The sequence below is a fragment of the Bicyclus anynana genome, chromosome 10 (assembly GCF_947172395.1).
Source record: "Bicyclus anynana chromosome 10, ilBicAnyn1.1, whole genome shotgun sequence".
NCBI classification, from domain to species: domain Eukaryota; kingdom Metazoa; phylum Arthropoda; class Insecta; order Lepidoptera; family Nymphalidae; genus Bicyclus; species Bicyclus anynana.
The window spans coordinates 6,757,192-6,975,945 of NC_069092.1; the positions used below are offsets into that span (position 1 = coordinate 6,757,192).

The 218,754-nt window shown below is 35.2% G+C and overlaps 3 protein-coding genes across 10 annotated transcripts; 1 reads left to right on the forward strand and 2 right to left on the reverse strand.

Annotated features, from left to right (window-relative positions):
* Positions 1-15,021: 15,021 nt before the first annotated feature.
* Positions 15,022-142,412, forward strand: LOC112043643 (sex determination protein fruitless). 8 transcript variants are annotated; one of them, XM_052883863.1, is made up of 10 exons: positions 15,042-15,122; positions 96,037-96,078; positions 96,472-96,576; positions 114,720-114,871; positions 118,917-119,054; positions 119,131-119,232; positions 128,519-128,746; positions 129,584-129,796; positions 130,454-130,568; positions 131,735-133,932. In XM_052883863.1, exons 3-10 carry the CDS (start codon positions 96,558-96,560, stop codon positions 132,049-132,051), a joined length of 1,284 nt encoding a protein of 427 aa, XP_052739823.1. In that variant the 5' UTR covers positions 15,042-15,122; positions 96,037-96,078; positions 96,472-96,557; the 3' UTR covers positions 132,052-133,932. The 8 variants fall into 8 exon arrangements, with proteins under 8 accessions (XP_052739825.1, XP_052739822.1, XP_052739823.1 ...); XM_052883865.1 differs by lacking the exon at positions 131,735-133,932 and adding an exon at positions 140,207-142,412 and having other exon boundaries at positions 15,022-15,122; positions 96,037-96,576; XM_052883862.1 differs by having other exon boundaries at positions 15,022-15,122; positions 96,037-96,576.
* Positions 142,413-142,441: 29 nt separating this feature from the next.
* Positions 142,442-177,458, reverse strand: LOC112043642 (uncharacterized). Its single transcript, XM_024079150.2, has 5 exons — positions 177,257-177,458; positions 149,608-151,065; positions 148,775-148,959; positions 146,967-147,181; positions 142,442-146,417 (listed from the first exon to the last, which is right to left on the reverse strand). The coding sequence occupies exons 1-5, from the start codon at positions 177,282-177,284 to the stop codon at positions 146,195-146,197; spliced, it is 2,109 nt and encodes a 702-aa protein (XP_023934918.1). The 5' UTR covers positions 177,285-177,458; the 3' UTR covers positions 142,442-146,194.
* A 5,315-nt stretch (positions 177,459-182,773) lies between these two features.
* Positions 182,774-214,714, reverse strand: LOC112043645 (uncharacterized). Its single transcript, XM_024079157.2, has 4 exons — positions 214,389-214,714; positions 212,652-212,825; positions 188,296-188,406; positions 182,774-184,393 (listed from the first exon to the last, which is right to left on the reverse strand). Exons 1-4 carry the CDS (start codon positions 214,447-214,449, stop codon positions 184,164-184,166), a joined length of 576 nt encoding a protein of 191 aa, XP_023934925.1. The 5' UTR covers positions 214,450-214,714; the 3' UTR covers positions 182,774-184,163.
* Positions 214,715-218,754: the final 4,040 nt, after the last annotated feature.

The following is a 218,754-nucleotide window of genomic DNA, read 5'->3' on the forward strand; positions in this document are numbered from 1 at the left end:
ATCTTTTGCATAAAACTGTACAGTTGTACATATTTTTTTTCTTTTGCCCTTATATGTTTCTATAGTCTCTTTAGTCCAGTAGATTGTGTGGCTTGTGATTTTGAAGTCCTCGATTTGAGTCGTGAGTCGAGCTATTAAATTTTTCTTCTTTTTATTAATATTCAGCAGTATTAAGAAAATTTCAAATGTAATTTTGGATGAACATGGCAGCTTTTTTATAACACCTATATAAACATACGTAATGCTTCTTATAAAAAAATTAACTCAAATAAATTCATGCTGCATGGATAGTAACTGATCATCATCAGCCTGTTTGTTCCATTAAGGGCAACATTCCATCTAAAAAAGATATAGATGTTAATAATAATGACCGAGAATAAAGAACCTCGTACCTTTTACGGGGTTGTAATAAACGTCTTTTCATCAACCTCTGAACGCCGAGGAGCCGTCACGGGACGCCTGGAAAATGTGAAACATCGACATTATTTTGTAAATTGACATATGAGATAAGTGGATATACCATCACATAGCGTGGTGACGCGTCGCCACGGCATGCGTCACCACGCCAGAAATCGGTTTTACGTGCGGCTATAGATGTTTCACATCAAAAACATAACCCTTCTTGCAGTCGGGTAAAAAATAGAAGCTCAACATTTTATAAAACAACCCAAGACTTACGAGTCTATATGTAAATTTTATGGCTTTTATGGCTTTGGACCATAGTCGAGGTACGCCTTGACCTTATGGTCCAAAGCCTCTTAACCACTGGACTAACGGGCACTTAAATATACCTAGAAAAATTTAATTAATTAATCTTTTTTGCTTTGAGTAATTCTTTCAGAACAAGGTTTGGTTATACAATGATATAAATACCTGTATATATAAACGTATACACTGTAGTCACAGGTACATACGTAATATACACGATTTGCTATCAACGGCAGTGATTTTCATTTTCATCTAAACTTCTCTAAGCTTTAATTGCTTTATAACTGACCATTTCTCGTCAACATCGATGTGAAATTGATTTGAACGCGTTCGCGGTACATCCTCGTATTTTATGCGCTAACATGGTTGCCCCTGAAACAATGTTTGTTATAATTGTGTTGATTTTTCATACATGTAGAACATTTCCTATTAATTGATGTCAACCAAATAACTCTATTATTATATTTTTAACCCCTTACGCAAAACGAGGGGTGTTATAAGTTTGAATGTCTGTCAATCTGTCAGTCTGTCTGTGGCACCATAGCTCCCGAACGGATAAAGCGATTTAAATTTAGTTTGTTTTGTATGAAAGGTGACTTATGTGCAAATATTTTTAGACATGTTTGATGAAAATCAGATGAGCCGTTTAAAAGTTCTGAGGAGTGAAAGTGGGGAAGAATAACCTAATGTCTGCATATACTCGAGTGGGTCTCAAATGAAAGGACACTGAAAGGGAATATTGATGACTTGATCGAGAGTGTGATTAATAATTTCATGACCTTCGGGGGTTTTCAAAATTTTATGTTATCTATCTTTATGTAATTAGTTATTTATATATAGTCTATACTAATATATTTTTTAACATAAGTTATTCTATGACCTACTAGTCAGATTAATGAAAGAAAAACTCTCCGTATTTTCTGTACACATTATTGATTCTTTATCCTCTTAAAATACAAGCGTATCTAAAATTCATTTTCAATCTCTTCAGCTAACTTTAAATATTGATTAGTGTGTCTTTATTGATATGTAAATGTAATGTTTTACATGAATATTTATTACATGCACATTTAAATATGTATACAATTAAGATGTCTTAAGTTGCAATAAATTTTCGTGTCAAAAATTTAATGAAAATTAAAACGCAATTCATCCTTACTAACGAAAGTTTCCTTGATCATATTTTGTCATATAAATGCAAGCGTAGTTGTTACATTGTTTTTCTTATAAAACGTCTCGTCGTCGTCGTCATCAACCCATATTCGGCTCACTGCTGAGCTCGAGTCTCCTCTGAGAATGAGAGGGGTTAGGCCAGTAGTCCACCACGCTGGCCCTATGCGGATTGGCAGACTTCACACACGCAGAGAATTAAGATAATTCTCTGGTATGTAGACGTTATAAAACGTCTAAATCTTACTAATTACTAAACTGTTTCATAGTGTTTATCAATATCTAAGTTTGTCTACAAATGGATCCAATAGGTTACAAAATAGCTCAACAGATTTCATAAGTATTAGAAAATTCAAACATGAATTTTTACTTTAATTTTGTGTATGTTTTGTGAATCGAGAATTAAAGTTTTTTGGGATATTTAAGTCAACTCACAATCACAAGACTATTAATTTTTCTACATAATGTGTATTGATTAAGTTAGTATAAAATAAAAATGTGCGTGTGTTAGCCCTTATCCGGATGCGTTTATTCTGCTAAAATCTATTCATTTGTGTAGGACACAGGCAAAGCAGCTTAAAGATAACTCGATGCTAAAATTGCCTATTGCCAAACGGTGAACAAGGCCGATACAAATACCAATTATTACTGGTAATTTACTCTTTATTAATTCCTACATTCATCAATTTATGTGATATGATGTGGTGTGATTTGTGTTTGTTGTGCATCACTCCGTTTCAAATTTTGTTATTAGGTAAGTTCAGAAAGGTAATTGGTATACATAGTGTAGGTCATATATTATCATTGCTGAGCTCGAGTCTTCTCTCAGAATGAGAAGGGTCAAACACTGGCTCAATGCGGATTGGAAGACCTCACACAAAATTCAAATTAAATATTTTAATTCAAGATAAATAATATAATCTAAATGCCTATAAAACATTTCACCGCTTTCTGAAATCACTTATCAAAATAGCATGTTGAAATCATAAAGTTAAAATATTATTTAATATGTTATATGTTATTGATTTCATATGAATTACATACTACCATGAAGTCAAACCGCGTACTCGGTACGCCAAATCACTTCAGTCAAGAGGCAAGTTTCTCTCCCCAAAGCATAAATATGACCTATTTTCATTTATTAAGCACTTTAGTCCTCTAAAAGCTTTTAATTTCCATGTTAAAAAATTAAAAACATGTTTCACATTGTAAAGAACCGTAATAAAATGCGATAGGTATAATTTACGGATGAAAAAAGATTGAATGCGAGCTGCGAAATTTTATTTTGGTCCCGATTTATCATAATATGGAGTAGTTTATAAAGAAACTAACATATAATTATAATGCAGATGCGAGTCGTAAACAGGTCGCTAACAAATAGGCTACAGTTTGCTTTTGGCTACTTATATTTTTTAATATTAAATAACTTTTTATTTATTATGTACCTACAAACAACAAAAATAGTTTTATGTGTAGGTGTTTCTCCTCCTCAACGGATTTTTTTATATGTAGGTAATATAGTCTTTCTCTAGACAGCGTGCAACCGACTTCAAAAAGAAGGAGGTTCCCAAATTGATTGGTATGTCTTTTTTTATTATTACTAGCCGACGTCAAGCAAGTTCACACGCGTAGTTCCCGTTCTCCTAAGAATATAAGGGTTGAAATATAGCCAATGATACTCATAAATAACGTGGTATTCTAGTGGTAAAAGAATTTTCAAAATCGGTTTAGTAAATCTATATATTACCCCCTACAATACCACAAACAATATAATATTAGTTTATAAGTAGATTTAGTCATCACGTCACCCGAACTCAATTCTGCTCATCGAGATTGATCGTTCTATCGCCACGATACGGATTCAACGTATCATGACATGAATAGTTTACTTACGACATTTCCCGCCAATATGCTCGTACGTCATGTAACGTATATTGACATGTATGTATTACTAAAAGTTACACTTCCTGTCAATACAAATCATTAAACGCATGATAGTTCAGTATTTTAAAACAAAGTATCGTTTTGAAATTATCAAAACAAAGTATCATGACACTAGAAAGACTAATATAAAACAGTCAATTACTTATCCTAAACCTAGTATTTTAGGTTTGGATTGCAGAGTACACAATTCAGGCGCTTGAAAATTGTGCCTACTCGATTTTTCCTCGCTCCGTAGCACATCGCCTGTGTAGGACGTAACATGAGATTCATGTAGAACTATGAACGACAAACTTAGTACGTAGTTGGCAAATTAACTCTAAATCGTTCGGTATTATAAAACTTTCTTATTTTTTCCCATTTTTTCGTATGTAAAGTCCGCCTATAAAGCAAAGGGTTGCTGCCTTTGACGACATTCAATTCCCAAATTGAAATTAGCCTAATAAAAGGTAAAACTTTTAATTGCTCGAGTTTTACATCGATTTTTATAGACTGCTCAAATCATGCATTGCTTTCTATGAAAGCTCATTATGGTAATTGAAAAATGTTTGTTTTGCTTATATTTCATGACGTTTCTAACCGACTTCACAAAAGGAGGAGGTTTCTTCAATTTTAGAGTTAATATTTTTATTAGTTGTTTGACTGATTAAGAAAAAATATACTTGGAGAAATAATATACTTAATATCGCTATGAAAGTCCTTTTAATGATGATTTAATTGCTTACTAAAATACGATTATAGCAATATTATGAAATAGCCCTGCATTTCATAATATATCCTGATATTTTTGACATGACAACGTCTTATAATTCGATGAAGCCGGCTGCACACTCGAAAAAAGATGACGTCATGCGTCGTTCCCTCGCTCTAGGGTTTCCAACTGTTTTTACAAGAAATAAAGTATATTCTGGTCTATGAAGATTATTAAACAGCATTTTAGAAAAACGAACATTTTTTCTTATGACGTTGTCACGTTTAACTATCGTCACTTAACCGACTTTACAGACAACGGATTTTTTATTTTATAAATTGACTATTATAAAACGTCACTTAAAACTATTCAATATGTATTTCTACATACCGATTTGTGAATTATTAAATAAAGCAAGTACTATAGTTGGTAATAATAGTAGTATATATTTAGCGAAATAAAAAAAATATGTGGAAAGTATGCTAATAACAAATTTCCAATAACAATAACCAAAAACAATCACATTGCACATAATATTTGTCATTAATCCGTACTCTAACCACTAAATCGATTTTCGAAATTGTTTCACCAGTGGAAAGCTACGTTATCGGCGAGTAACATAAGTGTAAAGTGTAAACTCCAAATATTATATTAGAAAAAAGATTCTATTAGGCCTGGTTTTGCCTTGCGCCATTTTAAATAACCCAATAATGACGATTGATTAAGTAGATAAAGGATTTAATTGTATATTCAGTTTATTTAAATAAATATTTTCTTCCATGAGATCGCAAAGTTAACTTGGTATACCAAATTCCATTTCCGACAAGAGCGATCGCCCAAATACCTACAATCGAGATTCCCCCAACGCACCAATAATTGGAAAGTGACAATCCTATTTCGATGATTACTCTACACTGCCCTGTAAATTGTTTTACGCTGATTGTTACGAATTGTGCGAAATTAAATTAATATACCGTATATACCAGCGCCCTGAGCCTGATTGCTATTTTTGAATTCAACTTTTTTTGTGTGTGTCGATATAAAATCGGCTTACATTTACTACAAGTGTATAAAGCGGATGGGTTTCTGTTTTTGTCTATCATATAGATACGTAATAAGAATCTCTTTAAGGCATAGTAAGTTACATATATATTAATTTATTTACTCATAAAACACAAATATGTTACACAAGTTTAATATTATATGATTCATTTGTACAACACAATAACAAGACAAGAGAAATAGAGACATATTATTAATTAATTAATAATTAAAAGTGATTTGTTCCAGACAAAAATAATGATATTATATTTTTGTGTGGAACAAATATAATTTTAGTAATCAGCTTTCCTATAAAGTACCTATATATATAATTTATTTAAATATAATAATAATATATAATAATTTATAAAAGTTTATAATATATTTTTTTACAAGTAATGATTTCTTTCGATTCAGGGCAAGAAGTTTTGTTCTAAAAGAAAGTAGATCACAAAATAACTTTTACATTTAAAATATTTGTTTTCTTATTGTCTTGAAAATAAACAAACAAAAATAAGGAAAAGAAGAATCTACGCGGTCAATCTACGGTACTCGTCCGCGAGTTTACGATATGTGTTCTAAACAAAAAAACAATTTTCAAAATCGGTCCATAAATGATGGAAATATCGCTGGACAAAGACATACAAAAAAAACATACATACAGCCAAACGCAGAATCTCCTCCATTTTTGGAAGTCGGTTAAAAACAAGGAAAAGAAGACTACGCGGTCAAACTCGTTTGCTAGTTTACGATATGTGTTGCTACGGCGTAGCGGGTCCGACATAAAGCTACTGTTACACATGCTCATTTCAAGCACGAAAGCATGCTAATATTGAGCAGTTGCTACTTATTAGCATGTGTATCGCAACATGGCTATTAATGAGAATGTTTATTTCGAGCTTGCTCAAGAATCAACAGTCGTGCGATTTATAAGCATGCTACTTGCTGCGCAGGTGGAAGGGGGCCTGCTTTTAGCGCGTCTGAATAGGTTTTTCTTATTGATTACGCTAGTCGATCAGCATTGCTATTCTCTTCACCTTCATCTCTCCCTGTCTAACACGATACTATAGACAGAAAGCGATAGATACAAATTAGCATGTCTAATTGAAATGTTTGCTTTGAGCATGCTTAAAAATAGCATAATTATTGCTAGCAAATGTAAACTGATGATAAGCATGCTCGTATGGAGCATACTTAATAGCACTATTTTAGAGCATGTGTAACAGTACCTTAAATACAAGTGACAACGTTTGACGCAGACGGGGCGTGATGTTTGAAGTGCCGAGATTAGTATCTTCACACTTTATAAGTATTATTCAAACCCCTCTGAACTGTTGATCCCGTTTAGCTTTTCAACTATATCTATTTCAAAATGTTTTTTTTTCTTATTTCTTATGATGATGATATTGATACTTACTACTTCATACATAAAGTAACAAACTGCCTTTATAAATTACCAATCGAAATCAATAATTATAATTTCAATAAACCAATTTTAATCATGCTTATCTGTGTTAATGTCCAAAAAATGGTGTGGTCATTGGTCGAAGGTGGATTATTATTTATTGTTATATTCATTTCATTTAAAGCGCCATTTTGTGTCAATAAATGTCCAGCAATTTTTGTGGAAATATTGTTCGTTTAAGCAATTTGTAGTCGCCGTTGTAAATCAGGGATTTGGTTTTATTAATTTTGTTTTCATGCATTGTTAAAATTAGTTGTCTGCAAAAACGTGTACCATCTACATTTAATAAACATTTTATGTGTTGTGTACGAACATTTTAATTTTATTTATATGTGTTGAGTATGTATTGATGATGATTAACATGACATTAAATTTAATACTTTTAGATTGAAACCATGTTTGTTACCAATCCGATGATAATAACAATTTATCTAGCGTACTGTTTGAAGCATGCGGATGTGTAACTATCAACATTCAATTCCGGACTGCTGTTTATTCTAAGGAAGGAAGGCTTTTTCATCCTTTACAATTTCTATCTTGACTACAATCTCACCTGATGGTGCAATCTACCAGTAAGATAGAAGCGGGGTTAACGTATTGTCCGATGCATGGGGGTTGTAGTGTTTGTGTATACTAAATAGATACCTACAATACTACATACATTAGCTCATTCCTACACTGGTATGGCAAGCAGACCGCACGCGACCACCCCGGTCAAGCGCCGGTGATAGACTGTCCCATGCCCCCACTACCAATGTACATGAGATAGTGTACGTAGTATTGTAGGCTATCTATTTAGTATACACAAACACTACAGGGGTGTAGAGAAATGTTACTTAAAGTTTCTTAGAAGAAAGTTAAGGTTATTTACGTAACCCAAACCAGTGACTCGAACCCACGACCTCGTAAACGGAAGCCATAGGGCCTATGGCCTATGGCATAGGCTAACCACTGAGCCATCAGGCAGTTATTATAATTTAGCAAGGTGCACGTTAGTCAGCTATTGCGGAGCAGACTAAAAATCAGCGCTGTGCACCATGCACAGCATAAGGCTGAGTTTGCGACCACTTGCTATGTTGTTAGGCGAGTAGTAATAGTAGTAAATATCGCCGTTGAAGGTTTTATATTAGTATATAGATATGAAGAAGACGATTGCATTGCTATGTATATTTATTCTTTCACTGATTATAATAATTGTAAAAGGATATAAAATAAAAGGTCTATCAAAGTGATGATGCGGTGTGGTTTGGAGAACTGGTAAAGATGTAATGGATGGGCGAAACAATATATCCACGCATGCGCGGTCGAAGGAATTCTAAATATGAAATGAATCTGGAATGTGAATGTAGATGAAGATGTAGATGGCCTAACCTAAAGTGGGCGAACGAAAGAGTTCGTTCGCCACATAGTTTTATTTTTTTATTTTTAGTATTGTAGTTTTCAGTAAGTACAATAATTAAAATTGAATTGCGTATGCCTATAATGTTAAGTTATTATAAATTACTAGCCGACGCCCGCGACTTCGTCCGCGTAGATATCAATATAAACTGTGAAGCCCTATGTTACCACTTTTGGGGTTGAAATTAAAAAAAAAAATTAATTACATTATATTTTGTATTTTTTTATGGTTTATAAGTAATTTTTTAAAACTGTAACCCTAAAAATGAAGGACTTTCCAAACAAACTTTCAACCCCTAATTCACCCCGTTTTCATTTTATTTTTGCAATAAAAAGTATTTTATAACCTTTTTCGTATTATGGTATTAAATCGTGTAAAGTTTAATTTGAATTCATTTAGTAGTTTTAGCGTGATGCCTGAATAACAAAAAAACACGGACAGGCAGACAGGCATACTGACAGTATCGATTATATAATGCTCCCCAACAAAAATTTTCAAAATATCTTCAATGTACAGAGTGTACAAAATGTACAGAATTCGTATTATAAGTATAGATTCTAGATGGCGCTGGCGTCCTTTATGCCACGCTAACGTTTGTTGTTACAAATGGTATAAGTAAAATCTCAAATTGCGAATAAATGTATAGAATTCGACCAGTTTTATTATAAGTATAGATGTTCCATAACAAACTGAATTACGGCAACATGAGTAATTACTAATTACAGACTAATAACTTATTTGTAGATACCATTCCATAGCTTTTAAATACCTATTCCGTACTGATGTATGCTAATTGACATTGGGGCTCAAATTGTGCGTATGTCGTAGGTGAAACAGCCGGCGGGGTGAATTGCCACGGGGTAATTTCTACATTGACCTATCTGTCGATAAACGGACGTCCATATCGAGTGACTAAGGTTGTATGATAAAACATTGGCGAACAGCGATTTGATCATAAAATATGAGTGACTTTTAACATAAAATTCGAACCGACTTCAAATACATATTTCAAAACTTAAAAAATTATTAAGCCGATTTTCATGAAATGAAATGAAACCAATATGGAAGTAGACTTGATGATTAGAAAATGACGTTAATAAATGAATATAAATATACGCGTCGAAGTTTTTTGAAGTCGGTTAAAAAAGGTAGTGGTGCCAATGCGGATAGGCAATAAGGTATTAATATTTATGTTTAATTCTGTAACGATCACACGATGATAAAGATGATGTTATAACATGAATTTCCCCACTTTTGGCTAAGTCATTTTGCTGAGATTTTCCTGTAAGAAATAAAAGCTGTTTATAGCCAGATCCGATACTAGAATCCTGGATTTCGTGATCCGAATCCACAGAGGCTAACTAGTGGACCGAAGAGCTACTTTAATTAGGTCAAATATTATGGTGAAATTATGAAATTGAATTGCTTCAGTTTCATAATTTAACCATAATATTATAAACTATTGACTTAAACTAGCATTTACGTTTGCTTCCAAGAGAACAATTTTTTTTGTAGACCAGTAACCGTAACTTTTTTGTAAGTTTGATTCTAAATCAAGATCCGTAACCACTGAAACAACGCCTTACGCGTATCTAAGGCCTTTAACTTTATGGTAACAAATATCTGAAGAAATCACGTATTTGAAACTTATCACACTAACATTATAAAGGCGAAAGTTAGTGTGTATGTTTGTTCCTGCTTTAAGCTGCGGCTACTGAAACATTTTGGCCGAAATCTTAACTGGAAATAGATTTTATTCTGGATTAACACATTCATCCTGGAAATCCATGGTCCCCGCGGGATATGTGAGAAAATGAGCTCCACGCGGGCGAAGTTGCGGGCGTCCGCTAGTAAAACAATAAAGATTTATTTTATCATTATAGGCATTTTATTAAAAGCTTTATATAATACCCAATCTACTATCCATAATAACTTTTTAATTTGCGTTAAGCTTGAAGCAACGTGCTTTCTTTATTTATCAATTAAGAGGATTACAAATTTACCCTTTAAGCGATGTCTTGAGAAAAATATATTTTTATTATAAATATTTTTTAAGGAGCACCATCGACCTTCTCACGTTTATAACCACCTTCTCGAGGATAGAAAAAGAACAAAAAGCAATGGGACTACTAACTCGAAATAAATGAACATTATTTTACTAAATCGTCTTGCATTATCGAATCTTGGAACTTCTGAATTGTATATTGTGCGTGAGAGATACTCCGTAAAGGTCGTCAAAGGTTTCAATGAGATGTACACCTTCGAGTTATATTTAGGTCACCCAGTTACCATTCAACCACCGCTTGAGGTCAACGTCATTTAACAATGACATTCTTAATAAGGACTACCTAAGAAGTGATATCGTATTGGGTCGAGAATATTTAGCTAACGATGTCAGCGTTGTGTCTACGACTCTCTATACTAATTTTGCGAAATTATCTGTGTATTAGGCAATTAAATTCTTAAGTTAAGTTTCTTTAATATTGATAATTAATGTTTGGAAGGTAGTTAACCTATTCCAAAATTAAGAAATCATAGAAATAAACTAAAAATAACCGCATTGTGACTTCAAAGTGGCTTCAAAAATTAGGCTTAGTTTACAAGCACTTTTGAAACGTCAGATTATGTTATGATATTATGGTGATAAGTAAAATCGAGAATCTTAATTTAAAATTACAAGGGATCAAAAAGTGCCTTGGTCCGAGAAGAGATCACTACATACCCAGCCAGCTTCAATCCAAATAACAACTAGCGACAGACGATTACATTTGCACCGAGCTATGCACATGTTTCGAGATACTTTCCCTAAACTATCCCAACTGAATTTGGTTATACTTCCAATCTCTACAATAAAAACGAAACCGCAATACACAAACTATCTAACTGCCTTTACGCTGTCATATTGCTATATTTTTTTCATATGTATTTTGCTCTAGGGGTGAAAAGAAACATGTTGTTCGATACAGGGCAGTGTGTGAAATTTGTATAGAGAAGTGGAAAATGCTGATGAACGTTATATCACGTTCAGGCTGTATGTCATTGAGATAGTGATGCATGAAATTTGAACATATATTTTTGACACCTTTTCGTACATGAAAGTATGTCATGAATTAAAACGTTTATGTTCTTGACATTTAACTTTATTACGATCCTACTTTATGCTGAGTTATTATTCAAACCTAGAATGAAAACGGGCTATATTGTAATTCTGCATATGAGATTAATTAAATTCAACGTTTTTCCTGTCCTGTCTTCCGGCAGTATACCATAACTAAAAGTTAGAGTTGTACCTAAATTTTTAGATTAGCTTAATTGGGAACGAAAATTACTAACAGATCAGACCTAGCCCCGTTCAAAAATTCGAATTGCATACTTTGATGTTGAATTGAACCTGGAAAGTTCTACTTTATTTACAACCAGTTTTATTATAAGTATAGATACTGCATTGTAAGTTGTGGCAATAATAATAGGTATTGGTAACGCCTTGAGAATTATAACAAAAAATAAGTATAGCCAAAAATTTAAACGTCCGTCAGCACAGTTTAATTTAAGTTCATGTTTTGTATTGCGTCATCATTTATTGGGGTAGCCTTCGCTACAAGCTGCCCAGCGACCCTCCGATGAAATCGCTCCTTGTCCACGACTACTTAGTGGGTTTTTACTACCCATATTCGGCTCATTACTGAGCTCGAGTCAACACTCAGAATGAGAGGGGTTAGGCCAATAGTCCACCACGCTGGCACAATGCGGATTGACAAACTTACACACGCAGAGATTTAAGAAAATACTCTGGTATGCAGGACACGATGTTTTTCCTTCACCGTTTGAGACACGTGATATTAATTTCTTAAAACGCACACAACTGAAAAGTTGGAGGTGCATGCCTCGGACCTGATTCGAACCCACACCCTCCAGAATTGAAGGCAGAGGTCATATCCACTTGGCAATCACGACATATTGTATTGCGTATTTCTATTAATGCAAGTAGTTGCTTACAGTACTATCTAAATCCAGTAGTTCAAAAGATCTGCATCTAAACCGCAATTTAGGTGTTCATAGAACTTTAATCTAGCAATTAATAGATAGCAATCATTTTGTTCACAACTTACATCACTTTTCCAAATTACACTATTCACGATTTTATCTGGCGGACGATTCGGCAATCATGATCAACTGTCAGGCTTGTCATCGCAAGCTTTTAATGGTAATCATTTCTGCTGCAGGCAGTAAATCAAACTGAGGTGAAACTGAAAATCAATGATGATTTAATTGATATTCTGAGCAGGAACTGTACGGCTGTAAAGCACTATGTGTCTCCGTTTACCTACTTTTATCTTGAAAGCAGTTTTAATAGAGCGTTTCTCTTAATTTAATTGCAGAAAGGAATTGGCATTAGATCTCAGATAGGGTTTGCTATTGGTGAATTTTTATTGGAAAGATTTTGTGTCGTAAAGTTCTATTTTATTTGGAAGTATAAATAAAAATAGTCATCATCATTATCATTATCAACCCATATTCGGCTCACTGCTGAGCTCGAGTCTCCTCTTAGAATGAAAGGGTTTAGGCCAATAGTCCACCACGCTGGCCCAATGCGAATTGGCAGACTTCACACACGCAGATAATTAAGATAATTCTCTAGTATGCAGGTTTCCTCACGATGTTTTCCTTCACCGATTGAGACACGTGATATTTAATTTCTTAAAATGCACACAACTGAAAAGTTGGAGGTGCATGCCCCGGACCGGATTCGAACCCACACCCTCCGGAATCGGAGGCAGATGTCATATCCACTGGGCTATCACGACTCTCACAAATAATAAAAATAGTACATGTTATAAAAAAAGTGGTTTAAGACATTTATTGTTTCAAAGAGAAATAACATTTCACTTATTTGAAACTTAAAATCTAAATTAGAAAGTTACAATTTAGTTATTTTGTAAGCTTGTGTGCGGGTAGTCTTGTGCCATTATAACAAAATCATACACAATGTGGCAACTACTACATAGATAGATAGAAAATAGTTTAGAAATATAAAAAACCGAGTCTGGGAATAATACATTCACTTTTTAAAGGACAAATATACAGACGTACTATTAAGTGATCCTATTAGGAAGCAGTTTTTCCATAACGCGATACAGTCTAGAATACAATACGTGATGACAACCGCAAACTTTAAAAGTTTACATCCTTTTGGTTTCTGCGTGTCTGCACTAAGGATATTTTACTTTTCTGTACGGAATAGTTCAGACACTAAAATGCATAAGCTTATTGTTATGCTGTCTCTTCAATAATAGGGTCACCGAACATTATGATCCAGAAAATGGCATAGCATTAATAAGAATATGTCTTTAACAAGAAAGAGTGTATAAAGTTACTCCTGCTCAAATTGTTACCGCAAAACTTTTTAGATACAAAAAATTCATCAGTAGTTTCAATTATAACATTAAGAAATGCACTGAAATTCATTGAATCAAACACTACGTTTAGCGGTCATTCGCACGAGAGTTTTTTTTTTAATGGACGTTAATAAAGCGTTCAAATACAACAAATGCATTCCCAAGTAAACGTTCACAAGACAGCGTTCTTAAAACCCGACGCTTTTTTTCGAGCAGTGTTGCATTTTCAATTTTGGGCGTTTGAAATGGACTTTCATTTTACTTCATACTATATTTGAACGATTTTTTACGTCCGTTAAAAAAACTCTCGTGCGAATGAGGGCTTAATCTCGAATCGGTGATAATATCACTAGTCACTACAAACGGACAGACAAGACGTTTCAAAAGTGCCTGTAAAGTGAGCCTACATGAAGCCTAAATGAATTTTGAATTTGAATTAGCTTACTGGAATTATTTTGAAATCTTAGCGAAAGCCCGCTACTTTGTACGTGTGAAATTTAATTTTTCACGAATCCCGCGGGAACCTTTACATTTTTCGGGATGTAAAATACGAAATATACGTTATATCAATCAGTGAAAGTCCCATTAAAATAAGTCCAGCCTTTCCAACGATTAGCCAAGACAAACAGACCAAAAGTAATCACAGACAGACACTCGTAATTTTATTTATATGTATTGATATGCCAAATAACTTAATAAGCCACGTAACACAGACGTTAGTAACATGTTACTTTAAGAAAAGTGACACGAGTATCAGAGGTCGAGGCACGTGGAGGCGACGGCGCGCGGCGGTCGCCCGGACGACGCGCGGAGGCGGCGGCGCCGCGCCGACCTGTACGTCAGGCAATACAACAGACTCGTTCCACGTCACTTTAATTTAGAATATGCTTCGCTTAACAGCTCAAATATTATCGCCCACTGCTCATTATTAACGAATCAGAAGACATATTAAGTTTAAGCACTTTAAGTAACGCCCTACGATGTTTAAGTGACAGTGAACACAGGACGTAAAAGCGAACTTTTTATTAATTAGATGACGCAACGCTAATTGTGAGACAATTGCAATCTGGCCACCTGTTAAGTGTTGTAAGTTTTTGAGAACAGACTAGGGCGGGAAAGTGAGGCACGAGGCGAATGGGCGGGCGCTGCAGTCTCGCTTGCACAGAGTGCACCACCCCCTGCGAAGTGCATAGCAATTGCAGTCCGCGTTGTCGAGCCGTCGCATCAGCTCACCCGTTGCGTTGCTCCGGTTCTCCTACTTATGTTACGCGACCTGTAACAAGTTACCAGGACACTAGGGACATTGAGGAGGTAAGTTGCCCTTACATTTCTATCTCTCGCGCGCTCGCACTTAAGCTATTTTCTTATATGCATCCCTTTCGATTCCCGGTGTAGTTAACGTGGGTTTCCCTTTTATCGTTGGAATGTGGAAAGCGGGTTTTCGTGACCCAACTCTCTCTTTCGATTTGTAACCACTTATGGATAATTTAAAAAGGTATCTTTAACTAGGTAAAGATATCGATTTGTTCTAAAGTTTGAAATGATAAAGTCAGTAGATGATTCGAAATTACTAAAAAGTTTAAAGCATTTTGTAACTCCGATAGCGAGCATACGCGATTACGTAAACTTGTGAAATGTAATTTTTCTGATATAAATGTAATATTTAACAAAAATAGTTCAGCTTTCTACGAAAAAATATTTTGCTTGGACTCGTACATTTTTGTTCAGTTTGATGTAAATATTTATAAAAGTATGGAGAATACAATAATTCTAGCGCCAAATATTTTAAAGTTTTTTGTATAAATTACAAAATAATGATTAGAAGTATATAAAAAAGTAAAATGAAGTAAAATTTTAATCATCAACCCTCACTGAAGCTGCAGGGCGTGACTACGATGTAAAATCTTAGTAGGTCACTCTTTTTTATGAAAGTAGTGTGATGAATTAGGCTGAATGATAAAATTATATAATATTTATATATATATTAAATGTATTAAAAATATTTGAAATATTCCTTCTTAATTATTCTTCCTAAGCCGAGCAACTAAACTGTTAAATAAGGTAATCGATTAAATTAAATTTAATAACGTTGCTTTACAATATGGCTTAAACAAAAGATTATCTAAATTAATTTGTAAAAAAGACTTAAATTCAGTTGCTATGCAATCTGGGAATCAGTGCGGGCGAGCGTCGCAAACCCTCGGATATCATTCCCGAGTCAATGCCAACTAGTACCAGGGAACTATGGGCCGCGAGGAGGCTACGTTACAGAAAGGGTGACAGGGCCGCCGCGTCACCCGCCGTCGGAACCCCAGCCGACCGCTCACGCACCCACCCTCCTAGACCCGCGGCCTAGACTCTACGAAAAAACTGTTTTACTCTTTCCCGTCGATAGTTTAAAATTAAATGTCATTCCGGCTGCGGTTAACACTTAATTCGAGCAACGCGTAATGTTATTACTTTGCGATTTAATTCATTATTCTCTGATGCGATTGTTCTGATCACTCAGGTGATAATGAAGGGGCTTTTAATGAAATTGATATCTATTGATGCCCGGATTTACTGGTATTGTTTACGGGCTTAATGTTGTGGCTGTATTTTTCTTTATTCTACCTCATTTTATTTGGATGACACATCATAATAATGGGTTCTATTATATGGGTTGTATTATGATACTAGTATCATGTTTCTTTGACGGTAAAACTTTTATATGCTTACTCTAATTTAATGGACTATACTTAACTGGAGAATCAAAATGTTACCGTAAATTTCTTTTGTTGAATTTACGTTTTAATTTTCCTATCTAATATTGTTGCAAACACGATTAATTATGATTAATTTTAACGATTTCTGGTTAGATTTAGAATGATTTACGAGAATTTAAAAAAATATAGAAAATTAATAAGCTTTAGCTTTAAAAATGATACAGTAATGACAACGACGTTACATATTTTTAAAATATACATACAGAACATTATACATTATGTTTATTATATAAAAATAACCATTTAAAAATAACATAATATACATTTTACATATAATATTACGCAAATAGTGCAGATCAACTTTAAAAGGGGCAAACAAAATAATATCATTTCCTTTATTTGCAAACTTAAGAAAATGCAGCGGAGTTTTCCGCAAACAAATATAAAATTCAAACTTTCAAAGTCAGATGTAAGCCAAACTCGTGCAATATTTTAGCTCTTTACTATTAAGTTAGAAACGCACTCGTATTCAAAGGGTTAAAAAGTATTCATGGCGTACATTTTTATACTACGTACGGAACAGTGAACTTGCAAATGCATTAGTCCTATTTAAACTGCGCAAACTTCTGAATTACATCACTCGTTCTAAAGTGCACAGAGTTGATTATGGTATTATAACTTTTATATTTAACATTACGATTTTCTTTTATAATGATGATGGAAACTGTACGGTTACATGAATATATAATTTCACAACATAATCATCAACATTATCAACCCATATTCGGCTCACTGCTGAGCTCGAGGCCCAATGCGGATTGGCACATTTCACACACGCAGAGAATTACGATAATTCTCTGGTATGCAGGTTTCCTCACGATGTTTTTTCTTCTCCTTTATTATTTACTTATTTTACCTATTTATTTTTAAATTCATTTTTTTATTTCACATTAATTATACATAATACCAATAGGTACATCAAGAAGTAACACAACAAACATTGTTATTTATTATTAAAATAAGTATGTGATAAAACTTATTCATCCGTAATAATTAATTACCGGAAAGCGTTATTATAAGTCAGTATCCCGAACCTATTATTCTATTAATAGTTTCGAGATATTGACGTTAAAGAAAAGTTCTAGCGTTATAAGATGCCTTCTTATAAAATGAAAATTGCAGGACAATGATTATTATTAATAAAATGATAGCTAGAGAGACAAAGTAAAAAAAAATATTTAATTAAATGACATTAAACTACTCGATTAAAGTGTTTAAAATGTATTATGTAAATAAATTTTAATTTTGATTCTTATTAAAAGAAATTGAAAATCTCTATGTATGCACTAAAATTTGCCGCTGGTTTCCAAGCTGTGGTGACTTTAGGACATAATGACTTGTAGAAGGAAGTATTTATTTAATTCCGGGTTATAGTTTACCACTATCCGCGGAGGGTCATACTTGTAATTAGCTCTAGGTATTTCGTTAGTGAGCCGTGATAGCCCAGTAGATATGACCTGAAGTCTGACAATCTGCATTGGACTATTGATCTAACCCCTCTCATTCTGAGAGGAGACTCGAGTTCAGCAGTAAGCCGAATATGGGTTGACGAAAATGATGATAATGATTTCGTTATGACACAAACAGTTCGTGACCAACACTAATGTATATTGGGCATTCTCTTTTGTGTTCATGCTGACAAAATCCTTGCGCACTATCTCATCTAAATATTAGTATTGGGGCGCCATGAGCTCCAATATATCCTCGTTTAAACAAAACTGTTAATAGACTTTGAACTGGGTTTACAGTCTAAAAAAAATTGGGTCGAAGTACTGGCTAAATGTAAAAATGTAAAACCTATTACCTAATACTGGCCAAGCCGCGGGCTTTTGGAGACAAAGCTCGGTTACATCACTCCGTTGCTTCTGTTCATATGTTCGTTCAGCAAATTAGGTCGATATAGCCTGAAAGCAAAAGAGTTTTGTTACATTTTAATACAGTAGTATTACAGTAGTGATACAATTTGATTTTTTTTAATTTATATAAAAATATCTCATATAATATTGAACAACTCATGCATATATAGATAAATACAGGAGGGAATATAAGGATCAATAGTTGTATTTCTATAAGATTTTGAAATTTGGTTTTGTTTGTTAATATTTTATAATCCCCATAAATTGCAATGGCGTTTGATGAAGACGTGTGCGGAAACACTGTGATATTTTGCTCTGCAATAACATAGCGTTAGCTCAACGCTAACTTATCGGTCAGCCTTTACGCTGCTTTACCTTCACATAGTATTAGGCTTATCAGAAATATCGCGATAACTGCGCTGTAGTACGTTTGCTCAACACTGACTTAGCGATCAGTTTCTACGCTGGTTTACCTTTACATAGTCAAAGGAGCATCAAATAGACCGCAATAAATGCGCCGCTATTCGTCAGCTCGACGCTAATTTATCGGCTATTTTTACGCTAATCTACCGTCACATATTCTCAGGCGTATCCAAAATACGGCGATAATTGAGCTGTAGTTCGTTGGCTCAACTTAGCGATTATTTTCTACACTGCTTTACCCTCACATAGGCGCATCAAATAGATAACGATAAATGCGCCGCTGTTCGTCAGCTAAACGCTAACATAGCGGTTATTTTTATGCTAATCTGCCGTCACATAGTCTCAGGCGTATCAGAAATATCGCAATAACTGCGCTGGTCAACGTTGACTTAGCGATCAGTTTCTACGCTAGTTTAGCATCGCATAGTCGCAGGCGCATCAGAAAAATTGCGGTGACTTTACTAAACTAATTAAGCGGTCAATTTGACGCTGCTCTACCATCACATAGTTGCGGGCGCATGAGAAATATTATGAAAATCACACAAAAACTGTCAATTCGACGCCAACTTTTACGCTGGTCTAACTTCACATAGTTACTGACGCATGATAAATACTGAGATAACTGCGTCATAATTTGTCGGCTCTAAGCTGACTTAGGTGGTCTAACATCGCATAGTTACAGACAGCATTAGAAATACCGCAATAACTCTGCCGCGCTTCGTCGGCTCGATGCTAATTTAGCGACCAGTTTCTACGCCGTTCTATTGCCACTTACTCCCGGGCGCTTTAAAATATCGGGATTACTTACACCACCTCACTTTGACGGCTCGACGCTAACTTTGCGATCAGTTTTTTGTCTTCGTCGACAATCTTCGACGGACACAGCTACGATTGAACGATGCCTAAGCCACTTATCAATTGTTTAGATGTTTCAATTCATTAATAGTTGAAATTACATTAAATACAAGTATTAATAGGCTTGCCTAATCCATGCAATAACTCATAGGTCCCCATTGTATAACTAGACTATGTTAATATTATTAGTAGGTAAACAAACTAGTATGTTTATGTCTATTTTACAATTAATTCGTTAATATAACCATACATTACCGTGTAGTTATAATAATTTCTTATTCAATTTCCATGTTTAATTTGTTAACAGTTCGTACAACATGACACAGTTTGAACAATTCGAATAACATGAAGGCATTAATGATAACAAATTATTTGTAAAAGTTAATAGACTTCGCAAATGCCAATGGCGAAATATTTTTTGCTCATTTTATTCTGGATTCCACAAAACGGTAGCCCTATTAGCGCAGCTCTTTTATTCGTTCGTTCTTTAACTCTTTTACTCCTTTTACTTGTTAAAATTCTGAAAGTACCACTGGGCTGAGTTGAAATTTGGTACATTTGCCTACATGTTATTTTATTTTCGTGACTGAAAAAATATTTATTCAGTTCAGATCGTTGTAAGAGGACAGAATTGATTTAATTTTAAATTTGATTGCCATGCTCGAAAGATATGGGAAGTATAATGAATAATTTTATTTCGAAAAAATTCGATTTGCTGCCTTCCCTTATAGCAGTCTACAGATACAAATACCTTCGTAGCTATAAGAACAACAGTTCACTACAGAAATAATATTATTTACTATAAAATCTAATAAAAACCAAGATACTTTAAAGAAAAAATACTTTTGAATTTTCATATCAGTATGAAACTTATAAGTACTGATCGATGAATTCAATGTCTTGAAAAGGGACTTTCAAGAATCTACTTAGAAAATACTTCGCTTCTTTTCTCAATTTCTAAGTAAATAAGTTGACTAAAGCATATTATTTTCTAAGTAAACAGGTTCAGGTTTTATGTAGGTACCTCTTTTTCTTAAAACTCAATTTAAGGCACCTTTATTATGTCTCGCAACAATTACTTTGTAGTAACCATAATTACTTAGTTGGAATACTAGATTAAAGACATTGAAAATAATATTTATTTTCTCTGATTTGATGAATGATTCATCAATATTTTAAATAAATACTAAAGTTTGCGACTCTTAGGGCCGGTTTCATTTCTTACAAGAAAAGTGATGGCTAGTCTAAATGTAAGTTTCGTCACTTGCTTACTTGACGTCTAATTACAAAGACTAAAATTCAAATTAGCTATCCGAAAAGTGATGACACCGGCCCTAAAGGTCTGCTACTGGTACACATGCTCAAAAATAGCATGCTAAAAACGTGCTATTAAGTATGCTCCATACGAGCATACTTATCATCAGTTTACATTTGCTAGCAATAAGCATGCTATTTTTAAGTATGCTCCTGAATAAACATGCTCAAAACAAACATTCCAATCACACAGCTAATTTGTAGCAAACCTGTTCAGACGCGCTAAAAGCACCCTTCCAACCGCGCAGCAAGTAGCATGCTTATAAATCGCAAGACTGTTGATTCTTGAGCAAGCTCGAAATAAGCATGCACATTATTAGCAATGTTGCGATACACATGCTAATAAGTAGCATGCTTTCGTGCTTGAAATGAGCACGTGTAACAGTAGCTTAAGTTTTAAGTTATTTAAGTTGATAAGTTGACAAAGCTGGAAAATCTTGGCAAATAGTACGGGTATTGGGATGGCCGTTACAGGATTTACCTAGATCTGCATCCTAGATTGTTTAGCGAATTGTGTAAACGAGTTAAACGGTGCCGAGCCCTCGCTGCGAATCGAAGTTAGTTCTACTTGCGTTGATCGCACTTAATGTGACAAGGACCCGAATTGTCGATTGAGATTTAAACTTTATTTATTGGAACAAAATGAGTATCTACAATTCATTATTTAACAGAGAAGCTCCAAAACAACGTAAGCGCTTATAGCTATTTATTTAGGTAGTTACATATTAATTGATTATGAAACACGGCTAAAACTCACGTGATATTACGTCGGAGTATGCCCGACTAGTTTCGAACCTATACGGGGCCCTTAGTCATGAGCTGGTTCTTGCATCGCGGCACGATCCAAACTGCGAAACGGCTGCGCGACGCGCTGCTGCACGCATTGCGCGCGCGGAGAGGGGTTGAGTGGTGGGGAGTGAAGGTTCCGTTACACTCTCCGACGGTTCATTAATATCATCTTCATTAGACTCGTCTTCTTGTAAGCAAACCGAACTAATGCTATCTTGTTCCAAGTTTGTTGTATGTGACAATGAAAGAAATAGCGGTTTCCACGCTGTGGGCAGCAACCATCCATGATCCCGATTAAAATTCTAAAATTAGGTAGTTACTTTTAAAAGGAAAGTTCTATAACCATATTTATATTGCCAAACAGTTATAACATTCCGTTTTTAAAGGGCGGTTTAATTATTTATACTTTATTTGTACACTATTAATAATACGAAACAAAAGAAAAAAAGACATATTATGCTATATAGGAGAGTAGCATACAACAAGCGGCATTGTTAAGTAGCGATTTCTTCCAGACAACCCTAGGTTTAAGAAAAAATTAGGACCGGTTGTCTGTGACTTCAGTTGTAGTACTAGTTGATTTAGGGTCATAGCACACTTATTATAAACTCGTAAAAGATCGTAACAGTATCGCCTCTCCCCTGTCAACCAGGCGTCGACTTTGCTACAGTCGCGTAGCGTCGGCGTCGCGCCCGTCGGAAATAAAATGAGCGCAAAGGGAGACAGGGTTTTAATTACATGAGTAAATCAGCCTCTGTAGCCAAGTGGCACGTCGATTCTCTTTCTACGATCGCAAACGCTTCGAAAACTAGAAAATTATATGGGAATGACATTTGCTATCGACAGGTCACGTGAGCAAGATCTGTCATGGGCAGTTTTTCTTACAATTAGTTATATTTGATAAAACGAATTCGTTTTAACTTGTCCTTTTATTTAACTATATATATATAATATAGATTATGTATCTCTTTTTGAAGAAGTTTCAAAAATAGTTATCAAGTTCAAAAGCTATTAACTACCTACCTTAGCCCACGAATTCGGTTGGTTATACGAGGCAATGGCAGTACCACAGAATATATACTGTGGCAGTACTATAACTGTCCCCAATAGTTCCCCAGTAGTTCTTTATTTTTTTTAATTTTGTATAAAATTTGTAATTTAATAAATGTTTGAGTATGTATCAACAAAATACGTTTTCGAAGAATCCGTATCGATTTCGGCTTCAAGTTTCTTTTTTCAAAATAGCGTATTATTAGCCAAAATACCGAGGTACGAATAACAAAATGCCAACATCGTTATTCGTTATTGTGACATATTTTTACGACCCTCATTGATACCATCTCAAAGGAGGTATCATTAGGTTGGTAAAGTAAGTATACATATTTTTTGCGGATTTAAACAACTTCCCTGGTATAATAGGGATGATGATATTTTTTTGTATATAAATTAAGAGTATGTTAATAGTAAAGCAAATTTGTAAAAGTAACAGGGTATCTGCGATCATAACTTTCGGAGCTACAGGGATTTAAAGGGCCAGATTTGCGGCGCTGCCGCGGATCCCTGAAAAACGCCCTATACAAAATGGTACGATTCAATGACATCGTAGGTGATTGTTAGATTTGTATGGGCGGTCAAACAAAATTACTAATATCTTTGTTATTTGTGCGTTTATGTTTATAGTTCATATATTGAAAATGTCACATTTAATGTAAATCTGTATGAATTTTTATCTAATTACGATAAAAAAATTTTAATAGATTTTGAAATTTTATAATCTTATTTATTTTGCAAATATCCAGACAATCTTTGCTTTTTATGTGTAAATTAGTTAACATAGACCTTATTTACCCGAATGTATCATAAAAATTAATATCTTGAAACCTAGTCATCATCCCCATTCTAATTTTAAAAACTATGTCGTTCTATGACACAATGAAATACATAATTATATTAAAATTAAAATTTACTATAAATAATAATAATAATTAGAAAAAAAAAGAAAATATTTACAACCGGTTACGAAAATCAAAACGGATATGTTCATTCAATCATGTATGCGCTACCAATTTCAACCCTTGTTGTCACAGACCGATATAACGTGTGTTTAACAATTCCCCTTCGGTATACTACTACCGTTACATAATAAAAGATAATTAAGGTGGATTAAAAGACAAATGTAAATAGAAAGTACTTCAACCTTATATTCCTCTACAGCAAATTAAAAATAATGGTTCAAAGGAACGAGTCCACAACGGGAATAATATCTCTATTCTTATAATAGCTGGACATTTACTAAGGAGTTATTAGGTGGTAAAATATAAAAGCCGCTCTGTCCATACAAACTGCGCTCCAAATATTGTGTTGCACTTAGGAAGTTGCCTACAATAGAGAGGAAATACTCTTAGCGAGGAGCGCAGTCTGTGTGTAATCGGCTTTATTTGCCTCTCACCCCAGAGGTGCCGCGATCCTTCTGTTGGCGACTCTTTTAAAATAAACACTTTGTTTGGTACTTTATTAACATGAATCATACATACATATTCTATTCACATTATATTCGGAATATAATTTCACAGCTGGACTCAGTGATTTGCAAAATAAGTTCAACCAATCAGCTTGAAAATTATTCAAGTAGATACGACAATCTACGAAATCTGTGTGTAGGTACATAAGTTGAGCAAAGTTTAAAATATAAGTAGTAAAAGTTAACTGCAGTTAAAATAATTTACGTTAAATGGCATCTGTTATCTGGCATCCCTTTAGATTTTTTGAAAATAAAATATGGTTTATGGATATTTGAAATAATAAATATAAACACTAGGATATAATGTTATCAAAGATTTGGAATCCTCACAATAGTACCGGATAGTGGACGGCTTAAAAGGAGAATTATCTATTGTATTCAGAGTACGCAAAGCATAACTGGATACCAGGACAACATAAATGTATGCGAATAAGCGGCCATGAACTTAACGCGGGATATACGTAGGCAGTTGATACATAGTTACATTGGAACGGGCGGCGAGTGCTGCAGTTTACACGGTTGGGTAGTGTGAGTAGAAATGTGTATGGACGCATACGTAGTGGTTAGGAGTCAGAAGCTTTGAGGCTTTACGTAATTTGTTGGTGAATTGGATTGAGGTTCTTGTGTTTTAATCTCAGCTCGCAGTTTAAAGATGCTTCCCTAAATTAAGCGTTTAAAGCTATTTCATATGCTTCTCCGCTCTGAATTTCTGGATTATTAGGGTTACATAATACAACGCAGCAGTAAGTTTGCTTACCGCCCATGCACGATATGGGTGCAATACGGTTTTTCATTGTGGAAATTCCTGTTTAAGTCTATTTAATTTCATCTTTGAAATATCCTTTATCAATTTGACAAAAATATAACAATACGTATTATATGCATTAATTTGTAATAAATAGTAAAATATACATGCAAACCATGAGTGTATCCATAATATTAAAACGAATTTATGAAATGTGTTGCTAAGCGCAAATTTCGAGAACGGCTGAATACGATTACGATTTGGCTAATTTTTTTTTAGGGTAGGGTAGGGCAGTGTAGGGTAGGGGTAGGGTAGAGTTAGGGTAGGGGTAGGGTAGGTGTAGGATAGGGTAGAGTTAGGGTAGGTGTAGAGTGGGGTAGGTGTAGGGTGGTAGTAAAGTAGGGTAGGGGTAGGAAAGAATTGCATATTGTCCGGGTCCGCTAGTATCAAATAATAATATCTTCGTATGCAAATTAATATTTTATAATCTCGTGGTAGACATAAGACACTTCATTACAGCAATAAATATATCTATGAAGTGTTCGTTATACACCATTATGCGGTTCCGGTAATGTAAACGAGTTGACACATCTCTCGTCGGTACTTCAGTTTTGTCGAGATTTTTCAACGAATGAGATTTGTAATTAAAATTAATGGATAGCTTTTCATTTACACCACATTTAGAAAAATATGTTTTTAAATTACCCGTTGACATTCAGTCTCCGTAATTCCTTTACAAGTCTTCTACAAATTAATTCTGAATTTCATAAATTTAAAAATTCTGTAATGCTTAAAACAAAGACAATAAAAGCGAATATTTAAAATAAGAATAAGTTAAAAAAAGAGTTATATGGATATATGGATAAACTTTTCTAATCAAAGTGAAACAGAAGATTATCCCCGATTTGATTTCTGGTTCATAAGCTAGTCTGAATTTCGTTATGAAGACCTTGGCGTTAAGGTAGATAAAACAAAGATTGAAAAAAGTGGATTAGTTTGTAAAAAAATTAGGGGTACTTGGCATCGATAAATAATTTGGGTTTTAGTTTAAAGTACCTACCCACAAATACAAAGTTCTTCACTTTATTAAATAGAGTATTTGTTACGTAGGTACTTTGATAGGTATTGAATTTCTAACTCTCATTACGTATTGAACTATTGATCGACCACGCAACAACTTTTACAATAGATTTTGTAACAAAACATTGTTTTTTTGTGTCTGTTTAAATAATAGTCTCTTTATTATGCCTACTTGTGTCGACATACTCCATCAATGATATCTGAATAAAAGCGAGCAGGGTAAAACATTGATTTTATCTCCACTATGAATAACGGTGGAATCATTTGAGAACAATTCTTTTACCGTGGTACTTAATGATCATTAAAACTTTCTGAATGGATGAATGTAAGTTGTAAAACAATGGGAACCAATTGTAGCCCTACTTTCGGGTTAATAACAATTCTCTGATCTCCAATAAATTAAATTCGGCCCGTAACGACTGTCGTCCGTGGTATGGAGTGCTGCCAACTAAACCAACTTTGTATATTTATTAGATTGCTCTTTTTGTACCACGTGTAACTGAAGACCTCGCTTGCACAGTGATTTTTCAGCCTGGAGGTCACGAATTCAAAAGTTTTTTTCTTTTTCTATCTATACGAATATTCAACATTAACAACTATTCGGCTCACTGTTGATCACGAAATGTTTTCGTTCATACTTTAATCTGTACCTTATATGAACTGCAGGCTAATTCACTTACTTTGATGTATGTCAGTTGACATATACGATATTAAAATTATATGTAACAAATGCCATCTGATGGCTACTAACAACACTTCGTGGATAACGTAGACAGTAGGTAGATGACTTTCTCAGTGGATTTGATGTTTATTTTAATAGGTTGTTAGTAAAAAAAAGACTGAATGACTGAAACTGAAAAGAAGAAAAAAAGACAAATCAGTGGCCAGCTGAACCTAGACGTAAATAGACCTCTTAGGTGGCTTTGTATCTCAGTTACTATGTAGGTACTTCCCCCTATATAGCCTTAACCTTAAAGCTTAAAACTGGTAAACTCACGCCACTTTGTCAATTAAACTTTGAAGCTATACTACAAGGCTAACATTAAAAGTAGGGGTAGAAGGGGTATACACAATATATACAATATATATTTTTAAATAAAAGAATGGTACTCATTTTCTTCAACACGCACTGTTTGAAGATTTTCGTGTTGCCAGCCAACAGTGCGTGTTGCCAGTGATGACCTACTGATCTGAGACTTGATCGGTATCTATGGGCCTTAGGTACTTGAAGGTTCAAAGACACTCAGCGCGCGATGCAGCGAGTTATGCTTGGATTTTCTGTGCGTGATAGAATCAGAAATTAGGAGATCCGCAGACGAACCAAAGTCACTGACATAGCTCAGCGAATCGCGAAGCTGTAGTGGTAATGGCCAGGCCACATAGTTCGAAGAGCCGATGGCCATTGGGGTTCCAAGGTGCTGGAATGACAGCCCCGCTTCGGAACCTGACCTTCACTAGGCCCGCTAACCGGTAGACGCTGGCGGCTCGAGACCGTTGTGTTTGAAAGTCCATGCAAGAGGCCTATGTCCAGCAGTGGACGTCCATTGGCTGATTATGATGGTGATGATGATGATGACTCATTTTCTTATCTAGTCGGTATAAATACACTACTTAGCCGTCGTAATTTCTGTCGTAGGTAGGTTTGAAATATAGTTTCATCCTTAATAAATCCTAATAGCGGTCAGTCATTTGTCTGTCAATAAAGAGGCACTAACATGTAATGACAAATCGATTAACTGGGAAACCGCGGCTGCAAAACAGTAATTTTATTCACATGTCAAATTAACGTTCCCGGCTTGGTAATGATATTATCTAATATGTACATACTTGTTTTAGTAAGGAAAAGCTAAAGAAACTACTTAATAATCATAATAGAAAGGTACCTATAGATAGCAAGGTACATAATAGGAGACCGACCATTTTAAGCTCAGCACATAAAGCAGTAAATCTATAAAAATTCGGGCTTTAAGCGTGGCGACCGAATCAAGAAATTCCGTAACGAAAATAAACCTAACACCCAAGCCGTGCACCAAGTTAACACATTTCGACGTTATCATATCGACTCAACTGGTGTGAAACTAGGGGCAAAATTAATAAACCAGAGTTCGTTTCCAGCTATACGTAGAGACATTTTTTATTTATTTATTTTTTTCTTTTTTATTATTATTTATAAAGAAAAAAATACTGGATAAATAAAATAAATAAATAATATCTTTACCGCGGCAGTCCCCGAGTGCCACACGTATTTTTAATTCTGTGTGTGTTTTGGTTGAAATCTTGCATTTTATAATGTTGGTAATTGCTCATATCTTGATTATTAAATTGTCAATCAAATTGAAAGTATATCAGTCTAAAACTGTTAGATATTTATCTATTTATTAAATGAAACTGATCTGGACGTTGTAACCATTCGTTCATTAAATCTGAGTCCATCAATAATAAAAAATGGTCGGTCTCACTACACACGGATCCTTTACAGAAGACTAAAGATTAATTTTAGTAAAAGCTCTTTATTAGTGAGCTTTTTCGGGGTTATGCTGCCGTAACAGCATTTTTTTTGTTTCTTTACAAGTCAGTGATGACGCCATCTAAGATGGAAGCGGACTAACTTGTTGAGAAGGATTAAACTTCACACCCCATTCGGTTTCTACACGACATCGTACCGCAACGCTAAATCTTGGCGGTACGTCGTTGCCGGTAGGGTAGTAACTAGCCGCGGCCCACCCCACCATTCAGACCAATTAAAAGGACCTCAAACGGACTAGCCGGGGATTGAACCCCGCAAACTCCGTCCTCCGACCTCCGCCTTGAAAGTACATCGTACATATCACTGCGCTATGGAGGCAGTCAAATCACGTGCCCTTCTAGTACTTGAATAATAAACCAAGTTTAATTAAAACCCGCTAGCATTTCAACATTTGTTCCAATAGGCTTACAAACCTACTCTAATGTATAACCTTGTATTTCCCTCGAGGCACGCTTTTTCCTTAACAATATTGTACCCACTCTTTACTCTGCCATGATGAAAGTTATCGAATAAAAAAGTTTTCCTACCTTCATATGAAAACTGTATATGAAAGTAGCATAGTTATCGTAATTCCTGGTATACTGGTGCCAAATTAGAAGCACAAAGTTCTCAAGTAGGGGATGGCTTTAGACAAACTGTGGCCATCGTCTGTTTCTATTTTCACGCATACTTCCCATCGAATATGGAAACTTTCACGGCAACTACATACGAGTACTACATACTTGGTCTACTTGGCTATAAGTTATAACTGAATTCATGTCAATAATGCAAAACTTAACACACATACTTAATGTGCTTAGTAAGTGAATCATTAATTATTGTTGAAGAAGCGTTTTAATTATTATATTTTTTTTGTTATTGACTTATTTTTTTTCCCTCTTTGGATCTGCGATCAGTCGTTAGACTTTAAGCAGGTGAGTTGTAAGACTTTAGGGCGGTATCTGACAGGAGAGCCATAGCTCTGCCGTCACCTAGTTATCGAGCACGTCAGCTTGCTTCAGGCGTTTGATTCGCAGCGCTACCACCAATGAGCTAGCGAGGTGATTGGGATGTCGCGTTAGCCTTTCTTTATGCTTTTTGCAGTTGTTACTGATTTCCTCACAGACAGTTGGCATTTCAAGGTATTCGTAGGTTTCATTGTTGCGAGTGAACCAGGGGGCGTCTGTGATAGTCCTAAGTATGTTATTTTGTATCCTTTGGATGCGCATTGTATTTGATTTACTACATGTGCCCCATAGCTGAATGCCGTAAAGCCAGACAGGTTTTAACACTGCACAGTTATCAACCCATATACGGCTCACCGCTGAGCTCGAGTCACCTCTCAGAATGAGAGGGGTTAAGCCAATAGTCCACCACGCTGGCCCAATGCGGATTGGCAGACTTCACACACGCAGAGAATTAAGAAATTCTCTGGTATGCAGGTTTCCTCACGATGTTTTCCTTCACCGTTTGAGACACGTGATATTTAATTTCTTAAAATGCACACAACTGAAAAGTTGGAGGTGCATGCCCCGTACCGGATTCGAACCCACACCCTCCGGAATCGGAGGCAGAGGTCATATCCACTGGGCTATCACGACTCACTGTATATATGAGCACTGCACAGTATATATGAGCAATTTGTTGTTAAGTAAATAAAGTTATTGACTTATAACGTAAATATTTAAATACCTACATATGAAACAGTACATACTACAAACTACATACTACTGAAGCGATGTGGCTGAAATTTGAAACTGAAATATATTTTACTTTGGATTGATACATAGGTTACTTTCCATCCCGGAAAACAACCCAGAGTTCCCGCGGGGTTTGTGAAAAACTGAATTCCACGCGGACGATGTCACGGGAGTCCGCTAGTTGTTAATAATTATTCGACAGTAAGACAAACAGAAAATACATAGGTGTAATAAAATTCAAAATTTATTTGAGTAGACCAATAATAAATTAATATATGTTAAAACTAGATACGATAGCTCATTATTATAACGTAATGTCATCTGTGATATCTCAGTGGATAGCCTCTATCTTCGATTGGAAGGGTGTAGGTTTGAATCCGGTCTAGGACATGCATCTCTAACTTTTCAGTTAGATATGTGCAATATAATAAATTAAATATCACGTGTCTTTAACGGTGAAGGATCAACATCGTGAGGAAAACTGCGTACCTGAGAATTTTCTTAATTCTTTACGTGTGTCAAGTCTGATCCGAATTGGGCCAGCGTGGTGGACTAACCACTCATTCTGCACATTGGTTCGAATATGGTTAATGATGATGATGAATGACACCATTTAAATTCGTTGACGTTAACTTACGGTTACGATATTTGCAAACACGCCGGTGTCTTAATTGCCTTAAAACTGCTTTTCTTCCCAATGATCTTTTGAATTATTTGGTTGCTAAGTTACGCCTATAGCTACCATCTACCCTCTTTTGCTTTACCTTGGTTTTCCTATTTAGAAATCCGAACTCCTAATGGATTCATTAAATAGCTGCTTTTAAAAGAAAACAACGTAGGCCGTTGTGTTTCAGCTTTACGCAATCATTTATTTTTTCTTCAGCTGGATTAATTTAATCGAACCATTATTTTTGAAGATAAAATAGCTGAAAGCTCGTATAATCCCTAATTAATATATCCAATTAGAGGAAAAAGATTTCTCTTTCAATTTTGTTTTAAGGAGAAAATATATTTATGTCGTTAAAACAAAACAACTTTAGATTAAATGATTAAATTATCAGAGATTCACTGATTCAAAGAACCATCACAAACCGTACAAGATGCTGACTCGATCATTGTAATGTACTTGTAAACCTAAGCATTGCAATTCCACTAATTTACACTTGTCGTCGAAATTTTTGCCTATAACACGTCTTATCTTCGAATTTGAACTTTAAGTTCAAAGGATGCCAAAATGAAACTTTCACTAACAACGAAGTTTCCATAGAAACGAACAATGTCACAGCGCTGTAACTTGTCAGAACGCAAAAGCTGTTGCGTTCCTTGTGTCATGTTCTACAATAACATGTACGAAGTTAAAAATTAAAATTTGGAAAATCAATCATGATACTACAATAACAACTTTTGTCAGAAAGTTACAAACGAAATACTTTCATGGCGAATATTACATCGACGAGTATAAAATTATGGAATCACACCAGTAGGCCTATAAGAGAGGTAGCTATCAAGTAAGAACCATTATACATTCAAATTGATATGTGATAATGAAATGTATAAGATGAAAATGGTCTTTGTCTACAGTCAAAAGACCTCTTGACCGTTCTAATAAAGCTCTTTGCGTTACAAGTTTATGAAGTGCAGACAAGATGGGAAAAAGGGGTTTCTTTTTATCCAAGAGGATCTTTGTAAGCTCTTTGTAACGTTTCATTGGAAGATCACAGTTCGGAAGTACAAGTATTACCTACAAGTGCTATATTGAGATGTTAAAACGGCGTCTGCACTTTAATTATTTTTCTACTACGAGTAAACTTTTTTTTTTATTCTTTAAGTTAGCCCTTGATTACAATCTCACCTGATGGTAAGTGATGATGCAATCTAAGATGGATGCGATCTAACTTGTTAGAAGGAGGATGAAAATCCACACCCCTTTTGGTTTCTACACGACATCATACCGGAACGCAAAATCGCTTGGCGGTACGTCTTTGTCGGTACAAAAGTAGCCACGACTAAAGCCTCCCACCAGCCAGACCTGGACCAATTAAGAAAACCTCAATCGGCCCAGCCGGGGATCGAACCCAGGACCTCCGTCTTGTAAATCCACCGCGCATACCACTGTGCCACGGAGGCCGTCAATAGACTTACATTATAATTTATGTTTGTCATTTGCCTTTAGAAATAATATTTTACAATTAAAAGGTACGTCTTGATTAGTATTTATATAAAGATATTCTTAACATTTTTACATTCAATCAAAGGCTCGTTTAAGCTAGTACTCATATTTCAAATTCGATGCAAGAGGTACGTCTACATACAACATCAACCCTCCCGTTGCGGGACATATGAGTGCCCAAGCAACCGGTGGTCAGGGTTTCAGAGTAAGGTACCTCTTCACAATACGCGCCGTCTCAAAAATCACTGCCTTCTGTATCTGTATCCCTTGATCCAGCAGTTAAGCGAAAGCTTCTTATGGTGTTGGTCGAAGCTTTTCGCTATAAGACCATTGACTGGAACAACTATCGGAACAACAATAGTTGACTCAACATTCTACAAGGCGGTAACCTTGTGAGCAAGGTTCAAGTATTTTGTTTAATTCATTTATTATTAGGAGTACAATATAACGTCATCATTGTCAGCCAATGGGCGTTAAATGCTGAACATAGGACTTTATTTATTAACTAGCGGACGTCCGCGAGCGTGAAATTCAGTTTTTCACAAATCCCGAGGGAGACATTAATTTTTCTGGGATAAAATGTAGAATATGTGTTGCTCAATAACCTTCCGTATCTTCCAGTGAAAGTCTCATTAAAACTGGTCCAGCCGTTAAATAAATTAGTTTGGACAAACAGATAGACAAACATTTTTAAAAAACATCTTTGTGTTTTTTGTCCTGTAAATAGCTATAAACTTGAGAAAACACAATTATTTCGAAATCACAAACAAACACTACAATTTCATTTATATAATTATATTGATGCACAAAACAAAATCAGTGTAACATGCATCAAACGCCAAAATAAACCAACGGCGAAATTTCAATTACATCTGGCAAAAATGTCCGAGCGACATTCATATTTCATATCCGTTTGTATTAACCGGATATGTTGAACAAGTCAACAGATTTTGTTCCGGGAATTTAAAACTAGAAGACGGAATAAATCGCTCGATCACAAATAGTTATAACTTACAAGATTTATGTAACATGGTTTTGTTATTCTCAAATTAAATTATAAAAAACTGTTAGTCATTCGGACGAGAGGTTTTTTAACGGACGATAAAATATCGACGGCGTTCGAATATAGTATTAAGTTGAATTAAGGTCTATTTCCAATGCCCAAAATTTAAAATGCAACACTTCTCGAAAAACCAATGAGGGCTAAGTTTCTTTCACTATTAGCCCTCATTCACACGAGAGTTTTTTAACGGACGTTGAAATAGCTTTTAAGCTAGCCTAGGTAATAATATAAGCAAAAGAATATTTTTTAAGCTCATTTCTTGCATTAATACGAACTATTCAATATAAAATCCTATCATGGTTTTATTTTCGATGTCCTAATTTGTAGAATTTATTATCTGCAAAATTTGCAAAAATAAAATTTAAAATTGACAAATAAAATATATTGCGTATTCGGGGTAAAGATCGTGTCGAGTTTTGTTTAATGAAGGAATAAGAGCTCAGATTAGTTATATAGGGACGTGCCTCGCTAGACGTTACCCTGTCAAAGTATAAGATCAACGATCTAACGTGGTTATAAAAACTGTTTCTATAAAATCGATGTTTTGATGTTGTAATCGTTTTCGTCGTGTAAAGAGCTTGTAATAAGGACAATATTGCGAATCAAATTTATGGTGGTGTGCAGTGTAATGACACAAAATATATTTATTGGTGTTAAATTTTTTAACACCAAAAAATAACAGACAATTTTGTAGATGAATTTGGATGATTGATAATAATGATGATATAATATTTTTAGGAAAATATTAATTTCCCTAGGAAAATCGATATGACCTAGTACCTATGTACTTTAGGATTTTAATTTATGTTGTGTATAATGTGGCTATAATTAAAGAGTGATTTAAGTTATGAAAAAGGTGACTTTGATGCTGCTCCATTGGCATGTAAACTAAATATTTTTTTCTACGTAAATAAATAATCCATTAGTACGAAACGTCACAGTTTTCCATTCCTCATATTACGGGAACACTCAAAACACGGGGTGTGTTTTGAGTGTTCCCGTAATATTGAAATATAATTGTGTCATAAAATAAGTTTTGTAGGCATAAAATTATTTTTTGCGTCTGAACTGTTGCGAGTGGTACTTAGAATTATTCGTTATGCTGGTGCATATAAAATTTCCCGGAGTTTTAGCAGATTTTTATTTATTCATAAAATTAATAAGGATTTACTTTAAAATATAGCTTTTTCGTCATGACATATATCCAACATTGACTGCTGCGTGGCGGAGTTGGTAGTGGCCCTACTTTCTGCATTCACGACCGTGGGTTTGATTCCCATTATTGTAAATTTGTGTGATGAGCGTACTCGTAGTTGTTTCCAGTGTCTATAGGTATATCATTACTAGCAGAACCCAGTTTCATTCGCGGTATTTTCATACACGTAGGAATACGGGAATAATCTAACCTAACCTAACCTAACCTTGATAATGAAAATTCCCATACACTGGTGAAAAAACTGTTCCAGTAGTTTGAGAGCCTATTCAATAAACAATGGCTGGTGGGAGGCTCCGGCCGTGGCTAGTTACCACCCTACCGGCAAAGACGTAAAGACGCCAAGCGATTCCGGTACGATGTCGTGTAGAAACCGAAAGGGGTGTGGACTTTCAACCTACTCCTAAGAAACTAGCTAAGTAGCTTCCATCCAAAATTGCATCATCTTATCATCAGGTGAGATTATGGTCAATGGCTAACTTGTAAAGAATAAAAAAACAAGCAATCAAATTGTTTCTCTTTGTAATATTAGGATAAACATGTACACATTTGAATATATTGTACAAAAATATTATTTAAAATTAATAATTAATAAGGGAAGCCTAGTCATGTAGTAAAACTTTAAAATTATCCTAAAATCAGGCCGTCAAAAAACAATTATATACTAACCACTATATCTATGTAACACGGTACCTTAAAAGTAAAAATAGCCAAAATTCATTTATCTGTATTAAGCTTTAAAAACACTTTTGAAACCTCGGATATTAATACAATGGGGTCTTACATAATGGTGATAATTAAAGTCGAAAATAGAAGAGAGATACAAGTAGAAATGAGTTTGAAATTCACACTCATAATAACGCTACAGTACAGGAAACAAAATTCAATAAATTCTTGTTAACTTCGACTTCATTTGACCATCCCACACTTTATTATCAACCAATATCCACGCGTGGGTTTGGCTAATTATAAATTATAACCCTAACGGACGATTTCGTATTGAAAACACTACGATCTTGCTTGTGTTCTGTAACGCTATTGCATAGAAATCAAACCCATTTTCAAGTCAACCGTCTAAACCTATGATCTTCAGGGACGAATTACCTATCTATAAATAAAATTTACTTGTCTGTCTGCGATTTTGAGATTACTATGTTTTACAGTTGCTTATAGTTATTGACACGATACTAAAACATAATTAAGCATTTTTAAATTTTTGTCTATCTGTTTATCTCTGGAATGGATTAGAGGTGGTTATTGGGCAACATACAGGCTACTTTTTATTCCGGAAAAATCCATGATTCCCGCGGGTTGAATAACTGCATTTCACGCTAACGAAGTTACGGCTAGTTCTTAATAAGTGTTATGATAAAAAACAAGTCAAGTTACATACATTTACTGCATTTTCATAAGATGCAATGTGGTGCTAAGCAAAGATTTAGTTAAGTTACGTGCCAACAAAATCACCGCAAAATGTGATCTGAATTTAGCTACTCCACTGAGCGCACAAAACAAACAACTATTTAAAAATAATTACCAAGCATAAAATCAACGCTTCAGTAATTTTTTTTTTTTTAATGCAAATAGGCTCGCGTTTGACCATGATCTAACCTAATGGTAAGTGTAGATACAGTCTAAGATGGGACACGCTGCCTAGAAGGTGCCTATTCACTCTTGTTTTGAAGATACCCAAGTTATAAGATTCAGGAAACACAGACCGTGCCGTGCGTATGAGAAAAGAAGAAGCAAAGCGTTTTGTACGGGTCCTAGGGACATCTACAACATAGGGATGAAAACCCACCCGATGACTTGCGGTGCGATGGTAAAAAGGCGAAGGTGGTATGACATCGAATAGTTCCTAATTTTTCAGCACATGGTACGACTAACTTGCATTGAAGGTAGGGATTTTTGTATTTTGTCCATAAAATATCTGCTAACATAATATATTGCATTATTTTAGTAGGCCTTCATGTCAGCTATCACCCTGTAATGTCGTAATATTTGCGGGACACCCTGTATAACTCTACACTGTAGACAATATTTAGGTATTGTTTGTTTAAATAACTTTCGTTGTTTACAATGAGACTAAATAAAATTGCGACAATTAGCCACATTTGTCCGCCTCAGTTTAGACTAGTGATAGTCTTTAGTTCTAAATCTTTGGCGATAAGACATTATGTGAAATAGTCGTCTGCTCTCTCATACTGCTAGTCATGCGCTAACCTTTCGTTGAATAAAAAATAAATCTCCTGGACATAGGCCGGTACTACTCGCACATCTAACATGTTCTAGTACCTCTGTGCTTTTTATGTTGTGAGAAGAGTCAACAATACAAGATAAAACGATGTTTGTTTACTTTATAACAGTAATAGTGCGTGCTACATGCTACGAAGGCTCTACGTTTTAATTGCAATGTAACTATGAGGTGAATAGGTTACCCAGTTTTATTCGACCTATCATATGATCATTTCAAGCACATTTTAATGGCCCACTAGAGAACCCCTTATTAGTTACAGGAGAGGGAATAAAGAGCTTAGATTATTTATTTTAATTATCACTTATTTCATCATCAACATTAACAACCCATATTCGGCTCACTTATGAGCACGATTCTCCTCTCAGAATGACAAAGGTTAGGTCTTATTTACTCGTATTATTAATTAAGAAAATTCCCAGATATGCTGGTTTCCTCACGATGTTTTTTCTTTCACCGTTTCAAACACTTTTTTCTTAAAATACACATAATTAAAAAGCTGGAAGTGCATGTCTCGGACCGGATTCGAACCCACACCCTCCGTAATTGGAGGCAGAGGTCATATCCACTGGGCTATCGCGGGTCTTATAATTTAATTACAACCATTTATGCAGTTGGAGAAATATTTAGGGTCAAAGACTACCGATCCCAAAATCCCAGGTTCTTTTGTTACGTGGTACGTGCTCGTTAAGGTCGTAATGCCCGCGCACTCGTCACCAGTATTATCACGTACCAGCCCGTAACATGTCCAGCTTACCTCGTTCGCCACGTAGGGACTTTTCAATTTCCCAACATCGGTCCGGATTATAATTGAGTTTAGTTACGGTGTTTATTAACAATTTCAAACATATCGAAATATATAGGTGTATTGAAATGTTTTGGATGAAATTCTAGCAGCCCAAACCTAGTTCAGACTGGTCTGCCTCGTTGCTCCAGTAGTTAGTCTATGGTTTCGGATCACCAGATCCTTGGTTCGAATGCTTAGTATAGTAGGGGAGCCCGGAATGCTAAATTTGCAGTTACTAAAGCGTCATGGGGACCGATTACATTTGGTAGATTAAATCATAGGATATAAATGGTTATTTACCTTTTTTTTTACTTTTAGCGGTGGAAAAAAAACTATAGACTTTAAAAGCAATTTTTATTAGTTTGGCTTACTGAACTTGTCAGAAAATTTTAGCGCTTAATTAATAGATTATTTACTTTAAAATAAGTAAAAAACTAATTGCGCCCCTAACTTCCAGAACTTAAATATTATAAGGGTTTTATTTTATAACTTTGGGACCCTCCCATTTCATTACATTACGCTCAAATCGTTAGATTTTCGAAATGCACACCTCTTAGTTATTAATTAACTTACTATATCCTTACCTGACGTTCTGGTAGAGTATTCCTGAAGTTCCTACTAATATTACTAAATCCTAGAGAGATACTGAGTTTTTCTTTCTTCTAAGAAATTTCCAGTTTAAATTCTCAGTCTGGAGTTGGGAAGCTGGTGGTATTACACCATCGTGCCATCATTAACATTAATATTCGTTCATTAAATAAACGTCACCGCCAACCAGAAGCACAAAGTTAAGCTAAGCTACGCATTTAGCTCTCCATGTTTTCATATAGTTCATATACATGACAAATAGAACTACTACTGTAGTCAGTGCCTCCATGAGAAATGCAATACCAATCAATATAGCGATGTGACGACATCAATCTAGTGCGATCAGCCGATGTACATGATTTGTCACTTGTCAAGTGTGCCGTTACCTCAAATGACCCCCAAGATATTCTGTCTGTATCTACAAAATACGAGTATGATATGACAGTGATTTGAACTGTAGACAGATGACTAACTAAAATACTTTACAGCCTATTTTTTAGTGAATAAAGTTAATATTCAATAACCAAAAAAAGTTTCAAATAAATCGAGAGAAATATTGATTTTTATATTATTGTAAGAAAAACACCTCCGCATTGCTAGGGATTTTTAAACGAGACTGGATTTATTATTTATTATTCCGAATTAGATTTATCCAACTGAAGTCCTGGTTGAGTATCATTTTACCAATACAAGCGTAAAAAGAAATAACGGTTATTTAACCTACTTTAACAGTGGTTTTTTACTTTTTACACGTTGTTATCCAATCGACTAGATTTCATTTACCTAATATTAATTCCAACATTAAACGAAACTAGTCATAGGTATCGAATAGAGGACCTCCCGGCAATGAAGTAATCCATATAAAAATAAAAAACTAGTGTCAAAGTCGTCAAAAGTTAAGTTACCATACCATCAACCCATATTCGGCTCACTGTTGAGCTCGAATCTCCTCTCAGAATGAGAGGGGTTAGGCCAATAGTCCACCACGCTAGCCCAATGCGGATTGGCAGACTTGACACACGCAGAGTTTTAAGAAAATTCTCTGGTATGCAGGAGACACGTGATATTTTATTTCTTAAAATGCACACAACTGAAAAGTTGGAGGTGCATGCCCCGGACCGGATTCGAAACCACACCCTCGTAGGCAGAGGCTATCACGGCACTGGGCTTTCAAAGTTAAGTTACCTAGATTTAATAGCATCTAAATTTCAGCCATATTGAGTTTTTTTTAAAATAGCAAAGTTTTAATTTTTAATGTTTTACCGGGTCAACATCGTAAGTGTCATGCTCTGTTGAAATAGAAACATAAACATAACCCGTTAAGCTCAAACGTAAACTCACATGGTTCAGTTCCCACACAAGCAATTTGGGAAGCAGAAGATGCAACGATCACCATATAGTTAGTGAAAATTGGAAAATCTTATATTTGCAGCTTCGTCATAAGTTTTTGCACGAAAAAAGTTGTAATCAACTACATACATACTTAAACTTTCTCATAACTTTGGAATATAATTGCAATGCCGAAGTGCCTAATTTTCATAACAAGGGATCTCAAAAGTTCCGGTTCTCTGACAAGTGTCCTTCGTTTCCTGCAAACGATAAGTATATCGCATATTTTTATATTAAGGTACTTCTATCCTTCAAGCTCTTTGTGAAGTCGATGGTAAACCTTTAACTACATATATGAAGTTACTAGCATTTTATTTTGTAAGGTCGATGGTAAATCTTTTTTTACTACCTACTATAATATTATTTCAGTATTATAAAACAGTTTGTTAGTATCCACGGTTGTTTAGTATGAAGTTATAAAAGAAATCGATCAGGTATGGGTGTACTTATGTCTGCTTGAATTCAAATTGACAATGGAATTTGATCTTATAAAGTTGCGAACTTGATGTCTTCATATTCATATATTGTTCTCCTATCTTATATGAGATAAACAAGGACAATTCCTTTGCAAACTCCCTTTATATCTTAGATATTTAATATTGTGACAAGGGGTCACCCCGTCATCAATATAATGGAGTCTTTCATTAATATTGTATCATATTTCTTGCATATCCAATAATAGCATAAAATATACAATATCCAATTAAAACTACGTATATATATATAAATATATTTATAAATTCTAGATATTGACAATGTAATAACGTTATATTTAATATACTCTTAATTCTTAGTTAAAAAAAAATAATAACGTCAGCAAATGGCAAAAATAGTGAACTTGGAGGCTTAGATAAATTAAATGTTCTATTCGAGATAAAGCACACAAAGACAATAAAATGATAGTTCAGGGAGTTAAATATACGAAGCAGTTAAATAATATAGGTATATAGGAAGGTAAAATTTAAATCAGGGCTCTTGCCAGCATTTTAAATGAGGCTCCAGCCTCCAAGAGGGACTTTATTTATCTTGACTCTTATCGTGAACAAGAATTAAATTTAGTAATGATTTTACAGTTATTTAAATAATAATAATTTAATTTATTTAATAATTAGAACTTAAAAAAAATTTAATTATGACTAAGAATTAAAAGAATAGTAAAATCTAAATTTTAAATAAATAAAATTTAAACAGTTATTGTTACTATCAATAAATCGAAAATTTGTCTATCCTTATATATAACCTTGCAAATCCATAGGGACAATATTGCCAAAGTCTTTGGCACAATGTCAATAATTTATTTTTTAAACAAAGGGGTTTTTAAACGTTTTGTTATATTTATTTAGACTTTTGGCAACATTTGGAAAAATTCGTTATCTGACGAAAAGATGCTGCTACGCTTGGTATCTGATGACTGAAGGCATGATCGCCCATATTTAAGCCAAAGAAAATAAAATTACGCTATATATTTGTTGTGGTCTAGACCCTTGAAACTCAAAAAAGAGAAGCCGACCGTTCTCATCTATTGATGAGCCTTATCATCGCTCGTAGCAACAAATTTTAAATATTTCATAAAATGAAGATCAGGCCATCGGAGCCATTTATATATTTTTATCTTTCCCTAAAAAATAATATATAGCTAACTAAAACGTCATCCAAATCAGACCAATTGCAAAAGTTTTTGAGAAAATTTTGATCATAGGTACATAATACAGAGAGGTAGAATACAAAACTTCCTTTTTCGAAGTCAATTAAAAATATTTCCACTCTCAACTAATTAATTATACTCGTATCGGCATGAAACAATGTCTACGTAAAGCATTGAAGTTGGTACCTTCACGTTGCAATTAGGCCAAACTACCCCTGATGTTCGTTTTGTCAAAATTATTTCGCAAAAGTTTATGGACGCGAACTTGGTTGGTGCATCAGGTCTATTCATATAGACGTAAAAAGCAGCTAGTTAGCGGAGTTTACACAAACAGTGGCTTGTTAACTGTAACTTGTTAATTTTGTTGCGCATGCTGTTTGTCACAAATGCAAAATTTCGTCTACTATATTGTTGGGCTGGCAAATGTTTATTTTGCTAACCGGTACTCCTTCAAAATAAAGATACTTTTTTATGGCTAAAAGTTTTCATAGTAATTATTGACATAACCTAACGATGACTAGGAAAACTTTGCCGTTTGACATTTTATATTATAGTGCCAGAAGTTATCCAGGTATAACCATCGCCATACTAATTTCTATAGCCAAGCAATATTCATATAGATATAAAAAGCAGCTAGTTAGCTTGCACTTATTGTTTGTCACCAATGCAAAATTTCGTCTACTATATTGTTGGGCTGGCAAATGTTTATTTTGCTAACCGGTATCTACTCCTTTAAAATAAATTTAAAAATACTTTTTTATGGCTGAAAGTTTTCATAGTAATTATTGTCATAACCTAACGACGACTAGGAAAACATCGTCATTTGACATTTTATATTATAGTGCCAGAGGTTATCCAGGGATTACTATCGCCATGCTATTTTTTATAGCCAAGCAATATTCATATAGACGTAAAAAGCAGCTAGTTAGCAGAGATTACACAAACTAACAACAGTGGCTTGTTAATTTTGTTGCGCATGCTCTTTGTTTTCGTCTACAACAACAAAAAACAAAATTTCGTCTACTATATTGTTGGGCTGGCAAACATTTATTTAGCTAACCGGCGCACTCGCACGGCGCAAAATAAAGATGCGTCGAGATTTTTTTAAGGAAAGTTTTCGATATAGTAGTCCTTACTTTGTTGTGCCAAAGGTTATCCAGGGAACAACAGTAGCTAAGCAATTATTAATATTGACGTCAAGTGTAACTTGTTAATTTTGTGGCGCTTGCTGTTGGTCACAAATACAAATACAAAATGGTTTTCCTCTTAATATATACTTGTTATAGAGCCGTGATAGCTCAGTGGATATGACCTTTGTCTCCGATTCCGGAGGGTGTGGGTTCAAATTCGGTCCGGGGCATGCACCACCAACTTTTGTGTGCATTTTAAGAAATTAAAGATCATGTGTCTCGGTGACGTGAACGGTGAAGGAAAAACATCGTCAGAAAATCTGCATACCAAAGAATTTTCTTAATTCTCTGTGTGAAGTGTCTCATTCTGAGAGGAGACTCGAGCTCAGCAATGAGTCGAATATGGGTTGATAACGATGAATGATATACTTGTTTCTTTAAATATTACTGTTAAAAAATACTAACCGCTCCTCTATATTACGGATACGAATAGTATGCAGTGAAATCAATGTTGAAAGCCGAACGTGATAAGTGTTTTGAAGGGTTTCATTCGCCTCGATTCGTTTCTGCGATATTTCTATTTGGCCTCGCACGTGCCAACTTGAAAACGCTGTGCCCACTACTTTACGTGCATCTGCCTAGAGACGAGAACTGCGGGACAGACGAATATAACTGAAAAAGCTCGGCGCGCCTCGACGGACTGTATTCTAGTTACAGAATAGACAAGAGTGACTGCTCTGAGCTTTTAATCGACTTAAAACTGGGGAAGCATATCAATTTGTCGCATATCGTTACTCGGCAGTTGAAGACGGTTGTGTTTTTCGGGCGTGTGTGTGTGTTTTATGAACTCTTATTTACGTACTCTACTCGTAGTTACAGAATAGACAAGAGTGATTGCTCTGAGTTTTTAAACGACTTGAAACTGGGGAAGCATATCAATTTGTCGCATATCGTTACTCGACTGTTGAAGACGGTTGTGTTTTTCGGGCATATGTGTGTGTGTGTGTGTTTTATGAACTCTTACTTACGTTTATAAATAAAATTTATCACAAGCATGTCACCTTCATCATCATTAACAACTCATCTTCGGCTCACTGTTAAGCACGAGTCTCCTCACAGAATGAGAAAGTTATTGCTAATAGTCCACCACGCTGGCCCAATGCGGATTGGCAGACATCACACACGTAGTGAATTAAACGATAATATCTAAAATATTCGAAAGGGCAATATATCGCAGGCTTGATCAATACCTAAATTCAATAAATTTCTTATACGAAAAACAATACGGATTCAGATCAAAATCCGGTACTATTTCAGCAGCAGTAGATCTTATTACTAACATCAAATTGCAGATTGATAAAAAACAAATAGCTGTAGGTATATTTATTGACCTCAAAAAAGCATTTGATACGGTTAGCCATAATTTGCTTTTAAAGAAACTAAATAGTATTGGTATTACTGGTAAAGCCTTCGAAATTTTGAAATCATATCTCTCAAATCGTTCTCAGATAGTGAAAATTGGAGAAAATTATAGTAGTCCAGCATCCATAAATTGTGGCGTACCGCAAGGTTCTATTCTAGGGCCTTTGCTTTTCTTAATTTACATTAACAATATACATGAAATTGGTCTAAAAGGGGATATTTCTTTATACGCTGATGATACTGTCCTAACATACTTTGGTAGGTCTGTTGATTCTGTAATAAATAATAATAAATAAAAAATAAAAAAAATAAAAAAATAATAAAAAGCCTTTTATTTCGCACATAAGTAAGCACATATACATATTAGTGTTAATAAAATTTATAAAAAAATAAATTACAATTTTTAAATTTTTGTAGAAAAAATTTGTGCGAACCCCTCTATTTGAGGGTGAAGGCCTCCTCCAGAGATGACCAGTACTCTCTATCTGTGGCTTTTTTCCTCCACTGTTTTCCAGCCGTCCTTTCAATGTCGTCTGCCCATCTACTTCTAGGTCTTCCTCTTTTTCTAGCACCTACAGGCCCTGTCCATGCCGTTAGCCGAGAAGTCCATCTATCGTCATTTATTCTTGCTACATGGCCCGCCCATCTCCATTTTAATCTCTGCAAGCCTTGTAGTTTGTGCCGGTTTTTGTGAAACGATTTGGATGAAATTTCTAGTGCGTCACCAGCCAAACATACAGCTTGTAGACCAGAATCTCAAATGTTACCACCGAGATTCTGGCTTTCGGATCTATACCCGTAGGAGGATGCGGGGTTAAGTAAACAAAAAAACACTTTTACAGTAATCACCGGTATTTGGCTTCTATATTTTTAGATGAACCTTTTTTTTACAATATAAAAGTAATGCTAAACCCTTGAGAAACCCTAAAAGGACAAAATATTAATGGGTTAAATTACATAAAAAAACCAGGTTTCCTAAATGTTAAGTTACTTTGTACATACTTTGTAAATAAACAGTGGTTATCTCAAATATTTGTTTTATTATACCAATCCTTGGGGATTAGATGGTGTCGATATAGCGTTTGGATTTTTGTTGACCAAACCACTGCCACGGCTAGGTATTTAAAGTGGGTCCGTCGAACAACGCACTAGAAGTTATGAATTCACATCGCTACCAGCCAAATCCACAAGGATGATTCCATTTAAGTTCGCTTAGCAATTACACACGTTTATACTAAAGGGACAACAAACACGTTGCATTTTAAACACTCACGAAAGAGGTCTAGTTATCTCTAAATCTTATTGTAATCTGAACGGTATATCCGAATCACCACCAACAATTAATGTAACGCATCCTTTAAAAAAAACAATATATAAAAATAGAAGTTTTAGCATGACTCCATTTAACAAAAGAAAGAATAGGTACGACCTGACGTTTATGATGGAAGCTGACACCACGCGGTCGCTGACCTTGCTGTTGCATTCATCCGTCCGTCATTTTGTCTGGCGGCCAGCGAACCTCCAAGATTTACGCCGCTAACAGCATGCTACTCGACGCGTGCAAATGATTAAATGTAATAGTCAACTCAGGTTCCATAAAAATGTTCCAAGAATGACCAAAGGTTTCAGAACCGGCGTTTCAAATGTCTACAACCAATCTACGTTTCTACATAATAACGTGGTTGTATTAAGAAGAAGTGTGATTACATTAGGTCACGTATATAGGTTAGGTTAAGTTCAGAATATATTACATTCCCATCCTGTAACAAAATACGGAGGTTAGCACATGTCACTAAAGTTTGACCTACGCCGGACAAAGAAAAAAACAATTTCAACCGAGTACCTTAAAAGGATATCCCGCCCTAGTTCCCAGTAGGTAGCCATCTTAACATCTCACGGGAAATTTTTATGGTTGACCGGAACTGCAAGAATTTGTCTCTTTAGCACAACAAAATTCGATAATCACGAATGCTAACCAAATATAAATTCGAGTCTTACCAAGTATCTTACATCACTGCCTCTAAGTAAATTTAATGTTTTGGAAAGTCAACTACATGTCTCCAAATTTCAGCCAGCCAAAAGAAAAAACTCGAACGTGCCCGAGTATATAACGAGAAGATAACGGGACTTTCTTCATAAAAAACCTCACCAATAGCAAAGCTATAAAGTTACCGATTCATCTTTCACAGAGTACAATCAACAAATTGCACAGATAATATGTGACATTTGTTTTTAAAGTCGGTTTCGGATTCCATACCTTTCGTTACTTGTGGAATACCTCTAACCATATATTAAGTCTATATACAGATTATAAAGCTCCAACTACTTGTCCATATTTATTTGTCTGAGCACTTTAATATAAGCGCCATCTAGCAGCGAACCTCGTAATCTCTACGACATTCATCGATGTCGCTGCCTTTCGAAACAAACCTAGAGATTCCAAATTTGACCACCCAAAATTAAAATCCACGACGTTACAATACCCCCCAAAATAGTAGAAGTTTTTTGCTACCAAAAAACTTTCGCTGCCCTCAGCGCTCTAAGAAGCAATCATCTGTAACGACGTTATAAAAAAAAAAAAAAACACTCTATGCTAACACTGATAATGGAATAAAACACTCATCTAAACTACATAAAGAAAATATAAGTAAAAGAAAAAAAAAATATATATACCTAAATACCGATGATACCTAAAATTAAACTATAACTAACGTTGATGTAGATACTTGTTCCGGTTTCCCTTTGCTGTAACAAAAATGCCTGGTTCTATTTTACATCTTGAATTTATACTCTCATAAAATAATAGCAAACATAATAACTCTATCTATTTTTGCTCGTCGGCAACTAATAACAATAATTTCCGGCTACCTATTATAATGTTAGGTTCAATCACCTAAATTATTCACTATCTTCTTTAAACTACGCCCACCTAACTCTATAAGAAATTCTAAAACTAAACAACACTACTGGAGAATAACTTATGAAAATATCATAAACGATCTTGTTGCTTCATGCAGCTTGATCTAACACAGCCTATTTCAAACTGTAATACATGTTATCACTATACCATATACCAACATGGGACTGAGTCTCCATGTGAAATGAGTTCATATGACTCCATAATAAATGCCCAGAGTCTGGGAATAATTCCTAGCACAACGATTGCTAACAGATCTCTGGGAACAAAGCGTCTCTGTGTTAAACACAGCACAGTAAATATCTCACGAACTATATTTTGTTCATAGCGTGATAATAATATTTCTCTAATCACCTTTCAGGAATTTCCGACTAACCCAATCCAACTTGATCCATCCATTTCTAATACACACCTACCTCATCATTTATACTGACCTTTCATTCATCACTCTATCAAACTGTAGTAACCTATTTGTATTTATAAGTGTACTTTACCATTCTTCTTGTGTGTTTAAGTACCTAACTTAGTATTTATACACTTTATGGACGAATATATGAGTTAGTCTACCGTTTTAGGTCTTTAATATGCCAAGAGCCTATTTTTGTACCGTCTTTCCTCTCTAGTTCGTATACTAGTGGTGACAATACTTTGACTATTTTACACTTTTCGTATTTAGGAGCAAGCTTTGCCATTTTGAATTTTTGCGCGTCACTTTGTGTATATGTGGTTTTCCATACCCAATCCCCTACTGCGAATCTAGCATTTCTTCGCCTACGGTTATAATATTGTGCGTTCCTAGCGTGTGCCTCTAGAAGTTTCTTGCGAACACTATCATAAATCTCCTCCATGCATCCAAACTTCCCAGCATATTCATCACGTGGCATAGCTACCTTGTACTCACTCTGCGTATCTAAGTAGAAATCTCCGTTTATCACTGGCTCACGGGCGTGTACTAAGAAAAACGGTGAAAACCCAGTCGATTCATTTATCGCGCTATTTATTGCGAACTGGATCTTTCTTAGATTTAGGTCCCAGGTTCGATGATCCTCTTCTACATACGACGCTACAGCGGTCATAATTGTTTTGTTGTAGCGTTCTACCAGGTTTACTTGCGGAGTGTAACGAGGAGTATAGTGAAGCCTTGGCACGTTGTAGCGCTTTATGACATTCCTGAACTCGGAACCGGTCATTTGTGTTCCGTTGTCCAGGATTACCGTCTCCGGCGCTCCATGTACCAGGACCAACCCGTCTTCGAAGTTTTTAGCCACCAACGCTGATGTTGCGCGGCGTAACGGAAATAGTAGAGTGTATTTAGAGAAAACGCACGTTATTACTAGCAGGTATGTGTATCCAGACCTACTTCGTGGAAGTGGACCCGCTAAGTCCAAACTCACTACTTGGAAGGGACGTGAACATACCTTTGGTTTCCCCATCAAACCAGGGACTGCTTGTGTAGAATGTTTATATGCTTTACATACGTCACATGATTTTACGAAATTTTCTATGTCTTTGTACATACCCGGCCAGAAATATCTTAAACATAAGCGTCTATGTGTTTTAAAAACACCTAGGTGTGCAGCTGTTGGTTCACAATGGTTCTCACTTATAATTTTGTTTCTCAAACCTTTTGGAATGACCTCTTTCCAATCAAACTCGCTTATTAGATCATACTTGCTTTTACTTAAGCGAAATAAAATATTATCTTTAACCATATAATTTGGAAAGTGTGTAGGTTTAGAAACACAATTATTTTTTATCCTCTCATACCATTCATCTTTCATACCTGAGGTAGGTGTATCAGACGTTGCATGGATTGCCTCAACTTTCATGAGTCGCGATAGAGCATCAGGAACTACATTGTCTGTGCCTTTTCTATGTTCTATCTCAAAATCGAATTGAGACAGTCGGCAACCCCATCGAGCTAACCTACCAGAAGGATTTTCCAAATTCAAAAACCACTTTAAAGACGAATGGTCTGTAACTATCGTGAACTTCCTACTTCCTAAGTACGCTTGGAACTTTTCGACTGCAAATATGACTGCTAGGGCCTCCCGTTCCGTAGCACTGTAGTTCCTTTCATTCTTATTTAAAGATCTACTAACATAAGCTATCGGATGATCGTGACCCTCGATCATCTGTGACAACATTCCCCCCAAACCGTACGACGAAGCATCACAATGGACAGTAAAAGGCTTACTAAAATCAGGAACTGCTAATACTGGAGCTGACACCAATGCATTTTTTAGCAACGAGAAGGCCTTGTCAGCTGCCTCGTTCCACTGGAACCTCGGCGCGTTCTTCCCTTTGCTGGTCAGCTTGTTCAGCGGTGCTGCAATTGTTGAAAAGTTACGAATAAATCGCCTGTACCAAGAGCAAGTTCCTAAAAATACTTTTACTTCCCGGGCTGTGGTTGGGGTCGGAAAATTTAAAATTGAAGAGATCTTATCAGGATCCGTATGTAACCCAAACTCATCAACTACATAACCTAAATACTTGATTGACTCCCTAAAGAATTTGCATTTGTCAAAAGACACTGTCAAGTTAGCTGACTTTAATTTATCCAGGACTCTATTTAGCAACAACAAGTGAGTAGAGAAATCCGATGAACATATCACAATGTCATCTATATAACAAAAAACATAACCATTGTCTACGTCACTACAAAAGTTTTGATTTATTAATTTATCCATTAATCTTTGTTGCCGCGCCGGAGCATTACAAAGTCCAAAGGCCACAACTTTGAATTTAAATAATCCTGCCCCTTCAATTTGGAAACTCACTTTTTCCTGTGAACGTTCTGATAGAGGTATCTGCCAAAATGAAGATGACAGATCTATAGTCGACAGGAATTTGGCCTCCTTCAAACTATCAAGTATTTGAGGAATGTATGGTATAGCATACGAGTCCTTCTTTGTCACTGCGTTTAGCTTCCTGCAGTCCAAGCAGAACCTCCAATCACCATTTGCCTTTTTGACTAAAATAACTGGGTTGTTCCACGGACTTTCACTGGGAGTAACGACGTCTAATGCCAACATCTTTTTTAACTCTTCCTGCAACGCCACCTTCTTTTCCGGCGATAGCGGATATTGTTTTACCCTAATGGGTAGAGCATCACCTGTGTCGATGTCGTGCTCTATTAAGGACGTCCTACCAAGACCTTTTAATTCAAAAGAGATGTCATGGAATTTCCCTATAATGGCATTTGCTAGTTCTTTCTGCTCGGTTGACAGATTTTCCAAAGACTGAATAGTGTTTACCCTATTCGTACTCAAAGTCTCGCAGAAGCTCGCTGGTTGATACTTATAGTCAATGCAGTCTAGTATCTCTGGGGCGATATTGAATGCCCTCCAAAAATCTATACCTAATATTATATCCGATATTATTGTAGGTATAACAAAAAATTTAATGGCACAGGTAGTGTCATGACATGTTATTGGTAGGTACATGTAACCTATACTTTCCAGCTTAACACCATTTGCCACGGTGCAGGAGATATTACTAAATTTTTCTAGCTTGAAACCAATTTTGATGAAGTTTTCGTGAGAGTTGTTACCTAGTATTGAGATGCATGCTCCTGAATCAAGTAGACCACAAATTTTAAGGTTGACTACTTTAAATTTAAGATAAGGCCTAATATCATTCTTTTTTGGTTGAAATCGAACAGATGCCAAAGTGCCGAAACTTTTTAATTTTTTAAATTTTTTATTTATGCTGGCATCGTTCGAGCAGACTAGTTTTTTGGACTAGTAGCCGCTTTGTTACATTTTGGACACGTAAACTTCGTGTACCCAGGGGTTTTACAACCGTAACAGTGTACGTTATGCCTCACTAACCGCTGGTTTCTATATTTGTTACCAGTGTGTGACGGCCCTGCCCTGGTTTGGTCATTATCATTAACCCGTCCTTTGTTGTGAGGGTTACCATGTTCATATTTACCCTGGCTGTTATAAAACCGATTTTGATGCAACTTGCTATGTTGTTTATAACGACCCTGGTCATTATGAACCTGATTTGAATGAAAATTTTGTTCGTTGTCCAAATATGCCACATTTTTATTTTTATTTTTATAAGTAAATTCAGGAGTTAAAATAGAATTCGAACGGCCGGGCTCAGCAAATTGTGTGGCCCTTTGACTGGCCGCTTCGAGTTTCCTGCATGCATCTTTCAGCTGCGATATGGATGAAATGGTTGTCAACGCGAGCTGCTGCGAAAACTTTGGGCGTACATTGTGTAATAGAATTTCTAATTTTTCGACCTCGGACATCGAAGTCCTCAGCCGAGCAAACAAGCAAGCCATTATAGAAAAATATATATGCACGGGCTCTTCAGCCCCCTGCGTCCTAGATCTTATCTCTCCTCGCAACCTATAGTCATAATCGACGGGGTCAAATTCCTCTAATAAAAGATTTTTAAGGTCAGACCAAGAGCGTACCTGATCTCTGATACCTCTGTACCAGAGTAGTGCCTGATCTTCAAACAGCTGAACCGCCGACCTGAAGAGTTTAGCCTCAGAGACACCGTAGCAAAGCTGAAGCTCCTCCACTCGTTCGACGAAGGAGCGCGGATCGGTGGAGCCATTAAATTTTTGGTTCCACTTCGCCAGGTTTTTGTCCCCGGAGCACTCTATTTCCGAAACCTCCGCTGAAGGTGACGGCTTAGAAGATGTAGACAATTGTTCTGAAACATTTTTTCCAGGCGCTTCAATGATTGCAATAAATTTTCCTAATCTCAGTCTGGCCTCCCCGACCTTGGCTGAAACCTTAGCTGATTCGTCGACCTTCAATCTGTTTACTCTATGAAACAGGTGATAGGCTAGGGCCTCTGCCCTTGCTATAGATCCCCTATCACCTGATTTTCCCCATCCTTCAATAATTGTGGCTAGTTCATTTAACTTATCATTAATTATTACTAATTCGGTGTTGCTGTCTATATTTGTTTCTAATATGGCAGTCGAGGGGCACTCAATCATGAGGCCTCGCATCTGCCTCCTAAGCTCATCTACAGTACTACCCGGAGTCTCGGATCTGATCGAGACCTCGTATACCAGCTCATCCTTCCTCAAAGAGTGAAACTGTATTTCCTTATGACCTGACATTATTTATTGGTGATGGTACAACTATTTTTTAAAACATTAAATTAATATTGAGTTACTTAAAATAACAATAATAACTAAAAATTCAGTAATTAAATTTCTCTATAAACATAACTAACTATGCCAAATACACCATCACAAAAAAAATGATCATGGGTTATTTTATATTAAGCTTATGCTGAAACAAAATCTTATAGTAATAGAAATTGGAACAGAAAACAAAAAAAAATATTGTTAGAGTGGTGTTCGGATGATTCTATTATTCCCTTTTCTCTCCCACGTTGTACAGATCCTTTAGGATTAATAAAAAAATCCCCAGGCGCCACTGCTAGCCTTATAGTTTGTGCCGGTTTTTGTGAAACGATTTGGATGAAATTTCTAGTGCGTCACCAGCCAAACATACAGCTTGTAGACCAGAATCTCAAATGTTACCACCGAGATTCTGGCTTTCGGATCTATACCCGTAGGAGGATGCGGGGTTAAGTAAACAAAAAAACACTTTTACAGTAATCACCGGTATTTGGCTTCTATATTTTTAGATGAACCTTTTTTTTACAATATAAAAGTAATGCTAAACCCTTGAGAAACCCTAAAAGGACAAAATATTAATGGGTTAAATTACATAAAAAAACCAGGTTTCCTAAATGTTAAGTTACTTTGTACATACTTTGTAAATAAACAGTGGTTATCTCAAATATTTGTTTTATTATACCAATCCTTGGGGATTAGATGGTGTCGATATAGCGTTTGGATTTTTGTTGACCAAACCACTGCCACGGCTAGGTATTTAAAGTGGGTCCGTCGAACAACGCACTAGAAGTTATGAATTCACATCGCTACCAGCCAAATCCACAAGGATGATTCCATTTAAGTTCGCTTAGCAATTACACACGTTTATACTAAAGGGACAACAAACACGTTGCATTTTAAACACTCACGAAAGAGGTCTAGTTATCTCTAAATCTTATTGTAATCTGAACGGTATATCCGAATCACCACCAACAATTAATGTAACGCATCCTTTAAAAAAAACAATATATAAAAATAGAAGTTTTAGCATGACTCCATTTAACAAAAGAAAGAATAGGTACGACCTGACGTTTATGATGGAAGCTGACACCACGCGGTCGCTGACCTTGCTGTTGCATTCATCCGTCCGTCATTTTGTCTGGCGGCCAGCGAACCTCCAAGATTTACGCCGCTAACAGCATGCTACTCGACGCGTGCAAATGATTAAATGTAATAGTCAACTCAGGTTCCATAAAAATGTTCCAAGAATGACCAAAGGTTTCAGAACCGGCGTTTCAAATGTCTACAACCAATCTACGTTTCTACATAATAACGTGGTTGTATTAAGAAGAAGTGTGATTACATTAGGTCACGTATATAGGTTAGGTTAAGTTCAGAATATATTACATTCCCATCCTGTAACAAAATACGGAGGTTAGCACATGTCACTAAAGTTTGACCTACGCCGGACAAAGAAAAAAACAATTTCAACCGAGTACCTTAAAAGGATATCCCGCCCTAGTTCCCAGTAGGTAGCCATCTTAACATCTCACGGGAAATTTTTATGGTTGACCGGAACTGCAAGAATTTGTCTCTTTAGCACAACAAAATTCGATAATCACGAATGCTAACCAAATATAAATTCGAGTCTTACCAAGTATCTTACATCACTGCCTCTAAGTAAATTTAATGTTTTGGAAAGTCAACTACATGTCTCCAAATTTCAGCCAGCCAAAAGAAAAAACTCGAACGTGCCCGAGTATATAACGAGAAGATAACGGGACTTTCTTCATAAAAAACCTCACCAATAGCAAAGCTATAAAGTTACCGATTCATCTTTCACAGAGTACAATCAACAAATTGCACAGATAATATGTGACATTTGTTTTTAAAGTCGGTTTCGGATTCCATACCTTTCGTTACTTGTGGAATACCTCTAACCATATATTAAGTCTATATACAGATTATAAAGCTCCAACTACTTGTCCATATTTATTTGTCTGAGCACTTTAATATAAGCGCCATCTAGCAGCGAACCTCGTAATCTCTACGACATTCATCGATGTCGCTGCCTTTCGAAACAAACCTAGAGATTCCAAATTTGACCACCCAAAATTAAAATCCACGACGTTACATCTCATAGAATAGTTTAGTGCGTCTATTACTCCTGTTTTTTCTCTTATAGTAGAGTTGCGAATTTTTTGAATTTTTCGGATTTTCATCATACTTCTTTCCATGCTCCGTTGGCATGAATTTATTTTGTTCTTGACATTTCGCGTGAATTTCCATGTTTGACAGGCGTATGTGAGAGACGGTAAGAGACAGGTGTTCATGACATTTCTCTTAATTTTTGTTGGCATTTGACTTTTGAAAATTTCTTTAAGGCTCCAATATTTCTTCCATGTCCCTTTTATCCTTCTTTCAATTTCTTGCTCGTTACTTTTATTATCAAAAGAGAGTTGCTTGCCCAGATAAATGTACGAATCGACAAACTCTATCGAAGTATTTTCAACTTTAATTTCATTTTTTAATGCATTTGTCATCAATTTTGTTTTTTTGAAGTTGATTTCTAGGCCAGACTGTCGGCTCGATTGTTGCAGCGTGTATATCATATGCTCTAGCTCTAGGCTGTTTTCAGAGAGCAAGACTAGATCGTCAGCGAATCTCAAATGGTTTATATAATTTCCGTTTATATTTAAGCCCATCGTATTCCAGTTTAACTTGTTTATAACGGTCTCTAGTACTGCAATGAAAATCGTTGGTGACAGCGGGTCCCCTTGTCTGGTTCCTCTTTTAATTGGAATAGAGGTTCCTGTTGACTCTACCCTTACTCTACTGGTGTTGTTTTTATAAATGTTTTTTATCACTCTAATGTATTTGGCCTCTACATTTTGCGAGTACAGAGCTTCCCATATTGATGAATGGAGTATAGAGTCAAACGCTTTTTGGTAATCTATAAACGCTATGTAGAGTGGTCGTTGGAACTCTTGGTACTTCTCAATAAGTAGCTCTACCGAGTGAATGTGATCTACTGTAGAGTATCCTTTTCGAAAGCCTGCTTGTTCTATTGGCTGATGTGAATCAAGTGTAGAGATTATTCTATTTTTTATAACTGAAGAGAAAAGTTTATATATCGACGGCAGAAGGCTTATGGGTCTGTAGTTGCTTATGTCGTTGGGATTGCCCTTTTTATATAACAATATAATATCTGACTCTGACCACTGCTGAGGCGTTATAGAGGTGTCTAGTATTTTATTGAAGAGAATCATCAGAGGTGTGGCAAGAATGGTATAAGCCGCTTTTATAGCTTCGTTAGTTATTTTGTCCGGCCCTGGACTTTTCTCTACTTTAAGGTGCTTAATTTCTCTTATTATTTCTATTTCTTCTACTGGATTTATTTCCGTGGTGTTAATATGTTTTTCCTGAGACATATGAAAATGTAGAGTACTTGCGTTTTCTATCTCTGGGGCATCATATAAGGTTTTGTAAAACGTAGTGGCTATATGGAGTATATTTTTTCTATTTTGTGTGACTCTATCTGATTCGCTGAGACCCTCAATCCACGTCTTATGTGGTTTTAATGCTTTGTATGCTCTTTTTAAGCTTCCTGATGCATTGAGGTGTCTTTCTATGGTTTGGTGTCGGTGGTTATTGTAGTCATGTCTTATACACTTGCTTATAAGTTTGTAGAGAGCACTTAGTTCGTTTTTCATTGATCTTGATTTAGGTTTGGTCTTTTGTAGGTCTATTCTACGCGTTATTAGCCTTCTTGTGCGTTCAGATATAACACTACAATGTATCTTTTTATTGCTAGGTGAAACAGCCGTTTTTAGACTATTCTCAATAGCGTTTATTATTTTATTGTAATAGGTCTGGACTGTGTCGTCTTCATGATGGTTAAGAACCTCTTGATATGAGCTCAGTGTTTCTAAGTATCTGGACGTTTCTGCAGTACTTTTCAAAGTGCTTTTCGGGCAACTTGAGTATTTGTTTCTTCTTTTTTTAATAGATTTTAAGTTAAAAGTTGCTCTGACGCACCTGTGATCTGAAGGATACTGAATATTTAGTACTTCTATGTTTTGCACTGATTTCTGTATGTTAGTAAGTATGTAGTCTAGTTCATTTTTGGTATTTCCATCGGGCGATCTCCATGTCCACCTTTGTTTGTTTTTCTTTTTAAAGAAAGTGTTCATTATACTGAGGTTATTTTCATGTGCAAACTGAATCAGTCGTTCGCCACTGCAGTTTCTTTTCAGTTGATTCTGTAATGCGAGATTTAAATAATCTTAACGTATGGTTTCAATGTAACCTGCTTAGTATTAACACAGCTAAAACAAATTACATTTTATTTATTCCAAAAAATAAGAAAATTGGTACTTTTGAACCACTTACTATTAATAAAGACATTATAGTCAAATCAAACAGTCAAAAATATCTGGGTTTAATTCTTGACAACTAACTGACATGGAGAAATCATATAGATAAGCTTCGCAAAAAACTTGCATCGTTAATGGGATGTCTACGTGGTATTGTTCATTGTTTACCAAAAAATGTAAGATACACAATATATAACTCTCTCGTTAAGCCGCATATTGATTATCTAATCGAATTATGGGGAACAGCGACAAAAACCAACCTAAACATCATTCAGAGAGCACAAAATAAAATTATTAAGGTTTTAGTTCATTACGACTTTCTAGCACCTACCAATAAAATATACAAAGAAACAAAATTACTTAACATAAAGCAAACATACATATATAGCACTTCAATTCTGATTCGGAAAATACTAAATAAAGATCTACATTCAAAAATCACTTTTACGAAAAAAATTCAAGTACAAAAACGAGCATTTCGCCGAGCAAATCACCTTTTACTAAGTCACAAACCTCGTACTAGCTATGGTAACAAAAATATTATATTTGAAGGAGCACAGATCTACAATAAATTACCATCTGATATAAAAGAAGCTAAATCTATGTTTATTTACAAAAAGAAATTAAAATTTTATTTATTGAATAACATGTCATTGTAACACATGCCGCATCCAGTAAGCTATAATCTTTGTTTTATTAATACTAGTCAAGTATACTACGTAAGAAGCCGGTTACAAACATGTAATTTAAAATCTACCCGCATTCTTTTTTTTTTTAGCAATTATTTATTTTGATTTATTGTATGTAGGATTTAAGTCTATGAATAATTACCTTAGTGAGTTAATTGTATTTCTCATATAAGCGAATTTTATGTAATTCTTTTGAGAAAATAAATATCTTAAACCATTAAACAACTTTCTCAGGTAACTCTAGTCGTACATACATACATGCAGATTTCCGTGCGAATTTTTCCTTCACCGTTTGTAACTCGTGATATTTAATTTCTTAAAATTCACATAGCTGAAAACTTGGAGTTTCATACCCCGGACTGTATTCAAACCTACGCCCTCCGAATAGGAGGCTGAGGCCATATCCACTGGGCTATCACGACTCTTGCGGCGGTTTGTTGGTAATTATATAAATACATTTAAAATTAACTGGAATTAGAAACCATTTTTTTTATTTATATATTTTATACAATACACACGTCACTACACAGCCCAAAGTATATTCTGTGTTATATATATTTTATTATATATATTTACAAACTACATATTGATACTTTTTTCCAGTTGTGGGAATCGAATCCAAGGCCGTAGATGCAGGAAGCAGGGTCACTCACCCACTGCGCTACACGCCCGTCCAAAACCGCCATGCCTATATGGTACACGAATCTGTTGTGTAAAAGCAGAAAGCTTCGTAAATCTTCTCTACCGGGGAACAGTTATTAAGTAAACATTTTCAGTGTCAAAATATTTACTCTACGCTGTTGCTCAGTAAATGATACCTTTGCATCTTTATTGAATTCGAGCACTTGTATTTACTAGGAACGTAATTTTTAACGTTTTCAACCGATTTCAAAAAAGGAGGAGATTCTCAATTCATTGTTTTTTTTTCTTTTCTAATGTTTGTTACCTCATAACTTCGTCATTTATTAACTATTTTTTTTTTATTTGAAAGAGTATACTTTCAGATTAGTCCCATTTAATTTTCATGAAAATCGGTGCAGTAATTTTGTGTTGAAATCAAAATAATTAAAATACGTCTTTGAATTCGGTTCCATTTTTTATGTTAAAAAGATCATTTACATTTATGGAGTATTAATCAGTATCAAATTTGACTCACGGACACGTATTGCCAAGCTGTAAAAGTACACTGAAAAATAAATAAATTAATTAAACAAATAAAAAAAACCCCACTGCATAAATTATACAAAAACTGAAAAGAAAAAAAAAAGCTCAGTCCAGAAGTGTAGAAAGCAATTAGAAAACAGTCGGTAAAATAATATCATAATTATAGTGTGAGTGTACCGTTGCTGCGACGCTACACAGGATGTCCCAAAAAGTGTTCCTTTATAATGTAAATTGGTCCTTAAAAATCCTTCTATAAAAATTGTCTGATATAATTTTTTGTAAAAAGGCCAGAAAACAGTCATAAATTTCATTTCATTTCTTGATATTTTTTTTATACGGAATACGCTCGCGCTTGACTCCAATTTTACTTGATGGTAAGTGTAGATGTGGCCTGAGGTGGAAACCGCTTGCCAAGACGATGACTTATTCATTCTCATCTCAAAGATGCCCAGGTTGTAAGAATTAGAAAACACTTTTTCTTGTCATATCTAAGAACAAAGAGTAAGGTAAAAATCCAATGGGGATCGAATCACCACCCCTCGGTGATGAATGACCGCTTTACCTTCATAGAGAGTTCCATACACTAGCCATACATATAAAAAACGAAAAAATCAAATCGCTTCGTACGCGTTCTAGGGATGTCAATAACATAATATAACACATTTTTTTATAGATTTTCGGTTATATCAGATTTTGACACATAATCTCAATTTTTAACAGCCATAACACTGCAAATGTCAAAGATAAAAATCGCCAAATAAAAATGCCAGGAAGTGGTTTTAATACAGCTTCTAAAGTTTAACTGATACCCACATACTAGAGCAAGTCAAAATAAAAGCTTGTAATATAGCTTCCTGTTTACGCTCCACACATTTGTATATGTGTGGGGAACCTTAGTTCTCCTATTTATTGAGTTAAACGATTAAACTGTAAACCAATTTTCCTCGATAACATACTTCGTTCACCTAAACACAGTTTATGAAGCTTTCTAATAAACTGTGTAGTAACTTAATTAATTTATACATTATTTTATAAATATAGTATAACATAGTATAACATGATACTCTGTGGCGCTGTGGATTTACAAAACGGAGGTCCTGGGTTCGATCCTCGGCTGGTCCAATAGAGATTTTCTTAATTGATCCAGTTCTGGCTGGTGGCAGGCTTCGGCCGTGGCTAGTTACCCCCTACCAACAAAAGACGTAAAGCCAAGCGATTTAGCGTTCCGGTACGACGTCGTGTAGAAACCGAAAGGGGTGAGGATTTCATCCTCCTCCTAACAAGTTACCCCGCTTCCATCTTAGACTGCATCATAACTTATCGTCAGGTGAGATTTTAAAAATATAAAAAAAAATAACATGGCTTTGTATTTAAAAAAAAAATTCTAAAATAGATAAAGTTACCCCAACAACCTCACTAACAACCTCTTTGATATTATTACACAATACATAAATAAACATAAAGATAGATTTTAAAACTATTTTACCCACTCTTACAATATTATATGCAAATACGGTCACGTAGTTTAAACGAGGTCAATAGAAAACGTTTTTTTATTAAATAGCTATAGACATTTTCTTGTCAACAAGCTACTGTAAACAGAAAAACTAGGGGAGCTGAAAACGGTGCAGAAATTTTCAAATCCAATTACTAATTAAGCCTCACGTTTCGTTCCATCAGCTTACATTGCTTAATAAAACCGGAAACGCAGCTAGAAGTCGTTAACTACGCTTTAGCTTTAAAAGAAGTCAAGACCTTCAGTCAGGTGTTTTCATTTTATTTGAAATCTCGGTGAGTACCAACACTCACATAAACGTGCTGTAAAGGTTTCGCTAACAAGAAAATATTTCTTTCATTTCAATAATAAGCCATTTTTAGAATAACCTAGATACGAAAATGTTAAGTATAAATTTTAAGTAGAAATGTTTGTTGTAATTAATTAAATTTTATAGGAGATATCGATCTGTTTCATCTTTTCCGGCTAAATGCGTTTTCCAGTCTAGCACGTCTGTAATTGTGTACAATATGCACGGTGCGCCCACATCTGCAGTGCTGTGGCTGTGTGGGTGTTCCACGTGTAAGCCGGCACAGAGCTCCTACATTTTCTGCGCGCCTGGTATTTCTCTCTCGGCGCTGTAAGCGATCTTGTTTGCGTGAACTTCGGAGCGAGATAATTCGGCTCATGGTAACTAGGGTGCACGCAAATATTATGTAAGTGGATTACTCATTAATGTGTCACTGATTTTATGACACCCTATTTGCCAAGTTATTTTTATTATAATTATAATTTATGATATCGGAGGCATTAATTAGTAAACTAATTGGATTAAATTGCTTATTATGTTAGCAATATGAAGATTTTGTTTTGTATCTATCTCCTTTTAAGAAAAAATACTATATTCTACCTAAAATATAAGAAAGTAAAGTTCGAAACGAAATCAGTATATGTATATTGATTTAAAAATAAAGTAAATTATTCTTGCGTAAATTATTTGCCAAACGCATATTATGTAACGCTGCATTCGCTACCTATTAGGTAATATGAACGATAAAATGTTACTTCACCCAATATCATGCTCTATATTCCAGTTTCCACGTGGACGCTATGTATGTGTGCTGTATACACAGACGCGGGGTAGTGTGCGCGGATGTAAAGCGGGTTGCTATCTAGCTTCTTCACGAGTGGCCATGAACTCGCGGTTACAGTAAACAACTTTATAATAAAGCTGTTCTATTAAGTGCAGTTTATTTGTCTGTATTTAGCTTTAAGTTAGTAAATATTTTAGCCGTTTTTACTTAAAACTTAATTAATACTTCTCGTACATGTAAAATAAACTGAATTTAAAAGTACCTTGACTCAGTTTTCTATGAATTGCTATATTAATGGAAAATCTGGGGTTCGATTCCTGGAGAAGCTCAACTTTATCACTATCATTATATCTTTTTTTAATGTTTCTGTCCTTATTAGGATATTTACAGGTTTAGACTTAACACGATACTTCTGCGTTGTTAGACATGCTTGGGCTCAATTTAATAATTTATATTTTATAAAGTAATCTGAAGGCTAATTCACTAACTTTGACGTATGTTAGTTGACATATTCGAATTTTACCAACTAGCTATTGTTAGTCATTCTAAAAGTTATGTTATTTCGTATTCACTTTAAAACACTTTATTCACAAAATTGAGATTACAAATAAAAAATGTTATCCGGTGCGTATTGGAAATGTCATCTACCTACTCTGTGATTTATTAGGTAGATGACATTTCCCAGTTGACAATGTAATTTTGACTTATTTGAATTATTTGATTTGACGTTTATTTTAATAGGTTTTTAATAAATACCATTAAAATAAAGTCAATTAGTGAATAGGCCACCTGGTCTGAGTTATGGGATAAATGACCTAATACTCATTCCAATTAGCGCTCATCGTAGATTGCATCAACACATAACATGGCAACCACGCGCTAACTTACTTAACTTACTTTGATGTATAAAAAAGATTCGCTTTACGTTTTTTGTATTACAGGTAAATAAAGAAAAGATTTGACACGGAAACGCACGCGTTACGCAATCTAAGCAAGATTTCAAAGCGGTGACACACTGAATGGTTAAACTTTGAAACTGCACGCATTGCTTTTGACCTAATTTAAAAAGACTTTTTTTTTTTAATGTACCGTAAATATTTTCCAATATTTACCTAGATTTTACAGACACATAATACTTCTTTTTACATTTACATATACGTTTATTTTACATTTTACTTTTACTTTTACTTTTTTTCTGGATAGAACATAATGTTCTATCCCGAAAACAAATAATGGTTCAGCTTAGTCTAGTCAAACCAATATTCATTTATATAAATTAGTCTTAGTTTACAAGCACTTTCGAAACAAATGTGTTGTTTTAATGCTGTTTAAAAAAGACAAAAAAAATCTTTTTATAAAGGAGAACCGTAAATATTTTCAACTAAAGGACACCCATGACTACGTCCGCGTGAAATTCGATAGAAAGTTTTTAATGAACGCTGCGGAAACCATGGAGTTTTCTCGGAAAAATTAGCCTACGTGTTAATCTAGAATCTATAGTATCTCTTTTAAAATTTCAGAATCATTCAAATAAATTTGGTACTTTTTGCATGAAAGGCTAATAAACATACAAATATCCAAACTTAGTCATCTATACTAATATTATAAAGCTGAAGTGTGTTTGTTTGATTGAACGTGCTAATCTCAGGAACTACTGGTCCGATTTGATAAATTCTTTCAGTTTTAGATAGCCCATTTATCGAGGAAGGCTATAGGCTATATATTATCCCCGTATTTCTAAGGGAACGGGAACCGCGCGAGTGAAACCGAGCGGCGTCAGTGAGTTTATAATATAAGTGGGCTATTTACCTAAATGTTTACATTTTTTTTAAATAGAGCAATATAGTATGTTTACAGTTACTTCTTTTTTAAATAGAACAATATGATATTTGACTGTCTGTCCAAGCTAATCTTTAGAACGTCTGAAGAGATTTTTATGAGACTATTCTTTCAATAGAAGAGCAACATATAGGCAACTTTAATCCCGACAAAATCCACAATTCCCAAAAGATTTGTGAAAAACTTTATTTCACGCAGATGAAGTAGCGGGATTGCGCTGGTCATTAAATAAAATGAAAGCTTTGCAATAATTCTAAGATTATTATTTTTGGCATCCATATAGAGCACGCACATTGTTAGTGAGATACGCCAGTTGTAGTAACTTGTTTCAAAATTACATAAAGGCAATGCAGTAAAATGTCCAGCGTTACATAACGTTGAAGCTGTGAAACGCAATCTGGGATGTTTGTATGTTTTATTTGATTTTGACCAGATGGCAATTCATCCTCTTATAGTATTTTAATTATTATAATACTAGCGGACGCATGCGATTTCGTCCGCGTGGAATTTAGTTTTCACAAATGGAAACATGGATTTTACCGGGATAAAAAGTAGCTTATGTATTAATCTATGCTATAATATATCTCAATACCAAATTTCAGCGAATTCGTTTCAGTAGCCGAGGCGTGAAAGAGTAACAAACATTGATATCACCAAAGTTATCAGTTTTCGCAAATCTCGGGAAACCATGGATTTTTTCGAAATAAAAAGTAGCCTATGTTTTATATCTATTCTATTCAGAGTAAAATCTATTTCCATTCCAAATTTCAGCCAAATCGCTTAAATCGGCGTTAAAGAGTAACAAACATCCAATCATCCATACAAACTTTCGCGTTTATAATATTAGTAGTATCTATTCTAATTAGAGTAAATTAAATTAAATTCCTAAATTTAGGAAAATCAGAATGGGACACTTATTAGAATTTATTTGAATTGATTTCAATTGATTTGCTTTGGTCAGGTCTGACGGTAGATATCGGTCGCGGCTAGTTACCACCTTAGCGGCGAAGACGTACCGCCAAGTGATTTAGCTATCCGGTACGATACCACGTAGACACCGTCAGAGATACGTGTAGAATAAACTAGCTTGCTACCATCTTAAATAGCATCGTCACTTAGCAACAGTTCAGTGAGCCTAGTGGGAGTTTTCAATATTTTCTACTGTTACTATTGCGTTAACGTAAACGCGTTTATATGGAATTTAAACAGTTGGGTAGTAGTGCCACTAGATGGCGCTGTTTCAATACCTTAAAAATTCGCGTTTACGCTAACGCGATCGTCACAGTATGAAACTGCCAGTAGGCCCTCTCGCAAGAGCTAAGTATTCTGTAATAATTGTAAGTACATTATTTTTGGCACCAATAAAGTCACGCTCAGTGTTAGTGAGATACACCAGTTGTACTAACTTGTTTCAACATTACATAAAGTGCTATGCAGTAAAATGTCCAACGTTACATAACACTGATGTTATAAAACGCAATCTGGGATGTCTGTATGATTTATTTTATTTTAACCAGACGGCAATTAAGCTAAATGCTGTTTTGACGTTGACGCAACTCACTCGTATGGTATTTTAATACACACAACAAATTTAGGGATAAGATAAATATGATATTTCCCTCCTATTCCAATAAACCTCTTATTCTGTCTTTCTTAAATTACTCATGTCAGGTAGTAGACATGGGCCGTAGCTTACCGTAGCGGCAAAGACGTACCCAAGATATTTAGCTTTCTGCACGGCTATTCTCTAAAGATGTTTTGTATAACTCGCAAGTGCGAGTTTCAAGTTCACCGCTATCTTTCTCATGCTATAGTATCGTGTTAAACAGAGAGAGATAGAGGATTCGAAACTCGCACTTGCGAGTTATTAAAATTTCGTTACAGAATAGCCTAGCTGGTACTCTGCCGCGTAGAAATTTAATTATTCTAAGTTAGCTAGCTACCATCTTAAATAGCATTGTTTTTTTTTAATCTTTACAAGTTAGCCCTTGACTACAATCTCACCTGATGGTAAGTGATGATGCAATCTAAGATGGTATCGGGCTAACTTGTTAGGAGGAGGATGAAATTCACACCCCTTTCGGTTTCTACACGACGTCGTACCGGAACGCTAAATCGCTTGGCGGTACGTCTTTGTCGGTAGGGTGGTAACTAGCCACGGCCACTGTCATGCTCAGTGTAGTAGCTTGTGTTACCTGTTTCAATTGTGTGATGCTGTGAAACGCAATCTGGGATGTCTGTATGATTTATTTTATTTTAACCGTACGGCAATTAAGCTAAATGCTGTTTTAATGTTGACGCAATTCGCTCGCATGGTATTTTAATACACAGTATGTGGTCCATGTTTAGGGATTAGCGCCCTCCCATTCTGATAAGCCGATTGCATTATATCGCGTAACGAATATTTACAATAAAATATGTAAATAATTACATTGTTTTGTGTGACTGGCCACCATGCTGGCCCAATGCGGATTGGCAGCCTTCCCATAGTAGAGAATTGAGAATATTCTCAGATATAGAGGTTTCCTCGCGATGTTTTTCCTTCAGCGCTTAAGGCACGTGATATTTAACGTCTTAAAATGCACATTACTGAATAGTTGGAGATGCCCGGGCCGGATTCGAACCCACACCCTCCGGAATCGGAGTCAGAGGTCAGGTCCACTGGGCTACGAATATCACGACCACGACCTTAAGAATGCATAGTTCAATATGAGCTCTACGCAGCTACACGCGGCTACGAAGTCTCTACGAAATGTATAACAGTGTACTAGGATTTCTAAGGAATTTTGAATTTTTACTTATAGTGACGGATTCATTTTATATTTATTATAATGTTATTTATCGAATTATTGTGATATACAATATACACATAAGAACAAGTCGAGTAAAGTATATCACTTATTTCTCCGGAACGGATGAACGGATACGAATGAAATTTGGCACACAAACAGATTATAGTCTAGACCAGGGTTTCTCAAAGTGGAGTAAGCGAACCCGTAGGGGGTCGCCTTTTGACGGCAGGAGGTTCGCGAAAAGATTTACGTAATGGTGGCTTGATAACTGATACCGAGGCAGAATTAAGGTTAAAATTGTCCAAAATTACTCCTAACATTGAATCCATTTGCGACAAGAAACAAGCACACCCATCACATTAATATTATAAAGACATTTCTTTTAGTACTTTATGTGCTACCTTTTATTTAAATAAAAACCTTATATTCTTCAACAGCCAAATTTATTTTTTCATTAGTTCATTAGTTAGTAAGGGGTTCGCTGTCACTTGGAAATTTTAACAAGGGTTCGTGGAGCCGAAAGTTTGAGAAACCCTGGTCTAGACCATCTACTTATAAGGCTACTTTTTAAACTATCATCGCCACGAGAATCTACACAATTCAAACCGCGGGAAGTTTAGTTTACTAAACTATAAATAAATACAAAAGTTTTTAGTCGGATATTAACTTTGTTAATTTTATTAAACTTACCCGATTAAAATATGCTCGTTTTGTCTCATAATATGCAGTGAATCCTGGACAATATGCGCTTAACAAATTAACCCTGTAATACAACTCTCGACGATAACAAGTCAGTTGAATTTAAAGCAGTAGGTATTCAACGCGATACATTTGGTTTGCAACTTACATTTACATTACATTAACATAAGTTACGTATTACGTATCTCTATATACATATATTTACATTACATTTACACGTACCTACTGCATGAAGAAATATTCGCATGGAACAGGTTTATATCGTCTTTATTTCAGTAAAACGTTGGAAACCTTTTACTGAATACATTCTTCCGCACGAGCCGCCAAAGTCGTAACATCTGAATGCAAAATCGAGATGACGTCATACGAGTATGTAATTTTAAAAAACGTTGTGTATGTTGTTAAAGTTAGAAGTATCATATAGACCAAATTTTATAATCTTTTTAACGATTTAAAAATAGATGTGATGAAATTTTAACTTACACGATATGATGAATGATTGAATGTTAAATACGTAAGACATTCGTAATTTCGTACAATTCATGTGTTCATTTCTCTTTTCCGTTCCATATACAGCACTGACAAACAATTTCGTTGATTAAGTGTGATTTTTTTCAATTACATTGAGGTGGTTAAATTACAAACTTATCTTGTGTTTAAAGCTTTATTTCTTAATATAAGAGGTAAATTTTGTGATGTTGTAAAAGCAAATTTTTGGATCTACCGAACTAATTTTGAAAATTCTTTTACCACTAACAGGCACGTTATTTGTGAATGCCATAGGCAGTGGCGTGCACTCAATAGATGAGAAAATGCACTGCTTACCCTGAGAAGTTATTTACGAACCTGCTTTGGAGATAGAATTTTCCATTTTGCAAATTGTACATATAGTGCATACTCAAGTTAAACGCCCTGTGCACGCCATTGGTCATAGGCTATATTTTATCCCCGTATTCTTACGGAAACGGGAATTTCACGGGTGAAACCGCGGGATGTCGGCTAGTTACAAATAATAATCAAGCTTTGGTTGGCAATACCCAGGTTTTGCTTCCTTTGGAAGTGTGTTTCTTATTCTTAGTTCATCATCATTATTGTCAGCCGATGGACGTTCACTGCTGGACATAGGCCTCTTGCATGGACTTCTAAACAAAATGGTCTTGAGCCGCCAGCATCCAGCGGCTCCCTGCAACCCGCTTGATGTCTTCGGTCCACCTAGTGGGGGTTCGAACAACACTGCGCTTTCCGGTGCAGGTCGCCATTCCAGCACCTTGGGACCCCAACGTCCATCAGCTCTTCGAACTATGTGGCCTGCCCACAGCCACTTCAGCTTCGCGACTCGCTGAGCTATATCAGTGACTTTAGTTCGTCTGCGAATCTCCTCATTTCTGATTCGATCACGCAGAAAAACCCCATTATTATTCTTATTTATTGCTGTGATAGCCCAGTGGATATGACTGAGAGGGTGTGGGTTCGAATCCGGTCCTGGGCATGCACCTCCAACTTTTCAGTTGTGTGCATTTTAAGAAATTAAATATCACGTGTCTCAATCGGTGAAGGAAAACATCGTGAGGAAACCTGCATACCAGAGAATTATCTTAATTCTCTGCGTGTGTGAAGTCTGCCAATCCGCATTGGGCCAGCGTGGTGGACTATTGGCCTAACCCCTCTCATTCTGAGAGGAGACTCGAGCTCAGCAGTGAGCCGAATATGGGTTGATGCCGAAGCATATAAAAAAAGAAAAGTATAAAATTTATTTCTTTTACAAAATTAGAAGCCAATCAACCGTCGCTCATCTAGATTCAGGCCAATAAAAGTGTGAACCCTCCGTCTGATTTCTTGAAACGGTGCCAAAGTGCCCTGTTCCCGACGCACATAGTGAATAAAACATTACATTGTTAACTAAGTAAAGATCCTTAGCCACGTGACGTAAATGTACCGTATAGGCATATTTTTTACAGTGTTTGGTTTCTTGTACTTACCTGATATTATTCGTTTTTAGAAACACTACTAAGTATCATTACCATCCTCTAGTCTCTTTCTTAACGTACAAAATTTGATATAAAACACTTTTCATCCATTAAGGAAATGGGTGAAGGTCGTTTCTAATACGGATCTTAGATAATAAGTGGCTTGTAATTATTATTAACTGCATCATAAACGTCTACTCTTAGTAATATTTGTAAACCTTTTGATAATATTTCGCAAAATATGTAGAAAATTTTTGACTTCTGGAGATACCACACAATAAATATCTACCTAAGAATTTATTGAAGATAACAAGTATGTGATAAAATGAAGAATATTCGAAGTGGTAAATAATAGACAAGATTTTTTTGAAGAGAATTTACTACATACAAAAATTTAACAATTTATTATTTACTAATTTAAATATAGACATCATTTATGTTCCTAGATGCTTAACACAACCCTCTTCTCTTGTAGGTAAAATATTGTAACTTACAGCCTACAGTTTGTCAAGAATAGCTTTGTGGTATTTGCTTTGGCTGCAATTGGATAGGAGAATTTTATTTTTCTTACAAATAGATCAAACAAAAGTTTGTTTGCGAGTAATGCGAGCTATGCCAAAAGTTTCTGCTTGCTCTTTTACTTCATACGTACTGACAAGTCATATATTATTGTAATAGACCTAGAGCCAGTGATAACCAGACGTACCATTTTTGTTATTCCTTACAAGTTAGCCCTTGACTACAAAATCACCTGATGGTAAGTGATGATGCAATCTTAGATGGGAGCGGGTGAATTTCTTAGGACTTGGATGAAAATCCACACCCCCTTCTGTTTCTACAAGACATCGTACCGGAACGCTAAATCGCTCGGTGGTATGTGTTTGCCGGTAGGTTGGTAACTACCACCGATGCCTCCCACCAATCAGACCTGAACCAATTAAGTAAATCTCAATCAGCCCATCCGGGGATCGAACCCAGGACCGGGCAAACCAGTGCGCCACGGTGGCCGTCAAAACTCTTTTTTTAATCTTCTCTTATTGTCGATTTCTTAACACTTCCAATAGGTCTTAGATGCGTTAACGACATAATCTCGTGAAGACAATCGTGTCGAGAAAAAGCAGCTGAATTGAAAATATCGCTGTCCCTCCATTTTTCCATCGCAATGAAAAAGAGAGCTTTATTTTTGATGCCGCCGCTATTGGTCGGCAATATGTCTTAACGAACATCTCGTGGCTTGTATCCTAGGCCTGCAGGATCAAGGTAGTCTTGAGCTAGTTATCTAGCTCAAGACTACCTTGATCCTGCAGGCCTAGGATATTTGTATTAGTTCATCATTTTACAAAGCTTTGGTCTTTGCACCCCATTGATATAAGCCGGGTTACCCACCTTCGCTAACAATATTGAGCTTATAAAATCATTAAACCGACCAGAATAGGCATAATATTTAAAGCTCCAATTTTAAATTGGAACGCCCCAGCCGTTTTTGTAAATTTCAACAATGACGAACCGGAATTATTATACCACTGATGCTGATAGCCTATTACCTACAACAATAAAAACTTTAACATTTTCATTCTACAAAAATGTTGTTAAAAGTATTTTACACAAATCAAAACTGCAGGGTTTAATTCGTGGCCTGATAGTGACGCAAGTATTAATGAAGACTTGCGTACAATATTCATTTTAAATTATGTTACTCAGAGATGATTATTTTTCATTACCTTTCCCAACAGCTTCTTGTGTACTACGCCTTCAGTGATTTAAGGTATGATCCGGAGTTTCCTCGATCCCCCTACGATAGATAAAAAATAAATGAATGTTTAATTTAATAGTGTAATGCCATATCAATACTAATGATAAAAATAACGTTAGAATAAAATACATATTATGTAGGGTATGTATTTATCATTTACAGACATAAAACTATGTATTATTATAAAAACATTTGGTACCCTGAAATGATAATATTTTATTTTTCATTTATTATTCTTTATTTTCAGAAGTTCAATAGATTCTGACAGCAAAAAATATAAAAGAGAACGTCTTATTTCCAACGTTGCCAATTAGTATACTTTACGCAGTTTTTCCTCAAAAGGTGACTAAAGATACACATCACTGGCCGTTTATGTAACGGAGCTGTTAGACCAACAACATCTTTCGAATAGACTGATGGAATTTCTGATGTGATCTCCATCAACTTCAACAAACATACTGGCCTGGTTTTAAACAGACTATATAAATATAGTGGCCTGCTTGTAAGGGTGAAAAACAATATCATGAGATTTGCGTTTGAGTTCCAGGTTAGACTAAAAAAAGTTTAGGAATATTAAAAAAAAAACAGACAAGTGCGAGTCGGACTTGCCTACCGTGTGTTCAGTACGTAACTACGTAGGATTATTATAAACTAGCGGACGCCCGACTTTGTCCGTTTTTTTTTCGGTATAAAAATTAACCTATGTGTCAATTCAGAGTAAAATCTATTTCCATTCCAAATTTCAGCCAAGTCGGTTCAATATTAGCGGCGTTAATCCAAACAAACTTTCTTATAATATTAGTAGGATGATTCGGAAATAGAATTTCGCAGTTTTTGTCAAAACCTGTGATTTTGAGATTTAATTACAAAAGTAAAGTTTCGAGATTTCTTGTTGTACAAGGCTTAAAACGATGTTAATTGTCAAATTACTTAGTTCTAAGCTAATTTTAAGTATCCTATGCGTTTTGCTGTACTGCCGCGATGCGTCGGCACGAAACTAAGTGACTGACGACGGGAGACTTGATTTATTTATTACCAGATTTATTACCAGAAAATTTTTTAAACCTGCTACCTCTCAAAGCTACCACGGTCCAAACATAATAAAGTAAGAGCATAGGCAATATGTATACAAAGATTCAGCTTGTATAAAACCTCAAAGGTTGACTACCATAGACTCTCAATCTATCAGTATCAACAAACATAAATGGAAATTAATAAAAGCAGGAAATATTATTTTAAATAAAACATAAATCCAACATAACTGTTCGTTATTTTTCCATGTTCTAAGCCAATCTTTAATTGGGGGTAATGTAATTGTTTATAGCTTGTTGTGTGACAAACCGTATTCATAATTGTGACTATTGTTTCACCGCTTCGGGCATTCGGTCAATTTGTTCCATTGTTACAAATAATCCTCATTGTAAATTTGAAAACGTGAAGCTTTCATTTAATTTGATTGCTTTTTGATATCATCTATATTCTATATACATAAATATGAATCATTATTTACCTTGGTCACGCTATAACTTGCAAAAGACTTAGCCAATTACATTCTTCCTTTTTAACCGACGTCAAAAAATGGAGGAGGTGTCTAAATTCGACCATATATTTTTTTAAATGTAGCTTTGTTGAAGATTTTTATGAAACGAAAAATTATTATAAAAAAACCGAAAAATCGGGACTCACACACTGAAGGTTCTATACAAATTTGAAGGTACTTTTTATAAAGGATTATTTGCCATGTCAACAAACAATTGGAAAATATCAACAAATTTAACGGCTGTTTTGTGGTTCTTTGTTACTCAATGGATTTTGAAAAAAAATTGTTTACAGGTAGAATATAGACGTGACAGTTCAGTGGATATGACCTCTACCTTCGATTCAGGGGGCGTAGGTTTAAATCTGGTCCAGGGCTAACACCTCCAACATTTCAGTTATAATATGCATTTTAAGAAATACGAGTAAATATGGTGGACCCTCTCACCTCTCATTCTCCCTCTCATTCTGAGAGGAGACTCGAGCTCAGCAGTACAAATGAAGCCCCGGTACACAGCTAGTATAATTATAAAAATTAAATTAGCTAGTTAGTTTTAATTGTTTCCTAAACAACAAACACCGTTATCTTATTTAAATACTGAAGATTAAGCTTAACCGAACTCAAACAGCATTTGAGTGAGAGTATTAAAAGTTTTAGAATAACTAGAACGAATCATCGTTGCTTTCTGCACTTATTGTTTAAGTTTTTAACTTGGAGTTCGTTATCTGTTCCTTTTTTCTCTTTATGTGGTGCACGATAGCGAGTTTACTAACTTAGTAGTAACAGGAAGGAAAAGGTTCCCCCAAGGAATGATTTCTTTAATTTCCGCTTAAGGACTTCTTTACTGATCTCCCTTTCATTTTTGAGCCATTCTATTTCATTAAATATCTTGGGCACCTTTTGGGAGCATATATTTCCTTTTTCTATCACCAGCTCCAAGCAGCAACATCCGACTAAAAACGAGTCCCGAAACGGGACAGGAGCAGGCTCTTGCATAACGCAGGAATGAGTAAAGTAGGCAATGTCGCAGCCAAAAGCTATGTGTGCTATGTAAGTTGCAAGTACAATATTGCACGTGGAACTGCAGTTTAAATTCTGCCGTATCTCGTTAGCGAGACATACTCGTACCTACGTTGCTCGTTGTTAGGGTTGACAACTCAAAGAAATATTGTTCACTACATTCTGCATGTAACTATGTCTGTTCTGACTGAAGGAGATTCGTTAAAAATATTTCCTCTTTGTATCTCTTACTTTTCATTATTTCGATTTCTAATAATATAAAGGATAAGAACAGTCAGCCGAAATTACTAGAAGGTAGCAACCTTAAACTTTGACAGAAGTTCCTCTTGTAACTTGGAGAGTCACTAATAAAGTATTTTCGGAAATTTCAACTTCGTACGGTACGGTGTTAACAGAATAAGGGTTTTCAAAGCTGAAGTCAATGGCATTTGGTAGTTTCATTACATCATCCTATTGATTTATAAACCTACTAGCTGACGCCGCGCGGTTACACCCGCGTGGTTCCTGTTCCCGTAGGAATATGGAAATAATAATATATAGCCTATGCCGTGAGAGAGCCGTGATAGCCCAGTGTATATGACCTCTGCCTTCGATTCCGGAGGCCGTGGGTTCGAATCCGGCCCGGGGCATTCACCTCCAACTTTTCAGTTGTGTGCATTTTAATAAATTAAATATCACGTGTCTCAAACGGTGAAGGATAAACATTGTGAGGAAACCTGCATACCAGAGAATTTTCTTAATTCTCTGCTTGAAGTCTGCTAATCCACATTGGGCCAGCGTAGTAGACTATTGGCCTAACCCCTCTTATTCTAAGAGGAGACTTGAGCTCAGCAGTGAGCCGAATATGGGTTGATAATGATGAATGATAGCCTTCCTCGATAAATGGGCTATCTAACACTAAAAGAATTTTTCAAATCTGACCTGCAATAGTTCCTAGGATTAGCGCGTTCAATCAAACAAACAAACAAACTCTTCAGCTTTATATTTTTAGTAGAGATATGTGCTAAGCTTGTTTTTCATCAAGGCTTAGGATAATATTGTTATTACATGTGAAATAATTTGCATTATAAACAGAAGTTTTATTACATTCGCTTTGTAATAAATCTATACAGTATACGAATTAGATACATCTCTTCATTAAAAAATGTATGACATAACATATAGAATAACTTAGATTAGCATCGTGTTACATAATTCTTTACATTCTCCCTGCGAAGTCATTTAATTAAAGCGTATACAAAACTGTAACTGACCCAGTTTCTGGATGCTTCTGCATTTATTTTTTCTTGCGTTGTTTGTGCGTATAATTAGAGTAGGTACTGTTAAACAAAAGTACATGACATATTCTAAAAGATTAGGTTAAGAACTGAGATCCGTGTATTTCTTAGTTCTTTATTTTTTAATTTATATTTGTATAATCTAGTTTCTGTAATAGTAAGTAATTATTTAAACTTATATTTTTCATACATATAGTTCCCTCTATGTAGACCTCATGTTTATAATACTAAGTTGCTCGTACTAAAGACCGGTCGCTCAGAAATTGCGTTTCTAACAAGTTGTGAGCGAATGGGACAAACATATTCAATTACATTGTCTCGTTATTTTCCCTTAACAGACGTGAGATGAGACATAATAACGAGGCAATGTAATTGAATATCACGATCTGTCAGAAACGCAATCTCTGAGCGGCCGGACTTTAAGTAATAAGGCAAGGTGCGTTCTTTTTGTTTATCACTTAAGTGATTTTAACGGACGATTTTTGTTTTGCATATTATTTTGATACTTTATGCTTATTTCATTTATTTTAGTCTGTTGTAATCATCACATTTATTTTTCGTAGAAGATGTAGGCATCTCGCGCTTACACGTAGAAGCAATGTATGACACTCACTATAAAGAAGAATCAATTAACGACAATACTAATGCCATAAAAAATAGCATTTGTAAAATTTGGCAACTGTCGCAACTCAATTGTCCATAAAAAGTTGTGAGATCCATGTAATACCAAGTCGGTTACTTTATTCAGTCCGTAATTAAGGGATCTTCTGTCTCAGGTTATTACGTAATTAGCTAACCTAACAACATCTAATAATGACCATATAAATATTAAAAATCTTTTATATTTTAAATAAGATAGATTTTCCAACCCCAGTTTACTAATATTTTTACAAATATTTTTTCAAAGAAACCTGTAAATTATATGTAATTTAAAATATTTTAAACAATTAAAAAGCGTTATATAGATAAAACGATGTTTAATATAAGTGGTAATTAAACATATAAATGTAAGATCGAAGGAATGTCTCATAATAGTTATTACGTTAGTTCAGTCCACGTGTAAAGCAGAAAGAATCTGTAATTTGGTGCAACTGAAAGCGTTGGAACGTCAATATAGCGTTTTGTTATTTACAGAGTCCCCTTTGGCACAAAGCCTGAAGTATTACCTCGAATGGAACGTAACTTCATGAACTGGCTTAAATGCAACTTAAATGTACATAGTTGACGCTACATAGCTACTTGATAGCTACATATTTGACGGCCTCCGTGGCGCAGTGGTATGCGCAGTGGACTTACAAGACGGAGGTCCTGGGCTCGATCCCCGGCTGGACTATTGAGGTTTTCTTTATTGGTCCAGGTCTGGCTGGAGGCTTTGGCCGTGGCCAGTTACCACACTACCGACAAAGACATACCGCCAAGCGATTTAGCGTTACGGTACGACGTCGTGTAGAAACCGAAAAGGGTGTGGATTTCATCCTCATCCTAACAAGTTAGCCCGATTCCATCTTAGATTGCATCATTACTTACCATCAGGTGAGATTGTAGTCAAGGGCTAACTTGTAAAGATGAGAAAAAAAATAAACATTGTAAAAGGTCATTGTTTTCAATTAACATACGAATCAGTAAAAATAAATGTTTTGAGCCGAAATGAAAATAAATATTCGTCCAAAAGATAATTATATAGGTACCTTAGATTTTTTATATAAATACTCGCAGGTTACCTTAGCGAAAATTATTTTTGGAGTAGGTACTATTCAAATAAATGAATCAGTTTTATTTTTTCAATTGATTATTATTATTAATTTGAATGATGTGATAAACCAGTGGGTATCACATCATTCAAATACATAAATGTTTTCCTTCACCGGTTGGGACGCGTGATATTTAATTTCTTAAAATGCACACAAATAAAAATTGGAGGTGCATGTCCCGGACCAGATTCGAACCCACTCTCCCTCCGGAATCGAAGGCAGAAGTAGCCACAGGGCTATCACGGCACTAAAGTATAATCAATGGAAAATACATGTTTATATGTTTGCCATGTGCCAATTATTACAAAATATATGTCATGCCAAGTGTATTAACTAATACTTTGGCTATTCGAGTTTCTAATTTTGCTTCGAGTTTTTAATTCATTACTATATTTTTAATATACTATATATTTAATTTATTAATTTACTATTTATAAAGACTATTGAAACCTAGGCAAATAATGTAATTTATAAAATTAGGGCTCAATTAGTAGATTCGTTTGTCTGCCCGAATTAGTGTGAAACTCTTCATCTGATTTCTTGAAACTGCGCCAAACAGTTCTAGGATTCAGTGTAAATAAAATGTTACATTGGTAAGGGTAACACAAGAAAGGAGATTAAACTGCGTTGCCTAGTATATTGAAATACGAAGAATTTTATTTCATGGAGGCCTACTTTGAAATACTCGTATTATAAAAAATGTAAGTCCCCTTGAGAGAAATTACTACCGTCCCAGACTTTTAATTATAATGAGTAAGAAGGAAATAAGAGTAAGAATTTGTAATCAACAACATTTTCTTTAGATGTTTTTTAAAATGACCAGTACCAATTGCGTGCACAGGGTGTTTAACTAGGGTGTGCACTATATATCCAATTTGGTTACAAAATGGAAAATTCCTTCTCCAATGCAGGTTCGTAATGACTCCTGGGTGGACAGTGCATTTTTGCATCTATGGAGTGCACGCAACTGCTTGAACTGTTAGTCCGTCATTGAGGACTATTTTATTCAATTACAAGTTAGTTGATTGCCATCTCATCTGATGTTAATGTGTGACGATGCAGTTTAAGCTAGAAGCGGGCGTACTTGAAAGAGGTAGGTACGGGTTAATTTAACCCATACCTCTGATGGTTTCAGGACCGTTTATATCTAGAGATATGCGTCACAGACAAGTAGCGTGGCAGACACCCACAGACACCATCTATTCACACGGTCCAGTAGGTATCTAGCGCCACTTAAAGTCCTCTTCATGAAAGAAGTCCCCTAGACGCGGCGCTGGTGTCTTAATGGCATTCTTATTGTCATTTGTGTAAAGCGCAGTAAATTTTTGTTCGGTTTCTTTAAAAAGACTCTACAGACATAACCGCACAGACAAAATATTCTTTCCGCGAATACTGGCCGGACGCGGCCCGAGTCTGTCAACGTCTGCGATAGATATAGAAAAAATTCGTTAATAAACACTTTATAGAAGAATATTATTTTGCCTGCCATGACAGTCGTGTCTGGCACGCTAAATGTCTGTAAATATAAACGGACCTTTCTACGTGGCATAGTACCGGAACGATAAATCGCGTGGCGGAACATCTTTGTCGATAGGTTGATAATATAGCCACGGCCGAAGTCCACCACCAGACCACCTGAGTCAATTTAGAAACTATAAATTCCTAAAATAACCCGAGCTGGGAATCAAACTCAGGATATGTCTGTTTTGAACCACTAAATTACCAACTGCGCCAGAGATGTCGTCAAATGAATAGTCCACATAGTTCTACAATATTGAAAAACTAAGTTATTATGAGACAATATTTTACTTAACAACCATTCCCAATGTAGTAAATTTATTTTCGCGTACCAAAATGCACTTATTTTAGAAAAACAGTTTTCATATATTATATAAAAAAATGCAAATTAGCTGATTATTATTTTTAACCAAAATATTAAAAGTTCATTTTACATCTGTCGATGAAAATTGTATTAGTATAGGACGCTAAAAATTACACTACTAAATCATCATACTATTAAAGGCAAAGTGTGGCAAAGTACAAGTCCCTTCTAATAAGTGATAAACCTCAAAAATGTAAAGTTTAAAAAAAGTTAATATAAAACCTTTGTGTGTCTCTACTTTTGCCTCTTAAATCAATCCAAGCGGTTTGTAGTGAATCAAAGAGGACTTTTTGTCTCGTCAGATGAAATACTCGAAAGAACAGCATTGTGATTTTTCAAAGAAATATTACTATGCTATTTTTGCTCACAAATATATGCTTTTGTAAGTATATATGTCTTTTTAAACCAAAATAGAATGTTTCACAATATGTTTTGGTAAAATATTTTTGTCAGATTTCAACAATCAGATGGTAGGATCAATCATATAATACCTACAGTGAATATTTTATTTAAGATAACAGTTATGCTTTTACGATATTTTTAAAGTGTCATGACAATTAGCACGTGTATATTAAATAAAGTAAGTAACGTCAGAATAACAGAAATGTATTTTTATATTATTTGGATTTATAACGCTGCTTACCAACACTCAGAAGAAGATAAATTAAGAATTAATTTCTTTCGTGTCATACATCAACACGCCTGACCATCATCTGTATATTTTTCTAGCCAATGATATTAAATACTGTCAGATGTGCTACTAACGCATTAAAAATTTAGCGCTCAAAAGAGGAAATTTATACACAACTCAATGTTAGTTGTGGTAAATATCGTCTACAATGTCGAGTTGTGTGTTCAGGAAGTGTAAAAACTATACACATAAATATATGTATAATGGAAACAAAATTGCGTTCAGTGTTGTAACCTATTTATTCGTATCACTTTTTGCGATGATTTTGCAGGAACGTTACCAATCTATAGTATAAATTATCGTTGTTTCTACTACAACAATCTTAAACCGTTATCATAAAATACTCGTATTTAGAGCAATTCAGCGTGTATCATGAAAATTGTAGTCATGCAGCGCTGCAATACGCACTATGTACTCTTATACATTCAGCGTGGCAGATCTGGATAATTACTGTTCATTGTCGTAACCAATACGAATGCTACCCCACAGTGTAGGTGTGAACTAAATCACGTTGGGAATTGACAAAATAAACCGGAAACACGTGTAGAAACGACCCACTGGTACAAACTTTGACCTTTCAATCTTCTTAATACAAATTCCTAATAAGAATTATTTATCTTTCATATTTTATGAAAATCAATTTATTTATAGTGTCTCAAAAACTCTAAACCTGTTTAGCTTATTTGAATAGATATATTTTTTTATGGTTGTTATTGAGGCAAGTGTTATACAATATGAACCGACTCCCCGCGGTTTTGCCCGTGTAGTTCCCATTCGCTTGAGAATACGAGTATAAAATACTAGCTGGCACCGCGCGGTTTCACCCGCGTGGTTCCCGTTCCCGTAGATAATATGGGAATAATAAATAGCTTAGAGCCTTCCTCGATAAATGGGCTATCTAACACCGAAAAAAATTTTCAAATCGGACCAGTAGTTCCTGAGATTAGCGCGTTCAATCAAACAAACAAACTCTTCAGCTTTATAATATTAAGTATAGGCACTGTCCGTTCAAAAAGGCTGACGATGAAAAGTACTTTAAGGGATTATATTTATAATTTAAAAATCTTATCTTGCCATATTCACATGAATATCATCTTAACTATAGTTTTATTGGAAGTAGACAATGTAATTGTTTTCAGTGTGTTGTGGTGACAAATTGGTTTCATGATTGGGCAATTGTTTCACCGCTGCGGGCATTCGGTCAATTTGTACACTTTGTTACAAAATAATCCTCAATGTTGTGTGACAAATTTGTAAAAGCTTAACTCTGTATCAATGTATTTGGTTAATCTCTTTTTATTTGTTAGTATAAGTGGTGCTTCATTAAATCTAGCTTATATTACTGTTTAGTAGTTCAATTATAAGTTAAATAAGTTAACTTATGAATAGTTTATTTGCACATATAAGCCTAAAATTAGCCAATTCACGTGGTGGCGTGGTGGATCTAAGCCTAATTTCTCCTATATGGAAGCCTGACTCTTTAATAGACCGTTGGAAGCTGATAATGATGAAGCCTAAAATGTTCTTACTATACTACTGCTAAAAGATACTTTGGTGTAACGTTTTTGCATCAGGATATTGGCTTTTACTAAATTATTTCAAAATACAGTTACTTTTACTGTAGTCTGTATATTTTGAGTTAATATGTCTCGGTGATAATTAGTTTGATTGATTGAATCAAAGGTTTCATAATTAGACGAATGTCATTAGCTCTTCAAAACTGAGGCTACAAAAGCTGCTAATTGTCTTCATTTCGAATAAACAACGAAAGTTTTTTAAACAATATCTAAATATTATATACAATTTCTAGTTGTGTTGTCAGGAACTGTAAAAACTGTAATACATTATTGGATATACAGTGTATATACAGTTTTGACAGTACAATATTTAATGGAATTAAACCCAAAACTGTGCATTTGTGCGCTCAGTGGAGTAACCAAATTTGGATCACTTTTTGTGGTGATTTTGTAGGCACGTAACGTATCTATAGAATAAAATATCGTTGGATTGAATGCCAATTGCAAACTAAGACGCATTTAATAGAAGTCGTGTAGAAGCACTAGTTTCAAACAAGACTTTTGTTTCTTTAAACGTTAATGTTTGATTTGGGGAAGTTGCGAAAATTGTAGCAAATTAGCTGATTATTAATTTTTAACCAAAATATTAAAAATTAATTTTAAATCTGTCGTTGAAAATTTTACTAAAAATGACACTAATAATTATCAGCCTTTTAAAGGCAAAGACAAGGTCCCTCCTTCTATGAGATAAACCTCAAAAATGTAAAGTTTTAAAAAAGTTAACATAAAACCTGGTGTGGTTAAACAGAGGTACTGGGTTCGATCCCAGATCGGGTCAGTTTAGGATTCTATAATTACTAATTTGACTCAGGCCTGGTGGCTTCGGCCATAGCTAGTTACCACTCTACCGAAAAAGTACCAATTTTTAGTTGTTTTCGTGATATTGGCTTCCAAATAACACGTATATGTTGAAAATAACAATTTACATTGAAGCGTAGACCGCCGCGGTTTTCAATTAACGTGGCTTAATCACCGCATCGTTCCGGACGACACCGTTTCGTTCATTCATTGATTTCGTCAGTTTTTAAATTGACCAATTCATTTAATATTACGTATGGAATAATCATAATTGCTAGAACTCAATGATTATTTATAGCCGTGATAGCCCAGTGGATATGACCTCTGCCTCCGATTCCGGAGGGTGTGGGTTCGAATCCGGTCCGGGGCATGCACCTCAAACTTTTCAGTTATGTGCATTTTAAGAAATTAAATATCACGTGTCTCAATCGGTGAAGGAAAACATCGTCAGGAAACCTGCATACCAGAGAATTAAGATAATTCTCTGGTGGTGTGTGAAGTCTGCCAATCCGCATTGGGCCAGCGTGGTGGACTATTGGCCTTACCCCTCTCATTCTGAGAGGAGAGCTCAGCAGTGAGCCGAATATGAGTATGATGACGACGACGACGAATGATTATTTTAATTATACTAATATTATAAAGCTGAAGAGTTTATTTGTTTGTTTGATTGAACGCGCTAATCTTAGGAACTACTGATCCGATTTGAAAAATTATTTCACTGTTAAATAGCCCATTTATCGAGGAAGGCTATATATTATCCCCGTATTCCTACGTTAACGATAAACTGCGCGGGTGAAACCGCGCGGCGTCAGCTAGTACATAGATATGTTACCTGCCCACAAAATCACCGCAAAAATAGCGACTCCACTGAACGCGCACATTCACAAATTTGTGTTTACTTACCTTAAATATTTATGGATGTATGGTTTTTACACTTTCTTAACACACAACTCGACATTGTGGACAATGATTAGGTATTATGTATTTAAATAACGTCGTTTAATAAGTGACTAAATGAAAGTAAGACAATTATGCACATTAATTGGCTCAGAATAGTTTATAAATATTTTCACGCACCTTATATAATATAAAACTTAACGTTTACGAGAGCGTAACAATACCAACTTCTCAACTCGGTTCTGTGAATTTATACTCTAAATTTCTTAGAAGAAAGAAAAGCTCAGTCTTGTCATTCGAACCTAGGACTGTATGGCTATTCTGTAACGATAGTTTGCCTAACTCGCAAGTGCGAATTCCGAATTCTCCTCTATCTGTCTTTTTCTATAGTTTCGTGTTAGACAGAAAGAGATAGAGTTGAATTGCGAGTTATACAAAACATCGTCACAGAATAACCCTACTGATCTGATCCGAAGCAACAAAGCAACACTGAACCAACAAGGTATTTAAAGTCTACATTTACCGTACCATTAAAATATGACGTCTTAACTTTACGGTTTATCTTATTTGTCCAGAATTAAGCTAGACATAGTTAAGCTTCGAACCTTCATATCCTGCGTCTGCTATGAAAAGTTGAGTTTTTTTACCAAGATAACTCAGTGGAGGCCCGAAAATAGGAAATTGGTGTTACGGAATCGGAAAGCACGCTAAATCGTTGGATCAGGTCATTATGATAAAATAAATAAATAAATAAATGATTGCTATCGGATAGTGATCATCATGGCAATGGAGAAGCATGATAGGTTCTCAGGAATCGATTTTGAAAAATTCTTTTACCACTGGAAAGCCACGTTATTTGCGAATGTTATAGGCTATATTTTATCCCCGTATTCTCACGGGAAAGGGAACTACACGGATGAAAGCGCATTGCGTCGGCTAGTCCCCTATCCCCAAATCACTTAATGTTGGAACACTTTTAGAAACGAAAAGGGCAATAGTGATCATGTCTAAAGACATGACTATTAATATTAATAATTTACAGAACCACATGCTAGTAGCGTCGTTGTAATGTACAGTTATTACCACAGTTAAATGTTACAACGTATTCGTAGTTAACATATTCTCATCTGATTTAAAAGCCTACATGACCTAGATTTAATGGTGTCGCATCGCTGCCATACAAACAGCGCAGAATCCGCAAATCGCAAAACGTAAAGATCAAACTATCGAGTAAATAATGACGCTAATTTACACAGTACCTACCTATCTTTAGTATAAGATACTCTTATTATCTTAATATATAGAATCGATAGGTCATTCATCACTAAATCTAGAAAACCGCTTGACGCTGTAGGATGAAATTTGGCAGGGTGATAGTTTACAGTCCCTAAACATCCGCTAAGAATATTTTTGTGCGACAGGGTCGGATTAAGGAGGTCTAAGGGCGGATGAAGTCGCAGGCGTCCGCTAGTACATAAATAAAATTGAAGTGTCTGTCTGCGATTTCAAAGTAACTTTGTGTGATGTGACGGGTAGCAGCGACAGTGATTGTACCATTATTTCGTGGTAGAGAAAAACCTCGAGCAGGTCCCAGGACTTGTGACCTTGGGAGTAGGTTTAAGGGATCACTTTAGAATGAATCGACATTTCCAACGTGTTCTCCATGCACACACTAAACAATTTATGATAAACAATAATTACAACACAAAACATTATTGCACAAAATCACTACCGCGACTGGCAGCTCGACGATGTCTACGCTGCCTAACAAACAACTGAGCTCAAGTCATCAAATACCCTCTTATTTACACCAACACTGATATCTCCCCTCCACAATAACATAAATAATGAATGTTAATACCACCTGCAATCGAGGAACTTGTCATCATCATCATTACCCGTATTCGGTTCACTGCTGAGCTCGAGTCTCCTCTCAGAATGAGATGTGGTAGGCCAATAGTCCACCACGCTGGCCCAATGCGGATTGGCAGACTTTACACACGCAGAGAATTGAAAAAATTCTATGGTATGCAGGTTTCCTCACGATGTTTTTCCTTCACCGTTTGAGACACGTGATTTTTAATTTCTTAAAATGCACACAACTGAAAAGTTGGAAGTGCATGTCCCGGACCGGATTTGAACCCACACCCTCCGGAATCGGAGGCAGAGGTCATATCCACTGGGCTATCACGGCTCGAGGAACTTGTAACATGTGTTTTCTCAAATGCGTATAGTCAAACGATACTAAAACAGCAACAAACTTTTTTACAAGTTTGGTCTGTCTGTCGGTTCGATCTTCATAAGAATATTCAGTGCTAAATCTCAGCCCAGAGTTGGTAAGTTGGTGGTGTTTTCCCCCATAATAGCCATTGGTCTCGGTCCTTATCATTGATATCGTACTTCATACTATTATTCGTGTGTATGTGTGTATGTTTGTTAAGAAACTTACTAACTTGGAAGCAATTTGGTTGAATTTTGGAATGGTTATAGATTTTACTCTGGATTAACACATAGGCTACTTTTTATCCCGGACAAATTTATGTTCTTCGCGGGATTTGTGAAAAACTAAATTCCACGCGGACGAAGTCGCGGGCGTCCGCTAGTCCGATAATAATCGTTTAATAGTCTAACTAGTCTAGTCATGATTCCAAGTCCCCCAACGCGCATGGTAGGTCTAACTTTCTCTGTAAGACTGTTAAGGCTGTTAAAATAGAATGATAATTGAAGTATTATTGTAAAGCATTTAGGTGTTTATTAAACTACGGACCCATATTTTTAGAATCCCGCAGGTACTATGTACTTTTCCGGGATAGAAAATAACCAATAAATTAGTGTATAAGTACTATTAAAATCCATTCAGCCATTCCAAGGATTAGCCCGGACAAATTGACTAATTTTTAAATAGCCTGATTGTGTTTTGGGGTCGTGTAATTAAGTATAAGCACTTGAAAAAACATAGCTATCTAGAAATTACAGACAGACACTTCAATTTCATTTATTTGTATGTATGTATTGATGATGATAACCCCGCCAACAACAAAGTAGATTGAACTGTAAGCTTTTACATTGAGATGTTATCGTAATAGACGGAGAGCCCGTGAACACCATACCTTCGTCATTTTATAAAAGCTCCTACCATAAGTGTCTAAGTACGGTAGCCAATTATGGAGTTAGCACCGTGGTGGCTTCGAGTGGTAGCAGTTTTTAAGGATCCAGACCCTCAACCATAAAGTATAAAGTATAATTTTTTTATATTTTTATCGGCATAATATGAGAAATGATATCCCCATTTGCCAGACACTTGGCTTCATGGCAACCCTTCGCTAGAGACGCTTGAAGTCAAACTAAATAATGTTTTCGAATGGTTGCCGCGAAGCTAAGTGACTGAAGCCGAGGAAAAGATGAAAAAATTACACTTTATACTTAGACGGTTGAGGGTCTGGATTCTTAAAATCTGCTACCTCCCAAAGCCACCACGATCCAACCTCCATAATTGGCTACCGTATTTACTTAAAGTAAGAACATGAGCTGACAAACTTTTTAGCTTTTATAAAATGACGAAGGTCTGGGGCTCACGGGCTCTTAGTCTATAATGTAAACTTACAAAGTGCATTGTAACTTTCTGGCCGCACTCCATATAGTTTTGGCTGGGGTTGAACTATTTACCTCAGAGATAGGTACCTTATAAAAATAAAGATGACTTATGTAACAGAAATCTATATCTATACTAATAATAAAAATGCGAAAGTAAGTCTGTCTGTCTGTTACCTTTTCACGGCTAAACGGCTTTTACCTTTTCATAGCAAATTTTGGTATTATAAAAAATGGGACCTTGGAGCAGAACATAAGCTACACCATTATTAACATAACATGTTAAAAATGTATAGTTATGCTATAAATGATAGCCCAGTGGATATGGCCTCTGCCTCCGATTCCGGAGGGGTGTGGGTTCGAATCCGGTCCGGGGCATTCACCTCCAACTTTTCTGTTGTGTGCATTTTAAGAAATTAAGTATCACGTGTCTCAAACGGTGAAGGCAAAACATCGCGAGGAAACCTGAATGCCAAAGAATTTTCTTAATTCTCTGCGTGTGTGAAGTCTGCCAATCCGCTATGGGCCAGCGTGGTAGACTATTGGCCTAACCCCTCTCATTCTGAGAGGAGTTAGGCTCTTTAGGGTTAGACTCGAGCTTAGCAGTGAGTCGTATATGGGTTGATAATGATGATGATGATGCTATAAATGCAATTACAACTTAACGGTTTTGAGTCAACACCTTCTGGCATCGACTTATCGGAGTAACGTACGTTGGAGATTTTTACTGGAATAAATTCGTCATTTTGTAAACGCGCAAAGTTTATCAGCTATAAAGATGTGGTTCTGTTCGGTTAAATCATTGATTCCCAAAGTGGTTCAGGTGGACTCCAGGGGTCTATAGGTGACTCTTCAAAGGTCTACGTCGGCGTCACCAAAAAATGGGGGTTTACAATTCGTAAGCAGGGGTCCACGAAAATTTATCTGGTTTTATAGTGGTTTCATACCGGTTGACGAGTTTTATAAATAAAATATGATATTGGTATATAATGCATGTATGAAGTAGATAGGTTCCTAGTGGGAGTTTTCAATCTTTTCATACTGTTACTATCGCGTTAACGTAAACGTGAATTTATATTGATATAGTTGTGCAGTAGTGCCACTAGATGGCACTGTTTCCTTAAATAAAATTCCTTAGAAATTCGCGTTTACGTTAACGTGATCGTCGCAGTATCGAATTGCCACTAGGCCCTCAGTTTTATATAACTATTGAAATTTTGATTCGATAAAACTGTACAGTTACAACTGAAGGTCTGTAGTGCAGGTACAGGTTCTTAAAATGTAAGGTGAATTAAATGGTTGTGCCATAATAAAAATAACCTCAACTCGATTTAAATGCGTTTTTAGTTTACATATATTTAAAAGCTTCATGTTACATTTCGAGAGTCACTTCAGGTGACGGTTGAATTCAATTTAAAGATCCTCAAGTAAGGTTAACACGAATTTAAATTTTGAATAGCACGTCTTGACTTCCATCCTACTAGTGAGCAATGGGATGAACTTCATTTTCTCTTACATTACATTTTTTCTTCTGAAATATTTTTATAAATAGGTTCTGAATGTGCTTTAAAGCTTTAGAGCACTTTTCGGCTGTATTATGAATAACGTGAAAATTATACATAAGCGGACGCCCGCGACTTCGTTCACCTTTAAACCTCCTTGATCCAGCCCTATCGCAAAATTCGTTCTTAGTGAATACCTTCAAACTATAAACTACCTCCCTGCCAAATTTTTGGATTTCATGACATTTCGCATTTATATTATACCTATTAAGATTTAGTGAAAATCTGTGTAATTTAAAATTACAAATTATTTTATTTTTATTTTTTATATTATTTTTGTTCTTTACTTGATATTTGCGCTGGGACGATTAAACTATGCCGCTAAACCGTACACCTCCACAAACTGAAGATGCTCAAGTCCACTCACGGCGGATGTCAGAGCAAACCGAGATGGAAGACTACAGTGATACTCCAAATATACCTTTTCGTATTAGGCGAAAGCGCTCCGAAGATATAGGTGTCGAAATTCAAAGTTTTATGTTAGAAATGAGAAGTTTACTAACAGACTTCAAAACTGAACAAGATTTAAAATTCAATAAATTGTATACAAAGATGGAAGAAGTTTTAGAGCAAAATACCGACATGAAATCGTCAATAGACTTTTTGTCCAATACTTGTGATAATCTTAAAATTCAAATTGACGAATTAAAAATGGAAAGAAAGAACTACTTGCAGCATACACAAAAAATGGAAGACAAACTGGAACTGCTCGAACGGGAGTCGAGATCCACATGCTTAGAAATTCGAAACATTCCCCGAAGTAACACTGAAACTAAAGATAACCTGATTAATATAGTAATAAACATTAGCAAGAAAATTAATTGTTTGGTGCGACCTCAAGATATAATGGATGTTTATCGAATTAATTCTCGAGAGCAAAACCGAAAGACTATAATAGTTAAATTGACAACAGTCATACTTAAAGAAAACTTCTTGAAAATGCATAGAATATACAATAAAAAATCCAAACTTGATACAGAATTCCTAAAAATTGATACTACCCCGACCCCAATATATATTTCGGAAAACTTAACCTCTAAAATGAAAAACATATTCTTCTTGGCTCGTGACTTTGCTAAAACCAATGACTATCGCTATTGCTGGATAACAAATGGAAAGGTTTTTCTGCGAAAGAGAGAAGGAGAGAAATACATACGTGTAAATGACGAATCCGAAATTATGAAATTAAAACAGTCGCCGGCATGACTAACTTCCCCTACCCGCAGCTACCTTTACACTTGGATATGGCTAATTTCTAATTATGTTAATGTTTATAACTTCTGCTTGGAATGTATTACCTATAAGAAGGAAAATAATAATTTTAATTTTAGAACTTGTTTTATAGATAATAAGCACACATTCACTCACCTACAACACACACTCAAATTAAATCCTACTCAGTTTTGTGAAATCACAAACACAAGCAAGCAAACTCATCAATCCTGCCTATTTTGTAAATTTGAATATTTAACTATTTTCTTTATTGTAAAAGCTTTATTTATAAGTATGATTAAATGTTATGCTTGCAAATTCACAATCTCAATGACTACCACAAAAAACAAAAAAACGTTTTTTTCACACACAACACACACAACGCACTTAATACACACACACTTAACTAAACGTGAATATTTTAAGTTACTCGATTTTGCCGTATTAATTAAAGGAAATAAACCTCAAACCTATAACTTTTATCATGAATTTCTTTCTGCTACATATACACTTCTCTTGAAACGCTTTATTAGTTATCATATTTATTGTATAAACTTGTTAGTTTTATTTGTTTTCAAATATGGATGACTTATTACTATCGATAAATACGGACATCGAGAACTTCTCGATGTCCAACGCACACTTTTGTACTCCAGAAATGACAGACACATATCTAAAAAATGACAAAACACTTTTTAAAGTTCTTCACTTAAATATCCGGAGCATAAATCGTAATTTTAACAGTTTGTTAATTTTACTGAATAGAATAAAGTTCAACCTTGACATTATCGTTCTGACGGAGTGCTGGCTTAGTAAGTCTCCTACTATTCCGTCCTTAGACGATTTTATCTCGTTCTCCTCAAATTTTTCAAATCAAAACGAGGGGGTAGTGGTCTACGTTAGAACCCATCTCTCTTGTTCAGTCGTCTCGACACACATTGATGAAGTAAATAGCATTATATTAAATTTCTCTAACGAAGTAGTCATATTAGCCCTTTACAGATCTCCTTCTTATAAACACACTGATCCCTTCCTAAAAAGTCTAGATCGTGCTCTTACACAATTCAATGCTATAAAAAACATTATTTTAATTGGAGATATAAATATACACATACATTCAAGTATAAATGACCTCACTGCAGATAAATACTTGGATCTTCTTGCATCACACGGAATGCTTTCGACTCACTTTCTTCCTACACGGTCGAATAATTGTTTAGACCACGTTATTTTGAAATCCCCTAATTATAGTACCACCTTAATCCTAGACGTTGATATCACAGATCATGCACCCGTCCTATTTTTCGGTAACACCATACTGAAAACCCAATCAGTAAGTCGGTTGATCAGTAATCGAATAAATTTACAAGCTTTAGTCACACATTTAGAAGAGTCTGACTTTTCCTCTATTTTCACAATCTTCGATTCAGATCAGGCCACCAATACATTAGTCACATTAATCTCTAACGCTATTTATAAGCACTCTCACATTGTTAATATTCCAAACAACAAACGAATCTTAAAGCCATGGATCACTCCTGGTCTTCTTAGATGCATCCGACATCGCGATAACTTACATCGTAAATTTAAAAAGCATCCTGCTAACTCCATTTTAAAAATAACGTTTACCCGATATCGCAATTTCTGCAATAATCTATTAAAAAAAATTAAACGCGAATATGAACGAAATGAATTTTATAAAGCAAAAAAAGATCCAAAAAAGACTTGGAAATTAATTAAAACAGTTGCAAATATTAATCCCACGAATAATAAATCAAAGGACTTGCTAAAAATTTGCAGTACTCCGTCAGAATCTGTAAACACTGTTAATAACTATTTTGCAAATGTAGGCAAAAATCTCGCTGAAAAGATAACTCAGCCACCCCTAGATGACTTAAAAGTATTTGACACCCCCAATCCTTCGCAGTTAAAGTCAATGTCTTTATTGAATGTTGACTGCAAAGAGGTAGAACTCACCATAGCTAATCTTAAAGAGATATGCGCTGTTGGTGAGGATCACATTCCAGCATCAGTTATAAAAGCATCAAGTCACATATTGGCCCCTATTCTTACCTATATCTTTAACCTTTCTATTGCCAAAGGAATATTCCCACGCGCCTTCAAAAAGGCTCTAGTTCATCCTATATTTAAACATGGAGACAAGGACTGCATTGGTAATTACAGACCTATATCGGTACTCACCACTCTTTCGAAAATTTTCGAGAAAATTCTTAACAAAAGATTAATTAGCTACTTGACTTACAACAATATTATATCTGATAATCAATTTGGGTTTAGGGTGGGAAAATCGACGGAAGATGCTGTACTGTTACTGACAAAAAATATTGTCGAAAATACTGACAATAGACTTAAAACTGCTGGCATTTTCTTAGATTTCTCTAAAGCTTTTGATACCGTCTCAGTTCCCAAGTTACTCGATAAATTAGAGCGTATCGGCATCAGAGGTATAGCCCTAGAATTTTTTAAAAGCTATCTTTCAGATCGCTCCCAATCTGTTATTATCGACAATATCACCAGTCAATCAGTGCCTGTTACTTACGGAGTACCTCAAGGAAGTGTCCTTGGCCCAACATTGTTCTTAATTTACATAAATGACCTTTGTTCTTTGAAGCTCCCCAATTGTAATATTATTACTTATGCCGACGACACAGCGCTAATTATCAGCGGCAAGAGTTGGGATGAAGTATCTCGTGATTCTGAACTTGCTATTGAAACTGTATTGAAATGGCTCAATAGCAACCTTCTTACACTAAATATTGACAAAACCATGTTCGTCACGTTTGCCTCTAACTCACTCTCTCAAGCCCCAGAATCTTTCACTATCCGGGCCCACAAATGTCATGGCTCAGAACTTTCATGCTCTTGCGATTCCCTTAATCGAACCCCTTGCATTAAGTACCTCGGTGTACTACTTGATAGCTCATTGACCTGGAAACAGCATATCTCAACTGTCTCGTCTCGTGTCAGAAAGTTGATGTTTGTTTTTAAAAATATTAGAAACGTAGTCGACTTCGAGTGTCTTATAACAGTTTATCTCGCCCTTGCTCAGTCAATTCTAGCGTACTGTATAACCTCCTGGGGTGGTTCCGCAAAAACACACATGATTAATGCCGAAAGAGCTCAAAGAGCCGTCCTAAAGGTTATGCTAAAGAAACCAATCCTTTATCCTACTACCGAATTATTCAAGTATTGTCAGTTACTTACTGTTCGCCAATTGTTTATACTTCAAACAGTACTTCGTAAGCACACAGAACTGTCATATAACCCAAATACTCTTAGATCCATTCGCAGTGCCAGAACTTATAATGTTTGTCCTATTAAACCACACCGTACGGCTATCGCCAGCCGTCATTATGTCCACTTAAGTAGCAACCTTTATAATAAAATTAATAAGTTACTCAACATCTACCCTTTGACTTTTTCCAATTGTAAAAACAAATGTAAATCGTGGATTAAATGTCTTTCCTATGACGAAACAGAGGAACTTTTAAGGTCCTACAAGTAACCTTTCTTTCACACAATCATGATCTCCGTAAACTACACTGGTTCTGTACACCACACCCACACGCACGAACACACACACACACACACACACACACATACACGCACACATAAACACACACACACAAAACACATACACGCATACACTAACACACTCAATCACGTACCACTTTTTCACAAATTGTATAAAAATTATGTTTTATAACAAAGCTTGTACGAGTATGCATGTCATGTACCTCTGTAGAAGGGCGTTGATCACCACAACACAGTTATAACTTTTGTGGGATCACCGTCACCTTTTGTTTTTATGTACTTTTTAAACTGCTCAAATAAAACTTTTTAAACTTTTTTTTAATCTTTTAAATTAGCTCTACAATTTTCTTCATTTTTTAAATTATTTCCTTTCATAAGATTCAAAGAAATAAAACCTATATTAGGCTGTTTAAAGCTTAACTTAATCTATCCGTAAAAATACATCAAAAACATTATAAATCGATCTATTCGTTTAAGAATGATGCTAAAACAAATAGATTATTATAGATAGATTTGGCGTGATTATTATGTTTTTACATGGATTAATAATTAGCGTTTTAATATTGAATACCTGCTTCTTAATTAATTCATTAAGACTTTTCTTTGAAGACAAGAAAAAACATGGTGATAAACCACAGACTATTTTCTACTTTGCCTATTGAAAATATTTAAAAATGTATTTTTAAAGAAACTCAGAAGGCCCACAGAGGAAAAGGCTTTAATGGAACCGTGCTTACAAAGTATCTGTACAATGCACTATTGTATTACAGACGTTACGGTCAGAGCGCAGTTATCAATTAGCTAGAGCGGGATCGACAATGATTTCCATGCTAATAGGACGAAAATTTCGTTATCCAGGTATGCGAATATTGATATCACGTATACAATACAATCTGTCCCCTTACCGCGACGCATTTGCCAATACCTTGTGTCCTGTGACATGCAAATCTTGGTTATGGTATTAAATCGAGTAAAGAGACGTACGGGCGAGTCAATCCGGGGAAATTGATGTAACTATATATAGTACGAGATCCGGCATAAGAAATATATGCCCTCATCTGTTATTTTTTTTTATTGAAGATTAAGTGAACAAAGTGACTTAAACTATCTAATAGTTAGTCAAAGACTTAGATTATTGATTAGATCATAATTTTATTAAGTAGCAAATTGATACTTTACCACAGAAAAAGAATCTGATAAATATATTGTATCATTTATTTTGTATAAGTAATAAATGATAGAAAATATTCACATTGATACATTGCAAATAGGTTGCCTAGTAAAATTGCGGTCGCATATTATTAGATTACTATTTTTTTATTAAATTTATTCAGTCAACCTACATTGATTAATTTAAAAAAACGTACAGTAGTCAAAAGAATATACCCAATCGAATTGATAACGTAAAGGTTGCCTGCTTTCACACTGCAACTGTGGGGTTACAGTTGAGTAAATGTTATTTATCTGTAATTTAGTCTTAATGTTAAAATGTTATTTAGCTGTAATTTAACTGTATTAAGTTACCTTTGATCTAATTCATAGTTTCCCAGATTTTGTATGAAAAATGTGTCTGGCTGCAATTTAACTAGACAACAAATATACAATGTCTTACTGTGAATATCTAAATATTATAATACCATATATTGAAAACCGTTTGACGTACAAAGATGAAATTTGGCATGGAGGAGCTTACAGTTAGTAGACGACCGCTAAGCACGGATTTTTTGACAAGACCAAATTAAAGAGGTCTATAGGCGGATGAAGTCGCGGGCGTCCACTAGTCACTAATACATTACAGATGACGGTATATATTCCTAATGCCGGATCTTAGACCAAAAGGGGAGTGTGGGGTGAATCGGCACGTGCCTGCAGTCCGTGGCTGGTCCACACGACCGGCTAATTCTATTGAAAACACCTTTGTCGCGGCTTCGATCGCGCGTAACGAACAGCTTGTTACGAGCTTATAGCGAGCTTATAGCGAGCTTATAACACCATTATACTGATTTTATTCTGTTATAATATTAGTCTGTATAAATACGTGCAAACATACACGCAGTTTTTATATATTTTATCATTTTCTTTTTTTAACCCCCGAAAGAAAAAATAAAGTGTATGAAAGGTTAAGATCTCTGCGACTACGAATCCGGTTATGTGCCAGCATGGTGGGCTATTGGCCTAACCCCTCACACTGAGAGGAGACCCGTGCTCAGCAATGAGACAATTAATGTGGGTTAATAATATTTTATTTGCCCACATTCAACTTTGCAAATAAAAAAAATATAAAAAATTGGGTGGTAGACAAACAGTTTCCGCCTCAGCACGAAGATATAGCTAACTGTGGCGCTGATTCTCAGGCTAGACGTCCTCGCGAACGTGCTTATGACTATTAATGTATTTTTAAATCTTTAATCCTAATAATTAGCCCTTGACTACAATCTCATCTGATGGTAAGTGATGATGCAATCAAAGATGGACGCGGCCTAACGTGTTAGGAGTAGGATGAAAATCCACACAATTCTTCGCTACGCTAAATCGCTTGACGGTACGTCTTTGTGGGTAGGGTGGTAGCTAACCACGGCCAAAATCTCCCACCAGCCAGACCTGGACCAATTAAGAAAACCTCAATCAGCCCAATCGGGGATCGAACCTAGGACCTTCGTCTTTTAAATCCACCGCGCCACTGCGTCACGAAGACGCTCAAAAATGTAAAGTAAAAATAAAACAATTCTAAATTAAATTCTAAGTTTAATGAGACTGTGGCATTACCTTACAGCCTATAACAAGCAATTGGTATTTCTATTAAGGTTTCGACGTTTCAAATTTAATTATAATAATAATTAAATGTAGATCAAATTATTAATCTATTGTAATGTAATTATTCATATGCTAATTGCTTAATTATAGGTGCTAGGCACAAATCAATTAGACAAAATATCTAATTTTAGTATGCAATGAAGCATAAATTACGCGATTCAATATAAACTTTTTACATGACTGCACCAGCATTTAATTACAGCGCGTATGTAAGAGAAGAAAAAAGATTGACGATCGATTAATAAGTGTACGCGTTTTGGCTTCCGTCCAAATTGAACCTAAAAATTGTACTGGGCAGGGCATCTATTAATTTTAGTACTACGTCTCTGCTTTTAGAAATTTAAAATGCCAGTATTTTGCTCAAAAATTATACAAATTTAAAAAGAAAACTCGGTTCCAATTATAAAATGTGTGAAAATTATACATGTTAGTTGAAAAATTAAATTGAATTGAAAATATAAAGTTGAAATGAAGTCAATGCACCTATTAATAACCTTTTTAAAGTTATACAGGTTAAACAGATTGGAGTGTCTCGTAAATATTACGACATAAAATCTCGTAAATATTACAGGATGATAGCTGATCTTTATAGCTTTTGATAAAAGAACCTCGATAACGTTGTGTTCCATATTCAATTTTCGTTGAAATTTTAACCCACGCAGTTCCGGATCCTGTAGGCTGTAGGAATACGAGGACAAAATATAGCCTATGAGTTATGACACTTCGAATTTTCTATATCGGTTCAGAGTTTATTCCTTACAATCTAACAAACTTACAAACTTTCATCATCATCATCATGTCAGCTGATGGACGTCCACCGCAGGACATAGGCCTTTTGTAGGGACTTCCAAACATCACGATCCTAAGCCGCCTGCATCCAGCGAATCCCTGCGACTCGCTTGATGTTAGCGTCGTCAGTCCACCTGGTAGGGGGTCGACCAACACTGTGCTTTCTAGTGCAAGGTCGCCATTCCAGCACCTTGGGGCCTCAACGTCCATCGGCTAACAAACTTTATCTCTAAATAATACGGGTAGATAATAAAGACAGTAATTTCGCTATACGAATATCTAGAATCGGACAATTTGAATTTTCTTCGTTAATGTAATCTTTACTATACCTAGTATCAGATAATGTAATAGACATTGAAATATCCCACACCTCATCCGATTAAAGGAATCACTAATGAAAGATTTCTTTGAATATTCAAGAGGTAGATTTCAATAAATGAAATGAACCATTTATTTTTACAGTAGATTCGTGAAACTAAGTAGTGTTTGATAAGTGATAGATTATTTTTTTGTTGAAGTTAAACAATCTTAGATCAAAAAATATGTCTTGAAAAATTTATTTTATGTTATATAGCTCGTACGTCGGTATATAAATATTATTATTGGAGACTTCTTCTCTTAAAGTGCACTGAAAATTTTTAAAAAGAAATTTACACTATCAGCTAATTAAGACAATATTGTCACTAGGATTCACAGCAAGGACCTCATAAAAATACATCTGAATAGAAATTGTTACTTTAATTAGCCTTATTATATTACTATTTTTTTATGTAGGTTTACTCTTACCTGCTTTATTTTATTCTATACAACTTAGCCCTTGACTATAATCATACCTGAAGGTGAGTGATGATGAAATCTAACATGAAAGCGGGCTAACTTCTTAGGACGAGGATGAAAATCCACACTCCTTTCGGTTTTTACATGACATCGTACCGGAACGCTAAATCGCTTGGCGATACGTCTTTGCCGGTATGGTGGTTAACCAGCCAAACCTGTTCCAGTTAAGAGAACCTCAATCGGCCCAGCAGGGGATCGAACCTAAGACCTCCACCTTGCAAATCCACCGCGCACACCACTGCGCCACGGCGGCCGTAATACTTTCAACTTGTTGTACTACTTATAAGTTAAGATTACAGACATTAAATTAACCGGTATATTTTCTTTGTTTCAGATCATTGTCACCAAAACCTTGAAGAATATTATTAAACAACACGTTGGTTTTATAATTTAAAATATAAGTATACAACACAAACATTATCCCTAGTAAACCTATCTATTGTCTAAGTTACTTCACTGACGGAAGTGCTACTTACTGTTGCTAATAATAAATAGTAGACACTGAGATATTCTACACATCTCTACAATTCAAAACAGTGTTTCTAAAACAGCGCTCACACTAGAATATGAAGCGCTAAGCAAATTTTTAATTCAACGATCTCTTTAGAATTTATGCTTGCCTAGTAACTGATGTAACAGGCATCTTTAACACAAAACACACACACAACACATGAAACTTTAATCAAATTATACACAAATTACATTTACCCTAATATTATAAGCCTAATTGTTCATGATACTCGATTAAGTATACTTGGCAAATTCACAGGATAATTAGCCGACATACCAAAATTAATAAGCCCGCAGTCAACATAAATCGACATTGATTGTTGGGTAAACGTTCAAGAGGAACGGATGAATTTAACCACAAAAGGTGAGTGGGATTCATTCACAGATGCATAATATGGTTTAGATTCAGCGAATTCTTGATATATAATTCTGGCAATTACCGCTCATGTGTGTTTGATTTTCAGCTGACTTCGAAAATGGAAGAAAGAAATCTGCGCTACAATAGATTAAAGGAAGCTGTTTATTTCGTAGAGCGAATAATTACGTCAATTCAAAATTTCAATAACTAAAGCTATTATTATATTATTATATTAGTTATTATTTCAATTTCCCTATTATTTATGGTATTAAAAAAAGGCTTATACATACTATTCTTTTTATTTGGTAAAACTAAAAAAATACTTTTCCTATCCGATATTAAATATTGTTTCTCCATACATTTTTATATTACATATGTCTGTATCATACATTTTTTTACCTTTATATCCAAATATCATTTACGAAATTTCCCTGCATTTTTACTAGTATTAGAAAGCTGCATTTTTACAAGTATTTAATTTAAAGTTTACACTTTTTAAATTTTTTTTAAAGTGAAGTTACTTTATTGTTTTACCACAAATCTGGAGCCGCAACTTACGATCAGCCTTTTAACTTTCAAGTTGTTTTTTTATAAAAAGTACTGCTTATCTTTAAAAATACGTGGATTTAACTTCTTTCCTTGGGCAAACTTTAGAGTATATTATTCTGAAGCTTAAAGACTATAAAAATGTATAAAGTTCATAAAACTTTGAATTATTGGTAGTACTTTAGTCCGACGAAAAAGCAAAGTTTAGTTAAAAAACTCAGTGAACTTTAGGACTAAACAAGATGGTTTAAATTTTTACTGTACCAGCTACCCTAGGTGTTCACCAATAACCACTAATAATGTTTTTAAAAAAGTTTCTCAACCAGAAAAATATGTTACTTACAAAATATTTAACACAATGTTTATTAGCTACACTTTGAAAAACACTAAATAAAACAACGTATTCGTAACAATTAATTGTAATGTTCTGTAGTAAATTTATAAACTTTAGATCTACTAAAATAAGCCTAGAATTCTGGGTTTTATATTGTCACGCAATACAACTAAGTAATGAAAAATGAAGATTAGATACTTGGAAAAATAAATCCTAAATATATTTAAATAAGTTCATCGCAGGGTGCAAAATTAACTTACACCCTTGAAGTATTCGGGGTTATTGTTTGATAAATAATTTTATTTAAAATCGCCCGTTTATGGAACCTTTATGGAAACATTTTTTGCAAATCAATTACTATTAGAGAAAATTTCCATTAGTAGCTTAGTGAAAATATTTTTAGTTTTCAATTCAATTTTAAAAATTTTGACTGGGTCGCAGGGAATAAGAAATCTGATACCAGGATAACTTTGTTTATGGCAATGTGTATGTGCCACAAAGTTTTAGGTCAGTGTGGTTAATTTATATAAGTATTAACCAAGTAACAGTAAATAAAAAACTGTTTAGTAATAATTTTTCATGGCAGAGAGTTGATTTTTTTAACCTACTTCCGAAAAGGAGGAGGTTCTACGTTCAGCTGTATGTATGTTTTTTTATGTATGTCCAGCGATAATTCCGTCATTTCTAGACCGATTTTGAAAATTCTTTTTTGTTTTGGAGGATTTGATTCCATTTTTTTCATGTCAGGATATGATGATGGCATCCTGAAGAAAGATGTTCGCGGAAAATAAGCTTTAATATTTCCTCCTCATCAACCCATATTCGGCTCACTGCTGAGCTCGAGTCTCCTCTCAGAATGAGAGGGGTTAGGCCAATAGTCCACCACGCTGGCCCAATGCGGATTGGCAGACTTCACACACGCAGAGAATTAAGATAATTCTCTGGTATGCAGGTTTCCTCACGATGTTTTCCTTCACCGATTGAGACACGTGATATTTAATTTCTTAAAATGCACACAACTGAAAAGTTGGAGGTGCATGCCCCGGACCGGATTCGAACCCACACCCTCCGGAATCGGAGGCAGAAGTCATATCCACTGGGCTATCACAGCTCTTCTTAAGCTTTAATATTTACCAATGGTAAAAATGTTCCACGGATCTTTGTCTATACAGCATATGCCAATAAACAAACGGCAGAGTGGCAGTGCAGACATTCGACCAGACAAAAATACTAGTAATCTTTTTTTAATTTTTAAATTAAATAATACACTTATATTCCAGTTATTGCCAGTTATATAACCAGTCCTCGAGTAATAATTTTAATATCAAATAATTTTCAAATATAGTCCATGTTTTAGTCAGACGAAAGCAACCTTACTAAGACTTTTGTACTCCAGTGAGAAAATCTAATTAATCACTCAAAACACTCTTGCATAACCTCTACTTCACATTATGCTATAAAACTCTAAAATGCAGCAAATCAATAAAAATAAAACGAGAGCTACGATTTTCTTGTAATTCCTGCGATTTTCCGGCCAAAGTCAATATATTCTTAATTAAATAGTAGTAGTTAGTGGACGATGGTGAAAGATATGTTCGGATTTTATCTATGATGATCAGAAAATAAGGAAATCCATTGAAGGACCAAACTTACGAATATAATATACGAAGTGATAATAAATGGGGCACACAATTAGATCACCGATGATCCCAAGATGTTGAAATGAAGAACATGCACGAAAAGTACAGTGTTGATTGATTGTGGTAAGCGTTTATAAGAGGACCGATGACACCTAACGGCTCACAGGGATGAGGGAATCGATGGATTCGATGGAATCGATGGATTCTATGGAATCGATGGATTCGATGGCATCGATGGCTTGGATTCAGGCAGCTCTGACCCGTGGTGTTTGAAAATAGCTACAGAAGACTGTTGCACATCGAGCCATACAAGATTTCATTCAATTTAAATTAATATAACTAGTCAGCATCTTGGCTGTTCGGTCATGTTGGATTTAGAATGACTTAACACAGCAACCATGCATTATCATCCAAACTAAAATCTGTCTTCAAGTAATTGAGCTGAAGTTTTTTATACACGAAGTTTTAAGTTTTTTAATTGTGTTTTTTTATATAGATGGAACTTAAAACTTAATTTTGAAGCAATCTGCTTCATCTATATAAACAAATACAATTACATTCTTAAACTTAACTTAAACAAAAGCTTTTAAAAACAGATAATGCAACTAAGTCTTACGTTAGCTCTTGATAATGTGAGGATAATGCGACTGTATTGTCTTATGACTGTATCTCTCGAATGATGAGAGCGCACCGCTGTGACAAGTGTGGCAGAGTTTACAAGGTTTGTCGGGCGAGCGGGCTTCGTACACAGCCGGACGTGCGCGGGGATTATGGAAGCTTATGACCAATTTGTGGTACATTATGCTTGGAGACAGAATATGTTTTCACTAAAACAAACTAAACATCCTTATAAGTAAAAGTTTATACTATATATTCTATAGTACCTAGTCAGTGCCGGATTAAGGTAGCCCTAAGCAATCTTCCTCTATGCCCCCTTATCTTTAAATATTGTAGTTGCAAAGAATTAATAAAATCTACGTATCATAGACACAATATAATATGTACAGGGTGTCCCCTATTTAATGGATAAAATGCAAATAGTAGATACACCACTTAATTATCTAAAACTAATTTCAATAGTCTTCCTAAAATCCGTGGGTGACCAAGTTATTTATTTTTTCGGATTTTTCTAATTTTTCTGACTTGAATCAGTTTTATCAATGTTGCCGCTGTAACTAAGATTTTAAAGATCTGATTTTTGGTAAACATTGCGGATTAAATTACCAATTATAGTATTAATTGCATAAATAATGTTTTATTTGTTTTGTAGAAGAAGCTTTGAAAATTTTTTTTCATCAAGATGACCCAATTTAAAAAAAATGTCCTGTAAAATAAATGTATGGAATTGAAGTGTACCGTCATTTTAAAAACTTGTGCTCTTATTGTGGTTTGTAAATTGTTATAAAACTTGTGTCTACTCTTTGTAGTTACAAAGTTGCCGGTAAAAATGTATGGAAGGTGCTCAATTTTCCATCTCAAAAAACCTGTACACTCGTGTAGTGAAGTGTGAAGTGTACAAGTTTTTAAAGTGATGGTACACTTCAGTTCCCTAAATTTTCTTTACAGGACATTTTTTTTAAATCGGGTCAACTTAATGAAAGAAAAATAATCATTGCACTCAAAGCTTCTTCTACAAAACAAATAATACATTATTTATAAGAATAGTATTAAAGTACATTGGTAATTTAATCCGTAATGCTTAACAAAAATCAGAACTTTAAAATTTTAATTACAGCAGCTACAGCATTAAAAAACTGATTCAAGATAGAAAAAATCGAAAAATCCAAAAAAATAAAATAACTGGGTCACCCTAATGATTTTTGGAAAACTATTCAAATTTGTTTTAGATAAATAGGTGGTGTTTTCCATCGTTTGCTTTTATCTATTAATTACGGGACACCCTGTATGTATATTTTAATACTCTTGCTCTTACCTTATGCCATTTATGGGTTGGCACAACATGATTTAATAATGCACGCCATTGACGATCAATTATTCTCACGTTTCTGCAGCACCCACCACTATAACTGATCGTGTATTGTTCGCTGCGTGCATGACAGTTCGACTTATGAAACGTCTTCGCTGCCGTTTGCGCTGCAGAAACGTGAGAATAATTGACCATCAATGGCTGACTTAACGATTTTTGGACTATTCTAAGGGTTTTAATTTTTATCTTTCTTGATCGTCTCTAGTGGTCCTGTAGACGGGATACCCAAGCAATTTCTTAAATAGCTTATAGGCTAATCCAGTACTAATAGTAGTATGCTATTAAAGCTGGATAGCGGGATGAGTGGTTCCAACTAAGATGAAGAATATTTGAAGAATGATGGTCGATTGATTATGGTATGGTCGAGCTGGACTGACAATCAGCCACAAGATGGCCTACTAGCTGAACCTCTTTGGAGAGACAGTTTAATGATACTAGCATAACCATGAATTTTCATTTTATTTTACTAAAGGTAATATATGAAATTATTTTAACCAATTTCATCAAAACATCGAATGTTTTACCTAATTTCTGCCCAAGTCGTATTTTAAATATAATAGCGACATACGGTTCATCAATAAACAACATTTGGTTGTTCCATTGACTTGTTATGGTGTTCCATAAATTATTTATAAAACAAAATCCCGTTTAAAGCTTCACATCCACCATCGTTAAATACCGTTAACATCAGCATGTAAATAAATATCCGTTGCTTCCATGTAGGATACAATATACATTCATGTTACCGCTTGTTACTCGTTTGTTTTGAATAATCGCCTAAATGCCGCAGGATATTTGGACAATGTCCATTCAGCTAAAAGATCCACTTGCATAATATCTTCACATATCCTATTAACTACGATTTGCTTAATGGCAACCACTGGAACCTCGAATGTAGCCATTAGCATAGACTACTTTGGTAATGTAATACCATTTGAAAAATCAACTTCAATAACAGTGTCATAAAATTTTACTATCTATTTACTAGATTTCTAGAGATTGAGCCACCTTGCTTTGCAATGCAACAATAACGACACGTGTTATATCAATTGTATGGTTATTGATTAAAAAGAAGATAAAATAATCATTATGAAAGCTTGAAAACCATACCGGGGAAGAATGATCCTTTGCGTTTTACTAGGGCAAGTAGGCTGGAGCTGGCTTGGAGTGATGAGTCAAGGTCCGTTTATATCTACAGACATTTAGCGTGCCAGACGTAGCAAACAAATTAATATTCTTCTGTACAGTGTTTATTAACGTATTTATATCTATCGTAACGCGGCCGCGCAGACGTTGACAGGCCCGGCCAGTATTCGCGGAAAGAATTTTTTTGTCTCTGCGGTTCATGTCTGTGGAGTCATAACCTGAACTAAACTTGACAGCGCCTTACACAAATGACAATAAGACCGCTTTTACCAAATGACAATGAGCGCCATTAAGACATTAGTGTCGCGTCTGGGGGACTTCTTTCATGAAAAGGACTTTAAATATACGGTGTCTATGGGTGTCTGCCACGCTACTTGTCTGTGACGCACTGTGTCTGTAGATATAAACGGACCTTTACTCGTAATGACCTTAATGGCCATCGGATGGCCGATCGGTCGCTCGCTTTTTCATAACTACCCTGAAATGGGTGATTAATTTACCTACCCAGATTAGGGAACTATCGAAAAAAAAAATAGGATTATGGATATTTACAACCACTTTATAAAGAATAAAATGTAACTAAATCATTTAATAACTAATAACCAAATCAAATCAAAATCTAAATTTTTTTATTTCAATTAGGCTTAGTTTACAAGCACTTTTGAAAGGTCAGATATATGTCAAAATTTAATTTAATCTAATGGTGGTAATAATAGACGAAAACTTAAAATTAAAGTTACGAGGTTTCCAAACGCGCCTTGGTCCGAGAAGAACGGAATTAGAAGCCGTCATTGCTGTTATTGGAAGCTCAATCTATATGAAATAAATTGCCTTCAAGGCAAGAGTGAATAGGCATTTTCTAGGCAAGCGCGCTCCAACCTAAATCTCATATTGCTTGCCACCAGGTATGATTGTTGTCAAGCGCAAGTCTATTCAGAAAAAAAAGGATTTTCTAAATCTAATATTTCAGTCATTGAACACACCGTAAACATATCGTAGGTATGTTTTGTGATTGGCACTTGTTCAATATCCGGATTTAAAGTGATTTGAATCCGATTGGTGACAGTTTTTAAATAAAGTTCAGCAGTGAAAATACTAGTTATACCTACATATATCACACATATGACGTATATTGTATCCATGACCTGTAATGAACATTATTACCTAACTTGCCTAAAAATCCTATATACCCAAGCAGCCTAGATATTCATAATATAAATTATATCATCACCAAGTTAGTATCATAGAATTGAATAAAACACCTCATTTAATTTCTTATTCATAACCCAGCAATTTTCTAAGGCGCTGATAATAAAATAAGTGTCCAGTAGAATTTTAAATGACATTAAAAGTTTTAATAGCAATTAAGGCTCAATGCGTAATTTTATAGTAGGTTAACAGGACAACGCCGGCGTGAAAGCCCTTTAGTCGCCGGCAGCCCTTAGGTTAAACAGTTTATTACTTTCTGTTTGTACCAGGCGCTCATACCATCTTAAGCGTTCGTGTAAAACAGCTTTTATTTGCGCACCTTCCAATTAAAATTTAATCCAAGCAGTCTTTTAAACAGTTTCTTCTTGTAAAAGTATAAAGTTTTTTTTAATTAATTCGTCTGCGTCTATTCAGTTTTTTATGTACAAGTAGATATTTCTATTAGTATTATTCTATTTCGTGCAATTTAAAATCATTTTTAGCAACGGCGTGTACCTCTATTAATCGCAACATAAGTACTTGGTTTATGAATCTAAAAGTTTGTTCTTCAACTTAATTGCGTAAAAAATATTATAATACTGACGTTATTCTCACTTTAGAAGCTCGTAGAATATTTGGTTTGAAAACAGTGGATATTTAAATTAGTTGATGCAAAAATAATGAAATGTAGTTAGTTAGAAATGTAATAGTAATTAAAGACATTTGTTAAATTTGTTACTAAATAAAGTTGTTACTGTACCTACATAATGTAAAGTAACAATTTTTCTCACTCTCAGTAAAAGAAGTCTGTCTCAAGACCCAATAACATAAGGATCTTCCAGATCTACTGTCGGCCAAGGCGACTAACCTCATTATAAAAGTAGCCATTCATGTATTCATTGCGTAATAACAGAATATACTTAGGTAGTTCTCAGTCTAGTAATACATAGGTACAGATGATATATTGGCTATGGAGGAGTGAGGCCTTCTGTCACAGGCATCATCATGCCCAAAAGGCTTCAACATTAAAATTTATAAAAACTTTTATGTTTAACCAATAAAGATTTGATTTGTAATAATAATCTAAAGAGCGGCACTCAGACACGACTAAAGAGAAATGAGGCGTATGATCGAAGACTTCCTACTCCGGGAGTTTAACAACACAATTGACTTCCTAACTCCACTGTCTGAGAATTTCTCATAAGAAAACCCCTTAACTGTTTAACCTAGTAATCCATAATAGATCATAGTAACCAATATACGAATAGATATGGTCATAACAGAAATGCACTATAATTGCTCAGCTCATTTTCTACGGCCCAGTATTCACAATAGTGACGAAATCGATGCGTCCTGTAATTGTTAGGGTGCAAAACACAAACTTGAACGCTAGCACGTACCTACATTCTGGACTAAGGCACCTAGCACACTACTCGGCCACGACCACGATCACGAGGTTAAGTAAAAAATCCATATGAACATGGGCGCAGAGCGACTAAGGCGGATTTACATTTCCCTGACGTTTCGTATTGTGACGCATCAAAATAGAATCGGTTTCATACATTTTGTATGCGACGCATCAGAAGCCATCACGACATGTCACAACACATCAACGTTACCATACAAAATGTATGATACCGATTCTGTTCTCAAGTCACGACACGACACGTCAGACAAATATAAATCCGGCTTAATATCCGTAGTTCGCGCAGTAATTTTGTGACAGCCAATACGGCCCGACCAGCCAGTATTGCGTGGGGTAAAACAACTGACAATCGCTTAGGTTCGATCCTCACGGAAACGATAAAACTGTACAAATGGACTGCACAGTGATGCACTGGATTCAAATGTTCCATAGTATGGCGCAAATAAAAAAATCCAGACCTAATTCGGATCGGATAAATCCAGATCGGTAAAATTGACTAACAGAAATAGGCAGTCGATATTGTATAGTTTTATCGTTCTCGGGGCCTATCTTTAAATGGGCCAACCATATATAAAACAAATCTGGTCACAGGTTTACCGTAGTTTCTGTGACCACGGCCAACGACCAGTCTTGATCGTGGCCACATAGTGTGCGTGATCCCTTAGCAATCAACGACGAGATGTATGAAAAACTTAGACAGGCTTCGTCTACAAGCTTACTACGCATCACAATTTTTTTACTTCTTTTTCAGGATATACAGTTTCATGTAATTAATGACTGTTATTTTTTATTTCAGATGCTTGCGAAATCAACAAACTGCAATGCGAAATAGCTTACATTGTTCCTGACTACACATATGCATCAGTACACATCATTTTACCAACACTCACACTTACTACAAAAAACTAATAAAAGTTTGCAACAAAAATGTATAAGTTATAGCTATAATATTGAAAATTTTGTGAAGGAATAAAATTAAAATAAAATTAACGGGGGGATTCTAATAGGAATAAAATTTTGGGTTCATTATTTTTGACAAATTCTGACTCCCCTTTTTTGTGTTCACGACAACGATACGTCAACCTCTTATTCCCTCTCCTCTACGAAATTGAAGTTCTTTTGACTGGCTGTATGTACCAAAAATAATTCATCTATAAAATGGGATGATTATTAAGACGAATTCCTTTTTCCTACTCCCTCAAAATTAAAAAGTCAATTAAAAAAGTAGGTGTTTATTTTAAAAAGGCTCTTTTCACATCTTTGTAAACAACGTTAAATAACGTTATTAAAGGAAATTTAATTGTGCCAACGAGTTACATCATGAGGACCTTATTGAATAAATTAATTTAAAATAAAGGAAAATTGTATAAAAAAAATCTCAGACAGACCAAAAGACAGACCTTTAATTCTGAGGAAACAAATAAAAAATGTAATAAATAATAAAATGTTAAAATATTACCTTATACGAGTGCTCGAAATGCTAAAAATTCAAAGCAAGCGCGAGAATGAAGAAGTTGGTAAAATTTTCTAAATAAATATATGTCAAATAATAGTAATGTTAGGCAATATATTCCGAGAAGTCTGTTTAGTTTTGGATTTACTTTATATTAATACAGATTTAACATAAAAGTAGGTACAAGGGACTGTGGTAAAACGACAGACCAAATGAGAACCAAATGAGAACCGTTTGTGTTGTCCAAATTATTGACACTGCAGTAAAATGCAAGGTACATAGAAAGTTACATGATGAAGACCTCAAGAGACAAATTTGGCGAACATCCTCAACTTTCGTTACTTCTTGGCATTGACCCAAAATTGGCTATCGTCCGCGATAAATTAGAATTAGTAAAACTTTTTATTTTAGGATTTTCTAAAAACTGTAAAAATAAAATAGTACAAATAAGGGTTTAGTTTTTTTTTTCAATCAAAAAAAATATTTTACGAATCAATACCCACTATTCGTTACTGACTCAAAAATAGCATATCATTAACAAAAAAAAATAAATTAAGAGAGATGATGCTGACATCGTCTCTCTTAATTTTGAATTTGGCCTTTTGTTTTAGGTGTGAAGTCAAAGTTACATAAAATAAAAAGTTAAAATAATAATTTTGAAAATTATTCAAGCTGCAATTTACATAAAACACAAAAACAATACACACTACGTCAACTGCTTAGCGAATTGTTGCTAACTTTACAACGACGCCTACAAATTTTATTAAGAGTTAAGATGTATAGAGCAGAGAACAGTAATTCTCTCTCTCTAGCAGAGAGCTTCAGGTCCCTCGGATTATTATTGAAGATGGTGGTCTTATGCTCGCGTTCGCTCGGCGAATTTTTTTCGGTGTACGAGTACGTGCTAATAATGAGGTAAGTAAATTAATACTAAGGCTATATATTCAGAGGCACAATTATTTACCCACCCCACCCACCTTAATATGACGCTAGTATAAAATAAAATACGGACGCGGATAATTGTGCCTCTGAGTATATTTTACCGTTTATCTCATTTTCAGGTAGGTATTCTAACGGTAAGTATGTATTAATACTGCGAAGCGTATCATTATGATTCTACTTTTTATTGGTATGTTCCAAAAATTAAAAAAAAGATTTTTTTATATTTTAAATGAAAGTTCAAGACAAAATGTTATTGCAGAATTGTGGCCATCGATCCTAACAGTCGCATTCCATTCTCAATATTTAACAAACGATATCCACATAGATTCGCAATGTAAATTAGACCTAATCCTAGATTACACTATAGTCAGTCCAATATTCAATAAAATTCCAAATTCACAGGAAATTCAACCTTAAGGATTAAGTTCAAGGTTGAATTTGCAAATGCGACTACTTGAATTGAGTGTCAAGAAGCAGTGTTTGGCACTCATTGAGTGGGGACGTTTTATGGGCACTGTTTGTGCATCCACTTTTTAATAGGAGATCGATGGAGGTGACACATATCTGTACGTTTGAGGTAATTTTTAAGCTCTTCCTCGTCTTCGCGTATCATCAATCATTTGGAAAATGTCTTCTTTCAAATAGAAAGAGCTTCAAACAGCTTTATTCTATAACCTTTCAGCCAATAAAAAAATACATAGTGGCGGTAGAAGAGTTTAAAGGGATCAGTCTCCTCTCGGACGTTCATTTCGATTGTTTGTCTAAAATAAAAACTAGTTTCGGCACGCCGGCGTCTCGTACCACGTGCTGACGTGTCGATGAGCACAAGTCGGTGTTATTTCCCGTCGCATAATTTACATAGAGATAGATCAACGTCCCGCGGGCCGTGCACCCGTTGAATTTCTATTGTTTAGATTGGAAAACTAAGTGCAGCGTGGTCGACTTTCCCGCTCACGTCATTATTAGATTGCAGGTGTCACAAGAAAGCTACACTGAATACAGATTTTATCAAATTTAGTGAGATTTCAATCGGCCCTTCGCTCGCTGTATTTGACACTCATACCTATAGGAAATTAGTTTTCCTTATGTCATTATTTGATTGCAGATTTGATTGGGTGTCACAAAAGAAATTCTGCTAAATTTTCTGAATTTCCAATCAGCTCTTCGCTCGCATTATCTGTTAAGGGATTATTTTACTTTTACGTTTACTTTGCTCAAGTCTTTATTGGATTACATGTGTCACAAAAACAAATTTTGTGAATTTTCAATCGCCCCGTTGCTAGCTGTATCTGATACCTGTAGTAAATTGTGTTCTGTTTGATCAAGTCATTATTAAAATGCAGATTTCACAAGAAATCTACATTAAATATTCCAACTTCGTGAACCCATCAGCCTTTCGCTCGATCTAAAGTAGTAAATTATTTTTCTTTACTCACGTTATAGATTGAAGGTGTCACAAGAAACCTTCTTTAAGAATCGACAGTTATTAGTTTACTGGGATATAGGGATTTTTTTCTTTGATCTGTCATTATTAATACATATGTAACATTTTTGTAAATTTCTCATCGCTCATTCGCTCGTTTCTTCATTTTTCTTACGTTATTCTTAAATTGCAGGCATTATAAAAATGTAAACTATATACAGATTGTGGTGAACTTTTAAACGGCTCTCCGCTCGTTGTATCTGCTAGAAACCTATAGTGGATTGTTTTTTCTCTTCTTGCTCTTCTAATAGAGTGTTTGTTCACAAGCTCTCGTTACAAGCTTAATTCACCTAATAGGCTAATTAGGCTGAAGCCTAGGGCGCAAGGGTTGAGAGAAAGCAAATGGACCGGAAACTTCATGACATTTTATTCAAATTTTTTATTAAATATTTTCGCTCGCTGTTTTACTCTTTCGAATCGACGCTATTTAAGAGATCATGTTTTATTCCATAGTTTTCATCAATAACATACACTGGGACACTCACAAAATTTGATAGTAATATAATTATTTTTCTATTGTATTTATGTTTCATGATTTCCTTTTCTGTGTTTTGCCAAATAAAAATCTTTCTTTCTTCTTGTGAGTTGCGAGTAAGACGCGTTCGTTACACGTCCCTGATATAACGGTTAGGTGTCGATTTGCTCAGCAATTTCCTCCAGGTTCCAACCGTTGCAGCATATTCGTGTAGTGTAGGTGCATAGACAGTGTTAATCTATTACCGAACCGCAACTCAGATTCGATGTTCATGGAGCCAGATTAAGCTCAAAGGGGATTTAATTATTAATTTAAATCACTTTCCCCATTACGAGGACAATCGAAACGTCGATGGGGGTAGAGAACGAATCGATTTCCTAATAGCGTTGTGTGGCCACCCGCCTCGTGGAGATTGACTCATTTGCACTGCATTACATTACCGAGTGACACGAGGAGCCACTCTCATCACGCCGTAATGAACACACTGCATACATTACTGTCTTATAAATCGTTGTATCCATCTGATGGAACGTAATAAGCCAAGTATATTATACACTTTTTTTAATAAATATATAATGTGGGAGAAATACCAGCAGAATCTCTCTATAAACTGCTTAAAGACCTTGACCTTGGTAGAATTAGAACTCTCGGAGTTTTTCTCTCTGCCACACAATGGACCCGTCACCTGCAAGGTGTATCCATGGAATGCTAAGATTCGTCTTATTTAAAATGAGAAGACCAATGCCCAGACATAATTTAGCAGAGGATGATAAAGTTAGTACCTCATCTACAAATGAATATCAACCGATAAAGATTTATTTTCTCGGCAAGGCAAATCAAGCCACGTAGAGCGTTTTGTGACAGAGGTCGTTCGGAGAAGTAAGGTACTATCGCCATGTTTAGGTCGGTCGCCAAACAGCATTGATGTGTTGCATGAAGAGCATGATTGCCGGTGTGATCAGGCACATGACTTAACATCTACGCCTCGAGTTGATGGACAGGACACAGGAAAGATCTTTGTAGGATAGGAATTTTCTTTGCATGTCCTGTGAATGACGTATTGCTCTGCTTATACTCTAGGCCAAATGAAATATCACCAATATTCCCTCCCCTTCCATTTTTCGGGAAGAATTTTACGACAACAATCCAGCCGGCTGGGATTAAACCCATTGATGCTAATATTCAAATAAAAGTTTGGGTAAAGAAACTAAGTATTTGAAGAAACTTGATCTAAGGTATCTTACTCCATATCTGCACGTGAGATTAGTTGCAGAATTATATTATTTTTGTATAAGAACAAGTCGGAGTAGACAACCCTACCATATCAATACACGTTGACTATCTGATGCAGCTTCATTAATTGATTCACGTGTACACATTCACTTTGAAATCGATCCACCAATCGCCCGCCGGCGAGCTCTGGTGTCAAGTAAGATATTTCAAACCTGTGCATACGCTAACGACTGTCTCCTCTGTGATAAACAACCTTCCACTACAGACTACAGAATACAGACTATAACAATAACTCTTGTGGGACTTGGTTTACACGCACTTATACCTACTTAGTAAATAAACCTGTTCGCTATTAAGGGCTACTGTGTCCAAGATTCAGATTGCCAAAACGATCGCCGACTTTCGATAGTCTTAGATTATTGGCACTTTAAGAAGAAGAATACTTAGTTACAGAAACGATTTTACTTTTGAAGTTTACTCCTTAGAAAACGGATTTCATTTATTAATAAGGTAACGTTTGAACCAATTTCCATAAATATGGAAATTGGTTCAAACGTTACCTTATTGGTAACGCGTATACTATATTATTAAATCTATGTAATAGATGTAAATAGAATAAGTCAGTCGTGAATTTGAAATAATTGACACAATAATAGCCAATAAATGAAGCAACAACCCAACTATTGACCCATGATTATTTTATGTGGAAAACTATAGCCCAAAGAATATAGGAGTATACACCAAGGACAGCCTTTATCAAAATATGTTAAGGGCAGTCGCACAATATTCTGTGTAAGGCATAGTAGGTGTTAAGTCTCATGTCTTATTCCTTGACCGGAACACAGCATCAGTTTAAAGTCAGAAATACTTATAGTAGAAGATATTAGAACCCATCATCCAACTGTATATTAGATCAAAAGTGTTTTATATCAAATTTAGTATGTTGAAAATATAATGAGAAGGTTGCCTCAAAAACTCCTGCTGGCCTATTAACTATTTTAGACTTTATTAAAATAAACATCAAATCCATTGACGAGGGTTCTTCGCCTTGGTCCACAACAAACTCAGCTAGGGTTTATGTTCTGTTTATAAAAATATACCTGCGAGTAGTGATGCTTAAAATGTTACTATTAGCACTATCTAACCGTACCTAATACGAGTAGGTAGATGCTTATGTATCTCTTTTAACAACTAGGTAGGTAGGTACTTTGATTCTACTGGGACAAAAAACTAATTCTCGATTTACTGTGAAGTTCAATAACCTAATCCTGAGTAGTTAGGTGAGTACTTGTGAGGTCGAGGCTTGTATCTATGCGATAAATAATAATAATTAATGAATTCAAAGTTGGCATGAGAAATTGCCATTTTTAGTTACAGTAGAGATCTTTGTACTAAAGCTCACCCAAGCAAGTTATACCTACTACCTATTTAGTCAAACTCAAAACTAATTTATTGGTGGTTTTATGGCAGGGACACCAGCGTTTAGAAGGTTAGAGGGGTTTCTAGTGTCCAGTTTAAAGACTCTGGTAGGTCTGGTAGGTACTACCCAACACGGGTGTCCATGGGGAGCCCCCCCCCCCTTCAAAAAAAAGTCAACTCAAAGTATTATCTTCCTTCAGTGATAGCATTTAGTTCGTTTTGAATCGTCATGGTAAATACCTATATTTGTTTATGTTTTTCTTTTCCTTGATACAAAAAAAAAGTTATGCGATGAGTAGTGGCAAGCTTAAAGTTAAACTTACCAGAGTAGTAGGTACCTACATATTAAAGTAAGATAAACGTGATGAAAACTGATATAAACACAGTGGCCATGCTTATTTCTGCCTTCAAACAACACAGCTGTTTTCCGGTCTGATGATTAAATAGTTTGTAGGCAAGGTTAAGGCTAAGTAACACGTAAAACCGCCATACAGATTTCTGCTGACAAGCGGCTATGTTCCGGTAGCTGAAACTTATGGTTGCCGGTACGTTGCTTCAGAGACTTAAAAAGTTAAAACAGTGGCTTATCACTGAGACGGGAGGCCATGGCGGCATATTAGACGGAGTGGTTTGATTGTGCCAATTGCAAAAAAAAATGGAAATCCAAAGCACGCCTCATATAGCTCATTAGACAAAATATAGCACCAAAAAATATAGGTATAGTTATAGGTACGATTTTATACAGCAGGTCCTTTGAATAAAATGTTTTAACTTTAAAATGATAATTTAAAAACCCACACTACACCACTGGTAAACCCTTTGCTTTGCCAACACAGGTGGAGTCAAGGGTGGGATACTAACTTCCTATCAAGATTCAAGAACCCTTCGAAGTGTTACCACGTGTTACTTTGTTTGAGGCGACGGTTTTCCACATAGGTATCATAAGTTAGGTTGGGGCCAGTGGCGTAGCTACCGCCGTATCAGCCTTTATTATACGGGGCCCCTGAGCTACAGGGGGCCCTTTACGTGGGAAAGCAAAAATTAGTAAAACATTATCCTCAACCTCACATAAAATGAAGCCAAAAAAACATAGGTAATATAAAAAATGCATAGGTAGGTATATAAATTTTATTTTTTTAAGAGACCTTTATAAAACCAAATTCCAGACGAAGACCAAAGTCTTCGGCGTTCTCCAAATGCGTCACGTTCGGTCAGATGTTTTCTTTTTTTAATAAGTTACACATATACCTACTCAACACAACAGTCAATAAAACGAATAAGTAGTCGAAGAAAAGTACTCCATTTATCGCATCGAATCCAGAAAGTTAACTTTTTAAAGTTTACAGTTTACACGCGAGTAAATAGGTATACATATAATCAAAAGGTCACTGCCCTGAGCGGTGACGAAACGCAACTATTTCGCATTGCAAAATATAGCGCCATCTATCCACAGCCTTGAAAATTATGTTGCAGTAGATAAACACAACGTTGTTACAGATGGCGCCACCATAAGATATCAGAGGATGTGCAAATTTGTGATAACAAAAATGTCAAGGCCAATGTTAATAAACCTAAAGATTTAGTGATTTATATTAATATTCGATGTGTTTCTGCGCTTAAAATCTTTCATGACTTGATATAAAACGCATAAACATTTACTTTTTGCACAGTTTATCTCTAAAGTCAATTGTTTTTATCATCATAACCTCATTTCAGTTAACTGAACAATTTAATGAAATTGTTGAGTTTAATATTATTACTATTTAATACTTAATAATATATATTCTAATATACATATTTTACTTAATTTTATACATTAGGGGAGATTTATGTGTCCCAGACTATTCGATTGCTTAAATCGAACGAGAAAAACAACATTGCAAAATTTGAATTTAGCGCGTCGTTTAGAAACGTATGAAGTTCGCGTTGCGAATAGTTGGCGATTATGATGTGAAAGATATTCCGAAGGCCGTGAGGTGCCGTGAGTGAACACGGAAATCGAGATGTGTGTGTGGTCAAAAAGACAGTGCAAGGTAGGGGTCGGGTGGCGTTTGTGATGGCAAAAATTTTGCAAATGGTGAGTTAGGAAATATTGACTTTGTGTGCGATACAGTTGTTTTGGTTTTGTGATAGTGAACAAATTGTGCGTTATAGAAAATTTCATTGTTGATTGATAATTTTGAGATTCTGAGATACGGGATCGGCAAATGGCGCTACGAATAGTCAAAGTTGACACAACTACGCGTTTAGAAATCCCGTTCGTCCTTCGGCCGCAAATTTCCAGGCACGCGGGGTGATTTGTGACAACGGCAGTAATGGTGCATTATCAAATTCCCGAAAGCACGCGTTTGAAATTAGCAACTGGCACATCCAGCTTGGCGATTATAACGGTGTCAGCATGTTGCGATTTTTTTGGCCAGCGGTACTACTTTTCTAAACTCGTTTTATAGGCGACTAGAGGTTTTCGCATCCCGTAGGGTCGGTGGCCCCGCCGTCTGCTTTCTGGACTTAAATTACATAATGTATGGTCTCAGTCGGAGCATGCAACAAGTAGATATGTGTCGGCGCTCGGTCTAACTGTCAATGTGGAGTACAGTAAGCTTCTGCCCGCGGCCCCTGTTAATTCGAGCCGCTGATGTCACTTATCTCTGCGCTCTACTATCTAGGCCCTATGGCCGCCAATTTTTTGCACAATGCTTTAATGTAAATTTGATAACCACCACACGTGTAATTAAAATTAGTCTTAGCGCCGAGTATGGAATATTTTTATTAAACATTCAGCTGAACTAAATTTATAGATTTGCTGTATTGCGAATTTTTATGTGTTACTTATAGGGCTGGTGAGGCAGTTAATTACATTTTGGTAAATGTTTTCAGCACGGTCACTGACATTAGCACCAACAATGGACCAGCAATTTTGTTTGCGCTGGAACAATCACCCAAACAACCTGACAGATGTGCTTGCAAGCCTATTACAAAGAGAAGCCCTATGCGATGTCACGCTTGCTTGCGATGGAGAGACAGTCAAGGTAATATTTACACAATTATGTACACTAACACGGAGCTATTTAGGAAACTGATAGTGCCAAAGTCATCACATATCTACAACTTGTTTTGCACCAGTAAAATATTGAAAAAGATCTGAAGACTTAATTTTTCTTAAAGTGTAGTATATGCACTAATACAAAATTCTATTTACCATACATTATTTTGTTATCAGTAAATATTAAACATGAGTTTAAATAGCATATTATTTATTGATAAATAAAACAGAATTCATCTGAAATACAAAAATTCAGACAGTGAGTAAAATTCATATTTGAGTATTCATTTGTTATTTAATTAATTGATAATAATGTAATTTAAACCAGTTATTACCACATTGTATGAGGTTTATGTAAATTAAAAGCTGTTGTCATGTCAGTGCAGTGTTTATTATTATATCATAACGACATGCATTACAATAGTAAACAATCGAGAGTTATGCTTTAGTATCATACAGTTATTCATACTGGTGTTACAATTTGTTGATATTTTTATTGTGATGATAGTATGTTTAATCAATTAAACACATTACTTTACTTATGCCATAATCAATGTGTCCTGTTTACCAACAAACAAATTAAAAATGAGGGTATAAATCGTTAGTCATTTCACACTTTATAATCATTATAATTAACTAGTTCTTAAAACAATGAAAATAAATTTGATTTATATTAATAAGCTTAGAACAATCAGATATAGTTAATATGTTTTGAATAACATTTTATAAACAAACAATAAATAATGAAAAGACGTGTGTTTTCCACCTTCATTTCTAATTTGTTTGTTGTTAAACTGCACGTCCAGTATGGCTTTAGTATAAATTGAAAAATGTTATTGAGCTTGCCAAACAATCTCCCTTAAAGACAATATTAAATTCAATTAACTTATTAAATTTTAAATAAGATGAAACATTATAATATTAATGTTTTAGCATTCCATGTCAAATGTTGCCATTTGATGAGCCACTAAGCCAAGGCAGTCCAGTTGTAGATTTAAATATTTACTAAATCTAAATAAACTAAATGATGCCTTGGTAATTACTATAAAAACATTTCAAATGTAAATTATGTTATAGATGTAAAAAATAGTTTAATAAAGGTTTTGCATTTATATTGGATTTTGTTAGAAGCTAAACTTGATATGATTATTTATAAAATTATTAAAAATATTATATCAATATATTTATTATATAACTAGCGGACTCCCGCGACTTCGTCCGCGTGGAATTCAGTTTGTCAAATCCCGCGGGAACCATGGATTTTTCCGGGATGAAAATGGATTAAAATTAACCCAGATTAAAATCTACTTCTAATCCAAATTTCAGCAAAATCGCATTAGTAGCCGCAGCACAAAGGAGATCCACCATCATCCCCTATTTTATCCCCATGGGGGTTGAATTTATCAAAATCCAATTTAAGCGAACATCTTCATCATAGTAGCTCCAATCTTTAATTTCGGTTAATCAGTCGAAAATCTAAGAAGATTTATACAAACTTTCATCCCCTATGTTATCCCTTTAGGAGTGGAATTTATCAAAATCCTTTCTTAAGGGATGCCTACGTCATAGTAGCTTTGGGCATGCAAAGTCTCAGGCTAATCAGTTTAAAATTGACAAACTTTCATCCCCTATTTTATCCCCTTGGGGGTAGAATTGATCTAAATCCTTTCTTAGCGGATGCCTATGCCATATCATCTACCTGCATGCCAAATTTCAGCCTGATTCATCTTGTGGTTTGGGCTGTGCGTTGATAGATCACTATGTCAGTCAGTCAGTCAAATTATGAGTTATATGTATTTAGATTATTTATTATATATAAAAAGTTCTTGATTTTTTTCATACTTCTTATATTATTTTATAATGCATTTGTAAGCTAAATGTGTTTATAAATTATTAAATAAACAAGCTGTAGTGTAGTCTGATGTTGGAATGTAAGATATTATTTAAATAATCTACTATATAAAAATAAGTCGGGTTTTCCTTCCTGATGCTATAACTCCAGAACGCACGAACCGATTTCCACGGTTTTGCATTCGTTGGAAAGGTCTCGGGCTCCGTGAGGTTTATAGCAAAGACAATGAATAATTAACATATATATAATAGGGATAATGAATAATTAACTTAAAATATTAAACATGCTGTACCTTTTTCTTATAAATAAATATATGGAATTAATGGATTTCAGCTGTTCAAATACTTTAGTTAATTTTCATATTTTTGATTAACACCTTATAAAGTAAAAAATTTAAAAGCTCAACTAATTGAATTCATTATCTATACTAATATTATAAATAGGACAGATTTGATTTTTTTTATTGTATAGGCCTAGAAACTACTGAACCAATTTGAAGTTCTTTTACTGTTGGAAGGCTAATCTCCGAGTTTGATAGGCTATAAATGTTATCCCTGTACTCCTATGGGAACTGGAACCACATGGGTGATGCCGTGTGGGTTTGCTAGTGTTTTATAACTTTATAGTGATATTTTTGACATAGTGTACTACTTAATAATGTACCCCAAAAAGGATCTTCTCTTTGTATGAACATAAAAATATATTCTTTCTCTTACCATTAGTAAAGATGTTCTTCTAATAATGTATAGTTTCTAAACCTAAAAAAATATCTTTGAAAGTTTATGCTAATAAAATGCAATTTATTTTGTAGGTCGACTATGAATAGTTTAGGTAGGAGTCTGAGGAGCTGCAAGTTTTTAACTTTCTAAATTTTATGACACTTGTTTGGCAGGTTTTAGGGTTTAGAAAACAAAATTTATTGTGTTACTTGTGTATGTATGGCCTCACCTTCATTCCATTGATGTATGTTACTGTTAAAATGTTTAATATTATTTTAATTAGTATGTCCTACAGGTCTAATTGTTAACTTAGTAGATAAATATTATGTATAAATATTGTTAAACAAATTAACCAACTAAAAATGGTTTATTGGCTAAATTTTTAAAGTAAATATGCTGTAGATATTATGCCTAACTAGAACTGAAGCATATGATAAGGACCTTGCTTCAGTTCTAGTTAGGCCAAAGTCTCAAAGGTTATAGAGAGAAGTTAGGACAGGTATCCAAAGCTGCTCTGGTAGGATCATACCCAAATTGGCTGGGCAACAACACAAACAGATAAAGTTACTGTCAACATGTATGAAGGATCTCTTTAACCCTTACACACAAGTCCAGGGCTCCGCTCTTAGTTTTTCTCTCTGCCTCACACTGAACCCAGCACCTGCATAACAAAGGCCTACTTATATACTTATAGAATAATACGGGGCCCCAAACTACAGGGGCCCCTTACGTGTGAAAGCAAAAATTTGTATAATGTTAGTCACAATCTCACTTAATATAGACCAAAAAAGAAACATAAAATTTCGTTAAATTTGAAAATTTGGTTATTTAGGCATTTTCATTGTTTATTTCAATATTTCCACACTCAAAACCAAAATTACTTGTGGTGAGATTTAGTAGAAAAAAAAAACTAAAGAGATTTTTGGGGATTGGGTCCGTCAACTAATTTTGATACAGGGCCCCACTCCAAGACACGCTACGCCACTGCTGCATAATGATTCTATGAAATGTTAAGATATTTATCTTGTCTTTATCAGTACTTAAAATTACCTATTACATTTAATTTTACATGTTCTGTGTTAGTACATATCCTTATTGTATGGCTGTTAAAAGGCTTAACATTGGTTATTAAAACTTAACTACTTATCCAATTGTTATCTACATACTTCCAATAGGTACTAAGTCTTATTTTTCTAAAATGTGATTGGTGTCTCTAAGTACTTATTGTAACTAAACCACTTTAAAGTAATAAATTTAAAATTACTTAAAACCATGAAAACATGAGTACAACCGACCTTATTAAAATAAGAATAGTCAAACAAAAATGGTACTTAACAGTTCTACATGTAATAATCTTAAATGAAAAGACCTTCAAGTAGCTCCGCATTTCTATTGTTTGATTTAACTATTAGTATTTATTATTCTTTTTGTTTTATTATAGTTGTATGTTTTTGTTTTAGGCACACCAGACAATACTTTCAGCATGTTCTCCATATTTTGAAAGTATATTCCTACAAAATTCACATCCACATCCGATAATATTCCTGAAAGATGTGCGGTTATCAGAGATGAAGTCCCTATTGGATTTCATGTATAAGGCAAGTGAATTTTTATACAAATACATAACACTGCAAATTTAAATGTATGACATTGTAAGTTATAATTTTATTCTAGGGTGAGGTGAATGTTGGCCAAAATATGCTACCGATGTTCCTTAAGACTGCTGAAAGTTTACAAGTTAGAGGTTTGACAGAAAACAACACATTAAATCCTAAGGTAAGTGGTTGTTGTAAGGTATGTTGTTGTAAGGTAAGTTGTAGTTGTAAGTAGTTTGTATAATTGGTTACTATGATAAATAATTTAATAGAGCAATATATGAGAGAATTTGACAAAAGAAAGTTTTTAAGAGTATGTTCCATATCTTTTGATTAAATATGTCCAATATTCTAGTATCCCTCCAATTATGATGAATTCACTTTGTTAAAGGTATATGTGACCGCATAACTTTCGAATGACTGTACCAAATTGGATGAGTCTTGGTTTTATATATTCATTATTGTTAGGATAAGGTTTGTGTAATATAAAAATAGAAATAATTAAAAAAAAAGTTTAAAAACAACGCTTCTGTACTCCCATACAAACGATTCATAATAATACTTAAAAGAGGGTTAGGGTAGGGCAGAGTAGGGAAGTGGTACTGTAGGGGTAGAGAAGAGATACGGTAAACTCTAACGTATCTCTTCTCTACCCCTACCGATTTACCCTTCCCAACCCGGGAAGGGTAGATTTAGAGTAGGGTTGGGGTAGGGAAGAAGTGCACATAAGCCAAATCTTGCAAATCAAAGCAAATCTTGACCGGATTTGGTTTTAAAAACAAAGATTAAAATAAATGCTTATATTTCAAAGGGTCATGTATCAATGTTCATAACATGTAAACACTGTCTAGATAAATTATTTTATTTCTCAACTTTAGCATTGCTTGCTATCTCGTTGGTAGATTGATTATCCATGTCCTAATTTTGTGTCTAGTTACGAAAATAACTCCTGAAATCGCATGTTGAGAAAAATGAACCTAACATTCTTGCGTAGGTTTTAGACAAATCGGAATACAATGTATTGAAATGGTTTGGAATAAATGAAGTACAGTTGTTCATTGAAATAACGTTATTTCGTTGTACATACTTGTAGACCTCTACTCAAAATTTCTCAAGATTATACTTCTGTGATCTGTTAGGTTACATATATTTTTAATTCTAAGAAATTACAGTAAAAATTCTCAGTTTGGAGTTGGGAAGATCGGTAGTGTTATCTGCGTCACTGCGTCCCCCTGCGTCTCGGGGAGCAGTTATTATCATTAATGCCTGATAGTGGTCGTTACATAAGCCTAAACCTGCCCACATTGACGGAATGTGGTGGGTCTAAGCTTCATATCCCCTCCTATCATTATCAGCCCATTTATATGGCCTATTACAGGGCTAGGCCATGCTCCAAAGCTAGTTGGTGGGCTTACGGTGATAAAGTTTGACTGTATGTTAATGATGATGACCAGGACTGACATAACGAGCTCTTCGGGACACAGTGGTGTAAGTCCACCACCTTCAGGATACTAAGATTTTCGTGGAAAAAAAGAAAGCTAAATTTTTTATAACCCGAATCTCACTTTTATGTAGCTCACATTTAAATATGGGAAATATTTAAATGGCTGTAACATTTAAAGAGCTACCAAAATCTATTAGATAGGTCGTTCATCACTTATACTCATTTAATACAAAGTGTTTTAAAGTACAGTCACATAAACAATCCTTATAAAATCCTTAAAAAATGTGAAGGCAAAGTATAAATCATACTGTTGCAAAGTTCAAGGACCGATTGCCGTAGCTTTATAGATTGGTGTTCGACTTTTGCCTTTCTAATAATCTTCTTTATTAATTTATGGCAGACCTTACGGTACAACACTGTCGAAACCAATCGCAATAACTTGAAATTCTTTTAATATAACTTAACTTAAAACGATTTTTTAACACTTATAATATTTTTATTCAATTGGGTAAGTAAAAATTCAAGGCTCAATACCTTCCCGATGTATTGTTGTTACACGCATTATAGATAATTTGATTTAAATAAAAAAAAAAATAACTGGTTACGTAAAAACTAAAAAGTAATTACAAATCCAGGAAATAATAATATATCTTATATCATTATTTCTACTGAAAAGAACTAATTAAACCTTATAAGTTGAAATCTGTCAAAACGGCTTAGACTTTGGGGCAGCACAAAGAATACCTAAATAGCTATATTATTTAAAACGAAGTCCTCGGTCTGGCTGTCTATTTATGGACAAAGTTTAGGTATAATTTGTCAAGGTTTTGTATAAATCGGTTAAATAATTGTTAAAAGTGACGGAAACTTGCATAGAAAACAGTGTATAATCCCTTTGCTATTTAACAAAACAATGCATGGTAGGATATTACTCTTTTATGGATAAACTAAAAAGTCCGCGATGGCATAAATCTATATTTTAAGGTTATCTTCCTATAATTATTATCTTCCAAAAAAGTGGTCACATAAAAGTTTTCCGAGTTTTTAACCGACTTCAAAAAAGGAGATTTTTAAATGTTTGTTACCTCATAACTTCGTCATTTATTTAAGCAATTTTGAAAAATATTTTTATGTTTGAAAGAGATTAAAAACCAATTTCTTCCAGATTGGTCCCATTCCAATTTTATGAAAATCGGTTTTATAATTTTATGTTACAATCAAAATAACTGAAATACGTCTTTCAAGTCGGTTCCATTTTTGTGTTATAAAGATTATTCGCAGATCAATTATGCAGCGAAAAAGTCGCGGGCATCCGCTAGTTACATACCTAAATGTAATTAAAATAATTCTGTACACGTGTAATTTTTTTTTTAATAGAGAAAGGAAATAAGTTAATTTTGTATATGAACATATTTTTGATAATATTGATGTTGGTGATTGTACCATCCAATGTGCGGAATATAGCATGTCGGGCAGACTAGTCTGGCACGTTGCGTAGAAAACAGTAGGTAGGTACCTACGGTGCGCTGGCCTTGAAGATTTGGTGAGCGCGCAATGACCCTTTATAAACGAAGTTATTGGCAAATGATACTCCTATTTGTAGTTACTGTCAACCGATGATTTTTTTCATGTGCCCCATGTAGTTTCTTATGTGTGTGATTTGGATATTTACAAACGTTTTTAATTACTGAAACTGTGATATTAATTTAAAGTATGTAATATTATCAAACGCGGTTTTAACCCGCGTTGTTCCCGTTTCCATGGGATAAAATATAGCCCATGTTACTCGGTGTTGATGTAACTTTCTATTGGTAAAATAATTTTCTAAATCTATGTTCAGTAGATCTAGAGATTTGTGACGCGTTAAAAAGAACGCTAGATATACCTACTTCTTCTTTTTTAACCGACTTTCAAAAAGGAGGAGGTTCTACGTTCGGCTGCCCGAAATCCGAAAGAAAATTACAAAAAACATACCTATGGACCGCTTTTTCGTTCGCATTAAGAATGAAAAAGCGGTCCAATTGACAATAAAGTAAAACAATTTTTAATCCAATCATTTAATTGAAATGTTGAACTTTTACAAATTGTACGAACTTTGGTTCTGTCGTCATACGTCCGCGCGACAATAATTAGACACATTAGAGATTCTAATTGATTCATTAAAAACATAAAACTGGATCTTAAATATTGAATTTTTTACAGTTAGTGGTAGCTTTCTAGTCGTTAATAGGAACTCGTTCAAAAGGATTTTTTAAAAGTGGGTACAGAATTTACGAATGTATTACATAGCATTATAAATATACACCTACCAAATGGAATATTTTTTTAAAAAATAAGGTATTACGTACGTTGAAACTTCTATATTTAAAAACTAATATTATAAAGTGATAAAATGGATTAATATTTGTTTGTTTGTTACGAAAATGTGCTGAAACAACTAGACTGATTTAAAAAATTCTTTCACTAGTGGGAGGCTATATTATCTGCGAATAACGTGGTCTATATTTTATTGCTGTAATTCCACGGTAATGAGAACTACGCTAGTGAAACCGTCTGCTAGTCTTCTGTATATTTCGTATATTGTATCGAGGATTTTAATATGAATTTGATAACTTTTTTAATGTCAATTAGAATATTTAATTTGATTTGATTTCCTATTATACGTTCCTATTCCATTCATCAGACTGTTATAAAATTAGGTAGCTTTCAAAACATGAAAACCAAAAATCAAAGAAAGACCTATAATTAAAGATCGTAATCCTAAAATCAACAAAGATGTCTTAAAATACTCGAACGTAAATAAATTTCCAAATGTATATGAATTAAGTATTTATTTACCTTATCACGTCAATTCGAAACTAGGTAGGTATATTACTCAGATTTTCATTCGCCGTTATCAACCCATATTCGGCTCACTGCTGAGCTCGAGTCTCCTCTCAGAATGAGAGGGGTTAGGCCAATAGTCCACCACGCTGGCCCAATGCGGACTGGCAGACTTCACACACACAGAGAATGAAGATAAATCTCTGGTATGCAGGTTTCCTCACGATGTTTTCCTTCACCGATTGAGACACGTGATATTTAATTTCTTAAAATGCACACAACTGAAAAGTTGGAGGTGCATGCCCCGGACCGGATTCGAACCCACACCCTCCGGAATCGTAGGCAGAGGTCATATCCACTGGGCTATCAATACTCAGATTTTCATTCAGTTGTTGACAATTGGTCAATCTTAGTTTAGAAAAGTTTTATTAAAAAAATGAATTCCACGCGATATCGTATTGTATCAAATAAGGTCCGCATACGTAAAATCTCACGTGCATCTTTACTACGGACTCGTTTATCCAAACCGGTTCCTAGCCAGCAACTGTCGCATTGCTCTGGTACTTAATATATAATCGCTAATTTTCACACTTTCGTACAGTAGATATTTTAATTAGGTAATAACTATAATCAATAGTACGTGTAATCATCTAAAACATAAGGAATTAATTCATAAAAAGGAAGTCTAAAAATTGCGCCAGTGATAAAAAAGTTTAGGAATAATAGGTTTGCATGTGATGCAGAGGGATGAGTTACATTGCAAGAATAATGTTAAAACTACAAGAGGAAAGGAAGCAAAAAAGAGATGTTTGGAGTGTGTGAAAGAAGATATTATGTGTGGTAAAGGAGTGAGTTGACGTATGAAGAGATGAATGGAAAAAAGAGGACATATTGTGAAATGAGGAGGAGACAAGTAATATATAATGTGTCCTAGAATCTCTAACCAAAATTGACAAGCTATCATGATCAGCTTATTAAAGCCCTCTATCAAGTCACTCTCCAATGTTGACGGGGTGCAATCCTGGACTTAGCCTATAAGCTGTTTAAGCAATTGCTTAGACAACAGAGACGACGACGAAAAAAACGAGCACACGAAAGTTTAAGCAATTTCATTATTTTTTAAAATTTTTTCAAAGCGTTTTATTTTAATTCTTTGTGGGGGAAGATTGATTAGTTCATCTAGTTTCCTTGATCCGGCACTGGCAGGGTGTTAATATTTAACTTTGTCAAGATTAATATCAAATAGTACCTATCTAGAATCGATGGAGACATAAGAGTGTAACGGGGTACTAAGAATTACTGGAAATTGTACAAGTTTTTAATCCACACCCCTGAATGCTGACTACGGTGTAATACTGGCAGTGGCTTGCACTTCGTAGATGCAAAAATGCACTGCATACCCTGAGGACTCACTGCAACTCTGTGTTGCGGAAGGAATTTTCCATTTTGCACAATTTGTATGTACAGTGCATACCCTAGTTAAACACCTTGTGCACGCCACTGAATACTGGAACCCTAACTCGCTCGGCGATGGTCTATGCCGGTGTAGATGGTATCTAGACAAGGTTAATGCCTAACGCGACCTGAATTTTAATTATTAAATATAAAATTGTATAATGGACCTAGTTGAAAAAAGAAACTACGACCTCTTAATTATAAAATGAGGCATAGCCGTTTTAGGTCGTTGAGTTTTGACGGCCTCCGAGGCGCAGTGGTATGCGCGGTGGATTTACAAGACGGAGGTCCTGGGTTCGATCCCCGGCTGGGCCGATTGAGGTTTTAATTGGTATAGGTGGGGCTGATGGGAAGCATCGGCCGTGGCTAGTTACCCTACCTACCTTACCGACAAAGACGTACCGCCAAGCGATTTAGCGTTCCGGTACGATGTCGTGTAGTGGATTTCATCCTACTCCTAACAAGTTACCCCGCTTCCATCTTAGATTGCATCATCACTTACCATCAGGTAAGATTTTAGTCAAGGGCTAACTTGTAGAGAATAAAAAAAAGTGATGTTTCTTATTTTATTTTTAACTATTAAGTATAAAAGCGAAACCCTGTCCATCTGTGTGTATGTTACCTTTACGTTCTAAACCGAATTTATTATAGTGATAAATAGAGCCTTTTAAATACGCCTTTGGCTACTTTTTTTTAATTCCTGGTTCCTGCGGAACTATACAAAAACTGAATTTCACGCGAACAAAGTATCTAACGTCCGCTAGTAATTTTTAAACTGAGTATTCGAAATAATCTCATTTAATTATTTGTTAATAGGTTTCCTACTTGGCAATAAGTTTTAAAATATAACGCTTAAACGTCCATCATTATTCTATTGCAAGAGGTACTTGGTTTTTTATTTTTTCTACGTGAAACGGTACTCTTATAACTCCAAAGGTTTTTGCTAACGCGCAGAAGCGGAGTGCGTAAAAAAAACGTTAAGGATGAGAGAATATTGGAAAGAGCTACCGGTTAATTACCAAGCCTTGTGTAGTTAGTTTAGCTTTTGCATTAGACACACGTAACATATTTTTTGCTGATTAGCTGTTACAGGTGATTTTTATTTTTGCTTTGTATGCGAAACCTACAACGATGCAAATAAATATTTTTGTATATTTTATTACTAGCTACAGTTAAAGCTGTTGTTCTCTAAAACACCGCTTGTGAATATCTATCAGAATAAAAATACCTTAAATAGGTACTCTATTATAAAGTGTCTACCAGTAAATGGCCCGTCAAAATCAATGTCCGTCAGTGTAAGAGATTTGGCGGAACAAATACATACCGACTAAGACGTTCCTGTATATCGCATAGAAACCGTCAGAGGTATAGATAGATAACTTGTACCTCAACCAGGTATGCCCGCTGCCGCTATCGTCGTAAACTGCATCGATACATAAAATCAAATCAGATGAGATCGCAGTCAATGGTTAACTTGTAATAAAAAAATAATAATATCAATATAATTATAGCCTACAATAGACAAGCTCTGCCACAATGAGCTCTAAATAAGATGTTTCCAATTAAAGTAAATTAACTGTATTTTTGAAATAAGTGCATCATTAAGCATATTAACCGTTCATCCAATCTGAGGTGCACGTTAGAAACAGTCCGTTGCATTACCGCGGATAATCTGCGCTTACGTTTACGGTACTATAGACGGCGCGTGAGCCGAACAGGCATATTTTATTGCATTCCGGTTTCCCTCAGATCTTCTAGACCAGTGGTTCCCAAACTTTATTAGGCTCCGACTCACCTAAGAAAAACGGACTACATCTTAACCTACCTCTTGACCGTCAAAAGGGGGCATAAAATATTACTAACACTCAGATTACTTAGTATAATAATCTGAGTAAGGTCAGAGAAAAAAAACCCACGACACGAAATCTTACGACGTGGACTAACTGAGAGTTTGTTTCATGTTTCAGTTATCTATCATGTTTCAGGGCCCACTCAATTTTACTCGCAACCCACCTCTGGATCGCGACCCATACTTTGGGAGCTCCTGTTCTAGACCATAAACGCACCATAAGTTGGTCGGTTGTCGCATTTTGCGAGCGACGTAAATGCACGTGTAATAAATAATTGTGCTTAACACCGCTCGCCTCATTGCGTCTTACGCAGTGCAATTTATGTAGATGAATTGTGTACAACGTACTAATCTCAGGAATTTTTATTCGTACCAGGAGTTTTATAGTAGTAGTAGGGCACTTTATAGATATCCAGCTGCGATCATGTAATAAAGCGTTGCTAAAGTTTTGTACCTAATTGTCAGTGTTTTTAAAAAAGTCTAGTCAAGTTTATATCGTGCCTTATCCCCAACTGATATTTTAATTATTGAGTCCCATGCTAAATTCTAGTCATAGCATTGGCGTTGACTTCATAAATGCGAACTTAATCTGTACGACGTACGTATAGTACCTATACTTACCATAGAAAAAAACCTTCGTTCTACTCTATTCTTCCGATGGAACTACACACCTACACGAACAGAGAGAAGATCAGTCGCAGTGACGACTGTTAGGGCTCTCGGCACACAGGCCACCGTCCACAACCACAAAACGCCGCTACCGGCATATTTGCTGTCGCTGCTCGCTTCTTGTGGCCCGCACCGGAAATTAAATGGCCCGGCGCTTTCTCCCTGCCAGGACCAAACGGCCGGGGATCAGGGCGACAGGTGGAGAAACCGGTAGAGTATCCTAGCCGATTCCAGCAAGACCACTTTTTGCATCTTGAATGCGAGCGAACTGCCACGGAACCCCAGCCGCCTATGATGGTGAGCGAGGCTGATTGGGATCAAACCATTGACAGATATGACGATTGGGATGATTTCTGTAACCTCCACATGACACATGGCGGTAACCTTGTGAGTCAGATCAAGATACTTGTGTTTTTTGTCCGTCTCAGCTCTAACAAGGTTCTCGTCATATGGAATTGTGATGTCCACCAAGAACACCCTCAATTGTGCCCGGTCCAGCACCACGATGTCAGACTTATTCGCAGGAATAGTCCTGTCCGTGATAATAAACCGGACTCAGTCGCGTTCAAGCAATGGTACCGGAGTGTACCTACTTGTAATAAGGCAACCTCTGGTCCAGGAAACCGTACTTCGGAGCAAGCTCTTGGTAACAGATTTTGGCTGCTTGGTAATGTCTGTGCAGATACTCAGTGTTGGCAAAAACTGAACAACCCGAAAGCACATGTCTGAGTGACTCGCCGGAATGGCGACAGGCTCGACAGATGTCGTGAGTGCCATCCTTCAGAATGTACTTTCGATAGTTCCGCGTCTTACCACCTGATCTTGTATCGCGAAGACAAACCCTTTCCCCAAAGAGGTCACTGAAGCGCAGCCACTGCACGGACGTTTTTTTTTAATATTATTGTTCATCATCATCATCAACCCATATAGTCTCCTCTCCCAATAAGAGGGGTTAGGCCAATAGTCCACCACGCTGGCCCAATGCGGATTAGCAGACTTCACACACGCAGAGAATTAAGAAAATTCTCTGGTATGCAGGTTTCCTCACGATGTTTTCCTTCACCGTTTGAGACACGTGATATCTATTTTTTTTTTAAATGCACTCAACTGAAAAGTCGGAGGTGCATGCTCCAGACATTGGAGGCAGAGGTCATATCCACTGGGCTATCACGGCTCTTGTATTTTAATATTTTTGTTATTTTTATTATTTTCCATGTTGTCACGTAGTCCGAGGAGCGGTCGACACCGTCCGTAAGTGCCGAGAACCTGTCGTCGCGCGGCGACTCGTTCGCGACGCCGCCCGCGGCGCACGCGCCCGCCGCGCTCACGCCGCTGCCGCAGCCGCAGCCGCAGCCGCCGCACGCGCCGCTGCACGCCGTACCGCCGGAGAAGCGCCGCAGGAAGAACTCCGCCGCGCCGCGCGACGACATGGACCTGTCCTACCGCCACTACGAGGTATTTATTTATTTTATTTTATTTATTTATACTTTATTGCACAAAACAAAAACAATAACAAAGAAAACAAAGGAAAACATAGAAAACAAGTATGTGCAAAGGCGGTCTTATTGCTTATAGCAATATCTACCAGACAACCTTTGTATAAAGGAATTAATGTAATTAAATGCGGGTATCAACATTACGCATTACTAGCTAATATTTAACTTGCTAACGAGACATCTCTTGACATGAGGTGAGAAATAAGTAGAATCATTCAATAAAAAAATGTTAAAATGCACACGGTTGTCTTTGCGCGGTTTCTCGAAATCCAAGTAGCTAATCGATTAATAGCTCTCTTTAATTAGTCAAGGATCCCTAGAACATTTTGTACACCTTATTACTAACAAGCAAATTATTCGTCTGAGACAATCAACATTTTTATTTAGGAAAATTCTTGATTCTGTAGCTAACTGAGTTACCAGAAAATGAAAGTTTCAGAGCGTCGAAACGAGATAATGTGCCACGCAATTTGTATGACATTGTGGCTACTCTACCCACTAAAAATTAGCTTGTCAGTAATCAGGTGTACAAAATGTTCTAGGGAATCCCTGACTACGTAGGATAATAAGCTTGAAAGTATTTGAGCATACTATGCTCAAATAGTTTCGATGCAAAGTTCGACAAAATGTATACATTTGTAACTACATAATCTTTATTTAATTGTGCCTTTAGATCATAAATAATTAAATAACGCATTGCGAATTAACACTACTCACTGCTCCTTTACTCTGTATTAATTAATTTATTCAATTTTTCATTCATAAGTTATTAATAAGTATCGCAAATATAATTCAGGGTCACATAAAGAACAGCGTGGTGAAGGGCGGGTCCACGGGCTCCGGGTCGGAGCCGTCGACTCCGCCGCCGGCGCACGCGGGCCGCCTCACGCGGTCCCCGGCGCACACGCCGCTCGTCAAGCAAGAGCCCGACTCGCCCTACCCCGCGCCGCACACGCCGCATGCGCCGCACCCGCCGCACCACGCGCCCTACGACCAGACGCACCTGCCGGTTAGTGGTCCCATCGGCACGATGCCGATACCCGCAACTGCACACCCACACATAACGTCACTACAAACACACCTACAGACTACATCTACGGACACATGACACACACAGGTACCTAAAACACACGACACCCACAGACACATAAACCACACGATACCCACACAGTCACCTAAAAATCGCACGACACCCAACAGGCACCTAAAATTCGCACGACACCCACAGTCACCTAAGAAACATACGACACCCACAGGCACGTAAAAAACATATGACACCCGCAGGCACCTAAATCATACGACACGCACAGACACATGAAAAACACAAAAAACCCACAGACACCTAAAAACAAACAACGCCCACAGGCATATACGATACGATGTAAATACACGACACACACAGGCACCTAAAAACGCACGACACACAGGCACATAAAAAGCACGACACTCACAGGCAAATAAAAAACACGGCACTATTGTATTTATTATATCAATCTCATATATTATGAGATTTATCAATAAATATTTTTTAATAATTATTAACATTAAAATGTTGTCAATAAACTGCATAAATTAAATAGAAACCGTCCTATAAGAGTCCAGAGTCCTTGTTTGCTAATTTGTCGTTTTAATTACTCAAATTTATATAAACAATTTTGACTTTCAGGGTATGGGAGTGAACGAAATGGCCTCGATGTTGTCCCAACACTCCATGTCAAACGATTGCAACGAAGGCGAGCCCATCATGCCTCCGCACCCGGACCAAACAGACACCATCGATGGTGAGTTCCGTATATATTTGTGCTGCGATCACCGTTCAAACTAAACATTACGAAAACTGATATTTCATTGTCTACGGTTAAATACTCGTGTGTGTGACCATAGATAATAAAATTAAAGTTTGATATTTCAAAAATCTTTTTTCAAATTTCACTGCACTTAACATCCGTAACTTCTCGTTAAATAAAAAAAAATATTGGTTAAAAAAAATATTCTTACTCTAACTTAAAAATTTTAAAATCAACACGATTAACTTAATATGAAATCTAGAAAACCTATTTTAAATTATAAAATACATACGGTAAACTTGAGAACCTCCTCCTTTTTGAAGTCGGTTAAATATCACTTAAATTATTATATAAGGCCCTTTATGTGTAATAATAAATATTACGATAATGTTTACTTCACGGTGATCGCAATAAATAATAATATTGATAGAATGTTTTGTAAGTTTGTCGCATTTGAAACTGAGATTACCCCATGTCTTCAAATTTTGATTGTATTTGTATGGTCAGATAAACTGAATAAATGTACTTTGCAATATGTTTTGAAAATCGTGGGCTACTCTCAATGCTTGTATAAGTTTGGTAATTATTTAATTTGCTCTAAAAATATTCTTTTATAAATATGCAGCAATGCTTACAAATTTTAGATATTTAAAATTTTATTAATTTTATTAAATTGCATTTCTGCATATTTTCTGTAAAAGTATATTTCCATCATGCATGTGCGTACATTTAGCATGAACGCCGCTTTTCATTTCGTTCTTTTTGCACTAACTATACGTTAAACGCTTTTTACTTTCATTTCTTTTTGATGCTTTAATGATGATTTGGATTCAATGAAGAAATCGGTGTGAAATGATTTCTCAAAATGATTTGGCGCCCCCGTGGGACATAGGTCACGCTTGTGTTCAAACATTTTATATTATTTATTTTGATTGCTATAAAAACTCTACAACAGTACCTTCGTAAACCAAAGAAGCGTTTAATTAAGCAAGAATTGAGCATGTAAATACGGGTTCTAGGGCAAAAAACAGTACAAGGAAATCTGAGTGTGCTAGTGATTAGTAGTTAGATTTAAAATTACAATATGTAATGCGTGTGTCCGAAGTAGCATGCCAAAATGAAAACTGATGGAAAAGTCAAAGCGGTTGCGAATATTGCAGGTGAAAATTTTGCCGACGAAAACGATAACCCCCAAGAACAGTTCGGCCACAATATGGTGAACATTGAGAGCATAGTAAAGTCGTTCAAAATAGCATTGCATCACAAACCGTTTACTGCGCCGATGGCCTGTAAAATATGTGGAAAGAACGTAAGCAATATAAAGAAGCACATGAAATCCCATAATCCGGAACAGCATAAATGCCCTCTGTGCCCCATCATACTGACCAGAGCCGACAATCTCAAACGGCATCTCAGAATGAAACATTGTTCTGTTCTAGGGCAAAATAATTTTTCGAACATACAGGCAAAATGTTAGGAGTCAACACTTTGTCTAAGATCCGGCATTAGAAATGTATACACTCATCTGTTATTGATTAGTGCTATGAAATGAATGATAAATAATGTTCATGACACATTGCAAATATGTTGCCTAACAAAGTTGCGACCAAACACATTTTTCATACAAAATCTAGGAAACCATGAACAAAGATAGATCAAAGGCAACCTAATACAAAAATTAAGCATAAAATAAGCTTTCATTTGACATATTAGATGACTGAATAACTGATGAGGGTATATAAATAAAATTACTTAACTGGTAATATCTGGCAACCCCACGCTTGCAGTGTGAAAGCAGGCAACCTTTATTACTTTTTCAATTCTTTGGGTATATTCTATTTCCTAGTTTACTTATTTTTTATTTTATTAAAATATTCAGTGAGGGAAGGATATTAAATAAATTAAAGAAAATGTATTTAATACTTTCTGGCTGCAATTTTACTAGGCAACCCATGTGTAATGTGTCAATGTGAATATTTTCTACCATTTATTTCTTATCCAAATTAAATATCAGATGAGGGTATATATTTCTTATGCCGGTTCTCGTACTAACTGGATGTATAGACATGCCAAATATTTTAACTTCTAAGCAATGCATTCGTCTTTCGACGAAAATGTAGAACGAATTAAATTAGGATATTTTTTTAAAATGAATTTAAGACCAATGCATTGTTTACTCAAGATACAAAGTCCATTTTGTATAGGAATTTATATTGATTACTTAAGTGATCAATTTTTTTAATTTGTACTCAACATCATGTTCAGGTAGCAATCTTATGTATTCAATTCATAGGGATTTCATTTTATACAAAGGAAACTGTATTCTTTATCAGTCACAAATATTTAAACAATATATTGTGATAGAATATATTTGTGTGTTAATTAAATCAAATTAAACTTCATTAATACAGACAATACAGATTCTTTTGCACGTATTGTAATAATTATTAATATATAGTTTACTAACAAAGTGCGCTTACTCAGTGATTCTAATCGTTACCTACGTACTAATAAGTTTGTATTTAGAATTAAGGTGTGGTGTGTTAATTTTTTCCTATAACGGGTTTCTTGAATTTATTTATTTTCTTTTTAGTCGAGGCGGATTTGTATTTTTAATTTCGGGCATAGTTTTCTCACACTTGCTTTTGATAAAACTGTCGAAACATGGATTATTATTATTATCAATGACCATCAAATGAGCAAAACTAGGTACAGTAAAATCTTTTTAAACAAGTTGAAAAAAAAATTCACTATCTATTTAAAATTGCCAATTTTATAAAAAAAGAATTACTAAATTTATTTTGAATTTCATAGACAGCAAAATGTAGAAGCACATAGTAGAGTAGATAAAGAAATTTATGCTTGTTGAGTTACAAAACTAATGTTTGTGTTCAAATTAATAGTTGAAATCTCGAATAATGATTTTAGTTTAAAGTTTTAATTAATACAACACAGTGTGAGGAAAGTATATTTGGATTTATTGATATTTGTTAGTAATATTAATTTGTGTTCATACGTAATAACAACTGTAACGAGACCGGATATCATTTGTCCATTCATTGAGATTAGACGTTCTTCCCTCATCGGTATTATTTAAAGAACTTGCAGTATTACTCAGACAAATGAGACCCGGCCTGTATCGTACACTAACATTTGATGATCTCTTATTGTTCCTTGTAGACTTTGTAAGGAAACAACACCAACTTGTGAGTCAAAAGACTGATCTTTCTTCTTGTATTTTAGGAATATACCACGTTAAGATAACTTATTTTCGAATTTATTACTTCGAATTATAATTAATTTTGTATGTAAGTCTATCGTTACTGTGTTCGTTGCAAATATATTCCTTTATTTTTTACCTATTTCTTTTCATTTTCATCCTATTTCCATGCTTTTCTTTATTTAACGCAGACCTATATCTCAGACTTCTGCATTATGTATACAGCCTTGGTGACAGTTAAAATTAACTTTTTCACGCTAATATATAAAACACAGACGAATAACAAACACCATTTCTTCAATCATTGATTCATTTCTGCATGGATCTCTTATAAAACTATCATTACTCCGAAGTTGTTTTGAAATTTTGGTTCAGTTAATTTTCAACTAAACTAATCTTTGATAAATGCTTTTAATAGTGCTAGGAGGAGCAAATAGTATAGCATTAACAAATTAATATCAAAGCTTTTTTTATAGTGCTAATAATAATGTTACCAATACTTATCTTTATACAGTAGAAGTTGGAATGGTTTTTGACCATCTAATATAAAAAAAACAATACTTATCAGCTGTCTGTTTAGGTTTTGCAAATAATTCAGAATTTATAAATAGAAAGATCTTGAAATGCTGTTTTATTGTTACGATCCAAATTCTACTGTATTTTATGATGTTCCAACTTCCAATACTTTATACTCAATTTAAAGTATCTGTTGAACATACCTACTTATTGCAGAAGCTATAATATAATAGCTATTTAATATAATATTAAGGTTATAAATTATAGGGTTTAGTATAAAAATGGTCTCATCGTAGAGCTATTCGGAATACCAAACAGGCTCTTTCGAATGGAAAAAATGGGGATGATGACTAGGTTTGAATATATTTTTTTTTTATAAGACATTCGGGAAAATAAGGTCTGTATTAACACATAAAATACAAAGATTGTCGGGTTTGTAAAAAAAAATAAGGTTCAAAATTTCAAAATAAATAAAAATGTTTTCACGTAATTCAATTAAAAATGATTTTCTATGTATCTCAGGAATCGGCAACGTCATCCTTTCGTACTATTTAGGTTGGAGCGTTTTTGTGTGCAAATATATCCCTGTATCTCTAAAAGTACTTAATAATCGCAGTCATCCTGTTACTTCCACAAAATTGCTGTATTGCTATATTTATAAAATTAATTTTTTGATTCCGAAAAATTTATTAACATACTTGTAATATACACAACTAGCGGACGCCTGCGACTTCATCCGCAATTAGACATCTTTAATACGGCCCTGTCGTAAAATCTGTTCTTATCGGACTACTTTACTCTACTTACTATAAACTACCTCCCTGCTGAATTTCATCTTTGTACGTCGAGCTGTTCACGATGTTTCGTGATGAGAGTGACCTTTCTCGTTTACATATTTAGTAGATTCAAAAAACTGTCATCATCCTTAATAGAGAAAAGTAAAACACGAACAGCTCGAAGTAGGCCATTTTTATAACTCGCCTCCAAAAATTTTATACTATAGATATGTCACTAACGCGTCGAAACTGAGACGAACAGAGGCGCCTAATGGTCTTAATTTCATTTAGTCGCGTATACCAGATAATACCTAAATATTGTCTATTATGTCGAGTTGTGTGTTCAGAAAGTGTAAAAACTAAATATACACAAATATATAATGTAAGTAAACACAAAATTGTGCATGTGTGCGGTGGTTCAGTAGGCACGTAACATATCTATAGTATAAATGTCGTCGGTCGCCTCGCGCGGGCGGCGGCGGCTCGCGCTCGAGGTGGGCGTGGTGGTCGTGGTGGTCATGGTTGGTGGTTGCAGGCTCGAAGGGCTGGCACATGCGGCTGACGTTCGAGCGCGTGGCGGGCGCGCTCAACCTGCACCGCTGCAAGCTGTGCGGCAAGGTGGTGACGCACATCCGCAACCACTACCACGTGCACTTCCCGGGCCGGTTCGAGTGCCCGCTGTGCCGCGCCACGTACACGCGCTCCGACAACCTGCGCACGCACTGCAAGTTCAAGCACCCCGCCTACAACCCCGACACGCGCAAGTTCGACGCCGCGCCCGCGCCGCACGTGCCGCACGCGCCGCTCTTCGCCAACCACCTGGACGCGAGCTTCGACTGATTGTCCATGTACTGGCTCGGCCTCGACGCTCTGTGAGCGCGCGCCCAGCCAGCCGCCGAGTGACGGACGCCGAACGATTTCCTATTTAGGATTAAGCTGAAGTGCTATTACTTAAGCGGGCCTTAAATTGAGTTCTCGACTCTCGTTTTAGTATTGTCTCGGTTGTGCATTTGACTTGCCCCAGTGACCTCGTACGATTCCGCGTAGGGAACTGAACGGACGATGTCACGACGATGACTCGGAAGTGTATGTAAGTAGGTAAGCAAATTTTTTCTATACCAATCGCTATACGGGAACGGGCAAAAGCAATAATATGATGTTAATTTTATTACCATATTATTTTTTTATATTGTATCGATATAATTCCTAAGCTATTTAAATATACACTACGTCGAGTAGCGGTGCGACCGCGAAGTGATGCTGGCTATTGGCCCGACGGGCCTCGTCTTGTTATATTTATTCTTTAGATAGGAAATTATGAGTTTCCTGTAGCTAATTATATTTATGTTATTATATTATCCTGTGGGTGGTGCGGAACGACAACGGAAGGATGGGGATGGCAAGAGATGTGATCTGTCGTCGGTCAACGACATATAAATATTGACTGAATCTCAGTGTAGATGCATTTGTAACTCCATGAGGCCTTTGCGAGCTGGATAATTATTAAGGATTTGTGATGTATTAACGGATAGCGCCTAAGGAAACATACGAAAAGATTTTTATACTAGACTAGTTGATCTATTTACGGAGATTGTTTTTTTATACTTAGATATATTCTATTGTCTGATTTAATATAATTTTATATTTATATACCTAACTATGTAATATGATTTATTAGTGTTGTTTGTTTTTATTGATTCATGATATAGTAACATTGATTTCGTTTGTCGAGTCGAGTGTCGACTAGCAGTATACTTGAGATGTTAACGTGTTTTATTATTTTATCGTTGGTAGTTTAGTTGTGGTAAGTCGCTCGGTGCTGGAGGTCCAAGACCTCTCAATTACTTTAGGCTAGGGAGGAACGAGTCGAGTTGCGCATTTAGTAACTAATATTGGCATTCTACAATTGGGACTAACCTAGCGTTTACGTATGTATTTTTCAATTTAAGATTTAAGATTGTTACATTTTTAGCTAAAACACTTTAGAGTGGTACGGTAACTGAAATGTGATAAAATGGAATGGTGCTAGAACCAAGAGTGTTAACACGCTACGATTCGACTCCTATTGTAATATTAATGTTTTATGATTAGTTACTTTGCATTGTTGTAACTTGTAAGGCATCTAGCATCCGTGAGGTCGCATCCGGCGGGGATACGTACGCACTTAGAGATTACAGTATCACTCGAGATTTTATTACTTTGTTCGGACCTCTTCAACTTACTAATGTATCTAGATTGTTAAGCCGCTCGGAAGTCGGGAGTGCGACACGTGCACGGTCCAGCCGACGACCGAACAGTGTCGTGGTCGTCACGCATTGTCTAAGTTGCACCGAACAGTGTTGTGGTCGTCACGCATTGTCTAAGTTGCATCGAACAGTGTCGTGGTCTCCACGCATTGTCTAAGTTGCACCGAACAGTGTCGTGGTCGTCACGCATTGTCTAAGCTATGCCGAACAGTGTCGTGGTCGTCACATATTGTTTAAATTGTGCCGAACAGTGTCGTGGACGACACGCATTGTCTAAGTTGTGCCGAACAATGTCGTGGTCGTCACACATTGTCTAAGTTGTGCCGAACAGTGTCGTGGTCGTCACACATTGTCTAAGTTGTGGCATCAGTGCTGTTATTAGCTGTGAACGTGCAAACCACTTGTGCAATTTTTTAAAAATAGTCATAACTCGTACCTAGATTATACAATTTGTCTATTGAATATAGGGGCCCACTTGATGTAAGCACTACGCTCCTTCGTTCCTTTTATCGATAAAGTTATATTTAACTACCAAACGTTTCTTCCACAAAGATTTATATTTAATTTTAAGAAAGTTAGAGATTTTTATATCTACCGTTTCGAATAATGTGGGCACTTATTATTTGATGGCATTTCATACTCAGTGCAATATTACTAGTTATTTAATAACGTAACCAAACTAAAGGATATTTTAAAATAATTAATGTTTTCGAAAGAAAGTAACTACCAATTTGTATTTACATAAGTGAATTCCTAATTTCTACTTCGTAGCAACGCAGTTTGGGTTACGGCGATGTACAGGTTTTATAGCTGGTAATATTAAGATAGCTTGTTTACCTCTGCCGATCGTCATAGTTACTGTTTATTATTTATTGTCGCGCGAGTTAAGTGTTGTTGGAATAGATCATAGCTATCCGCGGCGGGAACGGTCGCTTCATCTAAGCTTGGACGCATTTTTGTACATTACTATCACTCGAGACCAATTTTTAAATATTGAATTTGCTATAGCAAATCGATTAGTAACATAGAATATTATTTTAGATATTTTAGGTTAGGATACTATGATAGTGTCTGGCCAAAATATTTTGGAGTATCACATCGTTTGGCTCAGAAAATATCTCCCTTTGATCTCTTTTCAGCTTTCAGAAAGTCTGCAACTTAATATTGTACAGTGACCACACGAACGAACTTAATGAAAGCTAACTTTATGCCATATGGAATTTACACATAAGGTTAACGAATTACTAAATTTAGTCTTATGAAAATGAGGTCTTGAGGACCTAGTCACTTATTTGGCCAATCTAATTGAGTATTCCAATTTATTGTATATTATTAAAATTTACCATGACGTCACGGGACGTGGCGTATTCGATTCGGAATCAATGGAGTGCAGGATGAGCTCTATGGTTATTCAGGATAGCAATGGTCTAGTTATGTTTTATTTTGTTTCTTCTTTGTAACATTAGCCAATTTGTTATAGTGTCGTGTATCACAATAGTTTTATACTAATAGGGTCGGGGGCGTCAAATCGTGTACCTTAACAGCTGTCTATCAGTCTTGTTATATTTTTACATGAGATTTTATGAACGATTTGTTGTTTATGAGTATTTTAAATGTCTTGGTTTGATGCCTCCATTAAAGTTTAATTTAAATAATTTTGTTTTATGCAAGCAGTTAATGCAATTTTTATTTCACATTGTTTGATGTTATGTAATGCAATTTTAACATGTTGCAAACTCCTGCATTTATCTGTTGTATTTATTACTAATTTTTACATTAAATTGTGGTATGTTACAATCCGTGTAGTTTCAGTTTGCGTTTTACACGCTCCACCCCATTTGCAAATTATTGTATGTACCGGCGCAATACTGCACGGCCTCATCGCCTGAGCACTTGCCGTGCGTACACAGCAATGCTTCCAGTTGATGCCTCGCGAGCGCACGCTGCATGCAGCGGCGCTGCGCAACCGAAGTATTGCTGACTACCCGTGCGCCGATTACCTTAGGTTTAGTGTATGCATCACGTCGATATCCTCAGTGTGGCAACATTATAGATGTTCATTGTTAGAATTAATTTTGTCGTCCTCCGGATTATTTTTCAACCCGATTCAGTTTATAACGAACCCATAAATTACTCGAATCTATTATATAAAGTCAAACTCGATGTGGAATGTTTATCAACAAACAAATTAAAGATGAAGGTAGAAAATATATGTTATTTTATACCTAATTTAAAAAAATGCGATTTGTATCTAATTGTTTTAACCCTATTAATCAAATTATTGTCATTAATTTAGGAACAAGTTAATTAAAATTATTACTGGGCGTAAAATGATTTACTATTGTGTTTATAATCTAATTTTAAATTTGTCTGTTGATAAACATTCCACGTCGAGTTTGGCTTTTTAGACTAAGAGCCAGCGACAGCCAGACATTAATCGGTCATTTTATAAAAGCTGAAAGTTCGTCAGCTCTAGCTCCTATCATAGGTATAGTCGCCAGTCAATAGTGAAAAATATAGTGGCAACTGGCAACCCTTCGAAAACAAAGTCTCTAGCGAAAGGTTGTCACGAAGCCAAGTGTCTGGCGAAGGTGGTATAATTTCTCATATTATGCCGACGAAAAATACACTTCATACTTAGACTGTTGATTATCTGGATCCTTTAAACCTGCTACCTCGCAAATTAACCACCGTACTTACCTATGGTAGGAGCACGAACTGTTGTGTTTTCAGTTTTTTTAGAATGATAAATGTCTGGTGGTCGCTAGCTCTTAGTCTTTGTATAGGTGTTGAAAAATATCTGTGGGGGGTTAGAGTGTAGAGAGCGTATGTGTGTGCGGTGTGGGCGGGGCTTGACGCGCGGGCGTGTTGCAGAGCGCGCGCACGCCGCGCCGCAGTACTCGTACCACAGCATGTTCGTGGCGGCGGCGGAGAGCGCGGCGCTGTGGCGCTGCAAGTCGTGCGGCAAGGAGGTGTCCAACCGCTGGCACCACTTCCACTCGCACACGGCGCAGCGCTCCCTGTGCCCGTACTGCCCCGCCACCTACAGCCGCATCGACACGCTGCGCTCGCACCTGCGCCTCAAGCACGCCGCGCTGCTGCTCAAGCACTGAGCGTCGCGCACGCCGCCCGACCCCTACGACACCGACCGCGACGCCCACCGCGACAAACGCTTCTACAGATACTACTAGACCGGCTAAACGCTGCCGTGCCATGACAAACACCTAGATCATACGACTGAAGTAAAACTTTTAAAAATAAAAAAAATAAAGTGCCATCTATGAACCACATCGCAAAAGGATCTTAAAGTGTACAAAAAATGGATTGTTTCAAAGTTCTCTAAAAACGCCATCTACTGGTAATTTAAAATAACACGCTGTTTATGTAGATGGCAGCACGCATAGTTCTGCACATATTACACTTTTCGTAACGCGTTCAACATTTACTCACCAAGTCATGCGTGCGTAAAGAAGTTTGCTTCAACAATTCATCCCCACTTTACATGTCGAGAGTTTATTTCTTAAGAGTGATGAGTTAAGACTTTGTCGACTATTTTAATATACATATGCTAAATTACATAATTACACGGAACCCTAAAACACTTTTGAGAAATCGCAATTTTTAGCCAACAATTTACTAGAAACAGTTGGAATTACATTTCTCAAGGTTTGAAAAAAATATTTAAATGAGAGTATTTATAAACATGTTCGATATACCCTCATTTATGGCTGTTATTAAAACACTGTCTGCAGATACGAGAATAGTGTAATTTCATGGCACGGCAGATAATAATTATCTGTGGCTTTATTTTATTGTTCATCGACGACGATGAGCCTCAACCGAGGCGATTTAAAATTGAAACCGATTTGTTTTAATTTTAGCCGGACTGATAGTATACATAGAAGTCTTTGTTAATTGAAGTAAGTCATTATATTGACACGATATATAATTATCTTCGTGTATGTAGATAATAATTAATTTACCGCACGTTTTTGTGCCATATTTATTGTTCTATAGTGTATGGTAAATGTTGTCACTAACAGGGTAAAATTTATCGTGAACCGGGATATTTGGATATTGTCAAAGGTAACTTGCGCCGACTAACGGCGAGTTTTTAATGTTGCGCTCTTATATTATAGCGTTTATAATTAATATTTCACATTCAGTATTAATATCTGTGAATAGGCTAATACGACTTGTTTATAGGCTTCTAACGGTATATCCGAATTACATTTTCCTAACACATTCTTTGAAACACAAAATATTGCCAAATATTCTTTGTCGTAAGCAGTACCAAATAACTTGTAAATTTGGAAAAAAAATAATTTAACGTTTTAATTAATATACACAACGAGTTGTTTATTTTAGGTTACATTAAATGTTTTGTTGCATAAAATGTAATTAATTGTATTTAGTATAACTTGAAGGAGACGTAACGCGAAAGACTGAAACGGCAACAGCTTGTGATCGGGAAAGAGATGAAGACGTGATCTGTACATATAAATTGTAAATCAAAATTACCTAAACATTATTGTAAAATCTTGGCTCTAAATTTCGTGTTCAAAATTAAATAAATTTCAACACTCAAATAAATATTGAGCCATTTTATCAATATTGAAGTATATTGTTTTATTCCTAAATTATATTTTTGTAAAAATATTATCAGCAAAATTTGCATTATATTAAGTGTCTAGGTACTAGCTTATAAAGGTCCAATGTCGTTCGAATAGGTATGTATAGTCAAAATATATTGTGTAAATTATCGTGCTTAGTATAAATGTAATATTGAAATATTTAATGTAAATATGAATTTCCAAATCTCTCAATTTATGATATTCAATAATTACGAGATATAGGTCCTTACATAATCGCCTCTATCGGGTGTCATAAAAAATATAGTTACCTACTCATTTAATTTTGTGATATTTTTTTTTATTATTATAACTGTTCTATCTACTTGTTCGTTCGTTCAAATTATTCTGACGCAGGCTTGATATATGTTCAGCGGTGTTAGTGATGTAGACACATTACGTAATTGCATTTATGTTGTACATAACTTTATTAAATGTAAGAAATTAAATAGAGTTTTATTATTTCAAACGAGCTGTAGAATATTAAATAATTTATTGCACAAATAAGACACATAATAAAGTAAGCACATAATCATAATTAAATTTAAATATTATGGTGAGTAAAAAAATAAAAGCTTACATAAAACATTGCACGCATAATTTGATAATAGTCATTCTTGGGTTAAAATGTATCACAATTAACGGTAGCTACAAAAATTTATACATTAAAAAATATGGGTAGGTAAAATCACAATACAATATACCTAATAGTACAAGTAAAACTAAATAATTTCACAATCGATTTTTAACAAAACCGAACAAAATTATTGAAATATTCACAAATAACTAAATTAATTAATTTTCAAAGATTCAGTTGTGAAATCAGAAATAATCACTATTTTTTGGATTAATAATTTTAGTTTAGATATTTGTGTATTTAGGTACAATTCACGACATCCATCGTTTTGTATTACTAAAAATCTGTTGCTTGTATGTATCACTAAATCATATTGAATTAAGATAACATAACCTAAATAATTTTACTTAGGTACCCAATTAAAAAAACTTAAATTAAAAACACAAAACTACACTTATGTATCTAATTTGTCGGATAGTAAGTATTTTATCACATTCTGCCGTAAAGGTAACGGCAGAATTTTCTAGTAGGTATGCAAAGTTGGAAAATACTTACACTATTGTTTAATCAATAATATACATCATACATTATTGTCTAGGAAGCATCATGGTATTAATCACTGAGTATTAAGTTAATTTACTTCTGGCCCTTACGCCTTGTTCGGACTACTTTAGTCGAGTACGAACAATGTTTCAAAGGCACTCAGCGGGCGATGGAGCGAGCTATGCTTGGAGTTTCTCTGCGTGATCGAATCAGGAATGAGGAGATTCGCAGACGAACCAAAGTCACTGACATAGCGAGCGAGTCGCGAAGCTGAAGTGGCAACGAGAGGCCATTGTTCAGCAGTGGACGTCTATCGGCTGGTAAGGTAAGGACGAACATGGATTTACCGCCCAAAAATCGTTCGTACCCGACTAAGTTACTAAAGTAGTCCGAACTAGGCCTTACAGTCTTTGCGACTAGTGCGTGATTTTTAAAATATACCTACCTACTTAGCATATAGTGGTAAGTATCTTCATATATTAGATATCATCGGCAAAATATCAACTAAGTTCAACCACACAAACAATAAGTACTACTTAAACAACGCAACTTTAAAACTAGAGATCAAATAGCATCTCAAATAAGTTACACAATGAATGACAAATATCTACAAGACAATATGGTTAAGGGCACACATCGGCAAAATTATATCTATACAAATATTGAAGCTGTGAAAAGTTTGTTAATTTGGTTGAACACTATAATCTCTATCTCAAAACCTAGTGCTTCGATTTGAATAAAAATGTGTCTGTATGCTTCACACAAATGATAACTGAAACCTGCTGCCGTATGCGTGAGAGAAAGTGAAGCCAGACAGAGTGGCGCCGTAACGCGTTACGTTACGAAGCAGTTTATCGTCCCATATGAAGTTATCACTTCGAATAACTCTTTGGGATAGTCCATTTAGCGAAGACGGTTATAGATTTTATCAGCTACGATGTGAGCGGAGCATTGGTAAAAAATGTGGAAAAGCATTCCTTTTGAGAATTTGCGTTCCGTTCGCTGCGTAAAAGTGCTGCGTTAGGTAGTTAGTGCGTAGTTACGCAATAATCATATATGGCGGAATGGTTCCTCTTTAAAAGTTGTAAAAAAAGTCAGCGATAGTTTAGGATTTTCTGTTAAGGTTGACTCACTAAAACCTCTTTATGGTAATCAAGGTTTTCCACGCGGACAAAGTCGCGGTCGTCCGCTAGTTTTAAGTACATAATTATTAAATTTTTGTTTTTATATCCACTACCTATGGATTAAACATGGCTAAGTATGGCAAGTTTAATTTCCATAATATAAAAACTTAACTTAGGCTACTACTCTATTTATATACTCAAAGGCACAATAATTATCTGCCCTCTTTATTATGACGCAAGTATATTAAAGTGGGCGGATAATTTTGCATCTCAGTATATCAGCATCAAATAACAGGTATAAGGGACTCATCGTATTACTCTTGTTTAAATTCACAACCGCAAACAATAAACATAAGTTAATACTCATCACACATAAATACTTAATACCTAACTTATAAGTAAACTTCTCAAGCAATGATAGTATATTACACTTGGTATCACAAATGACTTATTTCCTCAATACTTATCTGCAACTAATATTTCTATTGTATACATATTTACATGAAAGGCGTAAAAAATAATTTTGTTAATGCTAAAATAATAGCGTACTTACCTACCTAATATAATTTATTATTACAAAAATATTCATTATTATTTTTGTATCGCTTCAATTTCTACAAGAAACGTTCTTGAAAATGTTTCGTGGTGAAACAACACTTTACTGTTTTGGTACCGTTTTAGATTAAGATCGATCTATATAAAGATTCTATAAGTTGAAGTATCACCAGGAATAGTAAGTACCTAGGTACAGTATGATCTTAGTTCGAAGACCCGATGAACGTTGGGGTTCCAAGGTGCTGGAATGGCGACCACGGACCGGTAAGGCAGTGTTGGTCGACCTCCCACTAGATGGACCGAGGACATCAAGCGGGTTGCAGGGAGCCGCTGGATTCTGATGGCCCGAGACCAAATGTTTAGAAGTCTCCAAGAGGCCTATGTCCAGCAGTGGACGTCTATCGGCTGATAATGATGATGATTTGAAGATGATCCGAGCTTATCACCATAGATAATTGAATTTGGTTATCAATAACAGCCTATTTTAAAAGGACCAGACCTCAGGAGAGGTGATAAGGTGCTTAGACACCTAGTGTGATACGGTTTGAATTTGTGACGACTACTATGTTTATGAGCCGTGATAGCCCAGTGGATATGACCTCTGCCTCCGAACCCGGAGGGTGTGGGTTCGAATCCGGTCCGGGGCATGCACCTCCAACTTTTCAGTTAATGTTGTGTGCATTTTAAGAAATTAAATATCACGTGTCTCAATCGGTGAAGGAAAACATCGTGAGGAAACCTGCATACCAGAGAATTTCTTAATTCTCTGCGTGTGTGAAGTCTGCCAATCCGCATTGGGCCAGCGTGGTGGACTATTGGCCTAACCACTCTGAGAAGAGACTCGAGCTCAGCAGTGAGCCGAATATGGGTTGATGACGACTATGTTTATGATAATAACTGGGACTGACATGCTCTCCGAGGCACGGATACTATATAGCGCATTTTTAACCGACTTACAAAAAGGAGGAGGTTCTACGTTCGGCTGTTTGTATGTTTTAGGAACGATATTTTTAAAAATCGACAGCGTCAGCTTCCAATTCGACTACCTATATACGCACAACGGCCAATCACATAGCTAAGTGCGGCCCAGAAGAAAGAAGAAGAAGACTACCTATATCTCTAACATACCTACTACTTTAAAGTAGAAAGAGATTAATTCGAATAAAAAACTCAAAATGGCGAATTTTAAAAACATCTTTACAAGAATAGCCGTACCTACTAGATATTTACAGTTAACACTGACAGTGGAATTCATAGACGTTGTTAGGGCATCCCCAGGGATCCCCAGTGATCATTCAGCCACTGAGTGTCGACATTAACCTTGATTGTGTGAGAATTTGATACAGCGGGTGAATGATCAGCTAGGGGTGCCCCTACAACGTCTTTGAATTCCACTGTTAGTCCAGTGTCATATTCCAATTAGAACAATTCTTTACTCGTCCTGTAGCCTTTGCACATTGCCACTACTGCCTGGTGATTCAACAACTACATTTGCTTGGTGTACAGAAGGTTCCGTAGCTTCTTCGCTGGCGGTCTCTTCAGTAGAGTTGTCCGTTTCGTCAGATTCATCGGAGTCCGCTTTATCGGACGCCACCTTTTTGTTTTTATTCTTTTTAAACTGCTCCTCCATTTCTTTGAACTTCAAGGTCAGGTATCTGTTAAAATAATAAAAACTAATTAATATCTAGTTGTACTCGTAAAGTAAGTATCTATCTACCTAATGAAAGTTATGTACCTTTGAGGCACGGAAGTGACCAGCACCACCAACTTCCCAAGTGGGGACATCGTGAATTACCTACTACGACGACCACTCATCATCATTATCAACCCATATTCAGCTCATTGCTGAGCTCAAGTCTCCTCTCAGAATGAGAGGGGTTAGGTCAATAGTCCACCACGCTGGCCCAATGCGGATTATCAGACTTCACACTAATATAATCTAGAAAAATTAGTTATTTACTACTGGCAAGGTGGAAGGAAAAAGACGCGGGGGCGCAGCCCGATGCAGTTACGTATTACAATCAAGTCCACTGTCTAGAATGCACTCCGAATAGCCGGAGATAGAACAAGATGGCATTACTCCTCATCCTCCAATCCATCCAAGAACAGAGATGGAGGTCACGACCCTCGCACATGAGAATTACGACGAAAAAAGTCCTGCTCGTGCAATAGTTAACTTTATTATATCTAAACGCAAAGCTTACTTGTCAACCAGTGGCCCACTGTAGTCTTCAGGAAACTTGGGTGAGTGAGGTAAAATGTACTTGTAAAGACTCTCATTCAAGACGTAGAGTTGCGTGGTGGAGGCGCATCGGACGTTGAACCACCAGTCGCAAGTCAGACCCGCTTGAGAGAATATCGTGCCGTTAGGACACAGGAACGAAGCTTGACCACCGTTCAAGTCACAATAATGCCATACCTGAAAAAAACATTTAACAGATTAGTAGTTGGTACCTAGGTCTAGGTACCTTGCGCCAAACTTCGAGTCCACTCCGACAGTTGCTATACGACGAACCATAAGCCTCGTTTTCAAAGCGAACTCGAAGTTTGGATTAGTCTATCGACTAGTACCTACGAGGTAAATCTATCATCATTATCAACCCATATTCGGCTCACTGCTGAGCTTAAGTCTCAGAATGACAGGCGTTAGGCCAATAGTCCACCATGCTGGCCCAATGTGGATTGGAAGACTTCACACACGCAGAGAATTAAGAAAATTCTCTGGTAGGTATGCAGATTTCCTCACGATGTTTTTTTTTCACCGTTTAAAACACGTGACGAATGCAACGCTATAACATTTTTATTTTGATATCGTAGCTGCTTGCGTGGCAGGTAGTTATCTTTTTTTTATTTATTTATTCTTTACAAGTTAGCCTTTGACTACAATCTCACCTAATAGTAAGTGATGATGATGATAATCTACCTAAGATCTTACCTTAAGTATTTTACCGCAATGCACCTGTTAAAGGTATTTTTCTAAGTATGCACTATGTACCTACATCCTGTTGCTATATACAGGGTGATTCGGTCTTTAGTGCGGATATTTTTTTTCGTGGTTCTGTATCATTAATAGAATATAAATCTACAAACAGTTCGATACATTTTATGTAATTTTTTTTTTTAATTTATGTCTCTAAAATAACAAAATAATGTACATATTATTACTAAACAAGATATATTCAGCTTAAAAGTGATCTGGTGACGTTCTTTAGGTATCAAACGAAAATAAAATAAACGCACAATAGGGTGACCCTAAAATTCTGTTCAAAAGTAAATAACTTTAGCTAACGATAATTTTGTTATTTTTGAGTTAAAAAAAAAAAGAAAAAATACGTGATCATTAAATTTTGTTTATGTACAAAATATAAAAATATCCGCACTAAAAAAATTTTCTTCCTGTATATTTCACCAGCAGTTAATTTAAATTTAACATCAGTTGAAAAACTTTCTTATCTACCTACCTAGGTACCATAAAAAGTAAACGTTATAAAAAGAGAAACAAGTATGTAAATAATTTAGCCTAGTTCTTTAGCCTCCGTTTAGCCAATACAAACCTTTATAGGTAGGTATCTATATATATATCTACTTACCTATACCTAGTACCTATAGGCCTACATATGTTAAACCTAATATATCTGAATTTAGTAACTTGTGTATGTAGGTACCTAAATATCTTTAAAAGGTTCCAAAAATATCAAGTTGTCTCAGTTGAAATTTTGGTATTCATCCCAAAAACCTACCTACTTAATAAACCCTCTGAGATTTGAGCTGTCATACATAGGCACGTCTCCTGTATTACCGCTAACGCTAGCCACACACGGTCAAGTCTGCAATGCTCTTAGCTTAGAAGATAGGTATAGGCAATGACAAAAATATCGAAGTATGGATTTCTTTATTTTTTCATTGCCCACATTCTTAAGCGCACTACAGACTTGACAGTATACTTGACCATGTGTGACTGGCGCTACGTTGCGCCTCTACGCTAATAGTTCTCATACGTTAAATCACTTACTTGACATCTAGTTTCTGTATCAGCAAAGAATCCCTTGTAGCGCTGTGTTTTACAATCAAAACTCGTCTGCGGAATTACTGTCAGTATAGGATAGTCCACATCAGGTCGGCCGGGAGTACCGCCCTCATTGTCCGACGTCACAGGGAGAGGAAACCGTTGTGTGCTGCCACCACCACTTGGATATTCTATAAGTAAAAGGTTAGGACATTAGTTAACATGGACAACCACTGCTTTCTTTTTATAAACTTGTCTATAAATCCCGCCACACATCGTCAAGCAAGACTTGACCGTGTGTACGTTGTACTACAAAGTAGCGTACCTGTATAGGTACATAAGTAGCAGACGCCTGCAACTCTGTTTGCGTAAAATTCGTTTGGTTCACTAATCCCACGAGAAACGTGGATTTTCCCGGGATACCTAATCTACTGTGCCTAAAGGTTGTCAATGTTCTGTTCCAAGTTGAAATTTATCTCTTAAAATACATCAGATACCTACCTACTCGGTGATACGCTCAACCGATTTGGTTTTGCCGTGAAAATTTAACAGACATACCTACTTATTTCCACATAATAGTGTGGATATTAAAAAATGCCGGCTATTGAGCAGTGTCTAAGTGGAAAAGCGTGTTGCCGTTAGCCAAAGAGACATGGGTTCGATTCCAGTATTCGGTGACAATTTTTCTTATAGTTTGTAATATTCATAATTTATTCAGCAGTAGGTAGATATGGTTTACACAGTTTAACAAATCATTATAGGTACATAACGTTACCTAAGTATGTCCTGTAAATGTATAAAACCAAACTAAGTAACTAATCAAATAAGTTTATATTTACCATCCAAGTGTTGTGACGGAGTATGTATAGGGGCAAGATAAGGTTCTTCATGAAAATCAGACTGTTTAGGAGTTGTCGTAACTAAGGGTGCAGGAGTTGATTGTAATAACACTTCAGGGGCTTCGAATGGCTTCGGAGAACTGAGAACAGTTGCCTCGACTTCATTCTGTTGAGATTGTGCATTTAAAGTGCTCAGTACTTGTAGTAAAGTCCTTATTGAAGCGCCGATATTTTCTCTTGTAATCGGCTTCGGAATGGATTTATTAATCTGTAGAGAATTTAATAACTCTGCCAGTGAAACTGAATCAGGTGATGCATACTGTATTGGCTTTGCACTTGTATAAACTGGTTCAATAACATACTCCTGCCTGTATTTGTTTTCATCGGGTGCAAGTGTCTGTGGTTCAACTATCGGTAAATCTTGGTTTTGTTCTTTAATTACATTTAGGAAAGGCTTTGATGTTGATTTATAATATACAGGTGCTTCAGTCGTTAATATGTGCGAATTCACAATCGGCTTAAAACCCTTTTCGATAATTGGTTGCACGGGAACTGATGCAGGTCTTCTTTCATAATAAACTTCGGAAACTGTTACAGGTGGCTTTCTTATCTTTAACTGTTGTGTATATGAATTATCGTATACTACAAGATGTTGTGGGTGAATATTTGGTCTAGGTCTTATATAGATAGGATCCTTAGACACAATTGCCGGTTGGCTATGAAGTTTATTTGCTGTAATCACATTCACTGGTGGAGTTTGCTCGTAAGGTACTAGTTTATATCTTTGGGATTCGACCTGCTCTGGTGAATAATACTGAAAATTTGAGTGTTCAGCGTTTTCGTGGAACTCCAAATACGGTTTTCTAGTAGACGTAAATGGTGTACTTGGAGCTTTAATTTGTGATGGAACATATCTGTCAAATACAATCTCCCGATTGTTTAAACCGCCTTGTGAATATCCTGGTAATGCATGGTAACCAGGATTTTTCGGGGAGTTATGATTTGGAGCCGGTACATCTTTGTAATATAATTTAGTGGGATAAGAAGATGCTATATTAATAGGAGTTAATCTATTTCCATGATACCTTGGAATATTTTTGAGTGACTGAGATGTGTATATTACTCTCGGTTCACGATCATGTGGTCTCATAGATCCTGCTTCAATTATTTCTGCCTTCTCCACTTCGATGTTTTTAGTATTCTGAGCTTCTGTTGTAGGCGTTACCAAATCATTAGCATAGTAAAATGTCATGTAAGGAATAAGTCTTCTATATCTTTCATTAATCCCCAATATTGACGAGTTATCTTTCAATTTTCTCCTACTGACAATTACTTCTGGTTTTGAGGAATCTGTCAATGGTTTTCTTTGTGCATCAATCACCATGCCACCTAACATTTTTCTTTCCGGGCTATTACCGTTTGATGATATTGTTATTGTTGTCACAATGGCCGGCAGAACTGAAACAAATAATTAACTAAATATACTTAAATATACTTAAACTATACACATCACTATCTAGCCCCAAAGTAAGCATACAGAGTAGCTTGTGTTATGGGTACTAAGATAGTTGATATTATAATATTCACATACATTTATATACTAAGTACATATAAATACTTCTATAATTTATAAATACACACAGACACTGGAAAACACCCATGCTCATCACACAAATATTTTCCAGTTGTGGGAATCGAACCCACGACCGTGGATGCAGAAAGCAGGGTGACTACCCACTGCGCCACGCGGCCGTCAAAATCGCTACACTTTAAACTTATCAATACATCAATAAACCTGAAGTGTTTAAAGCGGTTTTTATGATGGTACACAATAGTAACACACGAACGAACTTTATAAAATGTTGTTTGGGCTTATCTCAGGAACGGCTGATCCGATTTCTATGACACTTACACCGGAATATATGTGAGGTTATTGAACAAATTACTCGTATAGGAATAGGATATATACCTATCGTATAGGAAAAATTCTTGATAGCCGCAGGGTTTCTGGAAAACTCAATTTCACGTAGAACCTCGCGTGCGAGAGCGTTAGACATAAAATTATAAGTTCTTATTTTCGATTATTTTTAGTGGTCAAAGTGTTGATAGGACCTAGTCAAAGACCTCGGTCAAAGTCTACCTCGCACTTGACGGAACTTTTTGCTCAAAATCCGGCCCCGACAGGCAATCAGATCCGTACAGAAATAATCACCATTTTTGTGAATGGCGGAATTGAAAGCATTTGTTCGTTAATCGCGTTTTCAAGGTCTAACGAATGTTATTATATTTTTAAAATAAGTCGCCCGACCGGAGTAGATATATCAATCATCGCGTCAGCTAAAGTTTCTCTTAATTGTAACTGAACCTAGATAAAACAAAAAACTTACACGTTAAGTTACCCGGATTGTGTTTTCAATGCCATATGCTTATTAGGTATGTATTTCCATTATATACCTACCGTTACCTACTTATTTTACCTATATCAAAAGCGATTTACCTGTACAAAACGTGTGATTATTGATGTTCTATTTTATGATGACGGTATTACTTTGGTTGTAATACTAGAAAGGTACTTTAGACAAGCGTTAAGCAGGCGCCTTAAGTCAGCCACTGACGATCAAGTAATCTATATAGACGAGTAAGTAATCTATATAGGTATTTCCATTATATACCTACCGTTACCTACTTATTTTATATCAAAAGCGATTTACCTATACAAAACGTGTGATTATTGATGTTCTATTTTATGATGACGGTATTACTTTGGTTGTAATACTAGAAAGGTACTTTAGACAAACGTTGAGCAGGCGCCTTATGTCAGCCACTGACGATCAAGTAATCTCACATGCCTGGCATGATGTTATCGATCAGTTTTATCGGCTGTCAAGCCGTTAGCGCTGCAGTCATGAGAGATTACTTGATCGTCAGTGGCTGACATTGGTGTACATAATCATTGTTAAAAAATCATCTGTTCGTGAGTGATTGCTAAGAAAATGTCTGCGTTATAATAACTCAATTTGTAGTAGATACCTACTTATGTAGGAAACTGGAGAACTTCACTTGATCTGAATAAGATTCCGATGAAAAAATCCTCGTAACAAATCATATTATACCTTAACAGTCGTAATAAACAATAACTGCTTACCTATTAACATATTAACTCTTGTAGCTTTTTTATATTTTCACTAAGTAAAGGTACTTACAGGGGAATCACAATCGTGAGAAAATAAAAAATTTGAATTAGATAATCTACTAAGTAATATCCGGTCAAATTGAAGTAGGCAAGTAGGTGTGTCCGGTCTCTTGGACCGGTATTTTGAAGTTCAAACGTCAGATAGTCGTGACGAACTATAACGACTCGCATGGCAATCAAAGGTGATCAGTCTGTACAATCAACCATAAGTTCATGACTCAGTAGCAGTCTCATGGATCGATTGCAATTAGTGTAATTTGCGACACAGAGCTGCGTGATACTTGCGGAACCACCTATAGGTATATTAAAAAAATGCAGTGATTTATGGAAGGTTTACGTACCTACCTTGGTACGTAGATAATATATAGGTAATAAAATAAGGTAGAACGGAGCCTGGATTTCGGAAGCGCGTTTGTTTCCAGTAAAGATGAGTTGCAGAGCTATGGGCTAGCTCCGAAAAATAATAATGAGAATTAAAGAAAGAGGATTTTTTTTATTCACTTGTTAGCCCTTGACTACAATCTCACCGGATGGTAAGTGATGATGCAATCTAAAATGGAAGCGGGCTAACATGTTAGGAGCAGGATGAAAATCGGTTTCTACACGACATCGCACCGGATCGCTAATTCGCTTGGCGGTACGTCTTTGCCTGACCTGGACCAATTATGAAAACCTCAAACAGCCGAGTCGGTGATCGAACCCAGGACCTAACCTAAAACGGAGTTTTGGAAATTCACTGCGCCACATAGACCGTCAAAGATTTTTCGGTAGACATTGAAAAAAGTCTAAAACTAATTTACATTCTTATTGTATCTATCTTTTACGCAATCGTAGTGAAAACTGGGCGCTTAACACTCTGTTTCTATTGAGCTTCTCGCCTAGCCTCGGTATTAAAAATACCTACCTACTATTACTCCGAGATGAAAAGCTATTGTTGCACAATGAAAAACAATAATGAATTATTTTTCTATATTTCATTGTTAGCTTTTAAGTATATAAAGCAAGGTTACAATCCATAATAGGTCCTTTTTGTTAAAAATGCAAGTCTTTCTGTCTTGTTGTTATTGTTAGCAGGACCTTTTTACGGTTTAACCGCTGAACCGATATAGTTGAATTTTGGTACAGTAATAAACGGACCGACGATTGAAGCAGGACATATGTATCCTACTTTTAATTCCGGCAAAATCATGGTTTGTGAAAAACGAAATTTCAGATGAACTAAATCATATTGGTATAGGTTAGTTGGTACGCCCAAAACGCGTTATAACGAAGAACCTTTCAAATCGATTCTGCAATACACCAGTTTTAAGCAATATTGGTATTTTTTTCGTAACATTATACGCATAAATAAAACCCGCGCGGGTACAATTACAGACACGATGCTTATTGCACGAGATAACTCGGTGCATAGGCACTGCTGTCGGTCACGGCTTACGAGCTCACGCACTACATAATCACCTGTGTACCTAGGTAGGTACATATTCTCTATGCCGGATTATGTTGGGATAGTTAGAACGTTAGACACTATGAGCCTCATAAGAAGGCTTAATCACTAAGCGGGCAATGTAGCGATGGAGTTTTTCCCGCAGAAGAAACAAAGTCACCGACTAGATACGAGTAGCTAAGGTGTGGCAAAGTTGAAGTGACAATAGTTCGAAGAGGCGATAAGCTGGGAGGCTTCGACCGTGGTTAGTTACCACCCTACCGGCAAAGACGTACGTTAGCTTTTCGGTAGGATGTCGTGGAAACCGAAATATTACCTATACGATTTTATATCTTAGATTGCATCACTTACCATCAGGTGAAATTGTAGTCAAAGTAACTTGTAAAGAATAAAAAAAGACGACGACGGATCCCAAGGAGTTGGATTGAACAGGCGCTTTCCGGTGTCGCACCGGAAAGTGATGCAATCTAAAATGGAAAATCGTATAGGTAATATTTCGGTTTCCACGTCATCGTATACCGGAAAGCTAACGTAACGCTTGGCGATACGTCTTTGCCGATAGGGTGGTAACTAACCACGGTCAAAGCCTCCCAGCCTATCGCCTCTTCAAACTATGAGCCTCATAAGAAGGCTTAGTCACTAAGCGGGCCAACCTGTTCAACCTACAGTGGACTGACGACATCAAGCGAATCGCAGGGAGTCGTTGGATGCAGGCGACTCAGGATCGTGGTATTTGACCTTCCAAAATGCTTGTCCTGCAGTGGAAGTCCATCGGCTTATGATAGACACATACGTCATACGTTTGATATAAGTACATATTATATGGACTACGGCAATGAAGCTACTCGTACCATGTCTCTACTATACAAAAAAATGTTTACCTACTTATTTGAGTAGATGACGCGGTAAGCTATTATTTCTTAATTTAATATGAAATCACTATACTTTTACGTAATTTATTATGTTGACTCGTAGATGGAAAAGATGATCATTAAATTATTATGAGTAATTTCATGAAAGATAAATATAACTGCAGACGCTATCTTTATCGTCATGTCTGCAAGCACGCACCACATAGAAGTATTAATTTACAGTAGGTATTCTGTAGCAAACTTGCATACACTTACATTTTTCGACTTCTTTTGCTGTAGAGTAGATCCATATTTGTCGAAGGAGCAGGCATTAATTACAGTAACTTTACCGCAATGTTTTAGCAGAACGCAGATTTGACAGTTTTTGAGCAAATTTGAGTCGAGCAGCAAATTTGATTCAGACTTGAACCTCTGCTCTGAGGTATATCAACGTAACTATTTTTTGGAAATCTAAATAAATAAATACAACCTATATTTTTCTCAGATTTCCTATTCATTGTTAGCAGAATTTATTTTCAGTATTTGTTTAATTAAATATTTATGTCTTTTAGACAACTGGTTCGCTATCATTTACCGACTTACACCATATGAGGGTAAATAATTAAATATCTGCCTCGTACAAATGGCGTTACTCATAAATTAACCCTCACTTACTTATGATATCCGTGTCCATTATATACCCATATCGTATTAAATTCCTAATACGTACCTACCTACTGATCGCGAGAAACATTTTATGCAAATCTTATATGTAATAGGTACAGTTGTTCATTGTACAAGATCATAGTTTATTACGTGCGACTAATAGTCGTAGTAATTGTCACAAAGATTCACCCAAATGTATGAGCATTCGTAGAAAGTCTGTTATTATGGTGAAAGTCACACGACTATGGCAGGAATGACGCCAAAAGTCGTTACGTAATGTTGAGGTCTCTGATTAGAGGTGACGCTCAGCTGGTCGCGAGGCTATACACCATTATTATGGACTTCGTACGTGAACATCTGAACTAACGGGTCACATGGCTAACTTATGGTACTTTAAAATTACAATCACTTCTCTTCTTCAATCACAACTGTTGTTTAAGTTCGTACTTTAGACGCTAATACCAATGTTTAAGAATTTAATTACTTAATACATCCTCGTAGGTAGGTACTTAATACATCGTTCCTTGTAGGTAGGTACATCATTAGATACATAGTATAAAATTAAGTTGTTTCTGCTGTAATAGTTCCGTTTAATTGTTTAAAACATCTAAGTGTCATCATCTTACGAGTAGATACTATTAACCGGACTTTAATGCAGTTTTCAGCAAAAGTTAGTGATTCAAGCGGAAGACTTAAATGTATAGAAAGGATATACATAGTACAGAAAAATAATATATTAGATTTAAAAGTGAAGGCACAGCGTCTACCAGGCCTCACTTTTCGTTCCGGTTTGCAGCGGACGGAAGGAGCAGGATGTGCATAATATTTATTACATAGTATAGGTACGTGCGAAGCCGGGGCTGGTCACTACTATTATATATTAATTGTAGATTTTATCATAGAACATAAAGCGGATAAGCTGGTGGATATTATAGTCACGCATATAATGCTTTACGGGCAAAAAACATTTTACCCGTATTATCAACGCTGATGCAATTAAGTTGTGATGATGAATTGTTAATGAAACGACAAAGCTTTATAGATCATTTAAATATTTGTAGCCAATTTAACTTTTTACGTAAGTAGGTACCTTACTTGTGTTGTGGGTAAAGAAAAAGTTCCAATATCAATATACCTACCTTTAAAAAACATAAGTAGACTTTTAACAACAGAGTTGCGACTTCTTAGTCACGAATTTACATACATACGTGATGTGTTAATTTTTTTATTATTTAACTAGGTAGATGATAAGTACCTATCACATAAAAGCTTTGATGCCATGACATGACCATTGAGAAATCGCGTGCAGTCCCTTTGTAACCAATTCACTTAAATTTGATTTTGTAATAGAAATCGTAACAAACATGTATGCTTACAATCTACAACTCGTGATAGTCTAAGATCCGGTATTCTTGAATATATACCCTCATCTGTTATTCGTTAGTGATATGTATTAAATTCTAGATAATGTTTACAATGACATTGCAAATAGATTGCCTAGTTAAATTGCGGCTATACACCTTTTTCATACAAAATCTAGGAAACCATGAACTAGCTCAACGGCAACCTAATACAGTTAAATTAGGCATAAAATAAGCTTTAAGAGTAAATAACTGATGAGGGTATTTTTGCGGTGTAAAGGCAGGCAATCTTTACTTTTTCAATTCCTTTTGGTATATTATATTAAATACTGTATGATTTTTATTAATTAACCACTGAAACAAGTAGATTAAATAAATCAAAAACAAATAATCATTTAATACTGTTCGGGCGCAATTTAACTAAGCAACCTATGTAGGTACAATGTGTATAATATTTTCTATTTTTTTATAAGATTTATTTCTTATTCCAATTAAATAACAGATGAGGTTATATATTTCTTATGCCGGATCTAGTACCACGATGACTGTTGCAAATTGACGTCAGAAAACTCAATTCATATTGATTTCATTGTCATACAGCAAGTCTTTAACTTCAATACTAGAGACTGTTAAACTTATATGTAACGGTGTTTCCGTACAAAAAATTTGGGCTAACAGCGTCATCCGCATTACTTTAGGAAATTCCATTCTCAAATTCACTAGGTTAGTAAATCTACGTACTTAATTATATGGATTTCGCGCATGCTTAGCTTTATATGGTCAACACTCGATTGCATCGTTCACATTGAGAGCTCTTGTCACTAAAAGAGAACCGATACTTACCTATTACTTACCTATTACCAGAGCCGTGATAGCCCAGTGTATATGACCTCTGCCTCCGATTCTGGAGGGTGTGGGTTCGAATCCGGTCCGGGGTATGCACCTTCAACTTTTCAGTTGTGTGCATTTTAAGAAATTAAATATCACGTGTCTCAATCGGTGAAGGAAAACATCGTGAGGAAACCTGCATACCAGAGAATTATCTTAATTCTCTACGTGTGTGAAGTCTGTCAATCCGCATTGGGCCAGCGTGGTGGACTATTGGCCTTATCCCTCTCATTCTGAGAGGAGACTCGAGCTCAGCAGTGAGCCGAATATGGGTTGATGACGACGACGACGACTTACCTATTTAATTAACTGACGACCCTTTAACTTATTTTAATAATTCACACTAATATTATTTGTGTGTAAGTGTGTAAGTATGTTTGTTCCGCTTATACGCTGCGGCTACTGAAGCGATTTGGCTAAAATTTGGAATGGAAATAAATTTTACTTTGGATTAACACATAGGCTACTTTTCATCCCGGAAAAAGCCATGGTTCCCGCGGGATTTGTGAAAAACTGAATTCCACGCGGACGAAGTCTAGTCTTTTAATAATTATGAAAACTTTGAGTATACTGTACATCTACCTTCCTATTTATTTATTTATTTAATGCTTGTGTGGATTGACAACTTAACTAAGATAAACAGAAAATATAAAATTGTAAATTGCAAATTGTAAAACTTTCAATGGTTATAAAAAAAACAACTGAGTATCTTGCTGGCTCTATTTGAATCTCTTTGCTAAAATATTACGAAACGATGATAAAGATTAATTATTACATAAAATAAATTATGTTTAATAAATTCAAATTAACTCTTATTGAACAATAATGTCTGCGATATACGTTACATACGACTAGATATATCAAGAACTACTATGAGTAATGAGTATGTTCTGTGTCTACTAATAAAAAAAAATATTAAAGTAGGCATTTACCTACCTTCCTACTCCATAAAGACGTTTCCGATCGAAACGTGGCCTAGCACAAGCGTGTTACTTTACCGAGTCCATTCACCCGATGCCAACTTTCCAAAATATCCTACCCAATGATCACGAATACCTACTAAGAACACTGAATTACCAAGTTTCATCATCGGATCTCATGCAATCTAGCTTCCGATGTGTCTGTCAAATGCTGAGCAAAAAGCATGACATATTTAATTAGGTTAAGCGATATCTCACGACTCACGAGTGATCCACTTATAGGTAATAGATATGGTATCTGATCATATTCTATAAGTTATGAGTAGCTCGGAGTATCTCTGCGTGATTGAATCAGAAATGAGGAGATCCGCAGAAGAACCAAAGTCAACGAGTCGCGAAGTTTAAGCTTAAGTGGCAGTGGGCGGGGCACATAGTTTGAAGACCCGGTGGACATTGGGGTCCCAAGGTGTTGGAATGGCGACCCCGTACTTGAAAGCGCGGTGTTGGTTGACTCCCTACCAGGTGGACTGACGACATCAAGCGATCCGAAGGATTCGCTGGATGCAGGCGGCTCAGGATCGTGATTTTTGGAAGTCCCTACAAAAGGCTTTTGTTCTGCAGTGGACGTCCATTGGCTGATACGATGATGATATAAATAGATACTTAATAAAATCCGCCAATAATAAACATTCAACGTTTTATCTTAACCATTTAATACAAAATTAACTAAGTAGATAAGCAAGATAATAATTTTAATTAACGATTTTAAAAATAGGAAGTACCTATATTTGTAATCTAATCTTATTGAAAGTAAATATACTGGTGAGTACTTAAATAAATTAAAGGCCTTGGATTTATCTATGGTCTAGCTTATAACATCAATTGCAAGTTTAATATTCACGTAGCTTGCGACATCGCCTCTATCTCATTGCCTTTCTCTGCAATTTACATTTGTTTATAGCGAAATAGTCTTCGTTTCAATTCCAGAATCCAGACCAAATTGTACTCCTTTTGCATACACAATCTGATTGCATCCAAAACCTCATCTTCACGTAAACTGTATACCAAATACCATTTTGAAAAATTGTTTATGTTTTTTTCATTATCTGCAGGTAAATACAGAGAACGTAAAATAGACGCGGCACAAATGCAGTCAGCTTAAAATCATGAGTGCTATTTTAATTAAACTGGTTCTTTTTTTGTTTCTTTTTATTATTTGCCATAACTTTTTAATATGACTAATATTTCCGTTCCCCTCTAATTAATCGGAAACTGTTTTAGGAATGACTACAACAGTAGTCCAGCGGGCGGGGATTGAACCCATCTCTCGGCGTGAGACAGACACGTTTACCATTGAGCTATTGAGGCTTTAACTTTACCAGCCGTTAAGCCAAAACATTGCTAAAATGAGATACAAAATTTTAAACATACTTCACGTAAAAGTGTAGTTCCACAACAAAATATAGAGCTAACGTTTAAAAGTAAGATTAAAGTTTCTATTATTATTATTTTGCTAAGAAATTGACAAAAAACTCTACAAATAACTTTCTATGTTTGTAATTTATTGTTATGTTATAACTTTATTATGAATATCATTATTTTTATTACAATCACCGCAATCTTTAATAAAAATAATTAAGTATTAGCATTAAATTTCTATTTACATTCTTTAGTGTTGCATCGTAAACGTTCTGCTCAAGTCGGTCAAGGGGACTGAGTTAATTGTTACTTGCATTATTTTTTTAAATGACTGTGTTTAACATGTTTTTTTCTTAAAAAATATATATTACTTTTTGTTATACAAATTTTTCTTTTACAAGGTTATATATTCCGAGATAAGTTATCTTCATATGTAATCTTATTTGTTGTAAATGATGCAGACTAAGAAGGTCTTTTCTGCCAGTCTAAGAAGGTAGCAGTCTTAATTGGTATACGTACCTACAAGGTAGAGTGCGTTTGCTTTACGTAAATCAACCTACTGTTAAAGATATAAGGGTCCAGACTAAAGTGCCTGTCTCTCTGAAGCGCATGGTTGCCCGTATTTTACCGGCAACCATGTGCTTCAGAGAGACAGGCACTATAGTACTTCAGTCACACAATCCTACTAGGTATTAAAAATATATAGTATTCCAATGATCTTCAGGAATATTGGTATACGCAAGCGCAGATCCACCGTTATCGATCTAGGAGCGACTTCATATTTCGCACTACGCCGATTGGCTGTGATGGCCGAAGGGTGGCTGTGACGACATCAGATTGTTTTAATAACGCGCATCCGCACTTTTATGTATCTACTTATCTACTCTATAAACTAGAGAACTCATGTCTGCCATCATGCAGAGGAAATAGAGCTTGTTTGGACACCTACCCACTTGTCGACGAGCCCAGTTTTCGTTTCCAGGAAAAATCTTGGAAGGGAAGATACTGGACAAGACCCGGTCGTCAAAAGAGATTTGCTTAGACGACATTAGAGTGTTGACCAGACTCGACTATATCGACCCTCAACTGAAACGGTTTTATGGAGGACAGGATACTGACCGCCAAACTTTTTTTATGGAGATGGCACCGCGTGATGATGAAGATGGCTGTATAAAGATATATGGTAGGTAATTAAGGAGTCTTACAAAATATCCTATGCTAATACCAGGTGGTCTGTAACAATTAACAGGCGCAATAGCAGAGACCTGCAATTATATCACTGGCCACTATTTCACCATTCCCGTGTTCATTGTCACGGTACAATAGCAGAACGCTATTCTTTGAAGACCACTTACATATCACTTTCAATAAATCTTTTAACAACATGGCAATTATAAAGTGAATTAATGATACCTACATTCATTGTACTCGTAAATTGCAAGTGTTTATATGTTTATTTCATAAATTGCAAGCGTTTATTTCTTTTTTACTCGCTGCTTTTTGAAGTTCACGTCTGCAAATAGGTACAGAAATAGCTTCAAATATTTCTCCGGTTTTCGTATTGTTTTTTTATGATTCTTTGTTACCAAGAATCATAAAAAAACAATACGCATACACAACAAAAAGGCTTTAGTCATAAGAAATTGAGAATAGTTTCACTGAATTAAAGCAATAAATCTTCGGAATCGACCTAGGTACTTAAAGCACGTAAGTATTTTTAGCATGCGAAACAAGCATTTAAGGATTTCTTTTATTTTAATGTCATTTTACAAGAGTAGTAAAATACGAAGCTATATTCCATTCCTAACACTTTTAAAAAGAAGAGATATATGGTAAATGCAAAATTACGGACTTCTACAAGTCACACTACGTAGAACAAACGTAAAATATTACGTGAACTGAACACATATAGTGATCAAGTTACGTCTGTAGAATCCAAATAGAAGTATAGTATATTGTCATCATGACATTTACAACCGATTCTTATAGGGATTCTTATTCTTAGGTCGGCAATGGCCGAGGCCACTTAAAAGTGTTTGCAAAATTGGCTGGATGCTTAAGCGGATATAGAGATTATCTTCCTCAGAATACATTTATGAGCGAATCTAGGGAAGGTAATATGAAGCTAGAATCTGTAATTATTACCTCTTTACGTTGTAAATTGACATTGGTGGAGGGCTAATATTACTTAACTAGCGGACGACCGCGACTTCATCCGCGTGGATTTCAGTTTTTCGCAAATCCCGCGGGAGCCATGGATTTTTCCGGGATGAAAAATAGCCCATGTGTTGATGCAGAGTAAAATCCATTTCAAAATTCAGCCAAGTTGCTTCTAAAGCCGCAGCACAAAGGCGGAACAAACATACACATTTACACACACATAGACTTACACACAAACTTTCCTTTATAATATTAGTGTGATGAGAACTTTCTTAGTTTACCACATTTTAACCGCATTTTTTTAGATTTCAAAATGAGACCCTAAAGTAGGATACCGATAAATTTTAGAAATATTTAACTTATCGTACCTTTTAGTCAAAGCCTCGTACCAGTTTTAAAATAATCGTTATTGACCGTCACTTGGGTCATGGGAGGAAATAGCATTTATTTTAAAGAAATTTTTACCGAATTAAAATTAAAGCGTTAAGGACGTGACCACTTTAGGTCAGGTATGAAGGTGAGTCAATTTGTAACGACCTTTTCAGTGTAATCACGTTGACGAACTGTGAGGCGGATATTAATAGCCTAGTCTGTGACTTGCAAGAACGGAAACACGATAAAACAACAGATCTGACAAAATTATCTCTCTTATAATCACGAAATAGGCAAAGCCCGCGATTTCAACTGCATGGAATAAAAATAAAGAGAAACTCCCGTCAAAATTGGTCTAGCCGTTTCAAAATTTAACCAGAACAAAAATTAATTATTTTATTTATTATAAATTTAAACTTAATATACTGATATTTCTTTGTTTATTTATTGGATAATTTTTAGTTTAATTTTATTTTCATTAATACGTAATTTAATTTAAATAAAAATGACATGAATAACCCCATTTAAAAATTAATAAATTACTAATTACTAATTACTAAATACACTCAGTTTGCTAATAATAGCTATAGAAATATAAAAATTTTAATAAAATATATGTACAATTTATGATTATTTACGTTAACATTCAGAGTCATAGATTTCGCCTCGTCAAATAATTAATTATTAATATGTATCTGTTGGCTGAATAAAGAATAGTAGAAGTATATTTTTAATTTCGTTTATTCCAAGTAGGCCTAGATTACAAGTACATTTTATACGTTCCAGTTACCACCGTTCGAAAGGCAGGTTTTGCTGAGAAGAGTCTATTTCATTGTCTATTCAAATATATTTATATATTTTTGTCAATAAGTCTTTGCTAACCAAAAGTATGTAGTATGAGAGCGAAAGGATATCAGGAGAACAGCAGGCTAGCGACTGTCATCGTCTCAGTGTTGTTGTTGCAACCGGCGTGTGGTGATCTGGGTCAGCGGCACTGTCACCGCGACTGTCCACTGCCGCATACACCGGTTATCTGATTCATATTATAACTGCTAGATAAATGCAACAAAACACGAAGAAAGTGTTTTATAGTAAATAGCTGATCCAGCAAACGTTGTTTTGCCATATCGCTATTAATAAATACTGGTAGATGGTAGACGAGGCAAAATTTAGAGTCGTATGTATTTTTATGCATCATAATTCAAAAAATAAAAATAAAATTGTCAAAAGAAATATTATGGGTGGGTCACCCTTATCATTTAGGGGTATGAAAATTTGAAAAAAACATGTTGACTGATTCTCAGACCTATACGATATGCACACAAAATATTATTTCCAGTCGTTTCGGTAAAGTTTGATAACAAACATGGCGTCACGAAGTTTTTATATATTACAAGATAGTCTTTGGGCTCAGGAAAAAACATTTATACATGACTACTGCTTAACTTTGTGTATGTGTTCATGACGTGTGTCAGATAAAATTGAACGTAGCGAACCATGGTGGTGGGGATTGTCCTTCCAAGCCATGTTCCAGACTTACCAATATCTTATCATCGTACCAATACAACCAAAGTCAACCCGTCTTCCAACAATAGAATAAGTGTATATTCTTGTTTAAAACCATGATTTTAATCGTTGGTAAATATATTGGACATAAGATATATAACGTGTGTTTTTATGCATAGAAAAGCAATTTTCGTATATATGTATAAATAATTAATTGGCTAATTGTAATTACTTGGTAATAAACAATATAATTATTAGTTAGTCGGGTATTTAACCCTATTTAACGGGAACTCTACAAGTATTAATTGTATTAAATTAGTATACAGAAGAAGAAATGCTTTACTGCACACAAAAAATATAAAACAGATGAAATATTTAAACTAATAATAACATGTAAAGGCGGACTTATTGCTATAAGCAATCTGTATCAGGCAACCCCTGACGACAGGATCTAGGTAGGTACGTAATCGTAAGAAATAGACTTGTTGCAATAATTATCCATAATATTAAGCTATTCTTTAATTTGTAATATGAATTCTTATTCATATTATAATTACCTATAAAATGAGATATAAATGCTAATGATAGAAAGCTGGATGTTAGTTTCCTAGGCAAGAGTAATACTTATATTAATTTAATTGCGCGTGCTATTTGTACTTGCGTATACAAGAGGTAGATAGGTAATACGCCAGTATAGATACCGAAGTAAAAACTTTCATTCTAAAACGATACGGAAACAAGTGATCGACTTTCTCTCCTGATTTTCTTATAGGTATATATTAATGTCTACCTACATTAACCTTTTTATGTCATTGTAAAGTGAAAATTACATAAGTGTTATTTAGTATTACTTACAATTTAAATATTTGTGCTTCCGGTAAAATGTTCGTATTGAATGAGTTGTCCATTCAGATATTATGTATGTATTCTACTAATATACATATCGTTGTATAATACTTACTAATGAACTTGCAAATTACGCATTGGTTATTATCGTTATGCTATAGGGGCCGGTCTCATCACCGAGTCTGTACCTATAGACGATTCTTTCCCGTTCGGAAAATATTGTTATTTTGCAAACAATTGCCATAATGAGAATATTGGTCTATTTAAAAGATTTGGCAATTATAATTTTAATAAATCCAGTATCTAACAATTAAAACGTCTGATAAGATATGTATTAGATATATGATATTCGGAGCATCGCCAAACGATTTAGCGTTTTGGTACGATGTGTAGAAACCGTAAGGGGTGTGGATTTTCATACTACTCCTAACAAGTTTCAGCTTCCATCTTAGATTGCTTCATCAGTTACCATCAGGTGAGATTCGAGAGCTAACTTGTAAATAATTAAAAAATATATACTTGTCCTCAATTTAACTCGAATACGAGCAACATGGCAAAGCACCTGCTTTAGCGGTAAAATATTACCTATTCATTTAACAATCTTAGAATAAAATCACAATCACCGTGCAGTGGCTAGGGATGTGGTGTGACAATGACAACATTCACGTAATTGGTTTCGCAACAAGATGGCCATTTCGTATGTGTTGCCTGCAAAGGCACCTTCACCTACTAAACTAGATTGTTTTCATCCTAAATAGTATGTTTGTTTGTAAAATAAGGCCTTTGGGATCCTTGAAAACGAAAATAATGTAAAAATAACATTGAAAGTTATCCAAACATAACGCATCTAGACACTTATCAACAATTTAATGACTATTACAATACAACAGTAAGAGACATTAATTAAATAAGTAATTTTCGTAGCTTTTATGATTACATTCGTCATATTCATAGTCACTTTATTAGCAAAAAAATTACAAATGAAGGTGTACTTAAAGTTAAAATTAAAATTTGATTAGTAATATGAAACAGCCATTAGAAAAGCTGAGGATCGGACTGTGTGGAGGTGCATTGTTAACAACTTATCGAAGGGACTGCAGTGCGGACACGACCTTCAGCAATGAAGAATGCGACCAAGAAGAAGATGAAACCGGTAAGTGGCACAAGTATACCTCTTTGACCGACAGTTACATATTTGTTTTTTTTGATGTGGAGACTCTTGGGCCATGGAGTAGCAGTGCCAAAAGAATTTTCCAAATTATTTCACCGCGGCTAGTTTTGTCTCGACTGATGACAGAAGAGGTGGCTAATTTTCTGTGCAAATGATCAGCCTGGCTGTCCAACGATGCAACGCAGTCAGATTTCAAGTGGATAAGATTTGTATTGTTATTAAGATAAGTTAGCTTAAATTCCCTATTGTATTTTTTTTTAATAAAAAAAAGTATTATGTAGATTACTAACATTTATCAGCCTATAGACGTCCTCTGCTAGATATAGACATTTTATTGAGCAGATAAGGTTAACACTTGGCTGTTGAGGAAACTAAGAGAGAGTGGTACTAGTTTCACCTTTACACCTCTGTGATTTCATTAAGCACAAAATAAATGTTTCAGATTATAAACAACACGCTGAGTTAGTGAATTTTGAAGGAAACACATAGTTCTTTTTTTTTTTTATTCTTTACAAGTTAGCCCTTGACTGCAATCTCACCTGATGGTAAGTGATGGATGAAAATCCACACTCCTTTCGGTTTCTACACGACATCGTACCGGAACGCTAAATCGCTTGGCGGTACGCCTTTGTCGGTAGGGTGGTAACTAGCCACGGCCGAAGCCTCCCACCAGCTAAAACTACGGTTCGGTACGTAACTACGGTACGGGTTCTTACGAGTTACTATATAAAGTAAACAATGTGTTATTATTGTGTTCTAGGGACCTTTAGCGCTGACATTGTAATAAATACTTCTCTAATGGTGGGAACGAAACGACGGCGCTGTACACGTATAAAAGGTTTCGTTGTTTAACAATTATCATGTAAAGGTAACTTAGGTAACAATATACAAACACTAACTGTAGCAACTTTGAATAAAAGTTTATTTATCTACTATATAAATTTCATATAGTAGCTTTAAATGCGTTGAACTCTTTATTACTAAACTAGCAGAACCTCGCGGTTTCACCCGCGTAGTTCCCAATCCCGTGGGAATGCGGGAATAAAATATAGCCTTTGTTACTCTCTGATAATGTAGCTTTCTATTAATGAAGGAATTTTTCAAATCGATACAGTAGTTTTTATGGGAATCCGGTAGAAACTGCTCCAGTACAATTCTTGGACTGCTTCATTCTTTAAAAGAGTTAAGATCAAGTGTTATTAATAGTAATTAATATAAAGTGTTTTTAAATGATATCAGCTATAAGAAAATTATCGTTTTGTTTTGAAAGTGTTTTAATAGTAAAAACCAATTCAAAATGTGTTTATATCATGATTGTATTTACCTGCAGAAATCCAGTAGGTAATAGATAAAACGTGGTTTTAAAATTTAATTACGTTACAGTGCATTTAGGTAGGTAATTGAGTCCAGTTGTCATTTATTGTAATTTATTGATTCCATAAATAAATAATGTGCTCACATGGTTATGTAGGTCAAGAGAAGTCTACTAGTTAACTTCTATACAAACTATAATGAGATAGTAGAAGCCGAATGTCTGTGGTTTGAATAAAGTTATATTACTAACAAATAAATTACCAAAAATGTAATTAGGTAGATAAAACAAAAGATTTTCTTTGTCTGTCTTTTCCGGAACTACTGTCTAGAAATTGATGCGATTTCATTGAAAGTTTAAGCGAAGTAGGTATAGAGCAACACAAAATTTTAGTTTAATTAAGATCGGTAAATGAAACAAAAATGTTATCACAATATCAGGCGGAAGATTTCATGGACATTCGTGAGCCAGTAAGTATGTTGATAATAATTTATTTTTTTTATATTCAAAGCCAATTAATTCCAATTCTTCACTTACTCATATTTTTAGAATTTAACCACCAACGTCTAATGAATGTATTTATTTACAGTATAATAAGTAACTCTTAAGATGTAAGCTTGTCTTTCATTATCTACTCGTACGTTATCAGCCTATGTTAATAAGGGGATATGGAGCTTAAATTCACCACACTGCTCTGGTCTATCTTTAAAATTCAATAATTTGTGACCGTTTCCACCACTCCTTGATACGAATAGTTACGAAGGGCATCGCACAAAAGCTCTCGTTGTTGCTCTTGAAAGAAATGTTTACTACCTTGATTTTATTGTAAGGGATATTTCGACATAACCACTACCTATAATGTTAAATTAATATTAATAGTTTTCCTTTCACCACCGTCACGTTGCACCGAGATGGAATAACATTACAGTTGAAATTTGGCGCTATTTATTAAGTCTTTAAAGTAAACTATTTTCTACAAACCAAGTTCGTACAATCTCATTCATATCGTCGTTATCAACCCATATACGGCTCACTGCTGAGCTCGAGTCTCCTCTCAGAATGAGAGGGGTTAGGCCAATAGTCCACTACGCTGGCCCAATGCGGATTGGCTGATTTCACACACGCAGAGAATTAAGAAATTTTCTGGTGTGCAGGTTTCCTCACGATGTTTTCCTTCACCGATTGAGACACGTGATATTTCATTTCTTAAAATGCACACAACTGAAAAGTTGGAGGTGTATGCCCCGGACAGGATTCGAACCCACACCCTCCGGAATCGGAGGCAGAGGTCATATCCACTGGGCTATCACGGCTCTCGCCTCATTCATATGGAACAAACAAATTTTAGAATGTTTTACAGTATAACGATCTATATACCTTTCTTGAAATTTAAAACTCGAATTTTATTCGGCATTTGTTAAATCTATGAATGAACAAGTTCTTTAAAAACACGACTCTCATTTATTAAATTTTGCAAAAATATATTTAGCAACTAATAAAAATGTTTATGTTACTTTTCTACCAGGTAACAAGAATCATTAAATAAACGGCTTACTAGTTATTCCAAAAAGCGATCTAGGTGTATCATTATATTATTACAAACATAACAACCTCATACCTAATAATATGCGCTATGCCCTAGTTTTATTCTACCTACTTACGTATCTATATGCCGAAATATTAGCACAAGACATTGGTTAATACATAGAATGAATCATCTGAAATGAAGGAAACGAAAGCCACATAAGTCAAGTCCAGAATGTAGTTTGTTCTTATTTAGTTTAAATTATTTCGTCACATCCCGTTACAAAAATGAACTGGGCTGGTTAGAAATAAACAAAATGTAGAACTGCGATAAATAACGTTACAAAAGTAGTAATCTACAACAAATTAATTTTATTACATTCTGCAATAAATGGTCATACGAGTGTCAGTATAGAATATTAGTCAGGTTTTCAAGGAAAACAAATAGATTTTGTTGATCATTTTGGGTAGTTATATCCTAACTAAAATGCGAATGCGAGTTTGTTTGTTACGCTTTCACGCCTAAATTACTAACCTATTTTAAAATTCTTTCTCCAATGGAAAGCTACATTATTAGAGAGTAACATAAATAGGCTGTATTTTATCCCCGTATTCCGTCCCATGGGAACAGGGACTACGCGGGTGAAATTACTTGTCGTCCGCTTGTAAGTTATTTCAATTACTACTTAGTAATTGAATATATTATATTATATATAAGCGCGAGATTTACTTCTAGCTTACAAGTGGACTCTGAGAGTGCATTCTATCTGCATTGTAGTAGATATAGGTATCTACTACAATGCAGATAAATTATGGTTACTGGTATTTAAAATCGTTTAAATATTCCTGCACATATATTGTGCAAGACTTTCGCACCAACTATCGATTAAATAGCATCTACTCCATATTTGATCGACCGTGGGATTTGCTTGTCCAAATCCATTCGAGGTGAAATAGATTTTAATTAACTGAAGGCCATTAAAATTTGAAAATTAAAAAGTACGACAACAAGGTTATGTATCTACATTCGAGTAGGTACAAAACAACGAATAGAAGCGGGTATACTAGGAAGGTTGTTGCTAACTAAATTTATATTATTAGCAGTTTTTTTTATATAAAATGATAACATATAACAAAAAGTTTCAAATCTGACGACCTCTCTGACGTAGTAGGTAATTAGTTTTAAAAGATCTGAGTTTGATTACCAACTCAGGTTAATAAAGTTTTTTATGTCTTATACATAAACGGCTAAAAACTCTGTTTGTCTTATAGCTTTCTTGCTATGGGTTGCTTGCGTAACTGTCAAAGCGAAACTTGGTGTCTGCTAATTTTCTCAAATACCATTTAACGTTCCGGTATGATACCTTTTAGAAATTAGTCACAGGTATACGACAAATAAAAGCTACTCCTTCCAAGTTAGCGTGACCGTCTGCATAATTAATATCAGATGAGATATCTGTCAGACAGAGTCTGTGATAGCCCAGTGGATATAACCTCTGCCTCCGATTCCGAATGGCATAGGTTCAAATCCGGTCCGGAGCATGCACCTCTAATTCTTTAGTTGTGTTTAAGAAATTAAATATTACGTGTTTCAAACGGTGAAGGAAAAACATCGTGAGGAAACCTGCATAACTGAGAATTTTCTTAATTCTTTACGAGTGTGAAGTCTGCCAATCCACATTGAGCCAGTGTAGAGGAGACTCGCGCTCAGCAGTGAGCAAAATATGTGTTGATAACGATGATCTGTCAAGCGTTAACTTATAAAACAATCAATAAAGAATACTTGCCTGAAAAATACTTGTAGGTAGTGGTCTAGAAAATAAATGAAGGGTGTTGTAAGGAACGCACTGTGAAGGCAACTAACCATATTACCAACAAACGTCCGCGTTCCTTGGATTTCTCGCTACATTGCTTTACCTATATACAGGCGTAACTGCGAAAAATATTTTTTTTTCAACTTAAACCACTTCTGAAACTTTAATCATTTATTGTTATTTCAAAAGTTGTTATTTTGTTTTTCACCATGTTGTTAATATAAACTAAAAACTAAACTATTCAAAAAATGTTTAAAACATTTATTTTGTGCAACATATAAAAATTACTGCTAGTTTCTTTGTTAAATTTTTTGCTTTTGACATTTAACTACGTAATAATAGTTGCATTGTTTATTTGAAGAAAGCTCGGACTTTCCTTGTATATTAACTAACAATGGAGAATTAAGAATAATATACTTTTGTTCTATCTAGACAGAAAGGGATTGCGTCAGAGAACCGTTAAACCGAGACACGGAAGCGATTACAAGTAGGCTGGTATGCAAAATTGTAATATTTAAAATGTATTGAAATAAGCGGCCAAGATATTATACGTAAGCGCTTGTAGTCTAGATTCTAAATAATGCAAAATATTTATTTTTATATTTTTAACAAATACGACAATGTTAATAACTATTTAAAAATATATTTCACTAGCATAACCGCACTTTAGCACTTTCACCCGCGTACTTCACGTTCCAGTGGGAATACGGTAATAAAATATTGCCTATGTTATTCCTTGTTAACATAGGTTTCCATTAGTGAAAGGTAAAATTAGGTGGACCTAGGACATCAAGCGGATCGCAGGAAACCGCGGGATGCTGGCGGCTCGGAACCATTATGCTTGGAGGTCCATGCAAGAGGCCTATGTGCAACAGTGGACGTCTATCGGCTGATAATGATGATTAGTGTATGAATTTTTCAAATCTGTCGAGTAGAGCCTATTCAATACAAATAAACAATCAAATTTTTCCACTTCCTTCTTCCACAATTAGTATACCACAAACATTATTTAAATGTAAACATGTAGCACTGTTAAAAACATATGAGAAGCAATTTCTCATATACTTCTTTTTTTTGGTAAGTATGAGTATGTATCACATCCATTTTAAATAACAATTTTAGTATTTTGGGTGCAAGTAATTTATATCCCAGAACAATGATTGAAGGATCTACTGACTAAAGAACTAATGGACTAAAAGGCTACTTTAATGGACAAAATAGCCATTTAAGCGTGATCTAGATTTTTTTATGTTAAGTGGCACAACATCCCATGTTATATGCTGAGATAAAATATTCGTATATTAAACCGTAAATGAATTCGAACTGCTTATGTTTGACTTTCACGAGACTCAAAAATAACCTTCAAAAACGCTTTAAAAACTTAACCAACTTCCTGGTTCAATGGCAAGATGGTTTTAAATTACACATACAACGAATAGGGCTGGCAGTTAAAAAACTTAAGCCACACAACTAGACGACATCAGAGTAAAATAAACGAATACAAAACGTTGTCTTAGTTTAATATTAATACAACTATATATTTTTTGACCATCAAACTTTAAATATTGGATAGAAGCAGGCGTTACTTTGCGGAAGTTCATCATGATTATATAATGATTTATTTATTTTGCTAGAGATATTTTGGAGATGTTGACTCTACAACGTGCAATTGCAAAGTAACACGTTGTAGAGTCAACATCTTCTGAGGATGCTCCGGTTTCGGGGTGAAACGTACGTAGAGAGTATTTTGTCGGACCTGGGTGACGTTGTCGCATGGGTTCGTCGATTTTTCGCGGATGATAGCAAAATAAATAAATCATTATATAATCAAACTTTACTCAACAGACTGAACCTTAAATGCCTGTGTAATTAACAATAATAAACGCATTGAAAAAATTACCTGTCATTTTCCGGATGCCTGATAACCCTAACTACGATGAACAAGAACATGTCGTAGAGGTCACCAGGGTCAAGAGAAGCGTCCGACATCGATTTTAGCGAAAGTGAGACGCAAAAGCGATTTACCCATAAATTGAAATGTCAAAATAACCATAACTTCGCCATAAAAGCTAAAGCATAAGCAATATTTTTCCAAATACTTTGAATCTAATATCTACAACAAATCGATAAAAAGGAATTTATTGATATGAGTAATAAAAGTGATAATATTTTTCATTAATAGTAAAAATATCTACATTCACTAATAAAACAATGTCGTATATATCTAGCTGTTTTCACATCACATTAAATTATTGTTTTTTATTGAATTGCTTAGGAACATATTTCAGGTTATCTATAAAAATAAAACATTTCTTATACGGTATGGACAAATATATTAGTCAAGTTGTTGTCATAATAAAATATCATGGTGCAAGTTGTAAGGCAAGACACAAGGTACAAAAAATATCAATAAATATGTAAACCGAATCTTTCTTTATCGAGATTTATAGAACTTAATTAAACCAGTTGTAGTCCTTTAAAAAAATCGTCATACAAAGTTCATATCGATATAATTATATTACAACAGTTTCCCATGTCTTGTTTATCTGTAATTAAAGTGGTTGCCATACTCGCATAAGCAACATTGCTTTTTCGTTAAAATTTTCATGGTGTTGTTTAACACCATAACAACGATGCTTCATAGTACATTTTGCAAACGCTAGTAGTGAATGTTTTTAGCTTGTCACATTTTTTTTTATATGAAGTCACATGTTAAAAAAACAGTATCTTGTCGGGAACAACTTCACTGGCGTGTTGGAAGAAACCGTATATTATCGCCGCGTTACAACGACTTGCGGTACGGGCGGTTTCAGTGTGCTCGAGGCGTTCGAGCCGTCCACATCTCTTGTCTTGTCAAAGGATCCTTTAACCCTACACACATCGTTCACAAGTACGTGACTTCACTCAAGGTCATTCTCTGCCATTCTAGGGCATTCTTATTTTGGTTACAGTTTGATTTGTTAATTAAGTTGTCCTGACAAGTGTTGTGAATCATAACCTTTGTTCGACATTAGTTTTCTTATATTTGTAATCACTTTTGAGTCCTATAATACGTATAGGTAATATAATATCATATGAATATGTTACGAAACATGTATGAACAAATAGTAGGTATGACATCAGTACAGAATAATTGCAAAATAAAAATAGAATACGATAGCCTTCAACATTGTTATTAGTTAAAAAAGAAACTAAAAACTGACGCTCAAGTGAATGCTTTATTAGATTTCGCTCATTAATTTTGATTCACAATTTCGCACGTGCAAGCGAAAAATACCCAATTATTTCACTTAAGTGAGCAATCCTTACTAAATAACAAATATTTCACTAGTAAAATTTTCGTAATTTCAAAAAGCCTAAATTTCATTTTGGCATTATACAATATCTTTAAAATTCTTCGATATACAGGGGCATTTCTGGTTTTATACAACTTTGAATATATTATTTATTTACAATGTATGTATATCAGCCGTTATGTGTGTCAAAATATTTAAATATATAATTTACTACTCTTACACAAACGATTGAATCAGTTCCTTAGACTCAACGTTTACCTAGATAGTCTTCAAGAACTGTTTAGTGATGAGCCGTGAATACTGAATATCATAATTAACATAACTTTCGTAACTCGTAATCAGAGGTAATAAATGATAAACACATAAATTAGATAACGCAATTATTTGCTAGCCCCAACTAACGTAATCTCTTCGGTAACTAGAAATGTGTAGCTCAAGGTATAACGATTTGATTGATGTTTGAACGAGTAGGACCTAAATAGAAATTTAGAACGTAAATAATATTGTAATAATGCGGAAAACTGTTTCTTTCATTTTCATGTTGTCAAACTTCAAGATATGAAATTTTGGATGGGCCTATGATTTGGTTTTTCCAAGAAATTGTGATTGGTCAAGTCAAGTAGTACACTCCTTTCCCTAGGTAGCACGTTACGTTTTCATCTGATATGCCGCTATGCAGGCTACAGACCTTCAGTTTTAACTGAATAGTCTGCGAACTGTTCAGTTAAAACTGTTTAGGCCAGGAGTTCCCAAAGTGGGGGTCATGACCCAGAGGTGGGTCGCGAACGAATACTAAGTAGGCCCTAAAACATAAGGTAACTCGACCGATCGGGCTAACAGCCGGCCACGGATTAACTATAACTAAAGTTGTAAATTACAATATTTACTTAGTGTTGTCTGTGATGATACAATAGAAAAAAACAAGTACTTTAAAACCAAGGACGTTCCATCCTGAAACAAACTCTCAATCGTTCCACTGAGCTGAGTGAGTAAAACTGAGCAGTTATAACTGGAGGTATACCGGCATAGTGTCAAACATTAATCTGACCGTGAGCGTTACAAAATTTTGGTAACGTCGGTAGGATCCCAACTTTGGCCGTTTTGTTAAGTGGGTCGGAGCCGAGTTAGGGAATCACTGGCTTAGGCAAAACTGTATAATTAAAACTGAGCAGTTAAAACTGGAGGCCTATAAACATTCCATATACATTATCACCCTAGTTCACCAACCCGCTGCGTCATTTAAGCTCTAAATCCCCTCTCTATATATCCTGCGGTGAGTCATTAAAATGAGCTGATAATAATCAACATTGGACGGTGATAAGAAGCTTTCCGTTAATTGCTGGATCAAGGGTCGGATACAGAAGGCATTCTTGAGATTGTGAGGTTCCTCGTTCTAGATCGCTGACCCGCAGCGAGAAGATTGAGTTTTTTTTTATAAATTTTAATAGTGTTTTGTTTTATTATATTTTATACTTTTTTTTTAGGCTGACTTTTTTTATGTCTGACTCTAAATTAACAGTCATGGTTTATTTACCTTTATTCTTGTATACTTATTTGACTTAGATGTCTATAGATAAGTATAGAAAATTCAACCTCGCATTCTGTATTAATCAATTTGTGATCAAACAAAAAACTTATCATGCTCGCATTTGCCGATTGCTATGGCCTTAGAAATTAACTTTGTAGGTGAATTGTGTCAATAGTAAAAGAAAAACAACGCTGTTGGGAAAACAACCAACACACAACTGCTGTGTAGTACATAGCACTGCTAGATTTAATTATGCATTAAGTATATGCAGGAAGTTAATTTTAACCTAAACTATTAAATGCTACCTATTTAAATATTTGTTCAAGCTATAATGAACTCTATTATGACTGACAAGTTACTTTGTTTCTTTTTGTTGTATTAATCGCAGACATTGGCAATGAGAATGGTCTAAACCGTCACGCCTTTTTATTTTGTTGTAAGGTCATGTAGTGAAAAGTAAGTTAGCAATAACAAATTATATCATTTACCCGCCATACCTAAAATATGCTTCGCAGCCTAAAAAGCTCTACCTTTATGGCTTGAAGCATCATGTCGGCACCTTATACGATCTACTGTACCTTGAGAAAACATTTTCGCATCGGAAAATAAAACATTATCTTTAATTTTTGACCACACATATTTTTGATAAACAAAGACACTTGTTTTTTGGTAATAACTGAGTAAGTTAACTGTGTACCTACTATGTATTAGCATAATAACATAATAATATACATACTTACATATTCAAACATTTATTTTAACAAGGTATCAAAAACATCAACAAAAAAGGGACTGACGTATTCCATTATTTATTTACATAAATTCCACTCTTATCATGTAACAACACATTGATTCGATATTACAAGTATATTCATTATCATCATCATTGACAACCCATATTCGGCTCACCGTTGAGCACGAGTCTCTTCTCAGAGTTAGACCAATAGTCCACCACGCTGGCCCAATGCGGATTGGCAGACTTCACACACCTAGAGTATTATGAAAATTCTCAGGTTTCCTCCTTCAACGTTTGAGACAAGTGATATTTAATTTCTAAAAATGCACTTAACTGAAATGTTTAAGGTGCATGTCCCGGACCGGATTCGAACCTACGCCCTCCGAATCGAAGGCAGAGGTCATATCCACTGGGCTATCACGTCTCTATCGTTAATAACAAGTATATTACAAAAAGAAAATACAATACCGAAACAGTTTTGATTTATTTAAAAAGTCGGCTTAAATTACGTGCGAATATTTTCGAAACATGCTCGACTAATTTCGAACCCATAACGCGGTTTTAAATATAACTATGCTTATGCAAAAACTTAATTAAAAAATATAAAAAATTAAATTAAGCAATATAAAAAATTACTCTTACCGCATAATATAAGCATCCAAATCTCCATGATAACAAATTATAACCAACATTCAATGCTCCAAAAAAATATTCAAACAACTTTTCATTCAAAACCAGCGTGTTTACGTAAATATCGGTTTTATAATCGTAACCGATAGTCGAACTCGCATGCGAGTGTCGCGCCTCGCGTAAGAAGTGACTTTAAATGCATCAACTCTTTAGCGCGCAACGGCCCGGCTTCGGAGCCTGCTTACTTTTCACGCGTTACAACTTAGAGCGATTCCCCATTAGTGCGTTGCATTACGTTGCGACGTCGTTGCGTCGATACTGCCATTTTCCATATAATTTAAACTAGCGGACGCCCGCGACTTCGTCCGCGTGGAATTTAGTTTTTCACAAATCCCTCGGGAACTAAGGATTTTTCCGAGATAAAAAGTAGTCTATGTGTTAATCCAGGCTATGATATATCTTGATACCAAATTTCAGCTAAATCGCTTCAGTAGTAGCGGCTTTTTAAAGTAACAAACATCCAAACATCCAGACATGCATCCAAACATCCATACAAACTTTCGCGTTTATAATATTAGTAGGACTAGCAGAACTCCGCAGTTTCACTCGCGAAGTTCCCATTCGCGTGGGAAATCTGAAATAAACTTTGTTCTGTTTTACTCCCTGATACTGTGGTTTCCATTGGTGATTTTTTAAAAATCGGTTGAGTAGTTTTTAATTTATTCGGTAGATACAAAAATAAAAAATTTTCATCTTTGTAATATATGTGAAAATACATGCCACATTAAAGCGTTGAACCGCGCGACTTTTCCACATAGTTCCGTTGCTACGGCGGACAGTGTTTGTCGTCCTCTTGCACTGCGACTTCGTGCGCTGGTGTAGCATACAATGCGTTGATCCGTTGCTACGCAATGCGACACGCTAATGAGGCATCTCCCTTACATGTTACAATCGTTGACTCATTCATTGTTTGTTCAAACAACTGTCCGGTTAGGAAAATATTGCCAATATTATCTTGATTGAAACTTTAGATTATTATTAAGCTGCTAATTCTAATTATTTTTTAATTTTTACTTATATAAAGCAGCACACCGGATTTCCCGGTTTGTGACATTTAAGCCTCTTCCAGCTGTTTTGATTCTTCTTTTCTTTGTCTTGCTTTTCTTATTAGTTAACTTTGTAAAATGATGCATCGTCTAATCAGACGTCGTCAGCATACATTTAGAACTACCTACGTATAAATTAAACTTCATTTATCAAAACAAAATTTAAAAACTCAAAACGCAAACATGATTTTTTTTCGCATTCTCTGAAGAAACCACATAAAAAAAATATTTTTTTATTTATTAATAAATTGTATGTAGCTACTGTGTCGCTAACTATGGGCTTCATAATAAGGCTCAGAGTCACACATTGGGCGAAGGAACAAGCCATGTTAGCAGTATCTCTGCGTGATCGAATCAGAAATCAGGAGATCCGCAGAAGTTACCAACCAAAGTAACCAAAGTTATAATAACCAAAGTTACCAACATAGCTGAACGAGTCACGTAGCTGAAGTGGCAATGGGTACGGCACATAGTTCGAAGAGCTGATGGACGTTAAGGTCCCAAGGTGCTAGAATGGCATCCCCGCACTAATAAGCGCAGTGTTAGTCGACGTTCTGACTGACGAATTTAAGCGAGTCGCAGGGATTAGCTGTATGCAGGCGGCTCAGAATCGTGATGTGTGGAAGTTTCTACAAAAGGCCTATGTCCTGTAGTTGAGGTCCATTGGCCGATATGATAATGATGACGTACCTAATTAAACTTAGGATGCAGCAAAAATACATACAATGAAAATTTATATTCAAAATTATCACGTGTCATCCGGTGGACGTCTACTGCGGGAAATAAGAACGACGCGGGTGAAACTGCGGGACGTCTGATAGTTATTTTATACATTATCGTATGCACCTATCATATCTATATACCTTCCATTTACCTTTCCATAGATGTATACAACAAAACATTGCTAGTAATACTTCGCTCCCACGATTAATTTAGCGCTGAGGACAATGCTAGACGTCAGAATTATGAATTGGCATTGTTACATGCTGGTCAAAAAGACAAATGTTATAAACAGTTTTGTTTGGTCCATTAAGCGAATAACCTTGAGCAATCAAAAACTTGTACAGCTGATAATTATCAGTAATCGAATTTACAGATAATATGATTAGATCTACATAGAGAGACTGTGCTCGCCCGAGCTTCCTAATACAAGCTAAAAGTTCGTCAAGCCATGCCTCTACCATTTATATTTAGTAACCTTATGCTACTAAAGTGAGCGTCGACTCGGGACAAGTTTTCTCATATTACTATGTCGAGGAAAATGATAAATACGCTCTAAATGGATGGCTGAGGGTTTGGAACCTTGATGCATACTCGTATTACTTCCAAAGGCACCATGATCCACATTTAGCTTCCGAATTATTACGGTATGACTACTTCTAGCAGGACAAAATTTTGAATTTTACAAAATAAAGTATGTCTCAGGAGCTATTCCATCCTTCGCTTCTTTACCATTGTACCGCAAGATATCGGACGGATTTCATACCTATGTGCTTGATGTCCCTAGGACTCATAGAAAACGCTCTGCGTCTTCTTTTCTCGTACGCACGACTAGGGTTTGGAGTATCCTTCCCGTGTCTATATTTCCTGAGTCTTATAACTGGGTATCTTTAAAATAAAAGTAAATAGGCATCTTCTAGGCAAGCGTGTCTCATTTTAGACTATATCTACACTTACCATTAGGTTAGATCATGATCGTACGCGAGCCTATTTTGCATGAAAAAAGGGATGTCATGCATAATATCCAAATTCTTACACCCGTCCAATTCATATCACAAGAGATTTGAAGCCAAGTGCCGGTACAGTGAATAAACTTAGATATTTCGAGGCCCGTACCTCCGCCCGATCTCATCGGAAGTAGTTGACCAAACATCATTGAGAGAGCCTCTAATACTTGTAGATATGAATCAAGGTGAAAGTGAGTCGTCTGAAAGTTTATAAAGATCAGAAGCTGCTATACCGTCGGAAATTACGACTATTTGGCGTTTAACCATATTAGCAGTATATTGTACGAGTATAGTCCGTCTGATTATTTTTTTTGTTAAGAGTTTGTTGTTTAAAGTAGGTAGGTATACTATGACTTTAGATTTTGGTTGTCCTTGTTTATCCATGTAATTGCTTTGTTGGCTTAGTGGTCAGTCTTTGTAGCTTTTTCTTTTTTTATCTTTTACAAGTTAGCCATTGACTACAGTCTCATCTTATGGTAAGTCACTGCGCATACCACTGCGGAGGCCGTCAGAAGTCCTGGTAACGAATTCCTGAGTTAGACTATAAAAAGCAGAGCTTTTCTTTCTTCTTATCATATCCTCTGACATTAATCGTTGCTTAACAAAATCTATACCCGCATTTGAGTAGCAAGGGTCAAGCAAGCAGCAAGCTCCATATCCATCTACAAGGAGGGAGGTTCGGTCGGTAATCGGTAGGGCCGTTAAAATAGTATCAGCCTATTTTAATGTTAATCCGCACGCGCCTAACAAAACTAAAAGCAAAAGCGATTACTAAAGAAAATATATCGATTTAAAATGGTTTTGTTATAATTTATACTTGTATAAATGTATATACTTATACTTGGTATAAACGAGTATATTTTTAGAAAAAAAAACTATATGATCTTTGTCTTGACTAACATTATTTGAAGTATTAAGTATTAGAAAGAACTTTTTTAGCTCAAGAGTTGTACCAAGTAGCTTTACCAGTATTCTGAGTATTCAAAGACCAAACTATCTATTTTACTAGCCTAACACCCGCGTAGTCCCCGTTCCACAAACTACCTTTAAAATGTTATTATAGATAACAACTGATATAGTATTTCATCTTCTGGTAGTAGGTACATTTTATAACAAAGAATGATTGTAAACTTCCTGCTTTATGGCAATGATTCACGAGTCCTGACGCCTGTGCAACACCAGATTTTCTTTCATGGAACCAGGCTATCAAAATCTTATAGTAGGTAGTTTGTATAATTACTATATTATGAGCTTAAGTATTCATTTAATATCCTGTGTATATTTATCTAAAGCCTCTAGCAACTAATTTTTTTGTTTGGGCGTATTAATACATATATCCCACTAGATATAAGTTGCATAAGGTTTTTAACTAGGGTGTGCACTATAGATACAAAATATACATAGATTCAAAGTGATCTAGTTCGAGGCACCACCGATGTTTAAAAAAACATTTTCCACCTCTTACCTTCACGAGGTACCTAATCGTAATAATTATTTAAAAATAAATACAACCGACTCCAAAACATTACTAGGTAGAAAATATTTTAATGATATTTTTCCTTTTTAGTTTCGTGTGTACTTTAATGTTTCATCAATAAGTGTAAAAAATTAAATTCCTATGAAATTCATTCTAACATTTTTCATATCCTTCTAGAAGGAGAACCTCCTGAACCTCTGAAAGTCGAATGTTTTGTTTATGCTTTCTTGTTGGAAATACACTACTCAGCATTCAGCAGAATTAGACTGTGAATCTATAATTCTATACATACTAATAGTATATGTAAAGTTTGTGAAATTGTAGAGGGTTATCTCCAGAGATAACCCCTAAGATAGGTAAGTATGTCGACACTTTACTTGCTTTTGCAAAAAATCTAGAATAACAATGTTTTTACTCGTGTTTAACTTCACCGGAGTTTTACTCAGTTATATAACAATTTAGGTAGGTATATAGAATATAACATTATCTAGTTTACAAACCAGTTTTTAACTTTAAGTAACAAGATTATATTTTTATAGGATGTTCTTATTACTGAGTTGCAAAATTTAACCATATAGAGATAACTAGTTCTTCCATCGGCAAGTAATTCGATAAATTAGACTTGCACAATATTTAGTGAGTTTTTAATTTGCTTAGTAACATGTTTACTTAGTACGTTGGTATCGCCGTCTTTCTAAAGATAGTTTGCAAGTTGTAAAAATTGCAAAAATATAATTACACTATACCTAATTATCAATCGACGCAAGTCAGTTTAGGGAATTATACATCGCCGTGCTTCGCATAGTACGCATCGCATCAAACGGATTTCTAACAATACGGTAGTTAAAATCCGTATGTATAACTTTCTATACAAAAGAATACTACAATCCGTTTGATGCAATGCGTCCGATACGTATAAGATGCGGATCTGTGGACGTCTGTCATAAGCCGTCGATCCCTATCATTAATTCATCAAACATTAGGTAATACCCTAAGCAAATCAATACACATTAGGGTACAATAGTATTTTTTGTAAAATACTATTAAAAAGCCCTTAAAAAATTTAAGATAAAAAAAATTCAATACACATTGGAGCGGTGTGGTCCAAATCGTCTCTTACAAGGAGACTTAAGAGAAGGAGGAGAGGTCTCTTACAAATTGTAATAGGAGATGAGTATTACCCATCAAAGTATATGTATATTGCAATAAAAGGTATACAGAGAGTATAACACATATTTTTATTACATACTCGTATATGACATACATTTTTTGTATTTAATGCTACAGAAGTACTTTAAGGTTTTAACTATATTTACAAAAAGCATACTGACAAGGATTTTATCAATTAATAACAGAGTGTTATCATTCTCAAAAAGAGGTAACTTACTTATTTCGATAATTATGACTAAGTACAACATGTAGAGAGAGGTTTTATAGTTTTAATACATAGTTAGTAGAAATAATAACATAAAGTATATAATAAAATATAGTAGATGTATATACATACATAGTAGATGGATATATATATATATATATACATTATATAATTAATACATATAATGGTCGTTCCATAAAATAGTAGGGAAAAATAAAAAAAATTTGATCATTGGATCGTATAACAGTATAGTTTAGTACGATACAATTGACGCTGTTGAGGCAATATTTAAAGCGAAATATGTCTTGTTGAGTATAAATGATACGCAACGCCAATGCTCCTGGGACGCAATTGTAATAGTTAGGTACATGTCAGTATGTTTAAAACATATAATACAATTCTATTCAATAATAATAGCAGAAGTTCTACCGATCCCAAGTATTGTATAAACTAGATAAGGACACAATTACAAGACTGTAAATACACAATTGATACGTCGCAGCAACATAATTGAAACGTCGGAAAGAGCATAATATAATATAACCCAGAGCAAGGCCTATAGCTTTGTCTTTGAGTTTTTTTTTTATTCTTAAGTGTTTTAGAGATTAATTTAGCATGTACTTACATACTACCGGACAAAGGTCGCTTAAACTGTTAAAGTTACATCGAAATATATCAACGCGCGGTGGGAGAAGGAATTTGATATATAATTTTTCAGAATTACTTAATAGATGTTTTAACCAAAAAGTTTCAAAGTAAAATTTTTCAAATAATGAATTGAAAAAAACAGTAATATACAAATACATATTTAAATATTACAAAACCATGTTTTGACCTCGTAATATCTACGTTTTACATGAACAAAAACCGCTTAAGTATAATTGATTCTCCGTCATCTACGCAATCAACGTAAGCACATGTAGACAGATAGAGAAACAAAACCCATATTACATTTGTTGGTAACTCAATAGGTATGTTTGTTATTTCGTTTATCGTGTTTTGATGAATATATATGTATATGGGATTTGGATTTTAAGTAGAAATATTATATTATACGATACGATATAATGTAGATGAAGAAACCAAACTATACTTACATATTTTTATATAATTATATACTATAATCACATGTTTTTATCTGCAGAAATTGTAAAGGTTTAGGATGACATATGGGTATTAAAACAAATTTAACACAACAAGGAAATTTAAACAAGAGATCTCTAAACAGGTTTTCTTACAAGAATATTTCGTCAATCAGTTTCTTATCTATGACTCTGTGAGGTTGTGGTCTGTTCTGCTTCTTCCTTCGTCGGTAGAGCCTCGCGTTGAGAGGATAGAGCGCGGGAGACAGGGAACATCGCACGTTGAACCACCAGTCACACGACGCGACGCCCTGGGAGAATATCGTGCCATTGGGGCACAGGAACGAAGCTTGGCGACCGTCTATGTCGCAGTAGTGCCATGCTGAAAATAGAAAGTAATAGAAGTTAGTGAGATATAATGCAATAAAAATCCGTAGCAGGGAAGTAGTTCATAGCCAGCATGTGACATGGCCGAATTAAAGAGGTCAAAGTAGGCAGGGCTAGTATTCTATATGAGAAACAGCGGACGCCCCGCGGTTTCACCCGTGTAGAATATTGGGATATATTATAAGCCTATGTTACTCCCTGTTAATTATGATATTTATTACTGAAAGAATTTTTATAATCAGTTTAGTTGTTCAGGCGGTCAAAACGTAACAATGAAACTCACGTTCGCATTCATATTAAGTTTTGATTTATTACCTAGGATAGATATATCATCATATGCTACCGTAAGCGTATGTAACCTTTAGGCAAAATGGCATTATATGACAACATGTTCTGTTGTAGAGGAATAGAAAAAAGCTTTTATACGCGAATGAAACTGCAGGCAATTGTTGTTGGTTGTTGAAAATAAATGTATTGTTAATTAACTATAATCCGATTATGTTTATTAAAGTTATGATATTAATTTCGCAAACTGCAACTTAAACTACATTACTGCTTTCCATCAGGTGTAATTGTGATCAAGCGCAAGCATATCTATACTAATATTATAAAGAGGAAAACTTTGTTTGTATGTTTGTTTGTTTGTTTGTTTGATTGTAATAAATAGGCTCAAAAACTACTGGACCGATTTTAAAAATTCTTTCACCATTCGAAAGCTACATTATCCACAAGTAACATAGGCTATATTTTATTTTGAAAAAAAATAGGGTTCCGTAAGATATTTAGGTTTTTCGGACACAGGGTGTAAAAAATCAACCAGTAGAGTAGGGGTAGGGGTAGGCTAGGGGTAGGGTAGGGTCAGGGGTAGGATAGTTGAAAGTTTACATCGAGTTTCACGCGGACGAAGTCGCGGACGTCCGCTAGTCTTTCATAAAAAACAAACGAAAAATATGTTTTTGTAGTTTCAAAACATTGCATAGCTATGCAGATTGCAGAAGTGTGCTGCGTACACTCGTAATTACCTCCTAGATCGGACGTGAGACGATATGACACGTTTATTTTGAAACCAAGAAGAAAAAAAGCTGTACAAGCACTTAGGCATATAAGTGCTACTAGTTTGTCATATTAAATTATATAGGAATGTTGAAAATTACTTCTATATTTCTAAACCATACCAGAAAAGGTCCTAATGGAAATTATATAAGAAACTTGCAATATTTTATTTTTACGTTAAAATGAATAATATTTAAAACATGCCATTTTAAATATTTTTTATAGAATCATCATCCTTTTGATCAAATCAAATTTGAGACCTGTTTTGCAACATAAATCGTCTCTTACAACGCTTCCTCATTATTGTATAGCCGCTATTAATGCATAATTCTAACGGTTTTCTGAATATTAATAAAATTATAATCAATCACATTTTATAGATAACAAAATAACTGCATATTCATAATACGAGTACCACTTTAAAAATGTCAATCGGTCACATTAAAAAATGGAATTTTCATGTAATTCCATACTACTTAATTTATTCTAAACAACCTACAAAATTATATCGGGAAATCCGGCATATAAAATCGTTACAATGCAATTTAAAGAAATAAACTACTAATTTGACAATAAATAATGTTTTTATCGTATGCCATAATCATAAAACAGATTTATTCATTAATTTAAAAGGACCGTATACATATTTTTTATTCAGTTAGTAACTTAGTACAAAGTATCATTATCAGATGTATATGATCTGGCGTATTCGTAAAATAAGTACCTAATCAAGTTTTAACTTAAACTTATAGAACTTATATCTCTATATACAATTTAACTTAAATTATACTGAAGTGGATCTTTTATAACATAACTGTGATGTGATATGAGACTTTCTTTCGTTGATCATTTTTACCACCTCTTTGGTGTCATAAATCGATCAATATAATGTTTTTTTAAAGAATCTTTGCCGCACCTTTTAAATATGGCCAATACTCCTCTCCAATTAGTCGGAAAAGACAGAGTCACGAGTGTGTTATTAGTTTTATTGTGTGTTAATCAGCCAGCGGGGATCAAACTACGAACCCTCGGTGATGAGTTCGGCCCCTTCACCGTTGAGCTATAGAGGCTTTTTGCAGATGAAATATGTATTATACAGATTTAATCTCACGCCCGATCATCTCGATACAACATTTTACGATAAACACACTTCCGCGATTCATCGCGATCATTAGTTGACCTCTGCAAACTTAAGGTCATTTCGCATCCTAATCTTCTAAGAACAAGGTCATACTCCGAAAATGGTTCACAAAAAGCTTGCTTTAACAATGGATCACGACTTGACTTGTACAAATTACCTTATAGTGGGCGTACCATGTAATTAAAGTGTCTACTGTTAAAAAAATCTATAAATTATATATGAGATCAATGTTAACTTGTAATAAAAATATTTAAAATAAAGAAAACTGGAAATGACCTTTTTTTTATACATTCACTAGCCAACGCTCAGCTTACTTTACATTTACTATTACTTTTCCATTCCGTTTTATTTCCGTTTCCGTGAAAACAAGGGGATAAAATATAGCCTAAGACACTGACAAATAACGTCGCTTTCTACTGGTAAAATAATTTCAAAATCGGTTCAGTAGATCCAGAGATTACCACCAACAACCTCACAAACTTTACCTCTTTTTAATATTAATAAAGATTATCATACATATTGTATAAAATGGCCTAATAGTTAATCCGCACTACAATATTACAAAACTTCAAATATAAATTCGTATTTCAGTATGTACTGAGATATTTTTATGCTATATTGCTATGTAGCAATTTTATTTTGACGTAGAAATTTATGAATCTTTGCAGTGAACTATATGCATACTGTAATGGTATGATTTATAATAATTGAATATATCTATTACCTACTACAATTTATTATTTACTATATCGAATATATACATGAATCATAAAGAGCGTTAAAAATGATATGTCAAGGTTAGTCAGTCATTTGGTTTTTTAATGATCTGACCTACTTCAATTTATCATCGAAACTCGAATATCATTAACTTTTGTTCTTTAATGTTAGTAAACATTGATTTATTAATGTAATGTGTACATCTTATTTTAATCTTATACGAGTATTTGAGATCATCATATTATTATAATGTTTAAAATATTTAAAATACACATTTGATTTAATTTTTTTTTAATTTTTACGACCTCTCATAATTAAACTATGATTTTTTTAAAACCCATCAGTTAAAAAAGAGCAATACTTCGCAAGTAATGTAAGAACCACATTCAGTCGACCCCTGCCCCGGTCAAACTGAGGCACACATACTAAGCCTCATCATATGCCTATAAATACACCGCCTAGCATACCTTTTAGATAAGAGTTATGCAATGTTGATGCCTAGCAGTAGTACTGCTTTAATACTAATGCTTGGCATCAACAATACGCATGAGTATGCAGTAGGTACTTTTCTTTGTGGCTGAGGTTATCCAGGGGAACAAAGTAAAGTAAATCGTGTGTATAAGATTATGCATCATATAATCATACTTAAAATTGAGAAACTAGTGCTGTTTATAAATTTCAAGTTTGTCGGTTCCTCAATTTTTACTATATTTTTTTCAAGTTTATACCTTGTACTCAGGTCTTATCTATCTAATTTTAGTTTAATAGGATCAGCCTGGCTGTCCAGCGCGGAAATGCAGCCAGTATTCTTGCCACCATTCCACGTGGGCATGATTTGTATAGTTATTAGGATAAGTTAGCTTAAGTTCCTTATTGTATTCTTTGTCAATAAAAAAAAAAAAAAAAATCGGTTCAGTTGAAAAAAAACAAAGTTTAATATAATATTTATTATTATTGATAATTAAAAACATCGGTAAATTATTTACCTTGGCATCGTGTGTCCATATCAGCAAAGAAGCCTGGGTATGCCTGCTCGTCACAATAGAAGTTGGTGTATGGTACTGCTCCCAGTATTGGGTAGTCTGTGCCCGGTTTGCCTGAAACATGCAATTTTAATTTTTAGTAAACAATATATATTTCAAAGTGTACTACGTTTTAGTAAATTACATTACAAGTGTTTCTTCTTCATTAACCTATTTTCATAGACCACTGCATTAATAAGTCCTCTCCTGATAAGAGATGAGATTTGGAGTTTAGACTCAGAACACTACTCCTGTCCTGGTTACATAGTTTAACTCACTATTCCTCAACTATTTGTTTACATAGGCAAGAACATAAAAACTCTCGCTAAATTATTCCTAGTTTCTCTCTCTATTGTTATAACGGAATCAACATTATTGTCACTACTGCAGTTTATGTTATGCCACTTAGCATATATTCTAAATTGTACGACCTCACAACAAATAGGATATTTACCTCAATTTAACCTTCGTCTCGTAATAATTTGAATAATTGACATCTGATTGTTACTTCCAATTTAAAGTTTATTTATCTTAACAATTAGATACGTAGAAAAAACAACCAACTTCCTAAGAAATGATCCATAGATTAACTGATTAGAAGTAATGTAGCGTATAAAATATGCTGAGCGCGTTGAAGTCTTTTATATGGACTTACGATATTAATAACGTCTACATTACAAATATTTTTATGTTAAATATTGTTATACCTATGGTATTGCAATATTTTTTTATATTCTCATCAGCATCAATATAGTATGATGGATGTCCACTGCTGGACATAGGCCTCTTTGGGATCGTTGTTAATGTAACTTTCACTGTAAGATAGACGAAGTTATAAAGCAACATATAGACTACTTTTTATCCCGGAAGACCTGTGGGATCGAAAATAGTTCCTGCAGAAATCCTTTAAAAGCTGAAGTCGCTGGAGTCTACTAGTAAATATATATTTGCATAATTTTACAAACATTAAATGCAATTACACAAAAATGTAGTCGAAAGAGAGCCTCAGTAAAACCTACTTAGTAAAAAGACAACAAATGAATTTCTACTTCAAAAACTGTCTAATCTGTCGATATCAATTACTCTTGTATTCTGGCACGATCAGTCGCGCGTAATGGCTCGCCGGCTATCTCCGTGCGATAACGAAAGTTCGTCACAGAACCACTTTCACCGACCGGACAGATTACGATAGGTATTCGATTCTGTTAATTTTTCTTTAATTCCCGGTAGGCGAGTTTCTTTTTAAATTAATAAATATTAGGTAATGTATTATTTTACGTCTAGTGACATAACATAATGCTTCACTCAAATAAACTTGAAAAAGTTCTCCTTTAGATATAGACCTCCTGTAAGGACTTTCGAACACCACAATCGCAAGCTTACTATGATCAGTAGCTCTTGGCTACCCGTTTTACGTAGTCCGTTCGTTTGCCGCTATTAAAACACCTTGGCAATCCAACGTCCAACAGTTCTTCTTCGCCGCTTCAGTTTTGTGACTCGTTAAACTATGTCGATAACTTTAGTTAATCTGCGGACACATAATTTGTAAAATCGGACAAAAATTAACTGAAAATAACTCACTACACAAATCAGATTGTGGAAAATACTCGTAAATATTTGTTTTCAATTTAAGGTAAATTTTACAACATTATGAATCTCACTCGATCGAGAAATAATAGTTAGAGTTGAAGCAAAGCGAGCCTGCGGCAATCCCGTCACCTTTGACCCTTGCCTCCTCCTAACGAACAATTGCGCTTAGCGGTCGGTTTTGCTCGACGACATAAATCTTGTTGTGAATTGAAAGTAGCAGGTATTCCGAAACCGTCCCTGGCTATCATCGTTAAATTTTGATGGTAATATCGTTTGTTACATGTCTAAACATGTTGGTTTATCCTAATATGTCTAACAATCACCATTTTGTCAAACGAAACCTTACTAAGTACTGCTTTTCGATGTACGATACATACATGCCTACGAGTAATATTTGATAATTCTATAATTTGTTTATTTATTTTTAACTGGATTTTCTTTGCTACAAGATTTTGTATATTCAAGTTTTCGTCGTTATCAAAATAAAAACTTCTGGAAACAATATGCCTGACTGAACCAGGAACAACTGAAAAGTAGGTTTCTGCGTTTTATTTATTTGGAAGTATAGGTTTGGAATTATCTAGTCTAGATCACGAAACTGCCACATCCTCTGGCATTTCACATTAACGGAATTTATAGTTAAGTTAAAATGTGTATAACGGAATAGGAATAATCGTTCTCGCTTCTATGGTTTTTTTATGTAGTAGTATGTATAAAGGTAGTAAGTCTGCACGTTAAAAACTAGGTGAAAAAATTATTCAAAACTATATTTTACTATGCAGACTAATAAATCATAATATGTTAATGCATATAGACTGTTAGTTCACAAGGGTAGTGTAACCTCGATACAAATTGCCACAGACTTGATTTTGATTAATTTTATTTCTGAACGTTGACCCGAGTCAATAACAAATCGATGACCTAACTGAAGTTACCATTACTTTCCTTTAATGATTTTGAGAGCAAGCTAATATTATGTAACATCTTCGACTCCACGTACATCTGAGCCTACAGTTTAAGATTGCAGAGCGCACATTGACAATCCGCGTGGGCCGACGATTGCTTTAACATAATATCCATGCTACTTTTACATAATTCGACGTAAAAATTCAAATCATTGATAAAATTATATCGGTTGCAAATATTGTCCATACTGAGACTTACTGCTGTAAACAACGCAAGAGATTGCAAATCAAGTTACGAAAACTATACTTATACATCGTCGAATCGTGTTTAATTAAAACTAATTAATCAATATCATAGTTTTCACAATTTTTTTAATAAAATAGTAAAAGAGAACCTCAAATTAGGTCATGCAAAGCTAAAAAAGTGACTGCAATACATGGATACTATTGCAATCACATTTTTAACTTTCTTAGTAAGTAGATGGTAGAATTCGATTTGCTTGGGACTGCCTTCCTAGGAGTCTAAGCTTCTGAGAAACTGCAAAACCTGGAGCATCGTTAGGAAGCCTGTTTTTATGTAAATACTTTGTTGTATCTTTTTCGGAAAGTGCGCTAAAGAATTATTAATAGTCCATGTATCTCCTTCACCGTTTTACCATCGTACTACTAAACACCAGACGAGTGTCCTCCCTCCCTCATTTTCGATATTTGAAATATTGACCGCTTTTATTGGATGGTAATGACGGAAAATTATACAGAAATCAGAACATGATTTTGAATCTAATCAATGAATAATAAAAAAAATTAAATATAATAAATAGGTACACATAAAGGTTATTTTATTCACCTGATATACAGGCAAAAATAAATGAAAATGACCCGGCAAAGCGTAAGGTGAGCGAGGACTGACAAAAACAAGGTCAGATTCGCCACGTTTATGTAATAATTTGAGATGAGGCACCGAAACCGGTGACATGATCACTTTATACCTTTGTATTAACATTGACATTGAGAGAAGTTTCTTATTAATAGTAATTTTTAATATGAAGACTACTGACCAAAATAACGTTTTTAACGTTGATCAGGAAAGGTCTCACGCCGCTCGAAGTGAAACCTATCCTATAAATAAAGTTTTGAGGTAAATAATGAAGATGTCTTAATTTTATTGTATTTTTAATATTCTTAATATTATTTTAATACCTTTATCTTATCGTTTTTTCAAGTTTTAATATTTTCCCAAACCCTTGATTTCTATATTAATCGACGAAAATACGGAAGACGTTTTGAATTTAAAGTGTTTATTTATTTTTATATGACATTGTTTTTCCGAAGTCGGTTGATTGTTTTGATTTTTTTTTATAACTATGTAGGTAGGTATATAATATTTTTATATTATTGTATTAATGCGAATGTTGTAGTAAGTAGATGAATATGTGTTACTGGATCTGTCAAAATGTGTTACTGAACGGCTGTAAGAATTTTTCTGAAATTTAACATCAGTACCTTACTAATTTAGTCTGGAATAGCACATAGAGTACCTTTGATTCTGACTTCCCCATCCTGATTTAAAACGACGAAGCAAAGCTGTACCTTGTTTATATTTCGGAAATAACTTGCTTATCACAAAATCTCTATAGGTATGTTAAAAAATATTACGCAAATTGTAGGTATGTTAACCTGACAGTACGTTTATAACCTTGTCGTATAACTATTACGCTATTGCAAAATAACGTATTTGGTACACTGAATACATAATCATTGGGCAAATAGGATTTTAATTTTCAAATCTCATATCTGTTGATTTCCGCCAGTTGAATGCCCGAATGATAACATAAAATTGAAAATTTAGAATAACCCCCGAATGTCATGAAATTATTAATTAATTCATGACAATGCACTCTCGATCAAGTCGTCAATATTCTATTTCAGTATATTTGCAGACATTCGGTTGTTCTTCCCCACTTTCAACCCCCAGAACTTTTAAACGGCTCAACGGATTTTCATCAAACATGTCTAAGGCCACTCGCCCGTATATTATACAAAAAAACCTATTATAACTAACTCGCCTATTATACAATAAAAACTAAATTGAAATCATTTCATCCTTTCGGAAGCTATGATGCTACAGACAGACAGACACGTCAAACTTATAACACCCCTCTTTTTGCATCAGGGGTTAAAAATTTTCTTTACAATATCGAAAACCGCTTGACGTACAATTTAGAAATTTGCCACAGAAGTATTTTATAGGCAGTAGACATCTGCTAAGAATGGATTCTGCGAGAGGGCCAGATTTAAGAAGGTCTAAAGCAGGCAAAGGCGTCCGCTAGTGCCTACATATAATTTTATATTCAGCATCAAATCACCAACTTTAAGGCTAATAATAGCTTGTCTTCGCATCGCAGGTATAGAACATCTTCAATAATAAAAACATGCTTGTCCGGTATGTAAATGAGCGGAGGTTTTATAACGTTCAGGTGACTTTATAACATCAACATTTTGTATTTCAATTCGATTGTGAGATTAAGAAAATATACAGAGTGCCTAGTAAAAATTTTCAATGTTTTCATACTGTTACTGTTGCGTTAACGTAAACGCGAATTTATATGGAATTGAAACAGTTGTGCAGTAGTGCCACTAGATGGCGCTGTATCAATTCTTTATAAATTCGCGTTTACGTTAACATGATCGTCACAGTATCAAATTGCCACTAGGCCCTCGGTATAACGTCATCGATTAGTATATTGTGAGATCATAATGTCGTAAGTTACATGTTACTAGCACGGCAGTAAAAAATTCTTGATGGGTACTGTTTACCAACAAAGAAATTAGAAATGAAGGTAGACAACGCATGTCATTTCATAACATACTTATTTATTTTAAATTATATATGGTTTGTTTATAAAATGATATATAAGATATATTAACCATATTTAATTGTTTTAAGCTTATTAATCAAATTTATTTCATTAATTTATGAACAAGTTAATTATAACTATTATTAGGTGTGAAGTGACCAGTGATTTACATCCTCATTTTTAATTTGTCAAGAAAAAAATCATCAAGAAAGGTTGTAGTATAGGTATCAAATATACAAAAAACAATTAAAATGGTATTATCTAAGATTGCTGCCTGTTTTTTACCTCCCAACCATCTACTAGCCATACTAATTAAAAAATTACATTTCATGAACGTAAACCAACGTTCAATTACAATGTCTGTCGGGTCCGCTAACCTATAAGTACTTGTATACTAATATTATATAAACAGGTAATTATGTGGTATTATAATCTCTGGAAAATTCTTTTACCACTAGAAAGGCACGTTATTTGTGAGTGTCATAAGCTGTATTTTATCCCCGTATTCTCACGGGAACGGAAACTATAGCCTGGCAGGTTCGTTGATGACACTTCCATGATATGCGGGCGACAGGGGGAAAGACTGCGCGGGTGTGAAATCGTGCGTGTTTGGAAGTGATGTGCAGCAGTCGTGGGTTTCTCATTCATCGCTACACGACCCCCGGCTCGCGCGGAACATCGGGAGTGTTACGAACGAAGTTGCCAAGCTATACGTGAGTAAAACTATAACGAAAGCAGAATTAGTGTAGAAAGTTCTTATAGCATGTACACATATTTGTGCTTACAAACTAATACAAAGAACTACAATTTGTCAACGTAGTATATACGTATGAACAACAACTTGTGAACATAGTATAACTTGTAAAGCCTAAAATATGTTAGATCGGTGGATAAGAATGGGATTATCACTGCCGTTATTAAACTTGTTGGGCTGTGTGTTGCAACTCAGTTATAAACGCTATGGCGCAAGTCCGCAGGTACTCAAACGTGTGTCATTTAGAATATCTGAGGTTGCCATTGGTTTTGAATACTGCGTGATGGTTGGAATAACTAATTGTTTGCGATTCAGTTGAGTTTGTATAACAGGATTAAACACGTAGGAACATCTATACTTATATAAAGAGGTAAAGTTTATGAGATTGTAGGAGTTGCAATCTCTGGATCTACTGAACCAATTTTAATAATTCTTTAACCAAAAGAAAGCCACGTTATTTGCGAGTGTCATCGGCTATGTTTTATCCCCATATTCCTACGGGAACGGGAACTACGTGGGTGAAACCGAGAGGCCTCTGCTATTAGGTATCATAATGCCAAAATATTGATCCTTAGGTTCCGTGCAAAACTAATTATTGCCAACGTATTTTTTATAGGTATGTAGTTACATAGTTAGTTTTATAAGAAGTAGAAGTTGTTTTTTCTAACTTTCATCTTGAATTTACCTACTTGGAAAACAATAGTTTTGATATGAAAATTTTAGGGAAGTTAAAAAATAGTCAACCGTAAAATAGTCATTTTAGAGACAAAGAGGCGATTTATTACTATTTATGTATAAATATTATTTACATAAATTTGGATGGAATTCGGTACCTCTAATGCAGGCAAAATTACAGTACCGCGAGTCTAAATACTTTTACAATGCTAATGAAGCTTCCTTTTTAGTCTACCATCATATGGCTACGTATCGATGAGTATTTTAATAAGACGTCGCCATTAACAACTTACTCGCCATAGTGATTGGGAGTAAGTAGTTAATTACTTGACGGCTCGTAATTAAATATACGATTTAGCTGTATCAACATCATGATGTATAATTATGTTATTTTAATGACTCCCTGTTTTGTACAAAATATGTGCAGCAATAATAGCGTCACGTCATCAACCCATATTCGGCTCACTGCTGAGCTCGAGTCTCCTCTCAGAATGAGAGGGGTTAGGCCAATAGTCCACCACGCTGGCCCAATGCGGATTGGCAGACTTCACACACGCAGAGAATGAAGATAATTCTCTGGTATGCAGGTTTCCTCACGATGTTTTCCTTCACCGATTGAGACACGTGATATTTAATTTCTTAAAATGCACACAACTGAAAAGTTGAAGGTGCATGCCCCGAACCGGATTCGAACCCACACCCTCCGGAATCGGAGGCTGAGGTCATATCCACTGGGCTATCACTGCTGCTATAAAAATATGTGCAGCAATAATAGCGTAAGACATTAATAATTTAAAATATATATTTTAATTTTTCACGCCATTTTGTATTCTAATTAATATAAATAGAAAAATATATCATTGGTATTAATAAAGGGGAATTGCTTGATATTATCAAAAAGTCAATATAAAAAGAAGATAACAACTAAAATCATCAAACAAGTATGTTTAGATTTATAAATTATGTAGAACGTAATTTTTTTTTAGAACGATGAATCTTAGGTGCGGCTAAGATTTATATCTTAAGACGTAAAGGTCAATATGATATTTATTGAAAATTAAATTTAATTCATATGGCAAAACTATATCTCATGGCCTTGGAAAAAATATTCTAACAACTTGTGATATAAGCTCTGTATTGCTCTCCTATAATATATGAGGCATTTGCCCAACAGTGGAATTGGGATCAAGCTTATACTTCCTAAGAATCGCTTTAAATATCTCAGTGTCGTGAACATTCTCATTTGACGGCCTCCGTGGCGCAGTGGTATGCGCGGTGGATTTACAAGACGGAGGTCCTGGTCCTGGTCCCCGGCTGGGCAGATTGAGATTTTCTTAATTTGTCCAGGTCTGGCGGGTGGGAGGCTTCGGCCGTGGCTAGTTACCACCCTACCGGCAAAGACGTACCGCCAAGCGATTTAGCGTTCCGGTACGATGCCGTGTAGAAACCGAAAGGGGTGTGGATTTTCATCCTCCTCCTAACAAGTTAGCCCGCTTCCATCTTAGACTGCATCATCACTTACCATCAGATGAGATTGTAGTCAAGGGCTAACTTGTAAAGAATAAAAAAAAAAGGCAAAAACATCATATACCTACCTAATGCAGAAATGCACTACCTACATTATGTTCGTAAGGAGGGACTTTTCCATTTTGTATAATCTGATCGTATAGCGCCGACTCTGCTTAAAAACCTTGTGCTCACTACTATTCAATTTATATAATTAACTAGCGGACGCCCGCGACTTCGTCCGCGTGAATTCTTACTACTACCCTACCCTATTCCCACTCTACAGCTACATACAGAGGGCGAGTAGGGACTCAACTTTACCCCTACCCTACCCTACTTCTACTCTACCCCTACTCTACCCTACCCTACCCTACCCTACCCTACCCTACCCTACCCTACCAAGTGACGGAAGCTTAAAAAATTAAGTTTTCCCAACATTTCTCACTTCACTGCTCTGTTCCTATTGATCGTAGCGTGATGAAATACTATAACCTGCCCAGGAGTATGTAGAATAAATGTACCAAGTTTCGTTAAAATCTGTCGAGTAGTTTTTCTTTCTTTAACGAACATACAGACAGACAGGCCTCTGATAGTTATTTTGAAAATATACTTCATGTACAGAATTGACCTCTTTACAGGTTTATTATAAGTATAGATAAAACAAAGCTGAAGTTTGTACGAACGCGTTGATATCTGGAACTAACCGTAGGATTAACTTTTAGTATCCAAAATTATTTATTTTTATTTTTTCGCCATCGGACATAACTAGTCATTAACATGGTATTAATTTATTAAATACTAAGCGCTATTTCCGGCGATTGCGTTACAGTTGCGGTGCTAATTAATGATTTGCTTAACAGTTGTAGATTACTAATTTAAAAACATTCCAAAATGTGTGAACGAAAATTCGCAAAGTTTCATTGAATTTAAATGAATATTTCAGGAACGCAAAGACGATAAATATTCGAAGAAACGTTGTTGTTAATTAATTATACATTTCGTTGAAATCCAGGCCACCAATGGTATTAATATGATAATCAAACAACTTATTGCTTATGCCAATAATGCAGCGTGTGTGAAAAGGGGCAATTGTAAAACTCCTTTCATTCAGCGGGCATTATTGTTCGGATTATGCCAAGCGTAATTATTCTCCGAGAATGAGCCGCATGGCTTGTTGAGACCTTATTGTTTTCCTGCCAAAAGTTACGTGACCAAAGGAAATAGTAATTATAATTGTCACCATTATGATATACTAGCGGACGCCTGAGACTTCGTCCGCGTGGAATTCAGTTTTTCACAAATCCCGCGGGAACCATGGATTTTTCCGGGATGAAAAGTAGCCTATGTGTTAATCTATAGTAAAATCTATTTCCATTCTAAATTTCAGCCAAATCGCTTCAGTAGCCGCAGCGTAAAAGAGGAACAAACATACTTACACACTTTCACACTTACACACAAACTTTCGCCTTTATAATATTAGTGTGATACAGCTCGTTCGGATTCACTTGACAACTGGCTGGAATGATGATTCGTGCTGTCTTTGTTTGGTAGCCAGGTGTCAAGTTAATGCGCACGAGATATAATTAGTAATTATGATTGTCAACACAGAATAGTGCAAGGTGTCACTCTCATGTTGAGGCAAGGCGGACTGGATTTATACAAGAATTGTAATTAGTGCCAAAAAAGCAATGTCAATGTGTAAATTATATCTAAATTAAGAAAGGCGGGTAATAATTAACTTGCACATTATACTTTTCATAGTTATGTATCTTCTTACATAGCCGCATTTGTAACCTTAAGTCTTAAATTACGCTGCTGATTTTAATGCGGTTTTCAACAATAGATAGAGAGCAAACAGATGATTCAAGAAGATGGTTTATAAAAATATAATAAAAATGCCTTATTATCTATACTAATCTACACTAATATTATAAAGCTGAAGAGTTTGTTTGTTTGATTGAACGCACTAATCTCAGGAACTACTGTTCCGATTTGAAAAATTCTTTCAGTGTTGGCTATATATTATCCCCTACGGGAACGGGAACCACGTGGGTAAAACCGCGCGGCGTCAACTAGTATTATGATAACTGTGATAAGATGAATACATACGCGATATTATACTGAATAGGTCTATCAGGTTCCCTAATAAACAAGCCATTTAACGCAAACTTTTCAAATGAAATTATTAACGTCAGCTGTCCAATTAGGTACTCTTCACCTGTAAATCATAGTCATGCTCATACTCAATTTTAATTATGAAATCAAAGCAAACACTCTAAATCAGTCTTTCAACATGTGCATCGCGATTTCACTATTTGTCGACACATTTATCGTATCTACTCAACTGTGTGTGTACCAACAACTTCATCGTATTGCCTTCAGTATATTTTGTCTACTTTTGCAAGTCTGTTCGATTTTGGATATAGTGGTAAGGTACAGTCAAGATTTAAGTTTTAACAGCCGACAGCGCGTAGGTGCCACACTATTAACCCATATTCGGCTCATTGCTGAGTTCGAGTCTCCTCTCCGAATGAGAGGGGTTAGGCCAATTAGTCCACAGCGCTGGCCCTATGCGGATTAGCAGACTTCACACACGCATAGAATTAAGAAAATTCTGTGGTATGCAGGTTTCCTCACAATGTTTTCCTTCAAGTGATATTTAAACTCTTAAAATGCACACAACAGAAGTTGAAGGTGCAAGCCAGACCAGATTCAAACCCACACCCTGCGGAATCGGAGGCAGACGTCATATCCTATCACGGCGTAGGTGTGCTGAAGGAATATTCTTCAGTTTACATACGTCAACGCACTTGGTTTATTTTACCATTACCACAGAAAACATATGTACAAGTACCATTACATCCGAGCTAAACCGACTTCTTTAATGAAATGTACATTACTTGACATGGACAAAATGAACCATACGTTATTTGCACTAGTTCCACATAGTCGCTTTACGTCATTACAAAAGTCTATGTCAAGGTAAACCTGTAAAATATGACTAATAAATAATTACCAAAATAATAGATAGGAAATAGTCCCTTTCTAATACGAGTAAGTTCATTAATATTAATGATTTAATAATATACCGTCGAATTACAACGAGGTCTTTGATTTCATTTTAGCGAATTTGGCCGCCTGTAAGAAAAATATTTTCTTTTTTCCAAATGTCACCGTTAGATTGTAATATACGTTAGTTTATAATCTCATTTGTGATATTATAATCCGGAAAATACTGATTACAATAATATAACATGTTATTTTTCGGAATATTATAATCTATAGGAAGTGAAACCTATCGTATTTATATATTTCGATTTTAGTTGTTCACCCAATATGTAGATTAGTATTAGTAGTAGCAGAGCCAAAAAAATTCACCGAATCATTTCACCGCGGCTAGTTGCCTCGACTGGTGACAGAAGGGCTGGCTCATTTTTTGCGTAAAGGATCAGCCTCGCTTTCCAGTGCTGAAATGCAGCCAGTATTCTTGCCACCATTCCACGTAGGGATGATTTGTATAGTTATTAGAATAAGTTAGCCTATGTTCCTTATTCTTCTTCTTTCTCAATAAAAAATAAAAAAGTAGTAGCATATTAAAATGGATATTTTCGTTGTTTGTATACATAAGTAATTCTAATCAATTTCATTACTTACGTTTTGGGGCAGCAGGGTTGAGAATGCAATACCTGTTACTCATCCATTAATTATAGTGTTAAGCTATTTTTACCTATCATGTTACGTTTTTATAGAGAATAAACGATTATTATATATTATTATATTATTATATATTAACTAGATGTCCCACTCGATCGGAGATTGATCAAAGAGCGCCTTCCATCGCGTATCCTCCTCTTTTATATTGATACTCATTTGCGTAATTAACTACGTAAATCGCTACGTGAATCCATCGCAACGAAGTATGTAGGGCGCTGAACAAGCACATTCTGCCGTCCAAGGTTAGATGAGAGCAGGGCACTGGAACATGCAACCGTTGCAACCTGCTGGACTACAGCGGTCGTAACACATTTATATCCACAGTTGTTTACGTTTAGGTATAAATAGTGGCATTTCTACGGCACACACGTCGTTAAGCTTCACTATAGGACACACATGAATGCCTTCGCGCCGACCTCAAGCTCATTGAGAATGTCAGGGCGAATTGCTCAGAAGAGCATTATCTATGTACGCGTGTCATAACAATTACTGTTTAAAGCTAAGATTCTAAACCTAGAATATGTTTTAGGTAATCTTGTACACAAAATGAATAAGTTTATAATTATAATTAATTTTAAGATTTTGTAGAAAGAACTAATCATTCATTGAACATCATAGACAGTCCATGTTCGGCTCACTGTCGAACACGAGTCTCCTCTCCGAATGAGAGGGGCTAGGCATTAGTCTAGGTGTGTGAAGTCTGCCAATCCCCATTGGGTCAGCGTGGTAATTAAAAGAATTAAGAAAATTCTCTGGTATGCAGGTTTCCTCACGATGTTTTCCATCACCGTTTGAGACACGTGATAATTAATTTCTTAAAATGCACACAACTGAAGAAAGTTGGTGGTGCATGCCCCGGACCGGATTTGAACCTGCACCCTCAGAGTCGAAGGTAGAGGTCATATCCACTGAGCTATCATGGTTCTTGATCAAAAAAAAAATTATGGATTTATATTTTTTTACGGCACACAAACTCAAAATGTTCAGTATTATTTATATTGTTTTAGTCACTCTTTTTTACATTTAATAACAAGTTAGCCCTTCACTGCGATTGCACCTGCCCCTGTAGCCAAGTGGCACGTCGAATCTCTTTCTACGATCGCAAACGCTTCGAAAACTAGAAAAATGTATAGGAATGACATTCGCTATCGACAGGTCACGTGATCAAGATCTGTCAGTCCCATACATTTTTCTAGTTTTCGAAGCGTTTGCGATCGTAGAAAGAGAATCGACGTGCCACTTGGCGACAGGGGCTGATGTTCAAGTTTATTCCATCCATACCTGTGACAGTTTCTACGCGGCATCGTACCAAATGCTAAATTCGCTTGTCGGCACGTCTTTCTCGGTATGGTGTTAACTAACTACAGTCGATGACCAACAACCACTCGACCCAAACTGGGAATCGAATTCAGAACCTCTCTAGTAAAACGCACTACTTACTGCGCCAAGTGGTCCAAATGAAATACTTATCGAATAATTAAAATAAATACTTCAATTATGAACGGAGTCACGCTGCCGTAAAGAAATTAAGCTAAACTTTTAACCTATAACTGTTTACTTGTACGATAAGCAAACTAATCTTGTGAAATCTGCACGCTTATCAGATATCTACAGCGCATTACAAGACAATAATTGGACTAAACATTCCAATATGAAGCGATGACCTATTTACTCGTCGCCAACTTATTGTGCACGTTGCCAATAAACTACTGGTTAGCGATTTCCTAATCGCATTCTACACCAGCACGCAAGCGCCTGTAGCTACTGACAGTAACGACCGATGCATTTTCAACGGGATCATTTAAAAACAGTGTTAATGTTGCAATGAACTTGAAGATCTTTCGTAATCTCATTACGGCCTTTTTATAAACGTGACGCTGCGATTTAGTTCACGTACCTATCTATATAAGAGTAAATAGTGTGTTTACGTATCACCATTAATCAATATTATGCGATGGAGCTTGCCTTGTTGATTAGCCTATGTGGTTTCAGATCGCGAGGACCTTGGTTCAAACGTTGGGTCGGGCTATGCGATACTGATTTCTTAGAAAGAGTAATAAGAGTATCTTGGAAATTTCTCAGCCCGGAGTTAGGTTCACAGGAACGTGAAGTTATACCCCGTGCTTCGGCACATATTTGTTGGTCCCTGGTCATCATCTATATACATAACGGGGAAATGATTAAATCCCACTTCTGATTATCGAAGGAAGAATAAATCACACGGGCTGAATATCGGGATATCGTGGTATGTCTCGACTAGGTTCTACGCTTTACGTCAGGGATGGCAAAATTATCTAACTCTCCGACATACATGTATAAAAATCAATTTTTATTTGTAGGTCTCCCTAAAATTTTGAGAACGGTGGGGCCGCTTTATCTGATTACGGTTTTGAAACTTATTATTGTACTATAACTTATTGAAGTCCTGGGAAGTAAGGGAAAAGTAAAAAAATATGGAAAAAGGGTAGAGGTAGAGGTAAGGTAGGGTAGGGAAGAAGTAAGTGCACATAAGTCAAAGCGAAGTTTCACTGGGTCCGCTAGTCATTAATATACATACTGTTTAGGTATAATTAGTACATAAAAACAATGCAATTAATTAGAACTAGATAAAAAATGGTGGTTAGACCCTTGATCTATTTTTAATAGGCATTTTATTATTTTATTAGATTGCACAATTAGATACAATGGTGTTCTCAAAACGGCACAATCATTACGTTCATAATGGGCGATTGTTAGCACAATTAAAATCTAAGCGCGAGCCTCCAAGCCTCGACACAGCAAGGCTGAACAATACACGCACTACGTAAAACTAAACCTGTATCTATATGATTTATTATCTTAATTAGTAAAAAGTAGGCTGTAGTTTAAAGGCACCGTCAATTTAATTAATATCCAAGTGACCATTCGGAAGGCAGGAGAAAGGCCCATAGGAAACACAGCACTTAGTTCTTTTAAAACAGATAATAATAGTAAATATGAAATTTTGAGTTATATAAAAGCTAACCTAATTATTTTTGAAATTCAACAATTCTAAAGTAACCAAAACTTAATTTAAATTCCATTTTGACCCGGCACCCGGACAGTGAATTCACAAGGAATGCTAAAATATTTGCCTCATTTAATACAAAATTATTTTTCAATTAAATGCTAGGCGTCCACAGATCCACATCGTACGTGGGATACGGGGATAAAATATAGCCTATTACATTCACAAACAGCGTGGTTTTCTATTGGTAAAAGATTACCCTACTACAAACTCACAAACTTTACTTCTTTATTAATATTATTAGTAATTAGTATAGAAGTATAGATTCCCTGTAGGTACAAGCATTGATATGTTAATAAACTAGATACGTATTTAGTGTGTATTTCATGTTTGTAAACAGATAAAGTTCAGAACAATGAGTCACAGCGTGTGAACCTTGTTAAGTAACTAGGTGTTACTTATTTCAAGATCAGCAATCAGTAAGTCATCATCGTGGTCTCGCAAACAACAGTGTTCATATAACAAGTTGTTTTACACTCTACTTACTACCAGCAATTTGGATTAACTCAAAAATAATAATTGCACTTATTTTAATGTTTATTTAATGAAAATGCACTTAAAATATTGCGTCAAGTACCTACTTTAAATGTAAATTTCTTAATAACTATATTATATTGTTTCAGGACGAAGATCGTAAACATTTTAATTTCAAAGATCTATCAAAATAAATGCTGCGTTCTTAAGTTACTCTTTTTTTTTAATATATCAGTTACTTATTTCACGAATTTCGTAATACTAGCGGACGCCCGTGACATCTTTCGCGACTTTAGAACTTTGAAAGGGAAATAATTCCGTCATACGTATATGATTTTTGGTAAATTTTACCGTTCACGCAGCACTAGCAACGCAGCAAAAACTCACAAAAGGAATGCTTTTTCCCGTTTTTGCCAAGTTTCATGTAAGCCGTAGGGTAGGATCCTTCATCGATAAATGGACTTCGACATGAAAAAAAATCAATTCAAACGTACCATACCAAAGGAGTTCCTGAGATTAGCGCGTTCAATTAAACAAACAAAAAGCAGCTGTATAATATTAAGTACAGAGTTCAATTTCATAACATGATAAAAAGGAACGAAGAGTTTAGAACGAACGGAAAAGTCCTCAATTTGTATACGTTCGTATAGCAAACTGATGTATGTATGTATTTTTTTACCTATCTCTTGAAAACTTGATGACACAAAAATGCATCACGACGAAAAGAGATACCTGTCAGAAGAAAGCTTTCTGAAGTGTTACTTTTACCGTGTGTAAATTGCACATTTGCACACAATTTATGCAAAATTTCATGACGATCGGTTGGAATATTAAGGGTAAGGGCAAGCAGGCGTAACAAACAAATGAATTTTGGTATTTATAATGTTAGATAAGATTCCGTATACCTATTACTATTAGAGGTAATCAAATTATAGCACCTAATAGGAGTAGGTAGGTAGTCATTTAGCAACGGATACGAACTGTTAAATTTTTCTTGTTGTGATATTACTTCTATCGATTATTACAACATTAACCAATATATGTTTTTTATTTCTATGAATCATTCAAGATGGATCCTTTTAGGGTTCAGTACTTTAATAGGAAAACCCCTTATAAAAATACTATGTTGTCATAAATAGTCTGTTCGTCGGTCTGTCTTGCACATTATTTCACGAACGCGTGGAGGTACCTATCCAATTAAAATTGAAACCATGTACTCAGGTCTACAGCCCCTTGAAACTGTGAAAAATACACAATTGTAAGTTAAAGTAAAAATGATTTAGAAGACAATAAACTTATATTTTACTTTTTACTTAATCTCTCCAAGAAATCTAAATTATTGGGGTAGGGAGGGTAATTTCCATTAACCTAGAACTGTGAAATTTGGCAAGTGATATCGACTTATACCTACTGCAAACATCTGGAAATCTCTAAACACATTTGTAAATAACTTGCAAAAATAAAATCTTTATGCCAGAAATGGAGCTCCAAGTTTTGGTTTGACTTAACAGTGTTATATGGAATATCATATGAAAATGCTTATTGGTCTATGACGTAGGTATACCTTGCGATTTTTGATTTAGAAACATTCGGTGGGCGAGACCGACTCACACTTGTCCGGTTTTTTTTCTTATCTTTGTGTGTTATTAATTATTACCTTCCTATAATAACTAAGAATACTTAATTGCAAATTAACATTTCGAAATAGGTATTATGAAGCACTTTAAAAAACATATACATTAACGTAATAAAAACAAATGGGATATAGGTATGATTAATAGCTTATAACACATTAGTTTTTAAACGTGAATCCATATGCAATGGATTTAAGCATTTAAAATACCCATTGACTACATCGTAGCATAGTACCGACACAGTAGATATACCGACCTATCAGATATAGCCGAAAAGGTTCCCGATTTATGAGCCATTCTTTGGTTCCCTTGGATAGACCCTTATAGTCATGATCACAATAAGTACAGGCCTCTACCTTCCCATAAAAGAGGGGGGATTTAATCATAGACCTGTCTCACCACTACCATAATACTGGTTAGCGGGCTCAAAATAATTGTTTGTTTGAATCTGTAAGTAGGACCGAACAACCGCCGAGAACGTAAAATAGAAAATCCGTAATTAAAATATTTAAAGTTCCTAATATCTATGGAACAAACACCAAGACTTAACCGAGGCGCTTACCCGAAGCAGGTGGGTTGTAAAACCACTGTTTTCCCAATTGTGGGAACTCTGGAAAATTTACTGGAACGTTAAAATAAATACAGGATCTAAACCCATGACCTCATGCTCAAATGCTACCACTGGACAAACAAGGATGAACATTAAACAAAGTAATGTCAATTTAAAAGCTTATAAGGAAAGATTGTCATACGTTTAATAAATGTATAATGCTTTAGTATGGGTCTTACGGACGATCGCAATGACGATGATGATGACGTAATAACGGCTTCTAGACGGATGCAAGTTGATCTTCTCACAAGTTATTAAATCAGCTTAGATGAGTAACCCGACTATAACTACTTATTGCTATCTATAAAACCATTTATGCTGTAACAAAACACAGTTACGAGAACAATTTGTTATTCGAGTAGGTAAGTCATTGAAAACGCGATGCGAAAAAAAGAAACTTAAAGCTTTAGAATCAAAGGATTCTCTCCACGTACCTATTATTTCATTTTTAATATTTTCGTGTCAGAATATTCAGAATGTTATTTAGAAAAAATATATAATATAAAACAATTTAGACCAAAGGTTATTTAATTAACATTTTATATCTACATAAAATCTATTAATTATCCTCGATCCTATTAGAAGTAGAAATAAATGTTTTTTTCTCATTAAAAACAAAACGAGATTCATCGTGGGATGTTTTGTAGTTGACCTCAAACTGGTATTTTAATACAAAAAACGATTTAGATAATTTACTTAATTATGTTTATTCTTATTTACCTAAAAACTTAAAAGTAAACATAATAATACCTATCTATATATAAATATAAATCGTGTCTACCTACAAAATACTTATACAAGTATACACATACAAAAGTAAAGACATCCCAGACGACCTTGTATATGCTTGATTGTAATTTTGAACTGGATTCATTCAAGAGCAAGTTCAGGGTCCTATTTATAACAAAGAAAAGTAGTTCTTAAAAATAAACTCAAGGAATATCTATAAAAACTATACTATATAATTAGTAATTATATACTTAAACACCTATTATCCAAGTGATAAATAATATGTAAGATAATATACGAGCCATTATAATATATAGAATTCTATATAAAACAAATCAAGTCATTACATTTATTATCGTCTCAAATGCGTTGCGAAATGGACATCCTAAGATATTTATAGAACCAAATGTTGAAAAAATGTTGTTATCAATCTTCAAAAGGAAAACTTTGGGAGGTTTAGGAGGGAGAGTTGAACTAAAATGACAGATGTCTGCGCAGGTCGTCGACTAATTAGCCAAAGGCGCAAATAGTTGTAAACAAAAGACTTAAACGCGTACTCCGCGGTTGTCATTAAATATATCAAATAATTTCTTACGAGGTGTATAAATAAATATAGTGCGCATATGATATTGAAAAAAACTAATTTAATATTGTATTTATTTGGACTAGTGATTTTTAGAGTGTTTTAAGAAATTTGCATGCATGGCGAATTGTATAATGTACCTACTTCAACATTTATTGTATACCAGCTAATGTAACTGTACAATTGCAAATAAATAAAATGAATTGAATTGAATTGAATTGAGGTTGTAATGGCGTCAACGAGTTGCTATGGTTACTCGTGGCACCCAACGACATTATATACCTATTAGACATTTTACGTGCCTACAAAAACTCCGTAAAAATTGATCCGAATTTAGTTACTCTAAGCGCGTACAAAATTGTGCTTTTGAGCGCACAAAATCTCAATTTAGCATTTACTTATATTATTTATTTATGTATATGTAGTTTTTACACTTCCTGAGCACACAACTCGACATTATAGACAATATTTGGGCATTATTTGTTTAAATAACTTTCGTTGTTCTTTCGTTACAATGCGACTTAATGAAATAAACGCTTTTGTTCGTCTCAGTTTTGACGTGCTAGCTTGTACATATGTGGTGCTAGAAACCTAATAGCTCTATTATAAAAACTTTGGTGGCATCTCTTATCGTACAACGCGTCGCTAACATTCGAAAATGTGTTACTGCGCATAGTACTAACAGTCCGCTAACGATACCGCTCAAAATGTGATTTTATGCCTCACATGGCAGAAACGATGGCCTAATCTATTGTAAGTTTCCGGTTTGCCAAACGTGACAGCATTGCAACGTTAAAATTTGCATGGCGATGTCAATTTGGTTTATAAATGGTAACCCATATATAAACTGACATATTGACGTTTTGTTACTTGAAAGCTCACGCTAACGGGACCTATTTATAATATGTAAGTTAAGCAAACCATTGTGTATGAAGGCTTTAGAGATCTGGGTACCTAAGTTTGTATAATCATTTATAACCAAATGTTTTATACAGTCATCTATTTATCTAGCGATTTAATTCACTCACTTGTTATATAAACACACACACAAGCACACATCATAACAAAATAATTATATACACACCTCGAATTCTTTCTATGTTGCATATACATATGTCACCCATACTCGTTGCCGAAATAAATTGTTTTATTTTAACACATATAATTAATAAAACTAAGCTTACATTAAAAGATCACACTTTATTTTACAAATTTGCTTTACATATTACGGAATATATTAGGTCTAATTATCTAATTCATGCATATAATATAAAATACCCCCTCAGTGTCAATAATACTTCAAAATATGGATAATTCTCTTATCACTCAGAACGAAATAGACGATATGGAAATCGGACATGCCATTAGTTGTGATATCGATGACGTAGCCAAACTTCTACCTGTTAAACAGAACGACCTAACCATTATTTCGCAAAATATTAGAAGTATTTACAGTAACATGGAGGATCTCAATTTAAATTTTAAGTTACTAACATTTGTCCCAGATTTAATTATTCTTACCGAATGTAGAATTAACCTTACCAAACCTATCCCCAATATTACGAATTACACAACACACCACACAACGCATCATATTAATCAGAACGACGGGGTAGTTGTGTACATTAAAAATGATTTAGCAATCAAATCGGTTAAAGAAATCAAATTGCAGCATGCATCGTGTGTTCAAATTATCACAAATAGTAGTGTAATTCTAGGTATTTATCGTTCCCCTTCCAACTGTAATGCTGAACCTTTTATTAATTCACTTAATTTGCATTTGGAATCTTTAAAATCTAGCAAAACAATCATCTTAACTGGTGATATTAACATAAATATATTAAATAAAGATAATGAACAAATGTACGAGCATAATAACAAACTTAATTACCTTAACATGCTATCCTTACACGGCATCATGCCTGGTCACATCTTACCGACTAGAGAAAATAACTGCCTAGACCACTTTATGATTAAACTTGACAAAAATAAATTATCTGCTAAAATTGCAGTCTTAAATACTACTATTACAGACCACTCCATGATTTTGCTCAACCTTACTTCGCTGTTGCCTTATTTTAAGTCAAAGAAAGTGACTAAAATAGTGACGGATTTTGATTCAGCACTACTAAGTCTGGCACAGAAAAATCTGTCAGAGCTGCTTTTCTGCTATGACCCGCAACTAGTAACTGATAAATTATTTAACTACTTGTCCGAAGCGCTGAATGATAACTCGCGCATAGTGAAGATACCTAGCAACAAACGCATAATCAAACCATGGATCACTATCGGAATTCTAAAGTGCATAAGAAATAGAAATAAAATGCAAAGAAAGTTAAAATTAGATCCTAAAAATGAAATTCTAAGAATAAGTTACATACGATATAGAAATTTCTGTAAAAATTTAATTATAAAACTAAAACGTTCTTATGACAAAAAACAATTAGAGATGTCACTTAAAAATTCTAAAATTTTATGGCAAAATATAAAATCAGTAACTAATATGAATCACTCAAATTCTGACAATTCTAACTTACTAAACACAAAGTCTTCTCCATTAGAATCAATCAATTATGTAAACCATTATTTTGCTAATATAGGGAAAAAGCTAGCTGAGGATATTAACTATAGGCAGGAACCATTTGAAACTCGAAATTTAAATTATAAGACCCAATTAAATTCTTTTGTCTTGTTAGAAACTAACATTGAAGAAGTAAATGACATACTAATGAATCTTAAATCAAGCAGTTCCCCGGGTTGGGATAATATACCATCCAGCTTTTTAAAATTGGCTAGAGACCATGTTGTTCCAATTATTTGTCATTTAATAAACTTATGTTTTAACAAAGGCGTGTTTCCCGCGGCGCTCAAGAGGTCTAACATAATTCCAATATACAAGAGTGGAGACAAAGATGACATCAATAACTATCGTCCCATATCAGTTTTGCCATCAATTTCGAAAATAATGGAAAAAATAATGAATTCGCGGTTATTAAATTACTTGGAAAAATTCCACCTTCTATCAGATTCACAGTATGGGTTTAGGCACGGTAGATCCACAGATGACGCTGTCACAGCTCTTACCTCCTTTGTGGATCAACAAATCAACAGCAAAAAAAAGTGCTTAGCTACATTTCTAGATCTAAGAAAAGCTTTTGACACAGTTTCTGTCCCCATTCTTGTAAGGAAGTTGGAAAATCTTGGAATTAGAGATGTTTCGCTTGCTCTTTTCAAAGACTACCTTACTGGTCGCACACAGAGAGTAAAAATTGGTAAATATATTAGCCAAGACCTTAATATATCTTACGGTGTTCCACAAGGCAGTGTCTTGGGTCCAACGCTGTTTTTAATCTATATAAATGAACTGTGTGATTTAAAAATTCCAAATGCTAAAATTTTTTCGTATGCAGATGATACGGCCATAGTTTTTTATGATTCTACCTGGGAAAAAGTCAAGATTTTAACGGAACGAGGACTTTCATATATTGCTTGGTGGCTAAGTAATAACCTGCTAACCCTAAATACTCTCAAAACAAACTTCATGTGTTTCTCAATATACAATCGGACTCAACCAAATAACGAATACAGCATAGTATTACATTCGTCTAATTGTAATAGTAGCTGCAGCGATGAATGTTCCATTATTAGTAGGGTTAAATCGACCAAGTACCTAGGTGTTGCGATAGACCAGAGGCTATCTTGGCATGACCAAATAGATGTTATTAGTGGCAGATTAAGGAAACTGATCTGGATTTTTAAGATGTTAAGACACATAGCCTCTAACGTCCTGCTTAATAGAATTTATATTGCTTTGGCTCAATCTGTGATAAGCTATTGCCTTCCAATTTGGGGTGGGGCAGTCAAGACTAAGTTTATTGAAATAGAAAGAGCACAAAGATTGCTACTAAAGGTCATGTACTTTAAGCCATATAGGTTCCCTACGAGCGCACTTTACTCTTCAAGTGGAATTCTGACTGTAAGACAGCTATATATTTTACAGACAATTCTAAAAGTACATAAATCCCTAAAATATGTGCCTGTTAATAAAAACAAAAGGAGGAATGTTAATGTTATTAATGTATCAGCTGTAAAAACCTCGTTTTCTCAGAATCAGTATCGGGTAAAATCAGCAAACCTGTATAATAAAATTAACGAAACGCTTAATATTTACCCAACTAAGTTTCACGAAATAAAAATTACACTTACAAACTGGCTAAAAACAAAAAGTTATGAAGAAACAGAATCACTATTATTACATAAACTCAAATTGACGTAGACATAAATTTAATACAGCTTTACACTCACTTGCATGCACACATCGACACGCACACTTACGCACACACACATACACACACACATACATACACACATTCATTCACATATTCACACGCGCACACACACATCACACTCACGCACACACATTTGTGATAACTGTGAGTAACTATAATTATTAAGAAAAAACTATTTGTTAATTTAGTAATTTTAATACCTCTGTTATAGAAGAGCGAGGCCTCCTAACACGGGTTATTATATACCTACAAGGAGGTTTCAGCCCCTATTTATTAAAACTGAATATTACTAAGAAATAAACGATTATTATTATTATTATTATTACTTGTGTTTTGTTTTGTCATACATTGTTTACTGAGAATTTCTTGAAATAAAGAACAGCTTAATATATTTTAAGCCCAACCCAGAATCTCCTCATGATCCGAAGCCACATACGCTAACCACTGGACTAACGACATAATCAAACAGACATAATCTATATTTAATTTGTGAGTAAACCACATTACATTTGAACAACATAGTGACAAGTTGAAATTGAAGCGCCAGCTAAGGTTTAGAGTTTAGACGAATCGAATAACGCTGGTGCTAGTGCTCAGACAAGCCAGCGCTAGCCTGGCCCTTGTTGTTTAGATAAGACCAGCGCTGGCTTATCTCAGGACTGGCGCCAGAGTTATTGGCATCTACGGATGTGCGCCAGCTACTGGCGCGATACATCTACACGCGTCCTCACACTGGTGCGGGAGTTGCGGGCGGCGGTAAAAAATATGCAGGTTCTCTATTCCTGCCAAAGCTAGCAGACAGAGCTTGATTGTCTTAAAAAACTGTTTATACAAGGACAATTAAATAGTAAACTAGCGGTGACTTGTCTGAAGACTGGCAACCAGCATTGGTTTCGTCTAAATCTAGCATTTAAAAGCTTTATGTTCAGTAAATACTACTAACAAATTCTTACCAGGTATCGCCATCCCAAGCTCGAGGTACTCCTTAACCGACGGGTGTATGAAGGCGGTGGGCGCTGGCGCGGTGTTGGGCTCTGGCTCTGGCGCGTCCAACGCTTGCGCCGGTTCGGGCACCGCCGCGCTGTCTGCACGCAGCCGCTTCACTCGCGTTATGTCTTGAGTGCCTCCTAGAATGTAATTTAAAAAGTCTAAATTCCTTATTGTAACTCTCAAATCTTAATTTTTAATTAATTAATTGCGAGCTTGCGATAGCCACAATCGTTATGTATAAGTAGCTCCTAAAATAATAATCAGAAAAATCTAAATTTAAAATTCGTTTATTTCAAATAGGCATGGACTGTGATACAGGGATAACCTATTTTATGAAAGCTGAAGCTGAATTTTGATAGCCTATTTACTTGTTAGCAACAACTTGCATAAATATTCACCAATTTCACTAATTTACGATGATGTCGAAAATGTAGATTTTTGTTGGTCAAGTCATGAATAGTTCCAATTAAAGTCTTACCAACGTTATTAGGTATAGGTACTTATTTATCTACCAGTTTATACAGTTGCTACTTACCTAACAAAAAACTCAAGATATAGCATATCAAAATAAGACACTTTTTCGGTTAACCAAGCAATGAATTTGTGAACACCGTTTTTCTATTCTCCGAGAGAATCCCAGAAGCTGCCCTGTCACTTAAATCTAGCGGTGTGACATAAGCGGGTAATAAGTAATTTATGCAAAGACTACCGCGATTAACCGTATAATCAAAGAGGGCGTGGGAAATTTTGTGGGGTGTTTACTAGATTTTAAAGTTCTGACAATATACAACCTACTTTTGCATTGTCGTAGTCTATGGCCATATTTATAATTTTAACTAATTCTAAAACTACCTTACAATTTATGATAAAAGGTTAATGTTTATTTATAAAAGTATTATTTTAGTGGTAGTTCCAAAGCGAATAAGATGAACAATTCTTTTTACAGGAGGTATCTACGTAAACGTTATTTTTAAATTTTGTTTAGAAAAGATTTTATTTGTTGTCTTTATGTATATTATAATAGACGTGGTCAACCAACGATAATTATGCTATTTCACAAAAGCGAAAATAAAATGGAAAACGATTGACTGAGTACTTTATAGGTAAACCGAGATAACCCTGCAGATTTTTAATAAGTCAAATGCCTTGTAAGCGTTAGATTATCATACTTCTAGCTTTTACCAAGCACCCACGTTAAATAATACACGCCCTCTCTGTCCGAGACACATTTTATGATACTACTTACTATTTAACAGAAATTAATGAAACATTAATTTGAATGGATCTTCTAAGTAATTATTTACTGTGGTATTTCTTACAAATAGGTATACAGTAGACCGGGGGCCTCCAGTAAAAGTAATGAAACGTAATTTTTTGCGTGTTCGTATGTTACTATTTAATTCAAAAACTACTCGACCGATGTTAAAAATTCTTGGACCGTTATAAAGGCACATCTTCACCGAGTAACATACGCTACGTTTAATTGTTCAGGGAAAGGAAAGCACGCAGCTGAAACTGGGGGGCGTCTGCTAGTCCCTGATATGAAAAAGCCAAAAGAAATCAAACAGTATGGGTAGGTAGGCCTACTAGTGATACAGCAATAAACAAACACTAATTAATGAAACCAACGTAAAATATTATATCAATTTACTTAAATAAGTAAATACTTTATATTGAAATTTAAAGGTTAAAAATCTTACCTATGACTGTAAGTAATGAAACAAACACTACTGGCAGATTTCGTAAAACGTTTGCAGTCATCGTGAAAATTTGTATAATTCTCTAATTAAACATCAACGCTCACAAAACATTCTGATATATCACTCCGTTGAGTTGTTTATGCACAAAACTACAATGAAATAAGGATTTATTGATCTATAAGAGCCAGTGCGACTCGCGCTTGGCCAGGGTTGCGTAACGGCGCGGCACTAGCGTGCTCGTTCGGGGACAGCCAAACGCGCAATGTTCAAGATTCAATGCACACCGGACCATAGCCTCGTAATAACTCAATTAACCTGACCTCTAATATATGGATGAGCTCTTTTACAAAACTGACCACTTTTGTTATGGTACCTTGGTAGCAACAAATTAAATATCAATCTTTGCTACCTGTCATTTCGTTGTTTTTTTTCAAACTAGCGACACGCCCCGGTTTCGCAACTGTTACTGATAAGTAGATACCAGCGGCGAAGAATTCATGCAAGCCGATTCTCGCCGGGTTACCTTTAAAAATCCATGCATATTCACTGTTGTAATGTATCTAGATATATGAGAAACCGAAGTTTGCATCACGCTGTATGAATTTCCTTTTCTTTGGGACGGCTTACCTTCATCTAAATTCCACCGTTCGCCACTGGTAGATACCCAATATTGTGATTCATCTTTACTCTTTACTACTGATTGTCTGCAAGGTACACCCCGCGCCAGTCACTGCCAACCATCTAAAACGTACCTACGGCCTGGCAGCCCCTGAACCACGTTTCATAATGATAACTTGGAAAATACTTGGACCTTGCTCACGAGATTACAGCAATGTGGAATGTTATAGTCAACTATTATTGATATACATACATATAATATACAATATACATACATATATACTCGTACATGCATATCTAGGTCGTCGTCGTCGTTATCAACCCATATTCGGCTCACTGCTGAGCTCGAGTCTCCTCTCAGAATGAGAGGGATTAGGCCTTTTGTCCACCACGCTGGCCCAGTGCGGATTGGCAGACTTCACACACGCAGAGAATTAAGAAAATTCTCTGGTATGCAGGTTTCCTCACGATGTTTTCCTTCACCGTTTGAGACACGTGATATTTAATTTCTTAAAATGCACACAACTCATATCTAGGTACATATGTTTAAAGGCTAGAAAAAAATTATTCGCCTTCTTCAGGTAAAAGCTTGAAAAAATACACACGACCACATCTAACGTAGTGATTATAATATACGTGGTGCGTTTGAAAAGTTCGTAGCCTAACGCATATCGGAATGTCATACATTTTTGAAATTACCCTCAATAAAAAGCTACATTATTCACTAGTAAAAAGTATACAATTTCATTCTTTTATTTGCATTCGTTACGATTTCCCACGCGATCCCGTCAAAGTAGTCGTAACTATTAACATGAAAAAAATCGAGTATCTTGCAGTGATTAAGAACTTGAAGAAGAAAGGTTTAGCTACAAAATACATTTAGAAGCCATGCTAAAAACTTAAGGTGAATTATGGCCTTCATATGCTATCGTGAAAAAGTGGATGACGATCGTTTCGTCAGTGTCAACGGTTATTTTTTTTGAAAGAATATTTGCCATATCTTTTAAATATGACCAATAATCCCATTCCTCTTCAACTAGTCGGGAAAGACTGTATTATACCAATGATTCTTGTAGCGACGCGATCTATCGAGTCTAATGCACCAAGCCGATATTTTGCAGAACCGCCCCAGAAGTCTGCATTACTGCATACAAGTTCTGACCTGAGCCTGGTTTGTTCAAGATTCGCAGTTTGTTTGCTGCAATTTTAGCTTTAGATTATCGAATCTAAACATCCAACCATCTCACCCGAAATGCATCGATGCTGATATCGTGTAGAAACCGAAAGGCATGTGGATTTTCGTCCTACTCCTAAAAACTTATTCCGCTTCTATCATAGATTGCATCATCACTTACCATCAGGTGAGATTGTAGTCAAGAGTTAAGTTGTAATTAATAATAAAAAAATGTTTTTATACAATTACTTAAAAACCGGTCAAGTGCGCCACGCGCAGTGTACCTAGTGTTCCGTAGGTTAAGTTAACCACTTAAATCCCTTAGGTAATGCGTGAAAAATTACCGATAGGTAACGATACCCCATACCATGGAATAGACGGTAAAAATTCATTCTCATTTTGCAGAGAAGGAACCCCAAAAATCATTTTTAAAATTTTTGTTTTTACAACTACGAAGACGTATTATACAGACGTAGGTAATTAATAAACACATACCCTTACCAAATTTCAGCTATTTTAAGACTCCGAGTTATCTTACTGACAACTTTATTTTTTAATTAACAACGCAATTCGTATGCAATTTTAGATTTCCAATTACGAGGGTGGTAGAGGATGACACTTGACTCTAACAAAAATTAGCTCATATTAGAAGCTTAATATTTTACAAACGCATCGCTAAATCGAAAAATATATCTTGAAGACCTACATATTCAACGATACCCCACACCACAGAAAACATAATTATGCCCACACTATGAAATAAACGAGTAAAAAAAATCACCCCCACTTTAATCCTGCCTTGAAAAAAAATATTTTCAAGATATTTTATTGTTCATATTTTAAATGTTTGTACATACTCATGCTTATTTACAACTTTCGAGTAATAATAACACATAGTCTCTGCGCTAAGCCGCAGACAGACGGGCGGACGGACAGACAGACATGGCGAAACTATAAGGGTTCGTTGTGGTCTATGGACTACGGAACCCTAAAAAGATAGAGACGGTGTCGTGCCGCACCAAAAACAAAATTTAAAAACGAATACATTGTCGAGTCAGTAGGTACGAGACGAAGCGTCGCATCTGTAATTTCAATAATATTCAAGAGAAATGGCGTCATAAGTTTTTAAATATTTAAAAAACTGTTCATAAAAACTAATACAATAAGATGGAGTATTTTTTTTAATTCTCTCATTTATTTATTAGTTCTTTTTTTTTTAAATTTTAACAATGTCAATATAAATATAAAATACAAAACACTATTAAAAATTTATAAAAAAAAATCAACCCTCCCGCTGCGGGACATTTGAGTGCCCAAGCAATCGGTGGTCAGGACTCCAGAGTGAGGAACCTCCTCACAATACGCGCCGTCTCAAGAAACACTTGTATCCGACACTTGATCCAACAGTTAAGCGTAAGCTTCTTAAGGTGTTGGTCGAAGCTTTTCGCTATAAGAAGATGGAGTATTTTTTTATTGATAATTATTGATTCGTTATCAACCCATATTCGGCTCACTGCTGAGCTTGAGTCTTTTCTAAGAATGAGAGGAGTCAGGCCTTAGTCCACCACGCTGGCCCAATGCGCATTGGCAGACTTCACACACGCAGAGAATTAAGAAAATTCTCTGGTATGCAGGTTTCCTCACGATGTATTCCTTCACCGTTTGAGACACGTGTTAATTAATTTCTTAAAATGCACACTACTGAAAAGTTGGAGGTGAAAGCTCCGGACATGATTCGAACCCACACCCTCCGGAATTGGAGACAGAGGTCATATCCACTGGGAGATCACTGCTCTAATTATTGATTATTATATTGATTTACGTAATTATTGTGAGTGTTCAATTTTAAAATACAAATTATGAAAAAAAGTTTGTTTAAATGCGGATGTCAAGGAGTGGCATGACCTTTGGTTTTTTTAAGGGTTTCAGCGGCTTTATTACGCTGCTTGTAAAGACTCACTAATTGTTACTCTGTGTGTTTAGCTTTGATTGAAAATAAATATTAAAATCTTAAATTATTAGTATCTAATCAACATATCCTCGGAGGCTCTAAAAAGTCTAGAACCAAAGCCGTAAAGCTGAATAAAAAAACTCAAACTATGTTTCACAGACTTCAAATAAAAAAAAGCTTTTTTACCCGACTAAAAGAAGGATTAAAGAGAAAATCCTTATCTCCTATCCTAGTTCGGGCTACTTAAGTATTTTAGTGGAATACGAACGATTTTGGGCGGTACTTCCAAAAATTGTTCGCACTCGACTAAAATAAATAAAATACTAAAGTAGTCTGTACGACCTGTCAATGACGATCATTGTCATTTGGTAATGGCAGCTCTTTTGTCATTCGTGTAAGGCCTAGTACGCACTGCTTTAGTATTTTAGTCGAGTACGATTGATTTTTTGGCGGTAAATCCAAAAATTGTCCGTACTCGACTAAAATACTAAAGTAGTCTGTACGGCCTAAGGCGCTATCAATTTTAGTTCAAGGTTTTAGCCGCGGGACTTTTTTCATGAAAAGAACTCTTGTTTGTTTGCTCCTCTTCTCTCTATGGAAACGTTGCCAATGTGTGGATATTT

Excerpts from the sequence above, each read along its gene's own strand:
- LOC112043645 (XM_024079157.2), bottom strand. The coding sequence starts at position 214,449 with ATGACTGCAAACGTTTTACGAAATCTGCCAGTAGTGTTTGTTTCATTA. Across the intron at positions 212,826-214,388 it reads TTCATTACTTACAGTCATAG|GAGGCACTCAAGACATAACG; the intron begins GTAAGATTTTTA and ends ATTACATTCTAG. Across the intron at positions 184,394-188,295 it reads TATGGACACACGATGCCAAG|CATGGCACTACTGCGACATA; the intron begins GTAAATAATTTA and ends TTCTATTTTCAG.
- LOC112043642 (XM_024079150.2), bottom strand. The coding sequence starts at position 177,284 with ATGGAGATTTGGATGCTTATATTATGCG. Across the intron at positions 148,960-149,607 it reads TCCGTCACAACACTTGGATG|AATATCCAAGTGGTGGTGGC; the intron begins GTAAATATAAAC and ends TTTTACTTATAG. Across the intron at positions 146,418-146,966 it reads AGTGGGCCACTGGTTGACAA|ATACCTGACCTTGAAGTTCA; the intron begins GTAAGCTTTGCG and ends TTATTTTAACAG.
- LOC112043643 (XM_052883862.1), top strand. Across the intron at positions 119,055-119,130 it reads TATTGGATTTCATGTATAAG|GGTGAGGTGAATGTTGGCCA; the intron begins GCAAGTGAATTT and ends ATTTTATTCTAG. Across the intron at positions 129,797-130,453 it reads ACGACCAGACGCACCTGCCG|GGTATGGGAGTGAACGAAAT; the intron begins GTTAGTGGTCCC and ends TTTGACTTTCAG.